The sequence below is a fragment of the Pinus tabuliformis genome, chromosome 4_1 (genome assembly GCF_031772625.1).
Source record: "Pinus tabuliformis cultivar Carrire ecotype Pingquan chromosome 4_1, CPIR1, whole genome shotgun sequence".
In the NCBI taxonomy this organism is placed as follows: domain Eukaryota; kingdom Viridiplantae; phylum Streptophyta; class Pinopsida; order Pinales; family Pinaceae; genus Pinus; species Pinus tabuliformis.
This window is the reverse complement of record NC_142303.1, coordinates 560,732,068-561,020,425: the sequence shown is the minus strand read 5'-3', so window position 1 is coordinate 561,020,425 and position 288,358 is coordinate 560,732,068. Positions and strand designations below refer to the sequence as shown.

General features: G+C 38.4%; 2 pseudogenes across 1 annotated transcript; one reads left to right on the top strand and one right to left on the bottom strand.

Moving 5' to 3' along the window:
* The first annotated feature begins 89,489 nt into the window (after positions 1–89,489).
* LOC149177089 (uncharacterized) lies at positions 89,490–91,175 on the top strand (annotated as a pseudogene).
* Positions 91,176–140,373: 49,198 nt separating this feature from the next.
* On the bottom strand, positions 140,374–273,098 carry LOC149177088 (uncharacterized; annotated as a pseudogene). The gene is made up of 4 exons (XR_016258092.1): positions 272,695–273,098; positions 228,323–228,455; positions 194,807–194,898; positions 140,374–140,731 (listed from the first exon to the last, which is right to left on the bottom strand). The product of XR_016258092.1 is annotated as an uncharacterized LOC149177088 (transcript).
* Between the last annotated feature and the right edge of the window lie 15,260 nt (positions 273,099–288,358).

The following is a 288,358-nucleotide window of genomic DNA, read 5'->3' as shown; positions in this document are numbered from 1 at the left end:
TCTTTGTCTCTATCAGACTGATTGAAGATGGTGGCAAAAATATCCCATAACCTGGAGGTGAAAATGCAACTATTGAGAAGATGTTCCATAGTCTCCTCTTGGGCTTCACAGAGCTGGCATCTGGAGGGTCCCAGCATACCCCTCTTTCTAATATTATCCCAGGTTAATATTTTCCTGTGGTGAACTAGCCACATAAAGAGTTTGATCTTCATCCAGCCTTTGTGCCTCCATAGCTTCTGCCAAGTTCTATCCGGAGCTTGGGATTCCAGCCCAAGGAGAATACCTTTTTCTTCCTTAATATTAAAGTTGCCCTCTTTGTTGTTACCCCATCTTAGTTGATCCTGCCCTTCAGTAACTAAAATCATCCTCTGATCCAACATCCTCTTAAGGGTCTCTGCTCTACTGTTGAGGGTTTTGTCCTCTCTGCCATCTATTTTTCTCCAGGTTCTCCATTTTCCTGTATTGTGAGAATGCTCCCAAAAGTCCTTTACCTTTACTAATCCTTGGTTATCTGTCTCATGCTTGAGGCCCAAAAATTCCTCTTTCAAAAGTGTTGGTTCTTGTTGCCATTTGTCCTCCCAGAATAGTGCCAGATCTCCCTCTCTGATTTCCCAGAAACTGTTTCTTTGAACCACCCCTCTGTTCTCCCAGGCCTTGTTCCATATGGGAGAGCCCTTCATGTTTCCAGACATTCTTATGATATCAGAAGAAGGCCAAGTGCTGGCATATTTTTCCTTCCAGATGCTTTCCCATTGAGCCTTAGGATCCTTAACCCACCGCCACCAAAGTTTGGCCCCTAGAACCTTACTGAGAATCTCTAGATCATCCAATCCTAGGCCTCCTTGGTTCTTGGGTTTACAAATCTTTTCCCATGAGACTAAAGCCCATTTTTTCCTTGTTTCCTCTTTGCCCCAAAGAAAATCTCTTTGAATATTTCTAAATTGTTGTAAGACTCCTTTTGGAGTTGGGAGAGATGATAACATAAAGATCGAGATAGCTTGGAGCACTGCCTTTGTAAGAACCAGTCTACCAGCCAGATTTAAAGACCTAATTGTCCATTTCCTGACCTTATCTTGCATCTTAATGATTAACGGTTCCCAAATGCTCTTATGCAAAGGTTTAGCCATTAGAGGAACTCCCAAATACTGAGAGGGGAGGGATTCTCTTTGAAAGCCAAGAATTCTGGAGACATTTCTCTGAATGGCAATATGGGTGTTAAAGAAAAATATTTTTGATTTGGAAATATTGACTTCCATACCTGTTGCCATAGCAAAGTCATTCAAAATTTGTTTGTATGCTAGCGCTTCCTTGACTGTGGGAATTCCCTGTAACATGGTATCATCTACAAACTGTTGATGAGTCAGCACTTGACCATTCTCCGATAGTTGGAGTCCTTGAATTTTGCCCATTACTCTAGCATGCTTAATGGACCGCCCCAGCCCTTCCATCATGAGGATGAAGAGAAAAGGAGAGAGTGGATCTCCCTATCTGAGTCCTCTAGAAGGAAGAAAAATTTCAGAGGGAGAGCCATTAACTAAAATTGAAAAGCTAGAGGAAGTCACCAGGGCCATGACCCATCTGACCCAATTATGATCAAAACCAAACGCGGTAAGCACTTTCTTGATATATGTCCAGTTCACTTTATCATATGCTTTGGCTATGTCCAATTGCATTATCATACCCACTTTCCTTTTACTAGTTAACGAGTGAACCACCTCATGAGCTTCAATGATGTTATCTAGAATTTTTCTACCTTCCACATAACCAGATTGTTCCCCCGAAACCAGCATAGGTAGCAAAGGTTTGAGTCTGTTGGCCACAACCTTGGAAATTATCTTGTAAACTACATTGCAAAGAGCGATGGCCCTGAATCTCTCTGGCATTTGAGCATTTTCCTGTTTTGGAATTAGGGAGATAAAGGAGGTATTGAGTGCTTTCAAAATAGTTCTGTTCAGCCTGGAATCTTCCACTACCCTTAAAATATCCTTTTTGACAATATCCCAACAAGCTTTGAAGAAATCCACATTGAATCCATCCGGACCTGGAGCCTTGCCATTTTGCATTTCCTTGAGGACCTCACTGACCTCCTTTTCAGTTACAGGTCTGTTGAGATTATAGTTATCCTCTCTGGATACCAATTTAGGGATATGTTTAGTGAAGTCCTTGATGAAAGGTTCCCTTACTAAACTATTTTCCTGGGCAATATCTTGGAAGTGCTTAACTAACACTGCTTCTATCTCGTCATGGGATTGATGCATCTACCCATCCTCATCCTTGATCAAATAGATCCTGTTGTGAGTCTTATTTGTAGTGGTGTACCTATGGAAAAATTTAATGTTACGCTCTCCTTCTTTTAGCCATTGAACTCTTGATTTTTGTTTCCAAAAAATTTCCTCTTGTTTACACAACTTTTCCCATTCTTGATGATATTTCTCTACTTGATCATTTTTGTTCTTATCAAAGCCTTCCTTGATCAAAGCTTGGTTGAGCTCCAAAATTTTATTTTCCACAGATTTCTTTCCTGCAAAAATATTACCAAATTCATTCTTGTTCCAAGCTTTTAGCTTCAACTTGATGTGCTTTAATCTTTTGTGTAGCAAGAACATTGATGATCCCTGAATCTGCAAATCCCTCGCCCACCAATTTTCAATGTTGCTAATGAATTCTGGGTGTGAAAGCCAAATATTTTCAAATCTAAAAGGTTTATTTCTTGGGGTACCTATGCCTTGATTTCCATTTGAACCAACCATTGATCTGAGCCTCCAAAAGGAAGAATTCCGGCTATTATTTCCTTGTCTAGAAGCATTAAATCCTCAGAGATCATGAATCTATCTAACTTGGAGGCTACCTGGGAATATCCTCCTCTTTTGTTGTTCCATGTGCAGAGGCCATTATTTGTCTCAATATCAACAAGCTTCCTGTTTTCTGAAAAGATTTGGAAGGATAAGGAATCTTTATATAGAGCTCTTGTACCCCCTTTTTTCTCCGAGAGAGATCTAATCATATTGAAGTCCCCTCCTATGACCCAAGGTAATCCTACATGTCTGACCTGGAGATCCACCAAGGAATCTATAAACCTGATTGTTAAGGGAAATGCTCCCCTAGGGTCTTGGGCTGATACCCTAGCAGACTGAAAGTTGTCTATACAGAGAAACACACATACCATACATCCATAATGCTAATATAAGAAAACTCTACGATAAGGGGCATACCTGAGGTACTACATTTGAGAAGGTCCTTCCAGGGTCCAAACCCTTCTTGGAGTTCCTTTTGCTCATTTGACTTGCAAAACAATCAATTCAAGAAAGTACAATAGTATATGGACTAAACATTATAAAGAAATCATCTTCATATTATAAGGAAAGGTAGTTAGTTATGCAATTAAACAACCATTCATACATGAATCATAACATGGATATCATAAACATGAAGAAGATTTATATCAGGAACAAAGACATGTGTTTCCTTTATTATAGACAAATAAAAATGAATAATTTCACCTGAGTCGTCCTTTCGCAGGCTCCAAGCGGAACTGTCCTCTGGATTCGTCCAGTCTCAAGCCTTTAACAAACTCCTTCCATGACTTACTCCATGATATCACAAGTAGTAGATGGACATCATCACATAAGGAAACAAGGGTTTCCTGTAAAAATGGGGGAAGTGCAGGAGGCACAAGGATCTTCAGACCTGGTCAGGGAAATCTCAGCATAATAACCTTTCTCTCTCCTCTCACCTCCCTTATGCCTTCCCATTGAAGCCTTTTATACTTCTCCCAAAGTAGTTTTTTAGTTGGGAATTCGTTGGGAACAGTTGGGCCATGGGCACTAACAGGTGATCAACAGGTAAAACCCGCGATCTCCACCCGAAATTAAGGAGATTTAATTTTTTTAAGTGTTTTAAGACATATACGTGGGTTGGGTATACACAGATCCGCGTATACACGCGTTTAGCTCAGGGAAATGTCGCGTATAGGGAATAAAACACTGTTTTTTAGATTTTGGATTAGGTCTAGAAAGAGGGGTTGCCCTGGGCCATGAGTGCAGCATCACAAACCATAAGAGTGAGATTTGGAGCTATAATAGATGCCCCCTAATATATGAGGTCATAAGGGGTACATGATGGCCGAAATGTATTAAGCAAGTACATGGAAAGGAAATCTGTCAAAAACCGAGAAGGATTTCACCAAAGTTCAGCCTGCCAAGCCACAAAAGGAGATCAGAAAGAAACACTATCTGAGGCGGGCATACCCATGCTCAGAAAAAGTAAAGCATGTCCACATATCAAGTACAAGTGGATCCACTAAGTATACAAGTATAAAGAACTCGAAAAATATAATGGATCATCTGATCATGATCGAACAAGTACATGTCTGAATATCACATATAAGAATGTCAATGATGCTGAAGGATGAACCAGATCACTGATATCGAAAACTGATCACAAAAGGTACCAACTGAACATGATGGAATAGGATGGTACTACACTGCAAACTCAGGGGCTAGCATATAGAATGTCACCATGACTGACTGCAACATATAAGGTGGAATGGTATCAACTAGCAGCAACAGCAATAACTGTCAGGTGAACCAATGAATGCTGACACAAGCTGAGGTCTTCACAGACCGTCGTGGTACATTTCTACACCATGGGAATAAATGATCTGAAGTCGACCATGTGAGAAATCGTTTGATTACTGGTCATTGATGTATACCGTTAACAAACGCGAGACTACTCATCGATAATGATAATGAGCGTCAAGGTACCCAGTACAATCTAACAAGTGTGAATAGATGAGCTAGAGTCGAACACCTGTAAGAATCTATCGATCAGGAGACAATGATGATTTCCCACTATCAATAGCGAAGGATCTTCCACTAATGACTGCAAACCCCAAGGTACTGCCAAATGGACTCTAGATCTTTGCCCCAGAGAAATGAGTCAGAGTCGATAGGGAAAGATCCGCTAGAAGGAAGGCATTAAGACATCCTTCATCAATCTAGCACGAGTGTAACCCGTAGGCCAATAATGTGGAAGGAATCAAACGAAAGAGATGTAGTAACCCAACCGAAGTACATTTCCAGTGTACACAAGATGTGGCTAGTGCACGACAGAAACCCTTTGAACCAACCAATAATGGAAGCTGACACAGAGGCGAGGTATCCACCAATAGAGTCAAATGGAAACCAAGGCACTACACGAATCCCAATGTGTGATAATGTAAGCTGATGTCGAGCACAAGGGAAACCACTATGTTACACAAAATATTGTCACCGTGACTTACTGCAGTCAGTGTGAGTCTATTGCCACTCATACTGTCCTCCTTTGCAAGTCTCAAACCTCAGCTCTTCATGTCAAGCTTTAAAAATGAGAGAAATTCTTTGAAAATCTATAAAACTCTGGTGCCGCACTTTCTCTTACCATTACCTGCAGTCCCGCACTCTTTGGTCATGTTACCTGCGGACCTGCCCACTCTATCTCTAAAGGAGTGGGTGCGGACCCCTGTAAAAGTCAAAAAGGTGCAAGTTTATTCTTAAAAACTCACTTTGGGTTAATTCTAGACGCTTCTAGAAGGAATCTTGACGTGGTTGGTTCGCTCCTAGGTGGTTCATGCATCCCATAACTAAAGGAGCTAACCCCTTCATGAGAGGAGCTTATCCCCTTGAAGAAGGACTTATCCCTTTGAAGGTGGACCTGGTAACTTCCCTCCTCTGCACTATAAATTGAGGCATTAGGCTGGTTGCTAGGGAGGTTGAAAGCTGAACATTTTTAGGGTAAATGTTGTTGGAATTGAGACTTCCTAGTCAATGAGCTTGAGAGGAGAGATTACATACCTTTTGGCTTCATTGGGAAGAGAGTGAAACTTGTCAAAGTAGAGGAGATTCTTGCTAGACCCTGGGAGGAGCTTGTACAGCATCAAGGCACCAAGGTTGTAAAGTTCTTCTTTGTTTAAAGTTAATACAATCAGATTCATTTTTCTCAATAAATTATCTCCTATGATTTATTTCATGAATTCCTTTATCATCATGATAAATATGGTTTATTATATTGGCTATGCAGGTGGTATTTGATGTGTGTATGTTTGTGTTTGCAGGTTCTTTAAAAAGGAGCTCATTTGGACAAACGGAACGTGGCTTGTACAAACTAGCAGTGGACCTGAGGTAGGCCTAAAACATCTATTAGCCTTTATTTATAAATCTCATATTTAGAGAAAGATAGAATTTGTTTGGTTTGCTTGTCGCTAGATATCCATAGATACTAGGGAGATCGGTCTTGTCTGCAAGAACGATTTATCCGCCCGACAAAATGGCGACTCCACTGGGGACTTGAATTTTTGGTTTTTGCCTTTGCTTTTACTTTGACTTGAGAAATTGTTTCTCTATTTCTGGTTTTTTCTTGCTGTGTGGGATTGGGTAGGTTTTTAGATTTTGAATTGTTTTTTGTTTTTTCATATTTTTGAGAGTGGACCGCACCTGCTGTTTGTAACACAGTGCGGACATACCCACACTGTTCCTTTACTACACAGTGCGGTACTGCACCTGGTTATACCAGGGGACTGTGGACCCTGTCAAATTTTTGAAAAAACTAAAATCTTTTCATCTAGTTAAGCTTAGGATTTGTTTATGTTGTTTAGCCTCTGCCCAGATTTCCATGTGTCTTGTCAGAAAATTTTTGTGAGTGAATTCCATTGGCATTTAGGTTTTAGGTGAATTTCTAGAGGTTTTGTGTGCCTGGCTTGATTTTCGTTTGGTCTTTGTAGTAACTCAGAGCTTAGAAGCCTTAGAAACCTCATATCACCCTGGTTTTTGCTGGTCTTCTTATGAGTCTGACCGATTTGTAAAATTTCCCTTTGTTGAGGAATACATCTCATTTTTCTCTTTGCAAAGCTTCGAAAGAACTTGTTTTGAAAGTTTTGGATTTCATTTTTAAAAAAGAAAACAAAAGCTGGTTGTTTTTTATTAATTTGTTATTCTGGACAAGTTAGTCCTTAGTTTGTTGATAACTAAGTAAAACATCCTTGAAAATAAATTTTGTAAGCTTTTACTTCAATTACTTTTTTAGAATTTATAGATCTCAAGATTAGATTTTAATAGTTTTGAGTGTTTAAAAAAAAAAAATCTCTTTTGAAAGGGTTTGTTTTTGTAGTTTTTGATTGTTGAAAAAGAAAAAGGATTCTTTCGTGAGCATAATTAGTAGTCTCGTTTTTGAGTTTATTGAAAAAGACAAAAAAGTTCTTCTTTTCATTTGTTGGTTAAGGAAAGATTTGTTTTTCAAGGATTTGCATTCTCAACTCTTTCTTTAGCTAGAAATTCATTGAAGAAAAAGGATTGTTTATCATCTTAGGTGCATTTTTAGTATTTTGGAGTCGAGTCTTCATACCATAAAGTTTCATCTCCGCACCTTTTGACTTAAGAAAAAACCAATAAAAATAATGCTTAAAGTAAAATCTATCTAGCAATCTTTTCATTTCTAGGGTTCTTTATCACCAACATAGCTTAGGCTAGTATCTTGGAGTAGGGAGTAATTAACTCTCCAAGATAGTAAAACAAACAAGTAGTTGTATCTTGCGTGAGGAGATAAATTCCAATTGTTACATCTATGCTCTCGGAAGCTCCTCTTAAAGGAGTCAAGCACGAGATCGTATCTAAACCAGTGGGGTAATCAATCCTTCCTCATTGGGAACGATAGAAGATATACACGTATTAAAAACGGTAAACCTCGGATTAACCATTGTCGAAGAGCCTGGGGTCACTTGTTGGTAAACCTTGGATTATGTCAAGGAGCCTTCAAGGGGATTGAGCTTGCTACTCTGCCCTTGCATGTGTATAGGATCACAGACTGTTCCCCCAAGTATATTTATTTATGTTGGTAACCATAGTGACCATAATCTATAGGATTCTTTCCTAAGGTGACGGTGGAGGGAAGATCCCGCTGTACCTGGAGCAGACGTCGACTAGACTCACTTGGATTTTCTGGGGGGTTCTCTTCACTCGAGACGGTTTAATGGAGAAACTTGTGCCAGTCTATTCTTTAAGCAGATTGTCCGGGTAACTGTTCCAACCGCAATTTCTGTATTGAATTCTGTGACGCTGGATTTCATCACCAACTAGTGTTTTCGGTACGGAAACTTACTGTTTGTGTGTGGTTTGACCTCCTAGATTCTTTAGGCGTGTGATTCAAAATTGTTTGGTCCTTTAGAGACTTTAAGTGGTTTTCATTGAGATTTTTCTTTGTTTGCATGTGAAGTAATTAAAAAATTTTATCGTGGCTGAATTACCGAGGCAGTCCCGTAGACTTTGGGGCCAACCTCCTGAGTTTTCACCAAGCCAGCTTAAAGGGCTACGAGCCCTTGTAACTCCTAGTGACAGTAGAGTTGGGTCACCCGAAGAAGGAGAATCTTCTTTAGTTGTACATCCTGATTATCAAGTTCAAGCACCAGAGTATATTATTGAACCTGTTTCATTTTCCGAAGTTACTGGTAGTTTTTCTTCTACTAGTGAGTTAGCTGAGGAACCTGAAATTTCTGAACCTGAAACTGAACCTGCTGCTACTCTATCATCAGGATTTTCCTCTCCAACTTCCAGTGGTCCTGGTTCACCCAGGGTAGAAAGAGTCATTACCCAAAATCTTCCTTTTGGACTTATTGATATTGAAGAACTTGTTACTCCGGAAGAAGGTATATCCATCCCTAAAAATCAACCAGCTATAGAACTTAGGTAGCGTGAATCGATCTTTTATAGTCCACCTAGGAGGGACGCTTGGTATCTTTCATTGACCAATTTTCTAGAAAACCCGGGACTAAGTTTTTCACCACCTCGTATTCCTTATCATCCAACACCTAGAGGTTATTATCCTCCTTTGAATATATCGAGACAGTCATCCATGTTTTCTCAATCTTCAGAAACATTTTTATATGGTGGTCCTTCTGTTCCCTATGAGTATCAGTCACTTATTGGTACTTTTTCGGGAGCATCTCCTCAACCTGTTGAACAAGGGTTATTAACTAGTAATAACGGAACGGTTAGGTTTCTCGATCTGTAGTGGATCAGAACCGGGAGTTGAAGTTGATGGGTTAGAATTAGAAGATTCTGCTTCCTTACCACCAACAGGACTGTTACTTCCATAATCTTGCGATCGTGTCGCAATCCTAACATGGGACATCATCATTATGGGTTCTTCTGAGGCATTTGAGGAAGAACCTTTCATCTTACTGTCTTGACTAGGAAAAGGATCCTTCAAAACAGTAGGCATTTGAGAACCTTTGACGATTTTCGCAACCTCAGCATGATGAGGGCAGTCTCTTGTAAAATGCTTTTTGTCACAAATGAGACAAGGATAACGAGGTTTACGTTTCTCATTAGTAGATTCTGTCTTTTCTGGTTTCTCTTTCGAATTTTTATCTGATTTATTTTTCTTCTTCCCCTTCTTCTTACCGCCGGATTTTGATTTGGTCATAGATGACTCTACAACATGAATATTGGCAGAAATTTCCACAGAAGAGTCTCCTGTCGGGGAATCTGGTAAAGTTATGATAGGAGAAAAATTCTTGGAAGATTTCTTCTTACTTTTGGTATTAACTATACCAATCATACGATCAGCGGCATGAGACCCTGAAGGAGCTGCAGTTATTTCATTTTGTTTAAGAAGGTCGGGGATTTTCTCATGTAAAGTACCCCACTGCGTATAAACAAGGTCAAGGTACTGAGCCTAAGCAATTACTTTCTCTTCAGTAACGACTCCTGCCTTAGCTACATCCTTAGTGATTTTTGGTAGTAATGATTTAACAAACCATTCTGCTAAGATCTGATCCGGAATAGAAACTTTCACTAAACGTCGTCAACGTCTCCATTCATGAATGTGATCTGAAATGTAAGTGGACGTTGACTATTTTAATGAAGTTAATAATTCCGTGCCATTGTCATATCTGACAGGCAACTGAAAATGAGTTAAAAACGAAGTAGCTAATTGACTAAAGTTATAAAAAGTGGCTCACGGTAACTCAATGTACCACTTGGCCGCAAGACCAATTAGAGTGCGTTGAAAAAGACGTAAACAAATTGAATCATCTGAAATGGAGTTAGATGCACACCAGAGGTGATAAGTCATCACATGGTTTGATGGATCCTCGCCTGATTTACCTTCAAACTTTGGGATGTCATTGGGCAACTTATTCGGCATTGGTGGCCAAAACGGAAGATAATTAATCGGAACGTTCGTAAGGCATGACAATTCAGGCAAGTCCAAAGTTGCAATGAATGGTAACTGACGTATAGGGTCTCGAAAACACTAGGTAATGAGACCAGCCCCAGGAGGAGGATATCCAGGATAACTAGGAATTGGAATGGCATTTGGGATATTATATCCTCCCAAAAAACCAGGATTAACCAGACCGTACTGGGGTTGTTGAGGTTGTTGATAAGTATATCTAGGGTACGGTTGATACTGATAGACTAGGTTCTGCACAGCAAGACCGAATTGGTATTGTCCCTGGTATGGTTGATAAGTAAATTGAGGTTGAATTGTGACAACCGTACTTGGACCAGGTTTTCCTACAGGCATTTGAACCAAAGTCTAAATTGTGGTTCCAGACTGAGGTAAAGATGCTTGAGGAATTGATGCAGGAACAGTAGAAACCGGAGCTGTCGATACTCCAGAAGTAGGTGGGGTAGATGGAACAGATGTTGCAGCAGTCGTTTGAGGCGGAGTTCGAGGCGAACTAGGCCCAGGCTGAGAAACTACAGAAGGTGCAGAAGTTTGAATAGTAGGTTGGATAGGTTGCTGGGTTGAACTAGAAACCAAGGGTTGTCCAGATTGAGATGACAACTGCACATTCGATTGCAAGTTCTGTTGAGATTGAGATGGATCCCACACTAAGTTCATTCCGGGGTATGGACCCATAGAAGGTTGAGCATATTGAGGACCATAACCGATTGAGGGTAGGGTTGATAATTCAAAGGTACATTTTCAGCTCCTTGGATAAATGATTGAACTAAAGGTGGTTGTAAACCTTGAATTGGGTACTGACCTTGAGGTTGATAACCTTGAGGGACGTACTGATACTGGGGTTGACCTTGAGGTACATATTGATACTGGGGTTGACCTTGAGGTACATACTGAGTCTGGGGTTTACCTTGAGGAATGTACTGTCCCGAAGGTATGTACTGCCCTTAAGGTTGCCCCCAGGCGGTAACTGGGTACCTTGAGGTTGCCCCCCAGGCAGTAACTGACTACCCTGAGCTTGCGGATTTGGAATGGTACCTGACATCATAAGAATATCTTCTACACTCAAATTCGGATTTGTGTCGATCCCTCGAAGGTTGAAGCTATTGTCAAATTTCCTCCTCCTTCGACTCTTCACCAATTCCAAAGTTTGCAAGGGAAAGCAAATTGTTTACGTCGATTCATTCCTGACTACGTCGAGATAACAAAGGGTTTTACCAAGTTGTTGAAACAGAATACTCCATTCTTTTGGGATGAGATAGCTGAAAAATCTTTTGATGCACTAAAACACGCGTTGACCCATGCACCGTTATTGCATCCTCCCAACTACAACCAGTACTACTTCTTATATCTCGCTGCTACTATTCCACCATCGGAATGGTGTTAGTTCAGGAAGATGAATTCGGTAGTGAACACGTGATTTATTACCTTAGTCAAACCTTAAATCTCACTGAGCTAAAATATTCACATGTAGAGAAATTGGCCTTGGAAGTTGTTCAAGCTGTCCAACATTTTCGTCATTACATTTTACTACGCAAAACTACTGTAATTTCCGATTGCAACCCTATGATCTATATTTTGACCAAACAATTGCTAGAGTGCAAGTATTCCAAATGGATTGTTATCATGCAGGAATTTGACTTGGATTTTGAAAAATCTAAGTCAAAGAAATATTTAGTTTTTGTGGAGTTGATGTGTGACTTCCAGCGTGCTGAATCCTTGTTTCTAATTAGCACTCTTGATTCATGGTATGGAGATATCATAGTTTATCTCCAAACCCAATCCTTTTAGCATGAATTTCAAGATCTCAGCATCAGAAAATACGATTCCAATCCCAACAATTCAAAATTATTGGAGATACACTTTATCGTCGTGGGGTGAACTCTGTTTTCCGACGTTGTTTAATTCATGAGGAAGCTGAAAGGGTTCTAAATGACTGTCACTCTAGAGCGTGTGGTGGTCATATGTTTGGGTTTGCCACAGCCCAAAAGATATTGTGTGCTAGCTATTTCTGGCTGTCTTTGTTTAAAGATTGTATTAACACGGTCCGAAAATGCCACAACTGACAAATTTTTGATCGAAAGATGCGCGCTCCACTTGCTCCTCTCCACCCTATAATTGTTGTCGGTCCTTTTGCGAAATGGGGTATCGATTTTATTACATGTAACCCTCACTCGACCGAGGGGCATGCGTATATCATCCTTGCGATATATTATTTTACCAAGTGGGCCGAGGCGATGCCTACATTTTCGGCAGATGGCAAAACTGCTGCGATTTTCGTTTTCAATCATATAATTTCTAGGTTCGGTGTTCCACAAGCAATTATAACTAATCATGGGCGTCATTTTCGAAATATTATGATGACTAAACTAACAGACCAACTTGGCCTGCGTCGCGATAGTTCTACTCCATATTACCCACAGGCTAATGGTCTGGTTGAAGCCATCAACAAAGTTCTAGTCATTATGATCCGACGAATCATTGGGATTCATAGGTCGAATTGGCATAACATGTTATTTTCAGCGCTTTGGGTGTATCGAACCTCAGTAAAAACATCAACTGGTTTCACTCCTTTCCAACTAGTTTACGGTTTGGAAGCTGTGTTACCCATTGAATGTGAAATCCCGTCATTGCAAATGGCCATAGAATTACTTCCAGCCACTTCCAAAGAGGAAAAACGTTTTTTTTACTTGGCTCAGCTAGATGAGAATCGACGTGATGTTGCACTAGCAATCGAAGCTCATGCCAAATGTATTAAAGCTCAATATGATCGAAATGTTACACCTCGTAATTTTTCGAAAGGAGACCTAGTCTTACTGTACGATCAATCAAATGATAAGTTAGGCGCTGGAAAATTCGTACCCATGTGGCATGGTCCTTATGTTGTTAAGCGAAAGCTAGAAAAATGGTCCTATGAATTGGTAGACTTTGACGGAGTCTCTTTAGGTAAACCCAGAAATGGTCTTTACCTGAAGAGATATTATGCTTAAATTTGGGTGTGGAGATTTTAGTTAGGTTAGTTTTCTTTCTAGCTTGTATGTTTTAGATTAGAAAAATGTGCTTAATTTAGAGAGTGTTTTTGTCATTATTCCTGCTTATCTTGATTTTACTCTTGATATTCCAGATGTCGACGTCTCTCCAAACATACATTGGTTTTGCTGATGGTGCTTGTCGTAATACACGGAACATTTCTTCCATAGCTTGGGTTATCTATTCACCCTCTAATGAGTTGGTATCTATGCATGGGGTAAGCCTCGGTCAAACAACGAACAACATTGCAGAGTATAGTGCAGTGATTGAGTTATTATCTGAATCCATTTCATTTGGGATTCGGAGTTTGATTGTGAGGTTAGATTCTGAACTCGTTGTGTTACAGCTTAATAGAGTGTATTCCATTAGAAATCCAGTGTTATTAAGATTATTTTTGAGTGTTCGTCTCTTGGAACGTGAATTTGACTATATTGAATATCAGCGTATTCCAAGATATTTAAATACATTAGCATATGCAATTGCTTCTCTAATGTTAAGTAGACATTTGCAATAATCAAACAAGTAAATTTAAAAACATTCCATAACATGTTTTACAAGATAGTCGATAATAGTGATATAGCATAGCATAGAAGTGTGTCAAATATACATCGTCTTCGATCATAGGTTGAAAAACACCTTATGATCGGCAAAAATGATAGTGCAAAAAACAAAAATGTCATATGAGTCTACAACAAGCGATCATCCTATCACTGGTGATGATCACGATAAGAAACCACTGTACAGGCCACCCTACAAAGGAACCTCCTGAAAGGTCCTGGGACCCCAATCACATAGCGCTTAACCTAAGAGGAATGTCATCTATGCTAGTCTCTAGAATGTCTGCTATCAAACGCTCTAGATGGTTTTCCAATTCGGCCAGGGTCTGTAGATTCGTCCCGTGGGGCTGGTGCTGCTGCAGCTGGCTGTTTCCTCTCATAGGGCCAGAGAGTGGCTGGTTGCCGTTGACCTACATCTACATTTGAAACTTTTTACTATCAATTTTGGGACGATTTAAAAACAAAAAAAAAAAATTAGAAAAATGTTGAAAATGATTTGACCTGAGTCATCCCATTTCTCTCCTAGTGGAAGAGCCATTTCTGGGTCACCACGATAATCCATCCCAGCATAAGGAAAATCCTGAATAGCGAAAACTTGGTTCTCCAACCAATGAAAATACTCAGGAGGAAATCGAACAACCTCTGAACCCTCCTCAGGATGACGGGCCATAACTGCAACCCAACGCATCAGTTTGGGCTCTCGGGGAAGTCCAGCTTCAACGGAAAGATGTTGTGGGACCAACATTGGGACCCTCTCTAGACCAAAGCTCACAACTAAGAAACCATATCCAAATTTTTTCAGTTTTCCGTTCTTTGCTCTAGTCAGTTGGCCTTTTACATTAGCCAACACAGCGTCGCACAAGTTGAAGACGCTACCCCAAAAGCAGTCTACTACCATCCGCATTTGGGATCCAGTGGCCATATGTAGTGTTACACTTCCGCAGAGCCTGGTGACAGTAAATGCAATCACTTTGAGTTCAGGACGGGAAATGGTTTTGATATCAATCCCTTTGTCCTTGGTTTGGTCGTTACAAAACTCTAGCCGAAGGCTATCGACAGACTGGCCACCTGGCCTAGTCCCGAATAGAGTCAATTGTTCACCTCTCTTAGGAAAACCAGTCAAAAAGTAAATGTCTTCTAGCTCCATTTTGAGCTGGTGGCCACCAATAATGAAACACTAGTCCTGCACATTCCACCTGTCCACCAGCCACTTCAAAAAGTCTACTTGGGCCCTCATGCCAGGTATGGCCCAGAATTTATATAGCCCGCATGCCCTCAATGCATCTATTAAGGGTTGATGATTTAATGCGGCAGCAACCACATCTTCTTGCTCCCGTTCCCGCTAGCTAAGCATGATGTATACCCTACATTGAAAGAAAAGGCGGATTAGAGTATTTTAAATCAAATTTTTTGGGCAAAATTTTTGGAATTTGGAATTTTAGAACATATGTCGCGGGGACCGCACCCTCTAAGTTAGAGACAGTGCGTAGGTTTGCACTCTTCCTAAACAGCGGGTGCGGGCCCATGACTTTTTTCTGCATGCGAAAAATTCGTGGTCCGCAATTTTCGCATGCTGCGCCTGCGGACCCCCGTGAGCAGACCTTTAAACAAATTTTTTCCAAAAAATCAAAATATAAACCTAAAAACAAAATTTCAAACGGTTGAAATGCAAGAGTAAGGTGATGTGGATTACCTGGAAGTGACGGTGTTCGATTCCAACAGACAGATTTTCCGCAATCTTCACGGGAAGTTTCTTACCCAAAAGCTCTCTTTCTCACTCTGAAGTAAAACGGTAAAAATGAATTTACAAAAGCCCTTTTTATAAGCTTTTTTGAATAAATGAATTTTTAATTTGTTTATTTTTCACTTTAAAGAGGTAACTTTTGAAGCATTTTGATTTATTTTAAATAGGTATGAGTAATGTTTGAGTTTTTGTGCAGGATAACAAATTTTTCAGGCAAAATTGATCATTTTCGACAAAAAACATTAGAGTCACCTTTAAGCTCTTTTCTAACTCCTAAAATATGAAAAGATTGCCGAGTTTTTCTTTTTAATCTCATTAAAACGAAATTAAAAAGACGGCCCACTTACAGCTCTTTTCTGACCGTCAAAACATGAAAAGATTGCTGGATTTTTGTCGTTTCAAATTCGATATTGGTTATAAAACGACGTGTCATTGATCGCTTTTTTACTTTTTCAGATCAGAGACACTAATTATGAAAAGTACTCCTTGATCGTAATGGTCAAGCGGTTCTCTCAAGTATTATTTTATACTTTTTCGGGCTTGGGAGACACAAATTTACGAAAAAGGACAACCATGGAGTTTTCTTAAGTTTTTCAGACTCCCTAAAATTGAAAAACGTCGAGTTTCTCCTATACTGGACTCGTTAAAATTTAACAGTAAAGGACCTGTTCAATTACAAACAGGAACGGACCACTCCTTCTTAGGGTTCGAATTTAAACTAAGTTGGACTCATCCGAAGGATGAGCTTATAATCAAGCAAATGTTATCCTCCTCAAGCTTGTCAAAAATAAAGAGGTACTTGCTAGAAATGGTGGGGGAAAAGAGAGAAAAATGAACCTATTTGTCATACTTTGTGTCTCAAAAAAACATTTAACCACTCTTGAACACGACACTTTTGGTTCACCTGGGTTGGGAAATCCTTTTCCTAACAATTAATCAAACCATATTGAAAGTCTTCAGTCGGTTTCTAGGTATTAGCTTTGAGTCAATTGTCACCAAACCATCTGCAGTGTCGTTATGTGTTCAAGAGGTCAGTGCAAATAAAACATTCATCTGCAAAATATCTGTCATCCATCTTGACCATCCCTGAGTCAGTCCTTGCAACTATATTTCTTCAAACTTGATCTATGATTTCGTGTTGTGGTCTTGCCTACGACGGATCGCTTTCTATCGACTCCAGCTCATTATCTAGAAAGATGATCTAGAAATCGTCAGTACCTTGGGATCTGGATGCCTTAATGGCAGGTTTCTCGCCTTCGACGATAGGTTGCATCATTGACCTTCGATCAAAGGATTCCGTGACATGTTCGACATCAACTCATCTATTCACATTTCATGGATTGTACTGAGTACTTTGAGAGCCATTGACATTACTAGTGGTTTCTCTCACACTTGTTAACAGTTTACATCATTGACTAGTAATCAAGTGGTTTCTACCATGTTCGACTTCGACGAATTCATTCACATGGATAGAATCGTACTATTTCGAGAAGTAGAAATCAAGACTCTGGATCTAGTTTCCACCATCTAGGTTGCGAGGAATTTTGTATTCATTATACAGTGGACTATTCATAAACAGATGGCTTTGTCCATACTGTGTCTACATGTGTCTATACTTGTGATGTATTGCAAGATGATTCCTATATCAGAGAAGTTTAGTTAGTTTTCTAGTCAGTTTTGATCTGAGTATGGGAATGCCTACCTCAGCGATGATATGATCTCATATATATATTTTGTATTGAATTTTTTTACAGGTTCCAACCAGGCTCTCCACAAGATGAGCCTCGAAATGATAAAGTACTTCACTATTCTTAGATGATAAATGAAATCCTCATCTACTACAGGCTTCACACTTTACGGGGCAATCTGTTACACAAAATATTGTCACCATGACTTTCTGCAGTCAGTGTGAGTCTATCACCACTCATATTGTCCTCCTTTGCAAGTCTCAAACCTCAGCTCTTCATGTCAAGCTTTAAAAATGAGAGAAATTCTTTGAAAATCTATAAAACTCTGGTTCCGCACTTTCTCTTACCATTACCTGCGGTCCCGCGCCCCTTGGTCATGTTACCTGTGGACCTGCCCGCTCTATCTCTAAAGGAGTGGGTGCGGACCCCTGTAAAAGTCAAAAAGGTGCAAGTTTATTCTTAAAAACTCACGTTGGGTTAATTCTAGACGCTTCTAGAAGGAATCTTGATGTGGTTGGTTCGCTCCTCGGTGGTTCATGCATCCCACAAGTAAAGGAGCTAACCCCTTGATGAGAGGAGCTTATCCCTTTGAAGAAGGACTTATCCCTTTGAAGGTGGACCTGGTAACTTCCCTCCTCTGCACTATAAATTGAGGCATTGGGCTGGTTGCTAGGGAGGTTGAAAGCTGAACATTTTTTAGGGTAAATGTTGTTGGAATTGAGACTTCCTAGTTGAGCTTGAGAGGAGATATTACAAACCTTTTGGCTTCATTGGGGAGTGAAACTTGTCAAAGTAGAGGAGATTCTTGCTGGACCCTGGGAGCTGCTTGTACAGCATCAAGGCACCAAGGTTGTAAAGTTCTTCTTTGTTTAAAGTTAATACAATCAGATTCATTTTTCTCAATAAATTGTCTCCTATGATTTATTTCATGAATTCCTTTATCATCATGATAAATATGGTTTATTATATTGGCTATGCAGGTGGTATTTGATGTGTGTATGTTTGTGTTTGCAGGTTCTTTAAAAAGGATCTCATTTGTACAAACGGAACGTGGCTTCCACAAACTAGCACTAGACCTGAGGTAGGCCTAAAACATCTATTAGCCTTTATTTATAAATCTCATATTTAGAGAAAGATAGAATTTGTTTGGTTTGCTTGTCGCTAGATATCCATAGATACTAGGGAGATCGGTCTTGTCTGTGAGAACGATTTATCCGCCCGACAAAATGGTGACTCCATTGGGGACTTGAATTTTTGGTTTTTGCCTTTGCTTTTACTTTGACTTGAGAAACTGTTTCTCTGTTTCTGGTTTTTTCTTGCTATGTGGGATTGGGTAGGTTTTTAGATTTTGAATTGTTTTTTGTTTTTTCATATTTTTGAGAGTGGACCGCACCTGCTGTTTGTAACACAGTGCGAACATACCCGCACTGTTCCTTTACTACACAGCGGTACCGCACCTGGTTATACCAGGGGACTGCGGACCCTGTCAAATTTTTGAAAAAACTAAAATCTTTTCATCTAGTTAAGCTTAGGATTTGTTTATGTTGTTTAGCCTCTGCCCAGATCTACACGTGTCTTGTCAAAAACTTTTTGTGAGTGAATTCCATTGGCATTTAGGTTTTAGGTGAATTTCTAGAAGTTTTGTGTGCCTGGCTTGATTTTCGTTTGGTCTTTGTAGTAACTCAAAGCTTAGAAACCTTAGAAACCTCAGATCACCCTAGTTTTTGCTGGTCTTCTTATGAGTCTGACCGATTTGTAAAATCTGCCTTTGTTGAGGAATACATCTCGTTTTTCTCTTTGCGAAGCTTAGAAAGAACTTGTTTTGAAAGTTTTGGATTTCATTTTTAAAAAAGAAAACAAAAGCTGGTTGTTTTTTATTAATTTGTTATTCTGAACAAGTTAGTCCTTAGTTTGCTGATAACTAAGTAAAACATCCTTGAAAATAAATTTTGTAAGTTTTTACTTCAATTACTTTTTTAGAATTTATAGATCTCAAGATTAGATTTTAATAGTTTTGAGTGTTTTAAAAAAAAAATCTCTTTTGAAAGGGTTTGTTTTTGTAGTTTTTGATTGTTGAAAAAGAAAAAGGATTTTTTCGTGAGCATAATTAGTAGTCTCGTTTTTGAGTTTATTGAAAAAGACAAAAAATTTCTTCTTTTCATTTGTTGGTTAAGGAAAGATTTGTTTTTCAAGGATTTGCATTCTCAACTCTTTCTTTAGCTAGAAATTCATTGAAGAAAAAGGATTGTTTATCATCTTAGGTGCATTTTTAGTATTTTGGAGTCAAGTCTTCACACCATAAAGTTTCATCTCCGCACCTTTTGACTTAAGAAAAAACCAATAAAAATAACGCTTAAAGTAAAATCTATCTAGCAATCTTTTTATTTCTAGGGCTCTTTATCACCAACATAGCTTAGGCTAGTATCTTGGAGTAGGGAGTAATTAACTCTCCAAGATAGTAAAACAAACAAGTAGTTGTATCTTGCGGTAGGAGATAAATTCCAATTGTTACATCTATTCTCTAGGAAGCTCCTCTTAAAGGAGTCAAGCACGAGATCATATCCGAACCAGTGGGGTAATCAATCCTTCCTCATTGGGAACGATAGAAGATATACACGTATTAAAAACGGTAAACCTCGGATTAACCATTGTCGAGGAGCCTGGGGTCACTTGTTGGTAAACCTTGGATTATGTCAAGGAGCCTTCAAGGTGATTGAGCTTGCTACTCTACCCTTGCGTGTGTATCGGATCACAGATTGTTCCCCCAGGTATATTTGTTTCCGTTGGTAACCATAGTGACTATAATTTATAGGATTCTTTCCTAAGGTGATGATGGAGGGAAGATCCCACTGTACATGGAGCAGACGTCGACTAGACTCACTTGGATTTTTTGAGGGGTTCTCTTCACTCGAGACAGTTTAGTGGAGAAACTTGTGCCATTCTATTCATTAAGCAGTTTGTCGGGGTAACTGTTCCAACCGCCATTTCTGTATTGAATTCTGCGACGTTGGATTTCATCACCAACTAGTGTTTTCAGTACGGAAAGTTATTGTTTGTGTGTGGTTTGACCTCCTATATTCTTTAGGCATGTGATTCAAAATTGTTTGGTCCTTTAGAGACTTTAGGTGGCTTTCATTGAGATTTTTCTTTGTTTGCGTGTGAAGTAATTAAAATTTTTAATCGTGGCTAAATTACCGAGGCAGTCCCGTAGACTTCGGGGCCAACCTCCTGAGTTTTCACCAAGCCAGCCTGAAGGGCTACGAGCCCTTGTAACTCCTAGTGACAGTAGAGTTGGGTCACCCGAAGAAGGAGAATCTTCTTTAGTTGTACATCCTGATTATCAAGTTCAAGCACCAAAGTATATTATTGAACCTGTTTCATTTTCCGAAGTTACTGATAGTTTTTCTTCTACTAGTGAGTTAGCTGAGGAACCTGAAATTTCTGAACCTGAAACTGAACCTGCTACTACTCCACCATCAGGATTTGCCTCTCAACCTTCCAGTGGTCTTGGTTCACCCAGGGTAGAAAGAGTCATTACCCAAAATCTTCCTTCTGGACTTATTGATATTGAAGAACTTGTTACTCCAGAAGAAGGTATATCCATCCCTGAAAATCAACTAGCTATAGAACTTAGGGAGCGTGAATCGATATTTTGCAGTCCACCTATGAGGGATGTTTGGTATCTTTCACTGTCCAATTTTCTAGAAAACCCGGGACTAAGTTTTTCACCACCTCGTATTCCTTATCATCCAACACCTAGAGGTTATTATCCTCCTTTGAATATGTCGAGACAGTCATCCATGTTTTCTCAATCTTCAAAAACATTTTTATATTGTGGTCCTTCTGTTCCCTCTGGGTATCAGTCACTTACTGGTACTTTTTTGGGAGCATCTCCTCAACCTGTTGAACCAGGGTTATTAACTGGTAATAACGGAACGGTTAGGTTTCTCGATCTGTAGTGGATCGGAATCAGGAGTTGAAGTTGATGGGTTCGAATTAGAAGATTCTTCTTCCTTACCACCAATAGGACTTTTACTTCCATAATCTTGTGATCGTGTTGCAATCCTAACATGGGACATCATCATTATGGGTTCTTCTGAGGCATTTGAGGAAGAACCTATCATCTTACTGTCTTGACTAGGAAAAGGATCCTTCAAAACAGTAGGCGTTTGAGAACCTTTGACGATTTTCGCAACCTCAGCGCAATGAGGGTAGTCTCTTGTAAAATGTTTTTCGTCACAAATGAGACAAGGATAATGAGGTTTACATTTTTCATTAGTAGATTCCATTTTTTCTAGTTTCTATTTCGAATTTTTATCTGATTTATTTTTCTTCTTCCCCTTCTTCTTACTGTAGGATTTTGATTTGGTTGTAGATGACTCTACAACATGAATATCGACAGAAATTTCCGCTGAAGAGTCTCCTGTCGGGGAATCTGGTAAAGTTATGATAGGAGAAGAATTCTTGGAAGATTTCTTCTTACTTTTGGTATTAACTGTACCAATCATATGATTAGTGCCATGAGACCCTAAAGGAGCTGCAGTTATTTGATTTTGTTTAAGAAGGTCGGGGATTTTCTCGTGTAAAGTACCCGACTGCGTATAAACGAGGTCAAGGTACTGAGCCTAAGCAATTACTTGCTCTTCAGTAACGACTCCTACCTTAGCTACATCCTCAGTGATTTTTGGTAGTAATGATTTAACAAACCATTCTGCGAAGATCTGATCCGAAATAGAAACTTTCACTAAACACCGTCGACGTCTCCATTCATGAATGTGATCTAAAATGTAAGTGGACGTTGACTATTTTAATGAAGTTAATAATTCCGTGCCATTGTCATATCTGACAAGCAATAGAAAATGAGTTAAAAACGAAGTAACTAACTGACTAAAGTTATAAAAAGTGGCTCGCGGTAAGTCAATGTACCACTTGGCCGCAAGACCAATTAGAGTGCGTTGAAAAAGACGTAAACAAATTGAATCATCTGAAATGGAGTTAGATGCACACCAGAGATGATAATTCATCACATGGTTCGACGGATCCTCGCCTGATTTACCTTCAAACTTTGGGATGTCACTGGGAAACTTATTCGGCATTGGCAGCCAAAATGGAAGATAATTAATCGGATCGTTCATAAGATGTGACAAGTCAGGAAAGTCCAAAGTTGCAATGAACGGTAACTGATGATTAGGGTCTCAAAAACCCTAGGTCATGAGACCAGCCTGAGGAGGAGGATATCTAGGATAACTAGGAATTGGAATGGCATTTGGGATATTATATCCTCCCAAAAAACCAGGATTAACCGGATCGTACTGGGGTTGTTGAGGTTGTTGATAAGTATATCCACGGTACGGTTGATACTGATATACTGGGTTTTGCACAACAGGACCGAATTGGTATTGTCCCTAGTACGGTTAATAAGTAAATTAAGGTTGACTTGTGACAACCGTACTTGGACCAGGTTGTCCTACAGGGATTTGAACCGAAGTCTGAATTGTGGGTCCAGACTGAGGTAAAGATGCTTGAGGAATTGATGCAGGAAGAGTAGAAACTGGAGCTGTCGATACTCCAGAAGTAGGTGGGGTAGATGGAACAAATGTTGTAGCAGTTGCAGCAGTCGTTTGAGGTGGAGTTCGAGGCAAACTAAGCCCAGGCTGAGAAACTACAGAAATTGCAGAAGTTTGAATAGTAGGTTGGACAGGTTGCTGGGTTGAACCAGAAACCAAGGGCTGTCCAGATTGAGATGACAACTGCACATTCAGTTGCAAGTCTGTTGAGATTGAGATGGATCCCACACTAAGTTCATTCCGGGGTATGGACCCATAGAAGGTTGAGCATATTGAGGACCATAACTGGGTTAAGGGTAGGGTTGATAATTCAAAGGTACATTTCCAGCTCCTTGGACAAATTATTGACCTGAAGGTGGTTGGAAACCTTGAATTGGGTACTAGCCTTGAGTTTGATAACCTTGAGGCACATACTGACACTAGGTTGACCTTGAGGTACATATTGATACTGGGGTTGACCTTGAGGTACATACTGAGTCTAGGGTTGACCTTGAGGAATGTACTTTTCCGAAGGTATGTACTGCCCTTGAGGTTGCCCCCCAAGCGGTAATTGGGTACCTTGAGGTTGCCCCCCAGGTGGTAACTGACTACCTTGAGGTTGTGGATTTGGAATGGTACCTGACATCATAAGAATATCTTCTACACTCAAATTCGGATTCGTGTCAATCCCTCGAAGTTTGAAGCTATTGTCAAATTTCCTCCTCCTTCAACTCTTCGCCAACTCCAAAGTTTGCAAGGGAAAGCAAACTTTTTACGTCAATTCATTCCTAACTACGTCGAGATAACAAAGTGTTTTACCAAGTTGTTGAAACAGAATACTCCATTCTTTTAGGATGAGATAGCTGACAAATCTTTTGATGCACTAAAACACGCGTTGACCAATGCACCGTTATTGCATCCTCCCAACTACAACTAGGACTACTTCTTATATCTCGCCACCTCTCATTCCACCATCGGAATGGTGTTAGTTCAGGAAGATGAATTCAGTAGTGAACATGTGATTTATTACCTTAGTCGAACCTTAAATCCGACTGAGCTAAAATATTCACATGTGGAGAAACTGGCCCTGGCAGCTGTTCAAGTTGTCCAACGTTTTTGTCATTACATTTTACTATGCAAAACTACTATAATTTCTGATTGCAACCCTATGATATATATTTTGACCAAACAATTTCTAGGGGGCAAGTATTCCAAATGGATTGTTATCTTGCAGGAATTTGACTTGGAGTTTGAAAAATCTAAGTCAAAGAAATCTTTAGTTTTTGCGGAGTTGATGTGTGACTTCCCGTGTGTTGAATCCTTGTTTCTAATCAGCATTCTTGATCCATGGTATGGAGATATCATAGTTTATCTCCAAACCCAATCCTTTCAGCCTGAAATTTCAAGATCTCAGCGTCGAAAAATACGATTCCAATCCCAACAATTCAAAATTATTGGAGATACACTTTATCGTCGTGGGGCGAACTCTGTTTTCTAAAGTTGTTTAATTCATGAGGAAGCTGAAAGAGTTCTAAATGACTGTCACTCTAGAGCGTGTGGCAGTCATATGTCTGGGTTTGCCACAGCCCAAAAGATATTGTGTGCTAGCTATTTCTGGCCGTCTTTTTTTAAAGATTGTATTAACGTGGTCCGAAAATGCCACAACTTCCAAATTTTTGATCGAAAGATGTGCGCTCCACTTGCTCCTCTCCACCCTATAATTGTCGTCGGTCCTTTTGCGAAATGGGGTATCGATTTTATTACATGTAACCCTCACTCGGCTGGGGGGCATACGTATATCATCCTTGTGGTAGATTATTTTACCAAGTGGGCCGAGGTGATGCCTACATTTTTGGCAGACGGCAAAACTGCTGTGATTTTCGTTTTCAATCATATAATTGTTAGGTTCGGTGTTCCACAAGCGATTATCACTGATCATGGGCGTCATTTTAGAAATATTATTATGACTAAACTAACAGACCAACTTAGCCTGCATCATGATAGTTCTACTCCATATTACCCACAGGCTAATGGTCTGGTTGAAGCCATCAACAAAGTTCTAGCCTAGCCATTATGATCCGAAAAATCATTGGGATTCATAGGTCGAATTGGCATAACATGTTATTTTCAGCGCTTTGGGCGTATCGAACCTCAGTAAAAACATGAGCTGGTTTCACTCGTTTCCAACTAGTTTACAATTTGGAAGTTGTGTTACCCATTGAATGTGAAATCTTGTCATTGCAAATGGCCATAGAATTACTTCCAGCCACTTACGAAGAGGAAAAACATTTGTTGTACTTGGCTCAGCTAGATGAGAATCGACGTGATGCTGCACTAGCAATTGAAGCTCATGCCACACGTATTAAAGCTCAGTATGATCGAAATGTTACACCTCGTAATTTTTCGGAATGAGACCTAGTCTTACTATACGATCAAGCAAATGATAAGTTAGGCGCTGGAAAATTCGTACCCATGTGGCATGGTCCTTATGTTGTTAAGCGAAATCTGGCAAAAGGGGCCTATGAATTGGTAGACTTTGACGAAGTCTCTTTAGGTAAACCTAGAAATGGTCTTTACCTAAAGAGATATTATGCTTAAATTTGGGTGTTGAGATTTTAGTTAGGTTAGTTTTCTTTCTAGCTGGTATGTTTTAGATTAGAAAAGTGTGCTTAGTTTAGAGAGTGTTTTTGTCATTATTCCTGCTTATCTTGATTTTAATCTTGATATTGCAGATGTCGACGTCTCTCCAAACATACATTGGTTTTGTTGATGGTGCTTGTCATAATACACCGAACATTTCTTTCGCAGCTTGGGTTATCTATTCACCCTCTGATGAGTTGGTATCTATGCATGGGGTAAGCCTCGGTCAAACAACAAACAACATTGCAGAGTATAGTGCAGTGATTGAGTTATTATCTGAATCCATTTCATTTGGGATTCGGAGTTTGGTTGCGAGGTTAGATTATGAACTCGTTGTGTTACAGCTTAATAGAGTGTATGCCATTAGAAATCTAGTGTTATTAAGATTATTTTTGAGAGTTCGTCTCTTGGAACGTGAATTTGACTATATTGAATATCAGCATATTCCAAGATATTTAAATACATTAGCAGATGCAATTGCTTCTCTAATGTTAAGTAGACATTTGAAATAATCAAACAAGTAAATTTAAAAACATTCCATAACATGTTTTACAAGATAGTCGGTAATAGTGATATAGAATAGCATAGAAGTGTGTCAAATATACATCGTCTTCGATCATAGGTTGAAAAACACCTTATGATCAGCAAAAATGATAGTGCAAAAAGCAAAAATGTCATATGAATCTACAACAGGCGATCATCCTATCACTGGTGATGATCACGATAAGAAACCACTGTACGGGCCACCCTACAAAGGAACCTCCTGAAAGGTCCTGGGACCCCATTCACAAAGCGCTGTAACCTAAGAAGAATGTAATCTATGCTAGTCTCTGGAATGTCTGCTATCAAACGCTCTAGATGGTTTTCCAATTCGGCCAGGGTCTCTATAGATTCGTCCCGTGGGGCTGGTGCTGCTGCAGCTGGTTGTTTCCTCTCATAGGGCCGGAGAGTGGCTGGTCGTCATGGACCTACATCTACATTTGAAACTTTTTACTATCAATTTTGGGACAATTTAAAAACAAAAAAAAATTAAATTAGAAAAATGTTGAAAATGATTTTACCTGAGTCATCCCATTGCTCTCCTGGTGGAAGAGCCATGTCTGGGTCACCACGATAATCCATCCCAGCATAAGGAAAATCCTGAATAGCGAAAACTTGGTTCTCCAACCAATGAAAATACTCAGGAGGAAATCGAACAACCTCTGAACCCTCCTCAGGATGACGGGCCATAACTGCAACCCAACGCATCAGTTTGGGCTCTCGGGGAAGTCCAGCTTCAACGGAAAGATGCTGTGGGACCAACGTTGGGACCCTCTCTAAACCAAAGCTCACAACTAAGAAACCATATCCAAAGTTTTTCAGTTGTCCATTCTTTGCTCTAGTCAGTTGGCCTTTTACATTAGCCAACACAGCTTCGCACCAGTTGAAGACGGTACCCCAAAAGCAAGCTACTGCCATCCGCATTTGGGATCTAGTGGCCATATGTAGTGTTGCGCTTCCACAGAGCCCAGTGACAGTAAATGCAATCACTTTGAGTTCAGGACGAGAAATGGTTTTGATATCAATCCCCTTGTCCTTGGTTTGGTTGTTACAAAACTCTAGCCGGAGGCTATCGACAGACTGGCCCCCTGGCCTAGTCCCGAATAGAGTCAATTTTTGACCTCTCTTAGGAAAACCAGTCAAAAAGTAAATGTCTTCCAGCTCCATTTCGAGCTGGTGGCCACCAATAATGAAACAATGGTCCGGCACATTCCACCTGTCCACCAGCCACTGCAAAAAGTCTACTTGGGCCCTCATGCCAGGTATGGCCCAGAATTTATATAGCCTGCATGCCCTCAATGCATCTATTAAGGGTTGATGATTTAATGCGGTAGCATCCACATCTTCGTGCTTCCGTTCCCGCTAGCTAAGCATGATGTATACCCTACATTGAAAGAAAAGGCGGATTAGAGTATTTTAAATCAAAGTTTTTGGTCAAAATTTTTGGAATTTGTAATTTTAGAACATATGCCGCGGGGACCGCACCTTCTAAGTTAGAGATAGTGCGTAGGTCCGCACTCTGCCTAAACAGCGGGTGCGGGCCCATGACTTTTTTCTGCATGCGAAAAAGTCGGGGTCCGCAGGTTTCGCATGCTGCACCTGCGAACCCCTGCGAGCAGACCTTTAAACAAAATTTTTCCAAAAAATCAAAATATAAACCTAAAAACAAAATTTCAAACAGTTGAAATGCAAGAGTAAGGTGATGTGGATTACTTAGAGGTGACGGTGTTCGATTCCAACGGACGGATTTTCCGCAATCTTCATGGGAAGTTTCTTACCCAAAAGCTCTCTTTCTCACTCTGAAGTCAAACGATAAAAATGAATTTACAAAAGCCCTTTTTATAAGCTTTTTTGAATAAATGAATTTTTAATTTTTTTATTTTTCACTTTAAAGAGGTAACTTTTGAAGCATTTTTATTTATTTTAAACAGGTATGGGTAATGTTTGAGTTTTTGTGCAGGATAACGGATTTTCCAAGCAAAATTGATCATTTTCGACAAAAAACATTAGAGTCACCTTTAAGCTCTTTTCTAACTCCTAAAATATGAAAATATTGCCGAGTTTTCCTTTTTAAGCTTGTTAAAACGAAATTAAAAAGACAGTCCACTTACAGCTCTTTTCTGACCGTAAAAACATGAAACGATTGCTGGATTTTTGTCGTTTCAAATTCGATATTGGTTATAAAATGACATGTCATTGATCGCTTTTTTACTTTTTTGGATCAGAGACACTAATTATGAAAAGTACTCCTTGATCGTAATGGTCAAGCGGTTCTCTCAAGTATTAGTTTATACTTTTTCAGGCTTGGGAGACACAAATTTACGAAACAGGACAACCATGGAGTTTTCTTAAGTTTTTCAGACTCCCTAAAATTGAAAAACGCCGAGTTTCTCCTATATTGGCCTCGTTAAAATTTAACAGTAAAGGACCTGTTCAATTACAAATAGGAACAGACCACTCCTTCTTAGGGTTAGAATTTAAACTAAGTTGGACTCATCCGAAGGATGAGCTTATAATCAAGCAAATGTTATCGTCCTCAAGCTTGTCAAAAATAAAGAGGTACTTGCCAGAAATGGTGGGGGAAAGGAGAGAAAAATGAACTTGTTTGTCATACTTTGTGTCTCAGAACAATATTTAACCACTCTTGAACACGACATTTTTTGTTCACCTGGGTTGGGAAATCCTTTTCCTAACAGTTAATCAAACCATATTGAAAGTCTTCAGCCGGTTTCTGGGTATTAGCTTTGGGTCAATTGTCACCAAACCATCTGCAGTGTCGTTATGTGTTCAAGAGGTCAGTGCAAATAAACCATTCATCTGCAAAATATCTGTCATCCATCTTGACCATCCCTGAGTCAGTCCTTGCAACTATATTTCTTCAAACTTGATCTATGATTTCGTGTTGTGGGCTTGCCTACGACGGATCGCTTTCTATCGACTTCAGCTCATTATCTAGAAAGATGATCTAGAAATCGTCAGTAACTTGGAATCTGCATGCCTTAATGGCAGGTTTCTCGCCTTCGACGATAGGTTGCATCATTGACCTTCGATCAAAGGATTCCGTGACATGTTCGACATCAACTCATCTATTCACATTTCATGGATTGTACTGAGTACTTTGAGAGCCATTGACATTACTAGTGGTTTCTCTCACACTTGTTAAGAGTTTACATCATTGATTTGTAATCAAGTGGTTTCTACCATGTTTGACTTCGACACATTCATTCACATGGATAGAATCGTACTATTTCGGGAAGTAGAAATCAAGACCCTGGATCTAGTTTCCACCATCCAGGTTGCGAGGAATTTTGTATTCATTATACAGTGGACTATTCATAAACAGATGGCTACGTCCATACTGTGTCTACATGTGTCTATACTTGTGATGTATTGCAAGATCATTCCTATATCAGAGCAGTTTAGTTAGTTTTCTAGTTAGTTTTGATTTGAGTATGGGAATGCCTACCTCAGCGATGATATGATCTCATATATATATTTTGTATTGAATGTTTTTACAAGTTCCAACCAGGCTCTCCACAAGATGATCCTCGAAATGATAAAGTACTTCACTCTTCTTAGATGATAAATGAAATCCTCATCTACTATAGACTTCGCACTTTAGGGGGCAATCTGTTACACAAAATATTGTCACCATGACTTTCTGCAGTCAGTGTGAGTCTATCACCACTCATATTGTCCTCCTTTGCAAGTCTCAAACCTCAGCTCTTCATGTCAAGCTTTAAAAATGAGAGAAAGTCTTTGAAAATCTATAAAACTCTGGTTCCGCACTTTCTCTTACCATTACCTGCAGTCCTGCACCCCTTGGTCATGTTACCTGTGGACCTGCCTGCTTTGTCTCTAAAGGAGTGGGTGCGGACCCCTGTAAAAGTCAAAAAGGCGCAAGTTTATTCTTAAAAACTCACTTTGGGTTAATTCTGGATGCTTCTAGAAGGAATCTTGACGTGGTTGGTTCACTCCTAGGTGGTTCATGCATCCCATAACTAAAGGAGCTAACCCCTTGATGAGAGGAGCTTATCCCCTTGAAGGAGGACTTATCCCTTTGAAGGTGGACTTGGTAACTTCCCTACTCTGCACTATAAATTGAGGCATTGGGCTGGTTGCTAGGGAGGTTGAAAGCTGAACATTTTTTAGGGTAAATATTGTGGAATTGAGACTTCCTAGTTGAGCTTGAGAGGAGAGATTACATACCTTTTGGCTTTATTGGGAAGAGAGTGAAACTTGTTAAAGTAGAGAAGATTCTTGCTGGACCCTGGGAGGAGCTTGTACAGCATCAAGGCACCAAGGTTGTAAAGTTCTTCTTTGTTTAAAGTTAATACAATCAGATTCATTTTTCTCAATAAATTGTCTCCTATGATTTATTTCATGAATTCCTTGATCATCATGATAAATATGGTTTATTATATTGGCTATGCAGGTGGTATTTGATGTGTGTATGTTTGTGTTTGCAGGTTCTTTAAAAAGGAGCTCATTTGGACAAACGGAGCGTGGCTTCCACAAACTAGCACTGGACCTGAGGTAGGCCTAAAACATCTATTAGCCTTTATTTATAAATCACATATTTAGAGAAAGATAGAATTTGTTTGGTTTGCTTGTCGCTAGATATCCATAGATACTAGGGAGATCGGTCTTGTCCACAAGAACGTTTTATCTGCCTGACACACTCAGTCAAAGACCCATGACACTGATCGATGCTAAGCACAAGGTGACCTATCAATAATGAAAATAGGGCCAGGGTGTAGCTCTAGGCCTGTCCTCAGAGCAAGATGTCGTCGTCGATAAGGACAAGACTTGCCAGCAAGAAGTCAATGGAGACCTTCTCATACCGTCACGAGTAAAGGACCAATATAACTCATGTGATGATAGACATGAAACTGACAACCAGGGATGGCCGACTGAAAAATGAGCCAAGAGACACTGCAGAGAGGCCGACTCAGGCTAACTTCCCTTTGAACAAAAGCACGACTCAATGTGACTATGTGGCAACGTATGATGACTTTGTATAAGTCCGTCGTGCAGAAGGCATGAACGAACCCTCCATATGATTGGAAGATATAACCAATCGGGGGAGAACTTACTCAATAACAAGGTTAAGGCGTACTTAAGTCAAACTAAATCCCGCCCAGACGGAGGAGACTTTGCTTTGAGTACTTTGTTCAAGGGCGACACGACTGACTCTAGCTGCCAACAATAAATGGAAATACTATCCCGTTCTCGCTCTTTTTTGGAATATATAATTTTTTTTGTCTTTTTCTGTTAAGCTGGAAAAAGAATAAAAGAATGCTATGGTACAGTGGAAAGAACGAGTGTCAGTGAAACAGATGATCTAGCTCCTAGGAATGGAACATTCCAATGCTCAATGCAGGGAGGTGAAAACTAGTCAATGACACTCAAAGGTGTGTTCCTTCCATGGATCAAGGTGTGTCAAGTTGCAGAGGTCAAAGATATGCGAGGTTGATTTTGCAGTCGTCATGGTCAAAAGTTGGCTTAAACACGAGTCCAAGTGAAGCCGGCTCTAGCCCAAAAGGTGCAAGTAGTCAACATGCAATGTAGTAGTACAACTCAACACAAAGGAGCCTCTAAGGTATAAGGCCAGAACGAAACGAGGAAGCAAAGAGGAATGAGGCTTCATCGCATAAGTCATAGCGGGACTACAGAGGACTCCTGAGCCTACTCAAATCGGAGCAGCATGGGCAACAAATGTCAGTGAGGTGCTAACTACGATGCCCATGTAAAGGATGGCTTCTACCATCATGTCATGGTTTAAAGAATCGGCGAGTGAAGATGGCTTACGAACCATAACACGATGGGATCGACCCTATGGTAGATGTATCGACAAATGGAGGCTAGTATGCATAATGCAATGGAAAAATGGCTTCCCTAGCCTGTATGCCAATGAGAAAACAATACCTGCCATGACGGATCAGCAGTCATGGAACCATCTCGAAACCGTCGAAAAAACGTCCAAAATGTCCTAAAAATCAAACCATTCTCGACATTCCAAGCTCCCAAGTTAAAAGTCACACGAGGCCAAACAAAATAAAATTTTGAAAAAAATTTGCATTTTCAAAACCTATAAAAGAGTTTTTGGACTCACTTTGAGTTTGAGAGCAAAGAATTGGAGCAAAAGGAGAAAACTTCCCATACGCCAAATTCAACCATTTAGATTCTTCAAAAACCTCCAAGTAACTCTTATACTTGTCTTGCAATCCATTGTGACTAGTTTTAGGATTTTTAATTAATGTTTTACGATTGAATTTTTTGCCAAAAATTTCACCACAGCGTATACGCGGGTTGGTAATATGAAACCCGCGTACACGCGGGCCCTATACGCGACTGTGTGCAAAGGGACCCGCGTATACGCCGCGAACATTTTAAACAAAAAAACTAACGGTTGAAAATCATTTTTCTTCCAGGATGCCAGTCACTTGGCGAGAAAGAGAGCATACCACAATGGACGATGAGGTCATGAACAATCCTGATGCTTTGGATGCCCTACGCAGATGTGGTTTGCTTAAATTCTTCAAACTGCCGAATATGAAAGCAAACACACGTCTTCTTGAGATGCATATTGATTATTGGAATATCGAGGAGGATGCCTTTATGATTGACCAAATGCCACTCTGGATAGAAGTGGAAGATATCTATTTCATCACGGGCCTTTCCCGAAGGGGAGAGGTAGTACATTCCTGGGGCAGGACATGGAGCAGTCTCTCGATCGAGGACTACGTACAGATATATTGCCCGAGACATCCAAAAAAGGTTGGAAGTCAAATTTCCATCACACATGTGGCGAGTTTACCGCTGAGGATAATCCTGTTCACTATAGCCCAAGTGAATGGATCAACTTCTCTGCACCAGGCATCATGGCTAACCATGAGCGTGGCAGTTGACTGTCTCACCACTGTATTTGACTAGTGTACTCCTCTTTTGGCCAGCATGAAGAGCCAGCTCACTTCTATCAAGAAGGGGCAGACCAAAAACTTTGGATATGGGACTATTCTGTGTTCTTTCTTTTTTGAGAGGATCCCCGTACTCCACCCTAGGGTAGCAGTTTCCATCTGCACCCCATGAGATCAACGCATGGGTAGGTGGGCTAACCTGATGAAACATTTAGGGGGTGGGGACGTCCCACGAACTGCATTTGACGATGACTTCTTTACCTGGTGGGATCAGCAAATCATCGCCATAGATGACTACCCTTATGCTGGGTTGGATTTCCAAGGAGATCCCAATGTAGCATTACCACCGACCGCAGCATGGGGCGACATTAGTAAGTATTTTTTGATTTTATGAATTTTTTTTTGGATTTTTCAAATATAATAATTAATTTTGAAAAATATTTTTGATGGGATTCAAATGACTGATATGATGATCATGTTCCAGATATTGGGCTAGTACGACCAGATGGGTTCCCGCGGCATGGACGGCGCAGCCGAGGAGCCGAAGAGGCAACTGCTAATACAGAACGACTTCTACATACCGTCAGTGACACTTGGTGAGACTAACTCACCGAGTACCGCTGGCTGCCGTAGAGGACCTTCCTGAGGATATGTAGCGTCATGTGGTTGGCATGCCACGTGACTAGGTTTGCACTTTTCGGCATGTGGCCAATGCGATAGCTACCCACTGAGCCGAGGCACTAGATATATTGGACATGATTATGGGCATTTGAGTCCCAATTTTGTATATTTTTGGACAAACTTATGTACACTCGAGATGTTTTATGATATATATATATATATATATATATATATATATATATATATATATATATATATATATATATATATATATATATATATATATATATATATATATATATAGATATATATATATATATATATATATATATATATATATATATATATATAGATATGTAGAAATTTTGAATAATAAATACATATTCAATGGAGATTATCCTGATCATGTACTATTGCAGAATACATACACAATACATAAGATCCTCTATGTCGATCATCAATTTAGTAGCATCAATAACAATAAAACATCAAGAGCATGCACACATTAACACAGTATGTAACCCGGGGAAAGCTTACAGCTGAAAACCCCACACTATCTGTATATTAATGATTGAGAACATGTAACATTACAATAGTCAATACTTCTCACAAGTATCCAGCACTATCTCCACCTGTTACACACAAATATGGCTCAGATCTGATCTCCAAATCTATTCCACTGCTTGTCTGCCTCCACTGCTCAATAGCTGCTCAAGAATCAATGAGAAGGGATTAACCAAACTCGTATTTACCTCCAAAGAATCACTCACACTGTGAAAGACGTGACCAGAGGCTATAATAGTGGGCAATCACTGGGCAATACTCATTGGCATACTCAATCCCTTGATTGTGCAAATCCTCATGCACAACTATAGTCACAATTGATAGCAATCTGATCCTCTAACACCTGTCCTTGCTGAACTGAACATGCATTAACATGCAACTGAGTTAACTGATGTATTCTATCATTGCATTATGAGTTAATAATTAGTTTAACAACTCATCATTAGTCTATTTGTAGTTAGACTAATTACAACTAGTTTAACCAAGTCAAACTGAACACAACTCCATCAACTCCACCAAACTCAACTGATTGAGTTCTAACTAAAATCATGCATGCAACAACTCAACTGACCCACAAAGAAAGCGTACTTCCTTCTGACAGCTACATGTGCCACATCTGTAGCTCAAACTGAAGTGCTCCAAGAGAATAAGATCATGTTTATAGTCCAAATATTATTATGAGACAATAATATTTGACTTTTCTATTTTTGACAGCTAGTCTAAAAATAGACTTTGATCACTCCCACTTTGATCACTCCTGCTGTGATCATCCTTGTTGTGGTCACTCCTGCTGTGATCCAAAATAAGAACTTGCGCCATAATTTTCCTATGGGCCCACTTAGTGAAGGCGACTCTTTTCACTAAGCTCCATCATCTTGTTGCAATCTCAACACTCCCTCTCAACAAGATATGGATTATCAGCAACCCCTATCTTGCCTCGGTGGTATTCGAATTTGCTCCTGGTGAGAGCCTTCATCAGAATATCAGCATCCTGATCCTCCGTTGGAATGTATGAAAGCAACATGATCCTCCACTGCACACAATCTCTGATATGATGGTACCTGATGTCAATATGCTTAGATCTATCATGAAATACAGGATTAGCCGAGAGTTTAATGCAACTCTGGTTATCACAGTAAATCATAGTAGGATCCAAATGAGAACTGAACACAGGATCTTCCTCATCCATATAGCCTCACATGCAACCAAACTTGCCGCCATATACTCGGCCTCCGCTGAACTGAGTGCCACGGATCTTTGCTTCTTGCTGTACCAAGAAACTGTTGCCGATCCAATACTGAAGACCCCTCCTGATGTGCTCTTTCTGTCCATTGGGCTCCCTGCGCAATCTACATCTGTGAAGCCACATAGCTTCACCTCATCCTCCTGTCTGTACCACAAACCATATCCCAATGTGCCTCTCAAATATCGCAATACATGCTTACCCGCCTTCTAGAAGAGCTTGGTAGGCTTAACCATAACTTGTGAAAGCTAGTTAACTGCATATCATATATTGGGTCGTGTATTGACCAAATACATCAGCGATCCCACCAACAGTCGATAAACAGTGGCATCCTCCTTTCTCCAACCTCCAGGAAGAGGAGTATCAACAGGCTTGCAGCCATGCATGTTGAACTTCTCCAGTATCTCCTGAGCATACTTGCCCTGAGAAACAAACAGTCCACCACTGTGCTGCCATATTTCCAATCCTAGGAAATAGTGAAGGAGGCCCAAGTCCTTCATCTCAAACTCCTTAGCAAGATCATCCTTGCATGAAAGTATCAATAGCTCATCACCCGTTAGAATCAAATCATCAACATACAGTACAATGATAAGCAACTTACCCTTCACCACAATCTAGTATAGGTTAGGATCTGCCTCGCTCTTGGAGAATCCAAGTCCTGTGAAATAGTTGTCTATCCGTGTGTACCAAGCACGTGGTGCTTGCTTCAACCCATACAACGCTCTCTTGAGCCTGCACACATGCGACTCGTTGCTGAAGACCTCAAAGCCTTCGGGCTGCTCAATGTACACCTCCTCCTCAATGACTCCGTTGAGGAACGCAGTCTTCACATCCATCTGATGAATGTGCCATCCCATCTGCGCTGAGAGAGCAAGAATCGTCTGTATGGAAGAATACCTTGCAACAGGTGCAAAGGTCTCCTCATAATCGATCCCCTCTATCTGTGAAAAGCCTCGGGCAACAAATCTTGCCTTGTACTCCTCCACACTCCTGTCAGCTGCCTGCTTAACTTTGTAGATCCATCTTGAACCCACTACTGATTTCCCTTCTGGTCTAGGAACAATCTCCCATGCACTGTTTCTGACAATAGAATCATACTCTTCCACCATGGTGTCTACCCATGCGAGATCCTCCACAGCTTCCTCGAAAAAGGATGGCTCAGTCACAACACACTTGCTCATAAGAGCCATGTATCCAGTGTACCGATCAGGTGACTGTCTCTGCCTGTGTTGGGTTGTAGGCGGTCCTACAAATTTCTCTGCATCTTGAGCCAGTCGCTCAGCTTCTGTCAAGCGCTTTCGCCCTCTGATGGTTGGCGCTGCATGAGTGGTCTCTTCCACTCCATGAACCTCGTCCTGTGGCTGATCCACGTCCTGAAGCTCATCCTTAGGAACTAATAGCTCCTCATCTACATGCAATTGTAGCTCCCTATCAAGCGAACACTTCATGGCTTTCTCCTCCTGAAATTTTATATCCCGTCGCACAACAGTTTTACCACTGTCTGGAAAATACACACGATAGTTGTGGGGTGTATCAGTGTACCCCACAAATATCCCAACCTCTGCGGTCGGCTCCAACTTCTTCTTGGCATCCTTCGTCACATGCATGTAAACGTTAGCACCAAAAATCCTCAAATGAGAAATATCAGGCTTCTTACCAGAATAAGCCTCCTCGGGTGTACTCATGCCAAGTATCCTATGAGGACAACGGTTCTGCACATAAACTGTTGTATTGCATGCTTCCGCCCACAAGTGAAGGGGTAGGCCCTGATCATGCAACATTGCCCGTGCAGAACCCACAATCGTTCTGTTCTTCCGCTCAGCTACCCCATTCTGCTGTGGGTTATGGGGAGCTATGAGCTCTCTTCGAATCCCTTCTACCTTGCAGAAATCCTTGAACTCGTCCGAGATGTACTCACCACCATTATCGCTCTTAAGAGCCTTCACCTTCTTCCCCGACTCCTTCTCGACCAGTGCTTTGAATTCACAGAATTTTGAATATGTCTCGCTCTTCTTCTGCATGAAGAAGATCCAGAACTTACGAGAGAAATCATCAACAAAAATCACATAATACCTATGTTTTGTTGTCGAAGCAACTGAGAAAGGTCCACACACGTCTGTGTGAATTCTCTCAAGGATCGTCGTGGCGTGACTATCCTTCTCGTGAAAGGTGGCTTTCATAAACTTCCCCAAAGTACACCCCTTGCACTGATCTGACTACGCAAGAGTGCCTTTAGGAAGCCCTGTAGTGATTTGCTGCAGTATCTTCAAGGCTCCATGGTGAAGGTGACCCAATCTCCTATGCCACAACTCGCCATCATCCTGGCTCACCAATCCTTCTACCTTGCCTGCCATTGTTGCGCATCCATCTACATGCAACTGATAAAGGTTCCTCACTCGAACCCCTATCTTCCGGGGCTCACCAGTTGTCTTGCTACGCAGGAAAGCTTTTCCCTTGCTGAAAACAACATCATACCCCTTGTCTTCTAACATCGCCACAGAGATAAGATTCTTCTTCAATCCTGGAACATGCATGACTTCCTTCAATACGAAGGATTTACCAGACTCCCTCTCAAAGGAAATGGTACCGATACCGGTCGCACTGTATCTACCATCATCGCCCATCTCGATGTGCACTCCAAGATCTTTGTCTTCCAGATCATAAAACAAATCTCTATCTCCCGTCATGTGAAAAGACGCACCACTGTTCAAGAACCACACTGATCCCATCACACTTGAAACCAAGCATGTGATCAATGAAAAATCAAGCTCAAACTACGAGTCTAGAGCCTCTCCTGCTGCAGATCCAGCAGCCTGCTTGTTCTTCTTCTTCTGCGGACAATTAGTGGCATAGTGTCCGTGCTAGTGACAGTGAAAACACTTCACCTTGGACATGTCCTACTTCTTGCCTTTCACACCAAACTGAGAAGCTTTCTTGCTCTTCCCTTTCTTTGCTTTGGCATCCAAAGCACAATTTTCTTCACCAGCTCCCTTTGACGAAGATCCGTCCCTGGTACTCCGCCTGATCTCCTCCTGCACAAGATCTGACCACAGTCTTTCCCATCCTGGCAATTTCTCCCAACCATTGACAAAGTCCTTATAGGAATGCCAACTCTTCGAAAGACCAAGGAGAGCCAAGCTCACCAAGTCCTCATCATCGACAGTAACCCCCACACTTCCCAGCTCATCTCGACACTGAGTGAACTTCGTGAGATACTTCGGTACACTGTCACCCTTCTCGCATTTGATGTTTCTGAGTTTATCTTTGAGTGCCAGCTTCCTCTGATCGCTCTTGCTTTGGAATAGATCTGTTAAAGCCTTCCACATCTGATATTGAGAAGTCTTTCCATGCAGGCTAGACACTATGTGATCCTTCACGCCCTCCAACAGAATCCTTTGACATTTTGCGGTCTTCTTTTGCCAAGCATCAGCTTGAGTAGCATCAGTAGGCTTTGGGACATCCGTCTCTATGAACTCCTTCAGCCTGTTATCATCCAATACTGCCTCCATCCTATCCTTCCATGCAATATAGTTTGAGCTGCCCTCAAGAGCATACTCCAATCGCAATCCGTTGAAAGACATTGCTGCGTTTCCACCAAGAAAATACTGCTACAAATTCGAATTCCACCAGCTCCAAACTCAACCGTCTCGGATCTAAGATTCGTGAGAACACAATATTTCTCGTACAGAGATTGATTGTATGGGCATTCACTGGATATCTCACCTTCCAAAGGAAGGATGAATCCAGAGGCTACCTGACCCGATTACAAACTCTGCCTGAAGAAATAGAATGTAAACACTTCCTGAATAGTAGATCTGATGATCAACAGCTCTGATACCATGTAGAAATTTTGAATAATAAACACATATTCAATGAAGATTATCCTTATCATGTACTATTGCGGAATACATACACAATACATAACCTCCTCTATGTTGATCATCAATTTAGCAGCATCAATAACAATAAAACATCAAGAGCATGCACATATTAACACAGTATGTAACCCAGGGAAAGCTTACAGCTAAAAACCCCACACTATCTGTATATTAATGATTGAGAACATTTAACATTACAATAGTCAATACTTCTCACAAGTATCCAGCACTATCTCCACCTGTTACACACAAATATAGCTCAAATCTGATCTCCAAATCTATTCCACTGCTTGTCTGCCTCCACTGCTCAATACCTGCTCAAGAATCAATGAGAATGGATTAACCAAACTCGTATTTACCTCCAAAGAATCACTCACATTGGGAAAAACGTGAGCAGAGGCTATAATATTGGGCAATCACTGGGCAATACTCATTGGCATACTCAATCCCTTGATTGTGCAAATCCTCATGCACAACTATAGTCACAACTGATAGCAATCTGATCTTCTAACACCTGTCCCTGCAGAACTGAACATGCACTGACATGAAACTGAGTTAACTGATGTATTCTATAGTTGCATTATGAATTAATAATTAGTTTAACAACTCATCATTAGTCTATTTGCAGTTAGACTAATTACAACTAGTTTAACCAAGTCAAACTGAACACAACTCCATCAACTCCACAATCAACTCCACCAAACTCAACTGATTGAGTTCTAACTGAAGTCATGCATGCAACAACTCAATTGACCCACAAAGAAAGCGTAATTCCTTCTGACAGCTGCATGTGCCACATCTGTAGCTCAAACTGAAGTGCTCCAAGAGAAGGCAGATTACAAGCTGTAAAATTGATACCCCACTTAGTAAAGGGACCGACAGTGACAACGGGAAAAAGAGGAGTTGGATGTGCGTGCATCTTCCAAGTATAGATTTGACAGGGGTGACATCGTTTGACCGCTTCAACACAGTCTTTAAAGAGTGAAGGACAAAAATAGCCGGCACATAAGATGCACTGGGCTATAGCAAGCCTTGATAGATGACCACCACAAGCTCCACTGTGGCAGTCATTTAGCACTGACTCTACTTCCTCTAAGGTTAAACAGCACCGAAGGATTGAATCAACCCCTCGACGGTATAATGTATCACCAATGATAACATAATTTTTGGCTAGGTGACATAATTTCCGACGTTCATCCTTGGAGAAAGTAGAGGGAAACTTCGAAGTCCGGAGATAGACAATGATATCTCCATACCAAGGGTCGAGTGAAGAGATGAGGAATATATGTTCGTCGGGAAAACTTTCCTGATAAATAGTATCCTCTCCAGAAGGAAGCTCTAAAATTAGCTCAGTGAAAACCATGGATTTCTTAGACTTGGCGGACAAGAACTCGAGATCAAATTCTTGCAAAATAAATATCCATCGATTATATTTGCCCCCAATCACTCGCCTACTGAGGACAAATTGAAATGTATTGACCGCCGCTATGACAAAAGTTTGGCGTAGCAGGATATAATGACGGAGCCGCTGGATAGCATGGACAACTTCCAAGGCTAACTTCTCAACCGGAGAATAGCGAAGTTCAGGACCTATCAAGCCTCGGCTCAAATAATAAATCACATGCTCTGTGAGAGCATCGTCCTCCTGAACAAGAACCATACCAATGGTTGATTCTACTGCAGTGAGATATAAAAGGAAGTCCCTACCATAATCTGGTGGACTCAAAAGTGGGGTAGAGACTAATGCATTTTTCAAAGCATTGAACGACCACTGCGCAAAGTCATCCCATACAAATGGAACTCCTTTTCGTAGCAAATGCATGAACCCTTTAGTGATCTCGGCATAGTTCGCTATAAACCGTCTTAAGAAATTAGCCTTCCCTTGAAGGCTTTAAAGTTGTCGAATTTAGGACAGGGGAGGCAACTAAACTATTGCCTCAACCTTGAAGGGATCAACCCGAATCCCTTCATTTGACACAATGAACCCTAACAACCGACCAGATGTAACCGCGAAAACACACTTGTTGGGATTCAACCGGATTTTATAAAAATGACATCGTTCAAAAACCATTTGAAGATGACTAGGGTGATCAGTTCTCTTTCGAGAACGAGCAACGAGATCATCCAAGTATGCTTCAATGATATGTTTAATGTCGTGGAAAGCATATGACATGGCCCGCTAGAAAGTGGCTCCAGCATTTTTAAGACCAAAAGGCATCTTTCTGTATGCAAAGGTACCCCAGGGACATATAAAGGTTGTCATATGTTGATCTTCAAGACGGATAGAAATTTGATTATAACCGGAAAAACCATCCATGAAGGAAAAATCTCATTACCCGCACACTCGTCAATAATCTGATCAATGAATGGTGTGGGGTAATTATCTTTTAGACAAGCCTTGTTTAGGTCGCTAAAATAAATGCATACTCGGATTTTTCCTTGCTTTTTATCCACAGGGACTGGATTAGAAACCCAATCAGTAAGGGGAATAGGGTATATAAAACCCGCCTTGAGCAGCTTCTCAACTTCGGCTTTAATGGCTGCTGCTTTCCTAGGGTTAACCAATCGAAGCCTTTGACAAACTGGTTTGGCATTTTCATACGTCTTGATCTCATGTTGAACTATAGAAGGATCAATGCCAGGCATTTCTTCATAAGACCAAGCAAATACATCTCGAAATTCTTTGAAAAGTTCGGTGAAAATTTGAATTTCTTCAGGGGAACATTCGATTCCGATGAAGAGATTCTCGATCACGTTAGGGTCCCTAGAGATTTTTATAGATATCATTTTCTAAATCACCAACATATTACCTTCAGCACGAAAGTGTGCTGGAGCCAAAGGATTTGATACTGTACAAACATCACTAGTAAAGAGCTCGGAGAACCTAGATTCTACTTCCTGCAATGGAGGAAGAAAGTATGAACGATGGTGTAAGTCTTCCCAAGGTCGATCTATACCCATCATCGCTTCGAGGATTGCTTCTTCAGAAGGTAAAACCGAATCTAAGCAGTCCAAGGCAGAGGTAGAATCAAGGCTTTAGGCCGGGGTCACATCACCATCTAACTCCTCTTCAGAAAAAGGAGTAGAGTGGTCTTCGGCAGAGTTAAAGATAGAGTGATATCTAAGCTTAGCTGCAGACATAGGGAATGCCATTCCATTTACTTGTCCTTTAGCTAATGTGGTCGTAGGTGAAGGCAAGGTCTAAGGGTCTGTAAAATAACGAGTTCGGAAGAACTCTTCTCGAGGAGACTCCTTAGATGATGAAACAACATTGATTCTAGCGATAGGAGAGGGAAAATCAAAGGTACCCATCAATGAGGAATACATCCCAACTCCTAGATTCTCGGTAGGCGGGCGAGGGTTATCCACTAAAGGAACAGTAGAGTCAGAAGTTGCTTGAGGATCGACTGGACAATAATCCAATTGATCAACCTTAACGATTTTCCCTTCATGAGGAAAGCAAATGACACGAAACAAAGTCGAAACAACGGCGTCCATTTCGTATACCCAGTTCCTTCCTAAGAGGAGATTGTAGTCTAGGTTAGCATCAATGACTTCTACTTCAATGTTAACAACCTTCCCCCCAACACATATGGGAAAGGCCGGGATAATCCCATGCGGCTTATGAGAATGACCATCAAATGCAGTCAGGACGATAGGTGAAGGAATAGCCGAAGGCGATCCAATAGCCTTCCAGTATGACATCAACATGACGCACGTGGAAGCTCCTTCATCAATAATGATACGAAAAATGTTAATTTTACAGTATGTAGACTTTATTTGGAAAGCCATATGATGAGGGAGTCGTTTTTTGACATTTAACATGTCGAAAGTGAGCACTAAAGAGTTAGTTGGATCAACTGCCCCAATCGTGGAAAGTAAAGCACTTCGTTGAGCCGGACACGACTGGAGAACCTCTAAAGCGGACATGGCGCATGGACTCTGAGCCAGATCCTCAATAATGGAGTAGTTCTGGGCGGCCCTAGCATTAGGATTAATAGTCACGTGTTTAGCGAAACCTTTCGGTATCCGTGGTATAGTCTCGACAGGGGGTCGCTCAATATGAAGGTCGGTATTTCCAGGAGCAGTTTTATCCTTGGAAGTTTCGGCTTCACCATAATCCCGTGACCGAGTAGCCACATGGATGTTAGAACTCATCATGAAAACATTTGATGATTTTTCCCCTTCCTGGCTGCCCCCTGCAGAGGTTCCAGGGTTTGAACTCGCGCCAGCAAGAAGTTGTTGCCCTTGGGGAAAAGGGTTGGTTAACACAGCCTGAGAACTAGAAGTCCCTTGCTACCCTAACAAGTGTTGAGCGTCTTCAATCTTGGGGCAGAGGTGAGTTAAATGGTCTCCACCGCACAACTTGCATGGAAACTTGACTTTCTTTCTAGACTCATTTCTACCACCACCAGCATTATTGTCGGATTTATTTGCGTCAGCCTTCCCATCCTGGTTCTTTTTCTTACCTCGTCCTTTCTTTTTCCCATTGGAATTTTGATTTCCTTTAGGGTTATCAGATTGGACGGCATTAATCGAAGAGGGTTGGGAAGTCGGAGGGTTAGATGATGTGACTTGGTTGTTAGGAGCAGTTTGCAAAGACAACTGCTGCAATTGGCTCAACAAGTTCACTGCATTTGTGTCTATTGACCCAACGATACCATCCGCATGGGGACCTGGCTTCGACTTGGCTATATCAACCTTAGACCCAGGAGCATCTAGCAAGTATTTTTGTAGGATCCCAGACTGAGAGTAGATCAATTCTAATTGTTGGGCCCTAAAAATGGCTTGCTCCTCATAATAGACTCCGGACATGGAGACATCCTTAGAGATCTTAGGTTGTAAAGATTGCAAAAACCATTCGAGACGGTACTCCGGAGGGATTTCAGCTTTAATGAGCCTCTTTCTCCGTCTCCATTCCTGAATATGGTCATAAATGTGAGTTGCCTTATCTTGACGAAAAGTGGCCAGAAGTTCAGTTCCGACATCATAACGGACAGGCAACTGGAAATGACTTAAGAAAATATTAGCTAAGTCAGCAAAAGATGTAAATTTTCCCCCTGGCAACTCTATATACCATTTGGCCGCATTACTAGTCAAGGTGCGTTGAAAAAGTCTCAACCTAATCGAGTCATCAATAAGGGAGTTCGATGAGCACCACAAATGGAATGTGGTTACATGGTCGCCTGGGTCTTCACCGCTCTTCCCTTCGAATTTTGGAATGTCTGAAGGGAATTTGGTGGGGACCGGAGGCCAGGCTGGATTGTATTTGATTGGATCGTTTGTTAACTTAGTGAGATCTGGGAAGTTCAAAATTTGCCAGAAACGGAAGCCTAGGAGGACCTTGGGGATTCCACCCAGACTGGGCGGAGCTCCCAAAGTTTTGAAAAGATGGGACTAGATTTTGGAAGGCACCAGGCTACCCGAAGTAACCAGCAGAACCAGCTAAACCAAAAGGCAAGCCTTGTGATCCAGCAAAATTTGGAGTTTGACCAACTCCGGCCGCAAAGCCTCCATAACCAGCAAAGCTTCCTCCTAAAGGATTATAAGGAGTTGATAACCCCTGATATGGATTCCAAGCAGAAGCTAAGGGAGGAATAATTTGAAACAAACTAACTGTGGAGTACGGCCTATTCCCTTGTTGGCCGAAAAACGGATTCCCAGTTCCCATGCCACTAACTGCAGGGTTAGTCCAACCTTGGAAAGGATTGTTGCTTTGTCCTAAAGAAGAGAAAGGCATAGATCCAATTGTTGGGTTGGAATGTGGTATATGACCACTTCCAAAAGGAAAACCCTGGAATGAAGCTGATCCACCCATCATGGATGTGGCGGCACTAAACAGAACTGAGGGAATACCCTGTGAATGGGTGCCAAATGGGAAGAACCCAGAACTAAAAGCATTGGTTTGGGAATTTCCACTCGTGGAAGGAATGGAGGTAGACCCAACTAAATATGTGCTAGCAAAAGACCCAAATAAAGATGCAGAGGGGATGGAAATCATTCCTCCCCCTTGTACTGATGTTGGAGTCTGCATAGTTGTAGCACTTGTAGTACAAGCCATGCCTCCAGTAGTGGTCATCGACGGTAAGTGCGTAATGTGACCTGGACTCGACAGTCCATGCGTCGAAGTCCCAACGTATTGTAATACTTCCGGATGGCTAGATGGTAGGGGAGAATTCAGAGCCGCTAATGACTCTGAGAGTTCTTCTACCTCTATGTTCTTCACTGTTTGAAAGAGAACTCGAGAAGGAACTGGAGTGTTCCTCTCTTGTTCTGTGGAAGTGCCAGGCCTTACTTGAACACTAATGCCCCCGAGAGGAGGATCAATCCTTGATGCGTCAGCTACCGTGGGATGAAACCCACCAGCAGTATTACCTCTGCGCCTTCTAGGAGAAGGCTCTAAACTTGGTGGTGAAAGACCACGAAGTCTTCGAGACCGTCTAGGTGATCGGTCAGCCACTTTGAATTTCTTGTTAAGATCTAACTAAAGACTCAAAAAATTGAAAGCTAGGCCAACTAAGAGCACAGAGCACACACTATAAAGTCCCTAAAGATATCAGCCAATCAAACAACTTCCAAGTATTTTCGCTCCGAGTTATTAGGACTGGACACCAAGATACAAGAAAGTGAATTAAGGGGCCTTCCAAAGATAGTATGTGATAATGAAGGCCCAGTCCTATCAGCGAAGGTAACAGAGGAAGTTACGTTGACCTCCTAACAACAGCCTGCGCCGGTGCAAGCCCCCAAGCTTCGCAAGAGCGCCCTCCAGTAGTACCGCTGAGAGTGATGCAACGTCGACCTCAGGTGCCACGAGATTCCCCTCTGCAACCACTTGTGTAGATCCCTAGGAGTAGCAACTATGGATACCAACTCGTTGCAGAAGTCAGGCGAAACAGTCGTGAAGTAAGATCGGACAAGTAGGAGAGGGGGTATCTCTCTTCCCTGTCTTCAAAAACCCTTGTGCTTAACTCCCAGATCCGGATCTTTCCTGGTCTTCCTAACGCTATTGGATTTTCACTCACTATTCAGACTCCTATGTTTGATAGTTTAAATGGCCTTGGAGAGTTATCTCTCCACTCGCCTAATCCAAGGCCCTAAAATCCTAAAACTTGTTGGTGTATCTAACTTTATAATAAAAAAGTTTTAGTGAATTTTAATTAGCGTTTGATTTTAAAATAGGTTGTTCTTTAAGTCATGGGATAAGTGGAACTGAAACTAGTAGTGTTTTGACGCAAAAGAAATTAATAAAAACCAAACTACATGCAAATGCACTTGTTTTCGTTTTTCGATGAAAATAAATTTCTATAGGGTTCAGAGGAACTTCAAGAAAAACAACAAATTTTCTTTTACTCACGCTTCACACTCACAAAAGTTAACAAAACTATGGATGCCTAAAAAGATGTGCAACTCTATCCTAATGCAATAAGTACATGCTGATGCAAGACTTAAGACTACTCTAAATCAAGAAATGAAAGTTACTTGTTTATCAATTTTTATTTTGCCACTTAAAATGTTTAGATGGAATATGAGATGCTAGCATTCATTTTATCTAAACACTAAAATTTCAAGACAAACAAAAATGCACTTTCATTCACTAAAAGGAAACCAAATCAAAACAAAGTTCAAGAAAGCAAAACCAAGTTTTTCAAAAAGTTTTCTTCAAAAGCAAAAACAAAAATGTCTTTTCAAAAATGCTCTCAACAAGACTGAAACTTTATGATTGAAGAATAGGCAACAAACACTTTTGCAAGTTGACAACACACAATGGATGAAAACTCAACAAAAAGAAATGTGTTTAAAGATGCTCTTAACAATCAAAAGCAGCAATGAAAGCTTTGGCAACAAAGACCAAAAGATCAAAAAGACAATTTTCAAGAAAGTGTCAATCAACAACTTTCATGAAACAAAAAAGTGGATGGTCACAAAAAGAAGTTTTGTCAAGCAAACAAAAAGTCACCAAAAACAAGATTTAACACAAAGATTGAGATCAATCTTCCTGCCCTGATGAATTAGAGCAACCAAGATTCCTAGCAAGAAATCTTGTGTGCTTAAGCAAAAAATGATGACGCTTGCAAAAACAAAAACAAGACCAACACTTCTCACAATCAGAGAGAATTTGAAATCAGATACTTGCTGTAAAACTAACAACTGACACTGGAAAGTAACTGTTCAGGACTGAATCAAACTAGCAGACAGACCTTCAGAGACAAAAAGATTTAAAAAATCTTGAAAATTGCAAGATATACGCGACTGTACTTATGTACAGATTGCATGTATACGCGACTGTGCCTAAGGAAACCTGCGTATACGCGGGTTAACTTAAGGAAACATGCATATATACGCTTCTGTAAACAAGAAAAACAGTGTATATAAAATATTTCAAGAAAAAATAAAAAACAGTCTGAAGAAACTGACCAAACTTACAACTCAAGTTCCTACAGGAACAGACTACACAGCAACAGCAAGCAAATAGACAGCTGAGCCCTGATTGGCTTGAACACACCCAAACTAGGAACAACAATGATGTTATCCCCAGTGGAGTCACCAATTCTGTTAAGGGAAATGTTCCCCTAGGGTCTTGGGCTGATACCCTAGCAGACTGAAAGTTGTCTATACAGAGAAACACACATACCATATAGCCATAATGCTAATATAAGAAAACTTTACGATAAGGGGCGTACCTGAGGTCCTACGTTTGAGAAGGTCCTTCCAGGGTCCAAACCCTTCTTGGAGTTCCTTTTGCTCCTTTGACCTACAAAACAATCAATTTAAGAAAGTACAGCAGTATATTGATTAAACATTATAAAGAAATCATCTTCATATTATAAGGAAAGGTAGTTAGTTATGCAATTAAACAACCATTCATACATGAATCATAACATGGATATCATAAACATGAAGAAGATTTATATCAGGAACAAAGACATGTGTTTCTTTTATTATAGACAAATAAAGTACAGAAAGGAATAATTTCACCTGAGTCATCCTTTCGCAGGCTCCAAGCGGAACCGTCCTCCGGATTCGTCCAGTCTCAAGCCTTTAACAAACTCCTTCCATGACTTACTCCATGATATCACAAGTAGTAGATGGACATCATCACACAAGGAAACAAGGGTTTCCTGTAAAAATGGGGGAAGTGCAGGAGGCACAAGGATCTTCAGACCTGGTCAGGGAAATCTCAGCATAATAACCTTTCTCTCTCCTCTCTCCTCCCTTAGGCCTTCCCATTGAAGCCTTTTTATACTTCTCCCAAAGTAGTTTTTTAGTTGGGAATTCATTGGGAACAGTTGGGCCACGGGCACTAACAGGTGATCAGCAGGTAAAACCCGTGATCTCCACCCGAAATTAAGGAGATTTAATTTTTTTTAAGTGTTTTAAGACATATACGCGGGTTGGGTATACACAGACCCGCGTATACACGCGTTTAGCTCAAGGCAATGTCACGTATAGGGAATAAAACACTGTTTTTTAGATTTTGGACCAGGTCTGGAAGGAGGGGTTGCCCTAGGCCATGAGTGTAGCATCACAAACCATAAGAGTGAGATTTGGAGCTATAACACTAATTTTTTCATCTAAACTTTGAGGGCCATAAACATTCGTAACTAGATAAGTGTCCCTGTCTCCTATAGGCTGTATAACCACTGATAAATAATTCCTTGATGCCTCTGCATCAATTATTCCAATTTTTTGGGGATTCCAAAGAGTGAGGATACCCCTTGCTGTATTTTTTGCTTTAACTTCTAGAAACTCAAATCTACTGAGCCATTTACTATGGATTTTCCTTAACTTTTGAATGGAGCATTTCGTTTCTTGGACAAAAATTATATCTGGAGCTGCCTGTTTCATTTTGTTATTCAACATTCTCTGTTTTCTCTTGCTACCTAGACCTCTAATATTCCAAGTTGTGAACTTCATAATTAAAGATTGGTAAAGGAGTAACTAGCTAGATCTTTCATCTTACATGAGTCTACCATAAGCTTTCCACATTCCATCAGTAGCTCATTCTGATTTTTCCTGCCTCTTTTTTTTCCTGGATTTCTCGGTGCTAACCTCGGAGTCGTTTTTACTGCTTTCACCCCTTCATTACTCTGTCTTTCAATGTTGTTTACTCCCTCCAAACCCTTTGCCTGAGTTTTCCATAAGAATAACTATTGTATTCGATTGAACTTTTCTTGTGGTAGTGATTCTACCCCGCCATTTGTTCCTTGAATCAAGAACCCTTCTAGATCCATGTTTTCTCTGTCAAGAATCTCCTGTAGCTCATTGTCCTCCATTTCCATCTCACTCTGGGTCATATCCTGATCCATTTCCAGCTCTGATTCACTCATCATGATCCCTTTCTGTTTTTCGTTTTCCTGTGTCTGATCCTGTTCTTCTTCCTTCTCCTTCTTCTCATAACTTTCGTTCATTACTTGATCTTCTACTGTTATTTCTTCATCCTCTTCAAGAACTTGGAACTAATTTTGACTAACCTTTTGTCCTTCATTTTGGTGTTGCTTTGGCCCTTTTTTGCCGCTTTTTCCTTTATGAACTACTTTGTGAAAGTTGTCTATGTCTTTCATTATGTTAGTTTTGCTTTTGTTCTCTGCTTTACTGAGGGGGCAGTCCCTTAGAAGGTGCCCATGTTCATGGCATCTATGACATCTAAATGGAATATGCTCATAGTCGACTGTCTGCATCCATTCCTCATCAAAAACCTCCAAGATGACCTCATCTGGAAGAGCTCTGGATAGATCCATCTCCACACAGATCCTTGCAAAGGAGGTATATTTTCCCCTCCTTGTGGCTTCAGAAGCTTTGACAAACTGTCCTAATTTATTGCCTATGGCAGCTAGCGATTCTGTTTGCCAATAATCAAGAGGTAGAGAATAGTCTTACCCAAACTGGGACGGAAGTAAAAGTTTCCCACTCCGGTACGAAGTTCATCATCCATAGCCGCATATAGAGCCCTGTTGTTGCATAGAAGTAGGGCCCACCTTCAAACACTCTATCTTTATCTTCAATGTTGGTAAACACCACAGTAAAGAATCCTTTGGACCCCAGATGAAGGTCAATGCTCCCTTTAGGTTTCCAGTGGTATCTGATCCATGTCTGTAAAGCTTTTTCAGTGGGCCATAGCCCCATGAATTTGCATATGATTGCATAAGTCCACATGTGATCCCTGTGCGCCTGCAGCGCTGGATCATTTAAAACTACTCTAGGAGTGATTTCAGCTTTGGGTTTGCATGGTCCCTTCTGATTTTTGTCTTTTGTTCCTTGTTTTTTGTCATTTTCCTCCTTGTCTTTTGTGCCATCATTCTCCTTCGTTTTGGTACTTTCTGTTTCCTCTTCCCTATTTCTTCTTCCTTCCTTAGCATTACCTCTGCCTTTTTCCGAAGGTTTCTTGCCCTTGTTGGCCACCACCTCCTTGTAGGAGGGAGTGGAGCTCCCTCCTCTACATCCATCCATGGAGAAAAGCGTCTTCCATACACTAAAACCCTAGTCGCCTTCGCTTCGCTCCACCTCCTGCCTGTTGATTTTATGTTATTAATCCTGTTGAGCACTGTTGTCATTGTCAATGAGCCCAATATATATGTTTGCTAACAAATCATATCTACAGATCTATATAACAGTAGAGAGAAACTCAGATCTACTAGATTACTAAAGTCAACTGAATCCAAGATGTCAAATCTTAGATCTGAACTCTAGTCACTCTCATCACAATTGTCTTTGTGCGACCAAAACTCCTTGGTCGCTCTCTCTATCACTGTATACGAGCGAGCGTGACTACAAGGTGTCTCTCAAGAGGTCATGATGCATGCGACTGTGGCATAATATAGCTAAAACTAGAGTCACACTTTTCTCGATCTGTGTGAGTGGCTAAAAAACCAAAGTCACACCCTTACCGAGATGTGCGAGCAACTGAGATGACAGGGTCACTCCTAGGGCTACCTTGTGCGAGTGACCAGAGATTGAACCTTCCGATCTAGCTCTTAACCCAGAGTCACTCTCACTAAACTATCTTTGAGTGACTTGAGAGCCAGAGTCGCTCTCTTTCCCACTCTGTATCTGTAACTGAGGATGAAAAACTTTTGTCCTATGCCAGCGACTGAGATCCAGAAAACCCTAACCTAGAGTGAACCTTTCACCTGTAATTTTGGACTTTATGCGAAATTTTGTCAACAAACCTATGTAAGCCAAAACAAAATAGAAGAATAGAAACATGTCTTGATCAAGTGTGTTCAAATGAACTTGAGGCCGCTTCCTTTTATATGCTTTCTTGAGGGTTTACTTGGGGTTAACACTGACCCAAGCAGTGACTAATGTGTTTAGGGCCAACCTATTCCATAATACATGTATGAAAAAAATAATTCATAACTCAACTTCTGCTCGACCAAATTGGGTGATCTTTAGGTCGATTTTGGTCGTCTCAAAAGGAGGAATCTAATGAAATCATCATCTTGTTCATTTGATCTGTCCAAGAGGGAATTTGACCACAGTTGCAAAAATTAACAGGAAATACTAAGAGGGGGGTGAATCATTATTTCTTAGAAATTAGCACTTTATTAATCTTTTTTAGAGCATTAGTTAATCTTCAACAGTATTATTATTATTCAGTATCAGATAGAAAACCAGTAAAAAACACCATACCACAATGCAGAAAGATAGAGACAACAAACACAAATGTTTTTAGGTGGAAACCCCCTTTGGGTCAAAACCACTGAACGTTTCTTAGTAATTTTCATATTCTCTTGAAAAGAAATAATCACATCAAATTTTCAACTCCAACTAAAGGAGGCTCCAACCTCCTGGTTTACAAGCACCAACCTAAAGGATGCACCAACGCCTTGGTTTATAGGAACCAACTTGAAGGACGCACCAATGCCCAATTTTTTATCAACACCCACTGAAAGGAAGCACCAATGCCTTGTTGTAGCCTCTGAACTACCCTGGCACCACCCTACCACCCCAAAGTGTTCTTAGGAACCAACTTGAAAGTGACTCCAATCACTTTCCTTGAACCACCCTACCACCCTGAAGAGTCGGCGAACCACGTTTCATAATTTTCATATTGGATCCCCCTATGCTCTAAATCAATATAAGAAGATTGTAAAGAAGATATTATTGCACTATATGCATTGCACAAAAATGCTTAAACTGACCACTTCCACATCAAGCCATTGAGCAAGTTTCACCTCAAATGTTGTCACATCAACTGACAATTGCTCAAACTGATCACTACACATTGCTACTCAAATTATTCGCTACTTATACTATATTTGCACTACACTTCTCATGAATGAATAAACGTTCAAGAGCTCATAAAGAAGTCTAAACATAGTTACCGATCAAACAAGAAAATGAACTGATACCCGTTTTTTTGAGGTAGAAAAAAATCACCCAATTTTGAAAAGTGGTGATGCCAAATTACACTTTTTTTAGCATATTTTTGGCACTTTAAATTTTCTTATGTATCAAGTATGAACCTTTTTTTTAGATGTTAGTGATTTTCATGCTGATTTTGAAAAGTGTTGATGTAGCATCAAACCATTTTTTTTAGAGGGTTGATTTTTGACACTTTAAAAATTTTTATGTATCAAGTATGAACACCTTTTTAAAATGTTAGTGATTTTCATCTTAATTTTGAAAAGTGTTGATGTACCATCAACCCTTTTTGTTTAGAGGACTTATTTTTTACACTTTAAATTTTCTAATGTATTAAGTGTGAATATTTTTTTTAAATGTTTGTGATTTTCATGTTGGTAAAAAAAAAAAAGCCAAAAAAACACCCATAAAAATGTAAAAATAAAAAATAAAAATTAAGCAAAAAATTAAAAATAAATAAATAAAAATATCAAAAAATAAATAAATAAGGAAAATATTTCAAAAAAACATATAATTTAAAGAAAAAATTTGAAAATTAAACAAGAAAAACACATCTATAAAGATTTTTTTAAGCTAAAAAAATAAAATACAACCACATAATAATAATAATAACAACAACAACAACAACAAAATAATATATATAAATATAGATATAGATATATATTAAAAAAATTAAATTAAAAAAACTAAAAAAAAAAATCATAAAAAATTATAAAATTAAATAAAACAAAAAAATGAAAGGAAAAAATTAAAAGATTAAAAACACAAAAAATTAAAAATAAAATTAAAAACAAAAAAATCAATTAAAAACCAAACAATTAAAAAATAAATAAATAAATAAATTGAAAAATAAAAATGAAAAAAAATAAATAAATAAATAAATTAAAAAAAAAAAACCAATCTAGCCATGGGCGGGGTTGAAATGAAAATAAAAATTAATAAATAAATAAATAAAATTAAAACAAAAAACAATCAAATAAACAAACTAGCCATGGGCGGGGTTGGCCGCAGGCGTGGGTGAGAAGAGGTTGCATGTAGCCCGCCTCCCCACACACCCCCGCGGTCAAACTCACACAGGGGTTGGCTGGCCGATTCCTGGAATCAGTGTGCCAGCCCTTGGGCGGGGTTAGCCGCAAGTGCGGGCAGGGAGGTGGGATAATCAGCTTGCCAGCGCCTAGGCGGGGTTGACCACGAGCGCGGGTGGGCAGGCAGGTTGCATGCACCCGCCTCCCCGACCACACCTGTGGCCAACCCCGCCTGTGGCCGGATTTTTTTTTATTATTAATTTTTTTATTTCTTTTTATTTTTATTTTTAAACCTTTTTTTAATCGTTTTTATTTTTATTTTAATTTTCAATTTTTTTTTTAATTATTTTTTATTTAATTTAATTTTTTAGTTATGTATTTTTTTGCATTTAAAAAGAAATGTTTTTATTTTTTATTTTGTTAATTTTATTTTTTTTTGTTAAATTATGTCTATTTTTGTTTTTTTCCTTTAATTATTTTATGATATTTTTTATTTATTTGTTTAATGTTTTTTTAATTTTTTATCTAATTTTTTATGTTTATAAGTCAATTTTATTTTATTTTTTACCTTTTTTATAGTGTTTTTTTGTCTTTTTTTATAGTTGATTTTTTTGACATGTTTTCAAGATTTTTGTATGCTTTATTTCTGGTTATTATTTGTAAAAAATAATTATGTTTCTTTTTATTGTTTTTTTTAATATTTGAATTTTTGGTGTCTTTTGTATTATTTTTGTGTTATTTTTATTGTTTTTAATTTTTTATAATATTTGAATGTTTTTTGTCTTTTGTATTATTTTTTTATTGTACTTTTTCAATATTTGAATTTTTCTTTTGTATTATTTTTGTGTGTGTGTTTTTTTATTGTTTTTTTTCAATATTTAAATTTTGTTTTGTTTTTATTATTTTTTGTGTTTTTTTATCAATATTATAATTTTTGTTTTCTTTTGTATTATTATTTTGTGTTTTTTTATCGTGTTTTTTTTTCAATATTTGAATTTTTGTTTTTATTTTTTTATATATTTATTTTTTATTTTGGTTTTTATTTTTATTTTTTTTCTACAGGGTCCATGTCGATGCTCATCTAGCAACCCAATCCCATTATGGGAAATTTGATAGTTGATTTTAAAATTTTCGTTATAATGAATCGAGTCTGCCCCTACAATGTATCAATTTTATGGTTGGACTTTAAGTGTTCATTGCAACAGGTCGAGTTCATCTACACCGCGTGTCAATTTGATGGTTGATTTTTAATTTTTTGTTGCAATGTATCGAGTTGTTTTAGGCTAAGATTTTAAAATCGTTATATAGCATTCAAAGAATAAATTACTCTTGGGTGCTCATCATCAAAGTTTTTTGTCATGAAATTTTTCCATAATGTCATGCTTGAAATATTTTGAAAACTTGAGATTTTTTTGTAGTCATAATCTTTGGTTTTAATTGCATGGTTGAAAAATTGTCAAGATTTTAATGTTTTTCTAAGTCATGATATTTTATCTTTAATGCTATGGTTGAAAACAATTACAATTTCAAGGTTTTTTAGAGTCAAAATATTTTATCTTTAACAACATGGATGGAAATTGTTGGAATTATCAGGATTTGAGATATGATATTTTATATTTAACATCATGTTCGAGAATTGTTGTAATTTTACAGTTTTTCAAAGTCTGAATATTTTATTTATAATTCCATTGCTAAAAAATGTCAAAATTGTAACCCGAATTTTTTTTTTGTTATTCCAAAATAAACACTCTTTTTTAAGGGTGTTCTTCTCATCCATTTTTCAAAACAAAAATGGTTTTTACTTCCATTTAAAAAATTTGTTGAAAATTTACCCTTAAAAAAGACATCTTTCTGGCATAAATAATTTTTATTTTTGGATTGTTTTTTAATGTTTTTTTGGGGTTTTGGGCTAGAGTACCCATTTTGAGGTAATAGTTCTCGTATGATCGGTAGCTATGTTTCTAACCAAATCACTGTACCAAACTTCTTATATTGTTGCAAGTATTGGGCACTACTGTTAGATGCTTACTCAAAATGAGATGTCTCGTGTCATCCCTATTACCTTCTTTCAATGCTCTCAAACTCTACCTAGGGAAGGTTACCAGCATGCATTTTATAGCTTGCTTAGTTATGGTTATGAAGCACCTTCCAGAATTTTTTCACACAAGGTTGTCCCTGTCTCAATATTTCAAATCACTATCAATCAAGTAAACACACGATATCACTATCACAGTTATATCAACAAGGTAGCTTTTATCACTGTAGTCAACTTTCACCAATTCAAGTCACTATACTTGTATAACAAACCTTTAATGCCTTATGACTATACTTAAGCTGGAATATCTAGCACATTGAATCCCTAATTATTTCCAACCATCCATAAGGCTTATTGTGTGGTCAAACTGACATTACTATTAAGTTTATGTTTTTTCATATAAATACTATCAGAAGTATTGTCACATAATTATGATTTTACAATAGATTTCATTGAAGTATTCAACATGTGGCATCAAGGTTTTTTGTTATATTAATGGAGTAATGTCATAGGTATAATAAGGTATGTTCTCTTTTGTAATAATGATATCAAGCCCTGCTCACAATTATTCTATCGCAACATCATGGAGACACTGAGATATTATTATAGTCTCTTACTGCTACATATGTCAATGTTAAGTTTATATGTCAATTCAAGTCACTATCAAGTAAATATATATAAAACCAAATCACAACAAAATTCTCCAACGCTTGGCTTAGTGCATTTATTCCTTGAAGTTACTTACTGATATACCAAGAGATTATTGCCACTGCCCTATGGTGTAATTCAATGTCATATATTGACAAGGGGACAAATGTCACTTCTAGGTTTGTATGTCTTTATATATATCAAATCACTATCAAGTTACTACTAAGGTCAAAGAATTCAAATCTATCAGGTCACAATGGCAAATCAACTATTTTCACTACTTTCACTTCATCACAATGAATGTCATAAGGCACATTTCCATTTCTCAAACACAATTATGTGCATGAAGTTAACTACATAGTCAATATTAAAGTATTGTCCAAGAATGAAGTGAAAGGGAATAATTAGGGCCTAAATACTATACACCAATGAATCCCAAATGCCAACAAAAAACACACAAAAATAGACTCATGAATAATATTGTAACAAGTGCCCTAATGTGCAAGTCTAGGTCTACAAGAGAACCATAGTGAACACATAGGTTTGAGCCCGAAACTTCGCTTAAGGACCAGTCCCAAACTTTTTTGTCTTGTAGATTGATTTTCTTAATAAGGTCGAGATTAGAGATGAGGGGAAAATATAATACTTTAAGCCCTAGTCACCATAGGTTTGAGGCATTGTCTACGGATCTAAAATTACAAGAGTTTGATGCCAAGAAAAACAGGTCAGGAGAAGGTTGAAACACCGTAAGAAATACTCAACAGTAAATTTAAACCAATCTAAAATTGCTTCACCGCAAGTCATATATATTAGAGGGCTGAAATTTTGCAAGGGATAAAGAACCCTAGCCATAAGGATAAAAAAAAAAAAAACTTAGTCGCAGGGATGAACAATGAGACAATGCTTGTTTAGTAAAGGAAAACCATACCTTGAGTTTTTTTAGAACCAATCACCAAGCCAAAAAAATAAAATCCTTCCTTCTTTCTAAAATTTTCTTAATTTGCCTTAGGTTTCCTTAGATAGGTCGAAAACTGAAAAGGAGGATTATTAGTTATGTTGTTGAGAATGTTATGTTTTGGAAGGTTAGGATAGGTCTAATTTTATAGGCCTAGAGGGGCTTCAAACAAGATGGTTGTTGAATATTTGGAGGGGCTTCATGAGAGTATAAAATTTTAACTAACTTGTATCTTATGAGCTAAGTAAGAGGGTCACTTCCCTTGTAGGAAGTAGATTAGGCTTTAGGATTAGGGAGTATAGGAGTGTTTTTATAAATTAGGAAGGGACTCTCTAAGTAAACATTGGAGATCAAAGAACAGAATTGAAATATTAGAAGAAGACCCCTTTGTTTTTTTTTCAAATGACATTAAATAACTACTTGATCCATAAGCAAGAGGGCCATTAGCCTTATGGACGAGGGATAAGGACTATTAATTAATGAGGATCCCATATTGTGAGTACATGCATATCCTAAAAGGTCATTTTTTCATGAAAGATGAGGTGAAACTCTTAAAATTATTTTTTTATGCCCACAATCAATAAAATGATGCCAAGTCACCACCCCTTGGGGTTTTAGCCAAGAAATCGGAGTCGCCAACTTCAAACTTAATTATCTCTAAAACCAGAAGGAACTACATGACGTGTCACATACCACCAGAAACATCTCGACAAGGAGAATCCAATGATGTGGATCTCTGGGATAAACTCAAATATTTTCCACTTCAAGAACCCTCGACAAAGTTGGTGTATGTCCTTATTCCAAGGAACCAAAACCTTAGGACCTGGGTTTTTAACCATCCAATAGTGGAGCTACCAACATGATGTAATCCAGAAAATTATAAGAAGAGTTCATTATCAATTTGACATCAATGACTTGTGTTTCATTCAAGTCAAACCCCAGGGTTGACATCAATGAAAACACCATCCAATAAGGACAACAAGATGATTTTTTTGATTGATAGTGGTAACACCCACAAATTTATTTGTAGGAGAGTTGCATACAAAACCCATTGGTATGTCCATGTGGTGTGTAATTTTGAAATTGTGGTATCTGATGGAGGTATGATGAAATGTGGTGCCAAGTGTGAGAATTTGAAACTTCAAATGAGGGAACATCAAATCAAAGCTCACATATTTTATATTGAAATGGATGGTTGTGATGTAATGTCCTGTGGAAAATGGTTGCATACTTTAGATTCTATTATCATGGATTTCAAGATATTATACATGAAATTCACTAGGGATGATCATCAATATACACTTAAGAGGCTCACTTATGTCTCCCCTAAAATTATAATTTCTGACCATATGATCTTGAATTAGCTCCATTTCTTGTGTTATAAGCATTTGATTATAATTTCAAAGAAAGTTATTCAGCCATTCTTCTCTTAATAAGTTATTTCAATGAAGGGGTTTCTTGTGGAATAAAACATGCAAATGTTTAGTACACAAGAGAATAATTAATAATTATCTCAATAAGTTATTTCAATGAATGGGCTTTTTTGGAAGAACATGCAAAAAGTAAGTACACAAGAGAATAACTAAGAATATGAGAAACTCAACATAATATCGCTCTCTTTCAAATCTTTAAATTTTATTTAATGTTTTCATTTTAAACATATTTTTATAGATTTAATGTTATAACCTATCACCATACTTCAAAGTTTTTTTAAAGAGTATCCATATTTTTTTTAAAGTGTGATGGGGAAACTTAAAGCCTATTTATGCACTTGTGTGCTTTTCTCTCACTTTTAGTTAAATATGTGGCATTTCTTTGTGCTCCTATTTACTCATGTGTTACATATTTTTGTAGATTTAAATAACAATTTACATGAAGGGGCAGGAGGGGCTTGAACCTTCAACCTTGTAGTTAAAATTTATGAGTTATAACTAATTTTGTAAGTTATGATTAATGACGTCCTATTTAATCTTATTTCTAGTTACCTAAAATTGCAACAAGGAATGATCAAGAATCACAGGTACCTCAGGCTTCATCGACATTGGAGGTTGTAAGGTGGACCAAGGTCGGAAGGCCCTAGAAATTTTCATAGGCATTACTCCTCTCCACCTCATCCCTCGAAGCACCACATGATTGTGGTATTTATTGATGTTTCCATTGTTGTTTTAGTTTGGGGCATAGGGATCGTAACTGATGGTGTTCTACAAGATTCCATGGATTTGGAGCACAATGCTATTGTGAACCCTATTGTTTGTGAGCATTTTCATCGATCCCACCATGGTCGACATCTTCGATTTCCATTATAATTCCTTTTATAAATAGAGAACGAAGAACTAGAATTTGTGAGGGACCATCATGACATCCAAATCTATAGTCAAGAGTTACTATATACATAACCATGTTTGATTTGGAAATGGTGGTTATATTATCACCCTAAACCTATCAAAATGATCATATATTCATTTATAAGAATTCAGTCACAATCAATAATATATATATAATAAAAGATTAAATTAATACCTAGAATTTATTTTGATATTTACCTAATTTCTTAGGTAATTTGATTAAGCAATAACTTTTCCTTATTTCACATAAGAATCCAATCAACTTTTAAACCCCTCATCGCCATTCAAAATCTTTTCCACTAAATCAACCATAATACCAATTATTCTAACAACGAATGGCAAATGGCTTTGCTCATCTGGATTTTTTCAGCCCTTTAATCATATTTTACATCAACTTTGTTAATCTTTAGAAATAATTCTAAAGTTGAAATATTACTAACATCATACCTTTCTTCAGAAAATTATTTATGTTCTTTTTCTGTAGCTTCTGAAAATTCAACCATATTCTTAAGATTCTACTCTATATCCCTTATAATTTTGACGTCCATTTATTTGAAATTATTGTGTGTTTCTTGCTTTTGAAGTTTCATGGCCTTCTATGGGTCCTCTATTCCTTTGAAATCTTCAATATTCTTTCCTAAAGATCCATCCATCAACAAAATGTTTTTCTTATTCTACATTCTACTCCATTTTACGTCATATAACTTCATTTACACATAAATAAATAGATTCTAAAAATAATTATATTCTTCAACTTCAATCTTAAAGATGATTTCTAACACAACTCATTTGTCTTACCCCTTTATGTCTTTTTTGTACATTAATCCTTCTTTGAATTTCTAGTTCATTCATTACATTATTAATGTCCTTCTTGTCTTTCATGACAAATTCTTGTTTTGTATCCTCTTGTTGTATATGAAATAAAAACCATTTCCATTATTAATTTTTGTTCACCCACTTGAACAAAATTCACCCATCTCCAAGTACAAGTAATATTTCATCAATATTAAAACTATACACCTAATACTTCATAGCCTGAACTCGCTTAATAAAATTATGATTCTATGATAGGGGCTAATTAGATTTTGTAATATTTCATATGCATTTTCTTGAGCTCTTCCCTCATTTATTGTCTTTGAACTCTTGATTTCAGTAGCATCGTTGTTTCCTTAGGTGTTCTTTAAAACAAATTTTCATTCTGCACTCCAAAAAGGTATATGGTAGCCTCAAAATATCACCATAAGAATCTACTTTTACTTGATTTGCTTCAAATAATTTTCCTTCTCCTTAGTCTTATGCTGATTTGATGCTCCTTTGAATTCATCATGTCCATTAACTGGGTCCAAAATTTTAATGTGGAATTCATCTACCTTGTCCTCTTATAGAGGTTTCTTTCTTAGAATACTATTGTGGTCTTCAAAGACAATTCCTTGCTCATTATCTTTCAACATACATTCATGTTTATTCAACAAAATTGAATCCACTGACGATAAATTCATTGCCTCAGTATCTATAACTTATTCCTTTATATGTCCTCCTTTAACTTTTGACTTTGATTCCTAAACAAAATTAATAAGCATAGTATTTGAGTGTTGTCCTTCTTAATTTGTAAATTTTTTCTTGCTTCTATCTCTTCAAAGAAATTATGTATTTTTCTCTTCCTTTAGGAATTTTTTAAGAATTTTCCATCTTCATAACATGCATTCACACACAATTCATTATTCTTAAAAACATGAGAATCCTTGGACCTAATGGATGTATGTCGCACTACTCTTCCATGTTGATCTTATTCTCCCACGTGCCCAATAAACTCTCATCAATCTCTTCACTAACATATCCAAGTATACTCATGTTCTCTAAGTTTCTTCTCTATTTTCAATATGACATTCATCCTATGCCTCAACCTCCTTGCATACAATTGATTGATAGGCCATTTTACCTTTCTCTTCAACTCCCATCTACTTTTCTAGTCTTTTTCATTTTCCTGCATTAGCATCGTCATTATATTGAGTTGTCCTTTCATCTCAACAATCTCTTTGTTCACTTCCTCATCAATTATCTTATTTTTACCAATTGCCTTGGTATATTCCCTAATTTTACTAAGGATTTCTTGCTCTGAACCCTTTATCCGATTTCCTCTAGTCACCTTCATTTGTTTGATTGTGAGCTTATCGATGTCCACTGTGATTTGTTTGTAAGACTTTGTTTTAACAAGTGTGTTTCACCAAGTTACAAAATACCTCACCAACTTTCTCCTAAACTTGGCCTTTTGGTTCCACTAGATCTCTCTTCTAGACCTTCTAAGCTTCCTCCACTCTTCTAGGATTATGCACTTTTATCCACTTCCTCTTGATAACTTCACTTGTCCTCCTCACTTTCAATCTATAAAGTTATCACATCTTCCAATTGTTATGAGGTTCTTTCTATTACAAGCTTCTATTTTCCCTTAAGAGCTTCACTTCCTCTTCTACCTTGGTCACAACTCCTCTAATTGTAGGGTTGTTATAAATTTCCTTCTCTTTTTTATGCTACCTACAAAACAGGCAGTTTGTCCCAAATTAACTAAAAAATATAAGAACCATGTTCACTTGTCATATCTCATCCAAATTTGCTTCTTCACTCTGAAGTTACACCTTTCACTACTCTAGTTCCATCTGCTTTGACTTTCTTATTTTATTATCCAGACATATTCAAGTCCTTATTTATTTTTTTCAAAGCAAGCAAGTTTAACTACTTTAATACCACAAATCATGCCAATGCATCCACTATCCCCAAATTTCCCTTTCTAATTTCAATATTTCTAATCATAATCCCCAAACTTATATGAAATTGAAACTCCAAATTTATAAGCCTAGAACTTTAAGGCTCAAATGAATTATCCATATAACTAGGCATTAAGAATTAGTGTTTTTCTAAAGTTTCTCTTGTATCTAGGATCTAGATATTTCAGAAATTTTTCATTTGTCGATGTCCTAGATTACTTCAAACCTAAATGCTTTATTGATCTGAATCTGGATGATTTCAACACCTTCACACTCTACTAAATCTTGAATGTCCTTGGGCCTGCATTTAACTTGTTTATCTAGATAACTTTTTGGTGCACTTCCCCAAATCTATGGGGTCTACACCAGCTATTTTTTAGTGATCTGGATACTTTGTTTAACTTGAACATATGCCCCAAACCAGATTCATTTACTTTAATCTAAATATACCTTAGCTCAAATAATCTGATTCCAATTCAATTATAAAATTAATTAAAATATCTATGCTTGGGATCCTGGTATAACTCCTACATCTACAAATCTAGGGAATTGATGTTGTTGCAAGTTCCACACCTTGGTGAGGCCCAAATAGGGCCTCACCTAGATATCTTTACAGTGAAAATTTTGAGATTCAAATAAATTTATTAAAACTTGTTGCGGGTCCACTTTGGATGATTTGTGGTTTAGACACAGTTTCAATCTAGATTTAGGTGAAATTTGCATTGCCAACAATTGTGCAACCCATACACTCCACAACCCAAATATCATGTTGTGAATTGACCTGAATGATGGAGATTGTTGATAAACAATTATCCATTTCTTTCAACTAAAAAACTCTTGATGAAATGAATCTAGATTTGCAAAAAGGTAATGCTATAATAGTTGGTTTTGGTCTGGAACGGTGACCTCAGATTGTGTTTTAACCCTAATTTACTCTATAAGTTTGAATTTGAGCCTACGACAGGAATTCTTGATTTTTCATTATGAAATTTCAATTCCATCCACAACAAGACTAAAAACGATCTCACTTTATGTTCAAAATTCTCACACACTTACCAATCAGGAAATTCCATGATGAATGTAAAAACTCAAGCATTCATATAAAACAGGGCATAGTTGTTGTATGAGAGAGAAACTTTACCTAGCAACTCGATGTCTTTCACAACAATATAAAAAAAATAGGAAATATTGGTGCACTCTCCCCTCTTAGTCTCTCAAACCTCTTCTCACACCCACTCTATCTTATTCTTTTATCTATCTCACTCCATACACTTATTTATAAAACTTTAGTATATACAATATGGCAATTTTGTTGAGATCCACTAAATATGGATCAAATCATCTCACCATATAAAATATCCAATATACACCTAAAATATCTAAATCCCTCAAAAAATCACTTCAAATAGTGAATTACATGTCTATGGGAAATGAATCCTTCATTTCTCAAATAAATCCCTATCACATCTTAATTATGAAAAAAATCCCTTAATCCTATATTAAATTAAATTGAATTAAATTAAGAAAAGCTACTCCCTTTAGTAAAGTTGGAAAGACCTCTTAGGTCTTTTTGACTCTTGAAGAGATGCTCCTACATCATCATATGTAAACAAATCCTTGTGTACTTATCCAAATCAAACTTTTTTGTAATATAATGTGGTTATTGATGACATCATTCCATATGGATGGAGACTCAACCTAGCAACAAGAAACATTGAATAAGTAAAGTTACATCAACATTAATAGTTGGTTCTTCCACTTCAACATGAAATGTGAATGTTGAGCTAATATATTAGCTAGGGAAATTGAGGATCAGTGTGCAAGGTGGTGGAGCTTGCATGTTGTGGACTTGTGGTACCGACCTATGATGTTTTATTTCCCTCTACCATTGGTTTATTCTCCTTATCACCCTACAAACATATTGATGAGATGACATTATGATAAGAGTCATCTATTAAACTTGAGTATGTTATGTGTTGAGCGGGATAAAATAATGAAGGTCATTATCATATTAAGAACATTAATGTTGAATCTCATTTAAAACAACTGAAACATCAATTATGAATATTAACTTAATATAATAACAATTGTGTAACCATATGTATGAGATAGTTTAGAGTAGAAAAAATAGCACATTTAAATTTATCTCTAAGTTATTCAACATGGTGGTTGCTCCAATAAGTCATTCAATTCTACAAATAAGAATTATTCCATTTATGGAATTTGCATACATCACATTCCAAAATTTATAGGTTGTTACAAATTTCATTTTTTCTTTTCCTAAATCCCTTATTGTAATAAACCCCAAAACTAGTTATTTTAAGAAACCTCAAAACCTAGCCCTGCAATTTACCACAAATAAATTTTCCAAGGATTAAAAAACACTTCTAGGTGTTGTAGCTATCAAGTTGGGCTCCATATCCTCTTGTAGATATCAAGTTGTGCTCCATATTCTCTTCTTTGTCTCCTCTATATTCTCTTTCATTTCAATCATCAATGATGGTATGATCCTCCTCACATGGTATAGATGGGCTCCACACCTTGTATATATTTCAAGCCCTCCTCCTTTATCCTACCAACGGTTCTCTTTCACTGGAATGTATACTTAGGGGTAGGGTCAACGGCTAATAATCTTTCACTTATATATGCACTTGGTGGTAGAGTCACAGGTTGGAAAACTCTTTCATCAATTTATGCACTCAATGTTGGGTTTCAGGTTTAGTATAGTGTCAAGGTAATGGGATTTAGTAGCAACTAAGATACTCACTCGCTTGAAAATGAGGGTTTGAAATGTTTGTTAAAACATATGTTATAACATATGTCACATTTTATTCTTTATTTTTTCTTATTTTATTTCTTAAATTATTTATTTTTTATATTTTTAGTTATTTTAATTTTTATATTATATTATATTATTTATACACTAGTAAGTTAATAAGTGGCCAAATTCAACTTTTTTTTGGAAAAAAAAAAAAAATCTCCAAATATGATATGGACCTATTTAAAAGTTATGGTTCCACTTGAATCATGGGAACTTTGTCCAAAGATTTTTATCTATTTTAAGAAGACTCAAATTATTAAAATTTCAAAAAATGACCTACCTAATGGAGCTTGGGAATTCTATATTATTTGTGTAGTCTCATCCATCTCCATTGGATTATCTTTGTAGGATCATCCATATCCATTGTGTAGGCACATCCATCTCCATAACATAATAAAATAAATAAATAAATAAATATATATATATATATATATATATATATATATATATATATATATATATATATATATATATATATATATTTTGAAGAAACCTTAAATTATTTGGTAGCTAGTGTCTAGTGCAAATCAAAAGGAAAGAATTATTTATAATCATAGTCCACCATAGGAACATTTTTTAATTTTCGCATATTCATGTGTATAACACTCACTCAACCTTTACCTTCCTACATAGCTAAAACTTTATGAGAAACTTCTAAATCTTTTTCTCCCAACTCTTCATCTAGGTCCTAGAAAAAATTTGTCAAGTTGATTGTTGAACCATAATCTGAGGCACATCTAGTATACTAAATTCAAAAACTATATGGCCAAATAGCACTAATAGTGGAATATCCCTCTATGTTTTTTATCTTCAAGAAAATGTTGTTTTTCAACACCTACAAGGCACTTGTATTTTGAATTTGCATGTATAGTTAAATTGACCAGAATCCTTAAATATATTTATTGTTGTTATTATGAAATCTTCCTTGTATTGAACCATAAAATATCCATAATTGTAAAATAGTGAGGTTTGTTGAAAAATGTGTAACTAGGTTCGGTCTTCATTATTATGAAATGTTCTTTTGATTTTTTTATTTTGTAAAATGAAAGAAAAAATATTATTGTTATTTTGAGAATGGGTTCCATGTGCAAGGCCTTTTAGCTTAGAGGTCAAGCACCCTTTGAGTGCTTCTATGGTTTTTCCTAGGTCATGAAGTGTTGTGCCCTACAACAACCCCCAATTTCATATCATTTATATTTACAAAATTATTATATGAAACGGGTCCCTTTAGAAGTTAATTGGTATCAATATTGCATTATTTGAAAAACGTCCGCAAACCAAATGAAGACATTATATAAAACCTTTTGAAGAACCCATTTTTGATCAAATAAAATAATCTTTTATCATTGCGATAAAGCGATCGCAAGATCGCATATCGCAATGACATAGAAAACACAAATAAGTGACATATGGGTTCCCGCCGATGCGATATCACTATCGGCTATCGGTGGTACTCTATACACAGTCTTAAAGCACCTTAAGCCTTTCACCCCGATGCGATGCGATATCGCAATCGGCAATCGGCAATATCCATGCACAATAATAAGGCGCCCAGGTCATACCCCCGATGCGATGCGATATCGCAATCGGCAATCGGCGATACACTATCTATGCACATTGTTATGCCCATTCACCCCGATGCGATGCGATTTCGCTATCGGCGGTCGGTGGTATGCTATCCAAATGTTATATAACATCAATTCTCCCGATGCGATGCGATATCGCTATCGGCGATCAGGGTTTCAAAATTGTCAACATAAGGATTTAGGTGTTCCCGACGCCCGATTATGATATAGCGCGGATTTCAAAAAAGCCGTTAAATGGAGGGATATTACGATCCATTCATATTTAAAGCTTGATCTCTTAAATAATCGATCACCTGCACTCAACCGTCAAAATATCCATAGCACGCTTAAGCGGGCCATTCGGCCGAATAATGGTATAATGAGCATTTAAGGGGTGGCAAGTCTTAAATGGCCATTTAATGTAATTGTAAGATCTTCCCATGGATTGTATCCGCGGCCATTTTTAAGAGTTAATCTCTCAGCACGCTTTGATCAATATATCTTTCCCATATTGGATTTTCATTAGCATATCTCTGTGTTACGTTTATTTTCGCCGCTGTGCAGAATTCATCCATAGGAGAAAGCTCAAGCAAGATGGGGAACAAATCCAAGAAGACCACAGGTGCTTCCGCTACACCAGCTGCAGGACAAGCTGTCGTGGACAAAAAGAAGGGCTTGATATCTGATACTACATGTATGGGTCTCGTCAAAGTTACTTGGCAAGGCACCTACAACCTGATTGAAGCCGAAGAACCAGCAAGGACAATAGTAGAAGCTACTGTGGATTTAACTCGGAAGTCTGAGAGTACTCTCAAGGATTTAGCCGACTCTTTCCTTCACAGGATAGCGGTCAGGGAGCAAATTCTCCCATACACAGACGTAGTACGGTGGGCGATTGAAGAAATCCCAATCTTGGATAGAACCTTCAGCACCAGAGACGGGAGAATTTTCGAGTCATTCAGGGCGGATGATCTAAGGCAAATGTATCATTTGCCCGAGCCAGAGAAGATATATAATAAGGCGTTCCTGGAGAAATTCACAAACGAAAATGAAGTTGAATCCGAACCCATCCGGGATTGGAGACAAAATCCGGCCAAGCACAAACACGAATCTTCCGGTAAGTACTCGGTTGATTCTCTGGCTTCTCCTTATTACTATGCTGGAATAATGATGTGTAGATTATGGGGATTGCATGACTCTGCTAATTTTACCATAGAAATGGTTCCTCTAATGGAAGCAGCATGCAACAGTATAATTATGGATTGGGCCACTATCCTTTCTGACAAATTAGCACAAGCTGTGCTTGAGTTTAGAAGCAAGACCCGTATTTCTGAAAGGGTAATTCCCCCATTTTACTACAATGCCTATATTCTAGATACCCTCTGTTTTAACTCTGAATTCCCTGTACTCGGCTGGAGGTGGACTGCACAAGACCCCACGCCTATTCATATATATCATCAGAAATTGTGGAAATATTCTTATAAACATCATCTATACCAAGTCTGTAATGGCTTTATGTTGCCTATTTATTATTCCATTTTCGATAAACCTGCTCCCAAGATTTCCTATCAAGCCGAAATTGATTTAACCGCAATAGGTAGATGGTTTGGAGAGGAAAGATTTACCTACATAAGAGTTTTCGGTAGCCAAGCCCGACCTCATGTCCTCCCTTTGTACATACCGGATAAACTGCTAGCGAGGGAAATTTCTTACCAAATCATTGCTGAGAGTGTTACACAAACGCTCAAGAAAAATAAGAAGCAAGGCTGGCCCTCTTTTCCTTTGAGGTGTGGTGTATATACCTTGCATGATCTCAAACATGCAGAAAAGGAAGCCACAAAAATTCAATCCTTGACTCTGGCGACTCTCCCAAATAGGCATTTCGATCCAAATAAAGTTGCCTATAATGCACTAGAACAGGCCAAACTGACAAGATTTGATCATAAGGAAGATATATTTGACGACCTGTTCTCTTCAGCTGAGTCAATAAATCAGGTTAAATCATTCGCCAAAGCGAAATATAATGATGAAGGGTTGACTGAATTTAATAAACTTAGGGAACAGAGGTTGCAAACTCTGCCTCTAGATTTACTAGCAACAACCCCAGCGACATCGTCAAGTGAGCCCGATCAACAACAGTCAAAGGAACCTCCCGTTATAACAAAGGATCAGAAGAGAGAACAGGAGGAAAGACAGAGGAAAGAGAAAGAGGAACAACAAAAGAAAGAACAAGAGGAGCAACAGAAGAAAGAGCAGGAAGAAATGCGGAAGGAGTCCCAAGCCGAAAAGCAAAAACAAACCACCATTGATGTCAATATAGATACTCATATTGACCCTAAATTGCTCCAGCAATGGAAGCAATTTGATTCTATCATCAGTGGGTTGGAATGTTCAAAGGATACAGACACTTCCAAGACCAACGATACACAGGACATCACTTCACCTCAGGTTCTAAGTGGAACCAGCGGCCCACCCATTTCCAAAGAAGTTGAGGTAATACCAAAGGACCCCTCCGACCAAATCATTTTGCAGGTAGAAGATATTCCTCCCCTGGATGTCTTCTACAGCCCAAGGCATAAAGCAGTGGTTAAACGACAAAGGAAGAGAAGAAGGACTGATCAACCTTCCCTTTTCCCAGAGCAAACTGTTACGGGCAATGGGGTTTGGAAGGAGGAATTTGACCCCTCCGATGACCTGACAAAACTGTCGCAGTATGCGGGAGCCTATTCGGCAGCGACAATTGATAAGGCATCGGAGGTAAGTCTGCTACTGAAAACCAAGGATCAAGAGATTTTATTATTACAGGCAGAGTTAGCTGAGACAAAGCAGAAGGCAGAGCAGGCAGAGCAGCAATTGTTGATACAACAGCAAGTGAACAGTCAACTAACTCAACAATTGCAGGCAGAAAAGCAAAGGATCGACCAAAGCGCGATCCAGAAACAGAAAGAATTATCAGAGGCATTGGCACAATTAAGGGCAGCAAACGAGCAAATGATGAAAACAAAGGATGAGCAAATCGCTCAATTGTCATCGCAGCTCAAAAAAATAAAGGGCGCTCCACAAGTGGCTGAATTCAGAGCAGAAGCATTACAAATAAACACTGCATTAATATCCCAAATTAAGCTCTTGTGTCAACAAATCGCTCAGGCAGAGCCACTGTGTGACTTAACGACATCCATAAATCAGCAGGTAGAGAAGGCCAGAAATGAATTGGATCAAGCCGAAGAGATCATAACTGCATTTCTTGACTGGCAAGATTCTGATCAAGGGAGAGCAGCAAATTTGCCCAGAATCTTAGAAACACATAAAGATATACTCTTCACAGAATGGCAGTCTCAGATGATGAAAGCAGAGAGGGCGGCTTCAAGATGTAAATCAACTTCCAGCAATCTAGTTGAACTAGTTAACAACACTCTCTACTTATCAAATATGATTTCCCAATGTACACCAGGAAAGTTGACAACAACAAACACATTGGAGCAATCATGTTATCCTGATTTAGAGGAAAAGGGGAGATTAATCGTTGGGATTAACAGTTTAACCATGGAAGCATATTGGCTCTTCCTAATTAAGCCGCATACACAGAAAGCCGCCCTTAAGTGCCTAACAGATGCAATCGGGTATATAATTCCCGATATTCAGGATGCCACCTATGCCGCCCAGCTCAGTTCGCGCCTCAACAAACCTCCTGAAGTAGAGCCAATGCTTGCGATAAGTCAGTTCAGATTTAAAGGCAAGCAGCCTACTTGATGAATCATGCCGCTGATTGCCAGATCGCTGAGGAAAATAGGATCAAGATTTATTGATACCGATTTAGTAGGATTTCAGTTTAATAGATATTTAGATTAATTTATTATTTATAGACCCTTTCATTGTTTTGGAAAGGGTCGTAAAGTTTTGTACCAGACTTAAAAGACTGAAGTTTGCACTATTGTGCTTCAGTCAATATTCTTTTATGAAACTGGACTAGTTGTTCTTAATTCGACAAGAAAGCTTTTTATGCAATTGTGCACTATTGTCTTTGTTGAGAATGTTTTTGCGTTGAAGGAATAACTACAAGTAGCGATTGATATTGGGAGTTTCAAGCAGCTCATATGGTATTTCTATCTATGTCTGAATTCATTCCTTTCATATGAATTGTTATGTGATTATTCTTGCTATTATTGATTATATGCATGCGCTGTAACAACAGATCTATATTCATTCCACTATTGGATGTTTTATGATGTGTTTTTTTTAATCATGTATATGTCAATGATATAAATGATAAGTGTGGTAATATCGCTTTAATCGCTTTGCTTAACTATTTAAGCACAGTAATCATGAATGAAATAATGTCCCTGTCTGTTAGATGGAGTCATCTATATGCCTGTTTATAGACACGGATCATCAAGCGCTGCACTTTAAAGCTCAATAAGTTCCCGGGATAGATCATAATTTATGTATTCTTGTTAATAGTTTAGTTATTCGCTCACCGCTATCTTAGTTTATAAATCATCCATTCATCCCGTTTATCCACTTTTGGGAAACTGGTCCCATTATCCCCAGTCGGAGCCACTATTCCAAATGGAAAAGGAGTTGTACTAAGGTCCGGACTGGCTGGTTATCCCCAATGTTGTTGCAGCGATTTTTGAGGCCTCAACATTTTTGGCGCTAGAAGGAGGGCTTGACTGTGAATGGCAAACAAACCCAAATCTGCAAGCCATTCTAAGAGTAATTCTCCCTCTGAATCCCCTCAAACTTCTCATTCGCATGCTGGTTCTCCAGTATCCAAACAAGAAGAAGAGGAATCGACTACCACTGCTCAAACCCATCATACTCCAGAACAATTAAGTCTTGAATCACCTGTAGTTCAGTCTCTTATCCACAAACTTCAGAGCTTCTCGATTTCACCGCAGAAATCTGAGGTATCACAAAGCAGTGCGACTTCGCAGTTCAATTTACCTCACCCTCTTACCAGAATTCAGAGCGAAAAACTCGGTATTGAACCCACTGAGTTCCCTTTACCCAAAAGGAAAAAGGCAAAGAAGTATACTGAAGGATCTGATAGTGAAGAGCTTTCATCCACGTCCTCCATTGCATCTTCTCTTCTGCAAAGTCAACCATCCACTTCCCCATTACATATTGTTGTTCACCAGGGATTAGGAGCTTCAGCATCCCAACCTACTTACTCCTCAACATTATTTCCTTCCCAGACATCTGGAGTTCCAACAGTAGTATCAACCTCTACTACTGTTATAATGGCAGATCCATGGACCAGACCTGGTGCAGTCAATATGCCTGCACCATTGCATCCATTACCAGATCTTCCTGAAAAATGGCTACCCAAGTTTAATCCAGATGATGGGACCCAGGCTGAGGAACACATCAATAATTTCATGTTGGCAGTCAACTTGAAAGGAGTAACAGAAGAAGATGTTGTTGTTAGGCTTTTCCCTTATACCTTGCAAGGATAAGCAGGATCCTGGTATTTTTCCCTACCATCTGGTTCCATTACCAGTTGGAACACTTGCCAAGAGCAGTTTCTTACCAAATATGGAGATGATAGGTCTCTGGCTACCCTAATAAATGACCTCTCCAATTTGAGAATAGAGCATAGGGAACCAATTAAGGAATTTAATGCTCGCTTCAATAAACTCCTAAATAAAATCCCTACAGCCTCCAAACCAAGTGAACAAATTCGGAGCGAATGGTATATAACAGCTCTGCCTGCCAATATAGCCATCTTTGTAGATAGAGCCGGGAAACCTACCTTAGCCGAAAACATGAAAGAAGCGCTTGCTGTGGAGAAACGTATCAATGCTCTGGAAAAGAAAGCTGCCCTGGAAGACAGAAAAGCCAAAAAGGTCTCTTTTAAAGATGACTCAAGAAAGAAAACCTCAAAAGACCCCTATGACATGGAGGGTTTGCAAAAAGTCCTAAAAACTTTATCAAATGAAATGGTTGAAATAAAGAAACAGGTAGCAGAGACATCAACCAAAAGGCCCTTTAGAACTTTTAAGAAAAATGAATCAAAGCCACCAAATGTCATATCTAATGCTGATTCAGAACAAGAAGAAGAGGAAGAGGAATCGATTTCACAAACTAGCGATGAAGAAGAAGTAGTAGAATGTCATGGAATGTGGGATTTTATACTCCCCAACTCCGATACCGACAACGAAGAAGAAGCATTCCCGGTCACTACTAGAAGCAAAAGTACTTCCGAGCCCGTTCAGGTAACATCAAAGAAAAGGAGTGTTGGTGCCGCTACAACCAAAGAAAAAACACCTGCAAAGAAATCACCTACAGCAGTTCCCCAAAACCAGCCTTCAACTTCTAATACTCCTTCAACATCTAAAACATTATTGGTATCAAATTCAATGGAGTACAACATTGTTGATGACATGAAGAAAACTAAAGCAAACATTACTATGTTTGAACTTAGTAAATTAAAACATCAGCAGAAATTGCTCCTCAAGGAATTGAATGTTGTCCCCTCTGCACCTCTTCCCAGTGCAAAAGCTGCTAATGATTCAGGCCAACCTCCTCCAGGAATGGTTGAAGCTACCAATTCAGTTCTGATTGGAGATAGATCAAATTCTCATACTCCACCCTTCCTTCTAACCTATGAGATCTATAACAGAAACCTGCACAACTGTTTAATTGACTCAGGGGCATCGTCTAACATAATGCCAGCTTCAGTTTGTTCTAAACTGAACATTGAACCCCAAAAGTCTGCTATTCATATTGTACAGTTGGACAGGACCAAAGTACAGGTTTTAGGAGAAATTAATTCCGTAACTATTAGGTTATCTGCTGATCCAAGAATAGTGCAGAGGATTGATATTCTAATAGCCGATATACCTGAATTTTACGGTTTAATTTTGAGTAGGGATTGGTCTGAGAAATTGCATGGGTATATTTCCACTGATTGGTCACATATGTGGCTTCCCTATAAGGGCAAGCCAAATCAAATAAAGATCGATCGGGAAAAACATATGACCCATACAGTTACAGAATTCGAACAAGAAATCCAGCCGGTAGCATTCAACAACAACATTTTGGCGAATTATTCATCAGAGTCATTATTTGGCAACTTCGTTGCCCAACCCTCTCCGTTCTCAGTAAACCATTCTACATCTCAGATCGAAAATTTTTCACAAACAGATCGATCAAGATGTTTCAATGATACTGAGAAAACTGTAAATACAATTGTTAATACTTCTTTGTTTTGGTCTTTATATTTCGATGGGTCCAAGTCTAGCGAGGGCTCAGGAGCAGGATGTATTTTGATTAGTCCACAAGGGGAAAATACAATGCTGTCCTGTAGGCTAGAATTTGAATGCACTAACAATACAACTGAATATGAAGCCTTAGTCCAGGGACTATATAAAGCAATCGGTCTTAAAGTGCAATATCTAAAAGTATTCGGCGATTCTGAAATTATTGTTAAACAGGTGAGGAATGCAATCCATTGTCTTTCAAATCACCTCAAACATTATCAATCGCTAGTACAAGAACTTACCTCGCACTTCTCTGCATTCAACATTTCCTCCATTCCCAGGTCTCAAAACTCGGCAGCCGATCTCCTAGCTAATGTAGCTTCCAAGCTCCTACCTTCTGAAGACTACAGCCCAGATAGATTTTCCGTAGAATTGCTTTTTAGGCCTTCAGTTCCTGACAATGTCACTAATTGGAGAGTATTCAACCATGATGAAGATATTTTACAATTCTTAACCTCTGAAAAGTCCTATGACGATCAAATTATTGAGGAAAATGACCATGATCTACAAATAAAAGAAATGTTGCAGGAAAATTCAATCCCTAAGCCAGTGGTAAAGCTCGAGGATCTTTATGATATCAAAGACAGGTTTAAACCTGTAATTAATTCAAAGCTCCAAAGTTCTACCCTTAGGTTTGAATTGATAAATATTGGCACCGAGCAAACTCCTCAAAACATTAACTTAGGACTAGGACTTTCCTTGGAAGAGAAGGAGGCATTCATTAGACTGTTAAGGAAAAATAAACAGGTCTTTGCTTGGAAGTACGATGATTTGAAAACTTATGATACATCTATTATCCAGCATACCATTCCAATGCTTCCCAATCAGAAACCGATTCAGCAGAAGTTAAGAAAAATACATCCAAACTTAGAGAACCAGATAAAATCAGAACTTAACAAACTCTTGAAAGCCAAGATTATTTTTCCTGTCCGACACTCAAACTGGGTCTCTAATATGGTGCCAGTCAGAAAGAAAAATGGTGACATTCGAATTTGTATTGATTTCAGAAATTTGAATAAAGCAAGCTTGAAAGACAATTCCCCATTACCTACTATGGAGCAAATACTTCAATCAGTAGCAGGCTCTGAATTGATGTCCTTTCTAGATGGTTTCTCAGGATATAACCAAGTCCTGGTTCATCCTGATGACCAGCTTAAAACCACATTCAGAACAAAATGGAGAACATATGCATATCAGAAAATGCCTTTCGGACTTATAAATGCAGGAGCGACATTCCAAAGAGCTATGGATATAGCTTTCAGAGGGTTGATTAATAGAACAGTAGTCGTCTATCTAGACGATATTACTGTATTCTCTGAGGAGAGGCACAATCATTTGCATGATCTAAATCAAATTTTTCAGCGTTGCAAAAGATATGGTATTTCTCTTAACCCTAAAAAGTCTTTCTTTGCTCTTGATCAAGGAAAGCTCTTGGGATTTATTGTGTCCAGAGATGGCATTTATATTGATCCTGATCGGATCAAAGAAATCTCTGAAATCCCTTTCCCACACAATAAAAAATTGATGCAGTCATTTTTAGGCCAGATCAATTTTGTTAAAAGATTTGTTCCAGATTTTTCTCAAATTATTTTGCCACTTCAAACAATGATTAAGAAAAATTCAGTCTTTAAGTGGGGATCAGCAGAAAAAGAAGCTTTTGATCTAATCAAGCAATCAATAATCAATGCCCCAACCTTAAATACTCCAAATTTTTCTAATCATTTTACATTGTATACCATCGCATCCAACTTGTCTTATGCTTCAGTACTCACGCAACTAAATGATCACAATTTGGAAGCACCCATTTCATTTTTTAGCTCAAATCTTCAGGGTGCTGAATTGAATTACTCCGATGTAGAAAAACAAGCCTTTGTTGTATTTAAAGCAGTCAAGCATTATAGACCCTTCCTTTTGAAAACCCACACAAAAGTTATAGTTCCTTTCCCGGCAGTTAGGCAACTATTAATCCAAAAAGAACTGGGTGAAAAAAGGGCAAATTGGGTCACAGCGCTTCAAGAATATGACTTAGAAATTAAACCAGCAAAGATTGTTAGGGGTCAAGGTTTTTGCAGGATATTGGCAGGAGCATCCAACATTCCAGAATCAGGCGATACAAATCAAACTGAAGAAATCAACCAGATAAGTGTCACTGATTCTGAATCTCAATATGCAGATTTAATCTTTTATTTAAAGAATGGTTATGCGCCTCCAAACCTGTCTTATAAAAACAAAAGGGCCATTAGGTTAAAAGCAAAGAATTTCACAATTATTGATGATGTGCTTTTTAAGCAGAATTATGATTCTATTTTATTAAGATGCCTTGAGAAACCTGAAGCCCAAAAGGTTTTGCAGGAGTTACATGATGGACCAGCAGGAGGACATTTTGGAGCTGACACAACAGCTCATAAAAGTATTCATGCTGGATACTATTGGCCCACTCTGTTTAGAGATGCCCACGAATACGTAAGGAAATGCCTCAATTGTCAAACTTCTAGTGGAAGACAACGTAAATCAGCTTTCCCTCTGCAACCAGTCAACATTGAACAACCATTTGAGCAATGGGGATTGGACATCATTGGGGAGATTACTCCACCATCTTCCAAACAACGTAAGTATATCCTTACTGCTACCGATTATTTTACTAAGTGGGTGGAGGCCATTCCTTTGAAGGCAGCAAACTCTGAAGCAATCATTGAGTTCATAGATCAATTCATCATTACCAGGTTTGGTGTCCCAAATGCTCTTGTTTTTGATAATGCATCTTATTTCTCAGGCAATGCTATGTTTGATTTCGCTATTAAAAGAGGATTTAAATTGAAGTATTCTGCTAATTACTATCCCAGGGTAATGGTTTAGCAGAATCTACTAATAAGAATCTTATCAAAATCATTAAGCGAACTATAGAACAAAATCATAAAAACTGGCACAAATCTTTAATGTTTGCATTATGGGCTGATAGGATAACACAGAAAGCTTCTATAGGATCTTCCCCATTCAATCTTGTGTATGGAAAAGAAGCAGTATTGCCCACAAATCTTGTTCTTCCTTCTTTAGCCCTAGTACAGTACATTGAGGAAACTCCTTCTTCTTCTATTCAGCTTAGACATGATCAAATTCTAAAATTAGAAGAGGAAAGAGAAAAAGCCAAGGTTATTCATGCCAAACATCAGCAAATCATCAAAGCAGCTTTTGATTCAGTCTCATCCGGTTCAAAACAATTTCAAGTCGGTGATTTAGTTCTAAAATGGGACAAAGCCCATGAGGATAAGGGAAAACACACCAAGTTCCAGAAGATGTGGCTTGGACCATTTCAGATCTGTGAAAAGATAGGCCATTCGACCTTTATATTGCAAGACTTATCAGGGTTGAGAGATTCTCTCCCTGTTAATAGCCTTATCTTGAAGAAATTCTTTAATTGAGGAGGTAACCCCTTCTCCTTTTTGTTTGATAGATTTTTGTAGTTTGTAGGATTTGTAGAAAATAATATTGTAAAGTATCTACTATTGACCCTTCGCTGTGCTTGAAAATCTGATCTACAGGAGTACTGTGATATTGACTTTTAAAAAATAGAACTCTTAACCAAAAGGGATAATTTCTAGGAAATTAGGTATCATTGTATTCTGAAACCACATTTTAAGTTTTGTGAACTCCTCTCAAAAGTTTAAAAGTATTGTAAATCATTTTCTGTTTTCAAATTGGTCTCAAAAAGTTATCAATATCAAGATAGAAGCTAATCCAATTTCAGCATCTTCAACTCTTACCCTGTCATCCATTTACTCTTAAGGAGAAGATTGTTCATCCCATTCACTAAAGTTTATGATTACTCAGAGTGTAATTCTAAAATATCTGATATTAAAGATAAGAGGTCTTATTACAAGCCTGATTACCATGTTCATAGGGAAATAGTTTAACCGACATTACCAATACTGCATACCAAAACAGGGTAATGGCTTGAAATTATAAGACAAGGGGTCTCATCACGAGCCAGCTTGTTCGGTTAGATTACTACCAGTGAATGGCATTGTCAATAGCTGGCCACCAAATCAGGACAATGGCTTTTTATCTTATCAATAACAGAAAAAGGAAATGAAATACAAAATATGAAAACATGTTTTGAATTCATTCTGTTAATCACACTCTTAATTGGATGGAACAATGGACAACAGCATGGTTAAAAGGTATCGCTGTCGAAACTATAAACGTTTGCTGGCAACAGAGGCTCTACCTATGACAGAGGAGTTCACTTTAAAAGCTGATTTGGAAAAGTTTTCTGTTTTATCATTATAAACCCATAGAGGCCTATTTAAAACTTAGAATGTATCTATTTTCTTAAAAAAAGAGAGGAAATTAGCAAAAATAGATTCATTTTACTTGGAATGCATATATACCTAGTTATATTAGAATTTTCCCCTTTGATTAGAACTCTATTTTGCAAAAGTTCAAGTATTTCTGTGCTTTTCAGAGATAACTGGTTCTTCCAGCGAATCGCCAATTGTTGTGCCCTACAACAACCCCCCATTTCATATCATTTATATTTACAAAATTATTATATGAAATGGGTCCCTTTAGAAGTTAATTGGTATCAATATTGCATTATTTGAAAAAGGTCCGCAAACCAAATGAAGACATTATATAAAACCTTTTGAAGAACCCATTTTTTATCAAATAAAATAATCTTTTATCATTGCGATAAAGCGATCGCAAGATCGCATATCGCAATGACATAGAAAACACAAATAAGTGACATATGGGTTCCCGCCAATGCGATATCGCTATCGGCTATCGGTGGTACTCTATACACAGTCTTAAAGCACCTTAAGCCTTTCACCCCGATGCGATGCGATATCACAATCGGCAATCGGCAATATCCATGCACAATAATAAGGCGCCCAGGTCATACCCCCGATGCGATGCGATATCGCAATCGGCAATCGGCGATACACTATTTATGCACATTGTTATGCCCATTCACCCCGATGCGATGCGATTTCGCTATCGGCGGTCGGTGGTATGCTATCCAAATGTTATATAACACCAATTCTCCCGATGCGATGCAATATCGCTATCGGCGATCAGGGTTTCAAAATTGTCAACATAAGGATTTAGGTGTTCCCGACGCCCGATTATGATATAGCGTGGATTTCAAAAAAGCCGTTAAATGGAGGGATATTACGATCCATTCATATTTAAATCTTGATCTCTTAAATAATCGATCACCTGCACTCAACCGCCAAAATATCCATAGCACGCTTAAGCGGGCCATTCGGCCGAATAATGGTATAATGAGCATTTAATGGGTGGCAGGTCTTAAACAGCTATTTAATGTAATTGTAAGATCTTCCCATGGATTGTATCCGTGGCCATTTTTAAGAGTTAATCTCTCAGCACGCTTTGATCAATATATCTTTCCCATATTGGATTTTCATTAGCATATCTCTGTGTTACGTTTATTTTCGCCGCTGTGCAGAATTCATCCATAGGAGAAAGCTCAAGCAAGATGGGGAAGAAATCCAAGAAGACCACAGGCGCTTTCGCTACACCAGATGCAGGACAAGCTGTCGTGGACAAAAAGAAGGGCTTGATATCTGATACTACATGTACGGGTCTCGTCAGAGTTACTTGGCAAGGCACCTACAACCTGATTGAAGCCGAAGAACCAGCAAGGACAATAGTAGAAGCTACTGTGGATTTAACTCGGAAGTCTGAGAGTACTCTCAAGGATTTAGCCGACTCTTTCCTTCACAGGATAGCGGCCAGGGAGCAAATTCTCCCATACACAGACGTAGTACGGTGGGCGACTGAAGAAATCCCAATCTTGGATAGAACCTTTAGCACCAGAGACGGGAGAATTTTCGGGTCATTCAGGGCAGATGATCTAAGGCAAATGTATCATTTACCCGAGCCAGAGAAGATATATAATAAGGCGTTCCTGGAGAAATTCGCAAACGAAAATGAAGTTGAATCTGAACCCATCCGGGATTGGAGACAAAATCCGGCCAAGCACAAACACGAATCTTCCGGTAAGTACTCGGTTGATTCTCTGGCTTCTCCTTATTGCTATGCTGGAATAATGATGTGTAGATTATGGGGATTGCATGACTCTGCTAATTTTACCATATAAATGGTTCCTCTAATGGAAGCAGCATGCAACAGTATAATTATGGATTGGGCCACTATCCTTTCTGACAAATTAGCACAAGCTGTGCTTGAGTTTAGAAGCAAGACCCGTATTTCTGAAAGGGTAATTCCCCCATTTTACTACAGTGCCTATATTCTAGATACCCTCTGTTTTAACTCTGAATTCCCCGTACTCGGCTAGAGGTGGACTGCACAAGACCCCACGCCTATTCATATATATCATCAGAAATTGTGGAAATCTTCTTATAAACATCATCTATACCAAGTCTGTAATGGCTTTATGTTGCCTATTTATTATTCCATTTTCGATAAACCTGCTCCCAAGATTTCCTATCAAGCCGAAATTGATTTAACCGCAATAGGTAGATGGTTTGGAGAGGAAAGGTTTACCTACATAAGAGTTTTCGGTAGCCAAGCCCGACCTCATGTCCTCCCTTTGTACATACCAGATAAACTGCTAGCAAGGGAAATTTCTTACCAAATCATTGCTGAGAGTGTTACACAAACGCTCAAGAAAAATAAGAAGCAAGGCTGGCCCTCTTTTCCTTTGAGGTGTGGTGTATATACCTTGCATGATCTCAAACATGCAGAAAAGGAAGCCACAAAAATTCAATCCTTGACTCTGGCGACTCTCCCAAATAGGCATTTCGATCCAAATAAAGTTGCCTATAATGCACTAGAACAGGCCAAACTGACAAGATTTGATCATAAGGAAGATATATTTGACGACCTGTTCTCTTCAGCTGAGTCAATAAATCAGGTTAAATCATTCGCCAAAGCGAAATATAATGATGAAGGGTTGACTGAATTTAATAAACTTAGGGAACAGAGGTTGCAAACTCTGCCTCTAGATTTACTAGCAACAACCCCAGCGACATCGTCAAGTGAGCCCGATCAACAACAGTCAAAGGAACCTCCCGTTATAACAAAGGATCAGAAGAGAGAACAGGAGGAAAGACAGAGGAAAGAGAAAGAGGAACAACAAAAGAAAGAACAAGAGGAGCAACAGAAGAAAGAGCAGGAAGAAGTGCGGAAGGAGTCCCAAGCCGAAAAGCAAAAACAAACGACCATTGATGTCAATATAGATACTCATATTGACCCTAAATTGCTCCAGCAATGGAAGCAATTTGATTCTATCATCAGTGGGTTGGAATGTTCAAAGGATACAGACACTTCCAAGACCAACGATACACAGGACATCACTTCACCTCAGGTTCTAAGTGGAACCAGCGGCCCACCCATTTCCAAAGAAGTTGAGGTAATACCAAAGGACCCCTCCGACCAAATCATTTTGCAGGTAGAAGATATTCCTCCCCTTGATGTCTTCTACAGCCCAAGGCATAAAGCAGTGGTTAAACGACAAAGGAAGAGAAGAAGGACTGATCAACCTTCCCTTTTCCCAAAGCAAACTGTTACGGGCAATGTGGTTTGGAAGGAGGAATTTGACCCCTCCGATGACCTGACAAAACTGTCGCAGTATGCGGGAGCCTATTCGGCAGCAACAATTGATAAGGCATCGGAGGTAAGTCTGCTACTAAAAACCAAGGATCAAGAGATTTTCTTATTACAGGCAGAGTTAGCTGAGACAAAGCAGAAGGCAGAGTAGGCAAAGCAGCAATTGTTGATACAACAGCAAGTGAACAGTCAACTAACTCAACAATTGCAGGCAGAAAAGCAAAGGATCGACCAAAGCGCGATCCAGAAACAGAAATAATTATCAGAGGCATTGGCACAATTAAGGGCAGCAAACGAGCAAATGATGAAAACAAAGGATGAGCAAATCGCTCAATTGTCATCGCAGCTCGAAAAAATAAAGGGCGCTCCACAAGTGGTTGAATTCAGAGCAGAAGCATTACAAATAAACACTGCATTAATATCCCAAATTAAGCTCCTGTGTCAACAAATCGCTCAGGCAGAGCCACTGTGTGAATTAACGACATCCATAAATCAGCAGGTAGAGAAGGCCAGAAATGAATTGGATCAAGCCGAAGAGATCATAACTGCATTTCTTGACTGGCAAGATTCTGATCAAGGGAGAGCAGCAAATTTGCCCAGAATCTTAGAAACACATAAAGATATACTCTTCACAGAATGGCAGTCTCAGATGATGAAAGCAGAGAGGGCGGCTTCAAGATGTAAATCAACTTCCAGCAATCTAGTTGAACTAGTTAACAACACTCTCTACTTATCAAATATGATTTCCCAATGTACACCAGGAAAGTTGACAACAACAAACACATTGGAGCAATCATGTTATCCTGATTTAGAGGAAAAGGGGAGATTAATCGCTGGGATTAACAGTTTAACCATGGAAGCATATTGGCTCTTCCTGATTAAGCCGCATACACAGAGAGCCGCCCTTAAGTGCCTAACAGATGCGATCGGGTATATAATTCTCGATATTCAGGATGCCACCTATGCCGCCCAGCTCAGTTCGTGCCTCAACAAACCTCCTGAAGTAGAGCCAATGCTTGCGATAAGTCAGCTCAAATTTAAAGGCAAGCAACCTACTTGATGAATCATGTCGCCGATTGCCAGATCGCTGAGGAAAATAGGATCAAGATTTATTGATACCAATTTAGTAGGATTTCAGTTTAATAGATATTTAGATTAATTTAGTATTTATAGACCCTTTCATTGTTTTGGAAAGGGTCGTAAAGTTTTGTACCAGACTTAAAAGACTGAAGTTTGCACTATTGTGCTTCAGTCAATATTCTTTTATGAAACTGGACCAGTTGTTCTTAATTCGACAAGAAAGCTTTTTATGCAATTGTGCACTATTGTCTTTGTTGAGAATGTTTTTGCATTGAAGGAAGAACTACAAGTAGCGATTGATATTGGGAGTGTCAAGCAGCTCATATGGTATTTCTATCTATGTCTGAATTCATTCCTTTCATATGAATTGTTATGTGATTATTCTTGCTATTATTGATTATATGCATGCGCTGTAACAACAGATCTATATTCATTCCACTATTGGATGTTTTATGATGTGTTTTTTTTAATCATGTATATGTCAATGATATAAATTATAAGTGTGGTAATATCGCTTTAATCGCTTTGCTTAACTATTTAAGCACAGTAATCATGAATGAAATAATGTCCCTGTCTGTTAGATGGAGTCATCTATATGCCTGTTTATAGACACGGATCATCAAGCGCTGCACTTTAAAGCTCAATAAGTTCCCGGGATAGATCATAATTTATGTATTCTGGTTAATAGTTTAGTTATTCACTCACCGCTAGCTTAGTTTATAAATCATCCATTCATCCCGTTTATCCACTTTTGGGAAACTGGTCCCATTATCCCCAGTCGGAGCCACTATTCCAAACGGAAAAGGAGTTGTACTAAGGTCCGGACCGGGTGGTTATCCCCAATGTTGTTGCAGCGATTTTCGAGGCCTCAACATGAAGTCAAAAGAGTCATTGTCATAAGTTAAAGACCCCATCGTATACAGTGTAACTTGTAAAAAAAAATATTTTTGTATTTAAAAGTGTCAAAACACAATTCAAGACCAAGTTGACGTGGAAGCTAAGAAGTTGACATATTTTGAGGAGCCACGCCCACCTTAGAAGCCTATATAAAGGAGGGAACTCGACCTCCTCTGGACACATTCACTTCTCACTAATTTAAGCGAGGGAGAAGCACAAGAAGGCTAATGAAGAAGGAGGAGGATGAAGAAAGGAAGTTTATGGGCTAATTCTCTCTCACACATGCAAAGAAGGAAAGATAGGGTTTGTTGCTTCAACTTCGAAATTATTTACCTATTGGAAGAGGATCAAAGTTGTTGCAAGGGCATAATAGATCACCTAATAGCCCTAGATAAGGAGGAAATTCAAGCGAGGTTGCTGGGAGGCATTGGAAGGAAAAATCTCACTCGCACGTGTGGATGTAGTAGCAGTTACAGAGGGAAAAAAATTTCAGAACTGCAGTAAAGGCCAAAATTATGAGGCTAGGGGATGAAGTTGTGTTGTTGAAACAAATTTGACTGGGTTTGATTTGGACAAAGGAAGCACATCATCAAGAGAGGTTTCACTTGGTATTGGAAGCATATTGGTCTTGGTCTAGAGGTCCTGGAATTTGTCAATTGAAGAATCTATAAGAAGAGAAGAGATTTACGGGCTTTCCTCTCAAGTGGAGAGGTTTTGGCCCAAGCTTACAATGATTATCATGTTTTCTTGTGTACTATTTTTCTTCTTGTTTTATTAGTTGTTTGATGATAAAAATGAACACAATAATAAGAAAAGAAGATAATAAGTAATAAAAAGTAAAAAGATATCGCAAGCAGTTATCATAGAAAGAGAAATCATCTTAAATATTGCGCTATAGATTTCTCAACATGATTTAGAGCTAAGGTTGGCTAAGGGCATAATGAATATCTCTAGTACATTGAATAACTTCCTAAAGAAGTGTACAAAAGTGGCAAGTCATCTCAAGAAGGGCATCAAATAAGTATGGGATCTCTTATTTTCTCTTAAGAACGAAGTGACCAAGACATCTACAAAGGACGAAGGACTATTCTCAGCACTCACTAGCATATTTCAAGATCAGAATATTTGGGTAATTGATAGTGGAGCATCAATACATATGGCTGGTCAACACGAGAAACTAAAAACAATGTCAAGAGGAAATTCCTCTTACTCCATTAATCTTGGTGACAACAAGAGCTACCTTGTAAGAGGAATTAAATCTACCTCGCTAGAGCTGGAGAATGGACGAAATATTCATCTAAACAATATCTTGTTTATTCTAGGTTTTCATAAGAATCTTCGCTAGAGATGGAGAATGGACGAAATATTCATCTCAACAATATCCTGTTTATTCTAGGTTTTCATAAGAATCTTCTTTCCATTTCATGTCTAGAAGATAGGGGAGATAGAATTTCTTCCATAGATGGAAAGCTTGTAGTATGGGAAAAAACTCTAGCATAGAAGATGCAAGGATGATTGGGATCTGTGAAGGAAGAATTTACAGATTGTTAACTCCCCTCGTTCAACCTTTGGTTCACATTGAAGTTAGCCCATGTGAACTTTGGCATAGGATATTTTTCCATCTTCACCACAAAATATTACCAACCCTACATTCAATAGTGAATGGCATTCCTGAATTAAAAGAATATCATGAAGGAGTATGCAAGGGATGTGCATTGGGTAAAAACACCAAGAGGCCATTTGGAAGCAGTGCTTCAAGATCAAAAGAAATTTTGGATCTCATTCATTTTGATGGTTATGGTCCTATGACTCCAAAGTCTCTTGGAGGTAATCTATACTATGTAACATTCATTGATGACCATTCAAGGAAAACTTGGGTTTATTTAATGAAATCCAAGGATGAAGTATTCATCAAATTTCAAGAATTCAAAATTGAAGTAGAGAACCTTATAAAAAGGAGAATCGAGATGTTAAGGTTTGATAATAGAGGAGAATACACATCAAAGGAAATTATAGCCTTCTATAAGGAGTCTAGGATTAAGAGGGAATTTATAGTTCCATATAATCTCGAGAAAAATGGAGTTGCAGAATGAAAGAATAAATCAATTGAAGAAAGTTTAAAGGCCATGTTACATGATTAATATTTGCCAAAATTTCTATGTGGTGAAGCTACTAGGATAGTTTTATACATACAAAATCGAAGTCCCCACAGGTCACTAGATAACATGACTTCTAAAGAAGTGTTCACTGGGAAGAAACCAAGCATGGATCATCTCCGAATTTTTGGTTGTCCTATCTATATTCATATACCGAAGGACAAGAGAAATAATTTTTATCCTTCTGGCATGAAGGGAACATTTTTTGGCTACATTAACTACTTTAAGACCTATAGGATCTACATAAAATAAGGACACCAAATAGAATTAAGTCAGATGTAATATTTGATTAAAGTATTGCATTCAAGAAATAAAAGGATCTCCCTATGGACTCTGATGATGAAGAACTTCCTATATTTGAAGAGGAAGGTACTAGGGAGGATAAAGAATCAAATCATGAAGATGAAGGTCTCAGTGAACCCATGTAACCTGTGGTCATCCTCGAAACTAGAAGGAGACCTAACTGGTTGAAATCTACTCTATTAAATGTGGAGGGACATGGAACAACTAAAGGCACATTCATAGAAATAAAGAAGCCCAAAAGATACTATGGGTACGCATCATATATGAAAAAACTAATAGAAGTAGAGCCATGCACCTTTGACTAAGTTTTCAATCATCAAGAATGGAAATATGCCATGAATGAAGAATAGCAATCAATAATCAAGAATGGGGTTTGGGAAATCGTATCTAGTCCTGAAGACAAATTTGTGGTGACTTCCAAATGGCTTTACAAGATTAAACATGCGGTAGATGGAAGTATTAACAAGTATAAGGAAAGATTTGTGGTTAGGGGATTTTCTCAAAAATAAGGAATAGATTATGAAGAGAAATTTTCTCCAACATAAAAGTATAAAACTATATGCTCACTAGTCTTTTTGGAAGCATCGATGGGATGGAATATGTTAGACTCAGTCTTGTCAGTCTTTTGTCAGAGTCGAACTCACCAAGGTTCATTTCTCATCATTTGCAGTCGTCAGATACCAGTTTGGTCAAAAAAGAGTCATTTTAATCCTTGAGTCCAGGGTTTTGTCTCCAGAAGTGTGAAATAACGCTTGCAGGCCAGAGGGAGGATCAATAAGTTTCCTTTTCAAGATTACCATTAGCAATAATGCTCAAGGTTGAATCGTCAAATCAATGGTTAGTAATAAGTGCATGATTAAAGTTTTTCGTCATGAAGAATTTCAAATACAGGCCTTGGTCACCTTATTATCTTCAGCAGCTTCAACAACCCTGCAACAAATAAACGGGACTCATCATTCACTCCAAAGAAATCAAGACAATGTTGTTTGCTGAGCTTGGCTATTTGAAGCACTTTACAAATGTAAAGGTTTTGAGAGAACATATGCAACAGAATTACGGCCATGTTTGTTGTGAAAGTTTGTGGAAGTCAACCATTGAGGAAACAGATCGAAAGGTACATGCGCATTCATGTAAACCAACCTGTGGTGAGAGAAAAAAGTGCCACTCGAACAACTGTTTGCAAAATTTTACTGAAAAATCAAATCTCAGTCAGCACATTAGAGCAGTGCACCTTGGATTAAGACCATTTTAAATATATATTTCATGATTGTGAAATGAAATTTGCACAATCATGAGAAGACATTGCTGTGTAGAAAATTATAAGGGCTCCATGAATTCCATTCATCCGTTTTGACAGAATGAATGCTCCAAGCTTCTAGGCGTTGCTTTTGGTTTCATGTCGAAGTTTCATGGAGAGAGGGAAAAACTGGTGATTTTTCAGACCAAGACTGTGTTTATGAGTCTGCGCGGCGCATAGGAAGAAGGTGCGGCGAATATGGGCCACACGGCGCATTGGGCGCTCCTCCACAGTGCAATTTTTGCACTGGTGCGGCGCACTCACCAAGCGTGGCGCACTAGGAGTACGCGTGGCGCACAGAGCCCCAAGGCCGAAATTTATCATCGATTCATCAAAAAACTCAATTTGTTGTAGGCATCATTTGGTCCGCTGTCGATTCTAATCTTCGACGGGGTTAATTTGAGCTCAGATGAGAGTTGATGTGTGTAGAGAATATGTTCATCAACTTATTGTGGAGAGACTGCTTGCATGAATCTAGAATGGAAAATAGAGCTCACTGTGTAGGTTTGAAGTTCCAAGTCGCGGTGATATCCAATTCAAAACCAGCATGCCTCGGAACGTTAGCCAGTCCATCGACCAATCTAATATTTTCAAGGAGTCATCACACAAGGACATTACAATTCTGCAACGTGAATTCAGAGCAATCGACGACCAACATCATCTTAACCAGTAACCAGAAGCTCCAATGTGAGGCAAACTAAAGAGCTCTGAAAGGATGTGTGAAGAGCCCATCTGCCGTGGCGCTGTAGGAGAACAACGATTGCAGGGAGAATCGTTGATCGTTGTTACAACAACCCACCTTCCTCTTTCCGGAAACCAGCGCGTGAATGTCAGTTTTTATTTTGATATAATACAAATTTCAAGCTGACATTTGCATGAAGCCGAGTACCTAAAACTGAGTGAAGCTGAGTGGAGAAGATTAGCATGGAGAGCTGGCCTAAAGTTGTAAAGAGTCGTCGTTTCCTGGGTGAATATTGCAGTAGCTATGGAATCAGCAGGTTGCAACATAAAATATTTTGGGAGCTACTACAGAGAGCCAAGGCAGTCGATAATCAGCTGTATGTTGCTTCATGTTCACCTGCTCGTGACATAAATGCAGGCTATGTTGCCTGGGGCCACTCCACTCTCGTTGCGCCATTTGGAGAAATTGTTGCAACAACGGACCATGAAGAAGCAACAGTCATAGCAGATATTGACTATTCCCGAATAGAGGAAAGAAGGATGAATATGCCACTTGAAAAGCAGTGATTCCGATGATTTAATTCATCTGAGAACAGGGTGCGAGAGTGTGAAGTCAGGCTGTAATCCAATCAAGAATCAAGTGAAGGCCCAGCCCTATCTGGAGGATCTTTATCTCTTCTTATCATCTTCAGGCTTGGAGGATTCATTCTTCCTAGAGATAGAATTCCAAATTGGTGGATATGGGGCTACTGGAGCTCCCCTTTGATGTATGTAGAGAATGCGATCTCTGTGAATGAGATGCTTGCTCCTAGATGGAAGACTAATGCAGACAATGCCACGAATCTTGGCCTGACTGCGCTAAAGCGTCATAACATGTTTACACATGCATATTGGTATTGGATAGGAGTGGGTGCTTTGTTGGGATTTTCATTACTCTTCAACGTGTTGTTTAACATGGCTCTTGCATATCTAAATCCTCTTGGGAAACCTCAAGCTGTCATTTCTGAGGGAGCTTATAAAGTAACGCAATCCCAACAGAATGGTACAGAACAAGGGCTCAATACAAGATCATCAAGGTCAAGAAGATCGTTCTCACGTTCTCTGTCTTTTGCAGTTGCCAATAATACTTCCAAAATGCAGATGAGACAAATTAGGATCCGATCAGCTAATATGACAGGCAATAATGAGTCGGCTTTGGAGGATGCAACAGGAGTTGCTCCAAAGCGAGGAATGATTCTTCCATTTCAACCACTAGCCATGTCTTTTGAAAATGTCAAATACTTCGTTGACAAGCCCCCTGCATGGAACTTGAGCCATGAGACTAGTGTATTATGTGATCCGGCTATTGCCAATTTTTGTGGATTCTCTTACTTGAAGGGTTTGGCTGACTAATTCAGCATTCGTTTGTATGAAATGAGGGGACAATGAGTGGCTGAAGATAGACTTCAATTGCTGCAAGATGTATAGGTGGAACGATAGCATTCTTATGGTAATCAAATTCATGTCACCGATGGATTTTCTGGCAAAGTCTTCATTCAAAGGCGTGTTTATTGAAAGGTTGGTTTTCATTCAAATGACAAATGCCGAGCGCACTGAAGCTGAGAAATAGTAGATCGCAGTGGATTGTCCAAGGACTGTGCCAGATGTTACTTTCTTTCAGCAGGTAGACATGCAAGCATCCCTCTCGTTGTTATATATGCTCTTACATCTGGCATAGCAAGCTATATTGCTGCTAGAAATGGCGGTTCCCTTTATTCAAGGCGGAATTTTAGTTTAAAAGTTATTTTTACTAAAAAATTAGTTTTATTTAAAAGGCCCAGGTAAATGAAAAGCTAACAGTCACAGATTGAACGCCTACATTTAAAACAAAAACACATGTCATAGCAAAGATCAGAGGGATTGGAGCAATGCTGGATGATTGTGAAGCCGTACTTGAAGACTATAGCTGACATTGTAGTTGATATTTCTTTTACATTCCAGCTTCATCGCAGTTTCCCTCATGGCATTTTGCTTTCGATGGAGGGATTCACCTTGCCATCCTCTCAACCTACATGTATTTTGAAGGACAAAGATATTGTTAGCGTGATTAAGAAGAGTGATGCATCTGAGAAAGATATCTTAACTAATGAGGGGCTTGAGAGTATAAAAGGGTCTGAAACAGTTGGAGAGAAATTGCTTGGATTTGGTGGTGTGAAGCTTCTTGCGATAGATGAGTCTGAGAAAGAAGCTGGAGGCTATCAAAGTGAGCTTGAAGACTATGGAACCAAATCTGGAGATGGTGGTGGAAATCAGGCAGAAAAAGTTTCAATTTCAAAGGAGTTTTCAAGGAGGAAAAGGAAGCGATCAGAACAAGTTCAATCCTGAAAGGGGGGGGGAATTCCATGGATGAGAACCACAATAATTCTCTGCAGGTTGCTGCGGAAGTTAGGGATGATAAGCACATCCACAAGAAGCATAAGAAAGAAAGACCATACAGAGAGATGCATTGTGACACTGTAGAGGATGAGAATAATATTAAAGCCATTCAAAAAAAAAAAAAAGCAGAAGATCATGATACTTTGCAGTTGAAAGAGCATAAATCAAAGAAGAAGATAAAAGATAAAAATTCGAAATGTTCGAAGATACCTAAAAATTCAGAGAAGTTCCTGCAAAATGATCATATGGCAGAGAGATGTCCTGAAAGAGAACATGAGCAAGTTCAAGCACCGATCCCTGTAATGGAGAATGCTTCTGCACCAGCTCAAATAGAAAATAAGTCTGCAAGTAGGAGTGCAAAGAGAAAAAAAAGCAAAGAGACGTTGGCAACGAGAACAAAAATCTAAAAAACCAAGAGTTGGTTCAGAAAAACAGCACCCTTGACAACCGTTTTTTCTCCAAATATGAGAAACTTCAAAAATCAAATCAAGATGATGATGCTGAAGCTGAAGCTGAAGAAGAAAGCCTTCCTGTAATAGTGAGACCTGGACATATACATTTTGAGCCCATTAATAATGAGCAGAAGAGCCAGGGCATTCAAGGTACCACGCCAGCACTTCATTGGAATGGGATAACTAATAAAAGGCAAGGTCAGAACTGGGGAAAAGAAGGGAATTATCTCCATAGTGTAGAAGGCTCTGCTTCTCCAAAAGAACAAGATATATTTTCCTTACACAATGGGGAGGAAAGGATTCATGAATTTTTAAAGCCAGAAAACTAGGTTTGGAACAAAACTCGACAAGAGGCTATGAGCACGGTTCCACCCCTTTTCCTGGATGTACAGTCGCACCCCTATGTTCTTAATATGTGCAAATCAGTTATGCTCGCATTTCTACCCCAGGGAAGGTGAAAAGTCCTAAACCGAAAAGCTGAATTCAACGTATATATCCACGGTGGCAAAGGAATATGGTTCAATGTTCTATTTCGGCTTCAGTTACAACTCAGGATGGTCTACGCCACAGATTTCATTGGTCATCAACAGATTTGAAATAAAAAATGTAACGTTGTTCTATCGCCAGCACAGATGGACAGCTCTTTTCCTATCTTCTTCGATTGGTGTTCCAGCTCCCTATTTTTTTTATCAATTTGTTTTCCCACAGATGAAGTTTATTTATTGTATGACAAATCATTTGTGAAGGGTTCTGAGTTCTGGCAAACAATGGGAGAGCTGTGAAGGAAAACTTCACTGTACAGTTTTGACAGGGACTTAATGAAAAGATACAGCTCTAACCCCTAAGATTCTTGTGGTGTGAATTTAACATTTGTCTCTTCCTTTGTTCATATGTAGCTTGGTTATGTTTCCATTTCATTTCATAATCATTTCTAAATGAATACTTTTAAGTGAGAAAGGCAAAATCCAATTTATTGCTCTGTCTTGGGAAAGTGTTCATATTTAATGTTTTCTTCTGTTTGACAAGGATTCATCTTCTATGCCCTTGTCAACCTCTCAACAGTTCACCCACTCCACAGTGTTTCAAATTTGATGTTAAATCTCTTGCCTATCTTGCCTCAGGAGATAATCTGTGTCTTTGATTCTATTTCTCTGTTCAAGCTGTTCCTTGTCCCATGCAGCCCAACAACTTAGTCATTAAATCAAATATCTCTCTTTCAAATTCATTTTACTAGCCTAAATCAGTTATCATTTAAGTCATCTCGGACTCTATTGATCATTTTATCGAGATAGACCCGGAGAGAGCCCTCTCCTGTCCTCGTAGGGCTAGCTACGAGGCTGAGCTTGGTTTGATGTTGCCTCGAATTTTTCCTTTTTTAGCCTGAGGCAGATTTGAGCGCTAACAGAGTATTCATCAAATGGATGCCAAGACTACATTCCTGAATGGCACAATTAATGAATAATTCTATAAAGAGAAACCCTTGGGATTTGAAATCAAATATCAAGAGGCTTATGTTTTTAGGTTGAAGAAGGCATTATATGGCCTTAAGCAAGCACCAAGGGCATGGTATGTAAGGATGGATGCATACCTACAAAGATTGGGCTTCACAAAGAGTTTTGTTGACCTAAATATCTATATGAAGGTTGTGAAGGATGAGCATGTAATCATTCTTATATATGTGGACAATCTTCTCTTGACATGTGTAGAAGGTTGAATCCAAAAGTGCAAGAAGCAGCTAGCAACAAAATTTTATATGAAGGATCTTGGGTTGATGCACTATTATTTGGGACTAGAAGTTTGGCAGGGACTGATTGAGATTTATCTAGCTCAAGGAAAGTATGTGATTGAGATGTTGAAGAGGTTTGAAATGATGGATTGAAAACCTATGATAACCCCCATGATCAAAAACTTGAATAGGCTAAGGATTTTTTAATTGATCCTAGTGGATCCAACCAAGTATAGCCAATAATTGGCTCACTGGTGTACTTGGTGAATACTTGAATAGACATATGTTTTGCAGTGAATATTCTTGGTCATTTCCAAGTTGAGTCGGAGCATGATCATTGGATATAAGTCAAACATATAATGAGATAGATGCAAGGAACAACCCACTACTGCATGAAGTATGAGAGTGATGCAGGAGCATTCATGGAAAAATCATTGTATTTAGTAGAATAGGGGGTCTTGTGTTTAAAGGGAATTGGTCCCCAAAAGGATTAAATTAATGTAATTTTAATGTTTTTGAATCATTGATAGGATATTTGTAAATTTTCTCGAATATAGGAGAACATGAGGAATTAGTGAGGATTGAGAGATTTTGGAATATTATAAATATTTAGATTAGGAAATGGTTTCATGATTTTTAGGATTAGAGAGAATCCTTAGGAAATTAGTTGAGTCAAAAATAGATTTAGGAGATATTTAGGATTTTGTTGAGAAAACTATGGATCTGAACAAGAAATGGTTCCAGAAACTTTTTGTAAGCCTTAAAGGCATGAGGGACAGAGAATTAAAAAGAGATGACTAAATTAGGTCTACGGGCAGAGAGATGAGAATGGCCAAATAAACATAGATCAGGCCTAAAGAAGAGTAGACAGAACACGAGATGTTCTGAACTTATGTAAATATTGTTTATGAATGAAAGGAGGGTTTCATTGTGTTCAGAATTGTTCCTGTGTGTGACCATAATTGAATGAGACCGATCTCTATTTAAATGAATTTTTGTACATGATTTCTAATTGAATGAAGGAGTTTTCTAAAGGATAAAAGCCTTAGTTTCGAGATATAACTGGTGTGATAAATGATTTGTTTTGTGAAGGAAATATGCATGATAAAATATTGTAGTGGAGTTAGCATATGACGGATTCCTCAGTAGAGATTTGATTGTCAAAACTCTAATTAAAGGTGGATCAGAGTTGATTTATGAGAGAATTCATCATTGATCACAGATAAGATCAATGATGATCCAGTTGAAATGAGGTTGAAAAGGGAATTCAACATAGTTTTGTTGTATTTGTCTAATTACATCGAGATCATTTTTTCAATTAGGTCTCATGAAAGAAATTATTTGGAAAACGGTGTAATGACAGAGTACCATAGCAGATGAAGTGCTAACTTGGCGGAACGCAGAAAAATAAAACCAACAAAAATCGCATGAAATTCATGAGACTATCATGACTGTTCATCGAGGGAAGATCCAACGGTGATTAGGTGATCGCATGCAAATATGTACTCGCTATAAAGCAGCAACCAGACCCGATAACCCTATAAAATCGAGTTGATTGATGGGTAAATCATGACTGTCCAATTTGTTGGAAATCCAATGGATATCGCATGGGAAGATGTGCACTAGTTAATTTGGAAATCGGATCCGATGAGTTATCAACGTAGGTTTAATTCTATTTGAGATCCAGTCTTATGCGTTGAAGTGGGACCGGTGTTCATTTACAGGTTGTGTTGTATTTTTTCCATGGTTTTTTTTTGTGGATGTTATGTGAAGTCTGCCTATAAAATCGCTTTCGATGTAAATGTGGCCCTAATTCACAGGCCACACATGGAAAATTGAAAAGACACAGTTTAGCTGCGTCATTTGTGGTATCATAGCAGAAGAAGTGGATTTTGCATGTATTGGAAAGAGGTATGATTATTTAATGATTGATTTTGTGTGAAATAGAATTAAAGTTCTTTAGAAAGTTGTAATAGAGGTTGAAAAAGAAGTTACAGGATCAGATTTTAAATCTGTTTGGCAGCAGTTGTAGATTGAAAAAAAATATGCAGTGGAAGCATGGTAGCCTAAGACTATGAGGAAATTCAGATCTGCAGAATCTGAGTTAAAAAGCATATGAACCATTCAAAATGTTGGAGAAGGAGAGACAAGATCATGACAAGATCTTGCAGGTATATTTGTGATAAATTTAGTTTTGAGGATTGAGTTTGCATATTTCAGGTTACAGATGAAGGAAGAATATCTCAGCAAAAGAAGATCAAACCTTAAGAAGCAGTGATGAAGAAAACTAGTAAGGATTTCTGAGTGAAAGAAGTGTAGTCAGAACCTAGTATTTCATCTAGAAATTGAAATACAAGAGGATAGTCATGTTCTTAAGAGCAGATGAGTTGAAGCCTAGAAGGAGTAGAGGAAAGCTCAAGGAGGTTCTAGAGATAGAGAACCAGTACTTGCCAAAATTCCAAGTCCAGAGGAAGAACTTGGTGAGGTAAGTGGTAGTAGGAAGGACTTGCTGTTGCAGAGGCTTAGTACAACTCATAGTGAGTGAGTGAGTAATGAACTCATAGAGATGGAAAGAAGAAAATGACTACTGATAGTCATCACAAGGGTTTTGAGCAAGACTACAACATATTAAAGGAATGGAAAGTTTGGCACAAGATTACAGCAGTAAGACTGTAGGAAGAACTTTTGAAAGTTCTTAGAAATTGTAGCAGGACCTTATTCCAACTAAGGCTTGGAATAGACAGGGACAGTGGTGTTTTTAAATGAAGTGAGTGCAGCAACCAGAAAAGAGAGCAAGATTGCTCAGTGCAAGTTCTGAGAAGGAGAGAACTTGAAGACCAGGCAGAGGAGAAGCTTGGTGAGAAGATTAACCAGTAGGAGGTTGATTGGTTGCAGGTGTAGAAGCTCACACAGAAGAGAATATGACTATGAGAAGTCATGTGCAAGGTTCAGAAGAAAGCTACAAGATGAAGAAGAAGGGTGCTAAAGAAATCTGCAGGAAACAGATGAGTCAAGAGGAGCGTGACAAGGAGATTGCTGAGATAAGAGAACAATTTAATAAATTAAATATGATGATAGAAGAAGACCAAAGACAAGGTTGGGTCTTGAGGAAAAATACAGTGAAGTGGCCTAAATTACAGGAAAAGCTACAGCAGAGGCAAGTGAAGTGGCTGGAGAAAAAACTCAAAGAAGCAAAGTTAGAAATGAGAGTTTCTATTTGTAGACCAGAACAGGGTGAATTCCTGAGTGAAAATAAAGACTGGAGATCTGTGAAAGATCTTATAAATTACAATGAGAATTCAAGACAGCAAGAAGTTTACTTTGTTGAGCAAGGAAATATTAATAATTTTCTGAACTGTTGGACAAGTTCAGATCAGCAAGAGGATATCAAGCCTTATATGTTTGAGTCTAATAGTTTTGGTGTGTTTGCAGGATTTGCAGAAGGTAATGGACAGTCTTGTGAAACTGTCACAAGGATGAATAAAGTTCTTGAGGTGAAGTATGATGAAGAATGCCTCGTAGAGGAGGAAGTTACTAATTTGTTACAGCAGAAAAAACTCATAGATTTTGGTGGAAGAAAATTATTTGAAGATGTTGTAAAACAAAGACAATTTCTTGTGGAGAAAGAAGATGAGTTTCAGCTTGAAGAGCTGATATGGGGAAAATCAATTGAGGTTGTTAAGCCTTACATTTAAAAAAAACTAACAATTGGTTGATGAATGCAGGGATTGTAAATGTCAAAGGAGTACAGTGTTCGAATACGTTACACAGCATGGAACTAATACAACATTGTTTTCTGAAAGCATAAGGAAAGAACAGAAATTTACTTCTGTTATGGAGATGACTGAAACAAAATTGTCTATGGACAAAAATCAAATTGAGGAACAACCCTTGAACAATAGTAATCATGTAAAAGATGAAGCTGGAAATGAAGAGCGTTATGAGGAAATGCGTATTAAATCTGAAGAAGAGATTAAAATGCTAGAAGAACCTGATAGCAGAAAATTAGAGGTTGCAATTATAGTTCCTGAGGATGAAAACATGTCTCTAGTAGTCATGAAGATAGAAGAATGTTTTGAAAGCAATAGCTTGTTTGCAGATTCACTGAATAGCATGAATGAGTATGATTCTGTGATCAAAGAGATTGGGCAGAAATTGTTTGGAGATGAGGTAGAAGTTCAAAAGCGTCAAGAGGGTAAGGATGTAAGGGTTGCAGCAAGAATCAAACAAATCCAAGGTAAAGGTAACCTACAGCAAGTAAAAGGTAAATTTGAAAGAGAGATCATGATAGCTAAAACATTAATGGGAGATCATCATTTCGATGTAATGACAGACAGTGAATGGGAGAAAGAGGTAAAACTACTGGAGAATTGGCTAAAAGCACCAGAAGAAAGGAAAGAGCCTGGTGAAGATTGCAAAGAATATATAACAGAGGAAAGAGTTCACTACTATGAACTAGAGCAGGGAGACATTCTTGGAACAGATGATGTGGAGGAGAGACTAGCTGACAATCTCGAAAATTCTTTGGAGAATCTGAATCAGCATACTGATGTGCTGACAGAGGTGAAAAAATTAGAGCAGCATACTAAAATGTTGCCAGAGGAAGAAGAGGCACAAAGGCCTTATATTTTTAATTTTGAAAATTGTTTTATGATTGCAGGTTTTAGTGTAGATACTGGAGAAAATTTGTTGCAGGAAAACAGCCAAATAGACAAGGGAGAGGAAGATTTTGTGGAAGTATTTAATCCATGGAATAAAGATATTAAATTGCTGGAAAGAATGTTGGAGAGACAAGATTTGATTCAGGAAGAGGCAGCCATGGAAGAAGAAGAAAAATCGCAATTTCAACATTGGGAAACAAGAGAGCATGAAGATGAAATACAATTCTTTGAGCAATGGATTAAAGAGGGGAGTTATGTTGGAATTGATAAGCAGCATAGTGATGAGATGGCTGAAAGGAATTGTATAGAAGACAAAGAGTTAAAGAACAATTTACTTTTTCAAAGTAAATTGGCAGACAAGGAGCAGCAATTAGATATTGCAGAGGGAGATATCTTCAAAGATATTCAGGAAGTTTGGGAGGCAACAATATCTAGAGTAGTAACTACAGCAATATATAGAGCAGTAACTACAGCAATATCTAGAGCAGTAACTACAGCAACATCTACAGCAGTGACTGGAGTAATTTCAAGAGAAATAACAAGAGTTGAAATGGGAAAAGTTGGAGGAGGTAATCAGCAATTTGAATATATGCAGAATGTGGAGATGCAGCAGCTAGTGGATGGTAGCAGAAAGCTTCAGCAAGAAGAAAGAAGAAATAAATGGCAGAGTATGTACCATCCCAATAATATGTTGGGCATAGAGATTGAAGAATTGAGGAAATTAATGATGAAACAGTCCAAAAGAAGAAGATTGACAGTAGAAGGGATGATCAATCAGAATTTGAAGTTGATTGAAGAGAAGAAGATGAAACAGAGGATAGTAGACATACAACAGCAACAAGGGAGCAAAGCTTATGGAAATTTACAAACTAAAGTTTGGGATCCTGGTGGAGTGATACATAAAATCTTATGACCAGGAGGTCATAAAAAAATTTCACCTTGGGAGTCTGATGTAGGAGCATCCAGCTTAGGGAAAAATCATTGTATTTAGTAGAATAGGGGGTCTTGTGTTTAAAGGGAGTTGGTTCCCAAAAGGATTAAATTAATGTAATTTTAATGTTTTTGAATCATTGATAGGATATTTGTAAATGTTCTCGAATATAGGAGAACATGAGGAATTAGTGAGGATTGAGAGATTTTGGAATATTATAAATATTTAGATTAGGAAATGGTTTCATGATTTTTAGGATTAGAGAGAATCCTTAGGAAATTAGTTGACTCAAGAATATATCTAGGAGATCTTTAGGATTTTGTTGAGAAAACTATGGATCTGAACCAGAAATGGTTCCAGAAACTTTTTGTAAGCCTTAAAGGCATGAGGGACAGAGAATTAAAAAGAGAGGACTAAATTAGGTCTACGGGCAGAGAGATGAGAATGGCCAAATAAACATAGATCAAGCCTAAAGAAGAGTAGAAAGAACATGAGATGTTATGAACTTATGTAAATATTGTTTATGAATGAAAGGAGGGTTTCATTGTGTTCAGAATTGTTCCTGTGTGTGACCATAATTGAATGAGACCGATCTCTGTTTAAATGAATTTCTGTACATGATTTCTAATTGAATGAAGAAGTTTTTCTGAAGGATAAAAGCCTTAGTTTCGGGATATAACTGGTGTGATAAATGATTTGTTTTGTGAAGGAAATATGCATGATAAAATCCTGTAGTGGAGTTAGCATATGACAGATTCCTCGGCAGAGATTTGATTGTCGAAACTCTGATTAAAGGTGGATCAGAGTTGATTTATGAGAGAATTCATCATTGATCATAGATAGGATCAATGATGATCTAGTTGAAATGAGGTTGAAAAGGGAATTCAACATAGTTTTGTTGTATTTGTCTGAATACATCGAGATCATTTGTTCGAGTAGATCTCATGAAAGAAATTATTTGGAAAACAGTGTAATGACAGAGTACCACAGCGGATGAAGTGCTAACTTGGCGGAACGCAGAAAAAGAAAACCAACAAAAGTCATGAGACTATCGTGACCGTTCATCGAGGGAAGATCCAACGGTGATTAGGTGATCGCATGCAAAGATGTACTCGCTATAAAGTGGCAACCGGACCCGATAACCCTATAAAATCGAGTTGATTGATGGGTAAATCATGATCGTCCAATCTGTTGGAAAATGGATATCACATGGGAAGATGCGCACTGGTTAATTTGGAAATTGGACCCGATGAGTTATCAACGCAGGTTTAATTCTATTTGAGATCTGGTCTTATGCATCGAAGTGGGACTGGTGTTCATTTACAAGTTGTGTTGTATTTTTCCGTGGTTTGTTTGTTTGCAGATGTTATGTGAAGTCTGCCTATAAAATCTCCGCCGATGTAAATGTGGCCCTAATTCACAGGCCACATGTGGAAAATTGAAAAGACATAGTTTAGTTGCATCAGATAGGAGGAATGATGTCCACGTGATTGGATATACAGATTCCGACTAGGGAGGCAATGAGTAGGATGGAAGAAACACTACAGGAGGTTGTTTTAGTTTGGGATCCTCCATGGTCTCATGTATAAGCAGAAAGCAAGAATTGGTTTCTTTTAGTAATGTTGAGGCTGAATATATTGCAGCCTGTGAAGTAAGTGGAGAAGTTGCCTAGTTGAGGAATTTGTTGTCTAACTTATTTGAACAACCAATGGACCCTATAGTGATATATTATGATAACACCAGTTGTATATTGTTGTCTGAAGACCTAGTGTTTCATGGAAAGACAAAGCATATAAAAAAAAGTATCACTACATTCTAAAGCTAGTACAGGATGGTATGTTGTAGCTATGGTATATCTCCACTGATGAGCAGGTGGCTGACATATTGAAAAAATATCTTCCTAATAAGAAACTTGTGCTTTTTAGAGACAAGCTTGGTCTGGTTGATACATCCTCCCTAGTTGAGAGGGAGAGATAGGCACATCATTCTTGTTTTCATTTAGGAAGAAATATTGGAAGATTGGGTAAGCATCTGGCATCCGATACTCTTTAAGGATGAGGTAGGGCATCCAAGATAAGAGTAATCGAGGACCAATATTCTTTGAGGACTTTCTATCCAAGATCAAAATAGGCCTGGAAGGACATAATCTGTAAATACCTAAGTGAGGTATGTGCCTTGAGAGAAAATTATGATTGTGTCTATAAATCATTGGTCTGTCCAGCAATGTGCTACGATCTTGTGGAGAGATAGAGTTGTTATTCAAGGCCTTGCTAAGTGAAAATGTTGGTTGTTATGATGCTAAACATAGGGGTTACCAATCCAAACCTTCTTATGAGATTTGCTCAGATTGAGAATGTCCATGTACCAGAATATGTCCCCTAGTTAAGAGGGAGTGTTGAAAAATGTGTAACTAGGTTCGATCTTCATAAATATGAGATCTACTTTTGATTCTTGTATTTTGTAAAATGAAAGAAAAAATATTATTCTTACTTTGGAGCATGAATTTCATGCTCAAGGTATTTTATTTTATAGGTAAAGAACCCATTGAGTGTTTCTGGGGTTTTTCCTAGGTTAATAAGTCAAAAGAGTCATTGTTGTAAGTTGAAGGCCCCATCAGGAACATTGTAACTTATAAAAATAATTATTTTTGTATTTAAAAGTTTTAAAATACCCTTCATGACCAAGTTCATCTAGCAACCAAGAAGTTGGCCTATTTTGAGGAGCCATGTCCACCTTATAAGCCTATATAAAGGAGGGAACTTGACCTCCTTTGGACACATTCACTTCTCATTCATCTAAGCAAAGGAGAAGCACAAGAAGCCTAGCGAAGAAGGAGGACAAAGAAAGGATTTTTCTGAGCTAATTATCTCTCACACTTGCGAAGAAGGAATGGCATTCAACATTTCAACATTTCAAGGACATTGTGAATATTTGAACTCATCATATACCAATTCTATTAGAACTCATCAAGAATAGCATTGAGTAATGATAGCCTTCATGCAATTATTCTAAGTAAACTATAGAGGTTCCTCCACCTACTTTACAAATATAGTACGAGATGATTATGATGAACATGAATATAAAATCTAGGTAGAATCAATAAAGTAAACTTACAAAATATATATATATAGATAGATATATAAGAGATAGAAACAAGAGAATATTTCCAAGATGCACAAGTATTTCCTTAGTCCTTTGATATGGGTGATTTAAAGGATGTTTCTAGGAAGTGAATCAAGATAATCGCATACAAAATGTCAAGGTTTCAATGGAAAAAATATATAAAAATAATAAGAAAAGGCATTGAAAAGGTATTATGAGAATGTAGAGAAATGTGAAGATAGATGATGGTGGAAAAATATGTAAAAGGAACATGAATAGGATGTTTGGATAGAACTATATGACCATCTCATTGTTAGAATAAATAGATGATCAAATCATTGAGAACACTTATGATACTAGAGAAGTTGACCCCTTCTTACTTGAAGTATATTTTTATGTGTATGTTGAAATTAAATGTTTGGTATAAATTTCTTAGCCAAACATGGACCTATAGCACACATCTGATTATTTACATCCAAACGTAGCATTGGTTTCATCAAGATGATTTATGAAGAATACTATTCAAGATCCTATAATTTCAAACTAGATTATAGGATTATCTCTCACTTCCTCAAATCTAAGTTTTTTTTGCAAATTGTATTCTCCAATATTCTCAAGGAAGAGGGTATATTGTGTGCCTAAAAACATAAGGTTTTGTTATATGTAAATGAACTAGTTTATATATAAACTTGTTATTTTGCAATTAAAGTTATTTTTTTAGCATACCAATCCCTTAGCAAATATTCATTATAATATTGTAAACTTACGTATTTATGTTAAATATGTACTAAAATATAAAATTAAAGTGATTAGAATTAACAAGGACCTAATCACCCATTACAAATATAAGAACATCAAGGTAAGACCTAATTAAGTAGTATAATTATATTGACCACAAAGTAAGATCCGATAACCCATCAGTGTTAACAAGGCACTATTTCATGTTGTAGGTGACCCCGTCCTACATTTACAATCTATGTGCACTACTTAAATATCTCTTTCTTGTATTTATGTTATTTTAGGCTTCCATTTATTATATTTTTTCATATATCTTATATCGAAATGTTATGGGCAATGATGATGTACCAACTTGCATCCATGTATATTACATTAAGTACACTCATACATATACACATAATGAAACTAATGTTGAGGTTAAATATTAGACATGGATTTGACTCTTGGGACATGTCACTCCAAGAATTTTTAGGTAAATGTGAAGTGAAGATGTCTTTAGCTTCTAGGACTTTGCCAAATTTTAGTATATTTATGTTGGTGCTATACCACATTGGTTGGTCCCTACTCTAAGTGATAAATAGTGGAGAAAAGGCTTGATATCTCAATCAAATATACCAAATTGTTATTGATACTATAAATTTGGGGTTAAATACCTCAAAATAAATCGACTCGTGAACTTATATTTTTAATGAAGACACTAATACATTTCATAATATATATGTGTGTGTGTGTGTGTGATAGGCATAGACCAATCATAATGGCTTTGGATTATAATTTATTACATGTGAGCAAGTGCATCTCACAACAAACAAAATAAACTTATAAAGAATTTCTCTAAGGTACTTGCAAGTATGGGTGGTGTCTACCTAGAGATCATGCATATTCATAAAAAATAAATTCAATATAGTCCTACACAATATTATTGAAACATATACAGTCAACTTCCCCGTAAGTGCATCTAGATGGTTCATATTCTTCATATTCCAAGTCAAACCTCATAATATTATAATCTTCAAAATCAAAACTAGTTATTATGTGATTTTTGATCAGGTGGGTCCAACAATAATAGATGTATTGTCACTGATTCCGATATTGGTGGAATGTGAATATTGAGATATATCCAACAAAGTAGAGCCTTTGGTTGAATAGTCAAAGATGAAATGATTCCATGGCATAATTATGATATACTTGGCCATAAGCATTTATTTTTTGAGTGTGCTCTTCTAGTTGTTTCTTGGAAAATAGATGTAAGCGAAGCAAGTTAGAATTCCATTCATGGATTTGACAATATTTTTTGATAATGAATATACTCATGCTTTCAACGTTTAAAAGCATGGTTGCAATTATGCCAATATTATGTTCCCATTAGCCATTATTGAAGACAATAGTGAGAAGTTGGGATTATGCTTGGTCGATTTATTCTAGAGACAATTGTGTAGATTATAGGAAATGATCGACGTTTCGGTTGGATGCTCCATTCATGATCAAGGAAACATAAAGTTTTTCTTTAATGTTGTGAGTGCAAGACCAAGTGAAAATGAGTGAGAGGATAAAGGCTAGTTGACTAGATTCAAGAAAAAATGATAAAGTTTTATTTAAATAGAGAAATTATTAACAAATAAAAGGTAAAACTAAGGCATGATTTGACCAAATTAGAGAAAAGTGGTCATTTCCTACAATCTACACATTTCTCTCCACAGAAAATATACCAATCATGATCTCCAACTATGAAAATCTTCATATTCGGGGCTAGTATTAATTAACATAAAGATCAAAAGGAGGCAATTCTACATAGTGGGAATCTCATGAAAATCCATTCATGATTAATTTTGAAAATTTGACATCTTTTAGATCATGTGTTTGTTGAAAGTTTCCAAATATAACCAAATGAATTTCAATTGATCTTATTTAAGTGTATTCTTTATGGTTGTTGCCATCATGGCAAAATACATTTCTTAAATAAGAGCAGTAACATTAGCATTTTTATCCATTCAATTATTGGCATTCACAAGATAAGAAGGGGATTGAATGTAACAAACCAACAAATGGATATAATGTGCCTCTAATGAAAAAACAAACAAGCCCTATTTTTCTTCAAACTTTACCGTGAATTGGATGAACATACCAATAAACTGTATTGGTCAAATGCTAATCATGTCAACAATATTGTGAGTACAAATTATGTTTTATACCTATTGCTTCCACTATAAAGGGGTAGATTATTTAGATAGGTTAACTCAGGTTAGTGTTGACAGTGTTGGACCCACCAACATGTCAGGGGATCTCCCCAGTAAGAAGTCCTGACTAGACATCGGACCGTTTGGAGTAGGAGTCCAATAGTGGGTAGTATGGTATTACCTTGACTACGATTGCATGCAGAAGTAAGTAAGGTGTCCTGGTATGAAGCAAGGGTGTGACCTTGCAGCAAGTCAGGGAAGATGAATGGAAAGGCTCTAATACACAGAAGGGGAGAGGAGTGTGCCCCTTAGAAGCCTGTAGTAGTACCCATCTTGAAAGGGAACACATCAGTTGAAAGACATCACAAGATGGAAATCAAAATAGTCGACAATCCAAAGTGATGAGTTAAACCAACAAGACACTTCGATAAGATTCATACAAACATGTACGGAATAGTCCATACATACATGCATAAGTTACAACTACATACATTGTTAGAGTAACCAGAATAGTCGAGCTACAATAACAATACATGCATGAAATGTGATGGCTCTATTATATTAAAAGAGTGAAAGATCCAATCATACATACAACCGTGGCAGCCACTAGCCCCAGTAGTGGAACGTTACAGTCAATGTCACCTGCTCCTCCAAAGAGATGTACTTGCTCTTCACTGTGGAGAAGCCAAGGCTCATTACAATACACTCCGAGATTTCTCTAAGTTATACCTATAATAAGCTTGGCTCCCAAAATCCTGTACAATGAGTTATGAGGTTCTATATATAGAAAAGAGTGGGGTGACCCTTGAAATTCCCCTTTGATACTCTTCAACTACCCTCATGACTCTTCAACTTATACATGATTGTTTAGATTCATCTATTGACACTCGGTCTTTCACTTTACAATAGGTTTACAATACATTCTACACATGTACCCATGTGAGACAAAAATGGCCTTGAGTAAGCCATACAAGAAATCACTGAGACTCAAACAGTTGTGGGAAGACTAACTCATCGACATCCTCTTGGTTATCGTTAGTGGTGAACTAATGCCAAGCTTGGTAGTCTACTATAGTGTCTGCATACTCCGTGGTGACATCCTTCTGAAAATGAACTCTTGCCTCCATAGCATCTAGGTACACTGATCTGGCACCTTTGTCCAACTCATCTTGTAGCATGCGCATCAACTACTCGAAGTACATGTCTATCTCCATTTTGACTTGGTTCTTTTCTTTTTCCTCGGTGAGTGTTCCAATGGATGGGATAGCATGCATGTGCACAATGACATCCATGCTCCTAAACACTCGTGCATGTGAAGCCTGTAAGCTGGTGATGAGCTGTGGGAGTTCCTCATAGTTCCAAATCTAACTCTTGATGCATGCCTTCAACTCCATTGCCTTTGGCTTCATTATCTTTTGCAAGTTCAATGGGGCTCCCTTATACCTCATTGTCCATATATGCATGTGATCGACAATAGTGTGTATGTCTGTCAAAATGTGTGCTCTCCTAGCACAGCATTGTTGTCAACCATTAAGATGGAAAATTGACTTACACATGGTGATGAACCTAAAGTACAGATTTTGCATGACTATCTCGAGAGACAACACTTCATCAAGTATCGCTTTCCTCCACTCTGCTTTGGCAGAGTTTGTATCTTTCTCTTCTCTCTGCTTGGCTCCTTGCAATTCCTTAGCCATGCGCTCGTTCTCAGCTATCAAGAATCTCACAATTGAGCCAGTGGCTTCATCATATGCCTTTTTAGCATCCGCCAATGCAGTTGGATGTCTATGCACATTGGATATGATCACTCATTCTTGAAAATGCACAGGACATGCATGGACATCCGGAATGGGCACTCTACGTGACTGCACAACTCTATGTTGTGACTCGTCAAAGGATACGTTGTGCACATCTACTTCTGGATTATTCTCAAGGATTTCAATGTCTCCTTGATCACTTGGGACTTTCTCTACTCCCAATCTATTGAAGCCTATGGAATGACCTCTGGGTCCTTAGGCATGAGGTCTGTATCTTGATCCTGCTCCGGCTGAACCAAATCTGTGTCCATCATCTCCAACATCTGTTCAATCTCCTGAGAAAATTCTTGCTCCTGTGACTACTCACCTTTTTTTCTATCTTCCAGTTGTTCTAATTCGTTAACATGTATCTCTATAGTGTCCTCAATGTGTGCACATTGTGTTTCATGTTGTTCCTATTCCTATTGTGCTTCCTTCTCCCTTCTGCGCAACTCTTGTTCTTCCCTTAGTTTTTGCTTCACCTCCTGCAACTTCTTCTCTGCCTCCTCCAATCTTTGCTTCTCCCTCTATCTTTGTGCAATCCTTATGTTGTGTTGTTGCTTCTTTGCTTCAATCTCCAAAGTTTTTCTTTCTACAAGTGGATCTTCCTTGAACTTGTAGCCTTGCTTTGCCTTTGCACTGTCATAAATTATCCTTTTGCTTTGCCAAGCGCAGGTTTGCTACTCTCTACTGTTATTGTAATTGTTTCCCTTTCAAGTGTTTCTACCTTGTGTGTTGCTAACCATTCTACAGCCACTCTAACTGGCTCATTAACCCTTAAGGAGTTATAGTAGTATCTCCATGGGTCTTCCTCAGGCCAATGACATGCCCCGTGGATCCAAGGATGATACACGCTCGTATAGTGGTCCTTCACTACGCAGTGCGAGTTATATGGATTAAAAAAATGGTGCCAAAGGTGAATCTATTGAATTCCTCCATCTCGACCTCAGCATGCTTGACACTCTGGATCTCATACAACCCGATCCACAAAGGAAGAGCAGGCCAAGGTGCCTTCTCCTTCCTATGCAGTATTGCACACAACCCTATCGAGATGTGGTATGCAACCTCTTGCATGACCATCTTTTCCATGGAAAACTTCGATAACACATGCAAAGCCTTCTCCATGTTGTACGTCCAAATGAAGGTGCCTAGGGGTGAGGCGTACCAACTTTCTATGTTAACCAATGCCTCCATCATTGCCTGTGACATGCAAGGTAGATCCTGCTCAAATATCATCTTGTACACCAGGATGACGAAGTGGTATGATAGTTGTAGTATAACTCCACGGAAACTGCACTCAAAGAACAACTTGCAATAGATGTGCACAAAGTGTTCTGAAGGTGTCCATGCCCAACCCAAGCCAAGGAATTGTTAACGGGCACAGATTGCATCAATCATGTAGGCGGACATGAATAACTTTGCCTGTTGACCCTTGGGAAGATGCCAGGAATTTTCTACTTTCCCCTTCATCTAGAGAGCCAACATGTCGGACCAATTGAAAGGTTTTCCTTCATTTGCTAGTTGATCCAACACAATCACCCAACTCTGCGGGAAGGCTTATGTACTCTCTTGGTCATACAAGTGGCATGCGAAGATGACCAAGAACTGATAATACTTCCATAATGTATTTGTCTTGTATACCTGGTTGGGTGTCATCATGAACTTAGATGGATCTCTTACCTAGCTCTTCAATATGTCTCTTGAGTTCGCACTGCTGCTAGGATTGGTGAGGAGTGCATCCATTTTTTTCGCCAGCTGCAACAAGTGATACATCTCCTGAAAGTTATTTTCCCTGAAGGTAGAAAGTTATGTTCCACTGACACTACTCAGTACCATTGTCTCTGGATAATTATGTGATACAATCCAATGGATCATGCACATGCATGGAAATGCAGGATACCTGCATTCAACCTAGTACAATCCAGACTTGTGTATGTTGACATAGACTCTACGTCCTCCAGATTCTCCTAAAAGGTGCCTGCAAATATTTCATTGATGTCCTTCCATGTGATCTTGATCTCCTTTTCTATGAAGAGATTAGTATCTTCATATATGGGCAATATCATAGACATTTGCTCGACCACATCTCCAGTTGTTCTCTCAATGGTGTCCTTTGACCCTACTCTCTTAGAAGTCGTTATACCTATACTGTTGAGAGACTGATGAACACCTGTGATACCTAGAGATAAATAAATTCTCATGGAAAGAAAAATGTCTGTTGAAAACCAAAAGAAACTCGAGGACTAACATGCAACACCCCTGGGTGACTGCTTGGGAAAATTGCGCAGTTTCCTCTGGGAGAAGCTGGGAGACTGACTGTTGAAACTACACAGAGCATAGTCCAGGCTATGAGTGAGCTAACTAACTACTGAAACTGCACAGAGCACGGTCCATCTTGGGTTAATAAGGACTGGAACTATGCAATGTGCAGTTTCAATCAGCATTCCTGCTACCTGGGAAATTGCACTGCGTAATCCTGGGTGCCCACTAAGGCATTCCCTCTCAAAAATATGTAGAGCACAGCCTAGGAGGCTAGTGTGAGGCAAGATTTATGCAATTTCTGGGAGAAAGGAAAGGCATTCCATCCCAGAAATGTGTAGTGCAATTCAGGCAAGGAAAGGTCTGGGTCAAGGAAGCTTAGACCTACCGACAGGTGACTAAAAATAGTAACGACTAAATTCATGTGCAAAGCTAGTGTAGACATGAGTGAATGAACATGCATGTGATTAAATTCAATGCAGGATTTAGTAAAAATGGTAAACAATGAATTGTGTGAAGCGAGTCACCACAACAGTGACTATTAGTGCAGAAACAATGTCATGCATGCGAAAAGAATGAAATGCAATGCAAAACTCAAAACAATGCTTCTACAAGATAACATGCATTTAAACAACAGAAAACGTTCAATAAAACCAAGAAAATAGCATTCACACAAACTGAAATGTAAAAAGCGATAGAAAATTAGAAAAATATATGAAAAGTGGACTTACCCGGAAAAAGTTGTGATGAATGTGCTGAAGGTTCCTAGATGCGTTGGGCATGCCAGAGATCCATGATCAAAAGTGAAGAAATAACTCTGAGGCATCGAATAAATAGTTTTGACAAGATAGAGGCTTATGACGCACATGCCACAATTCTAGGAAAAAGTGACACTTGGTGGAAGATTTCTAAAACGGATTTTGCATGTAACCCCCAGTTGCTAAAAATAAATACCTAAAATCTAGGGATTATTTTTGCTTTTTTATTTTCCCCTTTTTTGAGAAAAAGTTGCCCAAGGAAATATTGTGCAGTTCTGGAGGGAACTGGTCAACCTGTGAGCACATGCAATAGTCAGCAAGCCATGGGGTGACTTTTGCACAGTTTCTAGGCTGAGTGGCTATGGATGCCCCTCAATCTCTATGCAGTTTCTAGACTAAAGCCAGGGGTGCTAGACAAAACTGCGCAAATTTTGAGAGAAACCCTCGTGATGGTCTTCTCTACACAATTTTCTTGTGGAAGACATCCTGCCTACTCTACAAAATTCCAGAGAGCAGTCATGGCTGCCAGGATGCACTATGCAATTCCAAAGAACAAGGCTGGTTGCCCTCCAGTGTTGTGCAGTTTTCCAAGTCAGCACAAGAACCGGTTTGAGACCAAGTCACAAGAGGTCAAATTGCGGGTAAAAGACAAACAAGTTAGTGAACACAAGTTGTTAATCCAAAGAAACTCAACTAAAAGCATAAGTACCTAGGCAGTACAAGACATGCTGATAAGGATGGTTGGTAGGGAGGCTCCAAAATGAAGCAAAGGAAAAAATTTTGGAGGGTGGTTGTAGCTGCTATAACATTGGTGACACACTGGTAGAACTTCAGCTCTCTAAATGGACCTTGTTTAGTGAAAAGCAAGTCTAACTCCTCTGGAAGTATTGTTCAATTCTTTGATCATCGTGGTTTCCACACTAGCTTGAGTGAAAGATGTAGCACCTGCCATTCTCTTTATCGGTCAGCACACACTCCAAGCCAAGTCAAATTAGTTGTTTCGATTGGGAATGATGGATATATTGGTGCACAAGTAATATAGTTGTCAGAGTTTAAGTTTCAACTCTGGTGTTGCTCTGCTGCCAGCAGGCCTAAACAGTACCCTTGGTGGAGTCACACAGGAACACAAGAATTGCTCCGTCGCCAGCAAGCCTAGTTAATACCCCGGAAAAGTTACTTGCATCACCTCTCTCTGCAATAATTCTTTCTCTTCTTTCGCCTTATTCATTTTTCATTTTTTTTCATTTCTTCATTTTCAAATAATTGTGCATAGGAACTTATTTATTTTAGAGGTGAAAGAGGGATCCTAACTTATTGAGAGAGGAAGAGGCTGTTCCGTCATAGAAGTATGTTATATATACCTTTGACATAATTGTTAAGGTTTTCCCCCTCACCTTACTCTACTTGACTGAGTTGACAAGGGTTAATCCAAAAAACAACCGATTAGAGTAGGTGGTACTAGTTAGAGCGCAAGTGTTGTGTTTTGACCAAGATTCACTTCGAACAGAATGTATTTTCCATTGGTGTATCATCGATTGAAGACAACAAGATTTTCATAAAGAGAGAGGACAACAGATAACCAAGTTTTGATATTTGTACAAGTCCTCTTGTACTTTACCTTTCTTGTCTTAAGAGTCACACACGGTTTCATGTGAACTAACCTACGGATGTAAACAAGCAAACAAGACAATAAAGAAAAGACCAGAAGAAAATGCGAAATAAAAGTAAGTAATAAAAGCAAGCAAGTGAGAAAACAAAGTAAGAAGGCAAACATGCAGGCAAGTAAACAAGACACAAATCAAATACTACTCCTACTCCTAAGCTAACGGTGCATGGGCCTAATCATGTGAAGTGATATTTCCAATGCAGCCACCAGCACATTGGTTGACCCATGTTGGTGAAGGCATGGTTCGCAAAAAGGATAGTCATGTGAACCAGAAAACATGAAAGATATAACAATGAAGACAAACACACTCCAAGTTTAAATGCATCCACAGAAAAGAAAAGAATGAAAGCGCAAGACAAGCATTATGCAGACTTAACATGGTGTTGTGACACACTACATGCAAATGATAAGCATGCGCACTCTTTTGACTGTGACAGACAAGCAAACATGAGAAAGAGAGACAACTTATTCTTTGCAAGTGTGATCATTGTGTATGATTCCTCCAATTCATGAGCGATGGGATCACTTAATTCTAGTGGAGGAAATGAAATCTGTGTATTGAATTGATCTTCAATGCATATAGATGAGTGATGAGGAGCCTTGGGTCTCTCAACAATTTCCTGATCGGAAGTGAAACTAACCTAAGGACAGCGAGGCCCTGACATAACCATCAACTCGAGCTGAAGTGCCTCGACATCCTAGGGAGTTTCAACTTCTTTGACAGATAGATCATCATAAACGGGTGTCTTTAAAAGATCAACAATGATTGAATCAACATCGGGATCAAATATAAGAGTAAATAAATCACGAAAGCTACTATCAGAAAAAATAAATGAGTTCATACAGAGGGGTAGATGAGAAGAAACAAAGTTCACCCTCTATGTTTCCAAAAATAGTAGATGAAATGTCGAGTGGATTCTTAATGAAATATTTTTCCTTTCTATTGCCAAATGATCACTTGTCACTTGGGACTCTGCTCCTGGATCAAGTGAAGCATGTGGAATGACCTCTATGTCCTTGGGCATGAGGTATGTATCCTGATCCTGCTCCGACTAAACCAAATCTGTGTCCATCATCTCCAACATCTGTTAATCTCTTGAGAAAAGTGTTGCTCCTGTAACTACTCACCTTGTTTGATATCTTCCAGTTGTTCTAATTCATTAACCTGTATTTGTGCAGTGTCCTCAATGTGTGCACACTGTGCTTCATGTTGTTCTTGTTCCTATTGTGCTTCCTTCACCCTTCTGCGTAGCTCTTGTTCTTCCCTTAGTTGTTGCTTCACCTCCTGCAAATTCTTCTCTGCCTCCTCCAGTGTCTGCTTCTCCCTCTGTCTTTACACAATCCTTATGTTGTGTTGTCACTTCTTTGCTTCAATCTCTAAAGTTTCACTTTCTACAAGTAGATCTTCCTTGAACTTGTAGCTTTGCTCTGCATTTTCCATGTCATAAATCTTCCTTTTGCCTTTGTCTGGAACAGATTTGCTGCTCTCTACTGTTGTTGTAGTTGTTTCCCTTTCAAGTGTTGCTACCTTGTGCGTTGCTAACCATTCTACAGTCACTCTGACTGGTTCATTGAGCCTTAAGGAGTTATAGCAGTATCTCCATGGGTATTCCTCAGGCCAATGACATGCCACATGGTTCCAAGGATGATAGACTCTCACACAGTGGTCCTTCACTACGCAGTGCGGGTCATATGGATTAAAAATTTTGGTGTCAAAGGTGAATCTATTGAATTCCTCCATCTGACCTTAGCATGCTTGAGACTTTGGGTCTCATACAACCTGATCCGAAAAGGAAGGGCGGCCAATATTCCTTCTTCTTCTTATGCAGTCTTTCTCACAACCTTGTTGAGATGTGGTATGCAACCTCTTGCATGACCAACTTGTCCATGGCAAACTTCGGTAACACATGCAGAGCCTTCTTCGCGTTGTACGTCCGGATGAATGTGCCAAGGGGTGAGGCATGCCAATTTGGTATGTTAACCAATGCCTCCATCGTTTCCTGTGACATGCAAGGCAGATACTACTCAAAGATCATCCTATACACCGTGGTGACGAAGTGGTCTAATAGTTGTAGTATAACTCCATGGAAACTTCTCTCGGCGAACAACTTGTAATATATGTGCACAAAGTGTTCTGAAGGTGTCCATGCCCAACCCAATCCAAGGAACTGCTAATGAGAACAAATTGCATCAAGCATGTAGGCAGACATGAATATATTTTCCTGCTGACCCTTGGGCATATGTAGGGAATTTGCTACTTGCCCCTTCAGCTAGAGAACCAACATGTTGGACCAACTGAAAGGTCTTCCTTCATTCGCCAACTGATCCAACATAATCACCCAACTCTGTGGGAAGGTTTAACATGTACTCTCTTGGCCATACATGTGGCATGAGAAGATGACAAAGAATTGATAAGCCTTCAACAGTGTCTTTTTCTTGTATACCTGGTTGGGTGTCGTCATGAACTTAGACAGCCCTCTTACCCAACTCCTCAATATGTCTCTTGAGTTCACACTGCTGCTGGGATTGGTGAAGAGTGCATCCATTTTTTTCGCCAGCTACAGCAAGTGATACATCTCCCGAAAGTTCTCTTCCCTGAAGGTAGCAAGTTATGTTCCACTGACACTTCTCAGTACCAATGTCTTTGGATCACTATGTGATACAATTTAGTGGATCATGTCTGTGCATGGAAGTTAGGGATACTTGCATGCAACCTAGTACAATCCAGACTTGTGTATGTTGACATAGACTCTACGGTCCTCCAGATTCTCCTAAAAGGTGCCTGAAAATATGTCATTGATGTCCTGTCATGTGATCTTGATCTTGTTTTATATTAAGTCTTAGTATCTTCATATATGGTCAAGCTCGTAGACACTTGCTCGACCACATCTCCAGTTGTGCTCTCAATGGTGTCCTTTGACCCTGCTCTCTTGGAATCCATTGTACTTGTACTGCTAAGAGACTAATGAACACCTATGATACCTGGAGATAGAGAAAATCTCCTGGCAAGAAAAATGTCATTTGAAAACCAAAAGAAACTTGAGGACTAACATGCAACACACCTAGGTGACTGCTTGGGAAAATTGCACAGTTTCCTCTGGGATAAGCTGGGAGACTGACTACTGGAACTGCGCAGAGCATAGTCAAGGCTACTAGTGAGCTGACTAGCTGCTAAAATTGCACAGAGCACAGTCCAGCTTGGGTTTCTGAGGACTGGAACTGTGCAATGTGCAGTTTCATTCAACATGACTTCTACCTAGGAAATTACACTGCACAATCCCAGGGGCCAACTAAGGCATTACCTCTCAAAACTACGTAGAGAACAGCCTGGGAGGCTAGTGTGAGGCAGGCTCTATGCAATTTCTAGGAGAAAGGAAAGGCCTTACATCCCATAAATGTGCAGTGCAAGCCAGGCAAGGCAAGGTCTAGGTCAAGGCAGCTCAGACCTACCGACAGGTGAATGAAGACAATAACGACTGAATGCATGTGCAAAGCTAGTGCAGACAAGAGTGGATGAACATGCATGTGATTACATTCAATGCAGGATTCAGGAAAAAGGGAAAACAATGAAGTGTGTGAAGCAGGTTGCCGCAACAGCAACCGTTAGTGCAGAAACAGTGTCATGCATGCAACAGCAAGGAAATGCAATGCAAAACTCGAAACAACACTTATACAAGCTAAGATGCATATAAATGACATCAAGTGTTCAATAAAACCAAGAAAATAGCATTCACACAAACCAAAATGTAAAAAGTGACAGATAAGTATCAAAAGATATGAAAGCGGACTTAACCAGAAAAATTTGTGATGAGTGTGCCAAAGGTTCCTAAATGTATTGGGCATGCCAAATATCCATGATCAAAAGTGAAGAAAGAGCTATGAGGAATCGAATAAATAGTTTTGACAAGATAGAGGTTTATGACATGCATGCCACAATTCTAGGAAAAAGCAATACTTAGCGAGAGGTTTCTAAAACTGATGTTGCATGTAACCCCCAACTGCTAAAAATAGATACCTAAAATCTAGGGATGCTTTTTGATTTTTGATTTTTTGCTTTTTTTGGAAAACATTTCCCATGCATGCAAGGAATATTTAAAGATTTGGAAGTGGGAGAGGTTCTTGTATGTTAAACAAGAAGCCTAAGTGCCCCATTTTCAGATCATTACAACAACACATTCTTCCATCCAAAATCTCTTAAGTATCTCCTTGAGGCACCTTTTTTTGTGTTATGAACATTCCAACATCAGTTTGAGTTACTTGAAGTCGAATAAAGAAATACAACTCACCAATCATTAACATTTCAGGTTCTTTCGACATTTCTTGGGAAAATGTGTGACTCATCTCATCATTGTTGTTGCCAAAAATTAGATCATCCACATATACCAGTGTGATCAACATATTGTCTTTGTCAATCTTCATGTAAATATTTCTTCCTGCGACTGTTGTTATGAATCCCTGTTTATGAAGATATTGATCCAATGTAGCATACCAATCTCGTGGAGCTTGTTTTAATCCATACAAGTCCTTTTTCAATTTGCAAACAAAGTCTTTATTTTTTGACAAGTCAACCCCTTCTATTTTTTCCATGTATACTTCCTATTTCATGTCTCCATTTAGAAAGGTTGAATTCACATCCATCTGATAGACTTTGAATCCTTTTGAACAAGAAAATGCTAAAAACATCCTTATAGCCTCTAATCTAGCAACAAGAGCGAAAGTCTCTTCAAAGTCAATTCCTTCAATTTGAGTGTATCCCTTGCACACCAATCTTGCCTTGTTTCTGATGACTTGTCCATCTTCATTCATTTTGTTCTTATACACCCACTTGGTTCCTATGAAATTCTTATCCTTTGGACGAGGTACTAGTTCCCATGTTCCATTCTTTTCAATTTGGTTCATCTCTTCTTCCATTGCATTTATCCAATGTGGATCCTTGCTTGAGTGAAATCCTTTGGTTCAACTAGGGATAATAAGGTGATATCACTCCTTTTTGGTGTGTTTTTCATCTTTCTTCAAGTTTGTATTCCTCCATCCACATCTCTAATGATTTTGTCTTCTAGATGATGTTTTTGTACAAACTTTAAGGTTGTATTTGATGGTGTTTAAGATGGTTCCTCCTTTTGATTTTTCGGCTCCTCTTCTTTTGCAACACCTTCCTTTAGATATGAAAAGATAGGGTCTTCTTCATTGGTTTGAACAACTTATTTTTCAGAAAGAGTCTCATCTATCTTTACATCAATGCTTTCAAATATCTTCTGCAAACAATTTTTGTAGCATTTGTAGGCCTTGCTTCTTAATGAGTATCCAAGGAAAATTCCTTTGTCAACACATGAATCAAATTTTCCTAGTGAATCATCATTAATCTTCATAAAGAATTTTCTTCCAAATATTCTGAAGTGTTTCATAGAGGCAGACCTTCCTTTCCATAGTTCATATGGATTTTTATCACTATTTACCTGGAGTTGAGCTCTATCCATGATATAGATTGTTGCCTGAATTGCCTCCTTCTAGAATTTAGCATTTAAATCGGGTTCCAACAATATTATTCTTGCAGTCTCTTTTATATATCTATTCCTTATTTCTAATACTCCATTTCATTGTGGAGTCCTAGCAACAAAAAGCTCCCTCTTGATTCCATATTTTTCACATAATTCATTGAATTCTCTTGAGGTAAATTATCCACCTCTATATGTTCTTAAGCATTTGATCTTCAACTCACTTTCATTTTCAATTGTTGCTTTGAAAGTTTTAAAACAATCTAGTGCTTCTCAATTATATCTTATGGAAAAAACCCACAACGTTCTAGTATAATCATCTATAAACAATATAAGTAGCTTTCTCCTTGTAGAGTTGGAGTTTTGGTTGGATTGCACAAATCAACATGATTAATTTCCAAAGGCATTAATGTTGAGCATTCCTTTGATTTGAAGTTGGTCTTGGTTTGCTTTCCATGTTGACATGGTACACAAATAACATTTGTTGGCTTTGAGATTCTGGGGATATCTCTTATTGCTTGAGTTTTGCTAATCTTCACCAAGTTATCAAAGCTTAGGTGTCCCAAATGCTTGTGCCACAGCTTGTTTTCATTTGATTGACTCATGTAACATCTTTCTTCTTGAATTTCACTGGGAATGTATACATTGTTTGTTGTTCTTTCTCATTTTCCTACTAGTTTTCTTGTGGATGGCCTTCTTATCTCAAAATCTTTGGCATGAAAAATGAGTTCATGTCCTTGATCGTATATTTGGATGACACTTAAAAGATTATGCTTGAGCCCTTCAACATATAGTGAATTTTGTTCTTTTCCCTTGCCATTGATGAGACTCATTGTGCCTTTTCCAGCAATTTTAGCAAATCCATTGTCTCCAAAGGTCACATTTCCATCCTTTTCTATGCTTAGTGAGATGAATTTTTTTCTGGTCACCTATCATGTGCCTAGAACATTCACTAGATCTACAAACCATAATTTTTTCTTTTTTTGAGCATACAAGGCTAGGTTGCACTTCTCAAAGCTAGATTCTTCAGTCTTCTTTCTCCATATTGTTTCTTTTGGCTTTAATGGGAAATTTTGTGCTTCATGACCTAGATTGTTACATTTGCTACATTATAGACTATACTTTGAAAGAGGGGAAAAAGAATTATAATTCTTGACTTGATTTTTCCTCTTGATGTCAAAAATCTTGTTTTGATGACTATTCCTATATGTCTTGCAATGTTTTGTTTGATGGCCAAAATTTTTACAAAAGAAATAGTTGCCGAGAAAAATAGTTTCATACATGTTGGTGTGGTCTTGCCTTGATGGGAATTCCTTTCGTCGAGGGACTTATTCTCATTTATTGAATGAACTTTGTTTTATGAATTATTGATACGGGGTCCTTTACATCAGTAAAACTTCTATGATTTTCTTCATGATGACCATTGGTGTCTCCTTGAGACTTGGAGGATTCTCCTGTATAGCCAAGTCCAGATTTATCATGTGGTGGCCTTTGGATGCTAAGTATGTTGTCCAAGGTTTAGGAGATCTTCAAATTCTTTTTGGCCTCATCCAACTCTCTTTTTAAAGATACCACTTATGCCTCAAATTTTCCACAAATCTCTTCCTTTTCACTCAATTTATTGCTCAATACTTCTTATCTTCTTTCAGTTTATTCCTTCTCATTTTTTTGAGAGATGATCTTTTGAGATAACTTTACATTCTTTTTCATGAGTCTCTCATTTTCTTCTACGGAACTAATCAATATGTCTTCCATATTCCCTTCTACTTATTCTATACTTTCTTCTTATTTTGGATTATCTATTTCATTTGTGAAGGCCATGAACAATACTTCACTACTTCCACCATATTCTTCTTCTTCTTCAGAGTCATCGTTGTCTTGATCGGTGAAGAGGTTCTTTTAGCTTGAGCCTTTCCTCTTGAAGGTTCTTCTCTTAGGTTCATCCTCATCATCATTGTCATATTTAAAATGACATTTTGTTGCATAATGTACTATTTTATCACATTTAGAGCAAATGAGAGGTAACTTACTTTTGATTTTGGATCCTTTATTCAACTTCCTAAAAATTGTGCCATTTTAGTATTAGAATCCTTGTTGTTGCAATCAAAGTTATTTCCCTTTCTTGATGCCTTGAATGCAACTTCCTTATGAGTTGAATTTCCTAACCTCATCTCATATGCTATGAGAATTCCATGAAGTTCATCAATTGATAAACAGTCCAAATAATTTAGATCTTCTATGGCACAAACCTTGGCATCAAAATGATCTGGAAGGGTTCTTAAGACCTTTTCAAAAGTCATATTTTCATTGAATTTTTCACCTAGATCTCTAAGAGAGTTGACTACCTTATCTACTTGGAGAAAGTAAGAAGCAGTATATTCTTAATCATTCATCTTGAGACTTTTAAATTACCTTCTAAGGTTTGAAGTTTTTCCTTTTCGACCTTGTCATCTCCTTCATAAATATTGACGAGCTTGTCCCGTGTATCTTTAGCTATTTCAATACCCATAAATTTGATGAATTATGAATCTGAAAAACCACTCACTATAGAATTAAAATCCTTAGCATTTTCCACATATGATTTCTTTAAATTCAGGTCTATTGGTAAAGGAGATGGGATTTTGTATCCATTTGTGATAGATTTCCAAACCTCAACTCTAAGAGACATTAAGTAGTACTTCATTCTAACCTTCCAAAAGGAAAATTTTATTTCATCAAATTGGGGATCTTAGCATCATTACTGGTCATTGTGATTCAAAGATCCTTCTTCCAGTTGTTAGGATAATATTGAAGAAGCTGGCTCCAATACCAATTGTTGGAAATAATGAGAGGGGGGTGAATCAATATTTCTTGCAACTGTTATATTACGCCAATTAAGATTTTTATCGCAAGTAACAACAAAACATAGTTAATATAACAAACAAAAAAAATGTCGATAAAGATAATGAGTACTCAAATCCTCTTTTAGTAAAATTTAACCTCCAACTTGTATAACAAAATTTCTAACTTCTTCAAGGCTCCAACCTTAAATGAGGACTCCAATCCTCAAACACAAATCCAGGCACCAACCTTGTCTTAATGAGGACACCAATCCTCTTAGGCTCCAACCTAAACAAAAACTTCCATTTTTCTTCAAAATTTTACTCAAATATTACTTCAAGATGTCATCAAAAAAATATTCAAAGTTTGATCCAGAAATGCTTCAAAGGTTGCTTAAGAAGTCTTCAATATATGCTTCAAAATGCTTTCCAAGATTTGCTTCAAAGATGCTTCAAAACTTGCTCAAGGATGCCTTCAAGTCTTTTCTAAGGTTTGCACCAAATCCTTCAAATAATTCTTCCAAAGTCTGCTACACAAATATGCCTTCAAGTCTACTTCAACAAGTCACCAAGTTCTATCCAAAAATGCCTTCCAGCCTGCTCTATCAAATGGTCAAGAAATATCCAAAAGGGATGCTACAATAAATCTTCTAGGTCTATTCAAAGTCTAATCCAAGATATGTTCAAAGTCTTCTCTGAGAGGGGATCCAAAATCTGCTGAAAAGGGTTCTTCAAGAACTTTCCAAGTCTGCTCCAAAATTGGTTGTCACATGGTCGTAAGGTAATAAGGATGAAGACATGATCTATCCTCATTTTCAAATGAGACCTAGTCTAAGCCTATAGAGGTCGAATATAGAGGTAATATATGCCTAAAATATTCCTGAAACAAGGAAAACAAATTCCCAATACAAGCATTATGCAATCCTAAAACAAGTTCGAGATCCCTGAGGATAGGACAAATCTTCTGTGAGAAGGAAAAATTCAGAAATAGGTCAAAATTTCTGAGATAGAGGTTGGTTGAAATTCCTCAATAAAAGGTTGATTTCTACTCTTCAAAAGGGTTGTGATTAATTCTAATAAAAAATTATTTCTCAACACACCAGAGGTGTTATAGCAATGGTGTCGTAGCAACATGACAACAAGTCAGTGTTGCGGTAAAGGTGTTACAACAATGGTGTCACAACAATGTAACACAACCTATTGTTGCAACAGAGGTGTTCTAACAACATAACAGTATAACAATGTTTTATCATGTGTATTTCATCTCTTAAGATACTAAGTGAAATCAGTAAATGCAAATAGTTCTTCACTAAGGATTCTCCTACATGATACACCCTTGGTAAGAAAAACATGAGTTTCTAGCACATGTGGATGCGACTATTGTAACAATGAAGGAAGGCCCTCATAAGCATGCCAACTCTTCTTCAAAAAACCATGATTCATCCTCAGAAACTATATTCCTCCACTTGAACAAATAGTCATAATACTCCTTATTTCAAGTTCTTTTTTTGACCCTCTTCACGAGGTCTTGCTTTAATTCTTCAGTTGACTTGACAGGAAATTGTTTCTCCACTCATCCAGGGTACCTATTTCATCATTTTTTTCTCCTTCATGAAAATCATACAAAACAACATTGAATATAAGGGAACTATCAAATTCCTCAAGTAACTTCAACTTATAAGCATTATCAAAAATCTTCTTCAAGACTCGACATGGTCGAATTTTCTTATACTTGAACTTATATATGTACCTCTAGGAAATATTTGTTTCTTTAATTGCTCCATCATGGGGTCCTTTTCTTGAAAATCCTTTTGTCTCCTTCACAAATTTTCCCCTTGCTTATATCCAACATTACCCTCTTGCAACTTTTGTTTGACCTTCTCATGCATTTCCTACATGTCCTTTCCAAGTTCACTTGCATCAACACTCTTTTTATTTTCAAAATTTGGAAATTTAACCAAATATGCAACTATCATTAGTGACCTGCCATAAATAATTTGAAATGTACTCTTTCCAACATAGTTATTGATTGAATCGTTGTAAGAGAATTTAGGTTGTGCCAAAACCAAATCCCACTATCCTGGCTTTTCTCCACTCAAAATCCTCAACAAATTCCCATGACTTTGATTAAACACATAAGTTTGTTAGTTCATTTGTGGATGATCCTCAACAAATTCCCATGACTTTGATTAAACACCTAAGTTTGTTAGTTCATTTGTGGATGGTATGTGGAACTGTACAACAACTTGGAAGTCATTTTTTTCCAAATTACCCTCCAAAAATGTCTAAATAATCTAGTATCTTTATCTGAAGTGATACTCCTTCTGTTGGAAATACTGAGAGGGGGGGTGAATCAGTATTTCTTTTTCCCACTATTGTTTTACCAGTTAAAACATATATATTCAGAACACAATATGAACAGCAAGAATAAATGCTTTTATTAATATAACTGTGCAGTAAAATAAATACAATATATAGATGGTCACAATCGGTTGCCAAGCTCCAACTTGGACTTTGGTGAGGCTCCAACCTCCAGAGCACCAACTCTATTTTCCCAAGACACCAATCTTGGACTTAAGAGCACCAACTCCCAAGGACTTCAATCCTTCCTACTTTTGAGGCACTAACCCCAAGGACTCCAATCCAATCTCACTTCTGAGGCACCAGCCTCAAGGACTCCCATCCTTCTCACTTTTAAGGCTCCAACCCCAAGGACTCCAATCCTTCTGCTCTCAGAACTCTTCTCTGCTGAGTTCTGTCTATTTATAGCTTCACTGTAGTCTCCAAACTACAGTATCAATGACAACCATGTCTTCTTATGGATGAGTCTTCACAGCTCTGCACACTGCCCACGCATCGTCTCCAATAGCCTTTTCTGCTGCTGCTGCCTCTATAACCTCCGCTGCTTCTGCAACCTCTACAGCCTCCGCTGCTTTTACTACCTCACACTCTGGTTCTTCACCCCCACAGCAGCTCCAACAGTGTTCAACAGCCGCAGCAGTGTTCACTAGCAAATTCAAACAATGCTCCACCACCTCTGCTGCTTCTGCTACCTCATATTCTGGTTTGTTTGCAACAACCATCACACACATGCAGTCCTCTATTTACTGTTTTATGCATACCTGTCTTTGTCCATTCGTTTCCTCTTTCTTGCTGGCTCTTCGGCTTCCTTCTCGCCTGCTTCAGCTTCCTCACTTGTTGGCTTGTTTGTCGCTGTAGCTTCCTCTGTCCATTCGTTTTCACAGGACACGTTGAATCAATGAGCAAGGATCGAGTCATCCGTAGAGAACACAAGTTCAAAAACTTGTAACAGCGCTGCTTTGCCAATAATTGTGGGCATACACAGGGATGGCATTTTTTAACGGACAGCCACGTCCTTATCACAATCATAGTCGCCATGATTTGGTCTCCCGCACTATCGGGATTGTTCCTCACAGTATTTTCGCCTCCACACTATAGAATCAGAGCCACCCTTTTTATCGCCGCTTTTATGTCTATCGGAAGCCACCGCCCAACCGTGTCCACACATACAATCAACACAATCATTTCAATATATGTCTTAAGGCTTAAACCCACAGCCACATATAATATATGGGAAACATTATAAAACCCCTTCATAAAGATTTCGATCACATATACATTACTACACAGGAACCCATGTAAATCCGCTCAAATGAACATTCGCGGATTTCAAATCTTATCCGCCCGCCTTTATAGTTATCGGCGGGTCTGGATTTCGGCGATCACAATAAATCCCTTTACTCCGACCTCCGATGAGGAGCGGACCCGATGCTCTTTTAGACTCCCTTCTATACTAGTTTCGGGTCCGATGTATATCAGCGCTCGCTTGTCGCTACCTCCGAAATGATACAAGTCCTCCGCGGACCCGATATGCTTTCTATTTTGCTTGATAAGAGTTTCGACTCCCGATTTCGCTGATGCGATAAGGATTCTTTGCTCCGCGGACCCGATATGCTTTCTATTTTGCTTGATAAGAGTTTCGGCTCCGGATTTCGCTGATGCGATAAGGATTCTCTGCTCCACGGACCCGATATGCTTTCTATTTTGCTTGATAAGAGTTTCGGCTCCGGATTTCGCTGATGCGATAAGGATTCTCTGCTCCGCGGACCCGATATGCTATGCACCACAGTTTATATTTTATCGCATCCGCCTCTGCCCAAAGGTAATTTTTTGGCGATCAGCGATCACTCGTCGCGGGTTATATCTGTGTGCATCCGCCAATACAAAACCGGACCCGATCTCCCTTTAGGCTGCTCTCTAATATGACTTCGGCTCCGGATATCGGAGCTCCCCACTTCGCAAGCAATTCTTTATCGGACCCGATCTCCCTTTAGGCTGCTCTCTAATATGACTTCGGCTCCGGATATCGGAGCTCTCCACTTCGCAGTCCCGAAAGGCTCCACTCCTCCGATCTCCCGATCGCCGATTAGATCGGGACCGTCGATCCGGATTAGTGATCGGACGGCTCACAGCTCATCGCACTATTCCCATGTCTCCTGGACCGTTGATCTGGAAGGCCAAATGGCTCCTGTGTATGCTCTCGTCGTTCTGATGGAAAGTCTGGGCATGTATATATTAGTAGTTCATTTGATCGCCATCAAATGAATTCCTATATGCTCTGATAGCTCCGATAGCTCCTCTGATGGCTCCTCTTGCTCCGATATGCTCCGATATATGTGTATGCTCCCGATATCTATTATCTGCGGCATATATGGCTATGTTACAAGCAACGTTCCTCTTGCTCTGATATGGCTCTCCGATAGCTGTTCTGCTCCCGATAGGCTCCTGATAACTCTGTCTGCTTCCTCTATGGCTCTGATAGCTCTATTTACTCCTCTGTTGCTCTGATGGTTGTGTCCCCCGCTCTTTCTCTATGCTCTTTTGATCGGTCTCTGTGTTCTCCTCTTCTTTGGCATATATATGTGACATATACATATATATGGCTCCTCTTGGTTCCTCTTGGTCCATCTGCTCTTCTTGGTCCGTCTCCTCTTAGCTCCTCTTGTTCCATCTGCTCCTCTCTGATATGCCTGTTTTGGCATATGTATATATGTATGTGGCTCCTCCTGTAGCTCCTTTTAGTCATGTCCAATGTGGCTCCTCTGGCTTGGTCCGCTCCTCTTGGCTCCTTTTGCTCCTCTTGGCTCCGATATGCTCTGTCTCCTCCTCTTGAATATTGACATCAATGACAATCTGTGTCCAACACCTTGGTAGTCCATATAATCTCATAATTTCACAGAAGAAAGGCATCCTGTTCAATAACATTATTGGTTTTCTATGTTCTAGGAAGCCCCAAAATGGAGTCAATACTTTCATCTTCCCAAGGTCTCTCCAATACTAGCAACAGAGTGTACAACCATATGTTCTGACTCCTTCATTCTTCCAAATAAAACATCCTATAGCACTCAAAAAATCTCTTAACATTCTTGTTGATGATGGGCGGAAAGGATCTCTCCTTCACTAATGGTGTGGCCTTTTCAACATTGAAATGTCCACCTAAACCTCCACTATGCAATTCCTTCACAAGATTCAAGACTAACAAGCTTCGCAGAATACACAAACTTTGATTCATAAACAAGGATCCTTCCTGGATGTGGATATCCAAGTACAAATTTCTATCAATAGTCCAAGGTTCCTTGCATGCCTTCTAGGCTTATACAAAATTTCCATCCTCTTCATACAACTCTTTCATACATTCCAAGCCCACAACTTCATAGATAAGTTCTTCAACAACATTATCCTCCAACTTAACACATATACAACTGTTAGGTCCCTATACTACTAGTTTAACCTCTTATTGTTATTAGTACGACCCCCTTATTATATTGTTGTGCCCATGTAGTCCCCATATTGTTATTATTGTGCCCCATAGAAGCCCACTATTGTTATTATTGTGCCCTTACATTATTACTGTTATGTCGGCTCTGATTATATTATGACCCCTTAGACTCCTATATATAGAAAGGAGGTCTTGTCATTTGTATCATCCAAGAATTATTCATTTGTGTAATGTAAAGGAGGTTTCCCCCTTAAAGAGGCTTATTTTGAAGGCATTAATCTCTCGTTTCTATCTTTTTGTGAGTTGGTTTCATAACATTTGGTATCAGAGCTTTGGATTCTAGGGTTTCACTGCTCCAAACAGGTCATCGTGGAATTTTCGCTATAACGTTTTTGTTGTGGCGTTTCAGAAGCTAAACAAAAAACCTATTTGACTCAAAATAGTTCTGAACCTCGGGTCCAAATTTCAGACCTTGTCTCGCTATATTTTCGGAGATATGATTTGAGGAAGTTAGGGTTTTTGCAATCTCCAGAATTCCATCTCAAACAGGTCATCGTGGAATTTTCAGTATATTTTGATGTCTAGAAAGGTTTAAATTCTGAAATTAAAACCCATGTGCGCCGAAATCATGGTGAAGGTCGGACTTGAATTTTAGATCTTTTTTCGCTATAGTTTTGGATATACAATCCAAGACATTTAGGGTTTCTGCAGACTCCCGAATTACATCCCAAACAAGTGACCTGGGGAAAATCGTCATAACTTTCTCTCTGAGAATCAGATTGAAATTTCATAAGAAGCTACAGAAAGAGGACAAACTGTACTTTTCTATGTATTATTTTCAGGTCTGAAGGTGGAAACAATAACACGTGGCACTTTGTACACATCGGCTCTACTAAAAAGTATATAAGCAGGTCATCTTGGGAGATTGGGCATAACACTTTCTTGGAGAATCCACTTTCGATGATACTGGTGGCATTGGAAAGAGGACGCAAAGGGATATTGCAGGTTGCAATTTCAAACCTCGGTGATCCGACATTACAGAGTTACAGTTGTTTCAAGATTAAGCTCCTAAAATCAAGAAAAAGCAATATGAGGAAGTTTGACGGCAAGGATCCGGTAAATTGGATACTACAGATGGAGCAATATTTTGATCTACATGATGTACAACTGTTACAAAAGGTACATATTGCATCTTTATATTTTAGAACAAATCAATTTGAATGGTATAGAGGGCTTTGTGCTCGTAAACCACTTGTCACTAGTGAATTTTCACAGAGGAAACGATAACACATTATGAGGATACAAAGAGAAACACCTTCTTTAGCCAATTGATAAATCTTGAACAAAAGGGTTCAATGGCAAAGCACGTTGAGGAATTCCAAAAGTTGAATATAAGGGTAAATGATATTCCAGAGAATCAAAGGATTGATGTCTTCATAGGGACTCTAAAGGATAACATTCAACATGAGGTTTGTCTTTGGGAACCTGATTCATTGGAGAAGGCATTCAGGTTGGCAAGAAAAATTGAAAGTGGAATTATGGAAACAAGGAATCCTACCACTCACAGCTATAAATATGGAAGTGTTTTTTCTCCTAGCCTTCCACAAGCTACAAGATTTACACCACAACAATTGGAAGAAAAAAGATTAAAACGGCTTTGTTACAATTGTGATAGCAAATACACTAAAGGCCATAAGTGTGTTGAGAAGAAATTATTTTACATAGATTGTGAAGAGGAGGAAGAAAATGATCAAGAAACGTCAAAAGAAGAGAATATACACCAAGAAACAACCCCATAGAAAGAACAAATGAATCCGACAATATCTTGTAAAGCATTGGCAAGAATTACCACTCTTCAAACTCTCAAGATAGAAGGACATATCAAGAAGAAAAGTGTTCAAGAAGTGAAAGATCACATCGAGCATCAAGAAATGAATCTGACCATATCTTGTAATGCATTGACAGAAATTACCACTCCTCAAAATCTCAAGATAGAGGAACATATACAGAAGAAAAAGGTTCAAGCAGTGAAAGATCACATCAAGTATCAACAAGAAGTTCTCCAACTTTTAAAGGATAACACCACTTTGGTGCAAAATCGAATGAAACAACTGGCAGATCAACATTGTAGTGAAAGATGGTTTGATGTAGGCGATTGGGTATTGTTATGGCTACATCCATACAAACAAATATCCCTCAAGCAAGCTATTTATGAGAAGGAAATGTTGGCAATACTACATGCACTTAAGAAATGGCGACCTTACCTAATGGGAAGACACTTCAAGGTAAAAACGGATCATGATAGTCTTAAATACTTTTTAGAACAAAGATTATCTTCAGAAGAACAAAAAAAATGGGTCACAAATATGTTGGGTTATGACTTTGAAATCATCTACAAAAAGGGAAGCAAAATGTTGTTGCAGATGCACTCTCAAGAAAGGATGAGGATGTGGAAGCATTGTTTTGTGATATTTCTATTATCCAACCAGATTGGATAAATGAAGCAAGGGATGAATGGAAGAATGACAAAGAAGTGTGGCCACTCATTCAAAAGTTGCAGAAGATCCCAGTTCAAATAATATTTCCAGAACTTGACGAGGAAGGAAAAATCATATTGGAACCTGAAGCAGTCATAGAAACAAGAAATCGACAGCTACGAAATCGATCAATTTCAAAGTATCTCATCAAGTGGAAGAACTTACCCGCTTAAGATTCCACATGGGAGGATGAGAATTTTATATAGAATCAACCAAAACTACTCAACCGTTGAGGACAACACTTTTTGAGGGAGAGGGGCATGTTAGGTCCCTATACTACTAGTGTAACCCCCTATTGTCATTAGTGCAACCCCCTTATTATATTGTTATACCCATGTAGCCCCCATATTGTTATTATTGTGCCCCATAAAAGCCCACTATTGTTGTTGTTGTGCCCTTACATCATTATTGTTATGTCGACTTTGATTATATTATAACTCCTCAGACTCTTACATATATAAAGGAGGTATTGTCATATATATCATTCAAGAATTATTCATTTGTGTAATGTAAAGGAGGTTGCCCCCTCGAAGAGGATTATTTTGAACGCGTTGATCTCTCTTTTCTATCTTTTTGTGATTTGGTTCCATAACAACAACATTAATTGATTTTCTAGACCTATGTTTCAAAACTAACATGTAACTTCAAAAAAAATCTATCAATTTGGAATGCTTCTAATTAAGCTTACCTTTATTGTTAATCATAATCAAAGTAATTATTCTTAGCATCACTTAAAGTCTCGCTAAAGAATGCAATTGGTCTTCCTTATTGACATAAAATTTCACCAATTGTTGAACCACTCACACCACAGTCCACTTGAAACACCTTATTAAAATCTAGAAGCGCAAAAATTGGTTATTCAAGTTTACAATGATTTCATGGCTCCTGTTGTCCATTGGAAATTCCCTTTCTTCATACATTATGTAAGTGATGCACAAATATCGCTAAAATTTTGGATGAATTTGATGTCGAAGCTTGCTAAACCATGAAAGTTTCTCACATCAAAGGAACACTTAGGTGTTCGTGGATCCAAAATGGCCTTTAGTTTTTCATGATCCATCTTCAAGCCTTCCTTAGAAATTACAAATATTGAGTACACTAACTCCATCGGAAATGTGCACTTCTTAAAATTTATTAGTAGTTTCTCTTCCCTTAACCATTGTAACACCTTCCTCACATGCTCCAAGTGTGCTTCCTTGGTCTTACTAAACATCAGAATGTCATCAAGGTATACAACAACAATCTTTCCCAAACAATGTTTCAGGACTTCATTTATAAGTCTCGTGAATGTGTTAAGAGCTTTGGTTAACCCAAATGGAATAACCAACCTTTTAAGCAATCCATCCTTTGTCTTGAATATGTCCTTCCATCCATTGCCTTCCCTTATCTGAATCTCATGATATCCACTCTTCAAATTGATCTTTGAAAAGTACTTGGCCCCATTCAAACATCTATGAGGGTATCCACCCTAGGTAATGGAAACATATACTTGATAATGATCTTATTAATATCCCATGAATTTGTACACATTCACCATTCACCTCCTTTCTTGGGTGCTAATGCTAGTAGTACGACACAAGGACTTAAGTTCTATGATCAATCTTCTATCAAGAAACTCCTATACTTGACTTCTTCACTTTCTACTAGTCATTCAATCAGGAGCTTTGTTAAGTAGACTTGACCCTGGTAGCAAGTCAATCTAATGTGATATAGTTCTCATGGGAGGTAATATTGCTAGAAAATCATCTAAAACAATCTCCTCAATTTCTTCAACAATGATTAAATCTCCGATGGTATACATTTTTTCCCACCTTCTTGGACTTGTTTTGGAATTATGGCCATACAAAAATGAACCTTCTTTTTTTCCTTCAAAAATTTCTTAGTTGAACACAACATAATTTGGTTACTACTACTCACATCTTGACAACCACTGCTTCTCGTTTTTTTCGGTGTACTTTCTAGCATTGGTTCTAATTTGTATCATTGTCTAGTCTTCATGTATTCATAAGTATTATTCCTACCATCATAGAAAACATTACTGTAAAATAACCATGGTCTTCCAAGCAATGCATGGCATGCATCCATCTCTACTACTTCACATAATACATCTTCACAAAAGCTTCCAATATGAAAATTTAATCATTATTGATCTGTCATGGTCATTTGGTGTCCAAGTTGTAACCATGAACCTCGGTATGGATTGGTATGGGGAAATAATTTTAACTTTAACTTCTCTTTGACCTCCATAGACCAAATTTTATGTACTTCCACCATCTATGACTAGATTATAGCATTTTCCATAAACCTTACATTTAGTCTTGAAATCCTTCCTTCTCTCAATTCAAGTTCATCTACTATCTTTCTTTTAGGTTTAAGCAACACACTTTCAAACATCAAATTCTATCCTTGTTCTTGTTGAAGACCATTACATCTTCTCCAACAGTGGTTGCTTGACCTTCCTGTGTAACCTATGTTCGAGCTTCAATTATTCTTACATTATACTTTTCCAGACATTCAAATACCTTATGCCCCTATACTCCACGTGTATCAAGTAATAATGTACTTCGTTTTCCTCTTCTAAATCTTCTATCTCTTCTAGTGTCATTTCCTCTATTTCCTTCAATAATAATGGATGCATTATCCTTCTCATTCTATCTATTTGTCTCTTCCTTTGGGTCCTTTTCCTCAAAAAAGTTGTTGTCTTTCTGAAAATATTCTCTGAACCAAACTTTAATGCAACTTGATAGGATTTATCCACATTTCGAAAGAAATGTGTGCTCATTTCATATTGAATCTAATACATTGATACATTCTCATACCTTGCACTCTTTGATATCATAGTTCTTTAATCCCTAACCTAAGTGAAAATTTGAAATTTCCTTAATGTACTCCTAGACAGTGATCTCTTTATGCCTTAAGTTATGTACTTGTTTACACAGACTCTCTTGGTAATTAGCATGTAGGAATTTCTCCTTGATTTTTCTTACCATCTTTCTCCATATTCTAACCTTCTCTTGTCATTTTTCGACCCTGTTCTTTTGTAACATATCCTACCAAAGTGTAGCATGTCCCTTTAAATTTTGAACACAATTGGGGTTCTAAACATTCTCATACCCAAAGTACTTTTTGAGCTCCCCTATCCAATAAATGAGAGTCTCAACCTTTAAATTGTGATCATAGCATGAAACTTCCACCTTTGTGCTACCTTTGCCTTTCAAAAATGATATTAAATGTATTACACATTCTACTTCATCAATATCTCTCTCTTCTTCAATTTCATCTCCTAACCTAGAGTTTGTTTCAACATCCCCAAGTTTCCTATTTTCCAAATCTTTTATTCTCCTTCAATTCCTCCAATTCTTTGTTTTTGCCACATACTTGTGTCCCTCCTTCTCTATGTGGCTACATTCCTACAAATTTTTTAGTGACCCTCAACCTAACTAACATTCACAAGCCTTATCGGAACTTGGCTTCTCATAACTTTCCCTCCAACAATTTTTATGAACCCCTCGCAAGTCTAACCGCAACCACACATTACAAAATCACTAACAAGGAAACCAATATCAAGAGCTTAAATGAGTTCTAATATAACCTAATGCATAGGTTACTTGTAGCCTTGTACACAACCACTACAGGAATCTGGTCTCTGGCCACAAAGTGCACAACTACTTGTACGCTAGAGTAACAGAAATTAAAACTAACACATATAGTGAGGAAAATCAGAAATTTTGACAAGAAACAAGATAAGGACAAGAACACATTTTCATTCCTCATTCACATAAACAACAAAATTCTCTTAGAATTGGTGTACAATTATATTTTGCACGATGCCTCAACATATGCATCACCTATTCCACACATGAATTAAACAGTTGTCCATCTTCTCCTTTGTTCCGAACTCCAGTTGTTCATCTTCTCCTCAGTTCCAAACTCCAGTTGTTCATCTTCTCCTCTAATCCAACCTCCTCTTTTAGTTTCACAAGATCTTATATGTTCTATCTCTTGAGCTCTTCTAGTTTTCACTCTTCATCTCTCCTCCACACTCCCCTTTTCTTATGTTTTCTCCATGCCCCTAACAATGGTTAGAAGGTTGAATTGTCATAGTAGTTTGACTTCCTCAATTGTATCCCCAACTAATTATCACTTCTTCATACAAGTAGTTCATTGGTTCACAACAAAGCCCCTTGAGACACGTTAGATCACTGCAAGTCATGATCTGCAGTATTATAGTGAAGTTGAAACACATAAACAAGATCGCGTTTGGAGCAACATAATCGTAAGGTGCTGTTGTAACAAAGGTGTCACAACAATGTAATAACAAGGCAGTGTTGTGAAAGAAGTGTTGCAACTATGTAAAAATAAGAAAGTGCTACAACAGAGGTTTGCAACAACAGTGTCATAGTAACGTCATAGCAAAGTGGTGTTATAACAAAGATGTCGCGACAATGTAATAGAAAGGTGATGTTGTAGCAAAGGTGGTGCAACAATAGTGTTGCAACGTAACAGCGAAATATGTCACATCACACTTATTTCATCTCCTAACCTACTAGCTGAAATCAAGTGATGTGAATAGTTTTTGGTCAAGGATGCTCCTGCATTAACCACTCTCTCACCATAACGTTTTCTTACATCCTCCAAGCTCTCCTCTTTGTCTCACATTTATTTCCTTCTATCATCCACAAATACTCCACTCTTAAATCCCACAAAGTTTAATTTGGTAGCTTAGGGAGAAATTCCCTCCATTGGACAGCCTTCCTCATCAAGAAAGACCCCTCCTAGCCCTTGGAAGAATTTAATTTGGTCAAGGAAAAAAATATTTTTTAAGGTGAAACCCACATGTGCGCAAAAGTACAAGTTGGCCTAGGCAAGCTAACTCGACCTCCTAAAGCTTAGATAAATAGAGCATATGTCACATCACTTTGAAGCATCACATCAAGCATCTCCCTTCTCTTAATTGGTTCGACTTGATCTGAAATTGTAGGGATCTGAGCTCACAAGTGCGAAAAGGAAGAAGACATTCTATGTTGTGTTGAATTTTCTAATTAGGGCACCTTTGATCAACGTTGAATCTTTGGGTTTTGGATTTGTTTGACTTGGTTTTGACTTGGGTTTTTGGGTTAGTTTTAGAGGCCGAATTCAGAGGCAAGGAGAGTGAAATTTTCTGGGCACTTTGACCTTGGTTGACCGTAGATCTAAAGTTTACATTTGATCGCAAGGTTGACCTTGAAATTGACCAATTTATGAAGCACATTTTCTGACTATTTTGACCATGTTTGAACGAGCTAAAGAAGCCAAGTTTTTTGTTCTCAAGACCGAATCTTTTGGAGGCACTTTGATTGTTAAATGTTGATTGGTTAGGGCATCTTTAACTGTAGTTGATTGTTGTTGACTTTGACCAAAAATTGGAGACTTTGAATCTAGTTTAGATTTGACTTTTGTGCTCATCTCTCATTGGATATTGGTTAGTTAAATTGGATAGTCAAAGTTGTTGACTTTTGACTCATAATTGATGAATTGAAACATTGTATCTCTCTACTGAACATTTGATGACAATCTAATAGAAGAAGAATTTTGAAAGGGTTTTCCACCTTGTGTGGTTTTTCCCTGGTCTTTGACCAAATCTTGTGTCTCTGTTGTTCTTGTTTTTTGTTGTCTTCTATTGCATTTGAATTATTGTTCTATCTACAATTGTTTATTGTCATTTGAAGATTGAATTTATTGAAAAATGATTGCTAGTTGAAAAAGAATTGGAATAACCGATTATACTAAGCATAGAACACTGGAATATTAACAACTACCATCATGTTTCTATGAAAAATCATGATTAACCAACCTTGTACCACTCATTCCAATATATCATCTATCCATCCTCTATTAAATAATGGTTACATAGATTAGGCAACTAGAATAGAAAATATCATCATTGTAAGAAGTGACCATCACAAAAAGGTCAACACATGAACACACATTAATCCATGGGAGTATGAACTTGACTTAAATATGTTTAAGAATACAGGATGATATTTAACATCTTTGGAGTCATAATTTCATGCTTTTAATATTTCATGTTCCCACCTCCATGAGAAAACACTCCTCCATGTTGACACAAAAAAATGCCTTCATGTTGGATCCAAACAAAGGAACATCAACTCTTATAGGAGAATTGAACATCACAAAATCTTCCAAATTAAAATCAAGCAATCCCATTAAGGAAAAACAAAGAAAATGATCTTATAAATTGGAAGGCTCATGTAGTGGAGCTCTACCTTAAGTAAAACTATTTTAGGTTCCAAGGAGATCTTTATGAACAAACTTGTGAAGTTGTCATGGGCTCACACCTATCACTAATTGTAGCCAATCTGTTTGTGGAGAAATTTGAATAGAAAACACTAGTCTACCCAATGGCAACCCAATTAGTAGATAAAGTATGTGGAAAATACTAAAGTAAAATGGGACCATGCGACAAATGAGCTCGAGAAGTTTACTAAAGATTGAAATAGTCAATCATATTCAATAAAACTCAAAATGAAACTAGATAAGGATCATTCCTTGCTATTGTGGCATAGAGTATACAAGAGGAAAACTCACGGGAACTAGTATTTACATGCAAGTTCACATCACCATCCTGGAGAAAGCATGGGTGTGCTCAATACTCTTATAACAAGGGGAAGAAGGATATGTACTAATGATCATCTTCTATAATAGAAGGTGCATTTATGCAAAGTGTTCAAAAGAAATGGTTACACAAAGTCATTAGGGAAAATTTGAGGTAAAAATTGGGCCTCAAAACAAAAAATGTACTAACAAAATCAACTTTAGAAGAACCAATAAGCTTCAAGATGATGATGTCATCCCCAAGGATAAATATTTTTGGAGGGAAAAGAAAAAAACTAGTTTTTTAATTGTATCTTCATGTTATCTCATTATCAGAGTACTCAAATGTTAATTGTGGGCACCCATTGGATGCAAATTAATTTTTTGCATCCAACGAGTGCCCATTCTATGTACTTTTGATTAGACTCACATCGAAAAAATTGAAAATACATAGAAAAAAAATACATTTTTCATGTATTTTCATTTTTTTCTCGCAATGGGTTTAATCAAAAATATGTAAAGTGAGTACTTAATGGATGTGAAATTTAATTTTTCATCTTATGTGTGTCCATACTTGACATTTGAGTAAACTCATAAGGGAGATAAGCCAAAAATACAGTTAAAAAAATAGTTTGCATTTTTTTCCTTTTAAAATTCATAACTCTTACTTTTATTATTTAAACTATTATTTTGGTATTTTCCTTAGGGTGTTCCTAACATACATACAACGCACATGCATAGAATAGCCAAGCTTCTACAGAGAAAGAACATCAAAACAATATTGTTACATTCAAACAATCTTAGAAAGCTTTTAAGTTCCATGAAAGATCTGATCAATCCACGTTCCCACAAGGGAGTTTAATAGATCCTTTACATGTGAGAAAGCTTACACAAGAGAAACAAGAAGATACATTCATGCAAGAATCAACAAAGCGCATTGTATACACCATTCCTGATAGAACAAAATCTCCATTGGTCAAACCATCAGATAAAACATTGCATTCAATAAAAATTGAAGTAGCAAATGTTCTAGCAAAGATAGATCATTGGACCAAAATGATGACCAATGAGGCAATAGAAATATTAAAAAATCAAACTACCTGAAGAGGGATGAAAGTTTGGTTCTGAGTGAAACTTAGCTTCCAATCATCAACAAGGCCTAATGAAGAAATTGGACTCTTTCTTGTATGTTTCTTGGTTTGTGTTCCCTTGATATAATCTAGCCCCCAAGGTTCCCTAGTTATAATCTTCTCAAGTGGTTGTATGTATGAAAGATGATAAATATTAAAAGGCGGTTTTTTTATAACAATGTACATGCATTGTGATATCTATATTGTTAAGTGGATATATTAAAGTATATAGAGAGCGTGTGTGTGCATGCATTTAAGACTACTAGCATTTTGCATGACAAAAAAATATTATAAGAGGTTTGTTATTGTAGATGTGCATGGCAATTAATCGATCAGCTATTGAAATCCCACTTGGATGTTGTCAATATTTATATTCAGATCCAACATACATTATAACTTGATAATTTCGTTTGTCTTGATGATGAGCCTCAAATGATGGCCTAAAATATTGATCAAACCATAGATATTTCTATGTCAGTGACATAGCAAACTCCATTGTACAATTAAGAATCACTGCTTTCGAATTTTCAACTCATCCTATGACAATTATAATGTCTTTGTAGACAAAGAAAAGGCATCAAAATATTTGGTTTTCTATCCAGCCAAAGATTTACTTTGATGTTAGGATGATTGAATCCATGACACACAAGGTGGAATAACTCAACTACGAAGAGGGACGACCTACCTATCCCATCTCAAAGAATTTTTCTAATTGTTTTGATGAGATCACGATGTTACTAGCGAATGGTTCTACATTATAAGGGTTTAGTAGAAAACAACAATAGTAGGTAGTTCATGTAGCCAATTATCAATTGATATTATAATAGGTTGGAACTAATAGTATCATCCAATGATCTATATTAGATCATGAACAAGATGCAATTCATTGGGAGGCTAAATGATGGTTTAGGTGGAAGTCACTCTAACAAGAAAGATATAATGTGGAAAATGCTACAAGTATGACTTTGGTACCCTACAGTGTTCATGCAAATTATGTGATGTATTATTTTCCAAACGTCGAATAACACATTTCGGTCAAGGCACCGTTTCATTTATGGGACATGGGTATTTTGGGATCTACTAATGCCCTTACACAATACTCACAAGTATGGTACATCATTTATCTTAATCGCAAGTGTATGGGAACTAGGAAACATCCCCAATATATAACCACCCACAAGCCACATATATCTAAAACTCATGACTCAATCTAGGGTCAAGACATCCAAACAAGGGGGTACCTAACCTTTCGATCAAGCTACGATGGGCCAAGGGAGTCATTTTCCTCTAAATGATCAGTGTACCGTTTATAGGGTATGAATCCGAGTGGATATGAACTACTACTTCCTTGTAACCAACCAAGCTACTCCCTTTCGACATAAAGTGTGATGCATCATTATTACAACTAATTATCTAACATTGTGGGCAAAAGTTACACTAACCTGAGACTGCAATAGCCAAACTAATATTAGGTTCATTTTCTATATCATAGTGACACAACTTGGATCCCATAATGTACTAACAATGTTCAAGGTAAGCATTTTGTCAAGAAGGCCATTGTTTCGTTAGTTAGGGAATTTATGATTAAGCGTCAAAAGACTACCCCTACCCCTTACAATCTACAGGGAGATGGAAATATAAGAGCTTTCAATGAAAATAAAGAATGGGATTTGAAAATATATAGATATATTTCATTCATTAAGAAGATTGGGTCAAAAGGATTCCTACACTTCCTTTGGCTTATCATTTCGAATGGAAATCCCTAATAAAGCATGGCTTGTTCCTGTTGGTTTACAACGAAGAGGCAATAATGCTACTATAATTTGTTGTAATTACTCTAGAAATTTGTATTGACAAGCAAATGAATGATGATGACATGCTTTAACAAAGGTTGAACATCTTGGTGTAGATAACAAAAAAAATGGTTCCTTGGAGGGTATCACAAATGGTTGTAGAAAAATCTTTACATGACTAGAACAGAAGGGTAAGATTCTAACAAATAGAGATTTAGTGTTTTTACATAATAGCAAGTTCCTAAAGCACCACCAAAACATTGTGAATGCATTCCATGGGATCCTTCTACATTACAGAGATCAATTACACTAAAAAGAGGTCTAAGCTGCAAGAATTTGTGTAAGAGTGTTGATTTGGTGATTATATTAGAGGAAAATGCATATTATAGTGGTCAACTTTTGGCATGGCTCATAAAGCAATTGGTCAGGTCATGGAAGCATTATTATTCCTTATCGTAGAAACACGATTGTGCATTGGTTATGTCAAAAAGCACTATTGTTACTTGTCACATAGACACACAATTTTGCCCTAGTAGCAATAATATTTGTTAGGCAACCTAGTGTGGCATTCTTATCATATCAAATCATCATCCCTTTCCTTCTTCCTCAAATTTTCCACATCATGTAATAAGGAATATAACAAATTTAAAAACATTTTTTGTGTATTAGCTAGATTATAAACATGCTAACATGAGATTCTAGTTGGGTTAAATAGCTGACAAATTGTTTCATCATTTTAACAAGCTTCATGTCGTTTGTAGCATCTTGTGGATTCTTGATTAATGAAGGTTTTGAATTAATCTTCTACTCAATATCTTCACATTAATGTTCTTAAATGTATGATTTTTTGTCGAACTTTTCTATGCATCTTTTGTTGCACCAAAAATCAATGATTGCACATGTAAGTTGAAATCATCGTACTATGTTATGGATGTGTTAATTATGTTAGTGTTCTCATTGTTTGGATCAATTTTATTTACAAAACTATTGGTCTTTAATTTTTGACCCCTTGGAAGCACCACCCTCTTCAATGTGAAAGTTGGTAAGGCTTCTTAAATTACCAATAGAGTTTTAGCATGATTCAATTTTCTCTTAGTTGGGAAACTCACCGAGTTCCTTTTATACAACCAACACATGGATATGAGCCATCCAACATGGAATATTACAATGAAGTGGAGGTCTTATAACTTAAGGATGTCATCCTTTGGGTAAGATGTTGCAACTAAGTGCTATTGAAGCGAACAAAGTTCCTTTTATAAATTAATTACTCCAGAAAACTTGGAATATCAAGATATCCATGAAGATATAAATATTATATTAAATATGTGAATAAGAATGAGAATGATAATGATTTACAATGAGAATGAGAGGCTTGCTTATATATCAAGCAAGTGTCTCTTCATGAAGAGTCATGTCTCATTTAGACATGCCTCTTCAACCTAATTACTAATTAACTAATAATTATTTATGCTTATTATCATTTACATTATTTTACATTATTTATATATATTTTATTCATTACATTGCCTTCTTCCTCAAAAACCTTTGTCCTCAAAGCTTGTCGATGAAAAGAGGCTTGATTTCGGCTTCGAAAGTCTTTCTGTCTCGGAATAGTCATCTTCGTCGATACAAGCTGATATGATCTTAGTGACAAATAGAATTGTTGCATTGAGAAGGGATCAGACCATCCCAGATTAATCCTCTGTATAGTATTCTGATCACTGGAATTTTGTAACGACTTGTCAGCATAAGACTGGATTGAGATTACATCACTATTATCTGGAACATCAATTTGTTGTTTCGGTTCTGAATGGTTCAAATATGTAGCATGGTTGATTCGTCTGTTCTCATGATTCGGATGCTGATATGGAACCTTTTTGGTTTGATTTCTCCTTACTGGGCATGCGACAATTTTTATATTTTCTTCTAGCGAAGGTGTTGTTGAGTTGGTTATGAAACATTCACAGGGGATGTTCATTGTTTGCACTGCAACATCCACGCGCGTCTTTTCTTCAACTTGCTTGCCTTCTTCCTGAGTTGTGACATTCACTGAATCGGTATTTGTTGTTTTGTCATCAACTTAAATTCCTACATTTGATGCTTCCTTCTTGAAGAATGCTCTGATGTCCATAACCCGAAAGAAGGATATCAATATCTGAATTCTAATCCTAAGCAGGGGAACCATGGTCGTTTATGTATGTTGTCTAGAAAAACTGTGAAGAAAAGCAAAGCCAATTGTGTATGTAATCTCTAGTTTTATAACTACATGCCAAAATTGTTGACCTCAAACATTGCATGTTTCCTTTTGAAAATATATGGAAATTTTTTTATGGACCAAGAAACCACCTTATTTGTTAAGAGTGCAAAACCAAGGCCAATAGCCTTATGGAAGGTTATTATGTTGCATCAAGTTTCAGAATATGATTATAAGCTGCCCCCAATTTCCAAGGTACATAGGGACTAGGGCAACCAAAATATATTTAAAAATATTATGAATTAAAAATTTAAAATCAACTAAATTAAAATTATGAAATAATAAATACACAATTAAAGGAGGAAATCCTTAGACTATATATACTCTTCAACTTTTTCGTATGTACAAAACAATCAGATTTTGCAAAATATGTTCACAGACCTTTATTTCCTTGCTTGTAAACTAGCAATCCATCTTTGGTTATGGGATATTTTATCCATTATCACATTTTATACTATCAACATACGCACGGGAGTTTCTTCGAATATTGCCAACATGCATAAATGACTTCCAAGTTCCTTCAATTGCAACCTCCAAACCATCAATTTTCTTTATATCAGGGATTGGATAGAAAGTTTTTAGCTTTTTACGTTGTTTTTATTAATCAAGTAATTGCCTCTTGAGGCATTGCTCTTGACAATGGGTGCCCAAATTTTTCAGGATGTCCGATAGATATCTGATGATCTTTGGAGATGTTAGGGACACCCTCAATTCAACAGCAAAGATCATAGCAACGTCTGAGATGCCCCTTGCATCCGAGAAGATATCCCTGGGAAAAAGGGAGCGTCCCTTGCCACCCCACTCCATCCCCTAGGGATGAAGAAACACTAGGATTGTGTCCACAATTTAACATAAGGAACTACACTGAATTACTTATAGTCAAGAGGTTTGGCTTCAGGCAGGATGATCAGGGTCAATTGACTTCATCCTATCAATTTTATAGTAATAAAACAACCATTTGAAACTGCAAGGGACCCAAGCAGTCAGTGCAATTCTTTGTCTAGTCTTTTTTAATTTGTCATGGAGACAAAGGTCCCCAGAGATAGGAGATGCCCCGCCTTCATGTTAAAGTGCCTGCAATTGCATTAAAGAATTATGTCCTGAAATGTATCCTTCTGAGCTTATATACTGTAACTATAAATAGATATGATAGGTTGCTTCCACACAACCCAATAAGTCACCATCAAAAAGAGAAAGAAAAAGAAACGAATGAAACAGATTTGCAGTAACCTTTCCCAGTTGAATTTCAACAGCAACCCTGCTTCCGAAGACACAACATGTAAAGAAGATATAAAACAAATCAAAACATAAACATTGACTGAGAATATCAAGAAAAGTGGACCTCTCACTAATGACATATTGAAATAATTTTGTATGGTAATAGAAACTCCTCCCAGCCCAACTCCAGATACACAAGCTTCTGCCATTACAGTTAGGCAGTTTCCAACTTCTAATATTAAGGATGCCATTACCAGAACTACTCTCAGATGTTAAATGACAGCATGGGTTTTATATCTTGCCCAACAAAGTGAGCCATGGTTTTCTGCTCCATTTATCTCATAAATTTTATGCAGATAGAGTACATGGGTCCCAGATGTCCACGATTGATGTGGAACACTACTGTCAATCATTAAGAATATTCAAAGTTCCTGCAGAGAAAGAAAATGGAATTTAGACTTGCAACATATTCTAAAATTTGCAAAATCATAACTGTTAAAAATTTGCATTTATTATTCCTTCAAGTTACATCTGAATCAAGTCAAAGATAATTCTTTCACAACCTTTGATTTTGAAATGAACAGCATATAAAGTTATAAACAGAGGACCACACTTGTGAAAGGAAGTATATCACCCCAAAAGTTTTTCAATTTGTTGATCCAAGGGAGAAGGATTAGCTATAAGGATCAAGACATCATCTCAAGGAAAAATTGGATTGAATACGAAAGCAATTTCACCCAAGGACATCTCTTTACAGCAACAAATAATGAAATTTTCAGTACGTACTGAGATTCTCGTATAGCAAGCAGACCTAACATAGCACAACAAGACAATTCAACTCATTGGAGCTGGCATGGATTGCATCCACTTGTTTAACAATGCCTCAGAAGCATTTATTAGCAAATTGCTACAAACAAAGACAGAACATAGATGATAAGCAAATCTAAATTAGTGGCATATCCAACAATCCTATTAAGACGGCTCCAAAAGGCAAAAACAGACCAATAAACATTGAATAATCACCCTCTATGACAGGAGGCATGTGAAGACTGGAATTTTGTCCATTTTAAGGCCCTGGGTGACTTCTGTCCTGTGTTTCTCTTAATTAAAATAAATCAGATCTGAATTTATTTAACGACGGAAATAAATATTTCTGAACATTCAACAATCACACATATAGCTGAAAAATCAACAGTGAATGCATAAACATGATACACCGATAATTACACCCGCAAATCAGCTTTCTATTTAAATATTCCAAGATTACAGGGAAAACTCCACAAGCTGTTAAACTAATATCTGTATGGTATACACAAAATATCAGATCTGCACTTACTGAAATAAATCTGCCTGCTGGTTAACAGAGAATCTGCCTGCCTGGAACTGCTGTACAGTACTGTACAGGTTGTACTTTGGCCTGCTTCTCACTCTTGGCTCCTTTCCCGTGCTCTGAATCTGCTCAACTGATCTCTCTTGATCTCAAGTCTTCTTGATATAAAAAATGTGTGTTCAACCTCTCCCATCTTGTTCTATTTATGCTTTGAGAGAGAAACTAATCTCGTCAATCCTAGCAACTAATTTCCCAAATCTTTGCAAACTAATTCCCAAATCTTAGCAACTAATTTCTTTAATCCTAGCAACCACCTTACCTCAACAATGAGGGTCACTAAAACAAGGAGAATATAGGAATGTTGACTTTCACTTTTATTTATTTAAGTGAAACTACAAGATGGTATTACTTTACACTTTTATTGGGTGGTCACTACAAGTTATCTCGAACTACTTCCCGCATGTTCACACCTAGCCTATGCAAGAAGCTCCTACTCGAGCTATATTTCTCAACACTCCCTCTTAGTGAGAAAGAAGTTCTGCACCAATACAAGTCTGTTTCGGAATGCATCAAACTTCGCTTTTTCCAAGGGCTTGGTCAAAATATCAGCAACCTGTTGATCCATGGATACATATTGGAGCTTCACTACTCCCTTACAAATCTTGTCTCATATGAAGTGATATATAATCTCTATGTGCTTGAATTGATCATGAAACACTAGATTCTCAGAGAGTTTGATACAATGTTGATTATCATAGTAGATCATCATGGGATCCAACTCCTAATCAAATATGCATGCAAGCAACTTGTGAAGCCAAATGGCCTCACAACCTGCTATACTAGTTGCCATATACTCTGCCTCTACTACGCTAAGTGCCACGAAAGTCTACTTCCCACTGAATCAAGATATCATCTTTGACCGCAAACTAAAGCAACATCCTAAGGTGCGATTCCTATCTACTATCTACTACACTATCTACCAATCTAAGTCTATATACCCGTGCAACTTGACCTCATCATCTCCAAGATATTTCAAACCACACTCCACTATGCCCCTCAAATACCTGAGCACATGTTTTGCTACTACCCTGTGTTCTTGTTTTGGCTTCACCATGAACTGATTCAAGGTGTTCACTACAAAACATATATTTGATCTGGTGTTGACCAAATACATCAAAGAAACTATCCCCTGCTAGTATAACATGGGATCCACCAACTCTAAATTTGAAGTTGTCACCTTCATTAGATTTGTGATCATAGGTGTGGCCATAGGTCTACAATCCTCTATCCAAAATCTCTTCAGGATCTCAACTACATGCTTACCATGCCCATAGAATATCTCCCCTCGTTTCTGCCAAACCTCTAGACCCAAGAAGTAATGCATCATGCAAATGTCCTTCATCTCAAACTCAATTTCCATATTTTCTTTGCACCATGCAATGAGCTTCTTTGCACGTGTCAAAAACAAGGCGTCTACATATAGCAGTAAAATAAGCAAATCACTCCCAACAAGTACATAATATAAGTTAGGACCTACTTCACTTTTGGTGAAGCCCATACTAAGTAAATATCCATCAATCCTAGAATACCATGCTTTTGGTGCCTACTTGAGTCCATATAAGGATTTCTTAAGGCTACAAACATGGGACTCCTTCCCATTTACCTCAAAGCCCTAAGGATGCTCTATATACACTTCTTCCTCGATGATACCATTAAAGAAAGTTGTCTCCGCATCCATCTAATGTATCATCCATCCCATCACTAAAACTATAGACAACTACTTGAATGGAACTGTAGCTAGCAATTGGAGCAAAATTATCCTCATAGTCCACTCCCTCCTTTTGGGAGAAATCCCTTGCTACGAACCTCACTTTGAACTTCTCAATGCTACTATTTGTAGCATCCTTGATCTTGTAGAGCCACCTAGAACTCATAACTGAATTCCTCTCCAGTCTTAACACTATGTCCCAAACATTCTTCATCACGGAGGTGTACTCCTCCACCATGGCATCCCTGCTAGTCTACTACCTCTTGAAAATTGGAAGGCTCAAAATTAATGATGTTGCTTATCAATACAATGTAAGTAGTAAAACTTCTTCGAAAACATGTTCTCCCTAAATGTGCTCCTAGGAGCCCCAACATACTCCATAGCATATCCCTCAATGTCAGTGTGAACCAGCAAGGTCTCCTAACATAAATGGAAGGGGCTAATGGCTCCCCCTCCTCACCTGAAGGTCGTCATCCTAAACTAGAAAATATCGGTGCCTTTGGTGACACTAGATGAACCTTTAAAACTTCTTGCTCCCCATCCTCTATCACTAGAACAGGATCATGCTACATTCTAGATGCAAAGTCTTCCTCAAATTTTACATCCCTATTTACTATTGTCTTCCTCTGCTTTGGAATATAAATCTTGCAGGCCTTTGAAGTCTCAATGTAACCCACGAATAAACCCCTCCTATTAGAGAGCTCCAACATGTCCTCTTTCTATAGGTACCCTTCCTGTTGGAGGGCTCCAACATGTCCTCTTTCTTTAGGTACCCTTCCTGTTCGAGGGCTCCAACTTGGTCCAATTTTCTATAGGTACACATGGATATAAAATGGACAGCCAAAGATGTGGAAATGACTTAACCTTGGCTTCACACTAGTGAATGCCTCCTCTAGTGTCTTTTCCTCCAAAGTCTTGTGAGGATATTGGTTTAGGATGTAAATTGTTCTATTGCATGCCTCTACCCAAAGAAACATGGGCAAGTCTTGATTATGGATCATACCCTTAGCAACCCCTATGATGGATCAATTATTTCTCTCTACAACCCCATTATGTTGTGGATTGTATGGAAATGTCAGGTTCCTCTGCTTTGGAATATAAATCTTGTAAGCCTTTGAAGTCTCAGTGTAACCCACCAATAAACCCTTCTGGTTGGAGGGTTCCAACATGTCCTCTTTCTATAGGTACCCTTCCTATTGGAGGGCTCCAACTTGGTCCAATTTTCTATAGTTACACATGGATATAAAATGGACAATTGAAGATGTGGAAATGACTTACCCCTGGCTTCACACTAGTGAATGCCTCCTTTGGTATCTTTTCCTCCAAAACCTTGTGAGGACATTGGTTCTGGATGTAGATTGTTGTATTTCATGCCTCTACCCAAAGAAACATGGGAAGTCTTGATTATGGATCATACCCTTAGCAACCCCTATGATGGATCAATTACTTCTCTCTACAATCCTTTTCGATTGTGGATTGTATGGAACTATCAACTCCCTCTTTATTCCTACCTCCTTGCAAAAACCCACAAACTCCTTGGAGGCATACTCTCCCTCATTGTCTAATCTTAAGACTTTGATCTTCTTCCCTATCTAGTTTTCAACTAGGTCTTTGAACTCTTGAAACCTGCTAAAGACCTCATCCTTGGTCTTTAGGAAGTAGATCCAAGTCTTGTGAGAGAAAGCATCAATAAAGGAAACACTACATGCTTCCTATTAATAGCGCTACTGACATTGATACACAAACATCAAAATGTACTAGGTCTAAAATCCTTTCTAATCAATCCTCACTACTTGGGAAAGCAACCTTGGCATGCTTGTCAAGCATGCACCCTTTGCATACCCCCTATTGCTCAATGTTAAACTCTAGAATACCTATGACTATCTCCCTTAGACTAGGCAACGCTCTATAATGCAAGCAACCCATCCTCTTGTGCCAAAACTCACAGAAGTTGTTAATGTTATGAACTAGGACTCAAATTGGTTCACCCTGTAGTATGTACACATTTCCTTCCCTAACCCCTATCACTTGTGCTACTTCTACGATTACTTTACCATGATAAGGACCTATCCATTCCTAAACTCTACTACATAGCCCTTATCCTCCATAACCAAAATTGAAAGAAATTTTCTCTTAAGACATGGGACAAACAAACATCATCAAAGTCTAAAGAGTTACCTGACTCAAACTGGAAGGGAATAGAACCAACTCCTGCTACTAAATACTTGGGATTATCACCAAGCTCAACCTATACTCCCGAGTACTACTTTGTTAGACTAGAAAAGAATCAAACATCTCCTTTGCAATTTTCATCTCGGATAGGTAAGGCATCAAATGATCATTCACGACATCCACGATCAAATGCTTGTCCTTCACTCCCTTCCTATGTGTTTCCAACTATTGTGGATCTATAGGTGGAGTAACTACCTTCTCGATGATATCCCACAGATCGTTTTCTTCCACTAGAAATGTTACATTGGCTTTCCAAGACAAGTAATTGGAGGCACCATCTAATCTGTTCTTGAACTTTAGGCTCATTGATGCTATCTCTGAGATCTGTTCCGCAAACTCCTAAATCTAAGAACTAGAAGTAAAACTTTGAAATTCTCACATTGTTGGTCTTTCTTCCTTGTAATAGAATTACTACTGTAAATCCCTAAGAATTTCAATCAACAACCATGCTCTTATTCCATGTCAATTTTGAAGTCATAGATGGCTATTTTCTCATGTTTTTCTTAATTAAATAAATCACATCTAAATTTATTTAACCACAAAAATAAATATTTTTGAACATGCAACAATTACACATATAGCTGAAAATGAACAGCAAAAGCATAAACACAATACACTGACAATTACACCCAAGCTTTTCATTTGAACATTCCAAGCTTACAAGGAAACCAGTGCAAGCTCTCAAACTAATAGTTGTATGGTATACACGAAAAATCAGATCTGCATTTACTAAGAGAAATTTTCCTATTGATCAACTAAGAATATGCCTGCCTAAATTGATGTACAGTATTATACGAACTATACTTCGGCCTACTTCTCGACCTTGGCTCATCTCCTATACTTTGAATATGCTTAACCGATCTCTCTTGATCACTTCTCTTCTTGGCATACAATGTGTGTGTGCGTATTCTATTTGAGGAATTTACAGTGTAAGTTCCTCAAATAGAACACCAAAGGACACCGCTCACAAACAGATCACAGATCAATACAGCAGTATTCTTGATGTGGTTAAAACCCTCAAAGAGGGAAACAGTCCACGGCCTGAGCCGACGCGGCCATTTCAGGCAATTTATTGATGTAAAAGAAAGAAAATTTACATAAGCTTCTCTCATGAACAGTCACCAAACAAATGACCCTCCATGCTCTTTAAATAGAGATCATGGACCAATCGGGTGTTGAGCCACACATCAAGTGTCAGTAATACCGAGGAAAGAATGAACAGTCGGATCACTTCATGTCTAGAATATATTGTGACCGTCGGATTGTAAGTTACAAAAAATACATACTAAAGAAACACACTTTACCTAACTATACACTAGACCAAGTTATACTTAATTATTTCCTGTGTCGGAATATCCTAACATCCCCCCTCAAGAACAACTTGGGATAGGATTGAAGAATGTAGAAATATGACACAATAGGAGAAGGAAGGAGGCAATAGAGCCTATCCCCCCTTAGTGACAACTTCCTGAACTCCAACCATAAATCGAAGTTTAATAAACTTCGCCTCTGTGAGAGCCTTTGTAAAGATGTCTACAACTTGATCATCCGCTGAACAATAGTGCACTTCAAGAACATGGTCATGAATGAGCTTTCCGATGAAGTGCATGTGTAGTTCAATGTGTTTGTTGCGTTGATGTTGGACTTGATATTTGCATAGTTGAATGGCACTTTGATTATCACACCAAAGTGTAGTCGGATGTTGCTATTGAAAACCAAACTCCGACAGGATCTTACGAAGCCACAGGGCTTCCTTGCTAGCTTCAACAGCGCCACGATACTCTGCTTCTGCTGAAGAAAGAGAAATGGCACTTTGTTTCTTGCAAGCCCATGTAATAGGCCCAAAACCAAGAGTGAAGATATAACCTGCAATAGACTTCCGATCATCAAGGTCACCAACCCAATCAGAATCAGTGAAACCAACCAATAGAGGAGATGCTTTTGCACTGTAATGAATCCCAAACTGAATTGTACCTCGAACATAACGAAGTATTCTTTTAGCTACTTTCCAATGACTTTCAAGTGGGTTTTGCATAAACCGGCAAAGGAAAGGTAAGGATGGGTATGGGTCAGATATAAAAGTTTTCCAACAAGCTGATGGTATAAGGTTGCGTCAACTTTAGGGGAAATACAAGTGACTGAAATTTTGGCTCCAGACTAAAAGGGAGAAGGGGCTAGCTTACAGTCTTCCATCTGAAAGTGGCGTAGAAAATCACAAGCATACTTGGACTGGGAAAGGGAAATACCTTCTTTGGATTCCAAGACTTGAAGACCAAGAAAATAATGCAAGTGTCCTAAGTCTGTCATTTCAAACTGCTTTTTAAGGATGGACTTCACATGGTTTATAAGGTTGGGATCACTACCAGTAAAGATAAGATCATCAACATAAAGAACAAGAATGATAAGAGACTTTCCCACTTTCTTGGTGTAGACAGTATTGTCAGAATGACACCTAGAAAAGACAGTATCTAAAAGAAAGCTATCCATTTTGGCATACCAAGCCCGAGGGGCTTGCTTGAGACCATAAAGGGATTTCTTAAGCCGACATACAAGGCTGGAGTTTGTTTGTATAAAGCCGGCAAGTTTTTCCATATAGATTTCTTCATGCAAGTCCCCATGCAAGAAGGCGGATTTAACATCCATCTGATGGACTTCCTATTTGAAAGAGGCATCAAGGGAAAGAACAAGGTGGATAGAGTTCAATTTGGCAACAGGGGAGAAGGTTTCAGTATAGTCAATGCCTTCAACTTGTGAAAAACCTTTAGCAACAAGACGATCTTTATGTTTATCAACTTTTCCATCTAGTCCAAACTTAGTTCTGTAAACCCATTTGCATCTAACAAGTTTTTGTCCCTTTGGAAGAGGAACAAGGTCCGATGTATCATTTGCCAATAATGAACGATATTCTTCATTCATAGTTGTGTCTCAATTTGGATGGTCTGCAGCTTTTGCAAAGGTGTCAGGACCATAATTCATTGAAGCTTGAGCCAATAAAGAAGAGGCTCTATCAAACTGAGAACATGTACAACGTTGATCTGTAGGATTACCTGCAAGAGCACCTGCTGCATCCTGAGTAGCGCGAACCCATTTTGGAAGCTGAGGAGCTAAAGGAGGATCCCGAGAAGGTGGGGGAGGATTGTCATCCTCGCTTTCATTATTTGAAGAAGAAATATTTTCAGAAGTAGAAGGGATAGAGAGAGGTGGCACATCCGCCGAACTAGGCTCGTAGGCCAATATATTTTCAGCAAACTTTACATCTCTTCTAATGATACAATTTTTGGATTTAGGTTGAAGAATTCTATAGCCTTTGACATCTTCAGAATATCCAACAAAAATACGTTTTTCACTCTTAGGTTCGAAGGCTTTATGTTTCTCATCTAGAATATGGGCCCATGCTTCACTTCCAAAAACATGAAATGACTTACCTCTGGTTTAATTGAGTTCCATGCTTCTTCTAGAGTGATGTTCTTTAAAACCTTAGTAGGAGTACCATTTACTATGTAATTTGCACAGTTAATTGCTTCTGCCCAAAAATTAAGACTAAGCCCTTTAGATTGAAGCATACAACTATCCATTTCCTTTAAGGTGTGATTCTTCCTTTCAGTTATACCATTTTGCTGTGGAGTATATGGAACAGTATGTTCCAATTGAATTCCATGCTCAGTGCAAAAAGTTGATGAATTTGTTGTTAAAATATTCTCCGTCATTATCAGATCTTATCTTAAGAATTTGATGTCCAAATTATTTCTCAACAAAAGCCTTAAAGGCCAAGAACATGTCAAAGACTTCATTCTTGAGTTTTAAGAAGTATACCCAATAGAATCTAGATAAATCGTCAATGAAAGTTAAGAAATACGTGTAGCCAGAGAATGAAACAACTGGAAGTGGACCACATAAATCACTATGCACACGCTGTAAAGGGGCTGAGGCATGCCAAGAGGCACATTTTTCAAAACTATCACGATGATGTTTTCCGAGTACACATCCGGAAAAAACAACATCTCTGCAAGATACCATAGGAAGACCTGTCACCATATTTTCTTTACATTGATTTTGAAGAGAGCAATAGTTTAAGTGACCAAATCGCTCATGCCAAAGTTTGATCACTTCATCATTATGAGCAACAAATACCGAGGGAAGAGTTGATGACCCAAAGTTGTTAAACTTATACAACCTTGTAGAATCATCAGCAATGCCAGTAGCTAAAATCTGTCTAGGATCTCTTAGGTCCTTAATTACAACATCATAAGGTGAAAATTCAACATTTTTACATTCACCTGAATGAGTTATCTAATATACAAATGGAAGGTTGCAGGATAATGTAGGAACACATAATACATCATTAAATTGACCATTGTCTAGATGAATAGTTCCAGTCCCTACAACACTAAGAGATCTATCATCACCAACATAAATATTTTTGGTGTTACAATCATTTAAAGAAGAAAACATGGCTTTGTTTTTGGCCATGTGATAAGAAACTCCAGAATCAATGAGCCACTCATGAGAATGAGAAGAAGAAGATACATTTAGTGCATAACCAAATTGAAATGCTTGACACATTTAGTTAGTTTACCTAGATTGATAAATTATTCGAGAATGTATTATTTCTAGAATAATAGAGCTAACTCTAGTAGTGTTCTATTTCCTAGAATATAGACTGATCCATAAACTGTCATGGATATTCCACTGGACAATTCGTCACAAGAGATCTAAAAGGATCTAACAATATTATATTTAAAATCTGAAAATTCTACACTATTACAGTTTTATTAGATTTTTAGATCTGTAGATTTACTGTTAATAGTGCATGCATGCGAATGAAAATTATCCAGAAAATAGAGAACGACAAAATAAAATCTCACACATTTGACATAAGATATGCTCTAGGAAACCCTTTCGAGAGAAAACCCTAGCTGGAAGGTGAGGTTGCTCCGCTCTCTTTCTTTGAATCGAAATATCGCCGCAGGTACAAAGAAGTATGGCCTTTGGCCCGTGGGCTGCTACAATGCACAAATTCTTTCTGTGTGCTCTTCCTCCTATCCCTCTAGGCTATTTTTGTGGAGCTATGGAACAAATGCACTCAAAAGAAAGGAATACCTTTTCCTCGTAGTGGCCCGTTTATAACACAGCCTGATACCCTACTAGTGGTTAGGTTTGACTACCTCAACTCTTAACCAGAGTTACAATATTGACTCTTCTAGAGTCGTCTACATCAAAATCACGTGGCTAGCCCCTTTTCCTTGAATAATGTGGGCTGACATGGCATCCTCTCGAATTATGGAGGTGAAAACAGGAAGGTCAACTTCTGAGTGGCATAACTTTTGCATACAGACTCTGATTGACTTGATTCTTGTGTCATTGAAAAGTTTGTGTGTAAAATAGCATGAAAGAGTGTGGCACTAAAGAGGCAAAGTTTTACCCCCAAAAAAATCATTTGATGCCTCAAAACACTCCCATAAGGTTTCAGACCTTGTTTTGCCAAATCGGGTCCTGCCAGTAAAAATGGCCTTATGAGCTTATTCGTCCACTTTTTCCACCCTGAAAGCATTGATATGGATGACAAACAATATAATGATCCAATCCAAATCTCCTTGATTTTGAAAGTAAAAGTGACATTCTCCTTGATCTTCATTTTCATCCTTTTACTTAAATTTTTAACATTACCATGAAATGACTCAAGATGTTTGAGAGTGGTTCCGACCTCACTAGATTTCATATGGAGAAAGTAGAATTTTAGATTTTTTAATGCTTAGAGGGTGATATTAATGACAAAGACCCTGATTTTCCAACAAGACTAAAAAATTAGACATTTCTCGTGGTGGCAAGAGGCCCAAGCATAAGAAATAGATAATAGATTTACTTGTCTTTTCTAGTTTCTAGTAGTTTTTATAACTATTGACTCTTTCATATTTATTATGATATTTTTTTAAACAATATATGACAACTTAAGTTTGAAGTTGGCAATTATAACTCATTAGTAATGAATTATGAATATGATGCTTCATGAAAGTTGAAATTTGTTTCATTTCATTTCATTTTATAACATTTCATTTCATGTTAGAAATTATTGGTTGTAATGGTTACACTTAGCTTACAAGTACAACTTTGGTGATCAATAATGATAAATGTTATATATTGAATTTTGAAAGCTTGAAACTTTAAGATTGATGAATCATGAGACTCAATATGTTGTATGTTACTATATTACTAACTTGTGGGCATGGTTGCTGAAGATTATAACCTCTAGATGATTGTTGTTATATGGTTCAATCTATGTTTTTTTATGTTTTTTATATCTAATTCATTATTCTACATGTTTTTGTTGGCATATATGTTTTTTTTATATCTAGTTCATTATATAAAAAATGCTCCAGGATTCGCTCCCAAACCAGGAGCTTCTGAAAATGTCGCTTCCGCACCCGTTTTCGATCCCGCTCCCCGCTTTCGCTCCCACTCCCAAGTAAAGGTTCTTCGATTAGTTGATGGTGAGAAGCCCGCAATGTGTTATTTGTATGAGGCCATGGACAGGGCCAAAGAATCCATTCGGGCCTACAATGATGATAAAGGAGATGAGGAGTTTCAAAAACAACTCCTCCTATGAGAAGTGATTGATGAACGATGGAACAACACACTCCATCGTCCCATTCATGCTGCAGGGATCTACCTAAACCCCGCATTTTCTTACCCATGTGGGTTCTTATTTGATGCTGAGATCATGGATGGATTCTTAACCTGTGTTTAGAGGATGGTGCGATCTCCAGCAAAACGTGCAGAAATCTCCAAAGAAATGGAGATATACAGGATGGCAGGTGGCACACTTAACTTTGAGATGGCTGTGATTGATAAGAAGACTAAAATGCCAAGTATTTTTTAGTTTGTTTCAAATTTCATTGTCTCTTCAAGTTCATAACTTCATACTTTGCTTCAACTTTCAAATTTCATTTTTTTCTTATGTTTATCTTATTTGTAATTTTGTTGTAGATGCATGGTGGACTCGCTATGGTGCCAGAGTACCCCATCTGCGAAAGCTTGCCATTCGAATCCTCAGCCAAACATGTAGCTCCTCAAGATGCGAGCACAACTGGAGTGTATTTGAAAAAATACACAACAAGAAGCACAACAGGTTAAACTTAAAACTTAAAATATTTCAAATTTCCAATTTTTTTTTGAATTCATTAAATAATATATTTTTTTATAATTATTATTTTATGATCTTTGTACAGTTTGGAGTCCCAGCGACTTAATGACATGGTCTACATCTACTACAATCTTCGATTGTAGGTGAAGCAACTTGAGAGGATACCTGATATGGAGGCCATCTCATTGGATGGGATTGACACCATTGCTACATGGAGGGTTGAGGCCGAGAGGCCTCTCATGGAGTCTGTCGATGATTGGTTAGAGCAGGAGGTAGTGGAAGGCGTAGAGGGGGAGGAGGAGGAGGAGGAGGTGACACCACCTACCCAGGCTACCCCTGCCACCAGTAGAGGACGTGGTCTACCTCCTGTAGACCCTAGTTCTTCAGCTTCTAGAGCACAGCAGAGTCCACTACCAACTCCACTGGCATCTACATCTAGAGGGAAAGGAAAAGCTATTGCATTTTCTCGCAAGAGAGGCAAAGGAAATCAGTAGTATTAGTTATTTGCTTCATTTCATTGTATATGACATTATGACTCATGATATGAGACACATTATTATATTTTTTGTTAATATTTTGAGGCCGAGTTGGGACTCAGGAGTTAGGACTTACTATTCAGGACATGATTCATTGTTATGTGTAATGTAGCACTAGAAATAATATTACACATCTTATATATTAGTTCTTTTATCATATTTATGTGTCTATGTATTTATTTTATGTTGTAGATGCTTTAGATATTAAAAAATTTGAAAAAAATCAATATTTTTGTATTTTACGATTTTTTTTCCGATTTTTCCGATTTTTTCCCCTCGCCGATTTAATCTCGATCGCGATTTTCACAACATTGGTACAAATTGTAGTTAATTAATACAACCATACCTATGTTGCAGGAAACATGGGGCAGGGGTACGTTTCTGTACGGACACTGGTACGAAACGGTGAAACGCATTTGGTACAGCCGTGAAACGCATTTCCGGCCGTACTGCCACGTTTCACAAAACTGAAACGTGGCCAGTACGGCCGGAAACGCGTTTCACAGCTGTACGACCCACGTTTCAGCATTTACTTGTGTTTAAAAAAAAAATATATATATATATATATATATTTTTAGGGTATGCTAGTGACTTCTAGTTGCTTCTAAATGCATGTCTAAAGTTATAAAAGTGAATTTTTGCCCTAGTGTTGATATGCAGTTTATCAGGAAGTAAAAGTGATATTCTCCTTTATTTTTCATTTTCATCATTTTACTTAAATTTTTAACATTACCATGAAATGACTCAGGATGTTTGAGAGTGGTTTCGCCCTCATTGGATTTCATATGGAGAAAGTAGAATTTTAGATCTCACTCAAAATCCAGCAGATCTGTTTTTCAGGATTTCAGGATTGGGGGGATTGCAATGTTTCCATTGGATTTTATCATGTACTAGGGTATGGAACTTGTATTTAATCAAGAGAACCAAGCCCTCTATGCAGGGGAAACTCCCAATAATCAAGAGCATGTAGGGTACTAGGGTATGAAACTTGTATTTAATCAAGAGCACTAAGGTTGTTTGACTATGTAGGAGACTCTCAATACAACAGTGGTCCTTCCAAAGAATGGGATGTGGATGCAGAAAATCTTGATTTGGATCTCTCTCTTGCAGCCTTATATTCTTTATTGTACTTGCAGCCTCATATATTAATATAAATAAAGGCTGATTTTGAGATTTGGATATATAATAAATGTAATAAATTATAATGTATCATTTATGCTTTATGATTGCACATATATATATATATATATATATATATATATATATATATATTCGTGTTTCCTCGTTTCCAAAATTTGGGGAGGTTGTGTTTCGTATCGCTTCCCATTTCGGAAACTCGTACCTGTTTCCCCGTTTCATGCAACCTAGAACCATACATATTTTCACTAATTAAAGTCATACGACTGCACACTGCAATCCATAGCAATTTATCAATCGAATTGTGCAATATATAATTGATTAATCAGTCGTATAGCATAAAAAAAATTGAAGAAAACCTTGATGTAGTTTAGAATTAAAACTCAGTCAAAATTGATCAAAAAATACCTTCCAGTAACCAAAAAGATGGTCAAGATAAACTCAAGATTGGAAAAATTGGAAGACCACCAAAAGTAAAGTGTTACAAAGTATGAAGCACATCAAAAGGATTTGCAAGAGAAACATCAGAAATTAGGGGAACAGGTCACTCAAAATCACAATACCATACACAAGAACAAGAAATTTTAAGTGCCCAAGTCCATAAAAATCATGTTGAATTGAAGGACCTCATAGCAAAATTTGCAGCACATGTCAATTCTCTAAGCTCGAACTTCCCACCACCAAATTCTCACAAAACTTCTAACACGCCATTAAGCTCGTCTAGTATGTCAAATCCACAAGTGAATATACCCCCCGTGACAAGTTAATCACCAACTAATTTGCATCATATATAAATCAACCAACTTTCACATAATCAATAAGAGAAAAATTTAAACTATCAAAAATTTGACGAAAATGAAAAACAAGGCATAGCATGGTTGAACAAGGTAGAAGAGTATTTTGAAATCCTCGTCATCAACAATGACGATGAAAAAATCAAGTATGCTTCCATGCAACTAGAAGGTGATGCATACACCCAGTACATGTGGTGGAAAAAGATAGCTTTTTCGATTAGTTGGAACCAATTCAAGGATGATTTTTTTAATAGATTTCAAGGTATCAAAGAAGGAAAATTATTTATAGAACTCACTAGATTACCACAAAAGGGAAAGCTGGAGGAATTTACATGTGGCCAAAGGAAAAGGTGGACAAATTTACGTTGATTGTTTGATAGTCAACCCCTTCCCCCCATGCTACAATATTCTCGCTTGATGTCAACAAAAAATCTAATTCAATCATTTATAATTGAACATAAACTATGCATCCAAACTAAATTAAAATTACACAATATTACAACTATGGAAGTAGCAATACAAAAGGTAAAAGTGGCAAAAAAAAAGTTGACAAGATTATCAATGCAAAGATTCGATAAGGTTTACTCGAGATGGAGGCCCCCCCAAACTATAGATATGGAAAATCCAACATGCCTCACACCACATTTAAGAGGAGGTAAACTTAGTTTAGAAGCCCAAAAAATAAAGGAAGTAAAATGTAAACTTTGCAAAGAAAAATGGGGCCCTAGATATAAATGTTTGAAAGTAAACAACACCAAAAATCTATATAAATGTGAAATAAAAGATGATTTAGTCAATAGTCATCACAGCCCTAACCAGTGACAAGTCAATGGTCAAATCTGCTCAAAAAAGTTCGATCAACCAGTCAAAGAATGCAGCCTCCTTCCCTCAATCAAACTCATTCAAAACAGTCACAAAATATTCCTCATAAATCAAAGTTAAAGTCAACCTTGCGGTCAAAGTTTCCTCAGAACTACAATCAAATATGGTCAAAGTGCCCAAAAAATTTTGGCCTTCTCTGTCTTGAATTCAGCCTCCAAGAACAAATCCAAAAGCAAGTCAAAAAAAGTCAAACCATACAAAGTCAATGCTGGTCAAAGGTGCCAAAACAGAAAGGTCAACGTTGCCACAGAATTCTCTCTCTCCCCTTTGCACATGTGAGCTCGGACCCAGCAATTTTCAGACCAGATCGAACCAATGAAGAAGAATGAATGATGTGATGTGTTTTCTCCAAGTGATGTGACCTTGGGTGTATTTATGTGTGGATTTGGTGGACAAATTTCTCCTTTTGGGTTGACTTGTACTTTCGAGGGTGACTTGGACCAATATTAAAAATAATATTTTCCCATCTGCAAAATTAATTTTTTCTAAGGGCTAGAGGGGTCTCCTTAGATATTGTAGGGCTTCTCCAAGGAGGGAATCTCTCCCTCAACTGCCAAATTTTCAACAAAGTCCACATGCAACTCCCGTATTTCAAGTCCTTTAGATTGTGCATAAGATTACAAAGGGTTGAATCAAATAACAATAAAGAACATATTTCGTATTACCTTCATCCACAAAATGTTGGATGAACTTCATGGAGCTAGGTATTTCTCAAAGCTAAACTTGAGGTTGGGATACTATCGAATCAGAGTAAGGCTAGAAGATGTCGCAAAAACACCTTTCCGAACTCATGAGGGGCATTACGAATTTAAGGTAACTAATGCTCCAACAACAGATCCAAAAGAGAGTCAAAAAAAAATTCAAACAATACAAAGTCAATGCTGGTCAAAGGTGTCAAAACAGAAAAGTCAACGTTGCCATAGAATTCTCCCTCTCCCCTTCGCACGTGTGAGCTCGGACCCAGCAACTTTCAGACCAAATCAAACCAATGAAGAAGAATGAATGATGTGATCTGTTTTCTCCAAGTGATGTGACCTTGGGTGTATTTATGTGTGGATTTGGTGGACAAATTTCTCCTTTTGGGTTGACTTGTACTTTTGAGGGTGACTTGGACCAATATTAAAAATAATATTTTACCATCTGCAAAATTAATTTTTCTAAGGGCTAGAGGGATCTCCTTAGATATTGTAGGACTTCTCCAAGGAGGGAATCTCTCCCTCAACTGCCAAATTTTCAACAAAGTTCACATGCAACTCCCATATTTCAAGTCCTTTAGATCGTGCATAAGATTACAAAGGGTTGAATCAAATAACAATAAAGAACATATTTCGTATTACCTTCATCCACAAAATGTTAGATGAACTTCATGGAGCTAGTTATTTCTCAAAGCTAAACTTGAGGTTGGGATACTATCGAATCAGAGTAAGGCTAGAAGAAGTCGCAAAAACACCTTTCTGAACTCATGAGGGGCATTACGAATTTAAGGTAACTAACGCTCCAACCACCTTTCGAGCAACCATGTACGAATTGTTTCGATCGTACCTCAAGAAGTTTGTATTAGTCTTTTTTATGACATTCTTGTATATAGTAAAACATGGAATAAAATCTCAAGCACTTGGAACAATATCTCTCTCTATTGGAAGAAAAACAATTTTATACAGAGATGTCAAAACGTACTTTTGGAAATGTAGTAGATTATCTAGATCATGTGATATCAAAGCAAGGATGAAGGTGGATCCAAGCAAAATTAAAGCAATTATAGTATGGCCCAAGCCAAATAACATTTCCAATTAGGAATATATTTAGGTCTGACAAGATACTATCAAAGCTTCATTCCAAATTACGCTCACATGAACACTACCCTAACAAACCTCTTAAAAAATAATTAATTCCAATGGAATGATGAAGCAGAAAGGTGTTTTGATGTATAAAAGGAAATTATGTCCACAACATCTATGTTAGCAACTCTTGATATTTCAAAGCCTTTTATAATCAAATGTGAAGCCTCAAGTTTTGAAATAGGAACAATATTGATGTAGAATGACAACCCTATTGCATTTAAAAGTAGGAAACTCAACAAAAAAGAATGTCTAAAATCTACATATGACAAAGAAATGCTCACTAATATGCATGCCCTAGCAAAATGGAAACAACGTCGCCTAGGAAGCAAATTTTTGATAAGTATAGATCATAATAGTCTCCAAATAGCTTCTCCAACAAAAAACACTTTCAACGGAACAACAAAAATGGATAGATAAAAATGCCATCTTTGATAAGGAAATACTACATAAAGGAGGTAACGGCAATATAGCAACAGATGCTCACGAAAGAATGAAGAGGCATTGTCACTCGCAATCTCAATTGTAGTTACAGAATGGTTGGATGACCTCTGAGGTTAATATGCAATGAACCCAAAAATATGTGCCTTAATCAATAATCTCATTCACAATTCCAAATTTGAATGGAAAAATGACATCCTTTGGTATAAAGGAAGAATCTATCTATTCCACCTTTACAAATTAAGTTTGAAGTTCTTAAGGATCCCCATGACTCACCAATGGTAGCACATATGGATTTTTTCAAGACTTACTATAATGCACATCAATCATTTTTTTGGAAAGGAATGAATAGAGATATTCAAAAATATGTAGCAGAGTGTGACCAATACCAAAGAAACAAAAAAGAAAATGGTAGAACCCCAAGGTTGCTCCATCCCCTACAAATTCCGAACCAAAAGGGGAAGAAATATCAACGGATTTCATTGAAAGGTTCCTATGTTAGATGGGAAGGACAAAATCCTTATGGTATTTGACAGATTCACTAAATGTGCACACTTCATAGGAGTGAAGAAATTAGATTCTGCTAAACAAATTATTGAGGTCATTTGCAAAAATGTTTACAAATTACATGGTTTCCCAAAAATCATTGTTAATGATAGAAATGCCAAATTTAAAGGAGATTTCTGGAAGGAATTTTTCAAACAAATTGAAACAGCCTGAACATGAGTTCAGCATACCACCCCCAAATAGATGGCCAATTAAAAATTGTCAATAAAAGTTCGAAAGCCTACCTCCATTGTTTTGTAGCTGATAAGTAGAATAAGTGGTTCCAATGGTTACATCTTGCTAAGTTGTGGTACAACTCCACAGATCACACTTCAATTAAAATGACCAAATTTCAGGCTCTTTACAATTATGAACCTCCTAGATGGAAGAGCTTGCCATAAATGAAACAAAATTTCCAACTTGCCATAAATGAAACAAAATTTCCAACAATAAGGGATTATTCATGGAAACCAAAAGGCTATTTAGACACTTAAAGTAAACTTAAACATCACCAAAAACCATATGGAGCAACAAGCAAACATGTTACCTACCAAAAGTGGATGACCCCTAGGAGAAATTTTTCTCCTATTCAACTCTTCCAATCAGTAACCTATGATAGCCAGCTTGTAGCCTATGTGACGTGTCATTCATATTTCCGCCACCTGCATCAGTGATATGTTTCCTCGCCCATTTGTCAAGAGCACATGTTGGAAGGTGGGCTTCTCATCAAAAGGTACTTTATTCATTATGCAATCGGTTGGTTATGCATGTTTGTATTTCGGCATTCTAACATGGACGATATGGCTTTAGGAAGGGGCACTACTTGGAAATCCACAATTGAGATAGCGTAGCCCCATCCATCCCTATTCCATACTTACCACTTTCCATTAACATTATGAGCCCCTATTCCACCTCCCTTCTCTGGGTCAACTGACCATTGGCTCATTGGGATTTGGCACACACACATCCTCATACCTTGGGTAGGGCCTCGAAATGCACCCTGGGAGGTTGATGCAGCTAAAAGAAAAAGAAAGATCATACGGTGGCCACAAGAAAAATAAAAGAAAATCAAAATGCAAAAGATGGTCGGAACTTACAAATTAGCATGTGGGCAAAAGCCAAGCATGAGTTCTACCTCTATCATATGACCATAACCCAGTTCCTGGGCTAATGTTTCCTTATCTCATAGAAGACAAGAAACCCTTACATGTCCCAACCCTCGATGGGCATTGAATTGCTCCATCCCAAAGGGGGTAATAATTGTTATACATCATAAGGTCGTGGAGGCGGCGTAGTGGTAAGGTCGACCTCGTCATGACGGACCGGTCTTGTGTTCGATCCCGAGCAAGGTCGGTGCTCGTCGTGCGAATAGTAACCGAATCGGGCCAAGCCCACTACCTTTTGAGCACAACGTGAGCTGCTCCCGCCCGCGCTTCTGACCCGACCCCCTGCGCGCGCCTGGGCCTGGCAGCGCTGCTGCTAGGCTGCAGCCTCCTGCTGCTGACCCCCGCTGCTCCCCAGGGCCTCCTGCCCTCGCTTCCTCTGGGCCTTCTGCCCTCCCCTCCCTTTCTGGCCTCTGGCAGAGCGCCCCCGCGCTGCTGTCTCTTTTCTTCAATGGATCACCCCTTCCAGGATCAGGCAGAACTGGAAAAGGCCTTCGCTTCCCTCATTCCTGACACCAACTCGGAAAGAATCCGCCCCTCAGCCTCAAAGTTCGTCAAAAAGCTCGACGAAATCCCAGAAGTTTCGCTGCCTCCCTCCCTTCCGAGGAGAGCTGCGGTGGCCCTTGCCGAACGTGGCTTGGTTGGCCAGTTCACAGGTCTTTGGCCTTCTCCACGATCGGTCCAACGCTGGGTTGAAAGAAACTGGAACGCAATGGTTCAAGGCAAGATTGCAATTAGGTTTTGCGGAAGGGGGTTTTTCACCTTCCTCTTTGAATCAGTAGAAGACCGCAACCTCATCTTTAGAAATGGCCCCTACTTCATGGACACAAGAGGCCTCTATCTAAACCGTTGGACCCCCGACTTTGATCCTGAAATGGATGTTCCCAACGCCGTCCCTGTTTGGGTTCGCCTTCCTCACCTGCCTCTCCACTGTTGGGGAGATGAATCCGTAAGAGCCATCGGGAACGCGGTCGGGAAATATATTGACAGATCGGAGCCAAAGGAGAATATGCATGCATGCGCCCGGATATGTGTCGAAGTGGACCTGGGGAAAGGACTACCGGAGGCAATCAAACTCAAAGTGGACCAGTGGACGCACATCCAGCAGGTGGACTACGAGCAGCTGCCCTTCAAGTGCAAGGTATGTCATGAATATGGGCATTTTGCTAATAGGTGTAGCAAATTAAAACCAACTGACAATAGTGAAGTTGAAGCTCCGGAAGAAGCCTGGGAAATAGTTAAAAAGAAAAAACCCAACCCTCCTCCAGCCTCATCAAAGCCCTCCGTTGAAACCCCAATCCTCCCGCCTCAAACCTCAGAACCTAGTCCCTCCTTCCCCTCTTCCTCCAATCCTTTTGAATCATTGGCAGCAGAAGATCCCCCATCCCCCCCCCCTTCCCCAAAGGGCACCAAGGTATCCTCTCCCCTTCAGGCCTCTCCCCCCCCAACAGTGGAAAGAATTCTAACAAGAAACAAAACAAAGGAAAACTTCATTGCCACAGATCCACCAAGGAAAGTCGGAAGGAAAACAAACAAAGAGATAAGAGATGAAAATGCCGCAAAGGAAATGGCCACAGGGACTCAACAGCCAATGGATACATACCTAGACAAGACCAAAGGAAGCGGAGAGAAACTGAAGGAGAAAAGCGGGACCCACAACAAATCAAACAAATGATGATTTTGGTCTCTTGGAACTGTAGGGGGATGGGCTCCTCCCTAAAAACCAATGCAGTCCGAGACCTCTTAAAATCTGAACATCCAGACTTCCTCCTACTCCAGGAGACCAAAATCACAGAACAAGAATTCCAAGACAGCTTGAAAAGAAGCAGAAATTATGCAGGACTTGCCATGAGTGCTAATGGAGCCTCAGGAGGCATAGGGATAATTTGGAACAAAAACAAATGGGAACTCAAAGATAACAGACAGAACAGATGGTGGATTAGGCTAGACATGCAAAATCCTACCAAGACGGAAGAGTACACAATATATAATGTGTATGCTCCCCCCCACTTCAGAGACAAAGCATCTTGCTGGAACTCTCTTTCTTCAGACCTTATGACAGTCCATGGAAGAAACATTCTCCTAGGAGGAGATCTGAATTTAATAAGGAATGCGGATGAGAAAGTAGGAGGGACTTTCTTGGCTGACCCCTCAAGAGATACACTGGAAGAAATCATTCAAACGCACAGTTTAGTTGATATTCCTCCTCAGAATGGGCGCTTCACCTGGTCAAACAAAAGAACAGGCAAAAACAACATCAAAGAAAGACTAGATCGCATTCTGGTCCAGGAGAGGATTGTGGCACACTTCACAAGGATACAGAGCACAATTATTCAGGGATACATATCAGATCACAAACCTGTAGCGTTGCATTTAGATAAGGGGGAAGACATGGGTCCGCTGCCCTTCAAATATAATAGGGCATGGGACAGCAACGCAGACTTCAAAAATTTGATAAGAGATACCTGGGCAAATGAAATAACAGGCTCCCCCCACTTCATTTGGGAATCAAAACTTAAGCTCCTAAGGATAGCCATAAAACAATGGGCAAGGAAGTACGCATTAGAGGAAAGAAAGGAAAAAATTGATCTGCAAATGAGAATAGAGCAATGGAACCAGGATAAGGAAGCTAGCCAAGACACAGAAGAAGACCAAAGAAAAGAAAGTGAGCTGTACAAGGCACTATACAGCCAAAATCGAAAGGAAGAGGACGAGCAAAGGCAAAAATCAAGATGCCTTTGGCTCGACTCTGGAGACAAGAACACCTCGTTTTTTCATAACAACCTCAAATTAAGGAGAGCTGCAAATAATATTGAGAAGATAACAGTCGAGGGAAGAGAGATATCGGACAGAATGGAAATCAAGGAGGCAGCTTCTAGACATTTTCAATCTCTGCTCACAGCTGACCCTCAGTATGTAGAAAACCCGGACTTCCTCAATATAATAGAGAACAAGATCTCTGAGGCACAAAATGTAGAGTTGGACAAAGAGATCACTAGGGAGGAGATTGAACTGTCTATCCGCAGCATGCCCCTGGACAAAGCCCCAGGGCCAGATGGCTTCACTGTGAGCTTCTACAAAACTCATTGGGACACCATCAAGAAGGACTATATCAGAATGGCGAAAAATTTCTTCAAAAAATGCAAAATTGGAAGCAGCACTAAGTCCTCCCACTTAGCTCTAATTCCCAAAGAGCCCAACCCGCAAACCTTTGACAGATTCAGACCTATTTCCTTGTGTAACGTTTCTTATAAAATCATCACCAAGATTCTGGCAAATAGGTTAAAAAAAATCCTCCCTTCCATAATCTCTGAGAACCAAGGTGGCTTCGTTCCCAAGAGGCACATTTCAGACAACGTTATTCTCATACAAGAGGCAATCCACAGCAGCATAGCCAGAAAAGAAAGTGGTATGATCATCAAGTTGGACATGGCAAACGCCTTTGACCGTGTAAACCATTCCTTCCTTCAGGCAGTCTTAAAAAACTTTGGCATCTCAGAGTTATTTATCAGAAGGGTTATGGAATGCATCTCCCACAACTGGACAGCCCCTCTAATCAATGGTAGACCATGTAATGCCTTCAAAAGCTCAAGAGGCCTGAGGCAAGGATGCCCATTATCGCCCTTCCTCTATATCATCATGGCAGAAACGCTTAGTCTGCACCTGGAAAACAAGCGCAAGTCAAAGGAAATAACAGGAGTTGACATTGTTAGAGGAGCCAGGGGGATCAATCACTCTCTATTCGCAGATGACACCCTTCTAATTGGAGGGGCATCAAGCATTATGGCTAGGAGATTCAAGAATACATTGGATCTCTTTCTCCAAGCTTCGGGGGGCAAACTAAACAACCATAAGTGCATGATATATACCTGGAATGTACCAAGACATATAGCTCAAAGAATTTCGATGATCATGGAAATCCCAATTCATTGGAACTGGTCCCATTTTACATATCTAGGGCTTCCCTTAGCTAAAGATTCAATAAAAGCTGAGGTCTGGGTTAAGTTAATAGAGAAATTAAGAGGGAAAATTCAGAGCTGGGGGGTTTACTGGCTCAATTTAGCAGGCAGAACAGTACTTATTAAAGCAATCCTTTCAGCACTCCCCATCTATCAGTTTGCTACTACTCTAGCTCCAGCCAGCATACACAAGCACATGGAGCTGCTTATCAGAAGTTTCTTGTGGAAGGGGGGGAAACAAGACACAAAAAAATTCAGCCTGGTAAATTGGGAAAAAGTCATCCTTCCTCTTGACAAAGGCGGGCTTGGAATTCGAATCCCAAGGCTTGCAAATATGGCTATGGGCTTCAAGTTAACTTGGAGAATCCTCAATGAGAAAGGGTCCTGGTGGACTGAGGTCATCAAGAGGAAATATATGAATGGAACCAATAGCAATATCCTTACAGAACCTATCACTGACAGGCAATGCACCCCTGTGTGGAAATTGATCAAAAAAACTCTCCCTCTTTTCAAATCCAGCATATCTAAAGCCCCAGGCAATGGAAGACACATCAACATATGGGAGGACAGAATTATGGGCACGGAAGCTAGGGGAATGTCCTCGAACTACAGGCCTCTTCAACATTGGATGACTGAGACAAACCATAAAACCCTCTTCGATATATCCCTATGGGATCAGAACTGCTGGATTGGATGGAGACCTTTGTCCCCTCCCAATGGCATCAAGAAACTCTGGGATGACCTAAAGCTCTCACTCATTGGCTCAGCCCCTACAAACAGAAAGGCAGATGACAAATTTGTTTGGGACCCCAGTGGTGGCAACTACACGGTAAAAGAAGGCTACAAAGCTCTCCAAAACACTTCAGCAATCAATAATTGGCATCTCAATACTGCAGCATGGAAAAATGAAAGCCTGCCAAAGATTAAACTCTTCAACTGGACCCTGCTCCACGGTAAACTCCTCACAGCAGAGAACCTCAGAAAGAAGGGAATTCAAGGTCCCTCAATCTGCTGTATGTGCAGAGAGGCAGAGGAAAGTAGCAACCACCTGTTCATTGATTGTCCTGTAGCTCGGTCATGCTGGAAACTGATAATCAGCCCCCTAATCATTGGAGATCTCCCCAATCAGATCTCTCTCCTTCAGAAGGGTTGGGGGAAGAGTTTCCCTTATGGCAATAAAAACATGAAGCTAGCTAAAAGAATTTGGAGCATTATCCCCTCAAATCTCTGCTGGCAGATTTGGCTAGCTAGGAACAAATGCATATTCCACAACAAAAAGTCCAGTATAGCTAGCATCCTGGCCAAGACAACTGCTCGCATAACTGAAACCGTTGAAGCTAATGGAATCCCCCAGGCAGACATGGACTTGCCAGATGACAGAGTAAAGGAGTGGTTGCGGAGTTTCCATTATGAAGCAAGAGCTAAAAATAACACAAACACTGGGTTAAGACTCTTGGATTGGAAATTGAGAGGATCCAGGGACGAAATCAATAACTGGATTCAAAATCAAAGGAGGCATACTCTCTTTTTTGACGGGGCTTCAAAAAACAATCCAGGCAGAGCTGGAGCTGGGGGAATCATCAGAGATCCCCAGGGGAAAACTATTGTTACTTATGAGTGGGGACTGGGAACCATGTCTAACAATAAAGCTGAGGCATACAGCCTCCTTAAGGGGACCTATATCGCCAAGAACCTCGGCATTCAAAACCTTCTTGTTATGGGAGACTCCGCCATCATTATAGCAGCTATGTGCTCAGGGAAAGAATTCAGACAATTAGCCCTGAACAGAATCAAAGGCAGGATCATGGAACAAACCAGGTGTATCAGAGAAGTGACATACAAACACATTCTAAGATGCAACAATGTGGATGCGGATGAGCAAGCAAATAACGCCACAGTCAGACCCACGGGACAGGTAAGGGAAAATGATGAGGTTTATGAGCAGGACATTCCATAGATATGGCCCCATCCCGTCTCACCAAGCAATCGGTCACCTCAGACAATCGTATCAATGCATGTGGAACTTAAATAAATCCCCCTCATCATCCCTTATCTACCTCGACTGCTCAACCAGGTATCAAAAGACAGATGACCGGCCTCAAAGCCCGAAGGACCCAGACAAGCATATGATTTCCCTCCTGATCACCGCAGCCATTTCCAGAGGGCAAGATCGAGCCCATACCGGTGGCAGGTACCTCGAGCGTCCTATCATCACTTCAACAGATCTCTCCTATGTCAGGAACAGATCCTCTTCTACTCAAACTAAGAGCCAGCATGTCATCTCCGCCTCTATAAAAGAAAGCGCGAGCCTCAGCATATCTACAGCCCGAAGCCATTCAAGCAATTTGCGCGTTGAACTCTTCAGGAGCAGACATCAGCCAGCGGGCCCAAGCTATCATCCGGATCATGATCTTCGCCCCTCGACCCCGGTAAAAGTTGGTTTCCTCTCGTTTGTTTTAGTTAAAACTGACTCTGTGTTCTGTTTGTATTTCAGAGGCCAGCGTTCACCTTTTATCCCTCAGAGCACTGCGCCCTTTTCCTACCTGACCTTCCCTCTTCGCAATTCTGCCCCTCCTCCCTCTCTTCCCATTCATCCCGCTCTCCTCCACCATCATCATCCCTCAGTCCTTCTTATTACACCCAGTACCATGGAGAACCAGGATCAGAGGATCGTTCAGGACCCAGCCAACATGCAAATCAACAGGCTCTTCAGTAGAGACTGCACTATGTGCAAATCTCATACCATAATGATCAACAGTTTCGTGAAGCAGTTCAATGAACTGAAAGATGATTTTGAAGCTGACCGAAGATCTAAGAGGAAGAAGTTAGAGAAACAGAAGGAAGAGATTGAAAATCTCAAAGGGAAATGCAGTCACTTAGAAGAAGCCATCATTCAGATCCAAGCACTCACTCATAGCTACCAGGCGGAAACTTCTACCAAAGCCAGTGCAAGGAGGGATCCCATGCCGGATGACTCGGCCACTCAAAAGCTACCTTAGCATTTTTCCATGGTTTGCAAATTCTGTTGGCTTGGAGGCACTTTTGTAAGGCAATATAGCCACTCTCTTTTAAACTACAGTCATCATAGAGGCAGAGTTGAGGATTATGGGTCTGTGCACCCAGTTTTGTTCCTCCTCACTCTAGACTTCGATACATATGTACTTGATCTCTATTTTCAGCTTTTATAATATGAAAAGTAACCGATATTGTTAAAAAAAAAAAAATTGTTATACATCATACAAAACAAACTCTCATTCCTCGAGCTACGAGCAATAATACAAGAAAAAGTAAAAGGAAATATAGAGGGGTGGAAAAATAAAGGTCGAGATAACTCATGCATCTACGAGTGCTCCCTCCTTACATCTATACACACAAGATGAGGTACTCCATCATAGTTGGTCCCTTTGACCATGGCACTTGGCCATGGAGTTCTTTCCCCTATGTTCCATCATTATTCACATGGCACTTATCAATTGAAAGGTGGACCAAGGACATGTCACTTCCCTTTGGGGGTAGAGAACACCTAATAGGGTTGTCTATTAACCACTCCTACGTAGGGAGGTAAAACCATTATGTGATCAACGTTGAAATTCCTTGTACCCCAGATCCAGTCTATGTCTAGATTTGATCATAAACACACTGAAGGTACTCAACCAAAAGCGCTTCGCATAGCATAAAAATAACATGGACAAGAAATCAATAACAATGCACAAGAATATTGGCCCAAATCTCGTTTCTCATTAGCCCATCAATAAGAAAACATTTAGGGCTCTTGTACCAGGGATCATGGCCCTTCACAAACCCTAATACAAACTAGTATACATAGTAGACAATAAAATACACAGTGTTTCTTTTGATTGATCTAGGGCTTGATATCTGATCCTTTAAATCTTCAATATGCCCAATAAAACAAAATACAATCAACAAAAACATACACTCACCTAGGTTGATCCCTTTAGCCCACTGAACTCAATATTTTGTTGTCCTTGTTGTAGCTCCTATCCTTGGATGCTTCAGTCTTCCTTTTATATACAGCATGCTCCTTTAGACTTGTCCAACACAGATATGCACTTGGCTAGCTATACCAGCTGCTATCTAGATCTCCTTACAGCCACAGCCTTTTCCCTGACCTCGATCATCTATTATAAGCCTCTTCCATCCTGTTGAAGGCCAACCTCATTAAGTCTTCCTTTGTTGCAAGTTCCTTAATTAACCCCTATTCATCCTCTACTCTCATGTGGTGAAACTTCCACAAGGCTTGTGGCCTTCCACCCCGGCTGCGGCCACCTGATCTAGGTCTGCAGGTAACCCTAACAGACTCAATCAACTTTGGGTAACTTTCCCAACCAACTCACGTTTGGTGGGTTTTCTCCTTTCAGAAATACCTTCCGAGCTACCCAAATTCCAACACTTCCTCTTAGTGAGGAAGGTATTTCCATCATTCCTTGAAATCTCTGGTTCCGTGACTTTCCTTACATGCTCATGATTGTCCTCGCATGAGTCATGACTTTCCCTTGCATGGCCATGACTGTCCTTGCATGTGCCACGTCTTCTTTCGTACTAAGCCTAGCTTTATCTTGCATGGTGCATGATTGTCCTCGCATGCAACATGACTTTTCCTTGCACGAACATGAGAGTTCTCACATGCCTCGTGATTGTCCTTGCATGGGCTAAAAACTCCACTCTGTCTCTTGAACCTAAAGATTCAAACTTTCAGGCTGTCGTTCCTTTACAGTCTCCTTCTGAAGCTAGACTCCCTCTAAGCCTACACAACCTCCACTGGCTCACTCTGCTTTCCCTCTTGAAAAGTTCTGCTACTAAACTTGTGTTGGAAATACTAAGAGAGGAGGTGAATCAGTATTTCATTCAATTACTATATTATGCCAGTTAAGATTTTAATCACAAATTAAACCAGAACACGAGAAATAGAACAAAAATCATTTTATTGATGAATCTAGTGAGGACTCCAATCCTCTAAAACAAATTACAAGCTCCAACTTGTACAACAAAATCTCTTACTCCTTCAAGGCTCCAACCTTGAACAAATCCAAGCTCCAACTTGGTCAAAACTGAGGACACCAATCCTCACAACAAATCTAGGTTCCAACCTAGTCTTTTACAAGGCTCCAACCTTCAACTGCTTCAAAACTTCAATGACCAAACAAAGACTATAACTTCAGAACATCATTAAAAGAACTTCAAATCTACTACAAAAATATATCAATAAATTACTCCAAAATGCTTCAAGTCTACTACAACAAGGTTGCCATAGACTTCAGGTGTGCTTCAACAAGGCTTCTATGGTTGCTCCAATCAAGACTCTTCAAAAGTTTGCTACAACAAGGCTTCTATGGTTGATTCAAAAGTGACTATCCTTAATTCAATTCAGGTTTGCAATAAGTCTTCCAAAATTGCTTTAAGCCTGCTCCAAATAAACCCTTTCCAACCTCCAAACTGATCTGAAACAATGCAACACAAAATAGGTCCGAACTGAGGTTTATAGGCCGAAATCTCAAAGCTTGCAATGTCACAAAGATGCCCTAGTCTAGGGCCAAGAAACTGCTCCAAATGTCTGAGTTCTAAGCTTCATAAGTAATGAGAATTAGGTTGAATCATCTTCTTCAAAAGGTTGAAGGATCTGCTCCAAATAAGGGAGAGAATCTACTCCAAAAAGGCCACAGATATTGCTTAGAAAGGTCTACTCCAAAGGTCGAAAATATTGCTCAGAAAAGTTTGCTCCAAGGTCTAAGGGTACTGCTCAAAAGGGTCTACTCCAAGGGCCGAAAAGTCTAGTTCAAGAGGGCCAAGGCTTTTGCTCCTAGAGATCGTTAATTCTGTTCTAAGAGGACCGAAATAATTTTTCTTTAAAGTGAAGGCACAAGAATTCGAAATCTTCTTCAACGATAGCATCAAAAGATCGATCCAAAACCAGAAACCCTCCAATAGATCTTGATCCAAAACTAGATATAAAAACCAAATGATTTCCCTCATCTTCCCTCCAAGTTCATGAGCTATGAACTTGTCTTCTTACTTCAGGTCCATGCTTCTTGTCTTGTTCTCCTTAGCTGAGTTGGATGAGCAAATGGAGGAGTCCCACTGTGTATTTACATTAATTCATCCATGCTTGAAATGCCATGTCTCTAAGCGGTCATGTCTATAGGAGGGCCAACTTGATCTCAAGGTAGGCTAACTTGAAGAGAGGCAAAAAATTGATTTTCTAACTTGTAAATTTGAATTCTCTCCAATGGTGAGGAGTTAAGAGGAAAGTAAATATTCATTGGAAAGGGCTTGAAGTCCTCTACCAACCTAAGTGATTATCTCCTTAAGTTGATGTGTCCTTTGATATCACTAACAAATATTCTTTCAACAACTTGTGTCCTTCCAAAGTCAATCTCGAGCTACGGTTGAACACTAGGTCTAATCCACTCTAGACCACCACAACTCAACTCTTGAAGAGTCCTCAACCTCCTGGGTCAAATACCTCATGTGCACATCGCTCCACTATCAAATGTGCAACTCCACAGCCCAATAAAGATACCATCTTGCCATCCACATGGAGCTATCTCATCCATGTAAAAGCACCTTCTTTATTGAACCTTCTGCTCCATGTCTAGCAATTTCACAACTCCCACTTAAGTTGCTTCGTGTGCACACTCTGATCCACATGCGCTTCAAAGTAGCTATGATACCATGTTGAAATTCCCTTGTACCCCAAATTTGGTCTATATCTAGACTTGATCATAACCATATTGAAGGTACTCAACTAACAGTGAAATCAATAACAGTGCACAAGAATATCGACCCAGATCACATTTCTCATTAGTCCATCAATAAGGATCATTTAGGGCTCTCGTACCAAGGATCGTGGCCCTTCACAAACCTTGATACAAACTAATATCCATAGTATACAATAAAATACACAGTTTGTCCTTTGATTGATCTAAGGCTTGAGATTTGATCCTTTAGATCTTCAATCTACCCAATAAAACAAAATACAATTAGCATAATATACACTCACCTGGGCTGATCCCTTTAGCCCACTAAACTCAATATTTTGTTGTCCTTGTTGAAGCTCCTATCCTTTGGCTACCACAGTCTTCCTTTTGTATACGGTCTGTTCATTTAGACCTGTCCAACACAGATGTGTACTTGGCTAGGTATACCAGTTGCTATCGAGATCTCCTTACAGCTCCACAGCCTTCTCCATGACCTCGACCAGTTGTTCTAAGCCTCTTCCATCCCTCCACCAAGTCCACAGCGAACCTCCTTAATCCTTCCTTTGTTGCGGGTTCCTTAACTTACCCTTGGCCATCCTTCTTTAGCATTGTGTGTTGTCATAACAACCCTCATTAGCCCTTATTCATCCTTGCCTCTCATGTGGCAGAACTTCTAGAGGGTCTGTGGCATTCAACCCTAGTTGCATCCCCCTAATCGAGGTCTACAGGTAGCCCTAACAAACTCAGTCAACTATCTCAGGCCCCTGCGACCCTTCCAAATAGACATCGGCTAGCCATTAGACCTCTCCTAAGTTGTGGTCAGTTTCCTACTTGTTGCAGCCTTCCATTAGCATCCCTTCATGCAACAAGTACAAGCTCGCCTTCCCCTTCAACCAGACAATAAGTTTGTCCACAGACCTCAACCTTAAACCACAAAGCTCGGCTCTGCATAAGAATCCATCTTACTTGAGTTGTCCTTGGCCTCCTTGCTAAGGTAGCACCTATCTCATGTGGCCTTGATAGAGAACCCTCAGTCATCTTCTGGATATTGCTTCTACCCTTGTATCTATGGCTTTCTTTTGGTGTCCAAAACTTGATCCCTTGATAAAACCACTATCCACTTCAGATCTAGTGAATCGTCCCTCAATCTAGGGCTCGACATACTTGATCTAGCTAGAGACCCTTTGTTGCCTTCCTTTGCTAGATTCAGCTAGGGCACACAGCCCTTCCCACATATCAGACGTTACTAAACTTGGCCTCTATCTCTTTGACAGATCTCACCAACTCGGCCCTCTACTCCACAGAAACTCGTCCTTCTTGCTAACTACCACTCCCTTCTTCTAGGGAAAAATTCCACCACACAAGTAGTCTTTCACAAGTGTGTGTATTGCCTCTCCATAGGCTCTCTATTTATACTTTTCCTTTAGGTTATTTAGGGATCCCTTGGTCCTTTAGGGTTTTACCCACTCAACCATTTAATAATAAATTAGTTGTCTTCGGTCCAAACCCACAACTTTGGGTAACTTGCCCAACCGCCTCACTTTTGGTGGGTTTTCTCCTCTTGGAAATACCTTTTGAGCTACCCAAATTCCAACAACCAAGGCCCAAATTTTGGAAGAGAAGCCACATATGAAGTGTTATTTTGCCCATTTTTGTCATGCATGGCTCACTTAGATGCAACAATGATTAATGTACCTGATGGTGAAAGTTGTAGCACTGGATATTGTGTGTAATCGCAGGTGGTTCCATGTATAGGTCTGGGTGACTTAACTAGGGGTCCACGTCCTCTAGAGGGACATATTGACACGCACAGGTGATAGGTTGAGAGCCAAGGGAACCCAAATTCAGCACTGATGTATAGGGTTTATGTTGTTCTGCGTTTTTAACCATTAAAAATGTACAATTAACCTATCCCTTGCTTACCTCTTTAATAGCCTTCAATCCTTTGTTGATCTCGTCATTGATAGGTTATTTCTTTGTCGATATATGCCTTTGCATGTTGCAAATCTGCATAACACAAAAATCCTATCATATAACAATTTCTCTTTAGTTTATTGCAGTTAGTGTAAAGCATACTTGAACATTTGTAACTCTTACCTTGGCCTACAAGGCTTCAATGGTAGTGTCGACTTGTCAAATGATGATCAAAGCAGCTCTATCAAATCTGCAATAAACAGTAGTCAAATTCTGCCCTAACCAGAAAGTCAGTGATGGTCAAATGCAGCAGCAAACAGTCCTCTTTGGAGCTCGGTCAAAGGCAGTCAAATGCGGCCTTCTAAAATGGTCAAAGTCAGCCCAAAGCAATCACTAAATCAGTGGTAAAACTCGGTCAAATTATGCACTTGAAGTCTATGGTCAACTTTGCAGTCAACCTTGTGGTCAGCTCCGGTCAATGTGGCCAAAATACCTCGGTTCCTATGCCAATCAATGCGGCCTTCCAAAAACGAAATTCTGACCCAAAAATCACAGTCAAACTGATGGTCAAAGTACCAAGTCAACGCTGCTCAAACTTGCAACAGAATTCTGAAAATTCAGCCCTGTAATTTGTCCTGAAATTTGTCCTTGCCACACGTGTGAGACAATAGACATGCCCAATAAGTTGTACGAACCAATCAGAGAAGGAGAGAGAAGAATGTGTGTCATGAGATGATGCCAAATGAGGTTTGAGGTCTCTTATATTTATGCAAGTCGTTAGGGCTCAAGTAACACGTCCATTGGGCTTCATAAGCCTACATGATGATGCAGCCGACCTTGACAATTTGCACGAGTGGGCTTGACCTCAAAAACATATTTTCCCTTGTCCAAATTTGATGATCTTGAGGTCGATTTCGGTCCTCTCGAAAAAAGGAATTTAATGCAATAATCATCTCCATCAAATGATTTGTTCAAAGTGGAATTTGGCCCTAGTTGCCAATTTTAATAATTCATGCTCAATTCTAGGTCAAGCATATTCTTTATGATTTTACGGTTTAATGAGTCAAAAGAGTCTTTGTCATATGTAAAAGACCCACTTGGGCATTTTGTAACAAGAAAGAAAAACTATTTTTAATTCTAGAAAAGTAATTTTGTCCTCCAAGCCAAAGTCAGCGCTGCCATGTTAAGTCGGCCTTGCACCTATTCACTCTCTTGGATGACTATATATAGAGGAGACCTCATCTTCATTTGACATAGAACAAGCTTGCTCGATCTATGCACAAGACATGAACAAAGAAAGTGTGAAGGATATAGAAGCAAGATAAATCCAAGGAAGAAGAAGACGAGTTGTTGCAGCTGTTGCAGGACTGAAGATTGAAGGACGAGTAGCAGACCTGAAATTGAAGAACCAAAATTCTTGACTTGGAGCAAATTGACCATCTTTGATTTGGTGAACGTTGACTTGAGTGAAGAAAGTTTTAAGAGAGCTGACTTAGCGCTTGGAGGAGGACTTGGTCTTTGGGTCTTGGAGATCTCAATTTGATCTAATACTATAAGCAGAGGATTGTTCGGGTTTTCCCCAAGTTGTGGGGTTTTGTCCTGGCGTGGAGCCTATAACTTGTGTTCTTTGTGTTTTGTGATCTTCATGTTTTTGATAATTGCTTGATGAAGAAATCAAATTAAATAATAAAATGCCAACAAATATCACAAGTAATTATCATGAAAGGAAAATCAACAACAATCCACAAATACCTTAATTTTCCAACATCCTCCAAGAGAGAAAGGTTTGTTTTTTATAGCGAAGGAGTTGACAACAAGTTTTGCAGAGGCAAGGGGAGGAAGATGGGTCATGTGTGAGGGTAAGACGAAGCTATTTGTGAAGGGATTTACATTTATTATCGAACAAGTGATTCATGGGACAGGAGCTAGGGATGTTTTAGGGGCGTGTTGACAAGTAGAGTGGAGGGAGGAATCTAAGGTTGTCTCCATGAGGATACTGGATATCCTCTTGTATTTGGTCATGGTTGTGTCGAGTGACCTGAAGTGGGAAATGGGGGGAGTTGTTGAAAATTGGGCAGCTTCGAGATGAATTTCCCTTTGGAAACCCTACTGCCCAAAAGGAAAGTACATTATACCCCAAGCAAGATTCAATTTTGGTCAAAAGAATTATTAAATTAATATGGTCAAAGAAAACATTATTATGAGTAATTTGAATTCAATTATTTCCCTCCAAAAATTATTTGTCGGCCTCAAAAGACATCAAGTCAGCTCATCCTTGAGTCATGACCTTTCACATGTGGAAATCACTATAAAATACCCAGCCATGTTAATCATTTTGGCATGAAAAAATTCAAATGGCTATGTGGAAAATTCGCATCTCTATGGCTTGTCTGGTCAAAGCAACTAGATATGCCTCTGTCTACAATTTCGTATATCTGATCTGCAACTTCCTATGGTTTGTGCAAAATCACATGTCTGGTCTGCAATTTCATATTTCTGGCAATGCAACTTTGTATTTCCTGTGCAAGTTCATATGCCTCTGCAACTTTGTATTTTGTGACTAAATTCGTATGTCTATGGTGTATGGCTCGTCGGTCCATGTGGCTAATTCGTATGTATCTCTGTGGCTATTTTACATATGGTTTCTATGCTAATCTGTATGTACTATGGATATAATTGTGGCTTGATCTCTGTAACTTGGAGGCTCACATTAATGTTCAGTGGCTAAGTTTCTTGCTAATCTCTGTGACTCAATTTCTTGTTATCACTATGATCTGTTACAATAGTTTGCATACTTATCATTATGGCTCTATAGCTGGCATTACATCTGTGGCTCATTTGTTCTCTGAGGCAACTTCCTTTTGTGGAATGCATTTGTGTAATCTTGATGACAATACCCTTAACATCAGTATAGTTGACAGAGACCTATGTGACAAAGATCTTATGATATACGTGACAAAGATCTTCATGAATATGATACAATGACCTTGTAATGTGACAGTGGTTCTTATAATACATATAACTGTATCCTTATGATCCTACTCTTATGATGCATGAAAATGACAGATACATGCTACAATGATCTGCTCTATGATTACAGTATACTTATGGTACAATGACCTCACTACTATGATACATGATGACATAATCCATGATGGCAGTGACTTATTCTATGGTACATATAACAGTGATCTTTTGTGACACATGATAATGCACTTGCTATGATTCATTTTGCAATGACCTTCCACTTGGACAATGACATTAGTTGATAAGACAGTGATCTTGTTTGATATGGCAATGTCTATGATACATGATGTACTGACCCTAATGGCAATGCTTCTTGAAGACAGTACTCTTGATGACTGAGGTAACCTAGCTTTGACATGGTTGTGATGGCGGCAGAGTCTGGAAATGTCTCTCTGATGTATGATGATATCTTGACAGTGATTATGACACCTATATTGTTTCTAGTATACAGTGATATGATAGCAGCTCTCTATTGTTGAAGAATCTAGGGCAAGATAACATTAATGATTCTTCTAACTATGATAACTGCTTGTGATGTCTTTTTACTTATTAGGATTATATTTTTCTTATTATTATTATAGTGTGTTCTTCAATCATCAAACAGCTACCAAAACAAGAAGATCAACAAGATACAAGTACACAAGATGTAGGCTCCAAGCCAGGGAAAAACCTCTCCTCTTGAGAGGAAAACCCTTCAATCTCTTCTTATAGATTCTTTATTGACGAATACCAAGACCTTTGACCAACACTGAAGCCCTTCCAAGACCAAGATCAGCTTCTCAATGATGTGCTTGCTTTACTGCTTTCCAAACCCAACAAAATCTCTTCCTGCAACACTTCTTCAACCTCCAGCCACAGATTTTCAGCCCTAACTGCAGATCTGCAACTTCAGCCCCCTGGCAGCAGTTGCTACTTCACACATGTAGACTAGAACTGCTTCTTATTTGCCTACAGCTGCCTCGCTTGACCTAATTTGACTTATGGATGCAAAAGGGGACTTTGTCGGCCCTTCTTTCAGCTCTTTTTCATCAGATCAAACCCTCACAAGGAAACCCTAGCCAAACAACAGAAACCCTAGGGAAAAGCTACAGAATTTCAGCCCTCTTCTTCGCACGTATGGAGAGAAAGAGAGAGAGAGAGGGACCCAAAACACTTCTTCTTCTTATGCCTTCTCCGTTGCCCTTTTCTGCTTCTTCCTTCGCATGAGAGAGAGAGAGAGAGAGGAATGAATGTCTCCAAATGAGGTCAAAATGTCTCCTATATATAGGTCTTCTAGGGGTACGAATTCCAGCTTCTAGGCCGACTTGGTCTTGGAAGGCTCAAAAATAATTCTTTTTACAATTTACAAGATGCCCGATGGGGCCTTCATATTATGACAATGTCCCTATTTGACTTCTTGACATAGGACAACCCTAGAAGCACTTTCAATTAGTGTTTGACCCATAAAACAAATTTATTGGGCAAGAAACCCAAGCTCAATAATAATAAATCACAAACAAAGTTGTGAACTGACTTAGATTGGCCCTAGGAGGCCTGATGTTATTGATGTATCTCATTATGGATGTACTTTGTATCTCAGCTAAACAATTGATGAAATCCAATAGAAGAAGAATCTGGTTGGGTTTTCCTCCTTGTGGAGCTTTGCCCTGGTCTTTGACCTAAATCATGGTGTTTCTATTTGTGTATGCTTTTCTTTAGTTGTTATTTACTGTTCCGTTGCATTGTTGATGTTTATTGTTCTCTCTACATAATTGCTAATAATTATACGATGTTATGGGGTGAATGTAATGTAAAAATGTTGAAATAGTTCATAAATGCAATTATCTACAGCAGAGAACAATCTTGTTGGAAAATCAGAAAGGTAGAAAGATTTTTTGTTGATAATTACTTGTGATTTCTTTGAGTTCTTGTAATCTATGTTGCCAGGAAACGTGGGTTCGGGGACGGGAACGGGGACGGGGACGGGGACGGCATTTTTGGAAACAGGGTGCGTGGGTTCGTCGGGTAATATAATAATATTAAATTTTAATAATTAAATTTTATAAATTATAAATTTATAATTAATAATATATATGAAATTTGAATTTGTATATTTTTTCGACTTTAAACAACAAAACTTTAATGATAATCATTTAAACATGCACATCATTGAACATTCAACATTGACATTGAAATTTCAAAATTTATCACCAAAAAACTGTTCATTGTTTACATATTAACATGAATCATGATATGGGACAGATTTTGTCACACACAGCTGACTGAGATACACTAGCCAAGTTTCCTACAAACTCAGGAGTACGCTCAAAAATCCTTAAGTATTCTGAGTTCTCAAAGACTCAACATTTTAAACTTTATTTTATTGGGCTGCCTTGTGTGTTTTGTGGGACAGCAGTGAAATATATGCTGCTAGCAGCCATAATTTATACTTTAATGTAGCCACAAGCCTTAAAAAAAACCACAGAATTTATATGTTAATGTAATGATTCAATTTTTCAAAAATTAAAATATATATACTATGAAATGTTTTACTTTTTCCTGAACAAATTCTGAACCATTTAATTGGATTTTGTTGATCCATGGTGAAATTACATTGCAAGGGCAAGCAACACCATTGATAGAGGGTAGATAATGAACTGGCTTGAATGTTGTGTAGATGATTGAGTTGAAATACATTCTCACTGAACGGTTTATATTGTAAAGAATAGCACAGAGCTATATTCAGTGTATGAATGCATTTATGTAATGCCATTCATTAATGCAAAAAATGATGAAGATTTTTTGCGCTTTATTAATCTAATTGCAACTATTTCAGGTTAAAAGAACTGAAAAGTATACTTCTCATATTATAGTATATAGTATAAAAAATTAAAAATTTAACAAGTCTGGGCTGAGTAGAGGTAAGTTTGTGGCATTGTCATCTCTGTTTAGGGCTTCGGTTGGGTACAAGAGTCTGCATAGGGAGGCCGAGGTCTGTTCCTTAGTGAACAGTGAGCTGTTTTATGTAAACAGTGGCATGAATCAAGCCCTACAGCTCAGAGTTTGACAACAACAAGGAGGAGGGACTATGCCGCAGCTGTAGGAGACAAATTGAGTGTATAAAAGTGGACTGACAGTTGTGGCTCATGTTGCAGACAGTCTGAAACAGCAAGAAATTGTGACATTCATTCTGGCAAGCCTTTAAAAAAACCTAAAGAATCCAACCCGAAGAACCCAAGAATCCAAGAACCCATTAAAGGAAAAGAACCCAATTTTTTTTTTTGAAGAACCCGGTTCTTCATGGAAGAACCCGGTTCTTCTGGGTTCTTCATGGAAGAACCCGTTCTTCTGGGTTCTTCTAGGAAGAACCCGGTTCTTCTGGGTTCTTCTAGGAAGAACCCGTACCCGAATCCGGTACTTGGGTGCGGGAACCCGGGACGAGTTCGAGAACCCCACCCCCGGGTGCGGGAACCCGTGCAACATAGCTTGTAATCTTTATTATGTTCTTCTTTTTCCTTAGTTCATCAAGCAATTACCAAAAGCAAAATACGAAGATCAAGGACACCAAATGTAAGCACTCAGCCAGGGCTAAACCCCCTTTATAGGGGAAAAACTCAGTCAAAGAACTCTTCCTTCAGTAATTCAAAATGAGATAGACCAAGACCTTAGACCTACAGACCTTCCTCCTCCACTAAGTCAGCCTTCCAATAAAATACAACAACCTTCAATAGTCTTTTCTTGTCCAATAGTTATAGCCCAGCATCAACCCAAAAATTTCAGCCCCAACTTCTCCAAAACTTCGGCCCAACTTCAGATTTTCGGCCTACCAGCTACTACAAAATTTCAGCCCTCCAGTAACACTCCAGAACTTCGCATGTGTGGGATAGGAGAGAGAAATTTCGGTTTCTTTTGCAAGATGATGACCTCCTTTGCTAGACTCTTCCTTCTTGTCCCTTGAATTTCGCACCTTTTCCTTGCCTAGAAGTTGCGGTTCAAACTTGATGAGATGATTCTCCAAATGAAGTCGAGTTGTTGCCTTTATATAGGTGAGTCTGCCCCTCAGTTAGGCCAATGTGTACTTCTTCGAGGCCGACTTGGTGGAGGCCTAATTGACCTAATTTACATTAAAATAATTTTCTTTCTTGGCAAATAAATCCCAAGAAGGGTTCTTTACATTATGACATGGACAAGGACGCTTAACATAAACCCTAGAAGCCTGCAATGGAGGCTTTAAGCTAAAAACAATTGACACAAGCATCCACCAGATGTCCTCCCAAGCATCCGCCATTAGATACTTCATCTCTCCTAATAAACTAAATCAAATATATCCATTTATCCAAGCAGGCTTCCAAAGTGTTCAACCTTCTTATGGAGAGATTTACCTGTAGAAACACAAACCGCATTCAACAATAAACCTTTAAATATAAGTAAACACAAACCTTCGGGGTCCTCAATAATTTTGATGCTACTTTCATCATCAAGTTACAATTTGTCGAATGTTTTCTTCTTTCATTTCTTCAACAGCACCAAATACATGTTCAAATCTTTTATTTGAAACTCCATGAATCAAGAACATTTATCTGTAGTACTTACATTCATTTGATTTTATTCTTATTTCAAGGTATTCACTGTCATAATATGCCCTCCCTCTTAACTGGGGAGATATACTCAAGCTCCCTTTCAACTTAGGGAGATTAATCACTTCTTCTATAACATCGAAGAATCTTTCATGGCTCCATTCCTTCTTACGGCATCAAGGTCATCTTGATTATCATAACTTCCTTCATCATGTTTATTATTATCATATGAGCATCTTCATCATCTTGAAGATTATGTACCTGCAAAAACATTAATAGCAAGTACAACCAAAATACATATACAGAAGCATGAAGTTAACTACACCAAAAACATATCAATATAATGGAAGCATCAAAACATTCAAAGTTTAGACATCAAATACTTAAACGTAGTTAGGTTCATAATTAGCAAAGGTTACATGCTAGGGTTTGTCATAAACCCTAGACCCTATTTTTGGAGGCATAAAGCCTTAATAGCATATCAAATAATAATCCAATCACAGTACTATACATCTAAGGTTTCAATAATATATTCTATGACAAACTCTACTAGGGTTTGTTCCAAACCCTATATTTTCATCATCAAAACTAAAACATATCAATAATATCATCAAGTCCTAGAATATCAATTTCTACTAGGGTTTTGTTACAAACCCTAGAATTCACAAACTAAAACATGAGTATCAATAAGCATACTCGCATATACATAACTAGGATTTCATAATCATGCACTAGCATATCACAACAATATCTACTAGGTAAACCCAAGACACAAACATCAATACATTAAAGTTAGATATACAATAATTTTGACTAGGCTAGGGTTTCGATCAGACAGACGAACATACACCTAGGGTTTCATTCCTATGATCTTATTATAACTATCACAAGGGTTTCGCTTATAAACCCTTATATTACCAAACCCTAGAGATCTAGGGTTTCATCTAGACATTAATAGCAAACCCTAAATGACTAAGGTTTTTGCCATAATATTATCAAAACCCTAAACTTCAAAAGATCAAGATTTTAGACATTATCCATAACCCTAAGTAAAATAGAGTTTCATAATCAACATTGGCATACCTTTAGCAACAAGAGGCTAGGGTTTTATAGTGAACCTTAGGGGTTAGGGTTTCACAAGAATGATCAAAATATAATGAGTGTAGATTCAATCTAATGATTAATTGCCCTTAACAAGAATCTTTAAGATTCAAACCCCTAGACATAAACGATGTCAATAATGTAAAGTAAATTTCAAAAGAATGATCGTAGCTTTTACATGAAGAGAACTTTATGACAAAGCTTATAGTCTAAAACATACTTTAAGTTGTTCCTTAACAAACCTTGTAGGACCTCAATTCTTTAAAGGCTTACTTCGCAACAGAACTGCTTCCATGCTTTAAGTCTCCTTCATGACCTTTGTGTAATCTGCAATCTTTCCTACCAAGGAAAATACAAAGAAAAGGTTATTAGCATACAATACAAACAAATCTTGATATGTGAAGGAAACCAAACATAAAAGAGGACACAAGAAACAAGATACTTATCTTTTGGTAAAATGGTGAAGGCTCCCTCTAAATCCAATCTTTGAGGGATACCTACAACTCATCAAAAATTCACAAGAAAAATGTTGATATGTTAGATCTACAAACTATAGAAATCAAAACATAGAGGAAAACAATGCAAAATTTAAAATAGAAGGATATGTGAGGGATAGTATTCCCCTACGAGTCCTTGGCAAATATATCTTTGATCTTTGATTCTTCAGTCTTGTTTCTCTTAGGTGGAGTTTCATCAACAACATTCGCATGTTCCCTTTCTCTCTTCTTATTACTTGGATTCTCTGGACAATGGCTTTTGTGGTGACCCATCTTGTGACAATTGTAACATTCAATCTTGGATAGGTCAACTTTCTTCTTTGGTCCTTTGAACTTCTCGAAGGTTCCCTTCTTCTTGTGATGAGCAGAATAGGCATTTGAGGTGTTTTCTTCTTCATCCTCCTCCTTGTTGTTTACCAACGAAACTCGAGCTTCTTCTTGACTGCATGCATTCCACATTTGTTCAAATGATGGAGTATCCTTCCAACTATTAAGTCTTGAAGCAAAAGTAATCCAAGATTGTTTAGATTCTCTTCCGGATCCATCGCATAAGGATTCTTTTCCATCGACGTTTCGAACTAGCTCATTTTCTGCGAGCAATTTTCTGCGACAATTTCATCTATTGCTTGGAGTTCAAATTTGATTCTAGATATCCTTATAAAGTAGGATGATACAATATCATCTTTTGTCATCCTCAACTCATTCTTGAGGCTTGCTATTTGACCAATGTTCTTCATGGTGAATAGTTTGGAGAGAGCCTCATACATTTCTTGAGCGGGATCTATGTTGGATATCTATGGGATGAGGCTGTCCATTACTCCATCCACTATTAAGTTCATGGCCAAGATTTCAGTTTCTCTAAATTTTGCTTTCTCTACTTCATCTATAGGCTTCTTGACTTTTCCTCGAACTAGATCCAAAACTTTGTTCTTTTTGAGGATGAGATCTATCCTCTTTTTCCATGCCCTGTAATTGGAGGCTCCTTCTACTTTGTTTTCTCCCTTCATTGAGTTAGACATAGTTCTTGTAGATAGTAGGCTTATCTCCTTATATGATCCTTTTCCCTTAATGATCTTTCTTCAATAGATATTCAACCTGCCTTTTTATTCCTTCTTTACCTTAGTTCTGATACCATGTTGGAAAATCAGAAAGGCAGAAAGATTTTCTTTTGTTCATAATTACTTGTGAATTCTTTGAGTTTTATTATCTTTCTTATGTTCTTCCTTTTCCTTAGTTCATCAAGCAATTACCAAAAGCAAAATACGAAGATCAAGGACACCAGATGTAGGCACTTCCTCCTCCACCAAGTCCGCCTTCCAATAAGACACATCAACCTTCAATAGTCTCTTCTTGTCCAAGAGCTACAACCCAGCATCAACCCAGAAATTTCGGCCCCGACGTCACCAAAATTTTGGCCCAGCATCAAATTTTTAGCCTCCCAGCTACTACAAAATTTCGGCCCTCCAGCAGCACTCCAAAACTTTGCACATGTGGGATTGGAGAGAGAAATTTCGATTTCTTTTGCAAGATGATGACCTCCTTCTTCTTCACTAGACTATTCATTCTTCTCATATTGGATGCTTTTGTGAATCATGATTTTAAATAAAGATCTTCCGGAGAAATTTCATAGAATTCACAGGGTCGATGTGTTACGAACTTTTATCGAGGTTCATCATCAAGACAAGGTTGGAGAGCAAGATTATCAGATCACCAATTTTATACCAGAGATCCAACGGTAACTTTTAAATGGTCAAAAAGAAAAATAATATAAAATAAAATGAAACTTTAAGGGATTAAATTAAAAATTAAAATAAGCAATTTATTGAGCAAGTAAACATTTAATTAGTTATTTAGAAATTTATTTATTTTATTTACTTATAATTTTTTTTTATATTAAAAATCTTTATCCCACCGTGATTAAATAAGAATCAAATAACTATATCTTTTTGTTCCAAGGAAAAGGCGTGATTTTATTAGTTAAAACAAAATTACATGTTACATTTTATTGCGAACCAAGCATCATCGAGTCAGTGACTGATGATAAGCAGAGATATGCAAAAAACAAAAACTAATATACAATAAGGAGATAAGCCTAGGCTTTTCTCCCCTTCCTTTTTCCACCCGTCGCCATTCCCCTTGGGATGGCGTGTCAGAGACAAGTGCAAGTTGAAAGCCAAGTCTTGCATTACCCTTGTCTGAGTCTGAGTTATCTGTTGAATGGGTACGCTTGTACCCACTTGTTTCCATATCTTCTGTATTATTTGTTGTTTGTTCCTGGTTTTCCTACATTTCATTAAGGTCCTGAGGGATTTCCCCTTGGTTTTCTGGGACCTATGTTGTCTGAGTGTTCCTGGTGAGTATTGATTCCTCCTCTACTTCATCTTCCTCCTCGGCCTGGTGGGGTGGAGGGAAGTTCCATCCTTCCGGCTGCTTCCCATTCTTCTTCTTTCTGTCAGTGTCTTCTTGCCTTCCAGGCACATATTTTGTAGATGACTTGTTTGTTTGCAAATTCTACATCTGAAAGTTGTGTTCTCATAGTCTAGTGTCTGAGTCCAATTCATCTGCTTATGAATCAGCTGGATGCGGTCCGGTAATCCTTTACTAAGATCTACTTCCACACATATCTGAGCATGTGTGTAGATCCTTTCTTCCAATATTTGGGTATCAGATTTGATGTATTTCCCAATGATGTTCCCAATTCCTGAAAGTACTCGCTCCTCCCAGAAATGGAGGGGGAGGTTGTGAAGTCGGATCCACACCGGCATTCTGATGACCACCATGGTGTTTGCATCAAAGGTAGGGAACCATGGTGTGATGAAAAGACATGTCGATCCCCAGAACCATGGACCCTCCTATATAATACTATTCCTGGTCTCAGTTGCAGGGAATTTTACAATGAAGAACCCCTTTGAGCAGAGGTGAATTTCACATTCTAGAGACCAGTTTGTCAAAATCCAATGAAACAATTCCACAAGTTTTGGCCGCAAACAATTAAAACGACAAATAATTGCTTATGATTCAAAGGCAAAACAATGTTCATCTGTTTCTGAATTATCTATGGTGAGTTCTGGGATTGAGTTCAGAAGCTCCACAATATATGGGCTAGGGGATGTACCACCCTGTTGTGGTTGTTCTTTTCCCTTGCAAGATGTTCTTGAAGGAGGGACCTCCATTCATTTGCTTTTGTGTGGCTTCTGAGTTTGTCGAGGTACTGCCCCCATAGCCTCTTCCAGTATTTGAAGATTTGTTGGTTGTTCCCGCACCACCCCTTAATCTCAGATTGAGAGTTATGGAGGATGTTGGTCGGATGTGGTAATCCTTCAAATCCCTGTCATCCTGTAAAGCTCTAACTTCGAAGATCAGATTCTGCATTTGGACAGGGTATCCAGCCTGTTGCAAGACGCTGAGTTTCAATTGTTGCACACCATCTACTAAATTTACCCGGATTAAAAAAGAACGCCCTACCGTGGGATTTAATAAAAATTTGAAACTGTCAGGGCAAATCCAGGTTCCTACTAAATTTACCCGGATTAAAAAAGAACGCCCTACCGGGGATTTAATAAAAATTTGAAACTGTCAGGGCAAATCCAGGTTCCATGGGCCATTCTTCCCCTGTTTGCCTAGAAACTGCATACCGGAAGGGGTTCCGTGAGCCACAGGGGACCGAATGGGGCGAGTAAATGCAAGATCCGGAGCCAAGTCCGACAGAGTGAAAACAGAGCACAGCATGCGGACCGGCAGAGCCAAAAGAGGGCTCGAAGAAACACACAGAAAGAATTCGTTTCCAAAGAGTGTAAGAGACTAGGAGGATAGAACCAGATCCCCGACGCCCATGCCTGCGCCCACAAACCCACAGAGATCCCCCTGAGCATCGTTTTGTTTAGACAACCAAACAGAGGCCGCCACAATGTTCAAAAACTCAACAAAGTAGGTTGCAAGGGATTGATGAGCAAAACCCTGAGATGTCATCGCCCACCACAGTGACTCCGACCACGACCACAGTGTTGAGCACGAAGGAGGCCGCTGCGACCCCTCCAACAACCGCAGACCTGCATCTCTAACCTCTCGGATACAGAGCCTAAACAGGCAGTGCGTTTCCGATTCTTTACCAAGCAGTCGGGCTTGTCTTCGACTTGGAGATCCTAGCTCATCCTACAAGCCTACCTGTGAAAGGGACCTAGCGGCCGCTCCCAAGAAATTTTTCTCCCATTGATAAACCCTAGCTCCATTTTTCACCATCTCTCCGTTTCCCTTCAGCAATTCCTATCACATCAAATAACTATATCTTATTAAAATAAGATCAAAAATTAAATAATATAGTGAAGTATATATATTAATCAAACATTAGTTATTAATAATAAAATAATTTTTGATCCTATTTTAATAAGATATAGTTATTTGATTCTTATTTAATCGGGTCAGATAAAGATTTTTAATATATAAAATATTATAGATAAATAATAAAATAAGTTTCTAAATAACTAATTAAATGTTTACTTGGTCAATAAATTGCTTATTTTAATTTTAAATTTAATCCCTTAACGTTTCATTTTATTTTATATTATTTTTCTTTTTGACCGTTTAAAAATTATCGTTGCATCTCTGGTATAAAATTGGTGATCTGATGATCTTGCCTCTCCAACCTTGTCCTGATGAACCTCGATAGAGGTTCGAAACGCGTCGACCCTATGAATTCTATGTCATTTCTCCGGAATATCTTTACTTAAACTCTTCATTTTTGTCCCTTGAATTTCGCGCCTTTTCCTTGCCCAAAAATTGTAGTCAAACTTGATGAGATGTTTCTCCAAATGAAGTTGAGTTGTTGCCTTTATATAGGTGACGCAGGTGGATCTCCATACACTAGTGGCATGGAAAAGGCATAAAATTCAAAGTGGTGGAAAGACGGTTAACTTGACATTAGATCGAAGTGCTCGTCGCCCTGATTCCAACGGTGTGAACGGCACTCCAATCCAAGTCCAGATGAAGGAGATAAAGGCAGTCAAAGTTTGGTTGACTTTTGCACACTGCGCAGGATTAATGGAGACACAATTTGGACTTTTTCCAACGGACAAAATCCGACCAACTCCGGCCAGATTCCGAGCGAAATTGTCGCCTAGTTAAAATGAATCCTTCAGTCAAAATCCGGATTTTCAAAAATGCCTTATTGTTTTAAATAACAAAAAAATATTAAAAAAAGGGTGGCGGGCCATCAACCCCGCCACCCCAAACCTTATCAAAGCAATGCATTAATGGAGGGGTGGGCCACTACACCCGGCTCCCCATCCCACGGGACTATTATACACAGCGTAGAAGTTTGGGTGGGCCAGCCCTTGGGGCACGAACCCAACCCCATTAAAACAAACCACATGCGCGAGAAAGGTGGGCCGGCCCTTGGGGTGCGGACCCAACCTCCAACCACCACCACTAAAAGGGACAAGGCGCCATAAGGAGAGGGGACAAGTGAGGTGAACGGGCCGCCCAAGGTAAGTCCAGCCCAAACTCCCTTCCCATTTAACGAAATTTGTTATGGAAAAAAAGGAGGCAACAGGGTTTGACCGCCCGACCTCCTCCATAATAAACCAACCCACCTAATGGAGTTTTTGTAAACTCCGCCGAGAAAATTGATATATATACCGGTCATTTCATCAGTGCGCCCAGGCATGGGGGAACCAGAAGCAGGCACGGAAATCGAGGCGAAATTTTAATTAATTTATTTGCAGGTGGAACCATGACTGAGCAAAATTCTCAGGAGGGTGAAATTTTTGCAGTGTTCAAATTGGACAAACTTTATGTCGATCTTACACCGCTCAGCAACACGAACTCGATGGTGCAGTCAGTTTCCTAATCTGAGCAGCAAATTTTCAGAGGACTCGGAGGAGGGAATCTTGGAGGAATCTAGGGGGAACATAAAAGATTCCTTGAGCCCCAAATTTTCATTTTCTCATAATTCAGAAATTTGACAGTCGATTTTGCACTATTCGACGCCACAAATTTGACAGTGTATTCAAATTTTCCATTTGCTCATTCTATTTTTCGGCCACTTTTCAAAGTGGAGTGCAGGTGTCAACATTCATGTGCTAGCAGCCATTTCCATGAGATTTGACGCTGTAAGATCGATGGCACGAACAACTTCAGCAGCTTGACATCCTCTTCTTCAAATGGCCTCAGGATGTGAGGTATATGCAATGTGTTCATGTACTTCTTTTGCTATGCATTGCGTTTCACAGACCCCTGTTTGATGTTTGATGTGGGATCTTGTTTTCTTACTTGTTTCATGATTCCTGCTTGATGTGACGCGGAATCATTTGTGGGATGGACTTCTTGTCATGATTCATCATGTTTTGTTCAAGATCCCTTTTGTCGTCATGTTGATGGGATACTCATGTTGTCGCCGTGTATATTTGCATTGAGATCCCTTTTATGCCATGTTGGCGGGATGATCATCATGCATGAGTTTTATGTCATACTGATAGGAGTCCTTTTTTGACTGAGTTCCTGTAGCAGAACATCTCTTGGAGCCACTTCTGCGTGAGGGCATTTTCCTTGTATGATAGCAACGTCATCTCTTATGTACATTATCACTATTGACAGCACTTAATGCAGCGGCCTACATCATCTTGACACCAAGGCTCGAAGATGTAGTCCCTCCTGGATGAACTTCATTATCAACGGCTTATGTTTTCATGTGCTGGTGATTGTCTTGTTCCTCTTCTTTACAGCATGCAGATGTATTCACTTATGTTCTTTTCAAAATATAATTTAACACATCACGAAATTAAAAGGCCTTGGAAGGGTCCTTTGTCACACCCGGACCTAGATCAATAGGTGATTATGCCCCTTAGTTAGGCTAACGTGTCCTTCTTTGAATCCAACTTGGTGGAGGAGGCCTAATTGACCTAGTTTATATTAAAATAAATTTCTTTCTTAACAAATAAATCCCAAGAAGGGTTCTTTACAGTATGACATGGCCAAGGACACTTAACATAAACCCTAGAAGCGTGCAATGGAGGCTTTGACCTAAAAACAATTGACCCAAGCATGAACCCCATGCTTTAATAAGTCAATTTCTTTAATAATAAATTCTTTTTCTTTCTTTTGATAAATAAATTACATCATGACTCAAATACAATTATGAAGACCGACACTAGTTACATTCTTCAACAAATCTAGCCCTATGAAAAATTAACAAGAACAACTCCTTAAGGCAGGAGTTCTAAGATTCAACATAGTCTCTATCGAAGTGGAAGGTAGTACAAGGGCTTGGCAGGGTAGACTGGGGGGTGGGAGAGAGGAAAAGGAGGTGGAGAGGGGGAATGTGAGGAGCGCATGGTCCGCTAGTAGGAGACAAGAGACTGAGTTGCGTTAGATATGTGGCAGAATATCTTGATTAGCTAAGACATAGTCAACAACGTTGGCGCCCCTCGCTATGGGGGAAGCAAAAAAAGTCACCAGAACCCAAAAAGCAAGGAAATCCATTCAGGATCAATAAGCCATGAGATTCACCTGACTACAAGACATGTCTCTCATAACCTATGAGAGGCCCATCATTGTCCTACGAACTCCTACAAAGGCCCACAAATTCTAGTCCTAATTCCTAGAGGCGATGTGCATCCTCTGCTCTATCATGTAGGGCAACCTAGAGATTTCTGGTATGAGTGTTAAAGTCACATAGAAGAAAGACATTGCCAAGAGTGGAACGGTGGGAGATATTTGCATAAAGATCAAGGAAAGGATTTCCCTCGAACTCAGAACGTTGGCACCCCTCATTATGGGGGAAGCAAAAAAAGTCACCAAAACCCAAAAAGCAAGGAAGTCCATTCAAGATCAATAAGCCATGAGATTCACCTGACTACAAGACATGTCTCTCATAACCTATGCGAGGCCCATCATTGTCCTACAAACTCCTATAAAGGCCCACAAATTCTAGTCCTAATTCCTAGAGGCGATGTGCATCCTCTGCTCTGTCATGTAGGGCAACCTAGAGATTTCTGGCATGAGTGTTAAAGTCACATAGAAGAAAGGCATTGCAAGAGTGTAATGGTGGGAGATATTTGCATAAAGATCAAGGAAAAGATTTCCCTCGAACTCCGTGTGAAGTGCAAAGTATGATGAGGCTAGGGTAAAGTAGTAAACTGCAATGTAGTTGTCTCGAAGAAGGGAGTTGTGCTACCGAAAATGGACCCATACAAATCTGCCATGCTCATCTAATGACAATAAACTAACCCTGCTCTCAAGAGAAACCCATGTAAGACAAGTAACCCCCTGGATCCTCTGACGTTGTCAAATCTTATTTCCTATCAACAAGACCACACCCAGTGATACCTATGGATCGTGGGTGGTGCCGGCATGGGGCTTGCATCTGTCTCTATGAGAAAAACGAAGTCATACGACCCTATCACACCACAAAGTTTACACGGTGAAGATCAAAATGCACCATTACAATTCCAGCAGCCACTGGATATGGTGAGCCAACTCCCCCTAACATGTCCCCAAGCTTAATGAGAGTCATTTGGTGAAAGGGTTAGAGAATCCTAGAGGTGCCTAATCATGGATGATGGCTTTAAGATCCTGAATTATTGCCCACTTTCCTTTCTTCTGTGTAGCTATGACCCAGTCTGTATTATCCTAAGGTAATTTGTCGTCCTAGGGATTTTTATTCAAGCTACGGCGTCACCAAAAAAGCAACAGAAATTCATTCATTCATTCAGCAGCAGATATTCCTTCATATAATGTATAGGTCATTCAACAAAAATAGGAGATGTGTATGAATAATCTAATCAACTGTAGTATGATATTCCTCAAATCCACAATAGATAGGATTGACTGTCCAATAAACCAGGAGTGTATACAACCAATACTTCACCAATACAATATTGTTTGCAGGTCTAAAGAAACCAGATTCACTATTGAACTATTTTAATTGATTTCTACTACAGCTATTATACCCTACTCTTATGAGCAGAACCTGGACTGTTCTTTTTTACTTCGCTGGTCTGAGAGAGTGCTCACTGTAAGCTCGGTTGCCTTCCTGGTGTACCTGCAACTCAGATATGTGGCTTTTATACTTAAAACACCATGAAATAGCTCGCAATTAGGCTTATACACTTCTGCTGAAGCTTGGGAATCCTTTTGTAATAGTTTGTAGCCCTAAGAGGGTTGAATACCAAATTTTGCCCTTGTAATAGTCTGATCCTCAATTCCTTGCCCTTGCTGCTTCACAATGGTGTCCTTTGTGACTGAATTGCTACCAAAAATCGGGGCTTGAGCCTCTTGGCCCTGCAGCCTGCAGGTTTCACTTGCCAGATGAGCCTCGCTGCTTCTGCAGTCAAACCACAAAGAAAACTCCACTTGCTTGCCAGATAAACCAGAGGAGGGGAGGGGTGCTTTCGCTGTTTGATTCCCTTCAACCAGGACATCACAGAGATAACCTTTACTGCTTCAAATTATCCAGAATTGCCTTGTTGTTTCAGATCAAGGAGATTCTGTGGCTAAAGTATACTTCAGTTTGACCTTCACTCCAAGAGAGGCCACAGGAATGACCTTTGTTTCCCTTGATCAGCTTCATTTGACTACAGAAACTACTTCCTTACTTGTCTAATCTGTTCCAAGGAATATGTTGTACCAAAACAAGAGAATTGTAGTGCCAGCATAAGAGAAGGTGTCTAGGTAGGGTGGGATCAGCTCCACCAAAACTAGACAAAGGATTGGATAGGGTGGGATCACCTCCACCAAAGCCAATCAAGAAGGGGTCTAAACACTCAAAGCCTCACGCTCAGAGAAAAACAGAGACAACTCAATGCAATTCTATGATCCCAAAATCATTCCAACTCTCTTGTATTTATATATTTCCTTGTGGGGGTTTCTCCTCCTCAATTAATTGAGAGGGGTTCATGGCAACCCCCAACTTTGGGCTTTTTGCCCCAGCTGCCCCAAAACTTACCCCATGTCACCCAAACATTGGGTAATTGGGGTTTTCCCCTTTATCAAAAACTATGCCTACGAGGATTGATAGGCTACTTCATCCCTTGAGGCAATTAATCCATTGGGGACATTACACAGTGCCTAAACAGCTTGAGTTCTGCCTGCTGTAATTTGGTGAGGTCAGCATTGAGGAAGATCTTCTATATGGGTGGGAGTGTTGTCGGTCGTCTCATGGCTCAGAGGACTCTAAGTCCAATCCTCTAGTGATTGAAAATGGAGGAAGAGTGTGGAGTTGGGGCCCATCCATGCTTGGTCAAGAATGATGTCCTTCAAATTCAAAATGTCATGAAGGAAAGAAGTGCCTACTGTAAGGGGTCAAAAGGAGCTACTTGAGGAGGGAGCCCATGTATCTAAAGTTAAGCTCCCAAGCTTGGCAAAGGCATTCCACATTCAATTTTGCTTATATCACACCTTCAACTGCAATAAGCAAGGGGGCTATTCACTTTTCCAGACCACTTCAACCTGAGAATTAGTTTCCAGACCACTTCAACCCAGGAATTACTTTTCTGCTGCTCGATTTGTGTCTCCTGTTTAAGAAAGGCCTGCTGTGTCCTCATCTTATCTTGCAGATTTTTGATGTTTGTGATGCAGCCCAGGCCACTCCCAGGCCACTTCTACCAGGATCCTTACACAACTGCTTACACAAGCAATCTTAATGCCTCTGACATTCCCATAATAAATATCAATCTATATATTGGCTGAGCACAAATTAAAGAGAGCGCCTCACCTCAGAGTTCATATAACACAATATTATGAACGGAAATTTCCCATGGACGCAGGCATATATATATGCAACTTCAATTACAAATTTCCAGTCAGCAACTATCATTATACATGCTCTCTGTGATCTCAGTTTATATTACCAGCACTCTCCTCATGCACAGACATATAACTAACAGACCGGGTTTATGTTTCTAAGGGAGTCGGTCCTCTCAGCAACAATTCCAGCGTGATGACTTTCTAAAAACTTCGAGTCTCAGCGTTTGAATCTGGAAGCCCCAAATGAGAAGCAAAGTCGGGGAAAATCTATGCGATTTGATGTCCTCTTCGCTTGCCGCCACATCAACAGCAAATAACTTACATCATGTCGCTCCCATACATACAATACAGAATTCCTTTTCAATAAACATGGTTATATATATATAACTGTTTCCGCTGCGCTAGTAACACATAAATTTATATATGTCAATTACAAACCCGTGTGAAAGTAGCGGAATTTCAAACGCAGCGTGGGAGTGTTGGTAAATCTTCCTCCGGAAATTAACACTTACAGTCATGCAATATCGATGCGTAGATGAACACAACAGGCGGCCCATCGTCACTGAGAAGGAACACAAGAAATTTGTGGAATCAGGTCCGCTCTCGGCGGCATATCTACAAAGGCTGCGCTTCAATTATAACATTATGCGGTTAATACTAACAGCAACCCAGCTTTAGAGGCATACAACGCCAGCAAATCTCAAAACATATACCGACCAATAGATATGGACAGCGCCAATACATACGGCCAGTTCCAAGCGTAATAGGATTAGTCTATGCATGTAAACACTCACACGGTATCTGCAGAGGACGCAATTTACCACTCCTTAACAGTCAATAACTAGACCGATTGCGAAATGGAAAATACTGACCATGGATTTAATATACAGCAGTTTCATGATAAAACTAGAACCATCAGCAGACATGCGATTTCAACATTATATAACCACCAATTTCTGCCATCAAGCGCAGAACCGTCTCAGAATTCATTAAGGCAACAAGTTCATTCATAACTGAATTCAACATATTCATATTTACATAACACAAGCATACACAACAGTTATATTCATGGCCAGATATGCAATTTTATGGCCTTTTTACAAACTGCCAGAAGGCTCCCAAGGAGAACCTCGCTCACTCCTCACTCTTTTACGCTCCCTCTCTCCCCAATGCTTTTGAGGCTTGATAATTTATACAAATTAATTAAACCAATTTAGACTCAAATCTCCTTAAATAACTCAACACCCCTAAAATCTAGATCTTATCCCTAAAGGTTTGCAACTAAATCTAATTTAAATAGATTTTAGGTGTGGACTCAACTAAGTCCCGTACATAGCATTTCTACTTCCTAGAATTTCTATCTAACTCTATTTTCTCTCATATTCCTTAAAAGAATATTTACAAAATCCTCACTTTCTCCTATTTTATTAAAAATAACAAATTAATTAATAAAATATTAAAAATTGTCACACCCCCTTTAATCACATATTTACAATGAAAAAAATGGTCTTGATGCTCCTGTATCAGTTTGGAATGTGGGAGATTCTGTAATTGGTTCCTGCATGCTTATATTTTCCTGTATATTTTATGACTACCAAGTACTGCAAAACCAACATGACCAATTTCTAATATTCTAATTAGTAATTTCTAACCAGTAGTTACATGACATGATAGAGGGATGCACTTATACCATGCATTACTTTGATTCATCTAAGCAAGACGTCTTCTTGTTAATACATTCAAAAATAGGAATTATTAAACTAATGGCTCAATATAACAAGCCTAAAGTTAAACATGTTGGAGAAAAGGCTTTGAAAGTATAAATGAATGCTCACACAGGACTAACAAAACAAGAATTAGTTTGACCAAAGCAAGATTTGCTAACATATGTTGCTTTGAAATATATGTAAAAACATAAGCAACACCTAGCTAAGACAAATAAGAAAAGTGGTTATGCCATAAAAGACAGCAAGATCTTAAAGAGAGATATAGATATTCACCAATGTTCTTATTTTATTACGATTTACTTCCACTTCAAAAACAAATGCTATGAAAAGAAAAATACATAACAGATCATGAACATTGTCCATTCATTAAGCTGAGATAAGAACCCTTTATGACTTATCCATTGTCTGGCTGTGCAACCAAAGAATGTTGAAAAAATCATCTTAAAGAAACTGAGACATGCCTGAACTTAATGAAGCCACATCATATTCATTATTCATGAAATTCCGATAATCATCAGGGAGCTCCACTGTGTGCCAAAGAAGCCTTGAAGACCTGCATACGATTATGACAGATAAGTACACACACAAACACAAATTCTTAGAAGCCGCATCAAGTAAGGAAAATAGAGAACCATATGGCCAACCTAATATTAGGACGTTAATTAGATCTCTAAATATCTCTGTAATAAAACATAAATAATATTATGAGTTATAATAGTGGTTATAACTTATGGGTTGCATCCCTCAACATGAATGTGTCTCTCAGGAACTATCCAAGGAGTCTTCTTGACTGCCTTCCAATCATCATTGTATCATTCAGTATATCATTTGGACAGTAAATTATGGCCTTTTGTCCCTTTTTTACGTGATGGCTCAGTTAATGAACCATTTCATTCATTCCATTTGTATTAGAGGAGGTTTCAATCTGCATTGGGCGGATGCCAAGACTTTTGCCTAGGGATAATAACAAAACAGGCTCAGAGGCCATCCCCTAACATTCCTTAATTCTCCACACAACCCACTACCATACACACTGCACTGCACTTTTGTTCCATACAGCATAATTTGTTCTGTTTACCATATCCACCTCACCATTCCATATATGGAAACAAATGTGTGTGTGTGTCTGTGTCTGTGTCTGTGTGAAGAAAAACTATACATTGAAACCCTATATTACAATTTAAGAATAAGAGAGGAAGCAAATTTATTGTCTATAGAAATATCTGGATTTCTGCATAAAATCGAGTGAATAATCAGCACACTGAGTCTGTCATAAAAGCCCTGATATCACCATCCAAATCTGTTCACAGATAAATCGAGTTACGGACCCCATTTTCGTCAAGAATTGCATGGACATAACAAAATTTGTGCATGAGTTGGCATTCTTTACACAACCACCGTATCAATTTAGATTTTATTCATTCAATGACATGTCAATAGCAAATATGGGGTGTAACATCGGTATTATCAGGGCCATAAATTATACAATGTTAGCAGCAGATTTGGACTTCAAAACACTGCTACATGCTAGAACTTCTGTTCAGAACCACTTTCAGGGCCTCAAAAGTTAAAACTACCTTCATGGGAATTCTGGAAGATAGTTTAAGAAAACACTAGTCAGATCTATCCATCAAAGTTGTTGCCTGCATGAAGAGTCATGTCGTCCTTGACTGCCAAAGAGAAGAGGTAACAGGGGTCAAAGTCATTCAATGTTTTGATTCAGCCCAGCAAGAGTATAAGAGATTCTCCCAAAATTCAATTCAATAAGCCACCATTGACAAGTCATCACATCATCCAGGAGGAGCGGTCATCCAGAACAAAGCCAAATGATAAATCTAGCAAATAAACTAAGGGAGATGATACTGAAAATTAGAAGAAAAATAATTTGTTTAAATGCGATATATAATATACAGTAATTGTAGTGAAGCGTATATAAAGTTCATCTTGTTGAAATTATTCAAAGTATTAACTAGCCAACTCAAGGGCTTAAGGTAACATTAATTTTTAGAGGAACCTCCCACCTTGTGCACCCAGCAATGTTCAAGGGTCATTACAAAAAAAATTATGGTACCAAATTTAAGCGATGAAGAACTTATACCTATTGGAAGAAAACAGAGAGACAAAATAAAAGCAGCTTTTAGTGATTATGGTATCAATCATAGAAATTGCAAAGTTCAATGGCATATACATAGTAAACGAAGTACAGTTTGGGTAGGAAATGAACAAACATTTCCAAAAGTATCAACCAATGAATGAAAATTGCATCAAAGTGTCTCAAAGGACTTCCACACGCCTAGTTCATTTGATTTGAGAAACATACCCAAAATATGTCAATAGATTCACCAATATTTTTTTCTGAACTTTTCAAATCAATTCCTAGAAATAGAGGAATAATCTGAAAAGATCAATTTGTAAAGTCAAAACAAGTTCTTTGCTCGTGAAAATGATTGCTTAACATGTGATGTAGCAAAAAACACCAACAAAGCTATCAACAATCACAACATAAAGAGAAAAATTATAAGGATAAACTACAAAATCTCAGGAAGATTATGACAAAAGAAAAAGATAAAGAAATTTCTCATATAAATAATTAAAACAACACCTCGCTGACAGACGTCAAAAAATGAATATGGAAGAACAATTTTTTGACAAAGGGATGTCAAACGAACCAATTGAATCAAGAATTACTGTAGATGTCAACATACATACTACAGATATAGAAACCTTAGCAAATCCAAGTGTTGCTATTAATAACAAATAAACATTCATAGCAACAACACAAGTATATGACGAAGACATAACACCTCAAGTAATTTAAGAGTACCCCAAAACTATGATGAAGAAAAATCAAGTCACAAGGACATTTTATAGAAATCTATATTACAAGAGCCACCAATTTAACAAATCAACTTATCAGGATTTCAGTAAATAAAGACATTATTCTATCTATATTCCAAAGAATATCAATTCCAATACAAATTTGTCTCAAAACTGATGTCAACCTTCGAATAAAAATATAAAAAGTTGTTCAAGAACCTTATAAATAAACAGCGCCAAAGAAAATCAATCTAGGATGGATTGACCTGTATGCATTGTCTTATCCCTCATTTTGCATGAGGACTACACTAGTGAAATTTTCACTGCTCTTGTGATTTTTATCACAAAGGCAAGTTCTACAGGTTGATGGAGCTTTGGCTGGCCTAGGGTTTATGGTTTCAATTGATGCATTGGCTTTTAGTTGATGACATGACTCATGGTGTAACAGATGCCTTAATGGTGTTTTTCTTGGTATACATGCTTATCATGGAGAGAAACCATTGCACTTGTTGATCTACTTTTCGCATTGGTTAGAGGTGGATGATACAAGATGACAAATGTCTCCCTCGATGGAACACCTTAGCATCTTCAGGCTTGTTTGACATTCCATTGGCATCATCATGTTAGAGAATGCTTGGCACTTTGCTCCTCTCTTCCCCTTGGTTTCACACTCATTTGGGATGATTTGACATGATATTAGCATGGTTAAAGGCTCATTTCTCTTATACCCTAGCTCTCATGGATGTTTTTTACATATGAATGGATGGTTTATGATATGTAACATGGTTTTATGTAGAGTGTTAACCTTCTTTGGTGCATATGAGGAGGCAAATGCACATTTGTCATCATTTCATGTCCTCTTTGATGAGGTTGTTCTACTTCTTCATAAGTTTGTTGAGTTTTGGGGTAACCTAGAGTATGGTTAATGATGATACAAGAATGGTTTGACTCAGTCTTCCTTGGATCTAGCATTTTGACATATGTTGAAGAGATCTGAATGGAGCGCTCCCTTTCCTGGATGGCGTAGCACATATAATTATGATGGAGTAACCCCTTATTAATGGACCTAATCAGTGTTGCAAACATTACAATTTTATCACCTAATCAATTTCTTTCCAAAGCAGCAGTTTTATTGGCCGATAAAATCAGGTGAATTTTTCTAAGGAAAAAATTGCAATTTTATTGTAAAAATGGCCAAAAAATCGCAAGTCGATGCGAAAAAATTGTTGACATGCAGAACAACGACTTTATAAAAGCTTTTTTGTGGTTTTTTGGTTTCATTTTGCAAACATAGAGAAAGTGAGAGAGTCAAGGAGGAGGAGAATGAATATACAAGGGCGAGAGAGGAGAAAATTGAGGGTATTTAGAATCCCAAGCAAAGAAATTTCAATTTTGGACCAAGTTTCTTCAGCAGATCACGGATTTCAGGTATGGGTTGTTGAGAAATCGAGGGTAGCTAGATTAGGGTGATTTTTCTTACAATGATAATTGCTTGTGATGTTCTTTTACTTAACATGATGTACTTGTAATTAACTTCTTCTTTCACTTGATTATTATTGTGTTCTTATCATCAAACAGCTACCAAACTATGTTTTGAAGAATCTAGGACATCTAGATTACAAAGAGATTCTTCTGACGATGATAACAATTTGTGAAGTACTTTTACTTTTCTTATTAACACGATCTTCTTCTTATTATTACTGTATGTTCTCTTCATCAAACAGTTACCAAAACACAAGAGACAACACAAGATATTGGCTCTCAGCTAGGGCAAAACCTCTCTCTCCTAGAGAGGAAAACCCTTATGCAAATTTCTCTTATTGAAAATTCAATTGACAAATGCCAAACCCTAGACCGTTGACAAGAAGATCCTCTGAACACAAGTCAAGCCTTTTTCTTTTGCAACACTTCATCTTCCTTCTAGCACTTCGTCCTCCCACCATGTTCTTCTTCCGACAACTAATAGCAGCCCTAGTTACACTTGCCCTAGAAAAGATATTTTTCTTTGCTCCTTTGTTTGAGATGTAGACTTCCTCACTGATGAAGAGGACCTTATTCTTTACCCAATCGAGCTCTTCCTTTTGATATAGTTGCAAATCTGATGTAGCAGCAGTGTGGCCCTAATTCTTTGCACGTGTGAGGGGATATCTTCAAGAAAATGGTGCTTGATTCCTTCTCTTTCCTTCGCTTGAGTAGTCTCCTTCTTCGCTTGAGTAAGAGGCCTAATAGGCACTCTTTTCTAGCCCAATTAACTCTCTTTGAATGACTGCAATAGGAGGATTGTTATGACAACAAAATGAGCCTCCCTTCCTTCGCACGTGTGACTGTAATAGGCCCTAAAACAGCCCTCTAAAACTTGGTTTTCTTCCTTCCTTCTTCGCTGCACTAGAGGCTCCTTTCCTTGACTTTTTCGTACCCTTTTCTCTTCTTCTCCTTCGCAGATTTCAGAGATGAATTGCTTGGTATTGGAGAGGTCAAATGGCCCTTTATATAGGAGTCTGCCCCTCCTATTAGGCCGACTTGATCTCTATAATTCGAATTGCTTCCCTTTATGATGCCAACATATGGAGGAGGCTTGGGACTTTGCTTGGAGGTCTTCTTTTGACTCTAATACATATTTTTACATGGTGTAACAAGCCCATAAGGGTCTTCAACAAATACATTGATTCTTTGACTTCCTAGAAGCACTCAAACATGTGCTTGACCTATTCAATGAGCAAGAAACTCATTGTTATAAATGACAAAAATAATATTTCTTTTCTTTTACAAGTACAAAGATCAAAATTACATTTATGAAGACCGAACCTAGTTACACTTTCTTCAACACTCCCTCTTAACTAGGGAGGTATTCATAAATCATTACAAGGTGTTTGGCCATTTTCAATCTGAAGAATTCACATAAGAGAAATCGGATTGTCAATCCATCTGTTATAGCATCATATTAACCAACATTGTTTCCACAGCAAGGCCTTGACTGACAACTCTATCTCTCAATAGATTAGAGCACAATGTTGGCGAGACCAATGATTATAGACACCTTCATCATTGTCTCTCAAGGTACATACCCACCCAGGTGTTCACTGAGTATGACCTTCTAGGACTATTCTTGTCTTGGGTTCCCAACCCTCAAAGAATATCGGTCCTCTTGCCTACTCTTGTCTTGGATGCCCTACACATCCTCAAAGAGTATTGGATGTCAGATGATTAACCAATCCTCCATTCTTTCTTCCAAAGTGAAGACAAGAATGTTGTATCTATCTCTCCCTCTCAGTTAGGGAAGATATACCCATTCCTAGGAAGGAATGTACCCAAGCTTCCTTTGACCAGGAACTTACCCAAGCTCCCTCTTAACCAAGGACTTGTCAGAGCTCCCTTTTAACTAGGGACTCTCCTTTACATCAGCAACTTTCTTCTTGTGGGATCTTTAGCTACTTGATCAATTTCTTTCCTTGATGTCATGAAATTTTTTCGAGCTTCTTCCTTGTAGGGCAACAGCCATTGATCACTTTCCTTCTTAGATCATCATGTCATTCCTTTTATTCATGGAAAGTGGCCTTCTTGATACATATCTGGAATATTCGTCATATGGCTACTTCTTCCTCATCATGCTTCTTTCAGGAATTTCCATTCACCACATGACTTCTAGTTGTACTTAGACTTACAACCCTTGTTCTAGTAGCACTACATATATCCATCCAGATATTATTCAAGAAATCAAAACATAACATTAAATTTTTTCGAGCTTCTTCCTTGTAGGGCAACATCCATTGATCACTTTCCTTCTTAGATCATCATGTCATTCCTTTTATTCATGGAAAGTGGCCTTCTCAATACATATCTGGGACATTTGTCGTATGGCTACTTCTTCCTCATCATGCTTCTTTTAGGAATTTCTATTCACCACATGAATGCTAGTTGTACTTAGACTTACAACCCTTGTTCTAGTAGCAGTGCATATATCCATCCAGATATTATTCAAGAAATCAAAACATAACATTAAATCAGATACCTTACAAGATGGCTTCTTTATCATGACATCTTTATTGGCTTGAATCATCAGCATCTTGCATGTTCATATCTCGAAGGCCTTTTTAGGTGTCAAGGATCCTTTGATCTTTTTGCTTCTTCTAGGTCAGATTTCTCGAGCCTTATTCCAGGAGATGTCTTTGGCAAACCTGGCAGATGATGATTCCTAGTGTCCATGGTGTCTTTTTATTCCTGATCTATTTTCTCATATGCTTCTTCCAAGTCAGCCACCTCATACTTCATATGAGGTCATTTCTCATGTTGTCTTTCATTAGAGTGTGTGCATATCTTTAATGAAAGAGATATATTCTTGACCATGCTTCTAGAGCACTTCCCCATGCTTATGAACAAAATGATGACATGACCTTAAACTGAAAAATATAGATACATTGACTATGCTGCTAGAGCAATTCCCATGCTACCACTAATGACATGGCTAACACATAGATGCATACATACCTCATCTTTGTTCTTTGTTTGATCATTTCAGGTTCCTTTGATAGCTTCTGAGATTGAGATTATCTCAACCTCCTTTGCTTTCCTACATCTTTCTCAGTGTGCATATCATTCTTTCTTGAATCCCCATCTGCCCTTTTTGAAAGTCATGAACCTTCTATTTGAAGATTCCACCGGAGGATTTTTCATAGTCCTCATTCTGCAAATGTTCTTGTTAATGATAGTGGCCTTCTAAGATGATTCTTCTGATGATGATCATTCCTTTATGCATGGATGAGGTCATTAATGGCTACATCCTTCCTACATGAATATTTCTATCTGAGCTTCTACATAATGCTCCTATATTCCTAAAGATGCCATTCCCATAAATCATGCATTCTATCCTATAGCTACATGCTCCTATGCTACCCAAAACTTTAAAGAGAACTCATTTGAAGAAGTTGATCTCAATCATAGTAGAGATCCAGAGGAGCTTCCTTTTTCTGCTTCTTATCTTCTTCTTTCACTTCTTGGGTAATGTTAGCTTCCTCTCGCTTCCTCTTGTTGTTGTCCTTCTTGAATTTGGGACAATCCCTTTTATAGCAGCCATACTCTTGACAACCAAAGCATTGGACTTTGGACATATCTCTTTTACCTCTTCTCTGTGGACCAAACTTGCCAGATTTTCCTTTTCTTTTGGCCATAGCAGAAAATGATTGCTCTTTTGATCCCACATCATCCTTGGCTTTGGTTTAGTCTCCTCAATTTTGCATAGAGACCAAATTTCATTCAATGAGGTTGCTTCCTTCATGGCATATATACTTGATGTGAAGTTGCCACATTCCTCAGGTAGAGCATTGAGTACTTCAGTTGTCATTTCTCTATCAGACATAACTTCTCCTAGCTCTTGTAGTTGATCTCTCATCTCAGAGATTTTCATGAAGTAGGGAGCTATTCCTTCTTCTTTGTACATCTTCATCTTATACAATTCATTACGCAAAGATATCACTTCTCCAATTGTACTGAATGAGAATAGCTCCACCAGCTTATCATAGATTTCTTTAGATGTTTCAAGTTTGGAAACATAAGGAATGAGAGCGTCCTTAATGGATTCTATCAGAATCCTTTGAGTCCTTGATTCATCCTTATTATGCTTTGCTAGGGCTTGAGTTTGTTCCTTAGCAAGAACAATGAAACTTCCTTTGATGTAGTCCAGAAGTTCATTTTCTTTGAGAAGTAGATCAGTCCTCTTTTTCCATGCAAGGAAATTAGCAATCCCAACCAATTTGTTGCTTTCCTTCCAAAAAGACATTGTGATATATTCAGAAGAGGACATATTAATACTTACTTGAGAGTGTTGGAGATTAAGAGGTCTTGTTGCTTCCTTGAAGATTTGATGATTTGTCTTTTTGGATCTTAGAGATCTTCAAATTGCTTCCTTCAAGATGCTTTGAAAGAGATTGCTTGGTGATTAAGACTTTTAATGTGTAGAGGCCCTTAATGATGAAGAGTTTTCTTTTTTATGATGGAGACTCTTCTTGAATGAGCCTTCTTGAGGATGCCTTTAGATGGAAGGTTTTCTTCTTTGTTCCCAGGATAGCAGTCCTTCATGATGAAACTAGGAGAGGAGATGGTAATTCTCCTTGTCTTTTATGGATCTGGTACCCTTGAAGATTTGATGCTTCAATCTTTTGCTTCTTGATCTTGATGCTTCACTCTTCTATGTGCTCTTGAGATGCCCATTCTTGATGTGTCACCTTAGGTCTGATACCAAGTTGAAGAATCTAGGGCATCAAGATTATAAAGAGATTCTTCTGACGATGATAACAATTTGTAAAGTACTTTTACTTTTCTTATTAACACGATCTTCTTCTTCTTATTATTATTATTATTATTGTATATTCTCTTACTTCATCAAATATTTACCAAAACACCATATGCAAGAACACAAGATATTGGCTCTCAACCTGGGCAAAACCTCTCTCTCCTAGAAAGGAAAACCCTTCTGCAAATTTCTCTTATTGAAGCTTCAATTGACATATGCCAAACCCTAGACCCTTGACAAGAAGATCCTCCAAGCACAAGTCAAGCCTTTTTCTTTTGCAGCAATTTGTCCTCCTCCTTCCGGCACTTGCCGGAATGCCCATGGGTATATTTATATTGATATAAGGAGGCCTACAATGGGGCTGACATAACAAATATATAATTTTCCACAGAATCTCTGCCTATCCAACGAAGATCAGATACAAATGTGTCATGAATAATCCTTAATTAGCGAGCTTGCCTTCTACAATTTTGTCCTCAAAAAAGGATCTCAGCCTTTACTTCATATCAAAGATGAATTCTTCTTTTGATTTTGCCTCGGATTGCTCAAGAAACTGTCTAAGATAGACCACTAAATCTTCTTGCCCAAAATGCCCATGATTGGTATATTTATATTGAATTGAGGAGGCCTATATTGGGGCTAACATAACCCTTTTGAAGAGACAATACCTTATTTTGGAGCCGACTTTAGAAATTTAAATTCAAATTTAATTTCCCTCCTTTTGTTATGCTGACTTGGGTACAATTTTGGATTTTCCCTCCGTAATATTTAATGGGCTAATGTAGTTGGCGAATACCTCCTATAGCTACCTAATATTCAACATCTCAAAAGAGCTTGGTGGATGGGTTAGTCAAGATGGACAATAAGATAAAAATGCATACTAGCATTATCTATCAATACAACTAAGATGAAGAAAGACCACTTACTCAAATCACCATGCATCCATTCAAGTTATACTAATATTCATCAAGAAGAGAGAACTATCTAAATCAACAGAAATTCCTCAAAAGGTCACTCAACTAATCCATCTATAGCTACAATTAAGAAAAAAGAGAATTTCAAAATTTTCATACTTGCTTTGGGATTTCTCCGCAAATCCAAGCATGAGAAGATGAGAGTAAGTGTACCTCTACTTATAGAGGTCGCACTCAACTTTCTTTACATTAAAATACTAACCTTCCATGCTAAAAGACCATAATCTAGCGGTTAGACTAGGGAGGGGAAAATGCCCTCTTCTCTAACTAATGAACTTAAAATACATAAAATAAGGGTAATTTATGCCACATGTACAACTATCAAGGGGCACAAGCCCTCAAAATGACCCATCTCCATAAATGAGGGGAAAATGGAGGACATTTGCACAACATCCAGCTTCTAAAGGCCATTTAAAATGGCAGTGGCTAGCCTCGAAAGGGCCTCCAAGAGGTCAACCACGTCCACCAATCAACACACAATACTCTAAATCTTTCTCCACATGTGGATATGCAAGTCCACAATGATCGTTTCTCCAATAAAACAGGGGCAAACACCTTTCAAAAACCAGCCACCTAGACTAGCAAATCCACTCCCAAGTGCGCACTACAATATTCAATGGAAGAGAGTTCCATTTAATCATCAACTAACTCCTTCAAAGAGGTCAACCCTTGCTAAATTCCTAACACAACAACCTAGCAATTTAATTCCTAGCAGATTTATCACAGATATACTAAATTAAAACATGAATATTCTTAACACAAAAATTATTCACCGGAGGCACCACCAATCTCAATCACACATTACACAAATTTTATGCCCAATCAAACCAATTCTTCATTAAAATGATCAAAAGCTACTCAATCTCCCTTACTCAGAAAATGGCCCCAACTGAGGAAAATACACAATAATAAATCTAGATATGATCGAGTTGATCATGTTGAGAAATCTAGGGGCAACAAGTTAGGTGATTTCTCTTTCTTTGATAACTGCTTGTGATGTATTTTACTTAACTTAATTAGCTTCTTCTTTCACTTGATTATACTTAGTGTTCTTTTCATCAAATAGCTACCAAACCATAAAAAACAATAAGACAAGAGGACACAAGATATAGGCAATCATCTAGAGCCAAAACCTCTCCACTTGAGAGGAAAACCCACAAGAATTCTTCTCTTCTTATAGAACTTCAAGTGAAGAATTCCAACCGATGACCCTTGACCAAGACCCCTCCAAGACCAAGTCAAACCTTTCCTCCTTGAAGAGTTTTTCTTCCAACAACTTTGACCTCAGCAACTTCTGCAATTTCGACCCCCGGCAGATTCTTCAACAACTTCAACCTCCTTTCAAATTCTTCTGCAACTTCGACCTTCCAGCAAATTCTTTTGTAGAAACCCTAGACCTTGCACGTGTGGAAGAAATGATGGTTTCCTTCTTTTCACCTTTGCTTGAATTGGTCCTTTATCCCTAGAAACTCGACTTGCAAAGAATGACAATTTTATGCCCTAACTTGACTTCTATAATTCGGTCTTAGTTGTTGCAATGACTGACTTAGTTTCTTCGCACGTGTGGAGAGTAGTAGCCCAAAACAGTTCGAAATTCTCGCTCTTCTTTTCTCCTTCTTATCCTTCTCTTCTTCGCACCTTTTTCTCTTCCTTGATCAAACTTGAGTGAAGTGAGTGAGTCCTTCAAGTGAGGTCGAAGTCTCCCTTATATATAGGTCTTTCTCTAGGTCGAATTGCTAACTTTAGGCCGACTTGTCCTCTCATAGAGGTCGACTTGTTCTTTGCACCATGATGAGGTCTTGGAGGGTCTTTGACTCTAGATTTGACTCAAATAAATTTTCTTTACAATATGTAACATGCCCAAAAGGGTCTTCCATACATGACAATGACTCAATTGACTTGTAGACTCAATGACAAGCCCTAGAAGCACTCAATGGGTGCTTGACCTATAAAACAAAATAACCTTGAGCACGAAACCCATGCCTCGAGAATAACAATAATAATTTTATTAAGGAATTTAGACTTCTGTGATCCATAACATTGTTTAGATAATCTTCGGTGAAATCACATAACCAATCTTTTGTCGACGCGTTTCGAACCAACAAGTGTGGTTCATCGTCAGGACAAGTTGAAGAACCAATCCGGCTCAGCTAGTTTAAATAGAGTGTGCAGAGACTCCAACGGCTATATTGCCAACGGCTAATTTAGACCAATAGTCCTAGTCAAACCTCTAATATTCCAGAAATATCATTAAATTATATCTAGTATAATGATTCATATTTATTAAATAATCTCTATGTATTATTATTCCAATATTAATTAAAAACAAATAGTATTAAATTACCAATTAGTTACATTAGGTAATTGTATATTACTTAATGATAATTAATTAAATCGAATGGTCCCTTGGTAAACTAAATATATCATTTTCTATTTATTATTTAAATATAATGGCCCATTCGAAATTAATACGTTATATATAATAATTAATCTTAAATAATCTATATTTAATAATTCCACCATTACTAAGACATAAACAAATAGTATTTAGTAAATAACATAGTTAAGTACAAGATTATTATCATAAATTTATTAATAATATTTCCTTATTTATCATTCAAGTCTAATGGTAAAATTAGATCTTATCTCACAATTCTATAATAAATAAATAATATTCGTTAATTAATCACTATTTATTCGATACAAATTATTAACTATGTAATTAGGAAATATATTATTCATTATAAGGTTTAAAAAGGTTTTTTACTAATCAAATATATAAGAGATTAATTAAAGGGAATTCCAATACTAAATGTATAGTAGAAATAAATATAAATGTATAAATAGTGAAATTAAGGAAACAAAAATCTAATCTAATTATAATATACCCAAATTAACCTGTTAATAATACAAAAACCCATAATAAAAGGACTAAACCGCACTAATACTATAGGATGCAGGGATTGACGGGGAGACACCCGGGAAAAGGGGACTAACTGCCTACAACCAATCTTAAGAAGAGGAAAGACGGAAACCCTAAGACATAACAACAGGGGAATGAGGAGGCTAGGAAGACAAGGCTGGGACCCAGCAACTGCTAATCTTCCAGCCATCATCCCTATTAAGATTGTTCGGCCTTTTCTCAATCTCCAGGGCCTCTCTAAATTTGCGATGGTGAAACTGCGCAACTTTGGCAATGACTTGAGCCTCTTCTATACATACATGGTGCATAGTCTTCCCTGCATGCTCAGCCAGGGCTGAGGACTTGGTCCTACCATGTCTTAAGTCAGCCGAATGCTCGCTAATCCTTTGATTGATAGAGCGACCAGTCTCACCAATATAAGGGGTCCCACAGGAACAGGGAATGACATAGACGCCTTTCATGTCCTTAGGGTCAATAGGGTCTTTCACCGACCTGAGGGAGCCACGGATAGTGCTGAGAGGTCTAAAAGTAGTGGGCACATCGTACTTCCTCAGAATCCTCGCAATCCTATCTGTGGTCCCTTGGATGTAAGGAAGGTTCACACCCCAGATATGATCTTTAGGAGCCCTTCGGATTGAAGGCTCCTTCTTGGCCTTGAGGAAGGCTTTTTGACCGAGGTGCCTATTGTAACCATTCTTCTCAAAGACATCTAGGAGATGAGCCTTCTCCGTTGCCAGGCTCTCTTCATCAGAAATTCTTACAGCACGGGTGGCAAGCGTGCTGAGAACCCCTAACTTCTGAGCGGGGAAATGATGCGAAGAAGCATGCAAATATTGCTCAGTATGCGTCTTCTTTCTAAACACCTGATGAGAAAAGGAACCATCCACCTTCTTAGAGATGAGAACATCTAAGAACGGAAGACAACCATTATCTTCTTTTTCCATCGTGAATTTGATGGCGGCGGACTGGTTATTAAGGTGACTGAAGAAACGATCCAGCTCATCAGGACCATGAGACCAGACAACACCAGTGTCATCAACGAATCTTTTCCAAAGCTTTGGTAAGAGACGAGCGGAGGCCAAAGCCTTAGACTCAAACTCCTCCATGAAGAGATTAGCAATGACAGGGGACAAGGGGGAACCCATGGCAACTCCGCAAGTCTGCTCATAGAATTCTCCCTCGAAGCTGAAAAAGGTGGAGGTAAGGCAAAGCTCAACTAACTTAGCCGTATCCGGGTCAGTTAGCTTATTAATTACCTTCATGGCCTCATTGATAGGAATACAAGTATAGAGAGAGACCACGTCGAAACTTACCAGAATGTCCTCGGGCTCAAGCTTAATTCTCTTAAGATCCTCAATAAAGGAAGCTGAGTCTTTGACAAAGGACTCAGTCTGCCCAACCAAGGGTCTTAACTTAGCAGCGAGGAACTTGGCCAGGAGGTAAGTCGGACCACCAATGGTATTGACAATGGGTCTCAGGGGGACCCCATCCTTATGGATTTTTGGGAGACCATAAATCCTAGGAGTGATGGGGTTACCCTCAATAAGTTTCTGGGCTAGAGGAATCGTGGAATTGCACGACTTGATCGCAAGAGCGACCGCTCTGGAAACCTTTTTGAGGGGATTTTTCGAAAGCTTCTTATTTTTCTCTTTTTCATCAAATACATAAAATCATGATTACATATGTCAGTATGAAGATCGAACCTTGTTACATATTTCAATAGAACCTATGTGTCTCTGCTTACTAGATTCCAGAGACCATTCATCATCAGAATCTAGTAATTTCCCCCTTCCAAGGACTAAAATTTGATACCCTGTCTAACCTATCATCATATCGCTCACTGCTCAATGATGCCATCTCCACAAATCGACCATAGCAACAAAACCTAACTGCAAAATTTTAAGAAATAATTTTGTTGCAACAAAAAGGAAAACTCACTACTGCAAGCCCTTGTGATCTCAAATCTCTCTCTCAGTCTTATAGATACCTCTAATATCATGTTAAATTTCTAATACCATCCAGATTTATTTTCTCATTACAATTTATTTATTTACCCAAATAAATACTAAATCGGCAAAAAAATAAAATCACTAGTATTTTTAACTTCTAGAATTAAATATATGCAGTGGAAATAAACCAGAGAGATCAATCACACATTGCAAAGTACTTCACCCACAACAATTCTCCGTCATTTAATTATATGGGAAATCAGAGTTTTTCCACCCACAGAGATACAACAAAAAATACAAAATTGAAACATGTAACACGGCTCCCTCAGAATGAATTCAGCCCAAGGAACTCATCCTCTAGGAGATCAACCTCAAGATGAAATCGACCTGGAGAACTCGACCTGCACCCTCCTTGCGTGCCACTGTTCTGCATTAGGGAAAACTTGGTCTCCTCTAGATAAAATCAATCTTCCTTTCGAAACTCAACCCTACAATCTCCTAATTAACCTCCTAAATTTGCCCCAATCCACTGGCAGTTTTCCTTCTCTATGCTCGTAATCCCCAAAGCCACTCGCGCTTAGAGAAAATCGCTATCTCTAAATGATGACTCAATCACACACTTGTGTTCTATGTGTCTTCACCTCTTCACTAGGCTTCGTTTATAATCTTCATTAAGTCCAAATCCCTAACCCTAATCTCTCTTCTAGAATCATCTTGGATATCAACTATTGAGATTATTTCTAAGTCACTTAAATTATTTATCCTTAAAAAATTACTTAATAGTCCACAATAATTAATTGACTTTAATTATTGTACTTTTCCTAAGTTAGACTTAGGAAAGAAGACATAAATCACTTACTCCACCATGCAAGCACCTAGAAGAGGCAAATATTGTTTTCCACATGCTAAGACACCAAGCCTATGTAGAAGACCTTCCAAAGCTATCACTAGCTTCAACATCTCTTTTATCATGTAGTAACTAGATCCATTCACTCGTAAGCCCACTTCAACTCTGATCATTCTACACAGTCATGGGCTGTTAAATTATGGTATGTTCTATGCTTAGTGCAATTTACTTATTTTCTTTTTACTATCCACGGATTAGCAATCACATATACATAAAGTAAAGTGCAGATAGAACATTAAATGATCAACCAAAAACAAGCCAAGACAAGAGACAAGATGTGGCGGCTATCCAGCGACAAACCCCAAATTTGGGGAAACCCTTTGATCAAATCTTCTTTATCTTCAATAGTTCAGCAGAGAGAAATAGTACAAAATCTGAATTCTGTAATTTTATATCAGCAACAGCAAACCCTAGATCAACAAAGTCAAACTTGGTCAAACTAGCTGAAATTGACCTCCAAAATACTCTGTCAATTTCTTGTCAACTTGTCCTCAAACAGCCTGAACAAACAGCCCTAGAACAGCCCCAAAAGTTCAGTCAAAGTGCAGATTTCTGAAGTCAACTGCAGCCCTAAACTAGGGCAGTCAATTCCAGTCAAACCATAGGTCAAATCACTTCAATTTTTGTGCCAAAAATTGCGGCCTACCTAGGAGAGGCAACCACACCCAATCCGCACTCCTTGAAGGGTCAACGCTACTAGCTTGTTGTCCTGTTTCTGCGTCCTTTTAGCCCTAGGACGTCTTCCTTTTCATCCACACGTGTGAGAAAGAGAGAGAGACTCTTTCTACGCAGGAGAGAGAGAGATGTGTGTGTGAGTGAAGTGTCCAAATGAGGAGAATGCTCCTTGTATTTATATGCAAAACATTGGGGTTGAATAGACATGACTGTCGAGCTTTTGAGCCTACATAAGTTGCTTTCCGACCTTGACAATTTGTTCATAATCAAAATAAATTCATATCTTCATAAATACTTATCGAAATCGGATGAGTATCCTACACCTCTCGACGAGGAATCTAGGAAAAATATCAGCAGCCATAAATAAGGTGACCCACATGGAGTTTGGCCTTAGTTGCCAATTTTAACACTCCCTCTCAACTAGGGAGAAATTCATCTACAATCTGTCAGACCGTCACTGTTGTCCATCCATCAAATGCACTGTCATGTACGGCTTGACCCCACTCTGCTCTGCTCTGCTCTGCTTTGCTCGAACCATGAAGAAGAAGAAATGATCGAGGATGTATCATACCATCCTCCACTGACCCGAAGTCAGTCTCAAAGTGTGTACCACTCTCACTGATCCCAGATCAATATCATTGATCCCAGATTAATGGAGGTAATCCTAGCATAGGGAGTACAGTAGATACAACGATGCGTCCATCGATAGAACTACTATGGTCCCTATCCTCATTTCCCTTCTCATTGATCAGATGAGAGGTACTTCCCATGAGTCCCAGACTGCGTGGGTAGGATGCCTCGACAAGAGAACTAATCATCCTATCCACAGGAGAACGAATCATCCTATCCAGTGGATGCCACGGAGAACTAATCATCCTGGCCTACAGGAGAACTAATCATCTTGTTCCACAGTCGCCACAAAGAACGAATCAACCTGGCCCACAGGAGAACTAATCATCCTATGCCACAGTCACCACGGGGTGTCACAGGGGAAGGTTGAACCTTTACCCTGTACATAGTGCACCACCAGGGGATGGTGAGTCGCCTTGTGGTCACATGTTGCTCCAAGAAGTGCCCCACGCCCCCCTGGAGCTCCCAAAGCTCAATACATCATACTCGACCCTCATCAGGGGGTCTCTGAACGACACCAAGTCCTTCTCGGAAAGTCAGGAATTTGACCTTTTCCTAAGGGCTTTGTCAGAATGTCAGTGACCTGTTCATCTGTACCGATATGTTGGAGCCTTATTGCTCCTCACTGCACCATATCTCGAATATAGTGGTACCTAATATTGATATGCTTGGAGCGATCATGAAATACGGGATTTTTTGATAAACGGATCCCGCTCTGGTTGTCACATAGAATCACGATGGTATCCAATGTAAATCCAAACAACCCACTGAAGAGCTTTCGCAACCAGACTGCCTCACATGAGGCCATGCTAGCAGCAATGTATTCTGCCTCACTGGTGCTCAAAGCCACTGACTTCTGCTTCCTACTCATCTAGGATATCGAGGCAGAACCCAAAGAGAAACAGCACCCGGAAGTGCTCTTTCGATCCACCACACTGCCTGCCCAATCAGCATCAGTATACCCAAGTAGTCTCACATCTCCGGCAGTCTATCTCAACCCATGAGTGATTGTGCCACGAAGATATCTCAGCACGTTCTTGGCACCAATCCAATGTAAGTAATGAGGCTCAACCATATGTTGACTCAATGTGTTGACTGCAAAGCATATATCAGGACGAGAGTTCACCAAGAACATCAATGCTCCGATGAGTTGTCGATACTCAGTAGCATTTCGTAAAATGGGTCCGGCAGCACTACTGCTTAACTTCTTAAAGTCAAGCTCCATCGGGGTAGTTATGGGCTTGCAGTCCACCATGCCAAATCTTTCCAATATCTTCACCACATACTTTCCTTGAGATAGGAAAATCTCCCCTGGTTTCTGCCAGACTTCAAGTCCTAGGAAATAGTGCATGAGTCCTAGGTCTTTCATCTCGAACTCAGAAGCTAGCTCCCTCTTACATTTGTGAATGAGAGGGTATGCACCTGTTAGAAAGAGGTCGTCAACATAAAGCACCAGTATGAGAGGCTTGTCATCTATAACCTTAAAGTAAAGGTTAGGGTCGGCTTCACTTCTAGTGAATCCCAACTTCATCAAGTAGCTATCGATTCTCTCATACCATGCTCGGGGTGCTTGCTTTAGCCCATAGAGGGCCTTCTTCAACCTGCACACATGAGATTCTCGATCATAAATCTCAAATCCTTCGGGTTGCTCCACATAGACCTCCTCTTTGATCGAACCATGTAAGAATGCAGTCTTGACATCCATCTAATGTAGGTTCCATCATTGCGAAGCAGCAAGGGCTATGATCGAGCGGATGGTGGTATATCGAGCAACAGGTGCAAATATCTCGTCATAGTTTATACCTTCCTTTTGGGAGAAGCCACAAGCGACAAAACGAGCCTTATACCTTTCCGCACTTCCATCAACTACATGCTTTATCTTGTAAAGCCATTTTGAAGTGACAACTGCTTTGTCCTAGGGTCTGGGGACCACATCCCAGACATCGTTTTTCATAATGGACTCATATTCCTCGGTCATAGCATCTTTCCATACTTGATGCTTGACGGCATCTGTGAATGATGAAGGCTCATTTTGGATGATCGTGCTCATGATGGTCAGGTATCCCTGATACTTGTTCAGCTTCTTACTTTCACGGAAGGTTCCTCAGTGTGCAATGTGTCCTTCAGCATCATCAAGTGCCCCCCTAAGCCATGAAGGCCTCTTCTTAGAAGAGGAAGGCTCTTGTGGAGGAGGATCAATAGGATCCATAGGTTCTTCCACATCAGGCATTGTTTCATCTTCCTTTTCCTTCGATTCCCTGGTGTCAGCTTCTTTAGATCCTCTTAGAGTAGGAAGATTGTCTACTTTGCTAAGAGCCATATCTTCGTCAAAAGTGACATCATGGCTAATCTCGACTTCTCTTTGACCAGCCACATAGATTCTATAGCCCTTAGTATTTTCGCTATAGCCCACGAAGATTCCTTTCTTTCCAAATGCACCCAATTTATTCCTTTTCTCCTTCGGCACACGAAAATATACAGGGTTTCCAAAAATTCTAAAATGAGATACGTCAGGTTTCTTACTAGTGAACATCTCTTCGGGAGTCTTGGAACCCAATGCTTGATGAGGGCATCGATTTTGTACATATACGGCGGTGTTTGCAGCTTCGGCCCATAAAAACTTCGAAAGTCTTTGATCATGGAGCATAGCACGGACAGCTTCCACAATCGTGTGGTTCTTCCTTTCCGCCACACCATTTTGTTCAGGAGTATATGGTGTAGTAGTCTCCCTCTTAATGCCAGCCTCATTGCAAAAGTCATGAAACTCATTGGATTCATATTCAGTCCCGTTATCAGTCCTTAAGGTCTTGATCTTCTTCTCGGTTTGATTCTCGATCAAGGCTTTGAAGTGTCGAAACCAGGAGAACACTTCATCCTTCTTTTTCAAGAAGTATATCCAAGTCTTGCAAGAATAATCATCTGTAAAAGTGAGGTAATATGAATATCCTCCCAAGGAGTTCACAGGCATCATACTAGATATGTCTGAGTGAACCAATTGCAATATATCGGAGGTCTTGCTTTGGCTTGAGGGGAATGGTCCCCTTTTGAGCTTTCCTTCGGCACATCCTGGACATACACCTTCTTGTTCTACTCGGAATTCGGGCATCCCTGTCACCATTTGTCTCACATCGGGTAGAGCTTTATAATGAAGGTGAGCAAACCTCCGATGCCATAGTTCGGACTGAAGAGATGTGTCACAAGACATGACACCTAGCGGACTTCCTCCGACCTGATATAATGAATCAACTCGAAACCCAAGAGTGAAGGCATCTTTAATATTCTTTTTCCATACACGTACCTTGCCATCACTGAAGGCCTTTGTCTTCCATAACCAAAATGGACACCAGGTTCCTTTTGAGATCAGGTACATATATGACATCTTGTAGGTGGATTGTATTACCCTGGTTCAATTTAAGAGTAACATTTCCTACGCCTTTCATGGGATATTTTGAATTATCTCCAAGAACAATTTCCAGGTTGGTTTCTTTCTCTATCAGATTATAGAGAGCTTCTTTGTAACCAGTGAAGTGCCTTGAGGCACCACTATCAATAAGCCAATTTCCCAGCGAGTCCGAGGGAGCAGAAGTAGATAGAGCTGCTGGTAGATAATATTCATCTTGCTTATTGTTAACAGTGTAAGATTCATACCTAGTATTTCTTGCCTTCTTGAATGGTTGTCCTCTTCCTTGATTTCCAGCACTTCTTTTACCTCAGCCATTTGACCAGCCATTCCTTTGATTGCCTTGAGAGGGATTTTCATCATGATCCCAGTGTGAGTCCTTTTTATCAGGGCACTCCCTTGCATAGTGACCTATTTTATTGCAATTGTAACATCGTCCTTTTCTTCCACCCTTTGGTCCAGCCTTACCTTTGAATTTAGCCCCGGAATTGTTTCTTCTTTTAGCATGAGAAGAAAAGGCAGCGTGATGACCTTTAAGTGTGAGCATTTCTTGTTCTTCCATCCTTGCTTCTTCTTGAATGCATCTCGTCATTAATTCCTCAAATCCAGGAATTACATTATTGTTGAGGAGAGTATTCCTGAATATATACCATTCAGATGGTAGTCCTCCAAGAGTTGTGAGTGCCATTTCCCTGTCAGGAAGCCAATAGATAGGAGATTGTTCTTGATCTCGGTGATCCTTGAGAAATATGCTTGCATACTTTCATCTTTGCCCTTTTTAATTTCCTTCAGCGTATTTCTAAGAAACAAGACTTGATTTGCATCATTAACTTTAAATAAACTCACCAGTCTATCGTAGATTTCCTTGGAGGTGTTCGGCTCGGAAACATAGGCCACCAAGCGTTTGTCGATAGAGTCTCGGATGATCTTCTTTGCTTTGACTTCTCCCTTGGTCCATTTGTTTCTAGCAACAACGGATGCATTTGGTGGAGGCTCAACAATTCCGCCTCTCACATGGTCCAACACTTCTTGTTCTTCTAATGTTAGATCGAGAGGCATCTTCTATCCGTGATAATCAGACTTCTCACGGAGTTTGTCTTCAGCAGGGAAGTATGTTGAGGACCCCATGATTTCTTTCATATAGCCTTGCCAACCTTCTCTTCGGTGATTGCTCTTGCTCTTGCTTGGGCTTTGTCTTCACCTCAGCTCTGATACCATGTTAAATTATGGCATGTTCTATGCTTAGTGCAATTTACTTATTTTCTTTTTATTAGCCACAGATTAGCAATCACATATACATAAAGTAAAGTGCAGATAGAACATTAAATGATCAACCGAAAACAAGACAAGACAAGAGACACAAGATGTGGCAGCTAGCCAGCGACAAACCCCAAATTTGGGGAAACCCTTTGATCAAATCTTCTTCTATCTTCAATAGTTCAGCAGAGAGAAATAGTACAAAATCTGAATTCTGTAATTTTATATCAGAAACAGCAAACCCTAGATCAGCAAAGTCAAACTTGGTCAAACTAGGTGAAATTGACCTCCAAAATACTTGGTTAATTTCTGGTCAACTTGTCCTCGAACAGCCTGAAGAAACAGCCCTAGAACAGCCCCAAAAGTTCAATCAAAGTGCAGATTTCTGAAGTCAACTGCAGCCCTAAACTAGGGCAGAAAATTCCTGTCAAACCAGAGGTCAGATCACCTCGATTTTTGTACCAAAAATTGTGGCCTGCCTAGGAGAGGCAACCACACCCAATCCGCATTCCTTGAAGGGTCAACACTGGTCAACATTGGTCAAACTAGCTTGGTGTCCAGTTTCTGCGTCCTTTTAGCCCTAGGACGTCTTCCTTTTCATCCACAAGTGTGAGAAAGAGAGAGAGACTCTTTCTGCGCAGGAGAGAGAGAGAGATGTGTGTGGGTGAAGTGTCCAAATGAGGAGAATGCTCCTTGTTTTATATGCAAAACGTTGGGGTTGAATAGACATCACTGTTGGGCTTTTGAGCCTACATAAGTTGCTGGCCGACTTTGACAATTTGTTCATAATCAAAATAAATTCATATCTTCATAAATACTTATCGGAATCGGATGATCTTTAGATCAATCCTACACCTCTCGACGAGAGGAATCTAGGAAAAATATTAACAGCCATAAATAAGGTAACTCACATGGAGTTTGGCCCTAGTTGCCAATTTTAACATGGGCTCATTCATTCACATATCACAGTCATGGGCTCATTCCTCAATGATGGCTTGCAAGATGACTCTCACAAAAGGAGATTACTCTCTTGGTACTGAGCTCCTTATTCCCAAGAGCTCACAACGTTGTCACAATGCCTAAGATACCCTGAGATATTATTTCTATCATGCACAACAAAATAACCTCTTGGTCTATAGTCTTCATTATGCTTTTTCAAAGTCGCAAATCTTAATCATGGTTTCTTTATAGTTTCAGATCCCATAGTAGATTAGATTGCATGTGGCGAGTCGGATCTTCAGAACTTCAAATTCCTTCTTTGCCATTGCAAGTTGAAATAAATGTAGATTGACATTCTATTGGCATATGCAGCATGGCTTCTCCACCACGGATCACTATCTTAGAGAAATTTCATAACATCAATATCTCTTCACCTAAGCTACACCTCTAATGAAGCAACAACATAAAACCTCCCATGGAACACTACCATGGTGATATCTACCAACCCTTTTAGATCATTCAAAGCTATGATACCATTGTAAGAATTGACATGAATGAGACAAGACAAGCAAATTGGCAAAAACGGATTTATGCCATTCTCTTAAGCATTGTATTGATCTCAAGACCTAAATTTATAATGCATCAATTGGACCATTCTAGATCTGCATCTCACTGACAACTCATCAGTGGAACATGACAACACCTCATCAAGGATAAGGTTTACAACTCATGTCTGTGTGGTCTCAGACTTTAGGGACTCAATCTAACAAGGGCACCATTGTCTAACCACACCTAGTATGGCTAACATTGTTTTTTCAAAAGTGGGTTTGAGCAAGTTTATTCGTTTAAGTTGTTTGCTCTTAAGGGAAAGGGCCCTTCCTTCTCGCATTAAAATTGCACAAATGCCATGACTCGAGGCATCACTCCACAACAAAGGTAGTCAAGTGTGACTAGGATGATAGTTGTACAGATAGCCTCCTTAAGTTTTTCAATGGCTTTGGTTGCTTCTAAAGTCTAAGAAAATGCTTCCTTCTTTAATAATGTTGTTAAAGGTGTTTCTATTTAAGCAAAATTCTTGACAAACTTGTGGTAATACCCTATCAATCTTAAGAATCCTCTTAGTTTCTTCAAGGTTTTGGAGATTGTCCATTCCCTCATAGCTTAGTTAATGTTAAGGGTCCACTTTGACACCTTCATGTGATACAATACGACCTAAGTATTCCACTTCTTAAACGCCAAAGGCACACTTGGAAGGCCTTACATATAGTTGTTCCTCTTCTAATAGTTTTAAGACTTATCAACATGTTGCACATGCTCTTCCCAAGATTTGCTATAGATTAGTATGTCACCAAAAAATACTATCACAAATTTTCTAAGAAAGGGTTTGAAAATAGAATTCTTCAAGCCTTGAAATGTTGAAGGTGCATTAAGAAGTCCAAATGGCATAACCAAACACTCATAATGACCTTAATGTGTTCTAAAGATTGTTTTGGGAATAACTTCTCGCCTCATTTTGATTTGATGATATCCTAAATGGAGATCCAACTTAGTAAAGAAAACTACTCCATGCAATTCATCTAATAATTCATCAAAGACAAGAATAGGAAAATTATATTTGATGGTCATTTTGTTTAGTTGTCAATAATTTGGACACATATGCCACGAACAATAGATTTTGTTAACCATCACCACTAGTAAAGATAAAGCACTTTGGCTAAGATGAATGATGCCAGCCAATGCATGACAAGATATTGTAGGAGTAGTCTCTTCTAGCTCTAGATCTTGTGATGATTCCAACTCTTGATCTTCTTCCTCTTCATAACCTATGTAGAATAAGTTAATCTCACCGCATGTATACCCCTTATTGTACTTACAGTGACAACTGAAACATAGTCCCTTTACTCTTGTTTCACCCATATGTTCAAGTGCCAACATTGTTGAATGGGTAAGGTTAAGAGAGAGAGCATGATGTTCTCTATAGGTGTTAGTGACCACTCTTCTAGTAGCCATTTTTTACTTTCAACTTTCCTTGCCAATCTGAAAGCATACTCCACAAATTTAGGTTCAAAGAGATGCACTTCATGTTGGACACTTTCCTTTAAAGTTCCCATAAAGAAATCTAATTGTTTATCCTCTGAAATGTCCTTTACCATGAGACTTAGTTTTGGGAATTGTTGAAAGTGCTCTACAACTAGACCTTTTTGCCAAAGATTTATCAATTGACTAACAAATGTCTTGATCTTAATATTCCTATAATGTGTTATCAATTCATCCATAAAAATGGACCAAGAAATAATAGAATATTTTTCCTTCGGCAAAAACATTGATACCATACAAATTGATCATTTGCTAAATACAAGGATGTAAAATTTAACTTTTGAGAAGTTAACACTTGGCATAAATCAAAGAATTGCTCCATCTAGAATATCCATCTTATAAGATCCTTGCCATCAACCTTCCTCATATCAATCTTTGGAATGAAGTAGTTGCATTGAACCCCTTGATGACATGGAGCTTGATGTGATGAAAAATCAAGATTTTGGGACTCATTCTTTATCTCCTCCACATTTTCATTATTTCCTTGTATCTTCATATCTCCCTTAGGGTGTTTCTCCTCTAGGGCATGTAAGATGATGGTAGACATGTAATTCTTTGAATCTTCCATCTTTTCATCCATATTCTTTTCCATTTGTTCCCTATTTTCATCCATTTTATTTACCATTCGTTCATTATTTTCATACATCATCTTTTTCATTTGATCTTCCATTTCCTTTCCAAAATATTCCTAAGAATGTTATAAATCCACTTGTAGAACATACTATCACTCATTTCATCAAATTGTTTCTTTAATTGGGTTAGCCTATTTTCTAAGTCTTCACTATCTTCCAACATCATATTTGAGTTTTTACAAGGAGTATTAGTAGTATTTCTTATAGAACCCTTTATCATATCATAAAATAATAATAATCCTCATTATCACAAATTTTCAATCACTCGAAAATAGATTTTCCAATCAAAATTTATGTCATTTCTAAGTTACATAACTTTCAAACCTTAATTTGGAGATTGCTTGGATGGTTGACCTTTGTCTTCATATATCTCTAAAATTGGAGTATTTTTGAGTCTGAAATTACGGCTTGCAGCACCATCATATGATTTTTTAAACTCCCAGAAATTTCACAATTTGAAACTTCACTTAAAAATGTTATAGTGAAAATGCCAAAATGACTTGTTTAAGACTAATTTCAGGACTAGTTAAAACCCCTAACTTCCACTAGATATATCTCATAAAGTATAACGAGTCAAAATCTAAAGAAAAAAAATCCACAAGTAGCTAGCTTTGTCATCTCAAAATTCTGAAAATTTCAAACTGAGAAACCTTTCCGAAAATAAGTTATAGTGAAAATTCCAAGATCACTCTTTTACAACTAATTTAAAGATTAGTCATAGACCCTATCGTCCATAAATTATATCATACCATGTTATTGCTCCTTCGCCTCCACAATTTCATTCTCTGGAACTTTCTATGAAAATAATTATAGCAAAAATGCCTAAATGACTTGTTTAAAACTCATAAACCCTATCTTCCATAGGCTATATCTCCAAAACTATAATGAACTAGAACTTGAAATTTTTACCACTTGTACTTTGATATTTCACCTCAATATCCTCAAAATTTTGCAATCTAAAATGTCCCATAAAAAAGTTGTAGCGAAAATGCCAAGATGACTTGATTGGAGAAGCAAAACCCTAGGATCATTGCTCTAATACCAAATGTTATGAAGCAAACGCCTTTCCATAGGCAATATCTCCAAAAGCATAATGAACTAGAAATTTTTACCACTTGTACCTTGAGATTTCACCCCAGTATCCTCAAGATTTTGTAGTCTAAAATGTCCCATAAAAACATCATAGTGAATGATCCAAGAGGATCTCGTCAGTGCAGCATGGGCGGAGTCTTCAGTGGTTCAACATCGAAGTGATCGTCAAATGATCATTGGTCAATGAGGTCTTGAACTTTATCAACTTCGCCAGTGTTCCTCGTCACCATTCAGTGTCCGGTATCTTCAGCTTCAACAGTGATGTTATGGTTGTCCAATGATGTCAATGGTTGATATGGTTTTCATGGTATTCGGAGGATACGGTTTTGTACCTGGTTGTTGACATGGGTTTGTCGTCAGTTCCATCAGGATTTGGTTGTCAACAAGGGTTTTTCGTCATATGATGTTTACAATGTCGCTTTGTGACAAAGATGTGTAAATGGGTTTTTTGATGTCAAGTATAAAGTCTTGATACTAAAAGACTAAACATAAGACTAAACCTAAGTCCTAAATCCTAAATACACCTAAAACCTAACCTATACCTAAAACCATGCATTAAAATGCATTAAACCTAAGTATTCAAACCATTCGGCCATGGCAAATACAAACCATTGTATAAACAATACAATGTGTTTCATAAGTCCCTAACCACGTCAGACTATAGTTATGTTCACATGGGCGGAAGGGAACCGTCAGGGTAACCTTCACAATATCGGCACAGCTCCAAACCATGACTGTAGCGGCATCCATGTGACAGGGGGAAAACTGTAATAGGTTATTGGAACCGCAAAATAAGCGTCGTTGCCGAAACCGCCGGGAGGAATCTACGTTCACATGGCATGTCACTGACTATTAGCCAGAATCGTCGAGAACCAACACCGGGTGTCAGCCTATGGTTAGACGGTGACTGGTCACATGTGACTGTCACTCACCTCCGCGCCGTTTGCTAACCGCTGGCAAATAAGCGCTTATCCAAAGTCATTTTTGGGAATTTAAGTACAGTTTTGGTGCTAATTAAATGCTAAGACCTTGTAACAAATCCCTAGGTGTCTTTATGACATAATGGCAAACCCTATTTTCAGCTCATTCATCCCAAAACTCAGCCTAAGGAGGTTAGAGTGCATTTGCAGGGCTATAAAAACAGTTTGGCTCGTTGAAGTGAGGGGAGAGTGGTTTTGAGTTTTGTATGCAGATTCTGGAGGATATAGGTTGTTTTGTTTTCAATGTAACAGGAGCATCCGGAGTCAGAATTGGGAACCGTGACAAGTGTTGGAAAGCTATTTCAGAGAGATTTCTTGTGACAGTGACCAGAAGTGCCTGCATGCACAATCAGTCTGGTTAATTTGTTGTGTAATCGACCTCCTCGGATTCAATCCTAATAAAGCGGACACCCATCTTGAAAGCGAACTCGGAGACGTAGTCCATCAAGGACGAACTCCGTAATAAATCTTGTTGTCTAGTATCATTGTGTTTTTGCTGCTTTTCACTTCTATTTACATCTTGCTTATGTTTTAATTCTGTCGTCAATTCATCCCTTTTCAATCGATTCTCACGGTTAAAGCACTTTAAGTTAACATTCAGTTCACTGTTGGCATTAATCAATTCTACTTCAGTTTAACATATGATCATTTCAGATCATATAATTTGGTATCAGAGCAGGTTGCGTTTGTAGAATTTTGCCAATGAATGTTAACCAGGTCTAAGTCGCAACGTGGAGAAGGAATCCTCGAGGAGATTGATCTAGAGATTGGAAAGCGAAGAGTTGTTCATAAGCCGACCATGACAGGATCTGATGCAGGTGAAACCCTTGAAACTAAGATGAGCGAGGAATAGTTTAAGCAAGCATTCTTAAGTATGCAGCAAATGTTGGGAGAACTCTATAAAGATAAGAAGGCAAGAGATGCAGCTTCTTCTTCAAAAACATCGAAGAAGGACAAAGGTAAAGGCAAGGTTGATAAACCTCCTTCACCTCCGTCATCTCCATCATCATCATCTTCTTCTTCTTCTTCTAGTGCAGAATATGAAACAGAAAAGAAACCTAAGAAAACATCTCTTTTGAAACTTTATGTAAAATTTGAGTTACCTATTTATGATGGCGAAATGAATCCTGAAAAGTTAGATAACTGGATTAAGCAGTTAGAAGTGTATTGTCGTATTCAGAACATTTCTGACAATAAAACGAAAATTCAGTTAGCTACACTTAGAATGGGGGGAACAGCTTTAATATGGTGGGAAAGTAAAACTCAGATAGATGTAAAGCGGAAAGGTAAAGTCATCTCTTCATGGTCTAAGTTTTTAAAAGCTCTTAGGAAACAATTCTATCCTTTAGGATACATGCAGCAAGTTGTTATTGATTGGCAACACTTGAGGCAAGGTAAAGGGCAGAGTGTTCAAGAGTTTACTCAGGAGTTCAGAAAGAAAGCATTGGCGCTTGGTATTTCATTAGATACACATGAAACTTTATTAAAATACATCGGCAATTACATTCATATTTGCAGCATACGTTATTGATATTTAATCCTGATGATTTTGATGAAGTGTGTGTTCAAGCCATACATATTGAATCAGGTGGCAGACCATTCAAGTTTTCACCACAATCATCCAAAGAGTTGGAAATCAAGGATTCCAATGACAGTAAAGGGAAGAACAATTCGAAGAGAAAGAAATCAGCGACAGCTCAAAAGGAAAGACCTACTTGTTCTCATTGCTAGAGAATCAGTCATGATGAATCTAGATGTTGGAAACTTCATCCCGAACTTAAGCCCAAAAAGTTCCTTAAAGAGAAGGATGAAAAGAAAGCAAATGCAGCAATCCAACAAGATCTAGGCTCCGATTCAGGTGATGAAAGGAGGATAACTGCCATAGTTTCGACAAGTAAAACTTTTGACACTGGTTCAAGTTCGAATACTATTGCATCTTCATCAAACATAAATCCTTCAAATGAGGATAAAAGAGTTGAACTATTTAACATAAGGATAACTTCTAAGCATATAAAGATAGATACAATGTTTGACAGTGGATCACAGGCCAATTTAATATTTGAATATTTAGTTAAGAACTTGGGTTTGGAGACACGAAATCATCCAAGACCTTACCCATTAGGATGGCTAAATAAATCAACTCAGATAAAAGTCACAAAACAATGTCGATTAAAATTTGCCATTACAGCTAATTACATTGATGAAGTGGAATTAGATGTGGTTCCAGTAGACATATGTGGAGTTGTCTTAGGAAGTCCTTATCTTTATGATCGTGATGCAGTATTTTATAGGAAAGAGCATAAATATCACCTTAAGAAAGATGGGGTTGAATTTATTGTCAGGGCACATCAAAGTAAAAATCACTTGAATTTAGTTGTTGCTAATCAGATGAAGCGATTAATAAGTTCAAATAAGAGATTTGTAATCATGTGTGTAAAGGAACAACATAAGAATCGACATGATGTTTGTTCAAGTTATGAGTCCCAGTTTAAAGATAGTTTGATCGAAGAGGTAGAAACTTTTTCAGTTCTATTTAAAGAAACCAAACATCTTACTCATAAGCAAGGAATACAACATGAGTTACAGTTGATGCCTAAAGCTCCTCTTCCTAATGTCAGAATGAATCAATTCAGTCCAAGTTTGGAAGTTATTAGTTACAGGGATGCAAGTCAGTATTGGGGAAAGTCAGTATTAAATTTCTCTTGTATTGTGTCACCATTTCATGTTTCAAACAGTTTGGAAGCCTCTTTTCAAGTGGAGAGGAAGCCCATTTGTTTTCATATCAAAGCCTTTTCTAAAGCAGTGTCAAAGTATCCAATACATCTAAAGGAAACTTATGCATCAGGGGAAAGTGCTAATCAATGGAAACATCATTTAATAAATGAAGAAACAGTGATTCAAATAAATCATCCGACATTTCAATACTTTCAAAGTCAAACTAAGTTGCAGCAGTTTTCACATTACAGTTTGATGGGTTTATTGCAGCAAGTTCACTTAGTAATCAAGAATCAAGAAAGTATATCAAGTCAAGTAGCTGGTATGATGTCAAGAATGTCTTTGAATGTTTTTGTTATTCCGCAAAATAGATTGTTAATACATGTCAATAGTATTGAACAATATTCTGCAGAGACTGTTTTCAAAGATGTTTATGAATCACTAATTCATGGTACTTCGTGGAAAGAAGTCAATTGCCATGTTCATAACAGGTTGTTTAACCATCTTCGCAAGTTGTGCATACTGCAGATGGATGGAACAGGTCACAAATTCAGAGGATGCCATGATCAGCATCATCAGGGTCATCACTTTCAGGTGATTGATCGAATGTATTGGTACATCTTCCAAACAAGGTGGAGAGTGAGGGAGCTCTACCCTCATTTACTATCTGTTTAAGTCAAACTTTTGTGGTCCAAAAGCTTTCAAGTGGAGAGGATTGATCCAGGAGGATCTTGTCAGTCCAACATGAGTGGAGTCTTCAGTGGTTCAACATCAAAGTGATCGTCAAATGATCATTGGTCGATGAGGTCTTGAACTTTATCAACTTCGCCAGTATTCGTCGTCAGCATTCAGTGTCCGGTATCTTCAGCTTCAACAGTGATGTTATGGTTGTCCGATGATGTCAATGGTTGATATGGTTTTCATGGTATTCAAAGGATACTATTTTGTACCTGGTTGTCGACATGGGTTTGTCGTCAATTTCGTCAGGATTTGGTTGTCAACAAGGGTTTGTCGTCATATGATGTTTACAATGTCGCTTTGTGACAAAGATGTGTAAATGGGTTTTTTGATGTCAAGTATAAAGTCTTGATACTAAAAGACTAAACATAAGATACTATGTTACTAAACCTAAGTCCTAAATCCTAAATACACCTAAAACCTAACCTATACCTAAAACCATGCATTAAAATGCATTAAACCTAAGCATTCAAACCATTCCGCCATGGCAAATACAAACCATTGTATAAACAATACAATGTGTTTCATAAGTCCCTAACCGCAGCTCCCTAACCGTGTCGAACTATAGTTATGTTCACATGGGCGGAAGGGAACCGTCAGGGTAACCTTCACCGTATCAGTGCAGCTCCAAACCATGACCGTAGCCGCTTCCATGTGACAGGCGGAAAACTGTAATAGGTTATCGGAACCGCCAAATAAGCGTCATTGCCGAAACCACCAGGAGGAAGCTACATTCACATGGCATGCCGCTGACTGTTAGCCAGAACTGTCGGGAACCAGCGTCAGGTGTCAGCCTGCGATTAGACCGTGACTGGTCACATGTGACTGTCACTCACCTCCGCACCGTTTTCTAACCGCTGGCAGATAAGCACTTATCCAAAGTCATTTTTGGGTTTTTAAGTGCAGTTTTGGTGCTAATTAAATGCTAAGACCTTGTAACAAATCCCTAGGTGTCTTTATGACATAATGGCAAACCCTAATTTCAGCTCATTCATACCGAAACTTAGCCTAAGGAGGTTAGAATGCATTTGCAAAGCTATAAAGAGAGTTTGGCTCGCTAAAGTGACGGGAGAGTGGTTTTGGGCTTTGTATGCAGATTCTAGAGGATATAGGTTGTTTTGTTTTCAGTGTAACAAGAGCATCCGAAGTCAGAATTGGGAATCGTGACAGGCATTGGAAAGCTATTTCAAAGAGCTTTCTTGTGACAGTGACCAGAAGTGCCTGCGTGCACAATCAGTCTGGTTAATTTGTTGTGTAATCGACCTCCTCGGATTCAATCCTAATAAAGCGGACGCCCATCTTGAAAGCGAACCCGGAGACGTAGTCCATCAGGGACGAACTCCGTAATCAATCTTGTTGTTTGGTATCGCTGTGTTTTTTTGCTTTTCACTTCTATTTACATCTTGCTTATGTTTTAATTTTGTCATCAATTCATCCCTTTTCAGTCAATTCTCACAGTTAGAGCACTTTAAGTTAATATTCAATTCATTGTTGGCATTAATCAATTCTACTTCAATTTAACATATGATCATTTCAGATCAGTGTAAAAAACAAAGGTCACTTGATTGGAGGAGGAAAACCCTAGGATCATTGCTCTAATGCCAAATATTATGAAGCAAATGCCTTGAAAATGATAAAATGTCAATGAATACAATCCACTTCGAGGGAGAAACCTCCTTTTACAATGAATACAATGTACAAGACAAGATGAGATGAACCTAAGACTAGGTATTTATATAGGAGACAAAGGGTACAATGAAAGGTTTTGTCCAACCTACTAATATAACACTAGAAATGAAATAACTCAATATCTAGTGTTAATAAGGGATTTTATGCTTAACATATGCAAAAGTGGCACAATTTCTCCATGAATGTGGTATACCATTCAATGTTCTTCACTTTGCCTATTGGCACGATACAGTTCATGCCATCAACAAAGCCCACCAAGGATAAAAGAGCCCTAGCTATGAGAAAGCTAGAATTGCATTATTAGACAAGAAAAGAGCAAAAGTCCAATTATCACAATTTACAGATGAGTGGCTTGAAAGTGGGCCATCCATTGTATTTGATAATTGGACAAATATTGACAACCAACATTTGATAAATGTTCTTAGTGTTTCAACTAATATTGCAATGTTTCCTAAAGCACATGATTCCATGTTAATCATTGCATCTACTTAAAACATTGCATAGCTCCTAGTCAAAACCATAGATGATGTTGGTCTTAATGTGATTCAAGCAATCATGTAGTACATTGAAAAGTAGGAAAAAGCATTAAGTGGACACATCCTCACATATTTTTGCCCAAGCATTGGGCAAACATATTGAACCTTTAGATGCATGATATTGTCAAGCGTAAAGACTATGGATGGATTATAATGACTTGTACAAGAAAGGGAAGAAACTCATCAAATCCGTCACCAAGCAAACACAAGTCCATTTCTTTTATAGAACTTCCCTAAGTAGTAGCTTCTTAACATTGCAAAGACTAGATCTAGTAGCTATTTCCTCACCTTCAAATGCCTATCATGGGTAAGACAAGTTTTGGGTGCTATGATGATCAGGGTTGAGTGGTATGACTTGAATATCAATAAAGATGGTTCTATTACAATGAGAGAAATTACTCTTAACGGTCATTTTTTGTCACAAATTAGCTATGTTTCGTTGTTCTCCAAGCCATTTTTGGTCACATATTAGGTATGCATTGTTGTTCTACAATCTACATGAGGACAACAATGCAATGCTTTGACTAAAAATCGCCTAAAGCCAAATATAGAATTCTAGACCATCCTCTGCCAATGTCTCAATTTTAGTGAAAATAAAAAATAGCAATTCCAAAGTGTCATACAAAATATTGTTCTTCTAGTTATTTACAACCCATTCTTCAAAATAAAATTTGACGATACATTACCAAGAGTTATAAGAAAGGTTCCAACTTCATTCATAAGACTTTATTATAATTTTACCTTTGCCTTTTCCAAGGATGTAGCAACAGACCACTTGTTTGTACTTTCCTCCAACCTTGACCACTCTCACCACTCAGATACAACCCCGAGATTGATCCCTGACAAAACTCCCATATCCACCTGCAACATCTTTCTGAATAGATCCAAAAGAGGAAGATGTTATCAAATTAATTTGCAATTTGATCCTCAAAACTAAAAGAGACTCGAAACAAAATATATAATTTGGAACTCATACATAATCTGAAATTAATAGGATGCTTACAAGAGGAAACAATAGCGATAGCAAAAACAAATTCAGCACTAGCAACAATTAGTTCAATAATAACAACATTAATACCAACAATGATCTAATAAAAATTTGATGGTAAATTCTAGAGTACTAACAATGGCAAAGCAAAGGTCCAACAATTGTAACGGCCCCTAAATACTCAACACTACGACACATAAAATCTCAAAAATTTCTTGAGAAGATATAGAAGCCAACTTGGCGCCAAATCTACATGCACTACAAACATTGCACCCAGCCAAAAATTCTTAAAGACTAAATGCAATAACACATTCCCCAAAAGACCTTTAATCTAATATAAGAGCTTATTTAAAGCTAATGTTCAGATTTATCATTTTAGCTTCTTTGTCTTGAGCATGTGGTAGATAACTAGACTTTACATAAAACTTAATTAACTAACAAAAAAGTAAAACTAACTAACATGAACTTTATATCAATATAAAGTTCATTAACTAAGAGAAAATTATAAATGACAATAAAATATCCAATGACGCACACAAAGTACTAATAACTAACACTAAACCAAGTTATCTTTAGACATTGTAGCAATCTCACTTCTTTGAAATGCTTTTCCCTAAAGCAATTATAGTGTCTAATGTTGCAATGTTTCAACACCTCCCTACATAGCATCCTCCAATGGTGAATTCTTCCACTGAATGAGAAATTCTAGCAATCCCTTAGTCATTAACTTCCTTGAGTTTGCCAAAATGAGCTCCAAAATCAAAAAAACATGTCCTCAATTATTTAGAGGCAGCAAGATTTGAAATTTTAACCTTTTTCCTAATCACATTCTTCAAGCACAAAACATCAAAGTTGCTATGTACTTGAGATCCATCTAGCAATTTATATGCAACCCATCCCACTCTTGCTAGACACTAATAAGGCCCAAGTTTCTCAAATCCTTTCCCTTTAAAAAGTGTGCTTATAAGATTGTAATCTCAAGAAGACCCAATCTCTCACTTGAAGTTCCCACCCACTAGAATGTTGGTCCTATTGGGACTTCATCTTATCTTGGGCCAATTGTTGGTTTGCTCAAATTTTGGCTATGCTATGTGTGCATTCATTAGCATGTGATCCTTATCAATATCACATTGCTAATATTACTTTACAATGGTACCATCTTTTTGACAAGAATTGCTTCATTTTGATATTTAAACAAAAAATATACAGCCTCTCCTCTATCACCATTGCGTGTTAGCCTAGATGACCTGTGTAAATAACCTCAAAACCCTAAGCACCTGCCAATGATAAGAGTTTTCCATAGCCCCTTCAACCCTAAGATGTCTTTGGCGCCTCGACCAGCCATTGTTAACCAACCAATCATACTAAGCTCGTTGAGTATTGACTATGGCCTCCACAAATCCATGTCAGCGCTCGTTACAAACCATGCAATCGAGAAATCTGATCCAACAAAAACCTGCTTGTATCAACAAAAAGCTCTATAAGTCTATTCGCATGGCATTCCTACTCATCTTCAAGAAGCTTGTGCAATAACTCAAACATTGTCAACAAATAATTCTCTTCTAGTAGAATATTTACCACACAATTACACAATGAAGCTTGCTCCACCTCCATGCTCCCATAAACCTGACAAATCCCTTCATTCAGGCTTGGAATGTGCCAAATATATAAATTTAGTTAAATTCTTCCCAATAAAATCAAAATCCTATGTAACATAAAGAACTAAAAAGGAATTATATGCAAAATTCGTAGGTGTAGCTGAAATCCACAAAAATGAAAACAGGTTTATGGAGCGCATGAGAGCGTCGAGGTGAAGAATCTCCTCTGCTACATGCAACTGTCCACGCAAAGGATAGCTCAGGAATTAATGAAAACTCAAACCCCAACTAGGCTAGTGGTAGGATTTGTCATGGGTACAAATAAAACTAATGCATAGATCACACATAGAATGGAAAAAAAATAACAAGCAAGGGAAGTAATCTCACATTTGCATTTGGCTCTTAACAGCACCCAGGCCTTGTTAGCTCTAATACCACTGTTAGACTACGAGCTAGAATGAAAGATAAGTGTGCACTGTTTTTCATTAAGATGATAGACATAAATACAATGTTCATAACCACTGGCTTCATCTTCCAAGGTCTCTTGGACTCCCTAGTACGCATATGCTGAAAATTACTTTAAAATCTATATCAATACAAAAATCAGCACATAAAAATGGTCTTTGAAGTGCATGCAAGCAACCAAAGACTACAGAATATTAATATTTGAATGTAACAAGAAAAAATTTCATCCAATGTAGCAAAATATGAGAAGAAAGAAACAAAGAAATAATATGCACTCTAACTGACTGATATGATCAAAATATAGGCATGAAAATTGTCCACACTTCTACACAAAACATAAAATATTGCATCAACAACCTAAAGAGCTCCAACAAGAGCATAGTCAAACTTTACCTTTGTATTTGTCAAGAGATCAGCTGCATCGTGTAGAAGAAATATAAGATTGATCACAATAATATGCCCTATACAATGTATAGGCAACAAGAAGGAGAAGAGAATAGTGGAGGAGAAGCATTTTTGATTGCTCACTTAATGAAAATTCTCTATTTCACAATGATTATGCACCCTCACTTTATAAAACTTTGATCTTCCTAAAGGAGCCGCCTAGCTCATGCAAGAGCCATGCACCTCAATCTCTCTCATGCATGCTCATTCCTTGACTCAATTGAAATAGAATGAATTTGCCTTGTTCCAAACTCATGTGCCCTATATGTGGTTAACTACATTGAAGATGACTAACTAAATTCCAACAAGGCACCTTCCTCGCATAAAACTCCATGTTTATGTGCACTCCCTCATGCATGCTCATGTGCCCTCAACTCAATTGAAGATGAGTAGAAACAAGTGAGGTCGCCCTATTTGAATCAATTAAAGATGAGTGACCTAAAGATGACTAAACTCAAGTGAGGAACAATGAACTCAAGTCCCAACAAGTTGCCCAAAATTAGGTTTCGTGAAATGGCACCCATTGCCACATCGTTGCCACATGGCGCCTTCACCAGTTGCAACTTGTCACACTCCATGGCAACCACACCTACAATTAAAATAGATATGCCAAAAATAGCAAACCCCCTAAAGATAGGAAAAAATGAAAAATCTCTAGAATCTCTAGAAGAACCTTGCAAAAAATAACACTCCAGAAATAGGCACTACTAAAAATAGCAACTTCTCACATGTCAATGAAATCAAGCTCATTGAATTTTATTTTTTGCAAGGATTCAAAATATATGCTCAAAATCATCATGCAAGCCCTAGAACCCTAATTGCTAAAAATAGTAGTGTCTCACATATTGCCTGAAAAAAAAACCATCAAAATCATGAGCTTGCAAGGATACCAAATATGTAATCACCTCTAGCATGCAAGCCTTTAAGCTCTATTTCCCAAAAAATGGGAAAACTATTAAAAATGGTAGTTTCCTCCAAAATTGATGAAGATGCCTTAGAAATGTCTCTAACTCTAAATCATTGGAAAATCATGTGTATGATCTCCATGAGAACCATCTTTGACCTGTCTGAAAGCTAAATTTGAAGACCAGCCTGATGAAAGCTAGTTGGATCTTAACCATTTAGTTGCAACGAGAAAATTGTTAGAAAATCAGAAAGGCAGAAATATTTTCTTTATGTTGATAATTACTTGTGATGTCTTTATATTCTTATTAACTTTCTTATGTTCTCTTTTATCTTTGTTCAACAAGCAATTACCAAAGTCAAAACACGAAGATCAAGGACATCAGATGCAAGCACTCAGCCAAGGCTAAAACCCCTATATAATGGAAAACCCAGTCAAAAAACTCTTCCTTTAGTAATTTAAAATGAGATGGACCAAAACCTTAGACCAATAGACCTTCCTCCTCCACCAAGTAAGCTTTTCCAAGATGATTAAGTAGTCTCTTCTTATCTAGCAGCTTCAGCCAAGCAACAATCCAGAAATTTGACTTCCCAGCTACAGAACTTCAACACTGACTACAGAATTTTCAACGCAGCAACAGAACAATAGTTTTGACTTCTCTAGCAGCTTAGCAGCTTCACACATGTGAGAGAAAGAGAGAATTTCAACTTCTTGTACTTGTTAGAGACCTCCTCTTTAGCTAGCCCTTTCCACTTCTTCCCTTGAATTTCACACTTTTTCTGGCACCAGAAGATTTAGATCGAACTTGATGAGTGAGTGTGACAAATGAGGTCGAGTTGCTACCTTTATATAGGTGTTTTTGCCCCTTACTTTAGGCCGACTTGTCCAATTTGAGGACAACTTGGTGGAGAAGGCCTAAAAGACCTAATTTACATAAATAAATTTCTTTCTTGACAAATAAATCCCAAGAAGGGTTTTTTACATTATGACATGGACAAGGGCACTTGACATAAACCCTAGAGGCATGCAATGTAGGCTTTGACCTATAAACAATTGACCCAAGCATGAAACCCATGCTTTAATAAGTCAATTTCTTTAATAATATTTTTTTTGTTCTTTCTTTTGATAAGTACATTACATCATGACTCAAGTACAATTACGAAGACCGGCCCAAGAAAGGAGCAGGCTTGAAACCCAAGAAAATGAATTTAATAAAATCTAGTTTAATTATGAATCAAGTCAGCTCAGGTCGGCCAACAAGGCCAAGGGACACACTACTTAGGGTTTCACACCCCTTGTCCAAGTATATATAGAAGAAAAGGGAAAGGCTATATCACAAGTATGAAGGACAACTTTTGTGGAGTGAGGTATCCAAAGGAGGTTGCAGTCAACTAGGAAAAGAGGGTCAAAGTAGCAAGGAGCTTTGGAAGCCTGTTTTTGAAGAGAAGAGTGGAGGCCGCAAACCTAGGAAGGTGGTCGCAGCTACTAAGGAGAGGTCAAGAAGAGGAAAAGGGGTTGGCCACAAGCAACCGCAAGAGGGCCGTAGGCGGCCACAGAAATGTCGCAAGCCTATTACAAGTTGGCTAAGTGCAAGTAGAATAGGTCGAGGTTTGTATAAGGTTTGTAGGGGCAAGATAACCTAGGTATGAAGGATGTTAAGCGCCCATAAGAGTAGGCAACAATGTATGAGTGCTGCTACAGCAAGTGAAAAAGGTGTTGCCTACATGTGTTGATGGAGGCAGAGGTCTAGGGAGCAGACCTAGTGCCAAAAGAAGATTGTTAGTGGCTATTGCAAGCAAGGAAAATTAACGCAAGGTAAAGAAGCTTACCTCAAACCACAACAGGTAAGAAAATTGATTTGTTAAGCAAAGGACTGTCTTAATCTATATTTTTTGGGCAGATGAGAGTCTAAGGGATAAGGCCTTGGCCCTGGGTTATTGGTCAAAGGATTGCCCTATATTTTGGCATTGTATTGGTGATTCTAAAGGGCCATGAACCTTGGCATGGGAGCCCTATGATTTTCTTATTAAAGGATTTGTAAGATACATGTTTGGGCAATACATAGTGTACTATATAAATCTCACTGATGTTATATTCCATTGTGCAAAGTTGTTTAAAGTTGGGCATCTTCAGTATGTTGATGTTTCTACCTAGATCATAGACCAGACCTGGGGTGCGTGGAACTCTAACAATCCTCACCAAACCAAAGGAATCGAGCCTAAATACAGCACACGTTATAAGGGTTAGAGAAGGTAATTTGTACAAGTTGCAGGGTGAACTTGTTTGAGCCTTGCTACATGGCAATGACAACATGTGTGAGTTGTGGCACAAGAGGATGGGGCACCTACATTACAAGGTGTTGCCTATTATAAGGGAGATAGTCACAAGCATTTCAGAGTTCAATGAACAACAAGGTGTATATAGAGGGTGCATGCTTAGAAAGCATGCCAAATTGCTTTCCCAATAAATGAGCTTAGGTCTAAAAAGATTCTAAACCTAGTGACAAAGGATGAAGAGAAGGAAGCTCTAAAGGTTGAGCCTGGATCACGAGTGATTTCCAAACTAGTACAACAACCTTCAAGTGGAAAAGGGGAGACGGTAACCCCATGCACTTTTGTCAAGAGACCTCGATGGTTCCCTCAAACATCGAGGGATTCTCAGGAGCATGTTGGGACTCCTAGGAGCACATTCAAGGAGAGAAAACCTTCAAAGAAGTTTCTAAACTATATGGCATTAATGAGCAGCATTTTAGATTTTGAGCCTTCCAGTTTTCATGATGCAACAAACTAGCAAGTATGGCAAGATTTCATTGTTGAGGAGTACAACATCATGAAGAATGATGTTTGGGACATAATGCCAATACCGCAAGGGAAGTCAACTGTGGGTTCTAGATGGCTCTACAAGATCAGACATGTTGCAAATGGGAACATTAGAAAGCTCAAAGCAAGGTGGTGAGAGGGTTCTCCCAAAGAGAGGGAGTGAACTACGAGGAGGCACATCTCCAATTGCCAATTACGCTTCCATTTGAACAATTATGTCCATTTCATTTATGGGATGGAGGATACATCAAATGGATGTGAATACAACTTTGCTAAAAAGGATCCTTAAGAAAGAAGTGTACAGAGTAGCCTTATAGCTTCGAGATAAATAGGAAAGAATCCCCTTATCAAGAGTATGGTTTGGGATATCTTGGAGATGGTGACGTGTGTTGAAATTTTGAAGCTATGGTCGGTTTTCATATTTATATTTTTATCATTGTAATGTAAAAATAGTTTGTAAAACATGTTATTAAGGTCATTTTGATTATTTAGGCCTTGAAAGATTTATTGTTAATATGAGCATACCATGCTCGTGGAGCCTATTTGAGCCCATACAGGACTCTCTTGAGATTGCAAACATCAATCTCCCTGTTGCATGTCTCAAACCCCTTCAGCTACTCAATAAAAATCTCCTCCTCAACAACCCCACTGAAGAATGTTGTTTTAACGTCCATTTAGTGGATCTTCCACCCCAACTAAGTTGTAATGGCTATATAATAGTCCTAATAGACGAATCTCTGGCCATGGGCGCAAAAGTCTCATCATAGTCAATGCCCTCTATCTAACAGAACTCCTTCGCTACAAATCTTGCCTTACATTTCTCGATGCTCTGATCCGCCCCATGCCTGATCTTGTAGACCAAGCGATATCCTACCACATATTTGCCCTCAAGCCTCGATACCATCTCCCAATTATCATTTTCCATGGTGGGGGCATACTCCTCCACCATAGCATCTCTCCACACCGGCTAGGTGGATGCCTCCTAATAATTGGAAGGTTTGGCATCCAATAACTCTCATAAGTGTCATATACCCTGTGTACCTTCGTGGTTGTTTTCTTTGTCGAACTAATGTGCTAGGAGCACCAACTCACTCCTACGCCTCCTGGATTAACTGGTCTGCCCATCTCGCTCTCCTTCTCCCTATGTAGGGAGTCGGCCTAAGTGGGCTCCACTCTCTCCTCTAACTACATGTCCCCCTCATCCTAATGTTGCTCGGCCTGCCCATCAATATACACAGTGATAGTCTGAGGTGTTAGTTGAGCCTCTTGCTTGGGAGCCTGTTGCTCCTTCTCCTATACTATAGCCTGCTCACGCTCTAAGGACTTCCTCAAAGCCCTTTCCTCCTCAAACTTCACATCTCTCCTCGTGATTGTCTTCTTGAGTATTGGTACATATACCCTGTACACCTTAGTTGTTTCAATATAGCCCACGAAGATGTCCTTCTCTGTTGTGGGCTCCAACTTCAACCTTTTCTCTGCTAGTACATGGCAGTACACCAAGCTGCCAAATATCCAAAAATGTGACACGTCCGGTCTCTTGCCTATAAAGGCCTCCTCTGGTGTAACATGCCCCAACACTTTGTGTGGGCTCTAATTCTACAAGAAAGTTTGTGTGGGCACGCCCTAGCCCAAAGAAACTTGGGCAACCCCTAGTCATGCAAAATGGCTTTGGTCGCTCCAACTATGGCCCTATTCTTGCACTTTGCACCCCGTTTTGTTGAGAGTTATATGGTGGTCAGCTCCCTCTCGATGCCCTCCTTGGCACAAAACTCCTTTAAGGCATTTGAGGTGTACTCCCCACCATTATCTGACCTCTCAGCACCTTGACTTTCTGGACAGTGTAGTTCTCAACCAAGGCCTTAAACTCCTAAAACTTCGAGAAGACTTTGTCCTTTTTCTTCATGAAGAATATCCAAGTCTTTCTCGAGTGGCCATCTATGAAGGTGACATAATACATGTACCCCAAGAGGGATACTGAAGAGAAGGGAGCACAAGCACCTAAATGAACAAGGTCCAAGCTGACCTTGGCCCTGTTATCTCTCCTAGGAAAAGAGGTTTTGGCATACTTGCAAAGTATGCAGCCCTTGCACACCTCATGTTGATCCACGCTACATTGTTGCAGCCCTATCGCTATCTCCTTGAGAATCTTCAACGTGCCATGGTGTAGATGCCCCATGCGTCTGTGCCATAACTCCCCAAGCTCCCTGCTTGAGTCATTTCTCCCTCTGCTAGTCAATGTTGTCGCTGTCTCAAACTGCAATCTGTATAGGTTTTTATGTTTGAACCCAATCTGCTTAGTCACCTTGGAGTCTGAGGGCTTTGTAAATGCCCTAAGTTGTCTAAAGGTCACCTCGTACTGCTTATCCCCGAATGTTGAAACTAAAATGAGGTTATTCTTAAGCCCTGAAATGTAAAGGACATCTATGAGAAACATAGGGTTTCTTGACTCCCTCTCAAATCTGACTATACCAATGCCCTCAGTTCAATACTCCTCATCATCTCCAATCTCAAAATGGAACTGCATGTCCTTCTGTCAGTTTGTTGAAGTAGTTCTTGTTCCCCGTCATGTGACAAGATGCACCGTTGTCTACAAACCATAAACTGGTAGCCACTGAGCTTTCCATGCAAGAAATAAGTGAGAACTCATTCTCAAAATGAGAAGAGAACTCCTCTATCTTTGCAGAGGTTGCTACTTAGTCCTTTTTGGACCCTTTCTTCCTATTAGGTCACTTATTAGCATAGTGCCCAAACTGGTGCCGCGAAAAACACTTGATCTTCCTGAGATCTTTCTTCTTCCTCTCTACCTTGGAGCTTGGCTCAACACCACCATTGTTCTTCTTACCCTTCAGCCTACGTCCTTTGCTGGCTAGGGCAAAGTTCTCTTCATCTTCAATCTTGGTGCGAGACCTTGATGGAGCATGTCTGCAAAGTTTTTCTTGGATGCAATCACCCCATGATCGCTCCTGTCCCAAAAGCTTCTCTTTGGCAGATATTCCATTCGTAAAAGTTTCCCATGCCTTGGTGAAACCCATCAGGGCAAAACTCCCCAGGTCTCTGTGTATAACTATATCACCCACACTAGCTAACTCGTCCCTTACTTGGGTAAACTTGGTGAGGTAAGACACCATAGAATCTGACTTCGTCATTCTCATGGTTCTCAGTTTATCCTTCAACACAACTTTTTGGCCTCACTCGAACCCTAATAGAGGCCAATAATAGTTGTCCACATAGCTTTCGTTGACTTCTTCTCGATTAACTGAGGGATGATGTGGTCTTTAACTCCTTCCAAGATGATTCTCCTCGCCTTGGCATCTCTTCTCTTATGTTGAGCCAACTGTTGAGGGTCACTGGGGGCAATTGAGACATTATCCACAAACTCCCACACGCCTTGTTCTTGGAGCACCACGCCAATCCTCTCACGCTATGTATGAGCAGAAGTTGGATGCACCATCCAACCTATCCCCACTAATAAGCCATACTATCAGTTCGCACTATCAAGAAACCATAGCGGCCAAGTCAAACTAATGAACTCACTCCCTCTGAATCACAGTGTTAAGATTAGGGCAGCTTCGGGAAGAATTTCCTTTTGGAAATCCCTTTACCCCAAAAGAACACCATTATACCCTAAAGAAGAATTCAAAGTGGTCAAAGAATTTATTATTAAGGGATAAAGAAAAAAATATATATATTATTTGCAAATTCAAATTTAAGTAATTCCCTCTAAACGTTGTGAGTCGGCCCCTCTCCAAGGTTGAGTCGACTTACCTTTCTCATGTGATCAAACTCTCTCTCTCTCTCTCTCTCTCTCTCTCTATATATATATATATCCGTTGAGTTTCCTCCACTTGACCTAAGAAATTTTTTGCATTTCTCCTATATGGCATACTTTGCAACTCATCCATCCCAGTGGCTAGAATTTGGGCTTCTTTATGATCCATTCCATATGATCATTGTGGTGATAGTTTGAGTCTCCTAGTGGCTTATCTCACTCACATGGTCTCTTTAAATACTTTGCATAATCCTTGTGATCTGAGGCATACTATCTACGGAAGTGGCTCGCTCATACAAGCTCACATCAAATTCTTTGTGCATCTCTACTAGTGTCATCGTCATCCTCTGTGGTATTGCACTCGTCATTACAGTGATTCGAATTGTTCGTATTTAGTGATCAGGACTACAATGGAATGATGATTCATTGGTTTGATGGCAATTTTACTATGTGGATTGCTACGATATCTTTGTTTAGCATGATATCGTCTACATTATGGTATCTTTGCGTATGGTATAGTCCACATCACTATGGTATCTCTGTTCAGCATGATATGGCCTGCATTTCTATGGTATGGCACGGTATGGTCTGCGATCTTCGCATGGCATGATATGGTCTGCAATCTTCGCATGGTATGGCATGGTATGGTCTGCAATCTCTGCGGTTTGATCTAATTTATATGGTAAACAATCTCTGCATGTTGGTTGAATTTATATGGCTTGGTGGTTTGGTTAAGGTAAACAATCACTGTGGTCTAAACAACTTTATATGGCATTGTATTTATGCCTCTCGCACATATACATTCTCAGTGGTTCTCGCATCCTATCTCAGTGATTTACAAGTAGCCTGCACTTGTATTCGATTTCAATGATTCATATATATGATCTTTGTTATGACAAACCCATTAAATATAATGTTTAGTGACTAGGATAACCATTAGCCTTGTTCTTGTAATTATTCGTGTGACAGAATCCAGTGACCTTACTTCATTATACCATACTTCAGTGATCTTGTGATGATAGTGAGCTATAGTGACCTTGCCCTTCGTACATGATGACAAGTTACCCTAGCTTACGGTAGTATGTGACAGTGCTTTTATATATAGCAGTTTGGCAGGTCTATCTTTGACCATGATGTACATGGTTGTGCTTTCATGTCTATCATGCATATAGTGAACTTATTCTTGACAGAAACAGACAACAGTGATATGGCAGAAGCTTTCTCGAACTCATTTGGTTATCGAAAGTCAGTTCACAATCAAAGTTGTGAACTAACTTAGATTGGCACTAGAGAGGCCTACTGTAATGATGTCTCTCACTTTGGATGTACTTTGTATCTCAACTGAACAATTAATGAATATCTAATAGAAGAAGAAGAATTGAATTCTGGGTTTTGCCCTGGTCTCTGACCAAATCCTGGTGTATCTGTTGTGTATGCTTTTCTTCTGTTGTTCTACTACAAATGTTGATGTTATTGTTCTTTCTACATAATTGCTAATGATGTTAAGATGTTATGGGGTGCATGTGAGATAAATGATGAAAAAAATTAAAATGCAATTATCTAAAGCAAAGAACAATATAGCCCTTAGAAAAATTAACGTGGTATCAAAGTTGGACTGAAGAAAATCACCCCTTTCAGATGTCGATGATGGTAGTAGATGAAGATGGCAAAGACCTAAAAGAATACTAGGGTTTGAACAAAACCCTAGGGAAGCTTTGTTCTTATAAGACAAGGTTAGAGAGAAACCCTTGAAATGGCCTTGGATATGGCCTAGGTTCTATAGCATTGAAACCCTACAATTCAGAATTGTTCTTGAAACGATATGCCATTTAGTTATTCGAATTCAAAGAAACCCTAGAGTGAAACTTCTTGATATGACATGATCAGTGAGAAGCCCATGATAGAGAAACCCTAGGAGAAGGGTATGTTGCAGTTCAGTGGTCATCGTATACATTGATGGTTGGTCTTGGCTACCAATGAAAGAAGATAAAGGATATAGGTGGTGCTCAAGAAGATGCATTTCTTCTACTGATGGCATATGGTTGATGGACAATGATGACTCATGGAGGCTGGATCCAGAGGGAGCTAATAGCTTCCTTCAAACCTCATTAAAGATAAGTATTTTCAAGGCTTATGTTATGACACTGCTCTTGTTTAGATTTGTCATTTTTGGACTATTGTTTATTCCTCCTGCACGAATAATTGAATACTTCTTTTACTAACGTCTTGGATAAGGAAAGTTGATCCTTCTTAAAGATCATCATGATGTGGAAGCATTACAGGAAGAGTTAGCACTCAGAGGGAGTTGAGAGCCTCCTGTCATCTCTTTGCATCACTATTCTTGTGAATTTATTCTTTTTCGGTTATTGGTGATCCTTCCTGCATGAGTATTTTATTTTTTTCACTAACTTCTTGTATAAGGATGAGATCCATCTTGAGGATCATCAAGTTGAAGAATAATACAGGAAGGGTTAGCTCCAAGAAGGAGTTGGTGCAGGAAACTTTAGAGGGAGCTGGAGGAGGATAATGCAGGAGCCACTCTTACATCTAGAAACCAAAGACAGTCATGCCTCATCACCAGGTACACTTTCATTATGATTAATTATTTGGCTATTGTTGCTCTTACTCTTGTTCTAGGATCACAGGTACATCTGATGGAAGTAAGGATCAAGCCCTACATATCAAAGATTGAGGATGATGTAGAGTCATCCCATGAATCATGAAATAGACAAGAGCTCAAGATCTCAGAGGAACGATTGTAGTCTCACTGGTTGATTGAAGAAGCTTTCTATTCAAAGGGAGTAGACTGAGGGCATTAATATGATATGATGCTAAAAGCGATATGTCCTTCATGCAAAGACTATTCTTGATATATGAGATATGTAGCAATGTTTGATGCTTCCGCGATATGATTCAAACTTTGATAAAAAATATGCTCTAAGAGAAAGAAGGCTATGATGAGTTCCTAAGTGTTTGTTGACAAAGACATTATTATCAGAAGTGAGCTTCCTCTATGATGTATTTAAGGAAGAAGCATATTTGCAATTATCTCAAGACCTTGAAGTGGCATAACTCATGATTGGAGATTGAAAAAAGCTCCATATGGACTCTAGCAAGTCCCCTGGACTTAGAATGCTTGGAATGACAGACATCTGATGCAGACCCCGACCTCTTCATATTTGAAGGTATATCTTTGATAATTTATTTCTGACAAGATCAAGATCATCTCAACGTTCAATGCCAGTGGGAGTTGACCCTTGAAACCAAGATGATCCACTTCTTGTGATTAGAAGTGTAACAGTAAGATGATGAGGACTTCCTTGTCAAGGGAAGTGTGATGTCAAAGACTTGGCATGATGATATACACTAAGAAGTTGAGAGAGCCCCCTCTTCAAATACAATGCTGATGGATCCTTGATTTGCAGTATATTCTTTGAGCCATATAGAGCCTGGTTATGTATATTGGAATGTTGCACAACTGATATTGGGATACTTAAACAATGTAATCTGTAGACTGTGATACATTGCCGGATACTTAAGACTATATGGATATGTTGGTGATGTTGAGCACATTTGACTGCTACCTTAGGTCTGCCATGATTTCCGAGATGAGACAGGTACTCAAATTTGTTGCTTTGAGTGGTAGTATGCATTGTTGTTAGCATGACTAGCTGTGAGTCAGTATGATTGAGAAAGCTCTTTGAAGAGTTATTTGAGCATATGTTGGGCACGATTATGATATACCATCACATATTGTGGGATCTGACATGCAGAGAATCATGTGTTCCATGGCAAGTCCGATCACATTAAGATAAGATATCTCTATATCTGGGTTATGGTGCAGAAAGGAGCAATGAGACTCCTTCACATTTTGATTGATGAGCAAGCAGACAATTGGATCGTTGTGTTGCAGCATGAAAGCTTGTGGTTGACTTGATATTCTCAAGGTGTCATGCACTATGGCCAAGACTAATAGTCGTAAGCCTAGTGAAGGCACTAATGAGAGGAAGGGGTCACAGCTAATCGAGGACACTGAGCAATGCTCTTCCCCCTGTTTGAGCTCATATGGAGAGGAATTGAGTCGAAGAGATCCTGGGGTTGAGGGAACTCTAGATTATAGGATAGTCTGTGATCCTTACCTTGCATGGTAAGTCATATCCTGCATATTTTCAAGCAATAGGATATACCTTCCACAGTAATTCGTATCCTACCTATTGTCTCTCTTTGGTCTTGATAGAGTGTATCCCAGTTGGCATCCTACCCACAAGTTGGGCTTGTTAGTATTATTTCTCCCCATCTAGCCAATGGGTGAGTTGACTTGAGATAGACTATGATCCTTACTATTCATGGTAAGTGGCATCCTGCTCAAGTGATGGGATGCAGGTGTTCTACCACTCGACTCTTGAGGGTCAATGTGGGAAGATCGGCAGACAATGGGATAGATGTGATCCTTACCTTTTATGACAAGTAGTAACTCGCATGGTAAACAACAGGATGGTTGTGATCCTTGCCCAGTAAGTTGTATCTCGCCCATTGTTATTAGACGACAGGATGGGTGTGTTCCTTACCTCTCATGGCACGTCTTATCTCGCCTGTTGTCATTAGACAACAGGATGGTTGTGATCCTTGCTTGGTGAGTTGTATCTCGCTTATTGTCATTGGTTATAAGGTGGTAGTTGGGATCCCCTATAATGATTCTTCTTCTTTAGATCGAGACATCATTGTTCAATTGATGATCAAAGGAGTCATGTTGAGACGAGATGTGATGAGATGGATGTCTTGTTGATGTAGCTAACTAAAATGAAAGTCATGAGATTTGACTTGGAGACTAGTAGGCTTTGAGGATTGATCTCCCCTACCTTTGATTATCCATTATTCTTCTTCTATGAGACACGATGCAGAAGACCTGTACATCTAAGATGAGACTTATGATGCAAATGGAAATTCCTTCCTAGCTGAGAGGGAGTGTTAAAATTAGGGTAGCTTCGAGATAAAATTCACTTTGGAAATCCCTTTGCCCCAAAAGAAGACCATTATACCCTAAGATGAATTCAATGTGGTCAAAGAAATTATTACTAAGGGCTAAAGAAAAAAAAATCATATTATTTGCAAATTCAAATTTAAGTAATTCCCTCCAAATGTTGTGAGTTGGCCCCTCCAAGGACAGGTCAGTTTACCTTTCTCATGTGATCAAACCTCTCTCTCTCTCTCTCTCTCTCTCTATATATATATATATATATATATATTCGTTGAGTTTCCTCCACTTGACATAAGAAATTCTTTGGGTTTCTCCTCTGTGGCACACTTCGCAACTCGTCTATCCCATGGTATATATATATTCGTTGAGTTTCCTCCACTTGACATAAGAAATTCTTCAGGTTTCTCCTCTGTGGCATACTTCGCAACTCATCTATCCCAGTGGCTAGAATTCGGGTCTATCCCAGTGGCTAGAATTCGGGCTTACCTTTCTCATGTAATCAAACCTCTCTCTCTCTCTCTCTCTCTCTCTCTCTCTCTATATATATATATATATATCGTCTATCCCAGTGGTATATATATATATATATATATATATATATATATATATATATATATATATTCATTGAGTTTCCTCCACTTGACATAAGAAATTCTTCGGGTTTCTCCTCTATGGCATACTTCACAACTCATCTATCCCAGTGGCTAGAATTCGGGCTTACCTTTCTCATGTGATCAAACTCTCTCTCTCTCTCTCTCTCGATATATATATATATTTGTTGAGTTTCCTCCACTTGACATAAGAAATTCTTCGGGTTTCTCCTCTGTGAAATACTTTGCAACTCGCTTATCCCAGTGGCTAGAATTCGGACTTCTCTATGATTCACTTTGTATGATCATTGTGGTAATAGTTCGAGTTTCCTGGTGGCTTATCTCACTCACATGGTCTCTATGAATACTTTGCATAATCCCTATGATCCGTGGCATAAGTCTCTGTGGAAGTGGCTCGCTCATACAAGCTCGCATCAAATTCTTTGTGAATCTCTACTAGTGTCATTGTCATCCTCTGTGGTATTGCACTCGTCATTACAGTGATTCAAATTCTTCGTATTCAATGATCTGGACTATAGTGGCATGATGATTCGTTGGTTCGATGGCAAGTTTACCATGTGGATTGCTATGATATCTCTGTTTAGCATGATATTGTTTGCATTATGGTATCTCTATGTATGGTATAGTCCACATCGCTATGTTATCTTTGTACAACATGATATGGTCCGCATTTCTATGGTATGGCACGATATGGTCTGCAATCTTCGTATGGCATGGTATGGTCTTGTTAAAATTAGCAACTAGGGACAAATTCCACTTTGGTCAACTTCTTTGGGGAAGATAATTGTGGCATTAAATTCCTCTCTTCAAGAGGACCAAAATTGATCTAAAGATCGTCAAATTTGGATATGTAGAAGTGGGCTTTTGAATTTATTCTCACTCGAAAATTAATCAAGGTCATCCTTATCTCTATGTTAGCTCAACAGTCCAAAAGACACGTCTCTTGACCCCCATTGACTCTTATATATAGAGGTGTCCTCCAACCTCTTTTAACACATTGAAAAAGGCTTGATTATGTCTGAGACAGCCAAACTTTTGGAGGAGGATGACGGGCATTATTTTTGGGTCTCTCTTCTACAACAGGGTTGAGATTCTTTTGATGGGCAGGCCGCAGATCTTAAAGTAAATTCTGGGTTGTATTCATCATCCAAGTGCAAGCATGTCAAAGAGATCTTCTCTTCTTTGGGTCGCAGGTCAAGGAGCATGTACAATGAGATAGGAGGAGTCATTTTGGGTTTGTTTAGGGTTGTTTTACCTCTGCAATGCAGGCCGAGTTCACTTGGGAGAGGGTCGAGTTAATGGGGAGGAGATATGGGCAGTGTGGGTGCATTTTGGAGTTGCGTATTGTCACAGATATGGGTCACAGACTTTCCTGAAGTAACAGTAAGTGTGCAACCCTTATTTGAAGAGGCCGAAAGTTGTATCACCTTATTTTGGCTAGGTCGCAATCAAGGGAAGGTACATCAAAGTTTTTGAGACCGGCCTTGGAGCATATCGCAAGAGTTTGCAACAGTGTTTGGGGTTGTTGTAAATCGTTGTCACTTCAGGTTACCACAAGGACGAGAGGCCCGATTCATATCTAGATCATCTCCAAGAGTCAGCAAAGGGCAGTGTATTGTTTTCTTCGTTAAGCCTCAACTAAAATGATCTATTAAGGTTAAACATGATGAACTGAAGAAACCCCAATCAGATTAAGATAACTCTGTCGTATGTCATCACTCTATGAAGGCTCAAATCGGCAGCTCACTTTAAACTTTAAAGCATTGTACTCTCTCTCGCTGTTGAACATTTTGTTGAAGAATCTAGGGCAAAGTAGTGGAGTGTGATTCTTCGTTACTTGATAACAATTTGTGGAGTCTTTTTACTTTTCTTGTTAGCTTAATCCTCTTCTTCTTATTATTAATGCATGTGAGTGTACTTCATCAAACTACTACCAAAACATAAAAACAAGAACACAAGATATTGGCTCTCTGCCAAGGCCAAAACCTCTCTTCTCTTGAGAGGAAAACCCTTTAGTGAATTTCTCTTATTGAAGCTTCTATTGATCAATGCCAAACCCTAGACCCCTGACAAGAGTATCCTCCAAGCACAAGTCAAGCCGTTCCTTCTTTTTGCATCCTATTCCCCAGCACTTTGTTCTCTGGCACTTCGTCCTCCTTCCGGCACTTCATTCTCTTACTATGAATCTTGTCTAGAGATAGACCTTGAGTGAGTCTTCTAGGTGAGGTGTTCCTCTTCTATCCCTTGCACAAGTAGACTTCAACGTTGACCAACCGAGATCCTTATTGAGATATGAGAGTATGATAGTGTTGTTGTTCTATTGCCCTAGTTTCTCGCACATGTGGGAGGATTACTAGGTGTTATATGCTCTTCTCTCCTTCGCTTGAGTGTCTTTCTTCCACGCTGGAGTAGGAGGCCTTGTAGGCCTAGTTTTAGCCCCAAACAAAGAGAAATATACAACTGTGATCGTACTACTATTATAGTCGCAGACTGTCCTTCATTTCCTCGCACGTGTGACTATGTATACCCTAGAAAACAGTCATTTACCTTTGTTGTCCCTCCTTTCTTCGTTGCACCTTTTAGACCCTTTACCTCAGTTTCCTTTGTTCCTCCTCTTCTTTCCCTTGCAGATTTCAAAGCTCAATTGATGTGTTCTATTTGGAATGGACAGCCTCTATAAATAGAGGATTGTCCCTCCATTTAGGCCGACTAGTCAACTGTTTGTAGGCCGACTTTGAGAGCAGATTGTAGGCTGATTTGTTGAGCAATTTGCAGATAGCTTCCATGGTGGTGTAGCATGCTTTGAGGAGCTTCTTGATTCTTGAAGGTGCCATTTCATAGGAGTAGAGTTCACACTTTGCTTGGAGATTTTCCCTTTGACTTTAATATATATTTATACATGGTGTAACATGCCCTTAAGGCCTTCAGTATTTTCTCTTGATTATTTGACTCACCTATAGCACTTTGACATGTGCTAGACCTACTTCAATGAGCAAGAAACTCATTGACATATATTATAAAAATAATATTTCTTTTCTTGAGTAAGTACAAATATCAAAAGTACATTTATGAAGACCGAACCTAGTTACACTTCCTTCAACACTCCCTCTTAACTAGGGAGGTATTCATACAACATTACAAGGTGTTTGGATATTATCAATCTTGAAGAATTTACATAAGAGAAACCGGATTAGCAATCCATTTGTTATAGCATCATATCCATCAGCACTATCATAGTGCAAGGCCTTGACTAACAGCTCCATCTCTTACGAGACCATGAGCTACAGTGATGGTGAGACCAATGATTTATAGACACCTTCATCATTGTCTTTCAAGGTACATACCCACCCAGGTGTTCTCCAAGTATGACCTTCTAGGACTATTCTTATCTTGGGTTCCCAGCCCTCAAAGAATATCGATCCTCTTGCCTACTCTTATCTTGGATGCCCTACACATCTTCAAAGAGTATCAGATGCCATATGATTATCTAATCCTCCCATTCTTTCTTCCCAAGTGAAGACAAGAATGTTGTGTCTATCTTGTGTCTATATTTCCATCCACGGCGTTCATCTAGACTTACAATTGTTAGTCCTGGTCTAGTGCATGACCCATGAAATGGAAAACACAATTGTCACTCCTTTGTAATCAGGGGTGATCCAAAACTCCCTCTTGATCAAGGACATGTCAGAGCTCCCACTTAACTGGGGACTCTTTCCTTCATCAGCAACTTCTTCTTCGTGTGTCCTTCAGCGACTTGATCTCCTTCCTTTCTTGATATCATGAAGTCTTTGTTCGAACTTCTTCTAGGTAGGGCACCATCCATCAATCACTTTCCTCCCTGGTTTGTCATGTCATTGCTTCCTTCGAGGAAAGTGGCTTTCATGTCATATATCAGGTTTTCTTATCATCTTGTCCATGCTTCGAAATTTCTTCTCATGGATGCTTCATCGTACTTGCTTGTTTACATGCTTCAACCTAGTAGCCCATCATGACTTCACCCTGATATTGCTTCAACATTGCTTTTTCTTTTTGTTGGATGGCTTCTTTATCACGACATCTTTATAGAGTAGAATCAGTTATCTGCACCTTTTATATCTCCAAGGCCTTCATAGGTGTCAAGGGTCCTTTCTTCCTTTATCAGAGTTATCTTGCCTTCTTTCGGGAGATATCTTCAAATCATTTTGTCAGATAGTGATTCTCGGTGATCATGGTGTTCTTCACATGCTTGATCTCTTTCTTCATTTGCTTCTTCTTAGATGGATAGGTCAACCATCTAATGCTTCTTATGAGAGCATTCCTTCATTGCTTGTTTTCTGGACTTGTCAACATTTCTTCTTGCTTCTTAGTCAGCGATCATGCTTCATATGTGAGTGTATTCTTTTGTTGACCTTCATTGCATTGTGGTACATGCCTTCGAGCATGTCCTTGGTGAAAGTGATTCTTTCATACTTGATCATGTTATAGAACTATTCCCATGACTTAATAATATACAAATGATAACATGACTAAACTTTTGTACATACCTCATCTTGATTCTCCTTTGATCATCCTTTGGTGTGGCCCTTCTTGCTTCATCTTAGCTTGCCTGCATATCATCCCTTTCTTGAAACCCATGAATGGGATTCCCAATGAGACATCTGCTTTGGTTCATGAACCTTCTTTTGAAGATTCTATCATAGGATCTTAAAGATCCTTGCCTTGCAAATGTTTTTTTCCTTTTTGATGATGGAGGTCTTCTAAGATTCTTAATCATGATCAAATTTTTCCTTTATCATGGATGAAGTCCTATACTAGGTATGCTTCTTCTACATGAATCTTGAGCTATAACTATCATGTTCCCATATTCTAGAAGATATTTCTACCCATGCATTTTCATCATAAATGCTATATCTTCATGAGTGTCTAGAACTCTATGTACATCATGCTGCTAGATTCTAGAGGATGTTTCTAGCCATGCAATTTTAATTTATTCCTACATGCTCCTATCCTACTCAAAACTTTGAAAGAAGTCTAGAAGTAAAGAGTTTGACCTAGTCATAGTAGAGATCCAGAGGATCTTCCTTCTTTTGCTTCTTTCCTTCTTCTTTCATCTCTTGAGTTATGTGAGCTTCTTCTCTCTTCCTTTTGTTCGTCCTTCTTAAGCTTAGGACAATTCCTTTTGTAGTGTCCATATTCTTGGCATCCAAAACATTGGATTTTGGACATGTCTTTGTTGTTTGTTCTTCGTGGACCAAACTTGCCAAATTTACCCTTTCTTTTGGCCATGGTAGCAAATGCTTGCTCCTTTGATCCCACATCTTCCTTTGCCTTAAGTCTGGTTTCCTTTGTTCTACATAGAGACCACATTTCACTGAGAGTGGTTGCTTCCTTCTTGGCATATATGCTTGATGTGAAGTTGCCCCAATCCTCAAGTAGAGCATTGAGTACTACGGTTTTCATCTCTCTATCAGACATGACTTCCCCAAGCTCTTGAAGTTCATCTCTCATTTCAGATATTTTCATGAAGTAGGGAGCTATTCCTTCCTCTGTTATCTTCATCTTGTATAATTCATTCCTTAGAGATATTACTTCTCCAGTTGTAGATACCAAGAATAGCTCTACTAGCTTATCATAAATTTCTTTTGATGTCTCAAACTTGGAGACATAAGGAATGAGAGAATCTTTGATTGATTCTATCAAAATCCTTTGAGCTCTTGTCTCATCCTTATTGTACTTGGCTAAGGCTTGAGTTTGTTCCTTAGCAGGGATAGTGATATTCCCTTTGATATGCTCTAGGAGTTCATTCTCCTTGAGTAGTAGATCAGTCCTCTTCTTCCATGCAAGAAAGTTATTGGTTCCTACCAATTTATTGCTTTCCTTGCAAAAGACATTGATGTATATTCAGAAGGGGACATGTACTTACTTGATAGATTTTGAGATGTAATGGATTTGCTTCCTCCTTGAAGACTTGATGGCTTGTCTTCCCTGGATCTTGATGTTCTTCAAGTTGCCTTCTCCAAGTGGACTTGCTTGATGATGAGATTTGCTTGAAGACTTGTAGCTTGATGTAGGTCCTGCTTCAATCTGTTCTTCTTTGTAGGTGCCTTTATGTAAGGCTCTTCTTCTAGCTTTGTAGACCTCCTTGATGAATGATGGATTGTATACCCTTCTTGTTCTTGAAGTGATTGAGACTTCTAGGCTTGATGCTTCAACTTTGTAGATGCTTCTCCTTGATGAGTGTTCTTGAGTTGCCCTTTCCTTGATGTGTCACCTTAGCTCTGATACCATGTTGAAGAATCTAGGGCAAAGTAGTGTAGTGTGATTCTTCGTTACTTGATAACAATTTGTGGAGTCTTTTTACTTTTCTTGTTAGCTTAATCTTCTTCTTCTTATTATTAATGCATGTGTGTGTACTTCATCAAACTGCTACCAAAACATAAAAACAAGAACACAAGATATTGGCTCTCTGCCAGGGCGAAAGCTCTCTTCTCTTGAGAGGAAAACCCTTTAGTGAATTTCTCTTATTGAAGCTTCTATTGATCAATGTCAAACCCTAGACCCCTAACAAGAGTATCCTCCAAGCACAAGTCAAGCCCTTCCTTTTGCATCCTATTCCCCGGCACTTCTTCCGGCACTTTGTTCTCTGGCACTTCGTCCTCATTCTTCCGCACTTCGTTCTCTTACTATGAATCTTGTCTAGAGATAGACCTTGAGTGAGTCTTCTAGGTGAGGTGTTCCTCTTCTATCCCTTGCACAAGTAGACATCAACGTTGACCAACCGAGATCCTTATTAAGATATGAGAGTATAACAGTGCTGCTGTTCTGCTGCCCTAGTTTCTCGCACATGTGGGAGGATTACTAGGTGTTATATGCTCTTCTGACCGTCGCTTGAGTGTCTTTCTTCCACGCTGGAGTAGGAGGCCTTGTAGGCCTAGTTTTAGCCCCAAACAAAGAGAAATATACAACTGTGATCGTACTGCTGTTATAGCCGCAGACTGTCATTCATTTCCTCGCACATGTGACGATATATACCCTAGAAAACAGTCATTTACCTTCACTGTCCCTCCTCCTTTCTTCGCTGCACCTTTTAGACCCTTTACCTCAGCTTCCTTCGTTCCTCCTTCTCTTCTTTCCCTTGCAGATTTCAGAGCTCAATTGATGCGTTCTATTTGGAGTGGACAGCCTCTATAAATAGAGGATTGTCCCTCCATTTAGGCCGACTAGTCAACTGTTTGTAGGCCAACTTTGAGGGCAGATTGTAGGCTGATTTGTTGAGCAGTTTGCAGATAGCTTCCATGGTGGTGTAGCATGCTTGAAGGAGCTTCTTGAAGGTGCCATTGCATAGGAGTAGACTTGACTTTGCTTGGAGGTTTTCCCTTGACTTTAATATATATTTATACATGGTGTAACATGCCCTTAAGGCCTTCAATATTTTCTCTTGACTATTTGACTCACCTATAGCACTTTGACATGTGCTAGACCTACTTCAATGAGCAAGAAACTCATTGACATATATTATAAAAATAATATTTATTTTCTTGAATAAGTACAAATATCAAAAGTACATTTATGAAGACCGAACCTAGTTACACTTCCTTCAACACATTTGATATTAATAATAAGAAGATTCGATCAAGGGTTTTCCCCATCTTGGGTTTTTCCCTGGCTTGAGCCATATCTTCGTGTTCACTTGTCTTGGCTTGTCTTCTGCATTTACATTTAATGTTCTTTCATTAGTTGTTATTATATGATGATGTTTAATGTGATGATTTGATAATGGGCTAATGATCTCATGAAGTAACTAACCTAAGCAAAGAACATGTTAAGCTAAAATTAACATGGTATCAGAGCTCAGGTGAAGATAAGCCGAAGCCATAGTGAAAGTGAAAGCTATCACTGAAAGAAGTTCGTTGACAAAGTCTGAAGATAAGACAAAATTTTGAAGTACACTCTGAATTTCTCGACCACCCGAAGGAGCTGCAATACAAAACAACAGGGAATTAGGGTTCGGTCTATTCTAAGCTGCCTGGCAAAGTCTGATTTTGGTTTTTGAAGAACTCACAGTTGCATTAGACCCTAAAGAAGCCTTATCGCAGGCATTTGAAGAGGTCGATTCTTATTTTACTTCAGGCTTATACCTTTTTGGCCTTATCTAAGGCACAAGATAACTACATCACAAGCATCTAAAGAGGGTCAGATCTTGGTCTTCAATTTAGCAAAAGAAAGATCTCTGATCTCTGTTTGAAGAAGCCGAAGTTTGTCCATTAACACTGAGTTTAAAGGGGCTTCCACTATAAAGAGGTTATTACAGTCTCGGTTGCCACAGCAGCAGGATTTGTCCCTTATGATTAAAGCAGCCCATCAATCATGGCACAATTTTTTATATAATCAAGCTTCTTATCTAGCCTGTAGCAGTGGATGAATTTTTAATCAGTCTTTGTGGCCTGAGCAACAATCAACGAAGCAACATCCTCATACAATCCAGTTCAAGTATGTCATTGGTTCAATTAGTTCACAAGTATAGATGGTCAATATCTCTATTAAAGCCAAAATTCAGAGCCTATGTTGATGCATCCAACATATAAGAAGACAAGTACTATGTCTGTAAAAGTTTCCTTTTGACAAAACATAAGGCCATTTAATCTACAACTTCTGTCCAGTTTGTCCTTGAAGGAGGGATTGTTTGATGACGCACTTGAACCTCTGTCTAAGAGCATCAAGTCTCAGAAAAAAAAAATATTTGAACCTATTATCAATATCAACTACAAGGCTGGAGAACAATTCGAATTCTGATATGTTTGGCAACCTTATCTTTACATGTACCAGTGGAACAATTGAAAACATATGATCATCTTTATCTTCATGTTAAGATTTGATCTAAGGTTTACCATGCGTTTTTGGCAAATCTGAAGCTTGATCGAATATGTTCATGCTGTAAGCAACGTTGGCTCTATACAAACACATTTTTGTGGAATGCAAGAAAACAAATTTGTTGAGGTGTCTATCTGTCCTAAAGATTACCTTGCACAGCAAATGAACTCTTGCACTCAGTAAACCTGTATCAGATATCTAGTAGTCAACCTCTGGAGCTTCAGATCTGAGCAACGCATTTGGTTCAATCTCCAATCTCTATTTGAAATGGCATCATATCTCTATCCCTCAAATAGCTCACTCTTCTACACTCTCGCTCATCTATGGCTAGAGGTCTCTCTCATGCTCAGGTCTTCTCACTCTAATGCCATGATCTCGTCATGTAGAATCAATATGGTAATGACATCACATCTCTGGTAGTGGCAATATTGCATCTTTGTATCAGCATATGCTCTTGCCCTATGATCATGTTTTATAAATCACATCATACATGATCTCGCTTTGTTTTTGGTCTCGGTCTCTCTTAATCGCACATGGTCTCACTAAAACAGAACTATATGATCTCACTCTATATGGCCATCAATCTATTATAGGGCAACCTCTGCATATGCCATATTCAGCTCAGCATCATTTACAGTATTATGATATTATTTCAGACCAGAAGCTATCAGGACATGTTCCTGTAAATCGATGACTGTGTTATAGTCTTGTTCACAATCAAAGTTGTGAACAAAATAGTCGGATGACTTATATTTTGAAATGTTATCGATAAAGAAGTTGTTGGGATCTTCTAGTAAAAGAATACAGCACACCTGAAGCTTTTATTTTAAAGATCAGTTAGGAGACGAAGTGCATGACACTGTGGAACAGTCTCCTTTGGGGCAACTCTTGTCAGCTCAAAATCAAAGGTGCCTTGATCGAGGTGCATAACAGATTCTATGTCTTATCAAGAAAAATAAGTTGGAGATCCTGATTTAGACATCTTGGTTGCATCTTATAGTCTTATAATTCTAGTCACCTGTATGCAAAGGAACCTTCCCCGTCATGTATCAGTTTCTCATGAAAAGCCTCACCTTGCGTATGGGTAATCACCTTCATAGGGAGCTGTAAAATCCCTGGATTAATAGCAGATTGCAGATGGTTACGTTGCAGATAAGGTTATCTTCTCGATATTTAGAAGGAGCTATGATGTTTGGAATCAACTATTGATGTTGTCTAGCAAGAAGACCATCCTCTCCTTATCAATTGTTTAAGGAGATGGATAGCTGGTCATTAAGATAGTATGATCTGAAGTACATTGCAGAGAGTGGCTGGATCGACAGTATGGTAGATCATAAGAAGCACATTTAAGTATTGTATCTCTTGAGGTTCACCTTTATTTCTTAAAGACTGAAATCTGTTACTTAGAAGCACTATTGAAGCAGAGTGTACAAGGCAACCAGCATGAAATTCTTCAGCAGCCATTTATGAATCACCATTGTTGTATATTACAGAGTAGGATTCAAAGAATCCCATATTTTACATATGAACATCAGATACCACTTTTTGGTACAACAAAGATCATTCGTGTTTATGGAAGAACTCTAACAGGATTATGGCATGTTTGATTACATTAATAAATTATCTACTAAATGGATGGATCTTGCGATGAGCAGGATGCCAAATGGACACTTTGCACTTTGGCAAGACAAGCTTAGTCTAGTTGTCTCCCTGAGTAGGAGGGAGTAAGATCAGTTTAATCTTTTCTTCATCATGATATGCAAGAAGCAGAGGATTGTGAAGCACTGCTAAGATCTCTGTTGTAAATCAGTAGGTCTATAAAAAGTTGTGTATACATCTATATGCTGCAAGGTAGAGCAATGAGGCTCCCATTGACGAACCGGTCAGAAATAGCCCCAGTTTTCAGAGAGTAGCTTGGCACTATTCCCTTTACGAAAGGATCTTTGGTTAAGATGGAACAGTGAGCTCTGGGAGCTCCTGAAGACTTGGGTTACTTATTGAGCTATGAGCGACCATAGGGTGAGTGGTTCACCTTCCCCTATAGGTGCACGGCAGATGACATGTGTGTAGGGTGAGTGGTTCACCTTCCCCTACGATTGATGACACATGTGTGTAGGGTGAGTGGTTCACCTTCCCCTATTTTTGATGGCATATGTATAGGATGAGTGGTTCACCTTCTCCAATGGCATATGAATAGGATGACTGGTTCACCTTCTCCTGTGGATACCCCAGTGAGAGATGCATATAGGCCTTTGTTGACATGTCGGTGGGACGTGGTTCATCCTTTCCCCACATGTAGGATGCTCATTCCCTACAATTGGTGGTTGACATGTCGGTGGGACGTGGTTCATCCTTTCCCCGCATGTAGGATCCTTCCTACAATTGATTGTTGTGACTTGTGTTTGTAGGATGTGGTTTATCCTTTCCCTACATGTGATTGTATTTTGTAACTTGTGAGGACGTGGTCCATCTTTTCTCTACTCTCGGTGATTTGCACACGTGTAGGATGTGGTTCATCCTTTCCCTACGACGGTTGTGATGTGCGACTATAGGATGTAGTTCATCCTTTTCCTACATGTGGTTGTGAGCAGGATGTGATATATTCTTTCCCTGTTATTGATTTAGTACATCCTACCCATGTAATCTGGGACACATGGGAAGTACCTCTCATCTGACCAATGACTTGGGAAAAGTGGATAGGGACCATAAGCACTACCGATGGACGCATCGTGTATTGTCGTACTCCCTATGTCTAGGACATATGTTGTTCCACAACTTGATCTAGGATCAAGTATGATTGAGGTTCTACCACCAGACTGACTTTTGTCAGTGGAGAGTGGTAAGGTCTTACGACTCACTTTCGATCAATTCTTCATTATTCATATCAGAGTTCAGCAGAGCAGAAATGAGACGAGATGCAGATATTGTACATGACGACAGGATGGCACGATGATCGATGACGACAGATGGACTGGCGGGTGGAATTCTCCCTAGTTGAGAGGGAGTGTTAAGATTGGCAACTAGGGTCAAATTCCACTTTGGTTAGCTTCTTTGGGGAAGATAATTGTGGCATTAAATTCCTCTCTTCGAGGACTAAAATTGATCTAAAGATCGTCAAATTTGGATAAGTATAAGTGGGTTTTTGAATTTATTCTCTCACTCGAAGATTAATCAAGGTCAGCCTTATCTCTATGTCGGCTCAACAATCCAAAAGACACATCTCTTGACCCCCATCGACTCCTATATATAGAGGTGTCCTCCAACCTCTTTTGACACATTGAAAAGGCTTGATTATGTCTGAGACAGCCAAACTTTTGGATGACAATGAAGGGCATTGTTTTTGGGTCTCTCTTCTACACCAGGGTCGAGATTCTTTTGATGGGCAGGCCACAGATCTTAAAGGAAATTATGGGTTGTATTCATCATCCAAGTGCAAGCATGTCAAAGAGATCTTCTCTGTTTTGGGCCGCAGGTCAAGGAGCATGTACAGTGAGATAGAAGGAGTCGTTTTGGGTTTGTTTAGGGTTTTTTTACCTCTGCAATGTAGGCCAAGTTCACTTGGGAGAGGGCCGAGTTAATTGGTAGGAGATATGGGCAGTGTGGGTGCATTTTGGAGATGCATACTGTCACAGATATGAGCCATGGACTTTCCTGAAGTAGCAGTAGGTGTACAACCTTTATTTGAGGAGGACGAAAGGTGTATCGCCTTAATTTGGCTAGGCCGCAGTCAAGGGAAAGTACATTGAAGTTTTTGAGACCAGTCTTGGAGCATATCACGGGAGTTTGCAACAGTGTTTGGGGTTGTTGTAAAGCCCTAATCGGGTCTGTCATCTCAGACTAAATCTCTTTTGGGTTGTCACTTCAGGTTGACCACAAGGAAGAGAGCCCTGATTCATATCTAGATCATCTCCAAGAGTCAGCAAAGGGTAGCGTATTGTTTTATCTATTGAGCCTCAACTAAAATGATGTATTAAGGTGAAACATGATGAACTGAAGAAACCCCAATTATATCAAGATACCTTTGTCGTATGTCATCACCCTATGAAGGCTCAAATCGGCAAGTCACTTTAAAGCATTGTACTCTCTCTCTGTTGAACATTTGATATTAATAATAAGAAGATTCAATCAAGGGTTTTCCCCATCTTGGGGTTTTTCCCTGGCTTGAGCCATATCTTGTGTTCACTTGTCTTGGCTTGTCTTCTGCATTTACATTTAATGTTCTTTCATTAGTTTCTATTATATGATGATGTTTAATGTGATGATTTGAAAATGGGCTAATGATCTCATGAAGTAACTAACCTAAGCAAAGAACATGTTAAGCTAAAATTAACAGGTCTGCAATATTCACATGGTATGGTCTGCAACCTTCGCATGGCATGGTATGGTCTACAATATTCGCATGGTATGGTCTGCAGTCTTCGCATGGTATAATCTATGGTCTGCAATCTTTGAGGTTTGATCTAATTTATATGGTAAACAATCTTTGCATATTGGTCGAATGTGTTGTCGTTATATATTTTTGAGGTTGAGGGAGTAAACACATAGGACAACATCAAAACCACTTTGGAAGTTGGGATCTAGCCCTGCCAGCTTCAGAGAGGGATCTCTCTGTTTAATTTAGCTTTGTTTTAGTGTAAGTTTTAGGCTAGTTATGATTGTACTTGTTTGTTTTGTTTGAAAGGTTTGGTTGATTTGAGTGTTATAATTCCATTGGGCTATGGAGTCTATAAACTAAATTGGAGTTTTGCATCAATTTTTAGAGGAGTTCTCACAAGGCAAGCTAGGTTGCACTAACTGGATCTTTTCATAAATTAAATGAATTGTGGAATAGCAGAAGTGTAAGGTTCAGTAGAAACCAAGGAGCAATTAAGAATTCCTTGATCTAACTTCAGTGGAAAACATTAAAATTATCAACAGCCAAAATAGGGTGCTCTAAGTAACAAATCCTATTTATCACAGTTTATGTTGATTAATTCAAAAATTTAGAATAACAGAGAAAGAAAAAACAATGTTTAAACAAATAGACAGAAGGGACACATCCCCATTTAGTACACCACATGAATCATGTGAGAGGTCCTTGTATTATTGATGCTCCAGTACTTGAAAATATACAATATGCAGAGGAAATTACATTCGGAAATCAACCCTTAATAGTTCAAACAGTGTAGTATTTATAATGAAAATTACAAAATCGTTGTCAAACCGACAATGTATTATTAGCCTAATTACAAACAATATGATCTAATCCTGGCAGACAAATAGGCCACGTAGGTAGCTGAAAGGAAAGGTGTCCCTATTTTGATGGTTTCAGTTGCTGAGTTGGTCCAAAACTATGTTGCGTTGCTAAACTGACCGCCATGTTAGCTGTTGCGCTGACAACTTGTTTTACTGCTCCTAAATTATCCTTCAATCCAATAAATCGACCAATTCTTCCCATCTGCTTTCATCTGGTATTGTCAATTTTGTTACCCTGCGGTAGATTTCATCTACCTCTGTGTATTTGGCAAAGGTCGGCTTCACAGTAAAAATGTGTTTTACTTCATTCTGTACATAGAAATCATTTGACATGGTTTCCAAAAAGGCCTTTGTTGTCATATTGCCCTTAATCCCACTAACCTTGATGCTGCTTCTAGCCATTTCTTTCATCTTCAGGACATAGTCTTCCTGAGTGATCAATTTGTCATTTATCACATAAATGCTTGGCAGTCCTTTCTGGATCAAAGCTTCAATTCTGTTAGTAAACCTGTTTACTTGCAGCTCCAAGGTTTCACATCTTTCTTCCAACTGATCAATGAGATTTCTCTTTGTCAAGACTTTCTTGACTTCCAGAATGGTGGCAGTTCTATCACTGATCCCTACTTCTTCAAGCTCATACTTGGACTTTGAGTTCAAGAACTTGATTATGTTAGAGGCTTCTGTGGGCATCTCTCCCAACTTTTCTCTTCCCTGCACAATAGTTTCTGTAGCCTTTTCTATCAGCTCTTTCTGCTCAAATATGATTTGGATAGAAGGCCAAATCTCATTCATAGAGTCCAGTATGTTCATCCAAATGGTTTCCCTAGTTTGGGCCAAGGTCTGACCAATTGAAGTGTCTCTCTCTACCTTCTGCAACTTCTCTAACAGTCTTTGGGCTTTCTGCATTTTAGTGATCCGAGCAGCTTCAGCTTTGGCCTTTTGCACTCCTAAAGCTTTGAGTTGGCCCTGCAAAGTCTCAATCTCCTTTGACTGGAGTGACATGTTCTCTAGTGTCTTTGTTACTTGTTCAGCACTCACAGTTTGAGTGGAAGAAGTGGCTGTAGTGGTTGTCCCTGTTGATGGAAGCTGAGAAATAGGTATGGCATCCAAGGGGACAATGGCCATCTTCAGACTCTCTTCCTTCTCCTTTATCATTTTCTCCATCTCTACCTCCATCTGCCTAATCTGTATATTTTGTTCTATGATCAATTTCATCATATCTGCTTTCTGTGCTTCACCTTCTTCAATGTCCTTGGTCAATGGATCCTCTGTGGCTGGCAGCTTGAGCTGCTTTCTCAAGGTTGCAATGTCCAGGTTCTTCTTTTTAATAATCTCCTCAGCAGCATTAACATCTTTGGGATCATATCCTATTTTTAGTACCAAGTCTTCCAAAGACTTGATCATGTTATCCTTTGCCAAGGAGGACACTTTCTCCATCTTCAACTGTGATTGGACATTTGCAAAAGAAACCTGCAATTTAGATAGTGACATAGCAGTGTTAGTCAAAGTGGAGGATATCATTTCACCAGTTTGCTTGTGCATCTCCATTTGATCAATGGGATGTATGTCCTTTGTGCTGAATTCAAAAGTAGTGCTCTTGTAGTCTGCTGTTGATTTTGGCTGTGGAATCTGGGCCTCAAGAAAGGCCATCTGCATTTTGCCATACTCTGTATCAAAGACTGACAACAACCTACTTTGTGAGCTGGAGGTCTGCTTCCAAAATTGGTTATAGGTGCTATTTTTTAAAATCTCATTTCTGAGCTTAATCTCCCTGTACCTATCAAAAATTGTCTTCTCTTTTTCTGTTTGGACATTTTGTGATTCCAACTTAGTTTCCTTGTGATGAAGGTCCAGTATGAGATGTTGTGAACTTGCTAGTTGCAGGTGGTGAATCTGTGATGATGATAGCAGCCTGCTCTTCAATTTCTTTGTCCAATTCTACTCTAGGAGTTAACTTTGTTCTCTTCATGTAGTTGATCATGAATTCTTTGGGTTCACTCACAATTGTTGATGATGATCCTTCCTCCCTCTGTCTTTTACTTGATTTTTCCTGAGGAATGGGAGTGATCAAACTCGAAGTAGAAACAAGTTATTCTTCAGCTTCCTGTAAGGTGTTTTCAGTCCACTCCAATTGATTGGCATACTGCTCTATTTCTGGCCTTGAAGTATGAATGTAAGGAGTGCTTTTGTTCTCCACTCTGAGCTTTGAAATAATGCCACAGGGGTCATAAGACCATGTAAAGCTCAGACTGAACTTCATTTCTTTAAGCATTCTATCTGCCTCTTCACCTGTTGTCCTTGTGTTGCACACAAATGGGCCCACCTATGTCTTTATTCTGAACTGTGACTTCTTAGCCACTACAAAGTGGATGTCATCCAAATTCAGCATCTGTCTAATATACTCTAGGGAAAAAATCCTCATTGGGAGGTATTTGGGGAGTTTATAGGGTGCCAATTCACAACCATACACCCTAATTTCTGTGTAATTTTGGTATAAATACCAATCCCCAGTCTTTGCCTGATCTGTCAAGTGCAAAATTCTCTTGATTTCCTCACTGATCCTGGGTTGTACTGCACTGTTCAGAATGTTCATGGCTGGATGAACAAAATCTTCAATGAACTGCTTATAAGTGAATTCTTGTTGTTCTCTCATGACCAATGAGGTCCAAAAGATTATTGGCTATTGATTTCCTGCATCATCAAGCTTCTGTAATGCAAAACTGAATTTGTTTGCCTGATAGTAAAGGAACATGTAAATCAAAATGGAGGTGTAATTAAACACCTGTTCTGTAGGAAATTTTATGAATTGTTCATGAATACTGTCAGCCAAGAATTGACTGAAATTGAACACCAAGGAGGGTTTGTTGTCTGTGGAAAATATGGAGAGGAATCCTAAAATGGGCTCATCTACCCATTGATCAGAATAATAGCCTAAAATGTAGGAAATCATGTATATAATTTGCTTGGCCTGATCAAGGAAAATGGATGAAGGATATGGAGGATTATTTTTAGGCAATTGGGCATTCTCGGGCAAGAAGATCTCAAAAATTCTGGCTCTGGTGGCAAAATCCAGCTTCTGATAAAGCTGGGTGAGGGCTTCTAGGGAGAAAGGAGTATTATTTTCCACAAAGGGAGCCAGCATCATTTGGTCGATGGATTGGGTTGTAATTGAGAAAAGAATGTCACCTATAGGGGCAATAATGGCTCTTTGGGAAAGGACATAGCATGCTTGATACCTTCTGGTAAATTCTAGGGTTTGGAATGTCAAGGGGAAAATATAATGGGGGAGGTTGGACTCCCAAAGCCCAATTTCATTGGTTTTGTCTGTGTGTTTATCTTCCAGCCAGCAATATAACTCAAGAAAATCACAGTCACATTGGGCTTCGTTAATCCTGTAATCCCTATCAGCTAAAGGTATATGATCTAAATCCACAGAAGGGGGAATCAAAGGATTAATAGGTTTATCTTGAGTCTTAGTCTTTGGAGGCATGACTGTAAAAATCTGAGAACAGGATGAATTTACAGAGGAGCTTACCGAGCACAGTTGAATAATGAACTGTCAGGTGAAAAGGAAGAGGAAATGTTAGTTTCTATCGTGATCTAGTCGCAAAATAGCTCTGAGAGTGATTGTTGTGGAAAACTATCAATAACAGAAAAACAAGAGTGAAAAAGGGATGAGAGCGATAGGTTGAGCAAAAGAAATGATTGCGACGAGTTCACAAGGTTTTAAACGTTGGAACAAATCATTCTGTTGAAATGGTGTGGAACCGTTAGGCCTAAACGGTTACCCGAGAGAAATCAAATTTAATGCAGAACGGTCGTTTTGGCCGAGAGAACATTTAATAGCCCAACGGTTATGCCACGTGGCAGGCGGATAGTGGTGGAGGAGTCGTGGTGGGGTGCGGTAGAGCAAGCAAGGGAAAAGTAGTTTTCAGAGGGGGTAGCGAGCGGTATACGATTTTGGTGGGGGGGTGCAAAAACGCGAGAAGGCGACACGTAGGGGATGGGGCCCGGCGGGAGAAACAACTTTTCGAACTCCTCCCCCCCCCCCCCCCCCCCCCACGGAGGTAAAGGCAAGATGAAGGGGGGGGCCGAAGGCGGATGAGGTGCGTTGATCGTGAGCAGGAACAAATCCTGACGCTGCTAAGTGAAATGCACTTTAACCATAAGCGACAAAAGCTTTGTCCGCTTGTGCCTTTACCTTTTTGCATTCCCGACTTAGGATAAAGAAATATGAAAAATATGTAAGAGAACTTTATCCTTTGGCGCATATTTGGCCTTTTCACCATATCCTAAAAACTTAGGATAAAAATTACATATGCATATATTTGCAAAAATGATCTAATTTACCTACCCGTGACTAAACTAGCATTTTTTATTCTTTCTTCTAGGGTGCACTTAGACTAGCAGACACACTTTATTTTCTTTTATACAGAATGAAAAACTACCTAACCTATCCTTTATTTCTTCTATTGATCCAAATTAAACAGTTGGATCAATGTCATTTTCTACCTAACTAGTGATTTACCCAGATTAAACTGTTGGGTAAGTCTTTATTCTCTAACTTAATTTACAGAAATTTAAAGTAGTTTAATCATGATTACACTGTATGATTAAACTAAAAGCTAGTGATTGTGGCATTTTGAACAAGCTACACACAACCTTTTATTTTTCAGTAATGAAGCAAAACTAACTATAAGTAGTGGCATTTAGACTTGCAACACTTTTAGTAATATTTCTTTTTTACCTTTCTTTCTTTTGATGGGGTTCAATCTTTTCTTCTTTTTTCAATACTTTTTTGTTTTTCTCTTTTTCTTATTTATACCCTCTTTTCATTTTTTAATTCTTTTTTCTTTTATTTGGAAATCATTGGCAGATTGACAAGTATTTACAAAATAAGATTCCTAAGATATAATACTCAACTACCTTGAGATCCTATAAATTATACGACCCTAAAGAATGTATACGGCTTTGTGGTTTGGTTATGGCAAACAATCATTGTGGTCTCAACAAGTTTATATGGCACTGTATTTATGACTCTCGCACATATACATTCTCAGTGGGTCTCGCATCCTATCTCAATGATTTACAATTATCCTGCACTTGTATGCAATTTCAGTGATTCATATATATGATCTTTGTTATGACAAACCCATTACATATAATGTTTAGTGACTAGGATAATCGTTAGCATTGTTCTTGTAATGATTCATGCGACAGAATATAGTGAACTTACTTCATTATACCATACTTCAGCGATCTATAGTGATCTTGTGATGACAGTGATCTTGTGATGACAGTGATCTACAGTGACCTTGCCCTTGGTACATGACGACAGGTTACCCTAGTTTATGGTAGGATGTGACATTGCTTTTATATATGATAGTTTGGCAGGTCTATCTTTGACCATGATGTACATGGTTGTGCTTTCATGTTTATGATGCATACAATGAACTTATTCTTGACAGAAGCAGACAATAGTGATATGGCATAAGCTTTCTTCGACTCATTTGGTTATCAGAGTTCAGTTCACAATCGAAGTTGTGAACTGACTTAGATTGGCCCTAGAGAGGCTTGATGTAATGATGTCTCTCACTCTGGATGTACTATGTATCTTAGTTGAACAATTGATGACTATCTAATATAAGAAGAAGAATTGAATTCCAGGTTTCCCCCCTTGTGGGATTTTGCCCTGGTCTCTGACCAAAGTTGATGTTATTGTTCTTTCTACATAATTGTTAATGATGTTATGATGTTATGGGGCGCATGTGATATAAATGATGAAAAAGTTTAAAATGCAATTATCTAAAGCGAAGAACAATATTTCCCTTAGAAAAATTAACAAGCTGAACCTACTCCTGAAGATAAAAACATGCTTGGTCTTCAATCCATTGTTTTACAACCCGGCCGAGTCAACTCCGAAACGGCCGTTTCGAACCGAGCCATTACCAAAATCTTTGACCCGGCCAGCAACCCGGCTCGGTTGACCGAGTCATAGTTGACTCAGTCAACCCGGCCGGGTCATGTATTGGCTCGGCCGAGTCAATACAACTACAGCTGGGCAGCGTAAAACATGAAATTTATTCATTTTTTTGTGATTTTTGGTAAAGTTAAAGAACTACAAGTTCTTTTTGAGACAATATTTCAGGATTATGAGAGTTGAGACATAAGATCTTGATAAATTACACCTCAGATTTGAAAGAAGCTTAAAGTCTGTACATAAAATGTTTGTATTACCAGTTTACCACCAATATTATATTGAGGGCAATAAGAACCACTACAATTACATATTGAAATTCAGATCCTCATTATTCCTTAAGGTGATTTGATTACTCGTTTTCTAATTGCCTCCCTTTAAGAAATGAGTGGATACTATCAATGCCTGTGACTCTGTTCACTGCTTGGCTCAGCATGATGACAGTGAAGTGTATTTCTTGCCTATTTGACTCATATTTCAATAGTGAGCACTAGGAAAAGTCTGTTTGAAACTTTTATCTATATGTCACCTCAAGAGATTGGAATTCTTTTATCGTTCAATAAATTTTGGTAAATATCGAAGGAACCATTTCAATTACATGCTGCACTCAAATACTGCCTTGATGCATCTTTCCATGCACTCTGCAACAAATGATATTGATGCAATTTGGATTAGAATTCCAAGGTTCAGGGAGACACTGATAAAGAACTGAAGTTTATCTTTATAGTTCACACCCATTTATTGGAGACCAAGGCCTGATTACACTATCAAGATATTAATGAAGACTAAAAGTATCAGTCCTCTTCCTCTTAACTTCATCGACAATTCATATATACAATTATATTAATTTCCTAATGACTCATCCCCTTCCTGCTTGCTGCTTGCCCAGCACCAGAATAATTGTCCATCCCCATCAATATTTAAAATTATGTTTTTTTATAAAAAAAATAAATATTTAATGTATTTTTTACAACGACCGAGTCATTGAAATCGAGCCGGCCGAGTCATTACCGAGTCGGAGTCGATCCTCGACCGAGTCGGAGTCCGAGTCCGAGTTGTAAAACATTGCTTCAATCAGAGGCTATGCTCTGATACCATGATAATTTCCCTTCAAACCCAGTGATTGATTTGCAATTTTCTAAGTGTGCAACCAGAAATATAAATAATTGGTGTTCTGAAAACTTAAATTGTTGAAAATGTAGCAAGTAGAGGTCTTTTGGGTTGTGCCTTAGCTAGTGAAGACCTCAATTTTCCCTTCTCTTAGTATGCGTGCGAGCTCATGAGTCAGACTTCAGTTAAGATGAGTTTATTTCCAGTTCACTGGAATAATCATCAAGATGGCATGCATAGATTTGGAACTTTAGTTAAGTGCAGTCTTCATAAGTTTGACTACAGAACGAGGTGGCAATTACAAGTTCAGTTGGAGTGAGTTAGTCTTCATTCTTAATTGAAAGAAGAACGAGTTAAGACTCCAAGTGTTTATTGGAGAGAGAAAGAGTATCACTTTCAATTAACTCAATATCAGAATTCGACTTCTAAAATTGAACTGGCCCTTCCTTGCATGATCAAATTAGGTATATAAAGAGGAGGACGAAGGCACATAATTTACACGCAAGATTTGTGAGATCTTTGATTGTGGAGAGCGCAGATTTGTGAGATATTTGATTGTGGAGAGCGCAGATTTGAGAGCTTGTGTCCTAAGAAATAGGAGATCACAAGTGCACAAGGATTTAGGAGATTGTGCGCAAATTTAAGAGCTTGTGTCCTAGGAAATATGAGACCACAAGTGCACAAGGATTTAAAAGTTGATCTACGCTAGAGAATAAGAGTTGATTTGCGTAAGGAAATAGGGATCTAGTGCGATTGGAAATAGGGACCTAGTGCACAAGGAAATAGGCCCAAGTGTGCAAAGGAATAAGAGCTTCTAGTGCGCAAGGATCAAGGAGCAGGGATCAGGGCTTACAAGGGCAAGTCAAGGCTTCAGCAGGGGAACAATTGTTTGCTAGAGGGTCGAGATCAAGCAGTGATCAAGGCAAGCCGAGATCAATTGTATCAATTGAGATTAGTGAGAAGAAACATAATGCTTTCTTAGAGATAAATTTCTTTGTAATAGATCTAATTGCTCAAGAACAATCAATAAATTTGGTTTTAGTTTTCAGTTATTCATCTAAGTAGTTACATAGTTTCAAGGAAATTTAACATGGTATCAAAGCAGAGATTAGCATAAAGAACAACACCAAGTTGATCAGTTAGTGAAGAGCACAAATTAGTCAGGAAGGCTAGCTTTAGAGTTTTTAAAGAGTAGTATGTTTGGATGGCAATATGGTGTTCCGAGGATTAAGGGCAAATCACAGTTTAGAGGGAGCATCGAACTTCTGCTCATGGAAGGAGCGGATCTCAGTAGTGTTGGAGGATAATGGGGTGCTAGAATTTGTGGTGAAGCAAATAGTTCCACCTCAAGATGCCCAGCAGTGGATCAAGCATAACAAGAATGATACCAAGGCGAGAAGAATCATTCTTGAGGGGGCCAAAGATCATATTATCCCTCATCTCCATGGGAAGAAGACAACATACGAGATGTGGAAAGCCGTCTTAAATTTGTATCGGGCTCCAGTGATGCCAGAAAGTTTGCTTTGAAGGAGAAGCTAAGAAATATTTGGATAAGCAAAGAGAGCCCATCATCACGTATCTTTCTAAGTTCACTTAGGTTCGAGATGAGCTAGGTGGAGTGGGCGTGACTATAACAGATATTGACCTTGTGAGTCTTGCGCTTCTGAGACTTCAAAAGTCTTGGGAGAATTTCCAGGATGCAATAAGTGGCAAAGAGAATATTTCCAGTTGGGAAAGGCTATGGAGTGACTGCATTCAAGAAGAAATCCGAAGAGGGACGAGAGTTGGGAGATCAACTCTGATAGAGGACGAGGAGAACTTTGCCCTAGCAAGCAAAAGTAGAAAAGCCAAGAGCAAGAAGGGCCAAGGAGAGGTCGAGTCCAGTCAAAAGGGCAAGAAGAAGAAGGATAAGAGCAAGATCAAGTGCTTCCATTGCCATGAGTTCAGACACTATGCCACTAAGCATCCTAATCAGAAGGAGGATTCCAGTAAGGATCATGTTACTACATCGGTTGAGGTAGATGTGTTTTCTTCTCAGTTCGAAAATATCTCATTAATAGCTTGCATGGAAAGCTCAGTAGACAGTAGTGTATGGTATATTGATTCAGGAGCATCCTTCCACATGATAGGGAATAAGGAATACTTCAGCCACCTGAAGGAGAAGGACATGCAGTTTCACATTGAGTTAGGTGATGATGGCATGTACACAACTAGGGCAGTTGGTACTATCAGTTTTGAGAGGAAGTTGAGTAGCTCTCTTCATCTCAGAGATGTCCTCTATGTTCCAAGCCTAAAGAAGAACCCTGTTTCAATAGCTACCCTTGAGGATAAAGGTTATGATGTCATCTTCAGCAAAGGTAAGGTTTACCTCAAGCACTTAGTTTCTGGATGTAAGAAGCAAATAGGTGTAAGGATGAAAAATTTGTACCTGCTACAAGTTGAGACAGACGTAGCCTTAAGCAACAAGGCAAGAAGTGCGCAGAGTAAAGACATGAGGGCTTAGGAGAGCAAAGCTCTGAGGGAATCCTTAGAGCGAGAGCAGGTTAGAGCTCCCAAGAAGGAGCCTCTGCTAATATCACAGTTTGTGTCTCAGCTAGTTGGCAAGTGGGTCGACCAGCAGGATGATGAGGAGAAGAGACCAAGGCGAGTGGATTCAACCGCTCAGTCAATGACTCCCAGCACAAGGAGGAGGAGAGCCAAGTGGGTCGATCATGAGGCCTAGGAGCAAGTTGAGACTCCTAGCTCTATGTTCAGGCAAAGTAAGCAACCACAGAGGTACACCGAGTATATGGCGCTGATGACCAAGTTGATAGACTTAGAGCCAGAAGGCAAATCAGTAGTAGGCTCAAATGGGGCATACAAGGTGGATCCTAGGAGCATTGTTGGAAGGAATAGGTCTCCAGATCAGATTTAGCAGTAGGAAGCAAGGAAGTATTCTAGTTCAGAGGGAGAAGTTATAGCAGCGAATAATGTGGTAGTGTTGGAGACAGATCCAGGTGGAGGAGGTTCATCCAAAAGTACCTTCCTTGCTAAGAGGGAGTGTTGAAAATGTAGCAAGTAAAGGTTTTCTGGCTTGTGCCTTAGCCAGTGAAGACCATGATTTGTCCTTCTCTCAGTATGAGTGTGAGCTCATGAATTAGACTTCAGTTAGGATGAGTTTATTTCCAGTTTACTGAAATAATCATCAAGATGGCACGCATAGAGTTGGAGCTTCAGTTAAGTGGAGTCTTCACTAGTTTGACTACAAAATGAGGTGGCAGTTACAAGTCCAGTTAGAGCGAGTTAGTCTTCAGTCTTGATTGAAGGAAAACAAGTTAAGACCCCAAGTGTTGATTGGAGAGAAAAAAAAGTATCACTCTCAGTTAACTTGCTATCAAAACTTGACTTCTAAAACTGAACTATTCCTTCCGTGCATGATCGAATTGGGTATATAAAGAGGAGGATGAAGGCACATAATTCACACACAAAGTTTGTGAGATCATCATTGATTATGGAGAGTGCAAATTTGAAAGCTTGTGTCCTAAGAAATCGGAGATCACAAGTGCGCAAGGATTTAGGAGATTGTGTGCAGATTTAAGAGCTTGTGTTCTAAGAAATAGGAGACCACAAGTGCACAAGGATTTAGGAGATTGTGCCCAAGGATTTAGGAGATTGTGTGCAGATTTAAGAGCTTGTGTCCTAAGAAATAGGAGACCACAAGTGCACAAGGATTTAGTAGTTAATTTGCGCTAGAGAATAGGAGTTGATTTGCACAAGGAAATAAGGATCTAGTGCGCTAGGAAATAGGGACCTAGTGCGCAAAGAAATAGGCCCAAGTGTGAAAAGGAATGGGAGCTTCTAGCATCCAAAGATCATGGACCAAGGATCAGGGATTGCAAGGGCAAGTCAAGGCTTCAGGAGGGGAATAGTTGTGTGTTAGAGGGCCAAGATCAAGCAGTGATCAAGATAGACTGAGATCAATTGTATCCGTTGATATAAGTGAGAAGAAGCAGAACGCTTTCTGAAAGACAAATTGCTTTGTAATAGATCCAATTGCTCAAGAACAATCAATAAAATACCACAACAAAGATTACAGGTTTTCCCTTTTGGGTTTCATGGGTAAACAAGTGTGTCAATTTGTGTGACGTGTTTTTATCTCTGGTGTTTTATTCTGCTGCTTATAATTTGTTAAGAAACTTCGTATCTTGGTGGAAGTAAATTTGGTTTCAATTTTCAATTGCCTTGTTTTCAGTTATTCATCTAAGTAGTTGCAGAGTTTCGAGGAAATTTACAAATACGCTGAGTTTTCTAACACAACATGCATAGCAGAAATTAAATAGAACTAAAGACAAAAACACATGAGACACAAAATTTAGCCAGGAAACCCCAACTCCAGGGAAAACTTGCAAGTTGTGTGTGCTTTCTATTATCTCTCCAAAAGGAAATCTTCAAAAAAAATTGCGGCAATGGAACACTTCCCTTTCACAACAGAAAACCACTAATCGGCACCCCAATGAAAATTGAAACGCCCTGCTATGCACTCGCTCTGTTGCAAGACCGCGCAGTACAACCTTCATGCACCCTGTACATATTGTGCGGATGCGCAACTCGACCTCTCTGCGCCCTCGTGCAAACTGTATGACCGTACTAAAGCTAACTGAGTTAGAGTTATTAGAATCTCTCTCTCTCACTCCTAGATCATTGAATCTTTGTTGTCTACTGAAACCCTAGTCTTCTTTGCTTAGAAAACACACTCTTGAGACAAATCAAACTAGCCACTTTTGCGCCTTATTTTGTCCTATAATTCAAATTGGGCCCCACCAACACTCTCAATGGCTGAGATTAAAACTTAAGGAAGGGTTGAGTTTAAATCATAAGTTGACTTTAGGAATTTTATTTTCCTCAGTCCAACTTTAGGAAATAGTTAATTAAATTAATAGTTCTACCACGTGGATATCTTGTGGGTCCCTCTGTTAGCCTTGGCACTTAGGCAAGCAAAACCTTTCCTTCTCTACTACAATCAACAAATAGGAAGCAGACTCCCATCGCACTTAGCTTAGAAAAGAGTGACGATCACTTCATATGAGACAGGATACAAGTGAGAGCAATGAAGCTCAAGTATATAACCATGAATTGGCAGGTAGCTAATATTTTGACCAAGCGCTTAGCAAAAGCGAATTTTGAGGCATTTAGAGAAAAATTGGAATCAGTGCAGAATTCCTTCCTCGCTAAGAGGGAATGTTGAGAATTATAGCTCGAACAAGAACGTCCGCACAGGTTCAAAGCGAATGTGTGAGAAGTAGTTCGAGATATTTTCAAAATGTAATGTTATTTCGTAATTCAATTTCATAAAGGTGTATCACATATTAGACTAGGAGCAAACTCAAAAATAGGTTAAGGTTTTGGTCTCAAGTGAAAGTATAAAGACGGATCAAGATAGAAACACACGAGCAGTTGAGTAATTGAGAGAGGGAGTGGGGGGGTTCAAGCAAAGGTGAATCCAAGCTTTCAACAAGCTGCAATGCAGATATGTACAATCGTATGGTACAATTTGTGCAGTCATACAGATAAACCATACAATCATTCATACAATTCATATGGATGTTTTGTATAGGATGTACAATCAGTTATACAATATGTACAGTTAGGTCGTACAATCGTACAACAATGATACTCTATCAACAATTTGTTCCACTCAAGTTTAGGGTGATTTTTTATAACCGTGCAGTGCTGCTTTTGTGAGCAATGTGTGGAAGTTTCCATGTAAGCCTTTTTGAAGGAATGGAAAGCTAATTTTAAGGAGTAATTTCCAATGTATGTGTGAAATTTACGCTTCCATTATTTGATTTCTAGCTAATGTGTGATTGATGTTATGGTCTAAAACTTATTTCAGCAATCACTTGTCCAATTGAGATCATAAGGACTTTAGTCACAGACGCTTGAAAATTTTCACAATTTCTTGTATTGGCGTATAGACACCACTCTCTAAAGGAACAGAACTTAAGACTTCTTACTTGGAAGTCCACATAAAAAGACCAAATCAACATATTTGTTGAGATACTTACGTTCATTTGAATTATAGTCATTTTTTGCCAAGGATATAGTTTTCTATATTGGAATAACAAAACCACTTCCCAAAAGAATGGAACTCACTACTCCTTATTTCTAAGTATAATTACACACCAAAAACCCAAACCAGGGTCTTCCGTGAGAATAATTTATAAGTACATTATTGTATAAAATATAACTAATTTGGAACAATGTGGACATATTGATACTATCCAAAGTCAAAATACCTATATGTTAGAACTTAGTATATGAAGACTTTCAATATTTCTAGTTTAAAATGTTGATTGTTCTCAATATATTGATTTAGCCTTCCCACCTACGTGTCATCTTCTTACTGCTGGAATCAGGCTTGTCTTATGTCTTACAAAACAGGTGTGATATGTTAACTGCAAAAAACAAACGTTCACTTGATCATGGTTGAGTGTGAACTATATTGGCAAAAAACTAGAGTTATCTAGTGTTTTAAAACTGTTTGAATGTGCTTAAGGGCCAGGTTATCCTAAATTGTTTCAGAAAATTGGCTTTCATCTGTAAGCCTAGTATTTCTCTCTGACATTCACCGATCAAGCCAGATGCCCAAACTTGTGAGTTATTCAATTGGTCTCGTTAAGTTATGTTGCATTAGTACATCTGGCTGCGGGTATGGATACAGGTAAAGGTATGATGAGGATAAAAAAGATTTGAACTACAGGTACTGGGGGCAAACATTTTCCTTGGTAAAGAAGGAGATCATCAGGATGCGGATGTGCATTTTCTGTGGAGCGATAGAAGAACGGGTGTAGCTGTGTTCTTATGGCTTATTGCATTGGGTGAATGCCTGGCCTAATAAGTGCAAAGAGAGTGAACTTTCATGCTATTTGCATTTCATGCACCACCGAGAATTCACATAGATATTTTTGTTGAACTTGAAACAGAAGGTATTTCTATCAGACTGTACTGGGTTTTAACAGAATGTGTTCTCTGGTTAAATTATGAAGTCTATTCCTGGCTAATTAAGTAGAACGATATAGATGCATCTAGCGGCACACTAGTATTTGTTTTGTTTTTCAACTACATGATTCCATATGACCAAATCGACTACATTATATGATATTATTCCCGCATTTTTGGACATTCTATGGGAAAAGAATTCATCTAAACTTATTTCAAGTTCCAATTTGTGATCAATAGTTTGTCCATGTCTTTCAACTCGTTACCATTAAAAAATACTCTACCTGTCTGCAACAAAACTCAAACTTCACGAACTGCGTATTCTCTCTAAATTCATTACTGCAGGTGGAAATAACCAGTCTAATAAATGAAAAAGGCAGAGGGTACCGAGAGAAAGAGCGCTACGAGAACGAGAGTTGACAGCCAGGTGAGAAATAAGCGTGGCACCTGCCACCGCATCGTGTAATGGGATCATCGTCTGTGCACATCGCCTTCGAAAATTTGCTCACCGAGTTTCTGTTAGAGGCTGAACGAGGTCTGGCGGTTGATGATGCAGAGTGACCCCTTGCAGCTCTGAATGTGTTTCCGCCTGACTGAAATGCAGATCTGGCAGAAGAAATGAGGGACCTGGACATCAGTCGGGATGCCATTCACGGAATTGAAATCAAACAATCGTCCACCGTTGGCTTTGGTGCAGTGATGGTTGGTGCCCGAGTCGTGGTTTATCTTTGTGGGGTTTAGGGTTTTATAAACCCTCGTTTTTAAATATGATCCAACGGAAACGTGGCTCCATTACCATGTTAGGGAGAGGTTGTTGTAGCGATTCTACTAACAAATTAATTAATCGGGGTGTGCTTTACTTGTGTAGGGTCCTCGGTGGTTCGACGTTTTTGTTGGGTAGATTCATGTGGAGAGATGATGGCCTTCGGACACCCCTTCATGCTAGTTGGGCCATATGCCCTCTTTAGTTGGTATCTAGCATTGTGTTTTTTTTGATTGCCCATCTCATGTTATTATATATGTCTCCTTTTCTTACATTTAGCATTGTGTTTAATTTGATTGCCCATCTTATGTTATTGTATATGTCTCTTTTTCTTACCTTAAAAGGAACCTTTTCCATGGATAAAGGTTGTGTATTTAATTGGGTGGGAATGTTGTTGTGTCATAATTGATGACTCCCTTAAAAGGGCAACCTCTTTGAGCTTATGGGTTCATGGATAGGTTATGTTAAGTAAGGAGAATGAGGGTATATTTTAAGTAGAAAGCATAGGTTTTATGATTTTTTAATTATTTCTTTTATATTTATAAGTTTGGTTGAGTGGTAATCTTGAAACTTAAACTATGTTAGGTTGAAAATGAAGAAGATTTTTTAGATATTATTTTTGTGAGAGTTTTCTTGCATCTTTCAAAATCTAGGCCTTTGCTCAATAAGTCAACCATAAAAATGTACAGCAATGGGGGAGAGTAAGTGAAATTGTCAAAGACCTTTTGATCCTCTAAAAAAGCAAGATGGATTACCAATTAGCAAAGGAGCAACCATGGACTTGAGATGCAAGTAAAGATCCATTTTAGTACTTTTTCATGAAATACAACCTTCTTTTGGACCTCAAACAAAACAAAACAAAAAACTTGATCCACATGGTCAAATGCATTGGTCATTCTAACTTTATAACCATCCCTTTTTCTTCTCTAACTTGGCTAGAGTGAATTGCTTCTTGAATAAGAATAATTTTGTTCACGAGATGTTTGTCCATAAAAAAACCCCCTTGATTGTTAGAGATGAGCTTGGGATGAAGGGGTTTTATTTTTCAAGCTAAGATTTTGGAGATTAGTTTATAAGAGATATTATAGAAAGAGAGAGGATGAAACCAAGCAAACAAGGCAAGATTCACTTCCTTAGGAATGTAAGGCCAAGAAAGATGAGTTGATTCTACCTCCTCTATATCCATTTTTTATAGAGTAGTCAATCATTCTACAGAGATCATATTTGATTATTCCCTGGCACTTTTGATAGTAATGAGCAAAGAATCCATGTGAACCTAAGGTTTTATCAAGTGCTCAATACATACCATATTTTTTCTTCAGTAATCGGCTTAAGTAGAGCTTCATTTTCCTCTCCTGGAATTCAATGAGAGACATGTTCTAACATAAAATTTATCGCTTTTGTGTCTCTCACTCCATCACTTGAATAAAGAGAGTTGAAATGATTGAAAGTCGCATCTTTAATCTTAGCGTAGTCAAAGAGAGTCTCTCCATCCACTGTGATTTGCTTTTATGTTATTCTTCCATTGACACATCTTAGCCTAGTTATGAAAGACTTTGGTGTTTCTATCACCAGCTTTAAGCCATAGACTTATTGACTTAATTCTCCACATTTCCTCCTCCTTTTACAAGGCTTTGTTACTTTGTGATATAAATCAAATGTTTTTTTCCCTTACCGCCTCATTTTTCCTGAGATATTAACATGCTCCATATTTTCTTCATTGGCATCAACATTTAATGTGTGTTTTTTTGCTTCTTTTCCCCAATCTAATTGAATTTCTTTTGCCCAAATCTTAAGCGCCCACCTCAAATCGTTTATTTTCTTTTCACGCACACATAAATATTGGAGAGCCATCTACCCAACAATTCCATGAAGTAGAGATAACCTCCATTATTATGTCCTAATGAAGCCAAAGGAGGTTAAAGTGAATGGGAGCAGTTTGTATCCACCTGTGGGTTCAATGAGAGAGAAATCAGGGGGTGATATGATCTTATTTGTGCTAATATATTAGAAGAAATGGTTATTCTTTGATTTGGAAATTTATTGCCCACTAAAAATATGTCTAGACAAGCTACAATACGTTGAGGACCAATTCTTTTGTTGCTCCAAGTGAATTTCACCTGTATAGGCTTAATATCCACCAGCTCAAGAGAGTATATATAGTCCTCCATTAACTCCCTTAAAGAATCCCTGACAATGGATCCTCATTTTTTCTCTCGGGGACACAGGGTAATAGTAAAGTCTCCCCGAAAAATCATAGAGCCATTCTATTCTGATTCTTTTACATCTAAAATGGAATTTCAACAAGATGTTTTTTCATTATACAAAATAGGCACATAGATATTTACCTGTTAACTGGGGATGTGGAGAAGGTGAATTGTTATCTAATGAAGTGAGCTTTCTATTGAGGATAGGTTGAAGAATGAGCTCTACCAAAGTGTATGCAGGCCTCCAAAAGCTTCTATGGAACCAACAACTTGTATTGCACTTCCTTTCCAAATAGATCTACATTTTTGAAAGACCTCTTTGTCTCCCAATTTTGTCTCTTGGAGCAAGAGGATTGATAATTTTTCTTTTTTAATCGGACTTTTGACCTTTGCTATCATTTTTTTTTATCCCAAATCCCTGCAATTCTAAAAGAGAATCTTCATTCCTTACTTTCATATTTTGCATCCCCATGCAGAAGGGGAAGGTTTCCTCCTTTCCGATTTGATCTTGTCCCTTTCAATAAGGCTACATCTATACATTCATGTCTCCCTAATCATTGTCTTTGTCGACTTATTCTTTCATAAGGTCTATATTTGGTTTCCTTCCTAATTTCTTGATTACATGGTGATTTCTTGACTCTCGATCATGATCATCCTCGTATCTTTCATTTACATAATCAACCGAAGAGAGGCCCTGGGTAACTTGGTGAGCTTTAGGAGAAATAAATTCTTCCTCCTTGTCTGATTCTAACTCTTAGGTGTTATGCTCCATGTTGGTTATATTTTCTAAAGGCGACATCTCCCCCTTTTGATCTTCTTGATTTTTAGGATTGCTTTCATTTGGATGTTCCAATGCTACATCCTCATGTATCTCTCCCTCTTCTTCTAGTGTTCCAAGGCCTCGTACTGATTTCCTAATTGAGTGTTATTCTTATTTTTGCCTGAATTGGAGGCTTGTGCTCCAACAGGGGACGTACCTTTCTTGGGTGAGAGAGTAGGTTGTGTTCCTTCATTCATCTACCCATATCCTTTATACCCTGCATTTTAACAACCTGGTCCTCCTCTCCTCTTTTATTATTGACATTGTTCTCCATCCTCTCTCATATTTTGTTGGTCCTCCAATCTTTTGCAATTCCTTGCAAAGTGACCATATCCAATATTCACTTAAAAGGTAGTTGGTCATAATCCACCTCTTGAACAAAGGACCAATTATCGAGGGATAAAAGAATAACATAGGATAGCCCTTTATCCAGATCAACTTCAACACAAATTCAAGCACAAGCAAGCATCACTTTGTATGGTTCATCCTGATCGATGTATTTTCCCAAGGAATTTATGATTGATTTGAAGGTTTCATCATTCCAACAATGCAAGGGGAAAAGGGGAAGCTTAACCCAAACCAAGACTACAAAAGGAACATTGTTTTCAGGGTTGAAATCATGGGTCCAACAATCTAGGTACATACCCTGGGCACCCATAAAGTATGGATTGTTGCGAAAGATTAAATCACAATCATCCTTTTTTCAAAAAGAAAAGTGAAGAAACTCATTCCATAGAAAAAGATAGAGAGTTGTCCTCACATAAGGGGTCTCCAAGTTTTATTAATCAAGGTGTTGAGTGATTTGGGGGAGGGTCAAATGCTTGTAAATTGACCCATTAATCCCTTACCAACCAAATGAAGAGCCATAGGCCAAGATTGAGCGACATAAATCAGGATCTTGGGGATTTCTTAACAAATTTAGTAGGCTTGGGCCAATTACCTCTTAAGGTCCTTGTCACTAGTGCATTAAAGGTTGTTATGTCAAGATTATAAGGAGATGAAGGGGCCAACGCCCTCTTGAGCTTGAAGCCATCCATAAATCTGGAACTTGCCAAGGTTTTTCTAGTCCATAGGGGGGCTAAAAAATACACAAAAGAGTTCCAATTACTATATTACATTGTAATTTTGTTTTCATTAATAAAATTACAAAAAAAAATCAATAAACAAATCATAATATGCATATCTCATTAAAATTAAATTATAATACTTCATATTTGTAACCACGTTATTTTAAAACATATAATTAATAAATATATAAAAATGTAATAGATTTAATTAATAAACATATAATTAGAAGAATATATATATATATATGTTGTGTGTGTGTGTGTGTTGTCTAGCTATTCTACATTTTGGAGTTTTTGGTTGGAATCCAGTGAAATAATTCTTTATGAAATCGTGTTTTTTGTCATTTAAAATCCATTTTTAATGTATAAATGAATTCAACACCCTATAAAACCCCTAGAATACTTAGATTGTGCAAAGTTCATAGATCAAAGTTGTGATTTCTACATATCTTGTTGGATTCTGGGCAACTTTGATAGGAAAATATGCCCAAAAAAATGTCCAAAATGTATAACAATTAGACTACCATTATATTTCACAACTTCATATTTAAATTTAATTAATAAACATATGCAATCTCTCTCTATATATGTGTGTGTGTGTCAAAGAAAAATATGTGTAACTAAATGTATTAGAGTTTTAATAAAATTAAAAATAAGAATATTTCTATACAGAGAGATATTAAATTATATAAATATAAATAATATTACTAAGAGTCCTTTTATATCCATCTTAACTTTGAATCTACGAAGTGGCAAGAGGAATCAAATCTCTCAATGTTTTGAGTTGAAGGTTTTGTTCACAACATTCTAGGTCATGGTCATGGTTGCAAAATTCATATCTCTAAACCTATAAAAAATATGGTCCACTAGTGACACCACTTTTTAAAAAGGAGGTAAAAGCAACCATTAAATACAACTTCTAATAAAAAAAGAAAATTTTGAAGAGTTTTCATTAGGTTGGAAACATTGATTTTGAGATAAATTTAAGAAACTTTTTATTTAAGAGAAAAAAAAATTCGGCGTAAATCACATGATAATACATTTGTCGACGCGTTTCGAACCAACGAGTGTGGTTCATCGTCAGGACAAGTTGAAGAATCAGATCATGGCTACATATTAAATAGGGAGAGCAGATCTTCAAACGGCTAGGTTTGACTGAAAAACGACTATATTATACTGGACAGGACAAACGGCTATAATTGACCCGGCTAGATTTGACTATTCAAATTGCTTAATTATAATAATATTATTATGTTAAAAAGAAAAAAGAAAAAAAATAAAGGAATCTTATTTTAATACTCAAGTGTTTCGGAAGAAAACACATACTGAGTAGTATCTTCATGCCAGTTCCCATCATTTCCTAGCTCAAAATTTGGGCGTTCTTAACACCCTTGCTACACGTGCCCTAAGGATCTCTGATGAAAAGAGCTTCGATAAAGAGAAATCCCATCTCCTTAATGTCTTTGGTGAGAACGGTTATAGTAGACACCTTGGTCAGAAGGCTTTCCTTAAAGCCTCCAAAAATGCAGTAGTTAAAAAAGAACCTAAAGATGTCGTCCCAGGGGTCCATCTACCTTATGTCCAAGGGACCACTAATAAGATTGCTAGGATTCTTAAGAAGCATAATGTTCCCTCGACCTTTAGACCCCTTAATACCATTCGTAAATCCCTCCCATCTATGAAGGATCTTGTCGACCCTAAGGACATGAAGGGTGTTTATATTATTCCCTGTTCCTGTGGGACTCCCTACATTGGTGAGACTGGACGCTCTATTAATCAAAGGATTAATGAGCACGCAGCTGACCTAAAACATGGGAGAACCAAGTCTTCCGCACTAGCAGAGCATGCGGAGAAGACCAAACATCATGTTTGTATTGAGGAGGCCCAGGTTATTGCTAAGGTTACGTAGTTCCATCACCGTAAATTTAGGGAAGCCCTTGAGATTGAAAAAAGGCCAAGCAATCTCAATAGAGATGACGGTTGGAAGATCAGTAGTTGCTGGATCCCTGCCCTCTCTTCCTAGTAGTTTCTTCCCCTCCCTCTATTAATGACTTGTTCTAGAATTCTATAATTTTCCCCTTATTATCCTTTAACCTGCTTTCTTTATCCTTAATTCTTTGATTTTTTAATCTCCCTCAATTTCTTTTCCTTATATTTAGGAGATGGTCCTTTTCATAACTGTCTAAAGGGGTTAAATTATCTAGTATAAGATATTTTATGTTCCCATTAGACAGCTTTACTAAGATATTTATGTTAATTAGTTACCCAAACCATTAATAATAATATTATTATTATAACATTATTATATTAATAATAATATAATAATAATTAATGTTATTTTATTTTAAATCCTTACAATTACTAATATCCCTAGATCTATTAATATAGGAATAATACTATAACTAATAGTAATTAATATGATGATAATTAATATTATTCTAGTTAATATTAAATCCTTACACTCACTAATTTCCCTGGATCTATTAGTGTTTTACTAATTAATTTATATTAAATAGTTACCCAAGCCATTAATAATAAGAATAATACTGTTATAATAATATAATATTAATATTATTCAAATACTAATAATACACGTTAACAATTTACTCATTATCATATTCCCTAGATTTATTATTTTTGACTCAAATTTGGTTAACTTTTTACTCAAAATAAAACATGATGAGTATTAAAATAAGATTCCTTTGTTTTTTTTTTAAACATAATAATATTATTATAATTAAGCAATTTGAATAGTCAAATCTAGCCGGGTCAATTATAGCCGTTTGTCCTGTCCAGTCTAATACCGTCGTTTTTCAGTCAAACCTAGCCGTTAGAAGATCTGCTCTCCCTATTTAATATGTAGCCATGATCTGATTCTTCAACTTGTCCTGATGATGAACCACACTCATTGGTTCGAAACGCGTCGAAAAATGTATTATCATGTGATTTACGCCAAAAAAAAATTCTCTTAAATTTAATATGGATCACATAAGCCTCAATTCAACAAACTTTTTATTGATAAGTTCCTCCATGATTGTTTATGTACAACCTCATTATATATTGAAGAACGTCATATGTAGAATTGTAAAACTCATACATGTAGTTATCTAAATCTAAGGACTCGTCATCAACATTCTCTATAACATATATTGCTAACTCATTTAAAGAGGTCATAGAAATCAGTAAACACTCGAATAACCTCAATAGGGATGAAGTATGGAGTAGTAATAAAAATTGGATTCCTACATTGACATTTACAACATCTGCCCAAGCCCCTCACCTTAATTGTCCCAATAAATAAATTGCCTCACCTAAAATTTATTATTTAATATCATTATCATTAATTGCCAATAATCAATTAATCATTAACATGTAACAAATACATGATTTATTGCTATTACTAACATTATACCATTATTTCAAACATGTCCATCAAACATTATTGTTAATTACCATCAAATAACATTTCATTAATCAATAAAAATTTGATCATAATTATATAATCTTTATTAATTTCATTAATAATACTATATACATTCCATATATTAATAAAAATCTCTTCTTTTTTTTTGTTAGACATTATTCCACCAAATCATCCCTATTTATTATCTACCTTGGTCTGATCAATTTTCCACATTTCATATTATCTTGGAGATGAACCACAGTTGAGGGTTCAAAATGTCGATTATTTAACGAACATTATGCGATGGATCCAGAAAAATATTTGAAACAAGATTACAATTGCAAAAATTTGAAATCTAAAATCATTTAAAATAGTTGTTACTGCACAAAAGTTGACGCTTTGGTTATAGTTAACAAATTACTATAATATAAGTTTGCACAACCACCCTTCACTCGTTATCAAACCTGAGATTAAAAAATCACTTGGTAACATTGAATAAATTCCCTTACAATGTCTCCTTGACTTGTCACACTTCTATCACGGAATTTGTGGGCTTTCAAACATTCCATCACTTTTCTAATAGAAAAGTTCTAAAGGTCTTAGTTAGCTTGTCATCACAATTAATCTAGTGTAATCTGGACTTGTTTTCTAAGCTTTGCATATTTCTTCTAGCTTCAAGAAGTGTCTCAACTTTACTGGTCTAGCCCAAGTGTATTTGTTATAGCAGTTAAACTGTAATTGTTCAAACTCTTATAATGTAGCTTTCTATTTCAAATGCATGATAGCAGTGAGTTAGCTCCCATAGCCCACAAAAAAGCAGTCCCCCAACTGATGGGATTCACCCACTAGGCTCTCCGACACCCAAGTCCTCAAAGTCATGGACATAAATTTCAAAGATGTCTTCAATACAGGTTGGTTACATTAGTGAGAGATATTGTCGTGAAGTGAGGTGGCAATTATATTGATCCCTTGCATGCCTTATGGTGAACTACGACAACTACAACTCCATTGGTACAACGACATTGTCCAAAGCCAATGCTTTAAAGAGATGACTGACAAATTTGGGCTAGGACAAAACTCAAGTTTCAATAACCCCGTATGAAATCAACTCTCCAAACCCTAGTAGAGCACTCTTTTACTTAAAATTAATAATAAAAGGGAGTGATTTATTTCATGTCAATATATAACACACTAACCTTCATATTGTTTTGTTTCTCCATCTTCATTGAGAATTATGGCAAGCTTCATAATTACATATTCTCCAACATCCTTTAGAGTGAGGCCTACTTACAATAATCCAAACCATATTCACTTGTCGTGGTTTCCCTTGTGGCATACACATTAAAATATAAACTATTTGATCACTTTTTTACTATCATAATGACCTCCTCAACATCTTGGTGATTTTGAGCTCATAAAGGATGACATTCTAAATCAATAATCTTACAAACTTTGTCGGGCCTTTCAACAGAAAAATATTGTCAATGTGGTTAAATACTCCATAAAATTTTGTATCTCGAGGATGACATAATGTCAACTAATGTATCCTCCAAGAAGTTCAATTTAGACATTGATTCAATGAACGTGGCATTTTTCAACTACATAACCTAACCTAAAATTTGTCCTTATTTCTTGGTTCTTTGGATTACACACTACATATAATGACAAACATTACCCAAAACAATGAATAGCATTGAATCCTTCATGTAATCTAGGTATTGTACTTAAATCAACAACGATTATTCATGGTTAGCCAAAGATTCCTTGTAATTTGTCATTTTCCTAAATAATCATGACATAAACTCTTACTTTAAAAGCTATTGTGTCAATCAATCACTTGATGTTGGTTTTTTCTTTAAAATGATGATGGAGTTTGTTTTGTATCTTTGAATAGTTGTATTGATACTAAACCCTTCCAAATATTCAACATTTACCTCTCCAATATATTTGGTAGAATCTATTACTGAAGCTCTAAGAACATAATCATTATTCTCACTAACTTGCATGAATTTGGTACACATTTCGAAGAAGCTACTTACCCACTTATATGGTTTCGATTGCTTCATCTTGACTTCTCATATGCTCAACTATCTATGCTACAATCAATCAAGAGTTTGCTCGTGTAGAGAACTGCTCCTCAAATTAGAAGAAAGTTAAAAGAAGTTTTCATCCTTTGTTTGTGAGGCCAATGTAGTGCTTATCTTTTTACTCTTATTTTCTCCCATCATCATGTTGTTGAAAAGTGTTAAAATTAAGATAGATGATAGAATCTATTATCATGGTAATTACTTCTAACTAATATGCATTATTTTCTTAGTATTTACTTATTTAATTGTGTCATCAAGCAATAACACAGTAGAAAAAATATAAAGAACATAATGCACAAGAGACAAGATACACCAGAAATTTGGCTCCAAGCTAGGGAAAAATCCCAAAAGGGGGGAAACCCAACAAAAATCCTTCTCTTATAGCATTAGATCAAAATGAGATATCCAAGACCAAAACCAAGACCAGAACTGCCACCAAAACTCTAATTCCAACCCTCCTCCAAGTCACCTCTAAAGTCAAAGTCAACAAAGGTCAAACTAGTCGACTTCGTGAAATTTCAGCCCCTAAAGTTCTAGGCCCTAAAATTTTGGCCCCTAAAATTTTTGGCATGTAGTAGCATAGAAAAACTCATCTTCATTTGCAAAATTCCTCTTCCACACGTGCTAGATTCTTCTTCCATAATTCGACTTCTTTTTTCCTTTTGCTAGTTCAGAAAATTGCTTCTTGCATGTGCTTGGTTGATGCTCCAAATAGGTCAACTACCTTACTTCTATATATATATATTTGTCCAGTGGGTTGAATGGGTGGCTCTTGGAGGCCCATGTCGAATTGCTAATTTTGACGAAAAAAAAAACTTGACTCAAATACATTTCTTTTGACTCAAAATAATTCTTTTTTTACTCTATTTGACTATATAAGCATGAAGAACATGCTTTGACCAAAATAAAAGAATAATAATGAATATAATAATAAATATATCAATGATAAAAATTACATTTTATTACATTATGAAGACTCACACTAGTTACATTTTTTCAACACTTCCTCGTAACTAGGGAGGTAATCATAATGACATAACTTGATACTCTCAAGTTGAAATATTCATATAAGAAAGGATCTGGATTGATAAGCATTAATGATGATTTGCATAATCATAGCCAATATTGTCAAAACATCAAGGCCTGGGAAAATTCGCTTTATCTCTCCACCAAATCAGAGCACAATGTTGGGAGGCTTAAAGTTGGACACCATCGCCTCTCAAGGCACATACCTCACTCGGGTGTTCACCAGGTATGTCCTCGCATGACCATTTCCTAATCCACTATCACAATACTTAACACCAAGAAATATCAATCCTCGGGATTATTCTTTAGATCAATGTACTTGACTTACATCAGTTAGTATTGGTCACAATATATATCTTCAAAGAATATCAATCCTAGATGCTTATTCAATCCACCATTCTCCCCACCAATGTTCTTTACTGGGCTTATGACTATTATTCCTGGCCATAGTACATGACAGATGGAGAATACGGTGCCCACCCTCACTCCCTCTCAATCAAGGAGGAGATCCTTACTCCCTCTCAAACAGGGAGGAAATAACCACAAGCCTAAGATTTTCTCAAATATACTCATTCTTGAAAAGGAACTTCATCAATGCATCAATGACCTATTCTTTCATGGAGATACTTCATCAATGCATCAACGACCTATTCTTTCATGGAGATTTTTTATAGTTTCTTGGCTCCTATCTACATCATACTCTCTAATGATAAAGAACTTGAACTTCTTGGCTCTCTGAAAATCTTCATGCAACTTTGAATCGAACATGCCATCAACTAGTTCATCAATAATCTTATGGAGCCAAATTGTTTCGCAGTTGATTGCACAAGCCTTCACATCTTCTTTCTTCATATTGCAACAAAATGCTGCTTCATGCTCTTCCAAGAAATCATATTAGCTCCCAATCATCAATAGTATCTCTATCAACATCAGTATTGTCAACCCAATCAATGTGTTCTTGAATCGAACCGATTAGAGCTCCCTCTTTCTGGATGAAGTAGGTGAAATTCTTCTTTTATTAAGCCTTGTTTTTAATGCTGCCATCTAATTGACTTATTTGATGCATACTTCAAACTACTTTCTTCTTGTCTTTGTGCTTTGCTACGTTCTTCTAATTCTTCCATCTGTTATTCAAGCTTAGATAGATCTTGTCTTGACCTACAACCTTTATTAGAAGACTATGAAAGAACAAAAGAAAAAGTGCATAGACAAAATAACAACAATAATAATTAAAGAAAGGAGGTGTAGAATACTTATCTCTTTGAGGAGAGTAAACTCCCTCTTAATTTTGGACCTTTTCATCAACCTTGTCCTTATATCAGCGTGATATCATTCTTGTCATTCTCAAGAGCTAGGTTTTTCTTTTTACAGTGGAAATGTTAGGGTTTTTGTCCCCAGGGTTTTTTTCTAACTCAAACCTTTGCTAAGGTTTACAAACCCTAGATTCTCCAAAGTCTTCAAGATCTACCACTTAAGAATTGTAATTATACAAGCATACTAGAGAGTTAGTTGCAAAACTCTACAGGTATTATTTTCAAGCTTTCTATGAGACGAAGATAATTTCATTTATTGATCACAAAAACCTAGTCACTGTATGAAAGGAAATAATTTGAATGCTACCATGTCAGTTAAGTCACGGTTTCCAATGTATCTATTCAAACCCTTTTATAGCATGTCACTATATTTCAAAAGATCATTAACTTATTCTTTATGTCAATTCCTATATGTGACTTCACCATGACCTAGAAGACTTGGTATTATGCAGAATATGATTGACATAGATCATTTGATGCAAGTGAACAAAATTTATACATATATCTTCAAATTTTACCTTATTCATCCTTGCAGAGATCTCATCCTTTGACTTTTCTTCATTGTCATGTACCAACTTTCTCTAACAAAGGTGCCTCAATCCTTCAACCATTGTACTAGGATATGAACCACAAAAAGTTCTTTTAGCTACTAGAAATGTTCTTTGCACATATATAGCCTATAGAGAAGGCTTAGTCTCTCCATAAACTTCAGCCCTTTATCAGAATTCATTGGATTAAATAGGTTGACTTTAATTGTGTAATATGTCTCAGTAACATAATTGCTTCATATTTGTTAACACCAGAAAATCATACACATATTTGTATAATCCAGAAGTCACCCAAAGTCATACATCGTAATGCACAAGTGAAGATTTTCCAACTGAAGACATTATGAAGATAAAAAAAATTAATTTCTCCTAAGGTCCAATGTATATGGAATTAAAAAATTGTTGTATGCGTGACTTTTTCTTCGATACATGCACAACGCATGGTATTTCCTTCGAAAGCCACGCGATCAAATGAATGGCCAACTTAGCAATTCGGGACCACTTCCCACACTTTGAAGACAATTCCCTGACATGATTTTAGTTAAGGACAATCGAATTTGAGTCACCCTAAAGATATGCAGCCCTCAATGGAATCATCTTGTCCTATTCATAAGTCATTATCATTCATGAACCAAGAGAGGGAAGATGGATTCAATTTTTGTATATAAACAAGCCATTGGAGAACCAAAACATGAGACAATGTTATGTTAGCCAAATTGCTATCAAAGCAAACCTTCATTTCATTATTGAAGCAGAATAAGTAGAGCATTATTGTGTTGACAGAATTTCTTCTTAACAATCCATCATTCTAGTGTGGATAAGATTTCACCATTTAGAAAGCCTTGATACTTCTTGGATAGAGAGGAGAAGCTTGCAAAGAGAGTGAAGAAAAGAACCTCCTTGCTGAGGATTTTTTAGCACCATTGCTCAAAGAATTCTCTTCAAGTGTTTAGTATTCTACTATTTGTATTCATCTTCTACCACTAGCAGTCAATAAAGGGAACCATTTTCCATAATTATGTTGACTTGTTTGCTTCATTAAGCATTATTTGTGTGTTTATCTTTTTGTTTTAGTTTATGTTTGTGTGTATTGTTTCCACCATTTGTAATACTTTGTTTCTTCATCTTGTCCACCGACAACACCAAATTGCTTGTTTTTCTTTGCAGGGAACAACCTACTGCTAAGAAGGTGTCTTTTGGTACACCATTGCTACAAAAACACTACAACAAGATTGGCGACTCCACTAGTTTATTTTCTTTAATCTAAATGGTTGTGTTTGCATGACCTTCTCTCTACATAATCAACTTACAAGGCGTTCAACATCTCTTTGGAATTTTTGCAGGACCTTTTGGACCTGTTGTTGGCCGAGAAGCTTGCTAGTTCACAGTTTCTTATTGACTGCGCGACTTTCTCTCAGACAAATGTGTGGTCGCGTCGTGCATAATTAATCCCACGTGGTTTCCAGAAAGCTAAAAATTCCTTGTAATTTCACTTTTTTTAGGTGATTGGCAGCCTTTAGTGAATTGCCTTCACCTCTTGCAATTTTTTTCCAGTCAGTTTAGATTACTTAATTACTATACTAATCACAATTAGTAGGGTAATTAGATTATCTTTATTTTTATTTTTATTTGCAAATTCTCACATAACTTAATTAGGGGGGAAAGTAAGTGGCCAAATTCCACACATATTTTTCAATCTATTTTGCTAGTTTTTGCAAATCACATAGCTTAATTAGTAAAGGAGTAAGTGGCTTATCATCCACAAATCTTGTTACTAACCAAAGCATTTTTTCATTTCATTAGTTTTGGGACTAGGGCCAAGTGTCATTATAGAAAGCAAGTAATATTTGCTTCCCTTGCATCTTTTAGGCGAACCTGGGCTAGCATATGAAAGCCTTCTTAACACACTTGTGTTTTCCATCTCCCTTTAGTCACACATAGTGTAATAGGAGAAAGAGTAAGCGACCCATTATCTACACATCATTTATTTTTCATGCAAGGAACAATTGAAATCTAGTGTAATTAGGAGGATATTGTAACGGATCACTAAATATCCACATCTTATCACACTTTGCATGCTCACTTGATCACTTGCACACAATTACACATCACACACTAATCTTTTATAAGCTTTATATAAGAAGGCATCCAATTTCCGGAGCTTTTGATACTTAGTTTATTATACCTTACATTTCACACCCTAAATAAAAGTAAGACCTTTAAAAGCTACCATAACTTGAACCAACTAAATTCCCCATAGGGGCCACCAAAGAATTTATAGTTCAGGTTAGGACCATTGGGGGTAGGCATCCCATAAGCCGCCATGGTCATGTTACATCTTTGAGACATAGCAGTTGACTTTTTAGGGAGCTTAAAATCCTTCAATCATCCCACAGAAAAGAATATTCGAGCATGGCAGAGACCCGATTCAGAGGGGGTTCAGCTTAGGTCCAATGCGTGCAGTACTATTTGGGGCTACCCGACCCGTCTAGTGCTCGGTACTGGTAACTGACTACCAAGAAGCTAAAGACTCGAATGCTCATGTGGGATGAAGGTACTTTAGTGGCCAAAATCTAGGGCATCCATCCCTATAGGTGGAGGTGTGGGCAACACCAAGTCTCATTCGTTACCTTAGTTTATTCTTCGATTACCGAAAGGCATCGCCAGTTCTTTCGAGACATTGCCCCAGTACCCATCAAAAGGTATCTTCACAAGGCCTAGTTACTTTGAGAGTGGAAAGGACGAATAAGTCTTCATATGATCCTTTATTATACACAAAAACAAATGAAAACCTTTTTTTTCTTGATTGATCACATA